The sequence below is a fragment of the Balaenoptera borealis genome (assembly GCF_965194805.1).
Source record: "Balaenoptera borealis genome assembly, chromosome: 12".
NCBI lineage: Eukaryota > Metazoa > Chordata > Mammalia > Artiodactyla > Balaenopteridae > Balaenoptera > Balaenoptera borealis.
The window spans coordinates 76,966,006-77,239,524 of NC_138869.1; the positions used below are offsets into that span (position 1 = coordinate 76,966,006).

Sequence of the window (273,519 nt, forward strand, 5' to 3'; positions counted from 1 at the left end):
AACTTCCCTGGTGGTCCAGTGGCTAAGACTCCATGCTCCCAATGCAGGGGGCCTGGGTTCGATCCCTGGTTGGGGAAATATATCCCACATGCTGCAACTAAGAGTTCACATGCTAGTTCACATGCCACAACTAGAGATCCTGCACGCGGCAACGAAGATCCCCTGTGCCGCAACTAAGACCTGGCACAGCCAAATAAATAAGTATTAAAAAAAAAAAAAAAGACGGACTTCCCTGGTGGTGCAGTGGTTAAGAATCCGCCTGCCAATGGCAGGGGACACAGGTTTGAGCCCTGGTCCAGGAAGTTCCCACATGCCGCAACTAAGCCCGTGCACCACAACTACTGAGACTGCGCAAAGAACCCCTGCTCTGCAACAAGAGAAGCCACCGCAATGAGAAGTCCGAGCACCGCAATGAAGGTAGTCCCCACTCGCTGCAACTAGAGAAAGCCTGCGCGCAGCAACGAAGACCTAACACAGCCAAAAAAAAAAAAAAGAAAAGAATGTACTAGGTACCTGAATTCACAAGGATTGAAGTTCCCATTTGATAGTTCTAAATTATGTGGCTCTGTCCCCTGCCTCTCACAGGAACCAAGGACTGGGAGGATGGTGGGGTGAGTCCGAAGAGGATATGCCTCCTTTACACAGTAGCAGGCAAGCTCCAGGCCTCAGGGCTATCGTGCTCCTTGAGGTCTTGGGAATGGGTAAATACATCTGGTATCCTGCCTGGGTCAGCATCCATACAGACACAAATATCCATCCACAAATAAACGTGCTTTCCTCCTAGGCTTTTCCCCTAGCAAATAATGGTTGGCATGCCGTCCACTCTGCATTATCTTGAAATCGTCATTTGTCATTGAACGCCAAATATTACTTCTGTAAGATAGCCAGGAGCCTAGATTTGTTGCCTTTACTTCCATACCTCTTGCTCGCTCTTCAACCTGCTATAATATTCCTTCCATTCTTCTGAAACTTTCCTGCAAAGATCATCTGTAACCTCTTAACTGCAGACTATAGGTGAGGTTGTTTGATCTTTTTTTTTTTTTTTGACAAAAAATGTATTTGTTTATTTGAAATTTAAATTTCACTGGTTTTCCTATATTTTATCTGGCTGCCATGCCAGGAGCATCCTATTTTACAATGAAATCATGCCTAAAAGGAAGACAATCAGCAGCAGCCTAAGTTTCATGATGAAGTACTTAAAACCACTACGACATGCACTGTTGAAAGAAGAACACAAACAAAAACTTATTTTAAAAAACATAGGCTATACTAAAGTAGAAAACAAAATCCAAAGGGAAAGATAAGTTATCACTCAAAGATCCTTTTAATACACGTGGATGGAACACCATTGGGTTCCAGTATCCTCCTAAGTTCTTCACATGTCATCCATCCTTTGTATCATGGAGGGGACAAATCATCCTGAATTCCCTTCTTGGAGCAGAAGGGACTTGGACCTGAGTGCGGGGTCCTGGGAAAGTCATTTGGAATGTGTTTTCTGGTGGCGTTTGAAAGTCCCCAGCTGACGGAAGGCACTGTGGCACTCGGGACACAAGTAGGGTTTGAGCACAGAGTGAGTGTGTCAGTGAATGTTGAGGTTCCCGCTGTGGCTAAAGACTTTGTCACAGTGCTCACATCGGAAAGGCTTCTCCTTGGTGTGGGTCCTCTTGTGAGCATGCAGCATGGAGTCGTGGGTGAACTTCTTGGGGCAGAGATCACAGCAGTATGGCTTCTCTCCTGTGTGGATTCGCTGGTGAACCCACAGGTCCAAAGGCTGCATAAACCCTTTGGAACAGATATTTCATTTAAAGGGTCTCTCTCCCGTGTGTATCCTCTGGTGAAGGGTAAGCTGAGATGGATAAGGAAATCTCTTCTTGCATACCATATTCACAGGGTGCCCATCCCCAGGCTTCTTTTCCCTCGGGAAGACTGGTTGGTTCCACTGTGCTAGGTGAACCAACACAATGGGACCCAAGTTGTCCTGAGAATTCTCCTTTGTCCAAAGATGTGGCTTCTTCCTGATGCACTTCTTGGGAAGTGGGACTGTTGGCCTGTTTCCATTTGAAACATCTTAGACTCCTCGGAGAACCTCTTCTGTAGCCACTCTTAGTGGAAATTTCTCCCTCAGGACCCTTGAGAATTTCAGGCTCTTGACATGCTGTTTGATCTTGATCTTACTCAACCTTTCTCCGGAATCTGACACTATTGACCAATCCTTTTATACTTCCTTTGCCATTATGACACCAGTTTATCTCCTACATCTCTGATGGCTTCCAGAATTCGTCCTCAACTCCTCCTTTCCCTTACCATCCCCCCCACAGTCCTGTGAATCAACAAATCCTGAGCAACCACAGGCTTATTCTTAAGCCTTCTCCAGTAGTCAACCTGCTACTGGAGTTGACTTTCTGAAACATATTCCTCCAGCCACCTCTAGGTTTGTGTAATTTATTACCTTGTATCTTTTTAAAAATAAATTTATTTTATTTATTTTTGTTTGCGTTGGGTCTTTGTTGCTGCTGGCGGGCTTTCGGAGAGCGGGGGCTACTCTTCGTTGCAGTGCGCGAGCTTCTCATTGACGTGGCTTCTCTTGCTGCAGAGCATGGGCTCTAGAGCGCAGTCTCAGTAGTTGTGGCCCATGGGCTTAGCTGCTCCGCGGCACGTGGAATCTTCCTGGACAAGAGCTCTAACCCGTGTCCCCTGCATTGGCAGGTGGATTCTTAACCACTGCGCCACCAGGGAAGCCCTGCTACATTGTTTCTTAATCATCTATTTATACACGGCTGTGAACTTCACCAGACTCTGAACTCCTTGAGGGCAGGAACTGATCTTATCCATTAGGACACTGGCTTTAGCAGGGTGGGGAGTAAGGGATGTATTTCCGAGACACTCAACAACGAGGTAGCATTTCCACTGCGTTCCCAAGTGCTCAGGTCTTGCCGGTTCCCCAACCCTAGGGCATATGCAATAGGAACGGGGATCCTCTTCCCAAAGTTGCAACAAACCCTAGATTCTCAACTCATTTCACCCCGGTCCCGGCCTGCCAGGCTTCCCCTTTGATCCTCCTCAAGCCTTGTCTTGGAAAGGATGCCCTCGAGGGCTCCTGGTAGCTCTCTCCACCAATTTTGCGTAGGCAATTAGCGTTACGTTACCCTGACGAAGAAAGGCACCCTTCATTTTAGGGCTTCTTTCCTTCAATTCGGACTGGGCGGAGTCGCAGTGGGGAAAGAGTGAGAACCACTTTAGAATTGAACGGGCCGCGAAGTACGGCCGAGGCCGAGGCACACCAGATGCCGAAGTGCAGCACTGGGTGCAAAGCCCGGGCGTCCCCTGACCCGCGCCTCTCACGCTAAGCTCAACCCCCTTTAGGGCGGGACCTCCCATTTCAGCCAATTCTGGGAGCCGAACCCTGGCGGTTTGTACTCTTCCTTTCCAATGAGAAAAAAAGGAAGCCTCTTGGTTCCAATGACCAATCGGAGAAGACGGCGCCTGGTTGTCAGGCAGGTTTGTAAGAGTTCGGGCCAATTGGAGGCACAGACACCGCTCGACCCGGGCGCAGCGCGCAGGCGGTGGCGAAGAGAAGCCGAGCGGGCCGAGTGCGGCCGAGCAAAGCCGGAGCCGGAGCGGGGCCGCAAGAGCCGGACCGGGTCCGGACGGGCCGAGATGCCCTATAAACTGAAGAAGGAGAAGGTGAGCGTGGCCCTTTTCTCCGCGCCTCCGCCTCGGGGCCTGCGCGGAGCTCTGGGAGGGGCCCGAGCCAGGCCCGGGACAGCCCCAGACTGACCCTCCCGTCCGGCCCCCGCAGGACTCCCGGGGCCGGCCCTCCGCCCCTGCTGCTGGTCGCACCCCCAGCCTGTACCGCAGCTGAGAAAGCTTCCTCCCTTGTCCGGGGTAGAGTCCCCCCACATGCACCTCCCTCCACCGACCCCCGGCCCAGGGTAACCTCCTCCCTCCAGATCCTGCCCCACTCCCAGGTTACTCCCCTGCCTTTTCTGCCCCCATCACATCCCCATCCCCTCCCCATCCCCCACCCGTTTGCCGTTTGGGACAGCCGCTTATCTGAGACCGCACCTCCCTCCAGAACTAACCCCCCTCTCCAACCCCGCGCAACCCCTTCTCTTCCCTCCTCTTCCCACCCGCCTGGGCCTGGACCTGGGCCTGGGCCTGCCTTCTCCACCGTCCCCTACAGCCCCTTCTCCCTCCCTGCCAGGCTCCTTGACCTAGAACGGCTCTGCTTTCTCTCTCCTCCACCGAATCTGGCCTAGGCCCCTCCCTCTAGTTCTTCCTTCACACACAAACTTGTAAACCAGGACTGAGCCCTTCCTTCTGCCGATGGAACCTCGGAACGTCAGGGTGTCTGAGCGCATTCAGTGCAATCCCTAGTGATACAGATGAGGAGACTGAGGCCCCGACAGGGGGACAGGGGAAGGGACTTGGCCAAGGTCACACAGCCTGCTGGAGGCCCAGCTGTAATATCAGGTCTCCTGACTTAAAGGCCTCCTCTGTACCAAAGCCCCTCTAACAGGCATCAACCCACTCCCAGGTTCATCCTCAACCAGTCACCTTTCCTAATCTGGGCAGGCTACTCCCCTTATTCCTAATTGAAGATAACCTTTGCATTTTTCCTTTTTTGTACCAGTGCTGGGTTTCTGTCTTTCCTGGGCCACACTGTCCTCAAATTGGGAATCTGCCCTCAGTATCAGATTAGCTATCCTTCTTACTCCACAGGGCAGCCACCTCTGGACACCCTTGCCTTTGTCTTGGTGTCTTGACACAGACCGTTTCTTGATGCTGCCTTCTTTCACCTTCCTCTTCTACCTCCGAACTGCCTTCCCCTCTTCTTCATCCCTGTCTTTCCCTACCCTCTGTTTCCTGCTGTTGCTGATGTCTGACTCAGAGGTGTGGTTCCTTTGAGGTACAGACTCACACAGAGGATGCTAGGATACCAGTTCCAGCCTCCCCCAGCTTCTTCTTTCCTGGGGCTGGCCCTTCATGGTGGGCGCTAGCTCTGGCCTGGTGTTCTGCTCACCCACTTTATGACCCCAGAGGTGTCTTGCTTTCATTTGCCCTCTGATTGGCTGGGTTGCTGGGCTGCCATCTCTGACCTTATCAGTTAAACTCCCTATCCTGGGGCTGTTGGAGATTTGCCAGGCAGCTCTGATTCTGGATTGTCCCCATAACCTCTCAGGACCTGAGATTCTGAGTGTTGAGTTGGTGATGGTATAGCAGGCATTGAACCTCCTTGGGTGCTGAGCTGGGCAGGTTTGGGTTCCCCACCCAGGCCCTGTGTCCTTGGGGAGCAGTCATGCTGAGGTGGTTTGGGCAGCTTAGCTGTAGGTGATGCACACAGAAGTAAGCCACACCAGGGGCTGAAGGGCTCCTACAAGGAGTGTGGAGAGCAGTGCAATTCAGGGGAAGCTGGTGAGGTCCTCACTGATCTGTAGTTGTTAGTCTGATGGAACAGATACTGCCCCATCCACAGAAAGCCTTTATCTACTAGAGGATTGAGAAGAAGAAGAAAAATTCTTAAGACTTGCTAGGACCACAGGTGTTAAGTGTTTGGTTGGGAAAGAGTATGGGAAGGATTGGTGTGCATGGGGCCAGGCATCTCTGATCCCCTTTAAGGTTTAACTTTCCACTTTTGATTTCTAGTTGCATTTGGCCTCCTTCAATGGTTGACAAGTCCTGACGATGTCACTGGGGTTTGCCTAAAAGAGGTGGGGGCAGAGAGGAGGGGGGGATGGAGGGTCTGTATTGCTCATCCATCACCTCTCCCCTTTCTCCTTCATCTCTGCTGGTCCCATGCCTGGCCTAACCTCACGGCCTCCTCCCTGAAGCCCGTCCTGAACCCTTAGTTGGGGGTGAGCTCTCCCTCCTCCCCTGGATTTGCAGAGTACTCGGTAGGTCACTTATGGCCCTTTTGTGTTCCCTTGGACTGGAATTAATTGTAGACAAGTCTTTTCTTCCCCCTTGAGATAATAACTAAGCTCCATTTTGGTTTGGCATCTCCTTGTACACAGTAGGTGCTCAATGGATGAGTGCTGAGTCAATCCTTGGGGAGATTTGCGTCCTTCCTCTTCCCTGATGTTCTGATCTAGGACTTTTCTCTTTTAGGTTCCTGGGTGGTGGCGTGCCTCTGCTCCCTCCCACTTTCTTCTTGTTCATAATAATCGTAATAACATTGACTAACATTTCATTTTTCATGTGCCAGACACTGTGCTAAAGGGGATTAGGGGTACTTCCCTGGCGGTCCAGTCGTCCCGTGCTTCTGCTGCAGGGGGCACGGGTTCGATCCCTGGTCGGGGAACTAAGATCCCGCATGCTGTGCGGCACAGACAAAAAAGAAAAAAATTAAAAATTTAAAAATTAAAAAAAAAATAAAGGGAATTAGGTACTTTGATTGTCAGCACTTAATAGGTGAGGAAACAGGCTCAGCGAGGCTAGTTAACTTGCCCATGATTGTATAGCCAGTAAGAGCTGGGCCTGGAACACAGGGTTGGCTCTAAACCACATTGCCATGCAGCACTGGACAGCTGGACTGGGCTGAAGTGTGTGCATTTCACCTGCTCTGCAGGAGCCAGGGAGCAAGGGTGGTGGCCTGGTTCCCATGCCCAACCCCCAACACCACCCCCCAGGCAGCCGGGATCTTTCTTCCGCACATTCCCTGAGAGATATGTCTGAGTGCTGCAGGGTGGGTGGAGGGGTACAAAAAGGAACAAGGAGCTCACGATCAAGGAGAGAGGTGAGACGTGGGTGCAGATGGGCCAGCTTTGTCCGAGAGGCCCACGTCTGGGCTGTGTGCAGACGGTCACCTCAGTGTTGCGTCCTGCCTGCACCCCCCTCATCCTTTTCCTCTCCACCTCATGCTCTGCACCACTCCCTGGCCCCTCGGCAAGGGGTGAGTGTGCCCCACCTGGTCAGTGGGCACTGGGAGAGCGCCTAGCCACCCAGAGCACAGGGCTCCTTCCCACTGGTATAGTCATACCAGGAGCTGCTCCACACCTGGGAACGGCTTCCTGCCTCCCCACCCCCACGAAGCCTTCCCCCTGCTCCAGCCTACGCGGAGCTCTCTTCTCCCTGAAATCCTTTTGCCCCCGTGGGCATAATCACTGATTTAACACTTCTCACTGAAGGGGCTCAGGTGCTATCAAGTCGCAGAATCTCAGAGCTAGAAGTGATTTCCAAGGTCCTCCAATCCGATGTGCATTTAAGGCTCGGGACCCTGTTGCATCATGCCTTGGAGGAGGCATGAATGCACCTCTGCTTGAATGCTCTTGGGTTTGGGAGCTTACAGCCTCACTAGGCAGCCGGTTTCTGTGCAGCTGCTCCAGGAGAAAAGTCTTCCTTGTTTGGAGCCTCAGCCTGTCTTCCTGCCACTTCTGCCCGTGGCTCATGGGCCTCTGGATCCACATAAAACAAGTTGCATCTTTAGTCCACATGGCAGCCCTTCATTTATTCGTAAAGATCCCTCTTGCTCCCCCACCCGCCATGACTCCTCCCTTCCATTGTTAACTATCCCAGTTCCTGCAGCTGTTGCTCTCAGGACCTGCTTTTGAATCTACTCCCAGTACGGGTTGTATTTTCCCCAAAGAAAACCTAGCATTTTTCTTTGTCCCTTCCAAAGTGTGATGCTCTCAACTGAACCAGATCCTCCAGAATGGCCCCATCAGTGCCAAGGACGGGGCGCTTCCACGTCCCCCGGTGCCAGGCACCCTGCACAGGTCTGTTAACTGGATGGCAGGTCACATGAGCTGCCGTGGCAGCCACAGCACATGGATGATTTGTGTTGAGCTTGCAGTCAGACCTAAATCCCCAAGTCTTTTTCACATTTTCCTCATCCTGTCCCTGGGCAGTTGCTTTTTTTTGGCCCAAAGCATAGGAAGAGATGCTGGGCAGGCCAGGGCTCTGAGCCAGCAGCTAGGTTCCCAAGGAAGACTTTGGACTAGTGCTCATTCTTTGTAGCAATTCTGGGCCTTATCCCCATCCCTGTCCTTGTGCTTGTCTACCGAGGCGTTCTTGGGACGATTCCTATACCTGTTAGCATCCTTGGGCCCCACTGATTATGCCAGTAGCAGTTTCTAGTCTGGGTGCTGTTTGTGATATCCAAAAAAGGCTTCCAGGTCTTTCCAGATGGCCTCGGGGGTAGAGTGGTGACTCCCTTCCCTGCAGCTTGAGAGCCTCAGGCCCCCTCTGCCCGCTTTAGCCGGTAGCCAGTCTGAGCAGCTTCTTCCATGTTGCTTTTCCCTTGAGCCTCGTCACCCTGGTTCTTACTTGGCAGAGGCCCTAACTCATACAACAGCCTTGTGAGGTGAAGGGGCATGGTCATGCTGAATTATTGTGTGTTAGAGTTGTCTTCCTAACCAGATTCTGAACTCGTTGGTGCCTTTGAGGGACTGAATCTCCCTTTGTGTACCCCAACCTGCCACCCCACCGCCCCAGGTTTAAGGTAGGTGCTCAGTGGTAATGATTGACTGATTGATTCAATTGGACAGAGGAGAATTACAACAGAGACCTGAGGGATGAGGATGAGGCCTCTCCCTTCCTCGGCATCTGTTAACTCTACCTCCGTCTTCTCCCTTCAGGAGCCCCCCAAGCTTGCCAAAGGCGCAGCCAAGCCCAGCAGCTCGAGCAAGGATGGTGGAGGCGAGAGCACTGAGGAGGTAATGAACGTGGGCACAGCCCTAGTTATGGTGCAGGCACCAGTTCCACCTGCTTGATGGCCAGTGGGGTGAGGGATCTCAGGGGGCCGGAGATTATTGGGGCAGAAGGGAAGGAGACTTTCATAGCCAGGGAGGGGCCTGGACAGCCCATCCAGACTGCCCTCAGGCAGGCTTTCCCTTTGGCGGCTATGGACCAAATAAGCCCTCCAGTTTTTCCGATTCCGCAGGGATTCCTGTGAAAGTCAACTCTCTGTCTATCAAAGTGTTGAGAATTCCTTTTCTCTTAGGGCAAAAAGCTAGGGGTAGAGTCCTGGGGAGGAGGGAAAAGTACACGGGTGCACATGGGTGCTCAGTGGGGTGACTTCAGTGTAGCTCTGGGTGGGGCAGGGGTGGGGAGTGGCTGATGTTCCTGAGTCGGGCAGGGCTGGGCCCACCTCTCTTGGTCCCGATCAGATGGGAGCTGCTGAAGGACAGGCATGAGCAGAGGTCAGCGCAGCTTGGCAATCTAGGGCTGTAAAGCAATAAATGGCAAGCAGAGAGCACACAGGAGGGTGGAGGGACTTAAGGAAGTCCAGAGTGTGTCCATGGAAGTTTGGGAGTGTGCTCAGTGGGATGCTTGGATGCTGAACGGTCCTGGGAGCACGCTGAGCAAGCGCCTGTGTTACCCGGAAGCTGGTGCTCCTTGGTTTCTGTGCTTCCTCCCTCCTGTGCTAAACTGTTCAGAGGGATGGAGGTGAACAGGAAATGGAGCTGTCTAATTCTGGGCAGGTCTTGTGGGTTGGGGGTGGGTCATGGAGAGGAGATCGATTAAAAAGTGTTTGGTTGGGGTTAAGTCTGGATTTGGATTTTTCTGGATACTTCTGGTCCCTATCACCTCCAAAGAGAGCCAAGCACTTTCCACACCTGCGACCATCATTTTGCCCTCACTTGAGTGATGGGAGGAAGCAGGGTAGGTTTTCTCCATCTTACAGACATGCGAGTTGAGGACCACAGAAGAGAAATTCCTCCTTCCTCTGCACGTACACTGGCATCTGAACATGTCTCTAGGCCAGTCCTTGTCACTCAGTGCTGGCACTGTTGGTTCCCAGATGTGTTTCTCCCCACCAGACTGTGAACTCTGAGGGAAGGAGCTTGCTTCTTCCCCACACCTGTGTGCTGACGCCCTTGGTTCACAGGAGATCACCAGGAGATGCTTCTGGAGGGCACACCCTCTGGGCTCAGTCTCCCCTTCAGGAGCCGTGACATGTGTGGGACCCACAGGGAAGGTGGTCGGGAGCCGGCAACTGATACTCAAAGCAGCAAGAGACTTGGAAACAGGATTTAAAGGGACAGAAAGGAATAGCGTGGGGGGCCACTCCTGCCTTCTGCCTGACTCCCTCCTCCTTGTTCAGTTACTAGACAGATTGGCTGTCATTTCCTGGAAGCAGCCCTCGTTGACCACCTGCCCCCATCCCCATGCCCAGGACGCAGTCAGGGCCCTTGGTACCCAGCATCACTCCACGCCAGTGCTTAACCACAGCTGTAATGAAACAATTCCGTGGGAATTCATTGTGTGTCAGTTGTCTCCTGTGTTAACACTTAGCTCCTGAGAGGCTCTCGCTCACACCGAAGGGCGTGGCCCACTGGAAGCACCAGCATTTGAATGCATTAGTCAATGGATGAGCAAACAAACCAACTTCAAATTAGACCTGGAAGGAACCCTCTCCTTTCATAGGTAGGAAAACGAAGGCTCAAGCAGCTTAAGAAATAAGCTGAGACCAGCTGCTGTGATTTCTCCACCGCCCTCTGGAAAAGGAGAGTGTCGTGTTCACCTTGGGCTCTGTTTTATGAAATGCCGCTCAGGGCTCACCTGTCTGAGGCAGCTGCAGGAATTCTGCTCCATGATTTTGCAGAAATGCACCCAGGTGGCCCCAGGCAGTGGGACATGGAATAGTTGGGGGCCAGGCTGTGAGGCCCAGGTCATCAAAAGCTGTTTGTCACAGTCATTCTCTTGCCCTTTTTCTTTCTTTCTTTTTGTTTTTAAGTGTTTTTTTTTTTTTTGATGTGGACCATTTTTAAAGTCTTTATTGAATTTGTTACAATATTGCTTCTGTTTTATGTTTTTTTTTTTTTTTGTCTGCGAAGCATGTGGGATCTGAGCTCCCAACCAGGGATCGAACTCGCACCCCCTGCATTGGAAGGCAAAGTCTTAACCACTGGACCGCCAAGGAAATCCCTCCCTTACCCTTTTTCTAGTCCAGAATTTTGGGTTCTTACAGCCAAACTTACCCCGTGTCAAGCATTTGCCAGTCTTTCCAACTGATCTTAATAATTTATAGCAGCCAACATTTATTTTATTGAGCAGTTACTTGTGTATTAGTTTCCTAGGACAGCCATAACCAATTACCATGAATTGGGTGGCTTAAAATACCAGAAATTTATTCTCTCACAGCTGTGGAGGTCAGAAGTCTGAAATCAAGGTGTCAGCAGGCCATGTTCCTCTGAGGTTCTAGGGAAGAATCTCTTCCACGCCTCTCTCCCAGCTTCGGTGGCTTTCTGCGATCTGCTCCTTGGCTTGTAGAAGCATCGTTCCAATCTCTGCCTCCGTCTTCACTCAGCGTTCTCCCCTGTGCCTCTGTCTCTGTGTCCAAATTTCCCTCTTCTTATAAGAACACCAGTCATGTTGGATTTAGGGCCCACCCTAATCCAGTATGACCTCATTTTAACTTGATTACATCTGCAAAGACCCTGTTTCCAAATAACGATCACATTCATAGATGTTGGGTTAATGTGAATTTTGGGGGAACACTGTTCAACCCAGTACACTCTGTCCCAGGCACTGTGCTAAGTACTTTGCATGCATTTAATCTTATAATCTTCTCATTTAATCTCTACAGCAGTCCCTGAGGTCATCTGTTATCATCATCAGCCCCATTTTACAGACGGAACTGAGGCTTAGTGATGTTAAGTAGCTTTTACTCGGCAGTAAAACAGCAGAGCTGGAATTCAGCCCAGGTCTGTGGCCAGTCCTCCCTTGTTCTTAATGACCTAATAGGCTGGTTCTAAGATTCTAGAAGAGTCTTAGAATGGAAAGGAGCCTTGAGAGATTAGGTCAGACTCTGCTGCAAGGCAGGGGTCTTTCCTGGCCTGTCTTTGGAAAAAGCATTTCAGTGCTGTGGACTTTTCTATGTGCTGTGCCCTGTCCTGAGTTCTGGGAGCAGGGACAGAGGGAGGAAGAAACGATCCTGGTCTCCCCCACGTCAGCCTGACATCACTGTAGCCAGAGTTGTTACCCTAAAAACATTTTTGGTCCTATCAGTCCTTTACTTAAAAGCCCCTCTTGGCATCTCATTGCTCACAAATTCAAATACTCAGCCTCAGGCCTCCTGGGCTGGCCCCGCCCTGTTCTTCCAGCCCCTCTGGACTTTCCATCTTCCAACCCGACAAGCCTTTTATGGCTCAGGGCTCTTATTGATGTCATCCCATTGGCCTGGACTGCTTTATCTCTCTCTTTTCATTCTTTGCCTAAACCCGTGTTTATCCTTTAAGAGCCAAATCAAAAGTCACCTCTTCAGGAAGGGCTTCCCTAATTCTTCAGGCAGAGTTTGTCACTCAGCCCTCTGAGTTCCTGAATCCTTTGCGGCGCTCTGGTTTTGCATTGCCCTGTACTAATGGCCGCTTTCGTGTCTGTCTTGCTCACCCCACTGGACTGTGAGCTCTTCGAGGGCAAGGGCCATGTCTTCGTCACCTTTTAATCTCTAATGTGTAGCATGATGTTTATTGAATAAATGAATTAAGAACGGGTATTGGGTTGGCCAAAAAGTTTGTTTGGGTTTTTTGTAAGCTGTTACGACAAACCCAAACGAACTTTTTGGCCAACCCAACAGCGCTCTAGGTGTCAATACAGGAGAGAATGCCTCTCTGATTTTCAGGGTTTGAAACTAAAATGATCTTCACTCAGCTAGTTAATTCATTATGCAAAAGCTATAACATTAATCTTTGCGTTTTTCACTGATAATTTTATCTTTCGTCTTTCTACTACAGTACCTTCTATAGTGCTTAAATTATATTTCTACGTCCTACTTTATGTTTAAATATATGGGTTTAATGATTACCGGTGTCTGTGTTAGGGTCAGGTTGGAATGGAATTGGTTCAGAGTGGGCAAGTATAGTTGCAGTCTCCTGAGTGTGAGGGTGGTGTATAAATTCAAAGCCCCACTGGAGGGGCTTCCCTGGTGGCGCAGTGGTTGAGAATCCACCTGCCAGTGCAGGGGACACAGGTTCAAGCCCTGGTCCGGGAAGATCCCACATGTGGCGGAGCAACTAAGCCCGTGCGCCACAACTACAGAGCTTGCGCTCTAGAGCCCACGAGCCACAACGAAGAGTAGCCCCCACTCACCGCAACTAGAGAAAAGCCTGCGTGCAGCAGCTAAGACCCAATGCAGCCAAAAATAAATAAGTAAATTTATATTTTAAAAAAAGCGCCACTGGATTGCAGGAGGCCTGAATCTAGGAAGGCTTCTTGGAGTTTGGATCCTGTTGCAAGTTTAGAAGTGGGAGGAGACAGTTGTTCAGGCAGAGGAGACAGCCACTATGGAGTCTCAGAAGCGGGAGCAGGCAGGTCACCAGCTTGCCTTTGGGCCGTGTCCACCCATGCTCTGATGGCTGCAGAAGGTTCTCCTGGGGATGCAGCTGCCTTTCATCTCCAGCCCAGGTCAATAAAGGAGAAGTTGGAAGCTAGAGCTTTTAGGAGAAAGGGTTGAACGTGAGGTGAGTTGCTGGCACACACCTATACTCCCTTCTGACAAGTATGTTTCCAGGGCTTTGCTGGCCAGCCCAGCTGTCTCTCAGCTGCTCCTTGTATCTGGTGCCTGGGAGCCAATGGTCCTTATAAAACCAGGGTGGCCCAGTGGGCTGGGGGCGGGGCAGACTAAGCCAGCTCAGCTGCTCTCCGGCCACCCCAGCCTTCAATAATGCCATCCTGATGGGGAAGGGACCTTAGGCATCAACTCATTGGGTGGCTTTTTAAACTATGATTTTCAGCCATGCAATCTCTGTTGTCTTAAAACCTTACTTGGAGAGTGTTTGGACTACTGATCTAGTCCAACCCTCTGCTTGTTAGCAGAGAAAATTGAGGTCTTGCTTTTCCCTTTTTGGGAAGAAGGCCTCCTTTCTCTGGATGTCCCCTCAGTGCGAGGTTCATGGAGATGCAGGGTTTCTGCATCTTATCTGGGAGGATGAAGAGAGACATATTCTTCCCGAGTCTTGTTCCTCAGTTGCCACTGAGCCCCTCAGCCTAGTATCTCTGATGTTTCTCCTTCCCAGTCTGCTCCCACCACTGTGCAGGGCTTTGTTCTGAAGGTCCCCCGTCGGGACAGGAGGGACCTATGGGGATGGGCCTGGGCTTGGCGTCCCCCGCCCCCCCCCCCCAATCAATCAAATGACCAGTCATTCGCTGAATGCCTGTTAGGTGCCAGTGTCAGTGCTGAGGAGACCCAGAGGGGCACAAACCAGGGTCCTGGCTTTAAAGGGACTTGCTTTCTAGTGGGGAGATGACACATGAGCAAAGTGATCAAGAGGTGTCACTGGGGATGATCACAGAGCCAATGGAACAGATAAGCAGTGTCAGAAGGTTGAGAGTGGAGGGTGGACATGCAAGGCCTGGAGTGATTGGAGAAGGCTTTTTGGAAGAAGGTGGGTCTTGAAAGATGCAATGCCTTCTTGGGTTCTCCCATTTTATTTTATTATTTTTTTGGCCACGCCACGTGGCTTGTGAGATCTTAGTTCCCCACCAGGGATTGAACCCGGGCCCACAGCAGTGAAAGCATGGAGTCCTAACCACTGGACTACCAGGGGATTCCCTGGGTTCCCCCATTTTAAAACAAGAAGGATAATGAACTCTAAGGAACATTTGAGGTGTGCTAGTTTCAGGAATTTCCAGGCTGTATTCCTAAAATCCAGGGATGGGAAATAATAATAATAATAACAACAATAGTAGAAGATACTGCTTATAAGACACTTCTGTGTGCCATATACTGTTCATTTAAATCCTTATTACAACCCTGTGAGGTAGGTACTATTGCCATCCCCACTTTACAAATGAGGCACAGAGAGGCTATATGACCTCCTGGAGGTTATTCAGCTAATAAATGGCAGAGCCAGTAGTCAAACCCAGGCAGTCAGGCTCAAGTCTGTGCCCTTGACTGTTAAGCTCCACAGATAAGGATTGGGTTGTTCCTGCGACAGGGAAATGGGGGAGAGTCTGATGCACACCAGGCTCTGGTCCCCTGGCCTTTTGCCTCTCTCCTTCATCCTCTACCAAGGTGTGATCCATCCTCCGTGTACAGGAAGAGAGACCCCAGACTTCAGGGTGCCTTGCACTGTCTAACCAAAAAAATCACACTGGTTGAGTGTAGTCATGGCAAGCGAGGTGTGATGACTGCTCTTGCCCGACTCCTTTGCATTCCCCTAGTCAAATTGGTGTCTGGGGCTCATTTCAGGAGGAGGAGAGGGCCAGATGGCTAAAGCAGTAACGAGCTACATTGGACCCAAGGCCTGCCCTGGGCTGGACCCAGCGCTCCTCTCCTGCCTCTGACCCCCAGATAGGTCACAAGCTTGACATAATTGTTTCTATGAAAAATTCAAGAGCATACAAAGCATAACATTTGTCTTCCTCCTTGCCCCTTATCCCAGAGAGTTTCATATTCTCCCATTCTTATTTTATGAAGTAAGAGTTTGTGGAGGGGGCTGGAGAGGAGGCGGGGATGGCAGGTGTGAGCACAGGAGGACAGTTTTCCTGTGGTGTGGGGACCCAGCTGGACGTGACCTCACTCCTCTGGTCCTGCTGCAGTCTCTTCTCTGGTTGTGGGGAAGGGCTGTCCTGTGGCTCAGCCTCTCCCCTCTCCCAGCAAGGGGTTACCTGGACAGTACCTATGAGTGGACAGCCCTGCAAACACCTGTTTGTGTGCTTCTGAAAATGGGCTTCGTGGGGCTCTGACACCCGTGTCTGGGAGGAATTAAAGAAATAACTTTTGGGGGCTTCCCTGGTGGCGCAGTGGTTGAGAGTCTGCCTGCCAATGCAGGGGACACGGGTTCGAGCCCTGGTCTGGGAAGATCCCACATGCCGCGGAGCAACTGGGCCCGTGAGCCACAACTACTGAGCCTGAGCGTCTGGAGCCTCTGCTCCGCAACAAGAGAGGCCACAATAGTGAGAGGCCCACGCACCGCGATGAAGAGTGGCCCCCACTCGCCGCAACTGGAGAAAGCCCTCACACAGAAACGAAGACCCAACACAGCCAAAAATAAAAATAATAAATAAATAATAAATTAAAAAATTAAAAAAAAAAAAAAAGAAAGAACTTTTGGAAATTAGCTGTATTTCTCCCATTATATTGCCTTTTTTTTTTGGCCATGCTGCGTGGCTTGCAGGATCTTAGTTCCCTGACCAGGGATCGAACCCAGGCCCCATGCAGTGGAAGCACAGAGTCCTAACCACTGGACCGCCAGGACATTCCCTCTTTCTCCATTATAAAAGCAGTGTCAGCTTGTAAAAAATTTAGGAAAATAGGAAAAAGTCATGTCTCATTCTGCCATTACGGGAGATAGTCATGAACACAGTGCACTTGTTCTTTCTTTTTCTTAACTGTATTTTGGGTTCTGTGCCTGTTTTAATGTGGGTGAGCTCATTTTGTATATACAGGTTTGTGTTATCCTTATTTAACTTAGCATATAGGAAGCAATTTTCTCTCATTCCATAGTTTTAGGCTTTTCGTTTTGTTTTTAATTTTTATCAGCGTGGTAATAGGTGCATTGTTCAGAAGGTCAGATAATACTCTTGGGCTTGTAATGAGCAGGGCAGCCCCTGTCGCCGGCCACTCTTCTCCTGTTGTTTCGTGGCAACCACATTCAACTCCTAACTCTTTCCTTGCAGATTGACTTTTATACCTCCAAATAAGATCCTTTTACTGCTTTTTTTTTTTCCCTTTAATTTGTGAGCTTTAGATATCTCTTGACTTCCTAACGTGGAAAATTAAGGCCCCAGTGTCTTATTCCTCCGTGCAGACTTTTCCCCTCCTCTCAGAATACTTATCACCCGTTTTGGGTAAATTACTATGACTGTGTAAATATTTTTCACAGCTGAACCACGTATGATTACATTTAGTACATAGTTTTCATAAACATAATTTTAACTCCATGATTTCCATGTATTTATATATTTGCTATTATAAATAAGACCATAAAAAGTGTTTTTGCACAAAGCCTTTTTTTATATTTAGGATTTTTCTTAATCTATATTTCTAGTAGTTAAACTGCTGAGATATGGGAAGGAATTTCTTTCTTTTAACTGAAGACTGTCACACGTTCAGTAAATGATAAAATAGAGTAATCTTCGGTGTACTGCTCGATGAATTTTTACATATGTTTATGCTATGAACCACCTCCCAGACCCAGTCAAGATACGGAATGTTTCCATTAGTCAGAAAGGTCCTCGTGCCCCTTCTCAGTCACCACCCGCATCTCCCCAACCCACACCGCTGCCACCCCCTCCCCGGCAGGAGAGCCACTTGTCTGACTTCTGTCACCGTCAGTCTATCAATTAGCTTTGCCTGTTCAGGAATGGGAGTGAGCATTTTGAAGGCTCTTGATGCACAGGCAGTGGGCATCACTTTGGGAGACACGCCTTCTAGACCGCTCCCTTCCAGGGCCACATCCCGCAGTTATGTCTGACCCTGGTCTTGGCTCCTTCAGGGCAGGAGGCAGCTGCTTGCTGCCCAGGCCCATAGAGGCATAAACGGACCGGGGGCTGGGCGGTGGGCCAGGCCTGGGGTGGGAAGCGTAGCTTGGCGAGTGCACTCCAGTGACTCGCTCCTTTGACCAGGCCCAGCCCCAGCCACAGCCACAGCCGCCACCGCAGCCGCCGTCATCCAACAAGCGTCCCAGCAACAGCACGCCGCCCCCCACACAGCTCAGCAAAATCAAGTACTCAGGGGGGCCCCAGATTGTCAAGAAGGAGCGACGGCAAAGCTCCTCCCGCTTCAACCTCAGCAAGAACCGGGAGCTGCAGAAGCTTCCTGCCCTGAAAGGTACTTGGGAAAGGTCAAGGGGGCTGGGGCATCAGACCTAGGGGACAGTGGGTGTTGGCGGAATGGAGGTTTGGGGGTGTTTGGGGGAGGGTGGAAGCTCTAGAGGATGTGAGGGGGAGTTGCGCTGGGTCTGGGGGTGGGCGTCAGGGGAGCAGGATGGTGGGAGGAAGGGATCGGGGAACGCCCTGCGAGGTGAGCAGGGCATAGCAGTGAAGGACCACAGAGGAGACCTGACCATGGCCCATCCGCCCCTAGACTCACCAACCCAGGAGCGGGAGGAGCTGTTTATCCAGAAGCTACGCCAGTGCTGCGTCCTCTTTGACTTTGTGTCAGACCCACTCAGTGACCTCAAATTCAAGGAGGTGAAGCGGGCGGGGCTCAACGAAATGGTGGAGTACATCACCCACAGCCGCGATGTTGTCACTGAGGCCATTTACCCTGAGGCCGTCACTATGGTAGGCACAGGGAAAGGGGAAAGCGGGCAGGGACGGGGGCCCCGGAAAAGCCCAGACTTGCCCAGAGAGCTCTCACCTGGGCCCTCCCTACCCCTCAGTTTTCAGTGAACCTCTTCCGGACGCTGCCACCTTCATCAAATCCCACTGGGGCTGAGTTTGACCCCGAGGAAGATGAGCCCACCCTGGAGGCTGCCTGGCCGCATCTCCAGGTACCAGAGCAAAGGGGGCAGGGGCCTGGCTGTGGGCAGTGGGGCACTCTGAGCCCTGCAGCAAGGGGGCTCTCCCAGTCCTTGGGGAATGCCCCAAGTGATGCTCCTTTCCCCCCGCAGCTCGTGTACGAGTTCTTCTTACGTTTCCTTGAGTCTCCCGATTTCCAGCCAAACATAGCCAAGAAGTACATTGACCAGAAGTTTGTCCTTGCTGTGAGTCCCCTCCTTCCAGTCTGTGAACTCTAGCCCCACGTCCCCTGACTCCAGTCCAAGCTGCTCTTTTTGCTTCTGCTGAATATAGGTACTGTATTGGGTTTCAGCTGTGTCTGGTGCAAATTGACCATGGGGGTTAAACAAACCTACTCTGTCCATAAGAAGCTTCCAGCACAATGGAAGGAAACAAAAAAGCAACACTGTTACCCTCCCCCCCCACCCCACCCAATGGGGAATGCAGCATGTATTCCCAGACATCACCTGGGGTAGAGCAGTACAATAATTGAATCACTCTTCCCAGAGACTCGTCTCCACGCACCCTCTTCAGAGGGCTTCCTCTGGCCAGGACCCAAGTCACCCCAGCCCTGGCTTTCCCCGGCTCCTGCCTCACTGCCGCTTCTCCTCCTGCTTGCTCCCAGCTCCTGGACCTGTTTGACAGTGAGGACCCTCGAGAGCGGGACTTCCTCAAGACCATCTTGCATCGCATCTATGGCAAGTTTTTGGGGCTCCGGGCTTATATCCGTAGGCAGATCAACCACATCTTCTACAGGTGAGGCCAGGAGCCTGGGCTCCGGAGCAAAGCAAGCCCCTCACTAAGGTGGGGTGGGAGAAGGGTGGTAGGCGGGACTCCACAGAATGCTGGAGGGGCATCAGGGGTTATCAAGAGAGTCTTTGTTCTTCCCTCAGGTTCATCTATGAGACAGAGCATCACAATGGGATTGCCGAGCTCCTGGAGATCCTGGGCAGGTGAGAGGTGGGGCGGGGGCACACATGCCTAGAAAAGGTCGGGGGGGTTGGTGCATTGAGCTTGGACCTGGCCCTTTGGTCCTGACAACCCTCCCTTAACTCCCAGCATCATCAATGGCTTTGCCTTGCCCCTGAAAGAAGAGCACAAGATGTTCCTCATCCGCGTCCTGCTTCCCCTTCACAAGGTCAAGTCTCTGAGTGTCTACCACCCTCAGGTGAGCTGCCTTCCTCCTGATGATCCCCGGCCCTGGCCGCAGAGAAAAGAGGGAAGGGGAAGCATTCCAGCCGTGATGGGGCGGCAGAGGGAGCAGGGGGCGGAATTCCTCTCTACGCCGCCCCTTCTGTTCTGGGGTCTGGTTTCTGTCACCGACCTCTCTGCGACCTTCTGAGCCCTGCACCTCACCTCCTTTCTGTCTCAACCTTCTGCAGCTGGCGTACTGCGTGGTACAGTTCCTGGAGAAGGAAAGCAGCCTCACTGAGCCGGTAACTCCCCTGCTGGGCCCCAGGGTTCACCTCTCCCTGTCAGTAGCACTTGCCAGTTGGTACCTATCGAGCAGTGCCATAAGCACTCAGGGGGGATGTAACCCGACAGGTGACATGGTTTCCTCTCTAAAGGAGAAGTAAAACCTTTGTACACCTAGGAAGCATCCAAGCCGGAGAAACATGAGCACTTAACTGAGGCCACCCAAGCTGTGCCCACCGGGGTTGTGGGGGGAGAGGGCAGGATGGCTTCCTGGAGACCCAGACAGGTGTTGAGTGAGAATTTTATTCCTGTGTCCTCCTCTTCTCGCAGGTGATCGTGGGCCTTCTCAAGTTCTGGCCCAAGACCCACAGCCCCAAGGAGGTGATGTTCCTGAATGAGCTAGAGGAGATTCTGGATGTCATTGAACCTTCAGAGTTCAGCAAAGTGATGGAACCACTCTTCCGCCAGCTTGCCAAGTGCGTCTCCAGCCCCCATTTCCAGGTGAGACCCAGACCCAGAACATCCCAGCCCCTGCCTCCCAGAAAACTGAGGAGGGTCTTCAGCATAGTGAGCCATATCCCCACTGAGTCTCGCCTGTCCCCACCAGGTGGCAGAGCGTGCCCTCTATTACTGGAACAATGAGTACATCATGAGCCTGATAAGTGACAATGCTGCCCGAGTCCTTCCCATCATGTTCCCTGCACTCTACAGGAACTCCAAGAGCCACTGGAACAAGTAGGGAACTGGGGTGGCACTGGGCACTGAGGATCTGGTTTTGGAATGTGGGAGGGTGTGGATGGACTCAAGAGCCAGTGGTCTCATCTGGTCCCTCAGCAAGCGGGGCTGGTGCCCACTGCATATTAATAGGGCCTTGAGGAACTGACCGGGGAGAAAAGATACCCATGTGAGAGATCTGTGCTACCCAGCAGCAGAGCAGTGGCCTCTGTCACATCTCTTCTTGAGGTCAGATATTCTGCAGCTTTGGAGATGTAATTCCATGTTGTGAGAAGCTGATGTGATCCTCTTAGTATGTATTAAATCCCAGCGTTGTAAAAAGGCTTTCCTGCTAAAAGCAAGTGCGCTGGGAGGCCATTAGTGTGGGCTAGAAGAGTAGGAAGTAGCGGGGAAAAGGGAGCTCTTGGAGCACGGGGTGCGGGAAGGATGGACAGGCAGACTCATATTTGTAAAGGGCCTGAACTGCCAATCTCAAGTCACATGATTTGGCCAGAGCGATGAGCTTACACTGTACAGAGGCTGGTGGGATGGGAGTAGTACATGAGAAAGCTCTTAGCAGAGACACCTTGTGGGAGAGAGCAAATTGAGGTCCCGGCACTGAGGGCAGGCTCTGGCCTCTTATACCTTGTCTTTCTTCCTGGTGGCAGGACAATCCACGGCCTGATCTACAATGCCCTGAAGCTGTTTATGGAGATGAATCAGAAGCTGTTTGATGACTGTACACAACAATACAAGGCAGAGAAGCAGAAGTGAGTCTCTCTCTCCTTGGGGGTGTTCCTCTTCCACACCAGCCCCCTGTGCTTCTCTCTCAAGCCCACCCCAATCCTGTCTTTGCTCCCTCAGGGGCCGGTTCCGAATGAAGGAGAGAGAAGAGATGTGGCAAAGGATTGAGGAGCTGGCTCGCCTTAACCCCCAGGTGAGGTGCTTCTGCCCTTGCCCTGAACTGAGAGGTCCAGCCTGGGTGGGGGGAGGGTTTGTCTGAGGAGGGGCAGGGAGCAAACAGGGTCCCCAGACTTCCCAAGTGGCTCTCGCCACTTGTCTGCCTCCTTTCCTCTCAGTATCCCATGTTCCGAGCGCCTCCACCACTGCCTCCTGTGTACTCGATGGAGACGGAGACCCCCACGGCAGAGGACATCCAGCTTCTGAAGAGGACGGTGGAGACAGAGGCCGTGCAGGTGGGAGGGCACGGGGAGCAGAAAGACAAGACAGCCCTGGGAGGGAGAGGAGACAGGAGCCGCAGAGCCAAGGAATCAGGGCAGGAAACAATGGGATTTCTCGGGACTTGGTCACCATTCCTCACCTTCTGCACATCCACACACAGATGCTAAAGGACATCAAGAAGGAGAAAGTGCTGCTTCGGCGGAAGTCAGAGCTGCCTCAGGACGTGTACACCATCAAGGCACTGGAGGCGCACAAGCGGGCGGAAGAGTTTCTAACTGCCAGCCAGGAGGCTCTCTGACCTCCTCACCCTCCCACCACAGGGCCACAGCCCACTCAGCCCTGGGACACTGCCCCAGCCCTCCACCTTCTGCTCCCCACTGGCTGACTTGGGGCAAGGCAGGGCCTCTCTGCTCTAGGGAGGGGGATGAGGCACTTGAAGCGGGGACACCCACAGAGTGGTCCCTCTTCTCCCCCCAAATGTGTTCATGCCTCCCTGCGGCTAGTACAGACAGGCTGAGCGCAGCAATGCTCGGCGCTCAGACAACTTGGGGATGCCTGGCCCCCTCCTGCTCCTTATCCCACAGCTACCTGAGGCTGCTCTGAGAGATACACATGGGAATAATATGCTCCTCTCCTCTCCCCTTCAGCCCCATTTGAACTCCAGGTGTCTCCGCCTCGTCTCCCTCCCCTGCAGGCATACAGGGAGCAGCAGGAGATGATTCTCACCAAAGTTATGTCAAACCCCATTGGCCCCTGGAGTGAATTAGCTGGAGGGGAGCCAACCCCCAACAGCACAAATAGGCCCCCAGCCCCCGCAGTGTGCAGGCTGATGGGGTTGCATTATTTCCTCTTACCCCTGCCTGATCAAGACAACATGGGAGAGAAGGAGAAAAGCATAGGCTTTGGACAGTAGGTGATAAATATAGGGCCCAGATGGACCAAGAGAAGGGGACGAACAAACACCCTACCCTGTACCCCCTCTTTGGTGAGCAGCAGCCCTGGGATCACTGACATGGAAGGGACCATCCTGGGGCTGACTGCTTTCCTGTGCTGTTGGTCCCCAAAGCTAGGAAGAAGGAAGCAGGGGGCAGTGCCCTAAGCATGGCTCCCCCCAACACCTATTTATTTCCCTGTTTGTGCTGATGCTGGGCAGGCTCTCACTTGTCCCTTTCAGGAACCTTGGAGGGGCGAGGGGCTGGGGGGGGCCGGACCCAGGTTCCAGGGGCACAGGCAGTGCAGCTTTTGGCTGTGTACATAGGGTGCTTTATTCTCCACAGAGTGATACATGCTAAGGTGGGTTGGGCTTGGACCGTTGTCCCCATATGTACAGAACTGAATAAAGTGGGTCTCTGAGAAGAAGTCTGATTTGCCTTGACGTGGAAGGGAGACGGGGAGGATGGAGATGGCCATTACAACCAGGATGTGTTCAGTCCTGTGCTGGTTCTGGCCTGGAATGCAGGGAGATAAGGCACCTCTCAGGGTGATCACTTCCAGGAAGGGGCAGCCTGCCGGGCTTGGAGGGCCTTCTGTACCACATCTTCCCACTGGGCATCTGATATCTCCCGAGCCCAGGCAGGAACCCCTGGCGCAGGCAGGCTTACACCAGCCATCGTCCTTTTCACCAGCTCCACGTGTTCTGAAATCACAGGCAGACCAGTTAGGGGGTAGAAACAATAAGACCAGCTCCCCTCCCTGTTCGTTGAATTAACCCAGAGCTTTTGGGTTAGTGAGGTCACTGAATCTGTCCTGTTATTCCTAGGCAAGCCTGCCCATCCCACCCCCCCCAGCCTAGAAGAATAGCATTTCACCTGGATTCTGAAGTCTGCAAAATCTTAGATTACAAACTTGTTTTAGGAACAGGGTGTTCCTGTGACTTCCCTCTACTGGCACTAACCAGTTCCCTTCCTCCATTATTATTCCAAAATAAAAGAATGATCTCTTTTACCTGGGTCCATGGGAATAGAGCCGTGGTTGCTCGATGCTGTAGCTCCCTCCTCATCTTCATCCTCGCTTTCTAACGGTGGGTCTGGCAAATGAAGCCCCAGGGCCTGCAGAGCCAGAGACGACAGTTCAGGGCCAGTCCTTCAAGGACTCCAGCTTCACCTGCTCAGGAACAATGCCTCCTCCACCATACCTGGATCCGATCCTGGATATCACCAACTACATCTTCTCCATCCCCCACTGGTGCCAGCTCCACCTCCTCTTGTTCAGGATCTTGGTTCAGGGGCTGGTAGGAGTAGCCAGCTGGTCCTGCCCCCGTTTCCTCTTGCTCTTCCTCTGGTTCCTCACTGCTCCAATCCCCAGTGCCTTCTGTAGGGCCCTGGTGTGGCCCGAGTTCCTCAGTCTGATTGGGGAAGATACGTTCAGGACCCATGGTGTCTCCCCCTAGAACTACTGCTGCCATCGGGCAGGGGCTGCAAGAACAGGGCGGCAGGAGAATAGTGGTCGGATGAAATTAAGTCCACCTTCAGCTTCTCATCCAGCTCCTTGTGGTCTCCTCCTACGTCACGAAACATTTAAACGCCCCGTTTCCTGCCCCTCTCCCCACCATCCAGCCTCTCCCGGGCCCTTCACCTCTTAAGCCGACTTATCTCCAACGGAAGCCCACCCGCCTTACGCCGCCAATTCTTAACAGCCCAGCCGGAGGCCATGCCACCTCCCAAAAGACACCCCTTCGAGAACGCCCCTCCCCCCCCGTCCATTTAGGAACTCCGGGTCGCCAAATAAGCTCCCCTAGACAAGGCGTACCCGCCCCCTTCTCTCCAAGGGGTTCCCCTCTGTACCGCCTGACGAACACCCTTCGGGTCCCAGAGGCTTCCTTCAAATGGCCCCAGCTGCGGCGTCCCCAGCCGCCCCACCGATACTCGGCGCTGGCGTTTCCGCGCGCCTTACCCGCTCAGAGCCCGCTGCCAAACTCGCACCTTCACTTCCGGCGCGGCAGGACGTGCCGGGGTGCCTAGTCCTCCAACCCTGCCGCGCGCTCATGATTGACGCGAGCGAGGACGAAGAGTCCGCCCCTTGCCCCGCCTCCACCGTCTTTTTCCCCGACAACCAAGGACTACATTACCCAGTAACTCCCGCGATTTTTGACACGTATCTGCACATGCACAGAATCTCCTCAGGCTCCTACCCACTCTTGAGCCCCTGACGTCCCTCCGGAACTCCGTGAACTACAAGTCCCGGTAGGCTTCGGGCACTTAGCTCTGACTGCACGTGCGCAGACAGCTGCCCGCCGGAAGGACAGAGCCTGGTTGTGTTTATCTCGTTGGGGACCGAGTTGTCGGTTGGCGTGCAACGGTTTCTAGGCTGCAGGCAGCGCGAGGACCCGCGGCCCCGCCCCGGCCCGGCCTGGCAGGTAGCCCGGGGTGGGTTGAGGGACAAGGAGAATTATAGGGGCTGGGGACGCCCATGCTTAGCGCTGGAGTCGTGGGGGAGGGGCCTGAGAGTGAAGAGGTGGGGGTGGGGAGGGAGCTAGGGGGATGATGGGAAAGGAGAGTGTTAATGGGGAAAGAAGGGCTCCGGGAGGATGGTGAGGAAACCAGTGGGAGAGACCTGGTAGGCAGCCGGAGGAGGCACTAAAGGAAATTGGAAAGAAGACCGGGTTATGAGGAGAACAGGGAAGCTGAGGATAATGGAAGAAAAGGGCGGGGGTGTCTGGAGTTGTGCGGGAGGGGAGGTTGGGATGACTGGGAGACGACAGGGATAGCGTCATATACAGGGAGGAATATCTCTGGCGGAGAGGGGGTCAATGGATATTAGCTTTTTTCCCCTTAGTGGAAGAGGGAAAATGGAGGGCTATCGGGGTGGAGCTTGGAGTCGTGGGAGAAGGAAGAAGGGGAAAACGGCAAAGCTCTCAGGAGATCAAGAAGGGCCAGAAACGGGGAGTGAAAATTGCAAGAGAATAGGAAGGGGGGGTAGGTACATGAAGGGAATTGAAGAAGCTTGAGAATGCGGCAGTGATAGAGGATGGGAGAGACCCAGGGATAAGAGGAGACTCTGAGACCCTGGGGGCTTGTTCTCCACGAGCTTGAGTTGTGGTTTTTTTTGGAGAAGAAGCTAAGGTTTTTTTCTCCACCTTTGGATGGAATTGCTTCTCTCTTGTCCTCTGAATTCTTTGCTTTACCTTGATATAGCTGAAGTGGGGAGTGGAAGCTATGAGGGAAGATGAAGGACTCCGGTTCTTAAGCTCTTCAACCTCCTTCCTATCTGTCCTTACAAGCCCAGATCCAAGAGCTTTTGGATTGAGGACAGGAGTAATGAAGTGAGAGTGGTTTCCTGAGGGTCTATTTCAGGTTTGGCAGAGTGGCTATTTAAAGCATGGGGTTGGGGGTTGAGGGAGGTTGGGCAGGGGCAGGAGGGCTGGCAAGCCAGCTGAAACCTGTGTGTCTTTCTTGTGAGGGGTCTCCCTTACTTGAGCTTTTTCTTTGCCTGAAATTCTGCCTGGCTCTTCCCTCTGCCAGGGCTTCTTTTTTTTTTTTCCCGTTCTGCCAGGGCTTCTTGAACAGGGAGCAGATGATCTACCCAAACCCAGCAGGTGCCTGCCAGAGCAGGCAGTGCCAGCTGCAGGATTTGCCTGACAGAGCCTTCAGATGTACCCGTTATCACTAGGTTAGCAGGTTGTCTTTAAGAGACCATGATCTCTCATGCCTGGGTCTTTTTCTTGTCCTGCCCAAGGGTATTTTGCTTTCCTTTCCCTTTCCAGTGCACACCCCCACCCCTGTCCCCTTTCAGAGACCCAAGTGGGAGAAGAGCTGCTGGAAATAGCTTGTTCTCTACCACAATGGCTAGGTTGGGCAAGTGGCAAGAGGAGAAAACCCTACCCCCTCAACCCCCAGCACCACACATACCTTTCTGGCTTAAGTTCTTGGCAGCATGCCAGGCACAGCTGTCAAAGGAACTCCTCATGCCCGTGAGGGGCCCTGGGTGACCCCGATGACAACAGCTCTGCTTGACAAGAGCCCCCTGTGAGGGGCTAATCGTCCATGGATGTTCCTGTCCGGGGTCAATCCCACCCCATCCTGGATAGAGGAACTGTTCCACTCTAAAAGCCTAAAAGCTTTTATGCTTGGAGGCACTCATGCCAGCTTTCAGTGGACTGTCTGGGGTTGGCTGGGCTATTAATAGCTCTGAGTATTTTGAGATCCCTCTCCCCACCTCAAAGAGCACAGAGATTCTTAGAGAGGTGGCAGTAGGCAGAGCAGAGCCAGAAAGACAAGAGAACTCACTGACCTTTGAAGGGGGCTTGGAGCTTGGGCCAGGCCAGTGACAGGGTGCAGCCGCCATGAGTAGGGGACGACCACGTTGAGCCCTTGATCAGCAGTCTGAGCTGGCAGTCAGGTCAGAGTGGCTCCACCCTTTGCTGTTGGAGAACACAGGGCCAGGGCTAGCTTCCTGACCTCAGCAGCTCCCCTGGAGCAGAGCCAGCCACCTGAGCTGTGGAGGGGTGGTGTGGGAGGGCCACCAGGTGCCACTTAGAGGCAAGGCTAGTCCTGGGCAGAGTCACGGTGACCCAGGCAAAGGCTTTGCCTGAGGAGCCCGTGGCCCTAACTTGTGTGCAGGTATAGCAGAGGCAGCAGGCCGTGCCGGGGGGGCATGTTGCTGTAACCAGTGGCCCAGGGGATGTTACGGTGGACGGTGCACCTGGAGGGCGGGCCCCGCAGGGTGAACCATGCTGCAGTGGCTGTCGGGCACCGGGTGTACTCCTTCGGGGGTTACTGCTCTGGTGAAGACTATGAGACGCTGCGTCAGATTGATGTGCACATTTTCAATGCAGGTAAGCTAACTTGGGGACCATCCCTGGGTGCCCACATCAGGGAGGGCAGTGGGTGGCTGAGTGAGCTTTGTTGGTGGCCCCCATGGCCAGAGGGGGTGGAGGAAACTAACATGTGGTTTGGGAAAATGTGGATGGCCTGAAGGGAGGTTCCCAGGGCTGAGCAGAGCTGTGCCCACAGTGTCCTTGCGTTGGACAAAGCTGCCCCCAGTGAGGCCCGCCACCCGCGGGCAGGCTCCCGTGGTACCCTACATGCGGTATGGACACTCCACCGTCCTCATCGACGACACAGTCTTCCTTTGGGGCGGGCGGAATGACACCGAAGGGGCCTGCAATGTGCTCTATGCCTTTGACGTCAGTGAGTATGAGTCTCTGGAGGCTGTGTTCTGCCAAATGGTGCCTCGCGGGGCCGGGGAAGGTGTGGGCTGAGGGGGGCTGGGAATAAGGCGCCCCTGAGTCGAGGAGGGAGCGCCAGCTTGCTTACTGGGCCCACCCTCTCCCCTCCTTCAGATACTCACAAATGGTCCACACCCCGAGTGGCAGGAACAGTTCCTGGGGCCCGGGATGGACATTCGGCTTGTGTCCTGGGCAAGACCATGTACATTTTCGGGGGCTACGAGCAGCTGGTAGGTCTGGGAAGAAACTAGAGGTTTCCCGAGGGTGGGAATGAGAAGGAGGAAGGGAAATTGAAAGTAGTGGAATGGGAGGCTTTGGTTTGCTTGCAGGTTCTGAGGTGGGAGGGACGGAGGGTCGGAGAGTGACCCCTGCTCCTCTCTTTTATTCCTTCCTTCACTTCCTTTCTCTTTCTTGTCAGGCGGACTGCTTTTCCAATGACATTCACAAGCTGGATACCAGCACCATGACATGGACCCTGATCTGTACAAAGGTTGGCCCTTCTTCCTCTCTCCCAGCTCCCCACCCTCAATTTAAGGAACCATAGGGAGCTCAAACAGTGAAAGCTGACCCCTCCCCCTCCCATCTCTGCTCCTGCCCAGGGCAACCCTGCACGCTGGAGGGACTTCCACTCGGCCACAATGCTGGGCAGTCACATGTATGTCTTTGGGGGCCGTGCAGACCGTTTTGGGCCATTCCATTCCAACAATGAGATTTACTGCAACCGCATCCGTGTCTTTGACACGAGGACTGAGGCCTGGCTGGACTGTCCACCCACCCCAGTGCTGCCCGAGGGGCGCCGGAGCCACTCAGCCTGTGAGTGTCTGTTAGGTCCCTGCCAAGTCCCCGTCCCCCTATTGCCCCTACATTCTTGACATTCCTCTCTCCTTCCAGTTGGCTACAATGGGGAGCTGTACATTTTTGGTGGCTATAATGCAAGGCTGAACCGGCACTTCCATGATCTCTGGAAGTTTAACCCTGGTAAAGAGCACTGCCTTTAAGGGAGGAACAGGGAGCAATTGAGGGGGCGTGGAAAAGAAAAGAATAATCCTGAGTGGGTGAGGGGCGGGGGTGGAGAGGATATCTGGGCTAGGCAGGTGTTGAACCTCCATTTAAACTTCTCTTTAGTGTCGTTTACCTGGAAAAAGATTGAACCGAAGGGGAAGGGGCCATGTCCCCGCCGGCGCCAGTGCTGCTGTATTGTTGGTGACAAGATTGTCCTCTTTGGGGGTACCAGGTTAGGAGGAGAGAGGGGAGGGCTCCAGGAAGGGCCTAAGCCTGTGACTAACATGGGAGACATTTGAGCAAGAGGGTCTCGTGGGTAGTCTTCACTCCTTCCTTCATCTCTCTTTTGATCCGTATAGTCCATCTCCTGAGGAAGGCCTGGGAGATGAATTTGACCTCATAGATCATTCTGACTTACACATTTTGGACTTTAGTAAGTACACTTATTCCCTAAGTGCTTTTGCCATCAGGGTCCCTGTCTTTGGGAGGTGATATCCAGGACTGGACCCTTTCCTCGGCTTTGACCATCTCCCTCTCCCCCACTCCTCCTTTAAAGGCCCTAGTCTGAAGACTCTGTGCAAACTGGCTGTGATTCAGTATAACCTGGACCAGTCCTGTTTGCCCCATGACATCAGGTACAGTGAATGGTTGGAAAGGAGGGACTGGTTGAGGGTGAGTGGGCAGCACAGGCATGACCTGATTGGCTTGGTCTCAGTGTGCAGGAGAGAGAAGATTTTGTTCTGTAGCATACTTGTGGAGAGGGAGCAAGAAGGAAATATAAAACTGTCATCTGGGTGAGTTTTATGGAAAAAATGTCCAGTTTTCAAACCAAGCTCAGAGGCATCACTTCCTAATTCCTGAGCTGATACAGTTATTTTTGTTAATATGCTGAGAAAGTTTGATTAAATCTAGAACCTAGCTGCAGAGAAAAAACAAGTTTTGGAGCCTCTGGATCACATTAATTCCAGAATTAAGGGAGGTCCTTCCTAGCTCCTTCCCTTTGAATTCCATTCTTAGGTCTAAATCAAGCACTGAAAGTTATCTTGTATATAATTGTGCCCTTCTGGGTCATTCTGCGACACTTTCCTCTCCTTGATTCAGTTCAGCTTAATTCTTACTTGCTGAGGGTCTGTGTGTTCAGTATTTGGTGATAGAGTATACAAGGCTGAACAGATGGATCCCAGGCTGGCCCAAGATGAACACATGTGCAAGTGCCTAGTACCAAGTAGAGTAGAGCCTTGGCATAAGGAGGTACTTTGTAGAATGACAGTTGTCAAAAAGAGAGGAATTTAATTTTAATATGGTGGGATGGCTGGGGAAGGCCTCAGGGAGGATAGGAGAGCTGAATCAGGGCCTTAAAAGGATGGGAGTTGAGAGCAAAAACCGACATTCCTGGTGGGGGGAGGGGCATCCTGGTTGGATCTGAGCATAGGAGGAAAGGTAGGTTGGGAAGTTTATTGAGATGTATACACAGATGTTTTATTGCAGGTGTTGGGCACAAGAATATCAATATGTAAACATAAACAGGAAGTCCACATGAGCTTGCAGGTGGACTAGTGGGTGGTAGTGGATTTGGTGGTGGGTGGAGCCCTGATTGTTAACCCTCATAGGGCTGTAAGGAAGAGGTGGCCGTGGGTGGTTGAGCTTTAGGAAGTTGAAGGCACTGGTGTGTTCATTGCTTTGTTTGAGCAATTCTGGACTTGGGGGCGGAGGCTCCCCCTTCTGTCCTTTCTGCCTGTCATTTTTGGCCTTCCAGGTGGGAGCTGAATGCCATGACCACCAACAGCAATATCAGTCGCCCCATTGTCTCCTCCCATGGGTAGGAGGAAGTTTCTGCCGCCTCCCTTCCTGAGCCTGCTGGTGTCTTCACTGCCCTTGCCCATCTCTCCCCCGCCTGCCCCTTTGGACCCTGGACTTGGTATACCTCCACATGGAGTTGTTGGACTAGAGGTGTTTTCTGTGCTGTGAACTTAGTGGGGAGCTGCAGGGGGGAAGGCTAGGTCCCTTCCTCCTTGGGCCGAGGGCCCCTTCCCCTTGGTGCTCTGTCCCATTCACCTCCCTCCAACTGCTCCTGGGCCTCTGCTCTGCCCCAGGTCGGCCATGCTCTGCTGGGAAGCGAAGGGAATGGGGAGGAGGGAGAAGCAAGCAGTGTCAGCCTCAGGAGCTTCCCCTCCCCACCCTTCTTTCCACCTCTTCCCGCTGCTTGAGCCCTGAGCATTGATTGGGAGCTGAGAGGAGTTGCAGCTGTTGGCATGAAATCTCCTTCTCCCTAACCTGGGGAGGGGAGGACCAGCAGATAATCCCACCCTTCCTTGAGCTGTTGCTGTACCCTGACGCTCTCAGCCAGCTCAGATTTTATAAAAATGATTTGAAAGTCTCCAAACGTGTGATCTCTTTTGTGTGGAATAGGCAAGGGACGGCAGGAGTTTGCGGTGGGGCCAGGGTGCTGAGGTTCTGGCTTCTCAGCCAAGAGCATTAGGAAACCAAATACCACCACAGCCTAGCCGGAGTTTCTCTTCGGCGCGGAGTGCAGCGCCAAGCGACAAAAGGGAGGGGGTAACGTTATTTACAGCGGGCGCCCTTTTCCGCCCAGGGAGGGCTCCCCGGCCGCCCACCAGCGGCCCGTGCGGCGGTGGGCGGGATCTGCTCTATTGACATCAAGCCTCGCGGACTCGGCCTGCCAGAGATGCCGGAAGGGGCGGGGCGGCGGCCGCCGGAGCGGAAGTAGCGCCATTAGTCTTCGGCAGGCCGCGCGAGCCGATGCTGAGAGTGAACTCCCGGGAATGGGCGGCCTTCGGGTCTCGTCGCGGGGCTCGGGACGGCGGGGGCCTGGGGCCCGGGAAGCTGCAGAAGGGTGAGGGGACGGCGCCGGGCCGAGGGGCAGCCGTGGAGGCGGGGTGAGGGGCCAGTGGCACCGTGTGTGGTGCGGGCTCGGAGCCTGGAGACGCCGTGACCGTGAGACTTAAGTTACCTGAAAGATGCAAACACCGGGAGCGCCCCCCAACGCACTGGAAAGTGGGGAGTGAGAGAGGATGCTTCCTGGATTAGGACATCCTGAGCAGTTTTTTAGAGGGCGAAGAGGGTTTTTCGCAGGGAGGAAACGTTATGTTCAAAAGCAGAGTCAGGAAAGGGGATGGATTGTTGGGGAAGGCTTAGTAGGTGAGGATTCAACAAATTTTGCCAACATTATTGAGCATCTGTTGTGTGCAGGCACAGTTCTAGATGCTGGAGATACAGTAGTGAATAAAGCAGCACAACACTGTCCTCATGAAGCTTACCTTTTAGGGGTTAAAAAAAACCAAGCAAATTAATAAAAGCCAATAAAACACGGAATTGCAGACTTTTAAAGGGTAAATTTTTTGAAAAAGGTGATAAGAGCTTTGAAGAGAAAGCAGGGGAGGAGTTACAGTTTTAAGTAATCACAGAAGGCCTCACTGGGTAGGTGACATTTGAGAAACCGTTTGAAGGAGGTGAGGGAGCAAGCAGTACAGCGGGAGGAAGTGTTCCAAGCAAAGTCAGGTGCAAAGGAACTGAGGTGGGAGCATACCTTCCTGCTTAGGAACTGCTTGGAGGCCAGTTGACTGGAGAGTAGTAGGAAGGAGGAGATGGTAGGAGATGAGATTAGAGCCAAAACCCGGGCTAGATCACATGGGGTCTTCAGGCTATTACAAAGCCTAGAGCTTTTCCTCTGAGCAAGATGGAAGCCACTGGGGAGTTGTGAGTTCTGGAGTGACATGATGTGTAGGATATGTATGTGGAAATGAGGTGGGAGTGATAAGATCAGGTTTGCCTTTTTTTTTTTTTTTTTTGGAAAGAGAAAGTTATTAAAGAACTGAAAGTGAAAACTTCAGGTCTGAAGTAGTTTCCTTTTTTAAAAAAATTTTTATTGGAGTATGGTTGATTTACAATGTGTTAGTTTCAAGCGTACAGCAAAGTGAATCAGTTACACATATACATATATCCACTCTTATTTTTTTATTTTATATTATTTTTGGCTGTGTTGGGTCTTCGTTGCTGTACGTGGGCTTTTCTCTAGTTGCAGTGAGTGGGGGCTACTCTTCGTTACGGTGCGCGGGCTTCTCATTGCGGTGGCTTCTCTTTTTTTTTTAATCAGTCATCAATTTTATACACATCAGTGTATACACGTCAATCCCAATCGCCCAATTCAGCACACCACCAGCAGTGGCTTCTCTTGTTGCGGAGCACGGGCTCCAGGCGCGGGCTTCAGTAGTTATGGCACACGGACTTAGTTGCTCCGCAGCATGTGGGATCTTCCCAGACCAGGATCAAACCCGTGTTCCCTGCATTGGCAGGCGGATTCTTAACCACTGTGCCACCAGGGAAGTCCTATCCACTCTTTTTTAGATTCTTTTCCCATATAGGTCATTATAGAGTATTGAGTAGAGTTCCCTGTGCTACAGTAGGTCCTTATTAGTTATCTATTTTATATATATCAATAGTAGTGTGTATATGTCAATCCCAATCTCCCAATTTACCCCCTCCCCAGGTTTTGCTTTTTAGATGCCTCTCCCAGGCTGAAGCGGGGAGCATAGCTTTGAGAGGAGTGAGACTGGAGGTTGGGAGAGCAGTGAGGAGGCTAGAGTACTGATTGAGGTGAGAGGTGCTGAGCATATCCTGAACCAGAATAATGGCGATGGTAGCTGAGCAAGGGAGACAGAGGTCCTTATGGGGAAACCTGTGAAGGAGTGATTTAAAAGAGCCTTACATATACACCTTCTTTAGCAAGGTGAGGCCCCAGGTAGCTGGAACCGATGGGGAGTTAGGTGTCAGTGTAGCGCCATTACAACCTGTGCTGCCCAGGACCTGCAGTGATCGGTCTGAAGGGGATGTTGGAAAGGATCAGTTACCTAAGGAATGAAGATGGCATGGCGTCTTTGCAGCAATGGCAGATGCTGAGCTGAGTTGCGGTTCCCTCCCACCCCCACCTACCTTTCACAGGCACATCTCACATGTCATTTGAGGAGCTGTTGGAATTGCAGAGCCAAGTGGGGACTAAGACGTACAAACAATTGGTAACTGGAAACAGCACTAAGAAGCAAAGTTCCAGACCACCTGTCCAAAAAGCATGTGTTGCAGATAAGCACAGGTGAGGAGCAAGGCCTGCCCCAGGAGTTGGAGGATAGCTGGTCCCTTGAGTAGGTGTCTGCTTTCTTGGGTGGCAGGTGGGAGGCCTTTGACAAGACTGGAGTTCCCTTGACCTGTTTAATTTCTCCATAGGCCTCTGGAAATGTCAGCCAAGGCCCGGGTGCCATTTTTGCGTCAAGTTGTTCCCATCAGTAAGAAGGTGAGGAGGAGGCAGTAAGCTCTTTCTCAGTGAAAGGAGACTGAACGGTTCTTTTATATTCTCTCTGTTTGCTCCAAAGGTAGCCCGGGACCCCCGCTTTGACGATCTGTCAGGGGAATATAATCCTGAGGTGTTTGATAAAACGTATCAATTCCTAAATGACATCCGAGCCAGAGAGAAAGATGTGAGTAACATGAGATTGGTCTGTGGGGATTCCGAGTGGTGAGACAAGAGCACAGGTCAGAGAGTCGGGCAGAGGGGAGCAGGGTGCGTCAATTTACTAGCTGTGTGATCACTGACAAGTTACTTAACCTCTTTTTGCTTCAGTTTCCTTATCACAGAAAGAGAATAATTTCTATCTCATAGTGTTTATGTGAGTTAACATATGCGAACCTCTTAGAATAATGCTTGGCACAGAGTTTCCCCTAACATTTACAGAATGCTAACTGTCATACTCATTTTCCAATGTGGAGCTTGTGAAAAAGCAGCTGAAGAAGCACCGTTCAGGGGAGGAGCGCGAGAAACTGCAGCAGCTGCTTCAGCAAATGGTGAGTAAGTCAGAATACGGGGGAGGGAGGTGAGAGCAGGTCGAGGCAGGAGGTGATTCACAGTCCCTACTATTCACCTGTCTCACCAATCTCATCTTTGCTCCTCAGGAGCAGCAAGAAATGGCACAGCAGGAACGGAAGCGGCAGCAGGAGCTGCACCTGGCCCTGAAGCAGGAGCGGCGGGCTCAGGCCCAGCAGGGCCATCGGCCATACTTCCTGAAGAAATGTGAGTGGGGCACAGCTATGACAGGCTAGTTACAGGAACAGGGGTTGGGTGGCCATAGAGGCAGGATACTGTGTTGGGGGTCCATGAGCTCCCTAAGGGAGGCATGAAGGCTGGATCCCATGGTAAGTTGGAGGAAAGTAGAAATAGTAGGGAGCTGTTGTTTGTAACCATTCTTGTATCCCTAATGACTGTGGGCAGGGAGTGTCGTTTTTATCTCTGTCTCACCCCCACATATGTGGGTAGGGCACAGAGAAGGAGCTCATAGTTGGTTGAATTGAGAAAGAGTAGAATCATAGAAGTCAGCTTGCTTACACACACCAGTGAACTCCAGATGAGCCACATATCCCTGCAAAGTGGTTGAGAATTACTGACCTGGAGAAAGGGAAAGAGGCGGGCTTCCTCCTTTGCTTACCGGCTTTCTTTCTACTTGTCTTCTAGCTGAGCAGCGCCAGTTGGTCCTAGCTGAGAAGTTCAAGGAGCTGAAACGAAGCAAGAAGCTAGAGAGCTTCTTGAGTCGAAAGAGGCGCCGAAATGCAGGCAAGGACAGAAGACATCTCCCTTTGAGCAAAGAGTAGTAAGGAGCTGTCCTCAGCTCTGCCACTGCCCCAGTGAGAAATGCATCTGTGGGGACACATTTGGGCTTGGCCCCTTCTGGTCTTTCCCATTCAAGGGCAAGGGTCACAGCTGCCTGGGAACCCGACTGGCTCAGAGATGACTAGAGGGCTCTTGGACTGCCTGAGGGCTGGACACGAAGAGCAGCTCAGCCTTCTGCCATTCCACACTTCTTCTGCTTGGGTCTGGGTCATCATGTCCTCAAGTCCTTCTCCCATTCTTGCCTTAAAGTAATGATTCTGGTATAGAAGGAAAAGGACTGGTGAGTGACCTTGAGGCCAGTTGAAGGCCATAGAGTCTGAGTGGCTCCCGGGACTGGGACTTTATGTAGGAGCCAGTTCATAAACACTCGTGTCACTCATCTTTTTATTCTGCTGCTTTTGTGGGTGGCCTAGAATTACCATTTCAGGGGCCACGTGTTGGGTGGGCAATAAACCTAATGCTCCTACAAAGTGGGAAGTCAGATCAGAGACCCTTCCTATTTAAACTGAACAGATGACACGATCATTCAAAGAGGGAACCAATCCCACAACTCATCTACTTAGCTTTGGTCTTGGATGCAAGGGGAGGTAGAAGGTGGGGTCAAAAATATGATAATATGTAAGCACAGCTGGCTCTCAGTACTGTTTGGGTGGAGAATTCATATTGCCTGTGTGGACTGGAAAATCCTCAAGCTGACAATTCAGTTTAAAGTGATCTCAGGTTGATAGTGCCTTCAGGCACCTGGCAGAAGCAAATGCATTCCTCTCTTGAGGATTGTACTTTAAACCCAGGCCTCAAGGAATTCCTTCAGATAAAATTTCAAGGAATCTAAGCTTACAGTGAAAACAAAGCAAACAAGGAAAAAAAAAACCCATAAGCAAGAGTCATTAGGAACAACAGGCAAGAGAATCAGACCAGCAAAGACTGAGATGTTAGAAGTATAAAATACAAAATATAAAATTTCTTACTTACGTTTAAAGAAAAGCTATGACTGATGAAAAAATATCAAAAAGCACCAGATTGATTAAAAAAAATTTTTTAATGAAAAATATACTATTTGAAGTTAGAAACTTTATGGTTAAGCTGCAAATTAGACACACCTAGAAGGAGAATGAACTGGAAGTAGATGTGAAGAAGTTACACAGATGGAGCCCAGAGACAGAAATGGAAACTGAGGAAAAGAGGTTAAACAACACGGAGGATAGAGTGAGGAGATGTGAGACAAATCAGAGTTCCAGAAGGAGAGAGTATGTTAAAGGGGATGAGAATTATAATTAATAATTTATAAACCCTAAGAATCAGGAACACCAGTTAATCACAGACGGTGGGGTTGGGGACCTAGATAAATCACAAAAAATACAGAACATTAGAAAGATTAACGTCTAAAAAGCAGCTATAGGGAATTCCCTGGCAGTCCAATGTTTAGGACCCAGCTTCCGCTGCAGGGGGCCCCCTGGTTGGGGAACTAAAATCCTGTGTGCTGTGTGGCGCAGCCAAAATAATAATAATTTAAAAAATAAAAAGCAGCTGTAAGGGAAAAGAAGAGGTAGAATTAGAAGCTAAGACATCTGTTATTGCTTGATGCTTCTGGGATGGGGGAAAAGATGTAGTTCTGATGACAGAAATGCATAAAATGCGCTTCTCCCAATGGTTGTTAGATGAGGGCTCTAGCTACCAGGATAGTTCGCCTGTCCCAGGGGGAGTGAAGGAGCCAGTGCTACAGGGTCCCCAGTGTCACGTGTGTCAAGCCTAGCTGAAAGCCAAAAGACCGATTCTGGCTGATAAAAGCAGAAATAGACTATTGAACTACTGGGCTCACAGAAACACTAAGAAGGCTGGAGAGAAGCTCCAAAAAAGGAGTGGGGGATAAAGTCAGAGCAGTTAAAAGCACTGTAAGTCCTACCTGGGAACCAGTGTTGACGTGAAGATGTCAGTGCCGACATCAAAGGTGCTCCACTTCCCCCTGCTCTGCTCTAGACTGAGGCATTCCTGGCAGAGGCATCGAGTCACCTGGCTGCAAAGGCGATGCTGGGAAAGCCAAGTGTCTGGTCTTTCATATGGTGGGAGGTGGGCCCTACCTTCTCCCTAGGTTTGTGGTAGGGAGTTTCTAAGCACAAGAAGGGGGTTCAGGTGAAGGGCAGTCAAGAAACCGTAATGTATGTCCACCACACAGCTGTATTGGTCCCCAAGCCTCCAAACTGCTACTTTTCCCCTTCAACGAGGAGCCAGAGGAGATGGAGAGCTCTGAGCTTCAGCTGTGGGTTGGTCTGGTTGGTTTTGGTTTTTATTGTTAACAGCTTTGTTGAGATATCATTCACATACCATACTATGTATCCGTTTAGTGTACAATTCAGTGGTTTTTAGTATATTCACAGAATTGTGTGACCATCACCACAATTTTGTAACATTTGTGACACCCCAAAAAGAAACCCCGTACCTTCTAGCAGTCACTCCTCAGTTCTTCCCAATCCCCCCAACTCTAGGCAACCACTAAACCACCTTCCGTCTCTAGATTTGCCAATTTGGGGACATTTCATATAAATGGGATCATTATGTGGTCCTTGGTGTGCAAACCAGCTAAAGGGATATAAGGAATTGAGGCTGTGAGGATGGTATCACAAGGGGATCAGGGAAGCAAACTTTGATCCCCTGAGTCAGCCAGGAAGTGTTTGCCCTTGTAGAGATGGAAGGTCCTGAGGGCAGGGAAGGAGGCTCAGATCTTTACTGGTGCTGGTGAGAGAAGGGCAATCAGGACTGCTCGCCTGGGTGGCTGGACCTGGGTACCAGATCAGGCAGATCAGAGTCAAAGTGGGGTTAGACTCTGTGTGGAGGACAGTGGGCAATGTAGGAGCTGGACTGCAGACAGGAATGTGCAGGGTTCTGGCGTCATGGCTGGTGCGCTCTTCCTTTAAGGACTGTTGGAGGTTTGTTCATTGCAGATGAGCAGGTGGGTACCTTGTGGGAGACTTTGGGGCAGGGTGACTGAGTGGGATGAATAAGGGGGTTGAGTGAACGCCATGGATGAGACTAGTGGTCTGGAGCTCAGCCCACACCAGAGCCCGTGGGGGCAGCAGCAGCCCAGGAGGTGGTAGTGGGAGAAAGTCCCATCTGGTCCCCGCATGTGGTGCATGCTGGCCTGGCTACTAGAGTCCGGGGGCTCTCTGGGTTTCTGTGGGAAAGGATAGGCTCATAAAGAGCATGAGAACCCAGAGAGGCAAAAGGTGCTGGCCCCACAGAGCTTGCTCAAAAAGGAGGACATGGCCTGGGCCAGTGAAAGACAGGCCATGATCTCTGGCACAAAGGTGGAGGAGCAACCAAGTGACAAAGTGCAGCAACCCCAGTGTGCCCACTGCTGCTCCAGCCTGCTGCCGCCTGTCTGTATGCTGCCTCAGAATAGCACGGACCAACAGGACGGTTCTGCTGTGAGAACCACGAACGGCACCATAGGGCCACCACAGTGCAAAGCAAGCAGGGGCCCGCTGTGTCCACACTTTGCTTTGCTGCCTCATCCTGGGCATCCTGACTCCCAAGCCCTGGCTGCTTTTCCCCTTACAGATTCTATTCCAAATATCAGTCCTGGGTGGCACCCAGTTCCCTCCGGCCTCTGTGCCCTCTCCCACCACCTGACTCTTCTGTAGCTTTCTCCTAGTCACCTAGTCATGGATTCAGGACGCCTGGGTCACTCCTTCCCTCCTGCGCTAAGAGCCCTGCCCAGACACACAGCTCCACCCCGCAGCACAGAGCAACGGGCCTGCCTCTGGAGCTAGCTGGGGTCCAGCTCTGGCGACAGTGTGCAGCTCTGCACAGCCAGAGGAGGGCAGAGGCAGGGGAGCAGAGAGGGGCAAAGAGGAGGAGCCCGTGGGAGCTGCAGATCCTTCTAGGTTGGCTTCTAACCCAGACCATAGAGGGTCCGTGGGGAACACATTAAGGTCCTGGGTGCCTGTAGTGGCCACAAGGGTCCTTTACCTCACAGTCCCCTTGTCAGCCTTACCTCGGGACGGCGCCGTGCACCACACTGCTGAGTGTGGTGGCCAGAAGAGGGACTTGGTGGCAAAGCCTTCACCGTGTCAAAGGCTCCCACACATCAGAGTCCCACAGTGACTGTCCAATTCCACAAACAAGTGAAATGGAGCCCTGCTGGATGATCTGCCGAAGTTGCAAGCCATCCAGCGCGTGGCAATATGGGCTTGAATCTCCACCCTGCCAAGGTGAAAGCACTTCTGACCACATACCCTCCGAGAAGACCCATCTCCGGAGTCCACTTAGTCCCCCGGCCAGGAGGGGGATGCTCAGTCACACCCGACTCCCTCTCCCCCTCTCCCCAGCCTGCCATCCTCACCCAAAGAGAGACTCCTGGCACAGCACAAGACTGCCTCAGAGCGGAGGGCTCTTCTCCCCTTTCAGCCAGGAAAGCCCCTGTCCCTGTCAGCTCCCTAGCAGTCGCCACACACGTCAAGTAATCAAACTGCTGCATTTTATTCTGTAGAAAGCGCCGCCCTACATAACCGTGAGCCCGTGTCCAGGGCTACCGGAAGGTAGAGAAGCTCTGGGTGCTTGTGCAGGAGGCATAGGGCACGCCCCGGGAGCGAATCTGCAGGGTGTGGAAGGTGAGGGGTGGGTTTGGGCCTGAGGAGCCGGGGTTCAGGGACTCGGTGTGAGGCTCCATCACAGTCACGGGGACAGCATAGGACACCATCTGGGGCCGGTCATCCTGGCGTCTCACTGTGCCCTTGCCCAGGAGGTGCAAGACACAGGAGAGGACATCAGCACTGCTGCAGGTGGACCCCCTGCCAAGGCTGCTGACCAAGCCCCTGGGAGGACATGGGCCCTTCTGCCAAGCCTCCAGCACCTGGTATGGAGCGGGGAGGGGAAACGATACGTCAGAGACGCCCAGCTTACCGCACCTCTAGCTCCCAGCCCCAGGACAGTGAAGCCATGAGGGGCACCCCAACCCCACTCCTCACCCACTACAGGCTCTACAGTGAGCCAGAAACTTCAAATGTGGATCCATCTCCTCCTGTGGACTGCCCCCTGCCCCCGGCAAAGCCTCCTCACCCAACGCCCACTCCCGCCTACCCGGCAGACAAGCTGGTCAATGTGCAGGCCCTCGTCCCCGTGGGCCTTGAGGATTCGGACAATGAGGCAGTTGAGAAGGTTCCGTCTCTTCTCCAAGTTCCGGCCCTCTTCGTCCTCAGCTTTCAGGTATGTCTGAGCTGGGATGAGCCACACGTTGCCCCTCCGAGGCCTGGGTTCCTCGCTACCATCTCGAATCTTGAGCACCCCTGAAATAAGCGCTGGTCACTTGTGGGGGGCCCTCGAGGAGGCTGGCCCCAGCTCAGGGCAGAGGCCCCGGGGCCCTAAGTACAGACCTCCTGGGGCATCCTTTGTCTCGTGAAGGTCCAGGGGGCCCCTTGAAGAGGTAAGAGGCCCAAATGCCTGATTCAGCACATCTGGAGAGAGCCCCGAGAGCGCCAGCAAACTCTCCACGGAGACCGCCTTAGGAAGAGGAGGGAAGCGTCAGGGCCTCCCCAGGAGGTGGAGCAGAGAGGGTGGAGGGAAGGAAAAGGAGGGACAGGTGGGAGAGCGCAGGGAGGCGTGAGGGGCTGGGCCACCTTCAGCTCGTTGAGATGCAGCAGCAGCCACATCTGCACGGTGGACACATGCAGCGTCTGGTCCCCAAACTGCAGTTCAGCCCGGCCCAGCCATGTCCACTGCAGTCGCCTCTGCGGGGCCTGCTCTAGGGCAGGGTAGCTCTGACCTGAGTGTCAGGGAGGAGGAGGGAGTCAGGGGGGCTGGTGAGGACGCACCATCGGTGGAGCTTTGTCCCCGTTAATCTCTGCAGAGTCTGGGGCCCAGTGTTTCTGGACACTGTGGTTCCTGGTCTGAGCTTCCAGAGCTCGGTCCTCTCTGTGTCTGCCTCCTGGGTAAGGGGAGCCCACCTGTGTCAGGCTGGCTGTGATCAGTGCCTTCGAGGAGTTCCCCAATTTTTAAGGGAGACAAAACCACGAAGTGAGGAAGGATTGGGGCTCTCATCAAACTAGAAATGTCTCCCCCAGTAGTGTAGGAGCTCCCTGAGGGCAGGGTCTAAGTCTCACCCCCCGCTCCTTTGTCGCTGCCCAGCCCAGGATCAGCCCCCACTGGGGAGCTTAGGTTACGATGACTGACCAGGAACGAGACACCCACCACTCTCTGGTGGTCTCAGGTGCCTCCTGCCTCCATCCTCCCCACCACCCACAAAGGGAGTCCTGGGTCTTATTTTAAAGACAGAAAAGACAACAGGCTGGGGATCTGGCACCTGTAGCCCCATCCCAAACCTAAGCTCCTGCCCTTTTCCTCAAATCTACTCCGTGAAGGCTGCCAGCCCCAGGGGCCACCCCCAAGCCCAGGTTCTTTCCCAGTGTCCCAGCCCCCAGTTCTCTCGGCCAGCTGCTCACTCTTGTTGTAGAAGTTGGAGTATCGGTTCAAGGTGCCCCTCAGGTAGGCAGGCAGGCAGGTTCTGGGGTTGAGCGTGTGGCAGATGGAGGCAGTGGGCCAGCAGCGTGGTGACAGGACGAGCACAGACACTTCTGGCATCGCCCCTTCATAGTAAAGGTCCTCGTTCTCATCCTCCTCCTCAGCCGCCTCCTCTCCCGCCCCGCCGGCCGCCGATGCTGCCCCAGCTTCCAGCTCAGCTTCCTCTCCGGTCCCTCTCTCGTGCCCCCTGCCACTGGCCTCGTGGCTCACCTGAAGACGACGGAACACAGGGCGCCCCAAAGCCAGCGGCTCCTCTGGTCTGCCCCATGCCTCTCTCTGTGCCTCCCACCCTCGCACTTGCTAATTCCCTTCCCCAGTGCCCACCTGTATTTTCTTCTCTGTGTCCTCCAGCTTCAGGAGTTCCTGATCAAGCCGCTGGAGCTGGTACACGTGGAACTGGCGCTGCAGCTCCTCCGAGGTGCTCAGGCTCCGCAACATCTGCTGGGGGAGGCGGTTGGGGAAGCAGGGGCCGATCTGCTCCAGCACGGCCCCCTCCAGCCAGCTCGAGCCCACGCTCAGGAGACGGTCCGCCATGTAGTGCCTGCAGCGCGCACAGCCCAGGCCGAGCCTCAGTGTGGGTGCTCGGCATGGCCCCCGCCGCCGCTCCGGGACTCCAGCCTGCCGGGACCCCGGCCTCCCAGCCCCGAGGGCTGGCCCTGCCCGTCATCCTGCCTCCCCCCACCTCCCACTCCCTTGGTCCACACTCACTGGTAGTAATGCTCGAAAGTGGTGGCAATCTCCAGGCCAGAGAAGATCAGGACGGTTTCCAGGCATCGCTGCAGTTGGGCCAGCATCTCCATCCCCCGGGCCCCACCGATCCGGCTGCCCTGGACCCGCTGGTCGATGTGCCGTGCAAACTGCTCGCTTACCTGGGAAGTGGGGAGAGCACAGGAAAACTATGAAGGAGAGAACGGAGGAGGTGAGTGGGAGCAGGGGGAGGGTCTGAGGAAGGAGATATGAATGGCCAGCAGGTTCATCAACTGGTCAGGGATTTTATAAAACTCTTATAAAATCATTAACTGTGTACGTTAACAATACTAAAATGGTGAAAACTGTTTTTTTCACATTTATCATGTCTAGAATCAATCAAACTAACAATAGTAACTCAATGCAAGGAGACACAAGCACACCTCAGAGATATGGCGGGTTTGCCATCATAATAAAGCAAGTCACGCAAATTTTCTGGTTTCCCAGCGCATACAAAAGGATGTTTACGTTATACCATAGTCTATTAAGTGTGCAATAGCATTATGCCTAAAAAACAGTGTACATACCTTAATTAAACAATACTTTATTGCTAAGAAATGCTGACCATCACCTGACAACACAGGGTTGCCACAAACCTTCAATTTGCAAAAAATGCATTATTTGTGAAGCACAGTAAAGCGAAGAGCAATAAAAGGAGGTATGCCTGTAAGTTATGTGCACAAAGATGGTCACACCACGTTGTTACAGCCATGCTTCTGGCTCCCACTTCGCTGTTCTCTGCTTACCAGGGCACTCAGCTTAATTGTCCATCTTCTCTAGCAGACTGTAAACTTTGAGGGAAGGGATTTCGTCTATCTTCAGCTCTTATCTCAGTGCCTGACACATTTTAAGTGCTTATTAAATATTTGTGGAATGATAGGAATGGTGGAGTAAATTATAGTATCGATATATCTATTGGATGGAATTTATACAAAAGTTTGAAGACAAACAGCAACACTGAAAATGGCTTTTCATGTAAGGGTCAAAAGAAAACAGAATAAAGCATTTTAGCTACTTGTGAGTAAACTATGTGAAATGAAGCACACAAGTAGAAGAAAGTATGCTGAGATATATTAGGATGGTACAAAGTGGGTCATTTCTTTCTTTTATCTTACCTTTTATTTTTTTGGAGGGGGGTGCTGTGGGCATGGCTTATGGGATCTTAGTTCCCCGACCAGGGATGGAACCTGGGCCCACAGCAGTGAAAGCGCAGAGTCCTAACCACTGGACCACCAGGGTATTCCTGTTTTTTTGAATTTTTGATAACATGGTTCTATATTAGTATTGTACATGCTCCTTGTTGAATGGGAATGGAAGGGTGGGCCATTCTGAGGAGGGAAAGGGAGAGTTTAGGGGGAGAGGCCCCAGGGGAGGAGAGGATGGGAGGCTTACGTGGGCAGCTCTGAGGAAAGGGAGCTTCAGCAGGGCACTGGCACAGCCGTTCTGCAGCGCCAGCAAGAAGGCTGCCCGTGGCCCAAACAGCTCGGAGCTTGACTTCTGCAGATTACTAAAGTGTTCACAGTAGCGGGGCACAAAGTCATCATCCCGCCAGTGTGAGGTCAGAAAACTGTTGACCTGGAAGGTGGGAAGGGGCGGCAGTGTGAAGGGCAACCCAACAAACCAACGGCACAGTTCTGCCCTCCCTCCCCGCCCCCCCTCCACCACTCCTGCCCACCTGCTCCTCCACCACTGCCCGCCAGCAGCGGGTCAGGTTTCTCATGATGCTGCTGGGAAGCCCCCGGGTGGCCAGGGAGCTCCAGTCATGGCTTCTGTTTCTGCCCTCTGTGGAGACAGGGGAAGGGGCAGAGGCAAGGCGGTGGCAGCCCTCAGCTCCTGGGTCCCCATTCGAGGGTGAGCCTGGGGTTCTTTCCTGACATTCTGCCACCCAAAATGATGCTCCCAGGTGGGGGTGACACAAACCAGAAGATGAACAGGCTGAGCATGCAGGGAGGGGAGACTGAGGAGGGAAAGACGCCTGTAGTATGTGAGTTGGGGGAGGGAAGGCCCCCAACCGAGCTCCCGCCTGAGCCCCCAGCACTCACTGGGCCGAGGAGCGGCCACCACTGGAGGGGCTGCCTCGCAGGGCTCCACGTGCACCAGCAGGTGGGTGAGGCGGCGCACCCGTGAGGAGAAAGCTGCTGCGCGGCTCTGCGGGTTGTGGGCAGCCTCCCGACACTCCAGGTACTGGTCCAGCAACCAGCCCAGCGGGCTGACACCATCCTCATCTGGAGGCAGGGGAAAAACAAGCCAAGGCAGGGCATGTCTCCAGGGCAGTGGGGAAGCTGGGCTGGACAGGAGTGCCAAGAAAGAGCAGCAGGACAGAACGATACGGCAAGGGAGGTAGCAAGGTCCCGCCTGACCATGTGGTGTCAGCTGGCAGCCAGGAGACACGGGAAACGAGGCGGCCCCTGGGCTGTGAAAAGGGGGCTTGGGGGTACTGAATGAACGCAGGTATCCAAAGGGCCAAGAGCATAACCCAGGTGGCTCTAGGTTAGAGCAAGAAGGGGCTGATGAGCAGGGCCGACCAACGGGACAGTAAAGGGGCCAAGGGCAGGGACAGTTACCGGGGGAGGTGATGTTCTGCACCAGGGGGCTGACCAGGGCCTCCCAGCAGGTCTTGCCCAGGGCTCGGGCAGCTTCACTGTCTGGGAGGAAGCGATCGGCAAAATTCTGCTCCTGACGTAGAGCCCCGTTGAGTCTGGGGAGAAGGGTGGGGAGGAAGGTGTTGGGGGCTGGAGGCCTAAGTGACTCCCGTGTCCACCAGCCCAAGATCGCCAGCTACCCCTCTCATGCACACAGGTACACACGCACTCACACACACCTAGAGCTCAGGGACAGGAGGCTCCTGCGGTCCTCCGCGATGTCTTGGCTCCAAGCCTGCGCCCTGACCATGTAGAAGAGGCGTGTGTGGCGACACAGCTGCTCCCGGAACACCGGCCAGAACGTGGGTTTGGGGCCCAGGACCTCTAATCCCCGAATGCGCGTGTCGATGCCGCCCTGCAACGTGCAAAGGCCCATTTCCACCGGCCCCATACCCTCCTCAGGAGGGGCTGGAGAGGCGGCCCAAGACCTGCAACAGTTACAGGCCGCAGAACCTCGTGCCCACGGCTGCCCCTCTCCCCCGGCCCCACCTGTTGGCAGCGCTTTATGCGGATCTGGATGACTGGCCAGAAGCGGTTCAGGTTCTCCAGGAGGACCACCCGGCTGGCAGAGGGCATCACGTTCACCTGGTGGCAAGGGGGTGGCAGGCAGAGAGCGCCGTCACGTGTGTGGATGGGAGTGCTGAAAGAACCCTAGTCTGCTCCCGTTGCCTGCTGTGTCCCTCCCTCCCCCAGCTCTGAGGTGTGCGGGGTCCTGACCGAGGGGTCCTAATGCCACCCTCACTGCTCAGGGCCTGATGCTGTCACACGGGCACAGGGATGGACTTCATCTACTACGGGGCTCAAAGCAGGGAGGAATATAGGCATTTAGGGGTCTGGGCAGGAGGGTGGATCCCATGAGGGGTGGCCTAATGGCACAGGGGTCCCTACCGAGTTGAGTTCCGTGTTAAGGGAGGTGGCGCTGTCGCCCCCGAACACCACCACCCTGGCCGGCATGTAGCTTGAGTCTTCGCCAGCCACCAGCAGAGCCAGCTGCCTGGGAGCGGGGCAGAGGGACCAATCGGAACCGGATCCAGTCGTGTCCTCACAGACACAGCCAAGGGGACGCTGGTCACCTTCAGGGGGATGTGGGTGCTTCCCCAAGACAAACGGCAGGGAAGTCACAGGACAGCGTGGGTGTGTGTCTAGGCACAGGCATGGAGCACGTTACCTGACGAGGACGCCCTGGTGCATGTGCAGGGTGATGTAGTGGGAGCCGGCACTGCCGCTGGACTCCCAGTAGGTCTTGGGGTTGCGGTCTGTCAGTTTGCTGGCCCGGTGCGGGTTGGAGGACACCTCCACCTTCTCCCAGCACTTGTCCTCCTTCACCTCCACGCTGGAGCCTGCGGGCAAGCGGGAAGGGGTGGCGGTCACAGCCCTGGCAGGTGTGGAGGGAAAACAGACTGAGGTGTGGGGACGCGGGGTGACGAGGGGACAGACACGAACCCTGGCACAGGTATCTGAGGAACACGTCAAAGAAGGGGATGTTGATGGGGCGGTGCGTTCGTCTGTGGTCTTCGATCTGGCCCAGCACCATCTGCAGCCCAGACATCAGAGAGAAGAGGTACGGGGAGGGGGCAGGGACATGGAAACACACGTGGAGGAAAAACCCCAGCAGCAGCGGGACTAACTCCGTAACACTGGCAGAGCAGGACCAGCTGGGAAAGCGGGGCCAGGAACAAACGGCCCCAGATTCCCTAGATTCACCTGCCTTCCAACTTCAGGAACACACCCCCTTCCCCTGCCACTGCTTGGGTTTCATACGCTTACCCAGCTGTGAACCCAAAGGCTTCCCCCTGCCCTTCCTCCTGACCTGGATACAGCCTCCTAGGATGTTGGTGGTGAGTTTCCGGTAGAGGTGGGCATGCTTCTCACACTTGAACACCATGTCCCGCAGCTCCTGAGCCAGCTCCAGCTTTCCCAGGTGCTTTTCCAGGGCTTTGGAGATGGCATCTCGGGCTCCCAGCTGATTCAGCACCACGGCATAGTCCCTGCTCACCGAGGCCAGGTGGTGCAGAAAGAGGATCAGCTCCTGGAGCACCTGGGAAGGAGGCAGGGGGAGGTGAATAAAGGGGACAGACCACAAGCATCTTCAGTAGTACTGACTACACACCTACTGTGTGCTGGGTGCCAGGGCTACTGCAGTTAACAGAGTGAGGAAGTAAAAAGACAAGGATGAGGAGACACGAGGGCTCGGTGGAATTAGAGAACCAAACAAACCGCAATGGAAAAGCCAAGAGGTGCCCTGGACCCTGGGGTTCTTGACTACTGATTACACTGGCAATAGGCGCAGGGGGCATCCCGGTGGTTTCTTTTCAGGCCCAGATGTCCCAAGAACCAGCTGTGGGGCTGTGTTATGAGATGCTCAGCCCCCAAGCACAGACACCTGACGGCAAAGAGGGGGCCGAGAAGGACCAGATATATATGTGGACACTCAGTAAGCCCACCACAGAGCTAAAATCTGGGTAGCCGCCAAAGGTGTGTGCTGCAGACACCCGCTGCCTCCATGACCCTAGTTCTCTGACCGCTTCCCAAGTCTTCTGTGCCCAGGAGCGCTCTGTGGCAGGGGACTCTGGGATGTGATGGTCCCCTCTGCCTCCTTCACCCCTCTTCCCTTCACAGGCCCAGCCAAACAGGAGCCACTGAGGCTCTTAATGTAATATAGATATCCTTTATGTAACAAAGGAGATGGCAAATAGGATCACACATTTGGGTTATATTTGCATAATGAAACACAGAAAAGATACATAAATTAATACAAATGGTTACCAATAAGGGGCATGTGGGTGGCATTGGGAGGACAGGGACTCAGGTGGGAGTGAGAATTTTGTTTCTACCTTGTTATATTGTTTTGATTTGTGAACTGTGTGAACGTACGACCTATTTTTAAAAATACAATTCAATTTTAAAAACGAAACCCAAACCAAGAGCACAAAGGCTCCATGGTGCCCTCTCGAGCCGCGCCCAGGGGGTCTGCCTTGCCAGAAGCTGCCTGGCGTCCTCCCCCTCTCAGCATCTCCCCAGGGCAGGGCAGGGGTACCTCTCGGTCAGTGTCTGGGGACCGCAGGCAGGCCATGCAGGCGTCCATGGCCTCATGCCAGGGGAGCAGCAATGCCTCGGGAAAGTCCACCAGCCGCATCAGGATTCTGGGGAGCAGGGGGCAGGAGGAGAGAGATATGCAGCCAGCCTCAGAGACCCCTCTGCCCAGCCCCGCTGCTCACCACCCCCTCACCTCAGAACGGCCAGGTGCAGGGCCTTGTTGGCCACGGGAGTATCGAGGCTCCGCATCAGCGTGAGGAAGGGCTGGGGCTGCCGCTGCAGTTGCAGCAGGAGTGGCTTGACCTCGCTTTCCCGGGGCCCCTCTGAGCTGAGGGCTCGCTCCAGATCCAGGAAGATTTTCCCAGCCAGACCGTAACCCTCCACCAGACGCTGCAGGGGAGTGTTGGGCCACTGAGTCGGGGCTTCTTTTGCTACAAGAAAGGAGAAGTCACAAGAGTTGGCCATTGTTTGTGACGTGAAGGATCAGAAAAGGAGAGACATTCGTAACTCTCAACTCTTGTTTCCTCATTTCTCCTAAAAATATTTTTAATTTTTTTCCCCCTAAACGCTAGGTTTTGGGGATCTCATAGCATCTCTTAATGTACTTTTAAGACAGCTTCATGACAAACTTTTTATTTTGTATTCTTAAAATAGCAAAGGAGCTTCCTATCTGCAAATAGCAGAGCATTTCCCTATATCTGGAAGCATGCAATAATCTGTTTCTCTCTACAATAGAAAAAATTCAATGTGAGGGCTTTCAAGGCTTCAAATTTCTTGCAATGTTCTAACTTGACACTCTCCTTCATACTTTGGAGGGAGGACAATGTCTGCTTCTCCATTCACTGCTCATCTCGAAATTTCAGATTCTTCCTAAAGTGCCATCTTTTCCAGAGAGGATTGCACAAAAACCAGCACAGACATCCCTCCCGGGCTAATGCCCTCCCAGAGGCCAGTGTGCAGAGCTGCTGTCTGTTTGGCACCCCACCTTCCACTGTGGCTGCGTCTGCTGATTCCTGAGGCTGGGCCTGGGCTTCCAGCAGGGATGGGTAGGCCAGCTGCCCTGCCAGGGCCTCGGGCCCGTATTTCCTGTAGACACGGCAGTTGAGCAGGTCCCTGAGAGTGCTGTCATCGAGTCGCTGTGGCAGAGCCAGCAGCAGGTCCTGGGCCAACTCCATGGGCACGGCCAGCTCAGCCAGGATCTCGTCATCCAGAATCTGTCATCGGGGAGAAGCTCTCACTGCAGGCAGCTCTGTTGGTGCAGAGGCTCCAGAGGCACTTGCCAGGGGACAGGAGTTCTGCATACGCCTTCTCCACCCCAAATCTCTCATGGGGGCTCCTCCCAAACAGCTCGCCAACATCTCCAAACATCCTAGACCCCTCCCCTGCAGCCCTTATGCTATCACCCTCCACTTCCCGTCCCGAGCCTTCCAAATGCTCTATCACAGTCCAGCCCTCCAACCTCTGTGTGTCTCTGGGCGGCTCTACCTCCCCATCCAGGTTCTCCTGGAGGATCTGGAGAACCTCCTGATGGTCAGGTCCATCCAGCTTCTTGATGAAGAAGAGGAGCTCCCACCACTCGGCCTGGCTCAGGTGTTCACTCTCCTCAGCGTCCTCATCCTCAGGCAGCACGTAGGGCACGGTGTAGAGCTCTGCCATGGGCTTCCACCGCCAGGAGGGCAGGGCTGTGGAAATGAGAGGGGCACAGGGACGTCACTGCCCGCCCAGCCAGACCACCGCTCCTCTGCTCAGAGCTGATCCCTGCTTCCCCTCTGGGCTCACCTACACCTACAGCTCCACTGACCGCTGCCCCCTGGTACTCATCAGCCTCAACCACATCCTCGATGTCTTCTTCAAAGCCCAGAATCTCCAACATGTGCCAGTGTACCCAATAGGTGCGGCCTGTCGACTCCCACAACACCTGGGGCATATGGGAAAAAAGAGAGGGAAGGGGAAGAGAGCTCACCTAATGACCGGCTGTGGCCCAATGATGAGGACACACAGCCCTCACAGCCCTCAGGCTGACCACCTGGCCAGGTTTGGAAAAACCTCTAAAGAACAAAACCTGTGGTATATGGAGAACACGTACACGCACACAAAGGATGCCTTCCCCAAATGAGAACAGGCTCTCTCCTCTCACCTATCCTTGGTGGCTTATGCCCCCACACTTCCTCCTGGCCTTAACCACACTGCATTCCTGAACTTGACCTTTGGGATGGTCTTGCTGTATCAGTCTTCTTCCTGGGAGTGAGTCCTCCTGACCTCAGAGTCTCCTAAAGGCAGATTTTCTCAGCCCTCCAAACGGCCCCCCTCTCAATTGCTGACCCCCTTTTACCATACCCAGCTTACTGAGGGTTTTCGCTTTGAATGGCCTGCCAGAGGCCCCAGCTTGAAGCCCCAGCTATGCCCCACCCAAGACAGACCCCCAACGGCGGCCCGCCACCGCGCTCTTGCTCACCTGCACAGGGGGCACGCCATTGTTGCTCTGCCGGAACTCGCCCTCGTCCCCGGCACTGATCTCCTCGTAATCGTCCAGCATCCGCACTCGCATCCCCGGCTGCAGTGCGTCCCGCACGTACAAGGCGTAGGTATTGCCACTTGCGAACTCAGAGCGAGGGCGAAACCGCCTTGACCTCCTAAGGGAGGGCAGGGCCTGGGCGGGTGGGTGCCCTGGGCCTGCATCTGCCAGCTGGGGCTGGAAGATGGAACAGGAGGGCCGTGCCGAGGGCCCCTGTCTGCTCGAGGCCCAGTCCCAGCGCATGGCCTGTACCAGCTCCGAGATCAGGGTGCCCATGGCCATGCTGAACTCCAGCTCCAGCCGACCCCTCTCCCCACTCAACTCCTCGGGAGTGGAGCTCTGGGCTCCTGGTTCCACAGCACTGTCATTCAACTGATCCAGGAGGGAGGCGACGTGCAAATAGCGCTTCACCAGGGAGAAGAGCAGCCTTCCTGGGACCTGTAGGACACAATCTTTGGCCTATGTCCCCCTTGCTCCAGCTTTAGTGCCTCTCTCCACACTGTCCTCTGTGGACAGGTGCAAAGGCCTGATCCCCAGATTTTGTCCACAGCTCCCTCCCAACACTCCCCACAGAATACCTGTGGCAGCTGAATGCCCTCGAAAGACATGGGATGTTCAGAGAGCGTGGCCTGTGCAAACAGTGCCAGCAGAGCACAGCGGCTGTCAAAATCCAGGTGTTTCTCAATGGCCTCCTGCTGGCTCAGTGACAGAAGGATCTGGGTCCGGGTCCCTGTAACCCACACCCCCATCAGTAACGGCTCCCTAACCTTGCCCTTCCCAGGCATCTCTCTTAGATGCTCTACTCTCTCACTCCTTTTGCTGCCACACACTAAGAATGACATGATTTGCTGATTTGCTTCAAAAGCCAAAACTTACTATCTTATCCTATGCTATCACTGTCTCATGTGCAATAATCTAATAGTCTAAACTCTTCCTCTGCATAGAAAGACAGTTAATAGGAAGTTCTTGAGGATTCAGTCTCCCCTTTCTGCCGAGATGCCCACACTCACCTTCCCGCCTCCTTTTCTTCCAATCCTAAGACAAGGGCAACAGAATCATTTACGTACTGATGAGATCAGTGGCTTCTGTCACAGGGACCTGTGAGACGCTAAGCTGACCCAGTCCCTCTCCTGCTCCCCTTTCCTCCCCACACTGCCCCTCACCAGCATCATGGGAAGCCAGGGCTTGTATCATCCGGCCTGCGCTCCAGCGAATTTGATAATCGGGACTACTGAGCATGTGCATGAGCAAGTCCAGGACCCTTGGGTCTTTGAAGACCCCCGTGAGGGGCTCAATGCTTGCGTAGGCGCTGAGCACATGGACAGTGTGAAGCAGAGGGGCGGGAGGGATGGTGCCCTCACATTCCTCCAGCTGCCGAAGGGCCCTCTGAATCAGAGACTTCACATCGGTTTCCATCTCCCCCAGCACAGATTTGTCCAGGGCTCCAGCCTCCCCTGCTGTCTCCTGGGAGGGCCCGATGACCTGGCCATCTTCGCCCAGCATCTTGTGGCAGTTGGCATAGATTTCGTCATTGGACATCCACAGCAGGATGTGCTCAGCCTTGCAGTCCACTTGGTTAGAACTGCCTTCCCCGTCATCCCCACGCCGGAGGATGAGCCAGCGGATCTGGTACTCAGGATGCCCATCATGGCCCACTCGCTGGCGTATCAGCTCATCAGGATAGGCGTGCAAGCCGGGCCCCAGGGGCACCCTGAATTCCCTGTAGCGGAGCTCCCCCACCATCCTGGCACCTGGCAACATAAGGAAAAGAGAATAGGCAAGCTAGAGTGAGAGGGGAGGTCAGAAAATCAAGGACACCCAGAAGTTGGGACAGCAAATGTGGCAACAGCTGTCGGGCTGGGTGGGGTAAAGCAGGGCCCAGGAGTTGCCTGCTGCAGGCTGGGTGGGGCCAGGCCTAAGCAGAGGAACACTGGGGTGTTTGTTCTGAAGGAACTCAAAATTTGGGGGCTAAAAGGAGGGTCCGAGGCCCTGCGTGCAGCATGGAGCGAGCTGGTTTGGAGCAGAGGAAAGGGGACAGTGGAGGCAGGGCAGCCTTAGAATTAAAGTGAATCCCAGGGCCCTGGGACAGGCGGCAGCAGACCTGAGAAGGGTGTATGCGAAGCCCAGAGGGGTGTGTGTTTTGGGGAGTTGGGGATCGAGACCCCGAGTGAGTATGGGAAGGGGTGCTAGCTCCAATGATTGAAGCATCAGAGAGTGAGTCTGCAGGGGCAAAAGACCCAGAGACCTGGTGGTGGAGTGAGGGCGCAGGGCGCGACGGGCTGGGAGAAGGGGCTGGTAGGCTGGAGGCGCCGGAGATTGGAGGCGCTTAAGCAGCAAGGCCAATGGGGGCGGCGTGAGGCTCCGAACAGGGTGCACAGGAGACCCGATGGGTGAGGGGCGCGAGGCTTGTAGGACCGGGGTCGAAGACCGGAGAAGCCAGGGGCGCGCGGCAAGGTGCGGGGGAGGGGGCTAGGCCAGATAAACAAGAATCCCGAGGCGCGGCAGAATCGGGGGCGCGAGGCCCGGTGGACGAGTGGGCGGAGGAAAACCCGGGCTCGGGGCGGGGGGCCGCGGCGGGGCTGTGGCCACCTCAGAAGTCGATGGGGGTCCCGGCGTGAGGCCTGTCCTTCGCCGAGCTAAGGACGCGGCGCAGACTATGGCGGCGGCGCTGACGGAGATTTGGGCCCCGCCTGGGCCCCCCGAAGGGGTCGAGGCGGAGAGGCGAAAGGGGGCGTGTTTCCGCAGGACAGGCGGCCGCAGGGGGCGTGGCGCGCGGGATCGAACGCCCTGGGGGCGTGGCGCTGTCTGCTCCCGGCCTGCGCGCAGGTCTGCGGCCTCCGGGGCCTGGCAGGGCGGGGCCTGTCCCCAACCAGCGGCGCCGCCCGCCTAGCGCTGGGGGCCCGTCGCCCGCCCGGAGCCGCCGCTCATTTCCGCCAGGCCAAGCGGAAAGCTAGGGGCCCTGCGAGAGCGCCGGGGCGGAGCCGCCGGTGCCACCTCGGCGACGCGCGGCACCTCCTCCTCCGCCCTTTCCTTTTCCTTTTCATCCCCCTCCTCCTGTCACCGGAAGCGCCTTCCCCGCTTCCCAAAGTCAGAATTGGAAAAGACTTTGGAGGTCATTTATTCCCCCCTCCTCCATTACACATAAAGGCGCGGAGCAACGAGGGGGAGTGGGGGGGCGACTGGAAATGAGAGGGGAACGGCCCGTTTTTGCCCCATACTTTTCTTTTCTTTCTCCTCCCGCCAACGGTTGTTTGCTTCTGTCCCCGCGGCCCCCCCCATCCAGTAAGTACCTCCTCCCTTAAAAAAAACCCAGAAACAGATAAAAATGGGGGCCATTTTATTAGAGTCCAGGGATATCAGCTTTGGGCAGCAGCTGAGGGCAGCTTCACGTAACTCTTCATGGGGGGCAGTGGCCGGATCTTTCGGCCAGCCCAGCCCCCCTTGCGGTGCCATCGCCCACTGTTGGGCCTCTTTCCCAGCCAGCGGTTCCGCCCGGCCTTGCCGATGACCCGTTTGTTATGATCAACGTTGGATACTCGGCCCACTGTTGCTATGCACGTTTCCAGCACCTGACAGAGAAAGCAGATGGAGACGAATGCACCATGGGGGGAAAGAGCCTGACATTGTTGAGGGCATGGACTCTTGGGAGACTTCTTAACACTCAAGGAGAGAAGGGAGAGGAGAGGGGGAAAGCACAACATAATTGAACCTGAGTGCAGGTCCTACAGTAGTTGAAAACAAAAGGCACTGTTCCCTACTCCATCATGGTGCCAGCCTGAAAAGGCACGCCTAGTCACAAGGCAGAAAAGGACAGACCCAGCTCGAGGCAGTTCTCAACATAAAACACCTGGGAGCTATCCTGCACAGGTTAGGTACATTCCAAAAATTCCTCCCTCGCTGATCCCTCGAACCTGCACCCCACACACACACCTGCATCTGCCTCTTAGAGGGCAGCTGGATGATGGCTGTCCCATTCACCTTCCGTAGCAGCACACCACAGGTCCCTGGGAAAGGGAGAAACAGCTTTGCGACCCTCCACAGAGCAGGAGGTGGAGGGCAGATTTCCAAGGGACCACACTCCACACGCTTTGAGGAGGAGAAACACTGAAGCGGGATGCATGTAAGGTTTTAGGTCAAAACACAAGCACCTCTTCAGCCTTGTTTTTCCTTCTTTTCCTCTGCCAGTGGACCAGATGTGGGCCCATGGGTTCAGGGAGTTGCAACCTCAGGTCCCCCTTGGCCTTCCAAACTGTAAGATCCCAAGCAGCTCCTTTCTTCATACCTGCAGCTCGGATATACTGGGCCCCCCGGCCTGGCTCACTCTCCACATTGTTGATGAGGGTCCCCACTGGCAAGGCCCCAAGAGGGTGTGCATCCCCTTCCCGAGCAGCAACTAAAAGACAGTATTTCATCAGCACCAGAACCCTTGCAGCCTCCCAGCCCACACACATCTGGCGGCCATCTCTCACCTGCCATTCGGCCTATGTGGTCAGAGTTCAGGATTGTATCTCCAGCTTGCATGTTTTCTGTGGCAATGATCCAGCGTTTCCGGTTGCCCCCAGCAACCAGAGCTATGTCTGCTGACCTGTTCAGAGTGAGGCACAGGTAAGCAGACCATCTAGGCAGCCTCACATCTCCTGAAAAGCCACAGAGTAGTCATTCAGCCATACCACCACCTCACATCCCAAACTTGCCTACAGGGATCATAGCGGACAGTGATGACCTTCTCCTCAAAGGGTCCTGGCTTGGATTCCTGCTCGGGCCGGAACCTCAGAAAGTCAATCATTCGATAACGTTGCTTGTGGCCCCCACCGATACCGTGCACTTGGATTCGGCCTGTGGTCAGGACAGTGCAGGGACATGACCCTGGTCAGACGAGTCAGTTCCCAGCATTGAGAACAGACCCATCCTAGGCAGAGAGCAGCGCTCCCCAACATTATGACACAAGCAGAAAATGATAAAAATTTGCACAGCACAATGGGGGTGAGGGTGAACACCTACATGGAGCTTGGTAAAAACATAATTATGATATTGAAATTGTATAGAACATCCAGATAAAATCTCTACAAATTACTGAATTCAGTAAGTTTACTGAGAGCCATGTAACTTGTGTTCAATTTCAACTATTGTCAATTTTTGAAGGGTGTGAAGAGGAATGTCATATAACTTCCTGAGTACGTCCAGTTTTCTTCAACTACCTAGATTATCTTTAGGAGCACAGACCACTTGTTTGTTGCTTTGTATTCTACTCTCTCACTCTTACACACATACTACATGCAGAAGGAGTCCAATAAATGCTTTTTAATTACATTCCTCTGCCTGTATCAAAATACAGGCCTAGGATCCTACCATGTTTTTGCCCTTTACTGCTGAAATCTTCTTGTCCTTGCTCCCACCTGTGTGGTTTCGGCCCCCGGACTTCCTCATCTTCACTGGCATAACGGTATACTTGGTACGACTCTTCCAGGACACAAACTTAGCACTAAGGGCCACAGAGGTAAGGACTGGGCGGCAGGGAAGCAACATCGAGGGAGAGGGCAGCGGAAGGAGGACATTGTTTGTCACCTAGAGATAAACAGAAATCTCTTTCACTTGAAAGCTAATTGAAAGAAAAGCTTCACAGAACCAAGGGAGAGGGCACAAAGTTTAGCTTGTAACCTCCTTCCTCCTGGAAGTCCCAGACCAGCTATCCAAAAACTCCACCCATCACAGCTTGCACAAATACCAGTTCGGAATGTTTATCCAGGTGTATGTGTGTTGATTACCTCTCCTCATCTGATCCTCTCACCTCTGAAGTATTTCTTCAATGGAATGTTCTCCCCTTGGTGCATCTTCTTCCAAATTTGGCTCAAAACTCTCCTTCTCCAAGAAACTTTTCCTTCCCTAAACAACTCCCTTCTCCAGGGCTGGTAACTTCCATACACCCATGTACCACCATTGGCATCAGCACCTTTTGCCCATTTTGCTGCATGTTTCTGAGAGTTTTTCAGATATGAATGGAGGGGAGAGATCATTTATGTCTTGTTCCCTGCTGAATTCCCAGCACTTCACAAAGTAGGCTGGTTTGGTTTTGAATTTTAAGTATGCATCTGCCAAACTCTACCATAAGTCTGAAAGGTCCAGGGGAGGTAAGACTTAACTTCTCTTTTCTGTAACTCACCAGTCGCCCACTAGGAACCTTGAGATATCTTCATGTTAGGCTCCTATTCTTGGTATCTTGCCCTGAATTCTCTAATCTCAGTAGTAACTCATCCTTAATGGTTATAATAATGGTTAAGAGCCCAGGCTTTGAAGCCAGATTACCTAGCTCCAATGGTTGGTGTATGACCTTCGACTACTTATGTTTTCTCATATGTAAAATGGGAATATAATAACTAATTTATAAAGTGATTAAAAGGAATTCATTTATTTAAAACGTCTATTACTTATGCTTGGCTTATGAGAGACAATAAATGTTAGTTATTATTGAAACCTGTACATTTGTCTGTAAAGCACTTTCACCTCCAGTATCTTGTCTGAGGAATCCAAGGACCCTGTGAGATAGCAACACTTACAGAGGAGAAAGCTGAGGCTGAGAGTGACTTATCCAAGGTCACAGGCCGGCGTGACTCCTAACCAGACTCGCATCCCCCACCTCGCTTCTCCTGGAGCCCCCTCTCCGGCTGCCCGAACGGAAACAGCCACATTCCCGGGTAAGGTCGATTACCTGGGCGGCCAGGAGCAGGCTTGGGCCGGGGACGGCGGCAATCCGGGGCTTCAGGCTCAGAGAGCCAAGAGCGCGGGTCAGTGCCCGCAAGGCCATGAGTTGGGCCAGGCTCGACTGGGCTCAGCACGCCACCATTACCTTTAGCCAGGCCGCCTGGTGCTACTGGATGACGCTAACAGGTACCCGTTCCGTCGCTCCTTCATGACGTAGAAAGAGGCGGTCAGAGAACCCGAGACAAAGCGGGACACACACCTCTTATGCTCCCTGCTCGTGGTAGAGCCAATCCCCGGGTGGCTCTTAGGTCGCGTGACTGTGGAACAGGCCCCGCCCCTTGGAGCCGTCAAAACAATTGCCTCGAGCGGCAGCCATGATGGATTTAAAGGCGCAGTACCGGCAAGAGCGGCAGCCAGACCGACGGACTGCGGGTGAGTCTTTGAGGGTACCTCTGGGGCTAAGAGTTGAAGTCCCGCTACCTCTTTCCTGCACTCCCAGACAAACGAACAAATGAGCCCCTCCGACCGAACTTACACAACTCCAGTCAGCCTTAAAAACTCCACCCCTCCCCGCGATTCTTCCCGCCCCTCGGCGTCCAGACAGAGGGACAGACGGCCTGCCCCGCCCCCTGCGCTACAGACTGACTCAGTGACCTCGGGATTGTCAGGCCCGGGTCCTCGTCCGTGACGCGGACCTCGGCCGTCCACCCGCACCACCTCCCGTCACCCCTGCCCATCTCACTCTATCCCCACCCTGGGCCTCAGGGCAGGTCGACAGCCTGGGACACTTCTCCACCGCATTCCCAGGCCCGGGAGACCAGCTCCCAGCGCCGCGTTTCCCTGTGATCCCGCAGCCGCTCAGAAGACTTGCCATTCTTCCCTGCATCATCGGGCGTCTGGGAGGCACCCTAAGGTGACTCCTCTCAGAGACAGTTAGTATGTGATCGTGATAGACACAAAACCATAGAAATGACTGGGCTAGGAGTGACCAGGTCTTCCTCCTCACCCTTTCCCAGGCACGCCCCTTGCCGCAGGTCTCAGATCAAATCTCACTCCCTTCTTGGGAGAAAATAGCTCCCCAGGCTTGGGGTGGGAGGTTGGCTTGGGGAAGGAGGAGGGACATTGGTCGTCTTTGAAGACCTGTAGGCAGGGGAGGGAGGGCGTTTGTCCTGGGTGGGGCTCCATGCCAGGTCCTCTGGGTGGCTGTGAAGTGGTGAGAGAAGGGGTGGGAACTCTGGGCTTCTGGACTTTGGGCAGGGCAGATCCTTCTGAGTTCCTGGCTGTTTGAACAGAGTTTCTTCTGAGCTCCCACCTGAACACCACAACCAAGGGCTATATACAGGTAAGAAAACTTCAAAGATGAGAAACAAGGCCCTTTTGAGGAAGCAGGAAGACAGCCTGAGACCTGGGGTTTCAGGCTAGTGGGGAAAGAGGCAGAGCTGACCAGGTTTGGAGATGCTAGGCTTAGTTAGCCCCATGGGTGACGCAACCTGAAGACTTTGAGCCTCTAGGCCCCTCTTATCTGGGTCTTGTGATGAAGGCTCCTCTCTTTTTCTGTCCCTCTCTTTCTTGGTTTAACTTTGAAACCTATTCCTTCCCCTGTTTTGAAAACTTTGCACTATTTTCTGCATACCTCTGGTCTGCTTTAACTCCATTCCCTTTGCAGCTCTCTCGGACACCCTCTGTGTTCCCTATAGTGCTGTCTTTCCTGATTCCTTTTGCTAACCCAAGCTCTCTCTCCAGCTCCTTTTCTATTGTGTTCCTTAGTTCTAAATCCCTCTGCTACTTCTCAGCACCTTTGTTCTTTCTACAGTTTTTCATTCACGTCAATTTGCCTCCCTCTCTCTGTCTCATGACCTTAGCTTTGTGTCTGGTGTCATCACAGGCTACCCCCCCACTGGTCACTCTCTCTCTCCAATTAAACCACAGGGTCCCCCCCCTACTGGTTCTCGTCCCTTCATTTGGATCCCTCCCGCCCAAGGCGCTCAGCCACTCTTTCCAATCTTTACCCCGCCTGAGCTCTGTTGTTTCTCTGTAGCCCAGGCAAGGTCCCCCAGCCAGGATGTCGGGCCTGGTATTGGGACAGCGGGATGAGCCTGCAGGGCACCGGCTCAGCCAGGAGGAGATCCTGGGGAGCACTCGTCTGGTGAGCCAAGGGCTGGAGGCCCTCCACAGTGAACACCAGGCTGTGCTGCAAAGCCTCTCCCAAACCATCGAGTGTCTGCAGCAGGGAGGCCATGAAGAAGGGCTGGTGCATGAGAAGGCCCGGCAGCTGCGCCGTTCCATGGAAAACATCGAGCTGGGGCTGAGTGAGGCCCAGGTGAGGGGGAGGAGGTGGTGCCAAGTGGCCCAGGGTAGATGGAGGAGCAGTTGTCTGATTAGGGCTTTGAGGTCACTTGGGATCCCCTTGTCCTAATTGCTTGCATTCATTCACCCAGTAAATATGTATTAAGCCTCTACCATGTGCTAGGCACTACTCTCCTGGACACTAGAGACACATCACTGAACAAGAACAGCCATAAACCTTGCCATCTTGGAGCTTACATTCTAGCTGGGGGAGGCAGACAATACACGAATAAATAAGTGATTCAGTATGCCGCAATGATAACTGTTAAGGATGAAAGGATAAAAATAAAGCAAGGAAGGGGACTGGGGCGTATGGGGAGAGGATACAGTTTGAGATAGGGTGGTCAATAAAAGCCTCATTGAAAAGGCGCCATTTGAGCAAAGATTTGAAGATGAGGGAATGAGTCATACAGTAAACGGGGGAAGAGCATCCTAAACAGAGTGGACAGCAAGTGCAAAGGCCCCGACCTGGAGCCTTCCCGATGAGTTCACTGAGGGGCCAGTGTGGCTACAGGACAGTGAATGAGGACAAGCAAAATAGAAAATGAAGTTGGAGAGGTGGTGGAGGCAGGGGACAGATCCTGTGATACCGTAGGCCCTCGTAAGGACTTGGCTTCTACTTTGAGTGAGACGGAAGCTATTGGAATGTTTTGAGTGGAGAAGTGATGTGGTTTAACATTTTAAAAGGATCATTTGGCTGCAGAGTTGAGACCAGACTCTAGGGGAACAAGGGCAGAAACAGGGAGGCCAGTGAGGAGGCAATTCTCATAATCCAGGTGGGACTTGATGGTGGCTTGGCCCAGGGCGGTAGCTCTAGAGGTGGTGAGAAATTGGATTCAGGGTATGTTTTGAAGGTAGAGTCATCACTACCCAACCCTTCCTCCTGGCCCCTGCCAGTCTTGCCGGCTTCTCTCCCGCCTATCCCTCAACACTCCTATCCAGAGCCCAGCGCTCACAGGATTGCCCACCTAGGTGATGCTGGCTTTGGCCAACCACCTGAGCACAGTGGAGTCGGAGAAACAGAAGCTGCGGGCTCAGGTCCGGCGGCTGTGCCAGGAGAACCAGTGGCTCCGGGACGAGCTGGCAGGCACCCAGCAGCGGCTGCAGCGCAGCGAACAGGCCGTGGCTCAGCTGGAGGAGGAAAAGAAGCACCTAGAGTTCCTGGGACAGCTGCGTCAGTATGACGAGGATGGGCACACCGCGGTGAGCATGTGCAGGCGAGGCTGGCTCGGGGGCGGACAGCTGGGAGTCACCACAAACGTGGGGGCAATTGCTCCATCATCCACAAGGGCCAGCAGCCCTGCCCAGCCTGCCCCCACCTGGCAGAATTCAGGTCCTGACACCAACTCCAGATGGCAGCAAGGGAGAAACAAGGGTCACTCATTCAGTCAACATTTGATCAAATGACTACTATAAGTCAGGCGCAGTGCACTCTGCTGGGGATGCAAAGTAAACAAGGCAGAGTTCCTGCTGTGACAATAATAGGTTTTTTTGCGGGGGACAGATAAGCATTTGGACAATTCCAATTCAGAATCCTAAGCTCTGCAATTAGGGAAAGCACAGCCCCGTTGAGCAAGTCCTAAAATTTGCTCTCAAAATGTGTGGAATTTAACCCTCACTCAACAGGCATTTATATATCTCTGTGCCTTAGGCAATGCAAGAAGATGTGTGGCAGGTAGATGTAAGGAACTACAAAAGAGAGTTTCTGCCTTCTTGAGCTTATCGTGTAGCTGTAGGAACAAGGCTTACATGTGAGAACACGTATGTGACAACACAAACAGCAAGTGCCCAGTGCTGGAGGAGTGGTTCAGTCAGTGTGGGAGGGATCCCAAGGAGATAGGTTCCTGGGGGCTGGAATGGTCTGAAAGATTCACAGAGGAGGTGGGAAGCAGGGATGGGCAAGATTTAGGTTGGATTTTTAAATTTTTATTTTATTTATTTTTTTCTTTGGTTTAGGAATTGGGATGGATTTTGGTCGTCTATGAGGGAGAGGGAGGAGCTTTCTAGACCGGGGTGTGTGTGTGTGTGTGTGTGTGAGATAGATTCATAGATAACGCTCCAGGGCTGGAAAGGTTGTCTGACCCAGGGAAAGTGGGATGATTTGTATGGGACACACTGGTGAATCTGGGCGGGAGAGTTGAAAGTGTTTGTACAAGGCTGCAGTGCCTGGTGGGGTGAAGCATTTTTGCCTGGTGTGAAAGTAGGTTATTCAGTGAGGATTGGGCACTACATTCAGAGTGAGTGGTGGCAGATGAAGGGTGTCAGGCTGAGCTAGACACTTTGGGTACGTGTCAATAAGATAGGACATACCTCTGCCCCCAGGAGAGACAGGACAGACATGTAATCAGTGTAAACACACAGGGATCAACACGGGACTATAATTACAAGAGTTGAGGGGGAGAGAGGTGGAGGATGAGGGTGCTTAGGAAGGAAGGAAGGAAGCCCTCTGGATGTGAAGGAAGGGAAAGTCATGAGATTTTGGCTGAAGCATCTCGTTTTTGTTTTGTTGTTGTTATTTTTTGTTTTTTTTGGCCGTGCCGTGCGGCATGCGGGATCTTAGTTCCCGGACCAGGGATCGAACCTGTGCCCCCTGCAGTGGAAGCATGGTGTCTTAAACACTGGACCGCCAGGGAAGTCCCCATCTCTCATTTTTTATGAACAAGAGAGGCCTAAGCTTGGCGGGACAGATGCTGGCCTTCCCAGGGGCAGGGACATGAACAAGGGACTTGTCCTAGGCCCCACCTGTCAATGATTTCATGGTTTAGAGGGGGCTTGAAGAGGCTATTGAGGCTATCTTGGCCCAGACATGCTGCTTCTTCCCTTCCAGGAGGAGAAGGAAGGTGATGCCTCCAAGGATTCCCTGGATGACCTCTTCCCCAATGAGGAGGAAGAGGACCCCAGCAATGGCTGTGAGTCTGCCTCTGGAGTTGGAAGGTGAAGGGGGGCATCAGGAGGCTGGTCGCAGCTGTGGCCCACCCTGAACACAGGATGCTCACCATCCAGGAATAGGTTTTCCACTTCCTCTGGAGATGGGCCAGGGACCAGTACTTTGATTTCCTCAGCTTCCCCCTTATTCATCAACATGTATTAAGCACTTAGCCTGTGTCAGGCACTGTGCTGGGCACCAGGGAGACGAAGATGAGCACGACACAGGTCTCGCCAGTAAGGAGCTCACAGTCGAGTGGAAGAGTGGCCCCAGAGGGGAAGAGCATGAGCTCCTCAAGGGAAAGGACCAGGTCTTTCTTATCTTTGTATCCCTGGCACAGCCCGTGCCTCATGCTTATTGAGTAGTTTGTTGAATGAACGAATGACTGGGTGAACAAATGGGATTGTGATGGGCACGGGGCAAGGGAGTGGGCAAAAGAGTAGCAGTTGAGGCAGGTCTATGTCGGGAGCCTGGTGGGGGGTAGGCACAGGCACGGAACAAGTCTTAGAGTGGGGTGGGGAGGGCAGACAGCAAAGGGAGAGGCAGCGTCATCTGAGGAAGTCTCCTGTCTTTTTCTGCGATGGTGTAGTGTCCCGTGGCCCGGGTGCCCAGCACAGCGGCTATGAGATCCCGGCGAGGTTGCGGACACTGCACAACCTGGTGATCCAGTATGCAGCCCAGGGTCGCTATGAGGTAGCTGTGCCACTCTGCAAGCAGGCACTGGAGGACCTGGAGCGCACGTCCGGCCGCGGCCACCCCGACGTGGCCACCATGCTCAACATCCTAGCTCTGGTGTATCGGTAAGTACGGCCTCCTCCTCGCACGAACCTGCCTCCACGTTCCCGCCTTGATCCGCCTTTGGCTCTCATGCCTCCTCTCCACAGGGAACCTCTTCTCCCTCCCACCTGGGGGCTTTCGTCTATACCAGACTCTTATTCTTTCATACCTGAGCCCCTGACCTCAGAGAATACTCATCCCTCAGGTTTTTTGCTTCTCTCATCTCTCCTCTGGGGAGGGTCTCCTTCTCTGTTTCTGCCTCTTGCATCTTATGCCTTATGGCCTTCTCTGGGCATGGCAACTCTCAGCGTGTGTCAGTGAACCCCTCTCACTGCTCCCACCAGGCTTCCTGTCTCCTCATGGGGGGGCCCAATCCCTAAATGTACCTCAGTTGTCCCAAAGGGAAGGAAGTAAGGAGATGGCTTAGGGCCAGAGTTCGGGCTAACCCCTTGCCCCTTTTGTCCTCTTACAGGGACCAGAATAAGTATAAGGAAGCTGCCCTCCTGCTGAATGATGCCCTCAGCATCCGGGAGAGCACCTTGGGCCGGGACCACCCTGCTGTCAGTATTCCTTGCCCTCCTTCCCCTGTGCTCTCTCAGCTTGTTCATCTGCTTCCCTCAGCCTGCTCCCTGGGGGTTCTCAGGAGGGAGGCATGAAGACTCATTTCTCCCAGGCACTGTCTGCTGATCCCAGTGGTTCTCAACTCTCTGAGACCCAATGAATCCTTCTTATAATGAACATTTTCCTAAAACTTAACTCGTAGATAATGTAACCAACCTACCTGTATAATTTCCTCAAAAGTTGAATGGTACCCTATTAATATAAAAGAGAAACGAGGAAAGTAATTTATAATAAAATAATATGTATAATACATTACAGTAAAATGAAAATGCAAAACAATAACAGTTGTGTTGAGTACAACAATGCTAGAAGACATAATATAGTAGTCTGATATATAATGACTGAATAACTTTAGATTTAGAAGAAGTAAAACCAGTAAGTCATTCTACATAAAAGTACGTATTAGAAAAATGACAGAGCAGAAGAATTGGCGCGTGCAAGATTAAAATCCAGTGTTAGAATAAGTGATAATGGACCAGATTTACTTGTCTGTGATAAGAGAGAGAGAAATAACCTTAAGTAGGGATAGCATGCCAAGACAAATGCTAGATTTGTCAAAGTGGAGACAATGAGAAATAAGATATTTTTGAAAATGAGCTGACTGTGGAAAAAGAATTCCCTGTGTTATGATGCATGATAGACAGGGAGGGATGATGTAACTCAGAAAACATAACTCTTGTCTTGATATCCCACCAAGTATCAAAGCTTATATTCAGTGTTTGAAAGTCTGGCAGGACCTTCAAAAGATGCCTGAGCTGACTTTGGGAAAAGAATTCCCTGTATTTTGACGTGTGATAGGCAGGGATGATGTAACTCAGAAAACATAACTCCTGTCTTGATATCCCCCACCAAGTATCAAAGCTTATATTCAGTGTTTGAAAGTCTGGCAGGACATTCAAAAGTTGCCTGAGCTGTCCCACACAGGCAGTACATCTGTAGCATCCTTGCCTCCCCAAAGGCTCCTAATATTTATGGCAACCAAAAAAAACCCTGCCTCCAGAAATGTCCACAAATCTATTTAGAGGGTGATACCACCCCCATGGAGAACCTCAGAGCCACGGGGGTCAGTACTTTCCCCTCCGCCGCCTCTGGTTCGGGTGGCAGAGTCCATTTGTCTGGGCGTTGTGCAGCGTGGCACCCTGCTGTTCAAGGTCCTTTGCAGCACCAGTTTCTGATGGGGGCAGGCCTGTCTTCCTAGGTGGCTGCCACACTCAACAATCTGGCTGTGCTTTATGGCAAGAGGGGCAAATACAAGGAGGCGGAGCCGCTGTGCCAGAGGGCCCTGGAGATTCGAGAAAAGGTGCCTGTGCCCTCTGCCTGTTCTTCCCTGTTGTGGTGACCCCTCCTCCACCATCTCTCTTCTGATCTACCCTTGCCCCTCACTTCTTTTCGTCTCACCCCCCATCTCTGCCTTATCCCCTGTTCTATCATTCCCTTCCCCCTGCTCCCTGCATGGGCACGTGCACACACACACACGCACACGCACAGACACACACACACACACAAGCACACGCATAATCACAGCCATCTGTCTGTCCTTTGTACTCCTCCAGGTCCTGGGCACCAACCACCCAGATGTGGCAAAGCAGCTGAACAACCTGGCCCTGTTGTGCCAAAACCAGGGCAAGTATGAGGCTGTGGAGCGCTATTACCGGCGGGCACTGGCCATCTATGAGGGGCAGCTGGGGCCGGACAACCCTAATGTAGCCCGGACCAAGAACAACCTGGTGAGGGCAAAGGTGGTGGGAGGAGGGAAGGGGAAGCATCATAGTCTGGTACACTGACCTCATCGCCTTTGTGCCCTGCTCTGGGGCTGCCTTTGGGGCTGAGGGGTCTGCTTCCTTCCCGTGGGAAGGCAGAAGTTCCGTAGCCTCTTGGGAGTTGAGTGGAGTGGGAACACCCTGGACCCTGCAGCTAGACAAAGAGGTGTGAGGTGGATCTCTGGGGAAAGTCATAAAGAGACCAAGAAGTGGAAATCCCAGGCCTGGCCGAGACCTTATCTCTACCTCTTGCTCCTGTGTTTTTGCCTTCCTGCCCCCAGGCTTCCTGTTACCTGAAACAAGGGAAGTATGCTGAGGCTGAGACACTCTACAAAGAGATCCTGACCCGTGCCCATGTGCAGGAGTTTGGGTCTGTGGATGGTGAGTGGTGAGGGCCTGGGCAGGGAGCTGCAGGGAGGAAAGGAAATGCAGACCAAAGGTTGGGGGGTTGACCACAATGGTTCCCAAGGGGGAGCCAGACCCCTTTAGTCCAGCCCTGTCGGCCTCTGGGTCCTGGCTCCCCCCGTACTGTCCAGCTCCGTTCTCTAACCTCGCCACCCCATCCCATGTATCACCCTCAGACGACCACAAGCCCATCTGGATGCATGCAGAGGAGCGGGAGGAAATGAGCAAAGTGAGTGGGGGGCCCAGCCTGGGGCGCCCGAGGCTACCAGGGCCTCTGACTTACTCCTGCCCCAGCCCAGCTCCTCATTTCCCATCCAAGCACCAGCCCCAGGTGCATGGTGCCTTCCCCAGCCCAGCCTGCACCCCAGCCCTGCGCCAGCTTGTACCCCAGCGTCTCGGTACTCTCATCTCTGGCTTCACCTCCCGCTCTGTCCTCCTGCAGAGCCGGCACCGTGAGGGCAGCACGCCCTACGCCGAGTATGGAGGCTGGTACAAGGCCTGCAAAGTGAGCAGGTGAGCTGCGGGTGAGCAGCCGGCTTGGCCTCCGATGCCCTCCATCCAAGCCCGGCTTCCAGCTTCCTGGACCTTCCCCTTCTTCACTTGGACCTTCCCTCGGCCTTAGCTCTGCTCCCTCTCTCCTGCTTGTTTTCTGAGTCCGTCTTCTTTTCCTTCCCTGGTCTCCCCCGTCACAGCCCCACAGTAAACACAACCCTGAGAAACCTCGGAGCTCTGTACAGGCGCCAGGGAAAGCTGGAGGCAGCTGAGACCCTGGAGGAATGTGCCCTGCGTTCCCGGAAACAGGTCAGAGACCAGGAGGGGAAGGAGGTCTGCAAGGTAGGGCCCTGGGGACAGGATGGAGGACCACTGAGGCTGCTTGTGACTCTCTGAAGGGTAAGAGGAGAGGCTGAGGAGGAAGACAGGACAGGCAGGTGAGACTCTTTTGTGACTGTGGTTGTTTTTTAAGTGTGTTCTTACCCCCTACCTGCCCTTTGTGGTCAGGACTCCAAGTTCAAGGTTCACTTCACTAAATGGGACTATTATAGGAAGCCCTGCCTTTTAATAACGTGAAGAATCTTCTGAGGTGGGGCACGGGCAGTGTGGGTGAGAGGGTTGTGGTTGAGGGGAATCAGAGTTTCTCAAATTGAGGGTCTTGACTCAGTGGGTCCTGAAATCAATTCAGTGTGGGCCTCAGCTAAAGATCGATGTGTATCTATATGTGGGAACGCATTGCAAATAGAAAAGGTGCGTGTACTGGGAAGTCTCAAAGAAAAATGTTTTCTTTGTTGCGGCTGATGGTGAGAAAAAGTTTGGAAGCCCCATCCTGAGGAGTTCAGAAGTGGGAAGTCCCAGCTCCTTCCTTTTCCTTCCAGGGCACTGACCCTATCAGCCAGACCAAGGTGGCTGAGCTGCTTGGGGAGGGTGACAGTGGAAGGACCTCCCAGGAGGGCCTTGGGGGCAGTGTGAAATTCGAGGGAGGTGAAGATGCCTCAGTGGCTGTGGAGTGGTCAGGGGTAAGTCTGATCGTCGCCCCTTGATCTCTCCTGCCTCTCCTGCTGGTGGTGGTGAGAGGCTCTGAGCCTGTAGGATGCGTGTAGGATGTGCGTGTCGGAGGGGGCGTTGTCCCCATCCCAGTTTAGTTAGCCCATCCCTCTCAGGGGTCTCTCTGCAAGCCAGCTGTTGACCAGGCTCTTGTTTTCAGTCGCTGGGCTTTGGTGGGGAGGGGGAGGTGTGCAGAATAAATGGCAGGAGTAGACTCAGAGGCCAGTCTGCCTGGGATCCCTTTAGCTTCTGTTCCCCATCCCTCTCTGCCAGGATGGCAGCGGGGCCCTGCAGAGGAGTGGCTCTCTGGGCAAGATCCGAGATGTGCTTCGTAGAAGCAGTGAACTCCTGGTGAGGAAGCTCCAGGGGACCGAGCCCCGGCCCTCCAGGTACACCCTGAGACTGAGATATGGCAGAGTAGGCAGGTGAACCCTGGCCTCCAACTCCGCTTGGCCCCTCATCTCTGGAGGAGAAGAATCTTGGAGAGAAACGTGGAGGAGGTCACTGGGGTGGCCGTGGAGAGAGAGTGTGGGAAAAATGGGTGCCCCAGCGCGGGGACAACAGTACCTGAGCAGATGCTGGTAACTGATGAAGACAAGAGAGTGCGTGTATGTATTTGTGGGGTGAGGTCAGATGGTGGGGAGGCAATGATCTGAGTGTGTGTGGTGGTGCCCAAGAGTCCCAAGCGTTAGGGCCACCCATGGGACGAGAAGAGGCCTCGATTCTTTCTTTTCCATTGTAGCGGCAACATGAAGCGGGCGGCCTCCTTGAACTATCTGAACCAACCCAGTGCAGCACCCCTCCAGGTGAGAGCAGTGCTCATGAGTGTATTGGTGGGTGAGAAAGAAAGGATAAGCCCAGTGGGGAGAGGGGAGAGTCATCTGGGATGAAGGCTCTGCCAGGGAATTGGAGGTGGGCAGACAGGAATCAAGCAGCTTGTTGGGGGTGGTGACCGCCAAGGGACAGTTTTGGGCCAGAGATAGTAGCAAATAAATTAATCAGGAGGGGAACAGGAATGAATGTTCTCTAAATGGGTACTTTGGAATTATGAATAATTCAGGAATGATTTGGGGATACTAATTGCTCTCCCCCTATAGCCACCATACTCCTCACCTTGGGGACTCAGCAGTAGATGAGAAGGGAGAAAGAAAAAAAAAGCATTAACTCATCTCCATTTGAGAAAACAGCAATGACATTTTTTTTTTTTTTTTGGAGAAGAGTTCTCTGCTTTATTTCATTAGCGATGTCAGTGAGAAATTATGCAAAGGATGTATTGATGAGAATTAGTCTCTATAAGGTTACCCCAAAGCACTTTTACATCATGATATTGTAGAGATCGTATAAAGACTGTACAAGTTATATAACAAGAAATGAGTCTCTGTTAAAGAAGTAGCAATGACATTTTAATGGGAAACGACCACCTGTATCAACACATTCAAAGTGTATGCCAATATTCATGTGGTTCTTCCAGGTATTTTCTCCACCAGATTGTGGCCTTCTGGGAAATCATAGCAAAGACTAAACAAAGCCCAGAGCTTGGGGTTGAGGTTACAGGCTCCATCCTAGGTCCAGAGAGAGACTGCAGCCGTGAGATGGATAAGACTCCAGGGGACAGTCTTTGGGAGGCTGAGGTCCCTGGGCTGATGGCATGCTATTGTCTATTTCAGGTCTCCCGAGGCCTCAGTGCCAGCAGTATGGACCTCTCTTCAAGCAGCTGACATTCAACCCACCCCCCCTAGGTCTGCTGGGTCCCCCACACAGCCCTCACAGCATTCCCTATTGCTCCTGGCTCTTCCAGCCCCAAGGTGGGACAGTGAAGGGGGAGCGGTTAACCAGAAGATTGCTGCTGCCCTTAGGGTCTCAGCTCCCTCCTCAGGAATCCCCCTCAGGAAGGACCCTCAGGACATCCTCTCCCCACCCTGTGGTCCTCTAGAGTAGCTAGCTCTACTACTAGGGCCCCCAGAGTGGGTAAGGAGCAGGTGTGCACCTCAGAGATGCAGCCTGCTGCTGGCTTTTCTGTCAGAGGGTTTGGGGCTGGCCAGCGAACCTGCCTTGCCCTGGCCTCTCTTGTTCCCTCTGCTGCCTCACTTCAGGTCCATGTATTTCACTTTTCCTAAATAAAAGAATCAGGTAACCATTCAGCCACTTGAGTCCTAACTGAAGAGGGTAGGAAGCAAGGGTGGTGTTGGGGCCCCTCACAGAAGGGTGAGGGGCAGTGATGGATGGGGCAATAGGAGGAATGTTGCTTCTTGGATCTCTCCTCTCTTCCTTCCCCTGTTCGTATCCTCTCCAGCAGGGCCTGCAGGCAGGCGTCTGGGGGATGGGGGGAGGCCTACAACCCAAGGAGAAGGTGCTGTGGACTGGGTTGTCAGGGACATGTGGCGGCCATGTGGCAGGACCCTGGAGTCCTGGCGCCACTGCTCCTGGCCTGTGAGGCCCTCTGTGGTGGCCCCTCCTCCTCCCAGCTGCTTGGGGGAAGGGAGGTCTAAGCAGGCCTGGGGGGCCCTCCGGAGCCAGAGGGGGATGAGGCACTTACTATCCATACCCTCTCGGCATATCCTGGAGGCCCAGCAGCAGCTGGGGCCCATCTTCCAAAGCTTGACTCCTCCTGACCCGCCTCCTACACCCCTTGCTGCTTTCACAACAAAGAAAGAATGTGGGGGTGGTGGCGCTGGGGGTGGGGGGCGCCTGGAACAAGGGCTGTACTGGGCCTCCCCACAGCTGGAGACTTGGCCATGCCCTGACACAGCCCAGACTGCCTGGAGATGGACTTGGGATGAATTTGTCAGTTTAACAGCCTTCAGCCTGGTGTTCAGAGAGCCCAGTCTCTCTCTACCTTTGGGTTCAGATTGGTCCAGAGCCAAACCAGACCCTAGCCATGCACTGGTCCTCCTCTTCTCCAGGCTACTTCTCTCCTGGGGCTCCACAGTATCTCCAGGTTACCTTGCTTGGGGACACCAAGGACACCCTTCTGTTCTGGATCTCCCTCCGGATTTCAGGTTGCTGAGAAGTGAGCCAGAGCCCACCCTTTCCCCTCCCGCCCGGAGAATTTGGGGGGAACTGTTGGTCACAGCCCTCAGGAAAGCCCAGAAACCACGGTCTTCCCCAGGAGCCACGAAATTACAAAAGTCACTTTAGGTCCCTGCACACTAGGTGGTAGGCACAGCATCCGCTCCCCTATCTCGCTCAGGTCCCCACACTCCCCCGGGGCCTCCTCTCTGTCCCCCATCCGTCTCCAGACCCCTCCCCCAACTAGGAGCTCCTCCCCACAACGGCGGGGAGGGGGGCGTCGAGGGGGCGTCGCGGGGCGGGGCTTGGCGGTGGCGGTGGCGGCGGCGGCGGCGGCGGCGGCGGCGGCGGCGGCGCGCGACGGCTCGGAGGTACCGGGCGCGCGCGGCTCCGGCTCGGGACGCCTCGGGCTCTGACTCTGGCTGCGGCTGCTGCAGCGGCACTCGCGCTCCGGTGCGCTCGGCCTCCTGGGCCCGCCGGGGAGCGCTGACCGTGAGCCCGCCGTGCGCCCGCCCGCCCCCTTCCCCGGGCCCGCCGGGATGGGAGCCGCGCGCGGAACTCCGAGCAGCCCTCGCTGGCTGCCCCTGCTCAGCGTCCTGCTGCTGCCGCTGCTGGGCGGTGAGTCCCGGCGAGCTGGGGGAGCGCGGGAGCCCCTAGGGCCAAAGGGGGCGCCGTGGAGGTGGGCTTGGACAACTGGAGCGGGGGAGACACCCGGGCGTGGGGCAGGGGCTCGCTGGGCGGGGGACGAGGTCCCGGCGGCCGGGAGATGGCGAAGCCCCCGCTTACTCGGCCTGGCCCCTCTCGCCCCCGCGCCCGCGAGGACGCGTTTCCAGCCTCCCGGGAGTTTTCCCGGCCCGAGCCGAGAGTTTGGCTCGGGAACTGACGGGAGTTGCTGGCTCCCGGGCTCCAGTGGGGCGTTTCTTTGCGGGGGAGAAACGGCGCCCCCCCACACTTAGGGGGTGCAGCGCGGTGGCTGAGGGTGGGGGAGATGGAGTCCCCCCGGCAGGCTCAGCCTAGGTGAGGGAGGCCGGCCTGTGGCCGGATGCGGGACCGACCGGCGCGCGGGGCGCGGAGCTTTGTTACCTATGCCGGCTCGACGCTCCCGGCTTCCCTCCTCCAAGTTCCTGGGCCAGGCTGGGGACCCAGACGGCCCTGCTGGTGAGGGCGGAAGAAGGGAAAGAAGAGTGAGGGTCCGTCCCATCTCCTCCAGCTCCCGGCCCGAGCCCTGAGCCCACTCCCTCCCAGGGTCGGATCTGGGAGCTGAGAGTCCCAGGCTGTCTCGGTGACTCATGTGTGAAGGCCGCTGCCAAAATCGGGCATGGCTGGCCTGCAAAGGTGCGGACGGGGTTGGTTCTGCTCCTTCCTGGATTTCCATGCTCTCTCTCCCCAGCAAGGAAAGAAAATCTCTCTTTTTACGGACAAAAAGGCAAAAAGAGTTCATTCTGTCTTCTTGGAGGGCCTCAGCATTTTGATGAGGGTGTGGCCCCTATCTCTAGGGCAGACTGGACCCGAACCCTCCCCCCGCTTTATTTCCTGGCTTGATCACACCTGAGAGTCACCACCGAGGTGTTGAAGTGCTTTAGAGGAAAGCGCCAAGCTACCCGCACACCCCAAACACTCTGGACTGGAAGTATGCCCCTCCCACCCCGTGCCCCCTTCCAAAACCCAAGATCTTTGGTGATGATCCTGGCAGCAGCCCTCTCTGGGGGAACTGTGCCCAAGAGACCTGGTCCGAGCTTATCACTTTCCTCCTCTTTTGAAGAGTGGCCATGGGGAGGGTGGGGGTAGAGAATTGCCTTTTCTGACATCTCCCTGGCCTGCCAGCTGTTGAGGGGTTTGGTGCTGATGGAATGGAACATCTCCCCCACCCCTAGTTGTAAAAGCAGAGGTAATTGTAACCCAGGACCGAGAGGTAAGACCAAGTTCCCGGGATTCGGAGGAGGTGTTTCTGGAGCTGCCCTGTGTTCCTTCTGATGTGTGGGGTGGTAATGCTCACGGCAGAACCCACATCTGCTCCCGGAGGCAGTATGGAAGTTTTTTGCACAGCCAGCATAGGGGGCCCAGCCATATGGGCCGGTGGCCCAAGCTCACAGGCTTCCTAGGTCTGCAAGCTGTTTGGGTTTTGGTGTATGGGGTGCCAGACATGGCTACCTTCACTGCTGATGTTTAGAGTTCTGGGGAAGATTCTGGTGGAGACGGGGCTCTTGTTCAACAAATGCTAAATTCCTAAATTCCTTCCATGAGAAGACGACTCTGACGTTAAGCGATGTTAATCCGGTGACTGGTGTTTAGCGAAGGGGTGGGTTCTGGTGGGGGGAGTTAGGGCAGGCTGAGGGCTGGGGACTGGAGGTCTGGAATCTCCTCTGGGGGTGGGGAGATGTCTTGTGCTCAACAAAGGAACATTTTAATGAGAGCCTTAAATCAGTTCCATCAAATGTGTCTTAGTGTGGAACCTGCCCATGCGCTGTAAACAGTTTCAGTCGAGGCTGAGGCGCCTGCTGTCTGTCTTCTGGTGAAATCCGGGGGCTCAGCCCACCCCTGGACGGCATGACTTCAGGGGGCAATGATTTTTCAATAGATAACAGTAGATTTTTCCATCTCATTGTGTAATTAGCTGGATTTGTAGTGAGACCCCGCTGCTAATAAGGCAGGAGTAGGGGACCTAGGCTGGCTAGGTTTGTGGATTAGGCCATTTTGAAGTTTGGGTAATTATGCTGTAAATGGCTGAGGAACTTTCCGAACTTTGAGATCCCCGTTGTGATAAACGTGGTGGAGGAGGAGGAGAGGGCTTGACGTTTGAAACCTGGGAACCTGGGATTCTTCGCCTCACCGCTGGAATGGTTGGTTGGGGTCACTACCCATCCCTCTTCCCACCCCCGTCTCTGGGTTCTTTTCTCCAGGATCTTGTTTCTTTGGGGAAATTGAATTGTCGCGTCCTGAGATGGCTTCTACAGCCTGTAATTCAGGCCTTTTATCAGTGATGGGCTTTCTCAGATGTTGGGAAGTATGGCGGGAGGGCTAGAGTAATTTCTGCTCATCACCTGCCAAAGGATCTAGTCAGACTCCTGGCGTTCAGAGCAGGGCTGAGTGGTGGAGAGAGCCCAGGCCATCGGGCTGAAGTGTTTGCCCAAACAGCAACTCAAGGTTCTTTGACAGGCCCTGTGGCCCTGGCAGATTTCTTCACCTCACAGTTTGCCTCCTCTGTAAAGGGACTTAACTTCCTGAAGTTGTGCTGAGGATTAAATGTAATGAAGTATATAAAGGGCCCCTTTCTTGTTCTTTCCTCTCCGGTGGTGTGCTGCCAGCATACCTTTCCAGCTTTACAATCACCCCCAACAATAAACATGTTCCACTCACTGGAACCCTCCATTCCAGCCCAACTAGTCTCTTTCCCATCCCCTAAAACATACGGGGTTTCGAAGACCTTTCTTTTCTCTCTGGCCGGTCTCCTGGTATGTGCCGCCTTCCCCATCTCTTTTGCCAACCCCACCTCCACTTCCTTCCTGAAGCTGTCCCATCTCTCCTACCAGAAGGTGGATGCCTGGAGAACTTCTGGACTCTTAGGCCATCTTCAATATTTTTGCCCCACTTGGGTTTTAACTTACTGAAGGGATTTAACTTACTGTAGAATTCATTGCGGTGGTATCTTATTTATAGTAGTAGATCCTTATCTAGGTTTATTAAAAAGTGAATGACGCATTTGGGTACAGGGCAGAGTGACCAATGGCAAAGGTAAACAGCCCCTTTGCCTGCTAGGCAGTGGGGGGGGGGGTTTGTGCCCTTTCCCACTTCTCTGGGTTGGGGTTGCCTGTCCCCTCTCCTTGTGCCTGTTCTACTGTGACCCAGTCAAGGGACCAGATCTTCCTTCCCTGTGTCTGGGCTGTCTGTTCTCTGTGGGGGTTTTCTGAGTTTTGATGCGGCAGGGCTTCTGGCTTTCTCTAAGAGTTCTGGGCATGGGCATCCACCTGTGCATATGGAGCTGACCTGCCTGGAAAGGCCACAGCTTAACCAGCATGAGCTATATAGGGGCCTAGATTATCTACAACTTTGACACTCAAAACAAGGGCCAGGGACTTCCCTGGTGGCGCAGTGGTTAAGAATCCGCCTGCCAATGCAGGAGACACAGGTTTGAGCCCTGCTCCGGGAAGATCCCACATGCCGCGGAGCAACTAAGCCCGTGCGCCACAACTACTGAGCCTGTGCTCTAGCGCCCGCGAGCCACAACTACTGAGCCCACGTGCTTAGAGCCCGTGCTCCGCAACAAGAGAAGCCACTGCAATGAGAAGCCCGCGCACCGCAACGAAGAGTAGCCCCCGCTCACCGCAACTAGAGAAAGCCCGCACAGCAACGAAGACCCAACGCAGCCAAAAGTAAATATAAAATAAATAAATAAATAAATAAATAAATAAATAAATTTATTAAAAACAACAACAAAAAAACCAAGGGCCAAAGACCAGTGTCATCAGCATTCCCTGAGAGCATGAATCGGAGTTCCAGACTGCATTTTAACAAGCTCCCCAGGTGACTGCACTCAAGGTTGCAGAAGTCCTGCTCTAAGCATCCTTCCTTATATAGAAACTCGAGGTACAGAGCTTTCCCGTTGCAACAGTACGAATCAGGAACCCTAGATCTTGCACAGTATTTGAAGACTTAGCTTAAATAACTTTTAGTTCATGTGAACACTCTCCGGTGTGATATTATACACTTAAAAATGACCTCACCGTGGGTTGAATTTGAATTAGATTTTGTCAGGAAACTTGTCCATTAAAGGTGTGACTCCAGAGGATTTGCAACACTAAGGGTGGAGCTCTGTTCCTCTGGGAGCCTTAGCTTTTCCTAGAGGAGCGTGTGTCTCAATTTATAAAGAGAGCCAGTGGAGAAATTGGATTTGTTAGGAAGAAGTTTGGTCTGTGGACGACTTTTCAGGAATACGTTTGGTTCATAAAGGGAGGCAATGTCTCCACTGGGCTGCAACAGTTGTAGTTGTTAAAGTTTTGGAGGATTTCATATTTTGGAGTGGGGTGGGTTTGGGTGAGTTGTGTGTTTTTAAGCCAGTACAGCTTCTGTGAGACTCATCTGGGAGGGAGGGTGGCCAGTTCAGACTCTAATGTTTGAGCCAAGAGCAGTGTGCGACCAGGGATTCAGTCTTTGGTGTGTTCCTGATGGAAGAAAGGGTCATTAAGCCGGGCTGGGTATCCTTGGCCTGTGTCCCTTAGCCTCCCTCGGCTCTCCCTAACCTCAGTACATGCCTCTCTGCTCTGTGGCCCGGCAGAGCCACGTGGTGGGACCACGGTTGCTGGCTGGCGCGGGCTCTGGCCTTGCCCGCGGGCTGCCGGCCTGCCTCTCTCCTTGAGTCCTGCACTGCCGCCCACCCCGCAGCTGTCTGGTCCTTTGTCCCGAGGGTATGGGGGTTCTGCCATGTGGCTGGAGTAGAGTCCCGCCTTGGGGTTCTTGGCGTTCACTGCTCAGTGCACATTCAGCCCCGCCGAGCCCCCTGGCGCTTTGGTGGAGCTGGCCCAGGAGCTGCTACAGCTAATCAGTGGTTTGAGGAAGCCCTCTGTAGTCTGTCACTTTTTCCATCCTCTTTTCTTCTCTGAGTTCAGGCCACTTCCCTCCCAGTAATGCTACACAGCGGCAGTGGGGCAGGGAGGAAGCTGTGCTGGAAGGGCTGACCTATGCGGGCGCCTTCCCCGTCTCACAGCTTGGTTTGGGGTCCCGGAGCTCTTGGGTCCTTGTGTGCCTTAACTCTGAGTGAATGCACAGGTGAGTGGAATGCAATCTACCGGCTGTCCTGCATATCCTACGTTCCCTGCCAGAAACTTAGACCCTGATGTGCAGGACATGAACTGGCTGGCTTAGGTGTGTATGTAACTTCTGATAACTGGGTCCTGAGTCTTTGGGGTAGGGTTTGTGAGTCACACGTTAAGAAGACGTGGATTTGTGTTTCTCAAATATGTGGTCCAGAGACCATTGGGGAATATAGTGGGAGGGCAGGTAACCAGAGGTACTGGTTAAAATTTGAGTCTCCTGAGCCTTAACTGCAGGCCTGCCCATCAGAATCGTTGGGGGAGGAGCCAGAACGTGTAGTTTATTTTCCCGTTTGTTAGATTACATTGTATTGTTTGAATAGCCAATCCTGTCACATAGTTCAAGTCTCAAAAGGAAACTGCATTTTAAAAGAGCTTCCCAGGAGATTCCTATCTACTCTCAAGTTTGAGAACCACTGTGTAGCCATAAGGAGAATTTGTCTAAAGTGGCGGTGTGGTGATGAGAAAGAGGTGTTAATGCTGAGGGGTTTAGGATGGGCTCAATTCAAATCTTTTGGGTGTCTTCTTTGGGTGAAGCTGTTTCAGGTGGCGCAGGAGGCAGGAAGGAGACAGGATGATGAGAATCAGATGAAGTATAATGGGAGGCAACACTTGGTAAAGTGCTAAATAGGTGGAATAACATTCCAGAATGTGTAGGAAGGTGAGTCCATGATGCGGGAGCAACTGGGGGCAGTGGGAGGGCTTCAGAGAGGAGAGAGGATTGACTTTGCTAGTAGCTGTAGTGTGTGGTGACTGATCAGAATGATGGAAAGGCATTGGATCAAGAGTCTGAAAACTTGGGTGGTTCTCTGCTGATACCACACACGATAAAGGAAGAGAAGTGACATCTGTTGGCTCACTGCTGCTGGTCACACGACCCTGAACTGGTTAATTAACCTTTCCGAGCCTCAGTTTCCTCATCTGCAAAATGCAAATGATGCTGACCCCTGCCTTGCCCGCCTCCGGGAAGTTAGGTTGTAGCAGTCGCAGCTGTGAAGGTGGTTGACCCGGGGAAGCAGCCCCTCTGGCCAGCCCTGCTGTCTCTTCCCAGAGACGGTCCTGACCTTCTGTCTCCCTTGAAGGTGTCAGCCTTTCGTTCCAGTCCCGTCTCTCTAGAATGGTTTGCGAGGGCTCAACCTAGTCACTCTTGACCGATAGCTTTAGAAAAGGTTTTCTCATTCTAAAGCACAGATTTTCTAAATGGGTCTCAGTATTCCAACAGCAGCTCGGAAATGTGGGCACAGCCACTTCGCGTTTCCTGGTAGGAACTCTTCCTCCCTCTATCCCGGTGGCAGATTCTCCCCAGGGTGATGAATGCTGGTTCAGGGCCACCTCCCTCGGCCTGCTGAGGTTCTTCCAGGGAGTGAGTAGGAAAGTGTGCTTCTTGCAGCTGAGGCGGACTTTTATAATACCCAAGGGAGGGTGTTTATCATCACAGGATGGCTGTGGGGGTCTCCCCCGTCAGTTACTCTGTATAACTTGCAGGAACTCCTATGAGAACCATGGGGAGGTTCCCGAGGTGCGGTGTGGTCTCCCTATGAGGGGGTTAAGATGGCCAGAGTGGGCGCTGGCATGCACCGCTTCTCCTCCAGGAGACACACTGACTCTTTTGTCCCCTTCTTGGGTTGGTGGTGGTGGTGGTGGTGGGGCAACGAGGAGAATGCTTGTCTGCTCTTGGGACTTCTGGGATGTCCTAGCAGCTAGCTCATAAGGTGCCTTTGTGCAAGTTAGAAATAGGCACCCTTCCTCCAAGTGACTGCAGCCCTGCACCAGGACACAGGGCTTTGGCTAGTGGAGCACAGGCAGTATTTCAGTATTACCCCCTTGGCCGGGCACTTGAGCAGTGTACAACGTGTACAGTCGTACATGGCTGTCCCATTGGAATGAGAGTCTTGCAACTAGTTGCTCTTTGCTTCCCAGTTGGTAGGCCAAGATGATTTTGGCGACCTCTATTCTAATAATATGTTTCACTGGAGCCCTTTTCACTACTGTTCTCCTGCCTCCTGTGGTGGGGGCGTGGGGCACTACTGCTCATAACATATACTAGGAGAAGCCTGGGAGGCTGGGCCCCCAGTGCTGTACCCACTCCACAGTATATGTCTGTGGCTGCTGAGGTCTCAGCCTGTTTCTGGGCTCCTTTCCCCGCCAGAGGATTTTGCTGCCTTGCAGATTCAGGCTTCTAGCCTGATGTGATCACTGATGTAGAAGGCTGGCTGTCTTCAGGGAAGAAATGCTGCTCAGGGTTTATTTCCCATTTCATTAAGCAGCTTCATGCTTACCTCTCTCCTGTGTCCTCTCTCCCTTGGGACCCCGGGGCCTCCCACAGCCCCAGGTAAAGTGTGTGGGCATTCCTGATTCAGAGGAATTCCTGCAGTAGAAGTGGTGTCACTTCAGTGGAAAGGATGGGTCCTAGGTCTTGCTGGACTTTTGTTCTGGGTACCCTACGGGTGTTCCTCCCTCTTAGCCTGAGGAGACATTGTGAGGAGCACCGGGTTGGGACTTGGGAGGTGTGGACCCTGCTTCCACATTTGCCCCAGATGGCTGGTGTGACCTTGGGCAAATGCCACCTGCCTCTCGGGCCTCAACTTGAGAAGCCCTTGGAGGACCTTGCCTGTGGTGACCGTTGAGGCCAGCGCAGCCTTACCATCCACAACCCCCAGCTGTGCTTCTGCCACACCTTGTAAGGTTGTCCTCCTCGCCCTCAGTGTTGGGAGAGCGCTTGCATCTGAGGACTGCATTTTATTCTGGAGTGTCTAGTGCATGGGCACAGATGCATCTGGACTCAATCAGCTGGAATTAGGGTGTCATTCCCTGGATGCCAAAGGGAATGAAAGGTTTGGAGAGTTTGGGGAGGGAGTTCTTATGAGGAAAAAAAAAACACGAGAGTTTTTATCTGAGTATGGGAAAGCAGCAATCTTTACCTGGTTCGTTTCAGTCTCAGTATTTGAGGAACCAGTGTCTGGGTGGGGAACCCCTTTTCTTCTTTTGCACAGAAGGGAGGACAACTGGAGGGAGGCTTGGAGTTGGGAAGAGGGGTTGGGTGTGCTTTGGGAGAGCCTCGTCCGTGATAACCGACAGCTGTACCCAGCTCTGCAGTTTACAGAATGCTTTCACTCGCACTGACTTTCCATCCTATCAAGAAGCCACAGAGGCAGGATGAGGGTGGTTGGGTTTTGTTTGTTTGTTTGTTTCTGGAGGAGTGGGGGTGGGAGGCATTTGACAGGTAAAGAAACTGAGGCACAAAATACGATCCGCTCAGGACTGCAGAGCTGGTAAGTTAATAGAGCTGTTTCCGTGCTCTCATATGTCCTTGTATGTACGTCATCACTAGAGGCTATGAAATGTTGCACACACGCCTTGGAACCAGGTAAATATTGGGGAGTGGATTTTGCAGCCGAGATAACTCTCTGGGTGGGCTTAGAGGCAATCCTGCTAGAGTCAGAGGGAGTGTGTCCATAACTTAAACCTGGAGAGATCTTTTGGGCCACAGTATTCAGGATTGCTCATTTTTCTCCCCCCCCTTTTGGTTACAACAGTCAGGTAAGTTTTCAATGGCCCATTCAGAAGTTTGTATACGTCTTAAAGTTTTTAGTGTTATGGTCAGACTATATGTAATCTAGAAGTCCAGAACACTGTGCCTGCATCCCCAAGATTTGAGCTTTTCTCATGAACCCATGAGTCCTGAGTCTCTTCCGCCTGGTGCTTCTGGAAGGTCATGGGTAGTTACAGGCCCCGGCTTGCAGGTGTGCTGCCACATTCCAGACCGGTGTGCCTGCTGAGAGTTGCATACTGGGTTATGCTGCGGTGGAGACCACGTAGGTGGTAACAGAATCATCTCTGCTCTCAGTTTACCGCCTCTAACGTCTTTTGTATAGATGTGCCCGTGCCCTGGCACATAGTAGGGGCATGATGGATGTAGGTTTCCTTCCATTTCTGACTTTGGAGGCAAGTCTTAATTCTCAAGAGGTTTCGGAAGAGGTTGAACAATGACCTCGACATCCTGAGAGACGTTAAGTTCTTTGGTGCCAGGTGTATCTCCCTTTGGCTCAGCCATTGACGGGGCTCGGCAATCCTGCTAAGTTTGTTCTTCCGCTTCTGAAGTTCTCAGGTTGCAACACGGGAACTTACGCTCTATCATGGAGGGTGCAAGGCGACACTTCAGTGTTCTGATTCTTTTGTAGCTCATCTATTAAAAAAACCACCAACATGAGCTGTTTCCCAGCTGGGAGAAGAAAGAGTAGAGGCTCCTTCAGGCCGGCAGTTCCATAGAGAGGTGGTGTGCCGGGATGGCATTTGCGATCCCAAGTTCACTTCCAGCCACCTGAATAACAAAACAAATCACAGACAAAGAAAACGGTTGTCTTACAGTCTTGGGGGGGGGGGCGGGGAAAGGAAATGCTGTTGGTCTTGGAGCTGCAGCTACAAAGAGCAAATCATTCTGTTTGGTTAATTTAGCAGATTAAACCAATTGTTAAACTGACCAATTTAAAAAATGCCCAACTTGCCAGCAGTTTTGCAGCCTGTGATCTGGGCTCCTCCTCTACCCTAGGGGTTTCGGGCCTCCAGCAGGAGGAGCTTGAGGGGGGGCGGATGCTGTGCCTTGGAACAGCCCTGGGGGCCTGGAGGAGGATCTCTGTCTTTTCTTTACCCCCCCCCAAAAAAAACCCTCCTTAAAACAAAAGGCTTTTATTTAGTAAACACACGTATGGCACCCAGCCCAATGCAGTGTCCTAAGTTGCTTGGTGCCGCAAGGGGGATGGGTGGGGAGTTCGCCTCTATTTCTCTGTAAGAGGTTGGGGTGTTGTCAGCTGCTTCTCAGCCTCCGTGCCTTCCCTTACTCTCTTTGCCTTTGTTTCGAGGGCCTTTTGAAGATGGTCCGAGAGGTCCGCTGAGCTGGCCTGCTCTGTCTCCGATGAGTCTCTACTTGAGCCTCCCCATGAGACTCACTTACCCAGGCCCCCCGAATCCGCCACCGGCGACCCAGAAAGGGGGCAGGAGAGCCTGGGCCCAGCCGGGCCTGGGCTTGGGTGGCACCTCCCTCGGTCCCCTTCCCACCCGGCCGGGATCAAAGCAGCCTCCTCAGGGAGCAGGGAAATGCCTCTCCCAATAGCCCCACCAGTGAGTAAACAGCCAGGGCCTCTTGCAGCTTTTGAAGCGCGGTGCTTCGGCCCAGAGGAATGCAGAACATTTCATTTTAGGAGTGGACTTAGGTTTCCAGCGCTCTTGGTATTTGCAAATTTGAAACAAATGCCCTCATTTAGCAGCAGGCAGGCTGGGCAGTAAACGGGGGCTGTTTAAGGGCGTTTATGACGGTCACAGGTATTTGTGGGAAGAGGAACCCCAGCAGGTTTGGGAGAGGACAGAGGGTTTATGGTTAGGTGGGTTGTACAAAGGCCCCAGCCAGGTCTCCGGTGGAGGGTTGTTGTTAGGTGGGCTTTGCCATAAAAAGCATTGCTGCCTCCTGCCCCCCAGGAAGTATCTCCTTCTGGCAGACAAAGGGGCTTGGGATGGTGTTTAACCCCCAGGGTTGATGCTCAGGGCCTTGCCCCTCTCACTTGGCTGCCAAAGTATCAGATTTCCAATGAACCCTTCCTTCTCCCACTCCCAGAGCTTGAAAGGCTCATTAAATGTGCTTTATGTATAACAAGTTGGCTGAGAGCTTCCCGCCTTCATTTCCAGCCAGTTTTGTGAGGAAGGAGCTAGGGAAACCTGTTTTCCTTTTGTTGTTTTTGGAAGTAGGATCTGTGAAGGTGCAATTGCAAAAAGACCCTAATTTCAGGAATCAGCAAGCAAGTGTTGTTTGCCCTTGAAGGGGCGGGGCAGCTTAACCAAGGCTGGTCTGTCTGAGGCCTGGCTGCCCTGCGCCGGCCCCCATGCCCCCCCCAACCCCGGAAATTCAGAAATCTGTTCAGGAACTGAGTTCTGGCTTTGCAGCTTGCTCCCCGAGAGACCTTAGTTCACTTCGCCTCTCTGAGCCTCAGTTTCTTCTTTTGTAAGATGGGGATGGTAATACCCATCCCATTAGAGGTCTCGTGAGAATTAAATGAGCTAGTCCTGTATTTCACGAACTCTAAGATGCTCTCTCTCCCCCTCCCCAGTTTCACTTCTTTCAAATTGGGTTGTGAGATGATTATGTGATGTTGTGTCTTAGTTTAACTGGTACCATTTCCTTTTGGTGGAACATAAATAATGGTGTATCTTAAAGTCAGTGACATCTTTGAAATTCAGTGTATGCAAAGGACTTCGTTTGTCCTATTGTGACTACTTGATAAAAGGTAGTTAGAATGTGATTTAGTTACAGACCTGTTTTTGCTTCCTATCTATTAGTAACTTCCAACAGAAACTGTCTTCCTTTTAGTCTGGCACATAAATAACAAAGGATGTTTAAGGCAGAAGGCCTCATGCTAGGTAATGTAGGAGGGGAGGTCGGGGAACTTCTAAATCCGTAAAAAGCAAGCGATATCCAGAAGAGGAGGTAGCTGTCCCTAAGAGGGCAAACGGTCTCTTGTGGAAAGAAAATACCTCTCTTATGGTAGAGTCTCCAGTTATTTATTTATTTATTTAGCCACACCACCTGGCATACGAGATCCCAGTTCCCCAATCAGGGATTGAACCTGGGCCCCGGCGGGGAATTCCCCTAGAGTCTCCATTTAAAAAGGCTAAGTTGAGGGACTTCCCTGGTGGTCCAGTGGGTAAGACTCCGTGCTCCCAGTGCAGGGGGCCTGGGTTCCATCCCTGGTTGAGGAGTAGATCCCGCATGCATGCTGCAATTAAGAGTCTGCATGCTGCAACTAAAAAAAAAAAAAAAAAGATCCCGCATGCCGCAGCTAAGACCCAGCACAGCCGAATAAATAAATAAATAAAATATTAAAAAAAAATAAAAAGGCTGAGCAGGGAATTCCCTGGCGGTCCAGTGGTTAGGACTTGCTGCTTTTACTGCTGGCGCCAGGGTTTGATCCCTGGTCAGGGAACTAAGATCCCACAAGCCATGCGGCCAAAAAAAAAAAAAAAAAAAGACATGAAAAGGCTGAGCTATTCCAGGGGGAGACTGGAGACTCCCTCCAGGAATGGATTGTCTGGTAGGCAAACTGAGTAGAACCAGAAGAGGGTAATGAACAAGGCAAGGACACAGAGAAGCACCAAAGAGGTGGGACACAGTAAATGCCAGGTGCTCAGAGGATGAAGACCTGAGGGGGGCATGCGGGAGACCCACAGGGGGTGGTAGCGTGGGCTTCCGCTCACAGCAGCACAGTTGCGTGGGGTTGATCTAAGCTTTGTGGAGACAGCTGGTGCTAATCATTCTGCTTGGTGCTACCCGAGCATTGGCTGGGTGGTGCCGTTCCTCCTCAGGACACCAGTGGCCCAAAGGCTGGGGAGTTCTTCCTTTGCTTGAGTTTTGGTTCATCTGATGGTGGGATGGATTGGCTGTCAGGTTGGGATTTGGATGGCACATGTAAAGACAAAAATATGTCCCTTTTGTATGTGTTAGTGGATATCGAGAGCAAAGCTTTTTTTCTTTTTTAGTAGATTGCTGTGTAGATATGTGTTTTAGGCACCTCACCTTACAGGGGTTTCAGAATGCATTCTTTCTGTGTGGTTGCCCAAAACTTTAACCCTCGGTAGGTGTGCCCAGCTAGGAAAGGGGCTGATTAAGGGCTCTCCTGGAGGGCAAGAACTCAGAAGTCCCAGGGTCTAGAGATCCAGCCCCTCCACAGAGTCAGTGCTCTTCTTTACTTCCTTTGGGAATGTTTTGAAGGAGAATAAAGTGTTGCAGATGATGTGCCTTGAACAATCAGGAAGAAGGGCATTGAGGTTAAGAAAATTCCAGTGCTCTTTTCAGGGCATTTCTGATGATATAAAAATGTATTTTGATAAAACTCTGAAACTTCTGGGGAAGCTGATCTTCCCATCGTCTGTCCTGGGAGGCAGGGGTTCTTTTCAAACCAGGTCAACAAATTCTTTGAAGCCCTTTTTGTATCTCAAGCACCCAGAGCACTACCTGGGGGCCCTCCATTGTCCTGAGTGTAACTAGTTGTCCAGTTTGAGAAGCCTTGAGAGGACTTGCGTGGACCTCTGTGGGGCTCCTGCCAGCTGCTGGCCTTGAGGGTGACGGCTGTGGCAGCTGAATTAACAGCCGTCTGTTCTGGGCCAGGCCGCTGCCTCAGCCTTGGGGAGAGGTGTTGATCAGGCTGATAGGGCAACAAATCCCCCTGAGCCCCAGCTTGGAAGTATATTAGTTAAATGTTGCTCTTAGACTCCTGACAAATTGCTTTCAGTTTTTGCTGCCAAAAGAGAACTCTGAAAACAGGGTGTAAATTGGGTTATTGACACTGTCTCTGTTTTTGTTGCTTCCATGAGGTTGGTGGAGGAGGGCGCCAGTCCAAGGGAGCTTTTCAGGTTCCTCTGGTACCTGACATCAGGTGAAGAGGAGGAGGGGGTGGGCATGTGGGGGTGAAGTGCCCTTGAATGCAGGAAGTGTGGTGACTGGACAGGCCTTTGAGGTGCCTGGGACCAGCCTCTTTCATTAGATCAAAGAAATACCTTTTGTTTTTCTGCTCACACTTTCCTCTGCCCTGGAGCCAGAGTCGTAAAGAGGTGGAGTTGTGAGGGTCTGCATCTGGTAGTTGGGGTGGTAGGTGGAGGCGGGGCGGGGGGGGGGTCTTCCCTCCCGCTGTGCGCTTCCTGCATCCTGCTCCCACTGTCCTGGTGTGCAGGGGTCTGCCTGGGCTAGCCTGGGCACCCCGGGCTCTGCTGGGCTGCCCTCCCGGTAGGGCCCTGCCTGAGCTGGGCTATAAGCTGGAGAAACCAGGTGTACAGAGATGGATTTCACCGCAGGCTAAGTGTTTTGTTGCTGAATCATTTGCATTCATTAAAAGTAGGGAAGGATGAGCGATATTTAAGGCAACACCATGGGTTTGCTGGAGGCTGCTGCCTTAGAGCCTCATTAAGAATTCTTGGGGCCGGGGAAAGGATGGGCGTAGCTCATTCAAAGCTTACTTAACTTCTGACTGCCTTGGGCATAGGCCAGCTGCTAAAATATGAAAAATGTCTGCCCAGAAGCCCCCAGAGCTTGGCCAGACTGCCCTGGCCAAAGAAAACATACACTTACAATTCATTATTTAGCCTCCTCCTGCGAGTTTGCTCGTGTCTCTTCCTCCCCTGGGACCTTGCTGAGTTGGGGGCACAAGCGGGGGCAGGAAGGCTCCTACGTATTTTAAGGGGAAGCTTAGCCTAAAGCAAGTGCTGTCTACATTCACCCCACCCACCCCCTGTTCCCTGCTGATGGACTTTAGGCTGTCTCTGAGGGTTTGCTCTTGTAAACAATGCCACCACAAATATCCTTTTATCTATCTGTACCCTTGCGCTTGTGTACCTGAAGGGTAAATTCCCAGAAGTGGAGCTGCTCTGTCAAAGGATAGGAATATATCACAACTGGGTACAACATTCTGTATTTATGTTATTTTTCTGGGGAGGGTGTTTATAGCTTTCTCATCAAATTTCTGAATCCCTGCTGTACAGTGGGCCTGTGAAAATTGCACGGGTTAAAGTGTGAAAACTAGTAAGCATGATTCAAATGTGAGGCATTGCTGGGGTGACTGGAGAATTTATCATCCAACCTGGGGCATTGTTAATAATTACGCCAAGACAACCAGCATAAGCCAGGGTTGTTCCAGGTAACTTGGGAGGATGGTAGCCCAGTGCCCACCAAGATCTTTTCCCCTGATCTCTGGGACCATGTATGTTCTCTCTTCTACACCATGGAGCTCTGAATTACCTGCTCCATTTTCTTTTCCATTCTAGCAGCTGTGTTCTTTTTGTTGCTCCCAACTTGATGAGCTTGGTAGGGTGGGTCCAGTTCCTGACCTTTGTTTTCCCAGATGCTCAGTGGTTGTTCAAGTTGTTCTTGGATTCCCAAGACCAGAATTTGCGTCCTGGAAGCACTGTAACTTCTGAATTCCACTTCTCTTCTTTTCTTTTTTAAAAAAATATTTATTTATTTATTTGGTTGCACCAGGTCTTAGTTGCAGCAGGCAGTCTCCTTAGTTGCGGCATGCATGTGGGATCTAGTTCCCTGACCAGGGATCGAACCCGGGGCCCCTGCATTGGGAGCATGGAGTCTTAGCCACTGTGCCACCAGGGAAGTCCCTGAATTCCATTTCTTAATCTGCAGGATGACAATGATAATATCCACCTCATAGAGCTATGGTGAGGGTCTAATGAAGGAACTTTTGTGCAGGGGTGTTGTGGCGTGGCCTTTGTTTGTGGGAGGCAGGCTTCAGGGACACGCATATTGACACGTGTTGTCACTCCTTATTGACATAGACTTGGGAGCCCTTGAGCATTGCTAGCTGTAGATTTGTGTTTTCCACTTCTCCAGTTATTACCATCCCTTGAATTGCTCTCGTATCTATTCCCTCCCCTTTTATCCTATTGTCTGTGACTTTGCCATTTCTCCCTTGGAATACTGCTGGAAAAAAGAAGTGAATTTTTGAAGGCAGCATCTTTTTTTCCCCCTCAAAAATGTCAGGAAGACATGTACTTCATGAAACCTAAGATAAAAACATCCGGTGAGTCGCAACAGACTGAGATAAAAAAGGAGCTGACCGAGAAGGGTGAAGAAGTAATAAGAGGACTGGTTGAGATAATGAAGGAGTATGAGGAGACAAAAAATGCAATAGCAGAATTCAGTTTCCAGTATACACTTTAAGGAGCTGAATCAGCACTGCAGTTAATCTAATCAATGTCATGCAGTTGAGGAGCTCTCAGAATCCAGAGGAAAATGTACAGTGAGATGAAAATGATGAAAAAATGTGATAATTAGAGAAATAGATTCAAGATGTTAAAAAGGAATAAACAAAGGAAATACAAGTAGAATTAAAAAGCAGTTCCTAAGAGGCAAATAAAACACAATACATATAACAAAGGAAGAATTGTAGTATTAAAACGTAAACCAAATAAAAGCAGAGATAAATATATCAGTTAGTATGATAAACTTCAGTGGAATATGTCTCCCACAGAGGTAAGACAAAATTAAGATTGAGTTAGAAAAGTTTCATGTTCTTTACATGAGACAGACCTAAAATACGGACAGAGTTCATTTTATTTTTTTAACTTTAGACCAATAGCTTAATTTATTTCACCTTTTATTTAGGAAAGAATTTTAAGGTTATTAATTTTCTTCTGAGTACAGCTTTGAAATTAATAAATTTGAAATGAAAAAATATAGAATTGGTAAGTTCCATTGCTTCAGAAAACAATAAAAGAAACAAAACTTTGGCAAATGCAGTCAAGAAAAGGAGAGAAATGGTCAATAAGCAAAGCAAGAAAGGAAAAAGAAGCTTTAACCTCATTCCTGGCCTCATAACAATTTCTTGAGGCCAATTTCAACATACTAGGTACCTGGTAGATTCCGGGGACTTCGAGCAGGGAATGAGGTGGAGGGCTTATGAAAATGTGTACTAATAATTACAGTTGTGGTAATTGCCATGGGAAAGATTTTTTAAGTTATCAAGGGTTACCATGTTCAATGCTGTGCTGAGAAATCGATGCTAGGAGAGTATAAATTATTGAAATGTAATGAGCCATTAGGATGACTAACTAGACCAGTAACTATTAAAAACAATTGAAAGATGGTGAGAAAACAAACAAAACACCCCCCACCAAACTGTTGTATCAGAGGGCCTTGAGGGGAAATTTTGAAAAATGTAGAAAATAGAGCCTTGTAGTGCTTTATAGGCAGTCACAGAGCCAAGGAACAGATGGATGGCCACCCTGTGCATGTCACAAAGTTGATATGACCTTGATCCCAAATGCTGACTGACAGTGCGGAAGAGGAAAATACACTACTTAGAAATATTGGTATGAAAGTCTAAAGAAAATACTGGCAAATACTATGTTAAAGATAATGTACCATAAATAATTAGGATTTACTCCAAAAATGGCATGGATGGTTTAATTTAATGTAATTCATCAAAATACGAAGTCAAGGAGTCACACAGTTATCTCAGTAGATATGAAAATGACATTAGATATGAATTAACATCCATTCCTGTTTTTTTAAAATCTTAAACAACAGCTAACGTATTTTAAAATGAAATTATAGGGACTTCCCTGGTGGCACAGTGGTTAAGAATCTGCCTGCCAATGCAGGGAACACGGGTTCGAGCCCTGGTCCGGGAAGATCCCACGTGCGGCGGAGCAACTAAGCCCATGCGCCACAACTATTGAGCCTGCACTCAAGAGCCCGCAAGCCACAACTACTGAGCCCGCATGCTGCAGCTACTGAAGCCCACGCGCCTAGAGCCTGTACTCCGAAACAAGGGAAATCACCGCAATGAGAAGCCCGCGCACCGAAATGAAGAGTAGCCCCCGCTCGCCGCAACTAGGGAAAGCCCGCGTGCAGCAGCGAAGACCCAATGCAGCCAAAAAATAAAGAAATAATAAACAAATTTTAAAAAATGAAATTATAATGCTGTTCTCTTTAAAGAAGTCACTACATTAAAATAATAAAGTCTCTACTATTTAACATTATTCTGGAAATTGTAGCTGAAATAATACTGTAAGGAAACGAAAGTCAAAATAAAGTTAATGCTCTTTGCAGGTGGTGCCATTTTTTTTACATGTGAAACCCAAGTATCAACTGAAAACCATTAGAATCAGTAAGAGAGCTGAGTCATTTGGCCAAATACAAAACTACACAAAACCCAGAAGTTTCACTAGTTATCAACAAGTAACCTTTTAGAAAATACAATGGAAACGTTTATCCCATTCACAAAATCAACAACAACAAGAAAACCCATAAAATACGCAGGCGTAAATCAATAGAATGGAAACTGTATGTTGAAGGAGTCAGTAAATTACACCCTTCTCTCCTCTGAATTTTAAACCAGTGCATGCAGGGAGGAAAGAAAGAAAGACAGACAGGAATTAGACAGATGGAAATTAGTGTATCACCTTTATTATAGATAAAGGCTAGGTTGAGGAACAAGGTTGTAATCTGAACAGGATAAGCTTGTCTGATTCATCCCTGAATTAGGGGGGGTGTGTGTGTGTGTGTGTGTGTGTGTGTGTGTGTGTGTGTGTGTGTGTGTGTGTGTGTGTGTGTGTGTGTGTGTGTGTGTGTGTGTGTGTGTGTGTGTGTGTGTGTGTGTGTGTATCTGCAGGGGGTATATTCCCCCTCCCCCAAGTGGGCAGGAGAGGAAGGATCAGAGCCAAACATACTCAGTGAGACATCACACCTCCCTGGAACTTCTGGGAGGAGGTGGAGTGAGACTCCAGTGGTACCCCCTCCACTGAAATGGGGAAGAGTTATTCCTCCTTAAAAATTCCTTTGCTCTCTGAGCTCACCGGGGCTTAATTGTTGAAGGCCCTGGACTTCTAGGGGGTGTGGGTGCCTGGGGTGTGGCTCTTCCTTTCAAGGAAAGGGCACAGCTGTCAGCTATTCCTGCTTCCACCTTCACTAACCACACTGCTCCTTTGTGGGTGCTTCCAGGACACCTGGAGAACAGAGTAGATTTCCCACTAAAAGGCTCTCGAAGCAAAACAGGACAGTATTTAAATGAATTCCAAGACAGCTTTGCACCCAAGGGTGAAAATTCACTTCCTATCTATTTCCAAGCCCAAATCATGTGCAAATACATTTTCTTCTGAGTAGTTAAGTAACATTTGAGAACAGGAACCCTCACTGCCCTGTTCACTGCTGTATTCCCAACACTTAGAACAATGCCTGGCACTTAGTAGGCATTCAGTAACTTAATGACCATTCTCAGGGGGGAAAAGTGTGACATGTAATGCAGAAAAGGCCTTATATTAGTGATCTTATTGATTACAAATTAATAAGAAAAAGATAACAGTAAAAATAAACAAGGAAAAAGGTAGACAAAGAAGTTGAATAGAAAATTCAGCTAACCAGTGAACATACAAAAGATAGCTTTATGTTGTTAAGAACAGACTAAATGTCTTAAATGAGTTGCAGAATAAAACAAAGGATTATTTTATGTCTCTCAGATTGGCAAAGATTAATAAGTATCAACGTTGGTAAGGAAGCATAAATTGGTACAGCCTTTTTAAAGAGCAATTTGTCATTTATCAAAGCCCTGAAATTGTATTCTCTTTGGTCCAGGGGGAGTCCTGTTTCTAGGAAGTCGTACTACAAGAAACATTCCCATTACCAATGTGCATAGGTGCCTGTACAGAGAGATTCAGTTGGGGCATTGTTTGTAATGGCGAAAAATTGAAAACCATCTGAATGTCCATGATTAGGGTGTTAGACAAATAGATTTTGGGTCACCGATACAGTGAAATAATATACAGTGGTTGAAATGAATGGGCCAGAACCATGTGAACAGACACGGAAAAATACCTGTGGTTAGCTGTAGGGCAAAAAAAGCAGTTTGCAGAATAGCAGGTGTTAATAGGTTGAATGGTGTCTCCTAAAAGGATATGTTCAAGTCCTAAGCCTTGGGACCTGTGACCATGACCTTATTTGGAAATAGGGCCTTTGCAGATGTAATCAAGTAAAGAGACGTCATTAAGGTGGGCTCTAATCCTACGTGACTGGTGATGTCCTTACAAGAAGAGAGGAGACACAGTTGCGCACAGAGGGAAGAAGGTCACGTGATGATGGAGGCAGAGCTTGGAGTGATACAGCCACAAGCCAAGGAGCACCAAGGATTGCCTGCAACCACCAGAAGCTGGGAGAGAGGCGTGGAACAGACTCTTCCCAGAGCCTCCAGAAGGAACCAGCCCTGCCGACACCTTGATTTTGGACTCTGGCCTCCTTAATTATGAGAGAATAAGCTTCTGTTGTTTTAAGCCACCCAGCTGTGGTGATTTGTTACAGCAGCCCTAGGAAACTAATAGACCAGGTATGACATTATCCCATAATCATGCCTTCTGTGAATGTACCTGCTGCTCTCTCCGTGACAAAGAGCTTCTTCAGGCCATTTTCTAACCTAACAACCACCTCCTTGGAAACAGGGACTCACTGTGTTGGTGATTTATTTTTGTCCAGGGACAGCTTAAGCTGGGTAAACTTGGATTTCACCTCCTTTGCCTGCTCCACCCCTCACAAACCAGTGTCCTCGTGGCCTTTTGCTGTGTTCCCCCTCATCATCCCTTAAACTCTGAGCATCCGGAATTACCCTGAGTTCGTGTTTTGTTTTTGTGCTGCTTTTTCTATTTGCCAAGCCCCGTTCCTTCTTTTTTTTTTTTTTAAATTTTTTTATTTTTTGGCCACGCGTGTGGCATGTGGGATATTAGTTCCTTGACCAGGCATTGAACTCGTGCCCCCTGCATTGGAATTGCAGTCTTAACCACTGGACTGCCAGGGAAGTCCCCAAGCCCCGTTCCTTCTTAAAATCTTGTTTTGAAGAGCCTTCTTCCAGGATGCTTCTCTGCCCCCTTATACCCTCACTCTGAGTTAAAAGCCTGCCTTGTGCACCCACCCATCGTGCACCCACCCATCATGCTGTGTGATAATGCGGTAAAGCCTAGTGATGATGATAGGTTTTCCTTTGGAGCCAGAGGACTGGAGATTTGAATCCTGCATTTGTCACTTACTAGCTGTGTTACCTTGAGCAAGTGGCTTTACCTTTCTGTGCCTCAGTTTCCTCATCTGCATAATGGGGGTCATAGTACCTACCTCACTGGCTGGTTGTAAGCATTAACAGTGGGGTTAAAGTTCTCACAATAGTGGCTGGTACGAAGTAAGCAGTCAGTAAGCCTTTGCTATTGTAATTATATGTTTACTTATCTGACTCCCCCACTAAACAGAGATACTTAAAGGCAGTAATTGTATTTTTCTCTCTCCGTCCCCAGTGTCTTGCAGAGTACTTGGCACATGGTAGGCATTAAATAAATGTTTGTTGAATTAATAATGATAATTAATGTAATTGCCGACCAGGATCCCATATTGGGCTCAACTCTGTTTGGATCCACATCCTGCAGGGGCCAGTGAACCCACCACAGATCAGCTGGTATTTCCCAAGCTCCTCCAATGGGCAAGGCGTCCACAGTGGAGGGGATGGAAGAGTGCACGTCCAGTCCCTGACCTCAGGGAGCTGAGAATCTGGTGGAGAAGATGGTGGAAGCGCACGAAACGTTAACAACAACAATATTAGGTCTTAATAACCGTTTGTGGGAGCAACAGAAGAATGTGCATTCACAGTTAACTATTTCAGCCCTTGTTTTCCAAATTCCTTCTAGAGAGCTTCTTTTTTTAAAAGTAAATTTATTTATTTATTTTTGGCTACTTTGGGTCTTCGTTGCTGCGTGTGGGCTTTCTCCAGTTGGGGCGAGCGTAGGCTACTCTTCGTTGTGGTGCATGGGCTTCTCATTGCGGTGGCTTCCCTTGTTGCGGAGCGTGGGCTCTAGCCGCGCCGGTCTTCAGTAGCTGCAGCACGCGGGCCCAGTAGTTGTGGCTTGCGGGCTCTAGAGCGCAGGCTCAGTAGTTGTGGTGCACGGGTTTAGTTGCTCCGTGACATGTGGGATCTTCCCGGAGCAGGGCTTGAAACCTTGTCCCCTGCATTAGCAGGCGGATTCTTAACCACTGCGCCACCAGGGAAGTCCCATAGAGAGCTTCTTTTTAATAATGAAACATAGATCTGGAGGCTTCGTCAGGGTCAGATTTGATTTTTTTTTTTTTTCGAGGTATACTTTCTCAGTAGGCACATAACATCTGGTTGTCTCTCTGGAATTAGCAGCCGTCAATAATCATTGCTAGATCCAGTATTTCATTAGGGGCTATAAAGTGGTGATATTTTATTTATCAGCTGGAAACTTCTATAAAGATAAACCGCTCCTTATTAACTGTTTGGTTACCCTGAGGTATAGCTGTTCACGAAAGGGAAAGTAAATGCTTCTTGACCAGTTTTTAAAATAATGAGCCTGTCGCCAGGCGTCCTCGAGTGAGTGACGTCGTCTTTAAACCCTGCGTGGCAATCCCTGACGCACCGCCGTGATGCCCAGGGAAGACAGGGCAACCTGGAAGTCCAACTACTTCCTTAAGATTATCCAACTTCTGGATGATTATCCGAAATGCTTCATTGTGGGGGCAGACAATGTGGGCTCCAAGCAGATGCAGCAGATGCGCATGTCCCTCTGCGGGAAGGCTGTGGTGCTGATGGGCAAGAACACGATGATGCACAAGGTGATCCGAGGGCATCTGGGAAACAACCCAGCTTTGGAGAAACCGTTGCCTCACATCCGGGGGAACGTGGGCTTTGTGTTCACCAAGGAGGACCTCACTGAGATCAGGGACATGCTGCTGGCCAATGACGTGCCGGCTGCCGCCCTGCAAAGTCACTGTGCTGGTCCAGAACACTGGTCTGGGCCCCGAGAAGACCTCCTTCTTCCAGGCTTTAGGCATCACGCTAAAATCTCCAGGGGCACCATCGAAATCCTGAGTGATGTGCAGCTGATTAAGACTGGAGACAAATTGGGAGCCAGTGAAGCCACGTTGCTGAACATCTCCCCCTTCTCCTTTGGGCTGGTCATCCAGCAGGTGTTTGACAATGGCAGCATCTGTAACCCTGAAGTGCTTGACATCACAGAGGAAACTCTACATTCTCGCTTCCTGGAGGGTGTCCGCAATGTTGCCAGCGTATGTCTGCAGATTGGTTACCCAACTGTTGCATCTGTACCCCATTCTATCATCAGTGGGCACAAGTGGGTCCTGGCTTTGTCTGTGGAGACTGATTACACCTTCCCACTTGTTGAAAAGGTCAAGGCCTTCTTGGCTGATCCATCTGCATTTGTGGCTGCTGCCACCACTGTTGTTCCTGCTGCTGCAGCTGCAGCCCCAGCCAAGGTTGAAGCAAAGGAAGAGTCGGAGGAGTCGGACGAGTATATGGGATTTGGTCTCTGACTAATCACCAAAAAGCAGGCAACTCAGACGGCTTTATTTGTGAAACAAGGAAATAAAGGCGGCTTACGTCACCAAAAAATAAAATAAAGTAAAATAAAATAATGAGTTGGTTTTCTAGCATCCTTCAAAAGTGACCAATGGAGGGCTTTGGGCTCTTTTTTTTTTAATTTTAAAAACATTTTTTTAATTTTTAATTTTTAAAATCTTATGCTTTGGCATTACCGGTGTCTTTTTAAAAAATTTTTATTGGAGTATAGTTGATTTACAATGTTGTGTTAGATTTAGGAGTACAGCAAAGTGAATCAGTTATACGTATACATATATCCACTCTTTTTTTAGATTCTTTTCCCATGTAGGCTATTACAGAGTACTAAGTAGACTTCTCTGTGCTATACAGTAGGTTCTCATTAGTTATCTATTTTATATATAGTAGTGTGTATATGTCAATCCCAGTCTCCCAATTTATCCCTCCCCTCTGAGCTCTTTTTTTTTAAACATCATTATGAACTCACAGATTTTAAACTTACCAGTGTGTTAAGGCCATGTGGTTCTTACCCTTATGAAGCTTAAAAGGTCCCTTCTTGGCCTCGCGGGAGCCTCTTCAAGCTGGCCCTGAACCTTTTGATGTGGCCCTTTGCTCATTTCCTTGTATGATAAGATGTTCCAGGTTCATCTGGCACATTTCCTGCCCAGACCTGGAATCAGGTACTTCTCCAAGGAAGAAGGGCACGAATTTTTTAGGATATTGGTACAATATTACCAAACCACTTTCCAGAATGACATTATTATCATTTACACTCCCATCTGAAAAGCATGAGGACCATTTTCTCCATATACTCAACCAGTGTTGAGTGTTATTTAAAAAACTTGGCGTTCATTTGATAGGGCAGAATGATTTGCATTTCTTATTTGCATTTATGTTCCAATTTGCATTCATTAGGTTACTGGTGCATTGGAATGTTTTCTTATATTAATCATCTATATTTGTTTTGAGAAGACATGCTGTTTTGACCACGTTACTATTAGAATTTTAGTAGTTATTATGATTGATTTGTAACTGTGTATCAAGGCCAGCAGCCCCTCTTCTGTCAATTGCTAGAAACCATTTTCCTAATTGGTCGTTTGCCGTTGAGAGTTGTTTACAACTTCTATTTTATGTAGTCAGATATTTTCCTTTATAAAGCAAAGAATTTTCCAGTCCTCTCTCATTTGGGACTTACGGGGTCAGAAAGCTGAACCCTAAGAGTTATCTCCAGGCATTAGTTGGCACCTAAACATTCACTGTGCCGTCCTCACCTAACTACCATTGGGTCCCTTGAGGCCAGAGGCCTGCCTCATTCCAACATGGTCTGGATCCATTTTCACCCAGACAGACTCGCTCTGACTCTTCTTCATATTGAAAGTGGGGGAGTGACTGAAACGATGAGCAACTGCTAATCTGGGCACTGCCTGGAGGTTCCCGGGGCAGTGGGCCAGAGAGCGCAGAGGTCCCAGCAGTCAGCTGCTTCCCTGTGGAGCCCCACTTAAGTGACCCGCCGGCTCCAAGGCTCCATGGGGCAGCTGTGGGACAAAGTTTTGGACCCCAGGGTCTGTTCAGAACCTATACACCCACATGGCAGGGATTGAGTGGGTGGCGAGTCAAACAGGGCAGTAGGCAGCTCCAAATGGTCTGCGTGAGAGGGATGCCGACCAAGGCCTACACTGGGTAAGAGGTGGTTGTCATGGGACGGAGGCCCTTAAAAGATTAAAAAAAAAAATCTCGAACATAATAATGATGAGCAAGAATGGCTAAGAGCCCAAACTCACATGATACTTAATACGTGCCAGGCACTGTTCCAAACACGCTACATTGGTTAACATGTGAATTTACTTTTCTCAAGCCTGGGAGGTAGATACTGTTATTAGCACCATTTTATAGCTACAGAAACGGAGACACCGAGAGGATAAACAGCTTGCCCAAGGTCATATGCTCGGTAAGTGGGAGAGGAGAATTGAAGTGCAGACAGTCTGACTCCAGACTCTGAGCTCTTGTCGCATCTCCGTCCTGCCTGTACACTGTGAGCCAGGGCCTTAAAGTGGTGCAGCTCTTCAGACTTCCCAGGGGGCATTTCGTCCCTGCAGGATAAGGAGCAGCTGGCTTTACAGATGGGGAAACTGAGGCCTGAAGGACAGAGTGATTTTCTCAGAGCCGTCTGTGCAAGTCAGATGCAGGTCTTTCTGTAGGTGACACTCATTTGGCATCAAAGTCAAACTCTTTGAACCTCCTAGGAACAGAATTGCTCTTAGACAGGTACAGACAGTGGTTGCCTTTTCCCTTTGAGAGGGCTGACCTCTCCGGGGTCTGGTGAACAGGGTGGGGGTCTTACTTAGGACTTGCCTGGGCTCCTGAGGGCTGTGGAGGCGGGCCTGCTCTCGGGATCTCATGGTCTGAGCCCAGGCTGGCTGTTTCTGGAAGTTGACTTTGCCCTTGTGTGAGGAGCAGCAGAGTGTGTTCCAGGAGCACCAGGACTGCTGGGTCAGGGGTTCTGGAAGAGTTGGGTAGAAAGTGCCCTGCTGTCTTCTTGCTCCTGGCCTAATGGCTCAGACCATTTTTAGATGTCAGGAAGTGTAACAGTATGGTACATTTATCTTGGTGAATAATGGATGAGCCCAGGGAAGGTACTGTATTTTTCCTGGTGAATTATTTACCAGGAGCCTCTCATTTGAGGCTCTCCACGATGAGTGGTCTGAATCTGGTCTGAATCGGGTGTATCTAGAGTCCCTCCCGACTCCTCTCACTCCCCCGGTCTCCCAGCTACAGGTTCGCTGTAACCTTCCGTGTCTAGTGTTACACTGGGCAGCCCCGTGGCCTGTAGCCAGGGACTCTCTGAGTTTGGAGTCCCTGTGGCCACTGGGTTGGGTGTCAGGAGGGAGTGGGGAGGACCCTCCCTACTAGAGATGCAGGGAAAGCCCTGTGGGGGGTTTACTTGGCCGGGGGAGGGGGGTGAAGCTGGGGTCAATGTGGGGCTGGGGGCTGCTCTACAGGCATGGGGAGCCTTTTGTGTGCTTACGTGTGTGTGTGCACATATGTGTGCTCTGGGTCTTTGTTTTTCTTGTCCCTTTCTCTGGGTCTCTCTAGGACTGTATGTTACTCTCTGTGTCTCAGTTTGTCTCTGTCCCTGTCTGGCTGTTGATCTGGGTCTCTCTGTGTCTCTCTGTCCCCATCCCTCCCCCCTCCCTCCCTTCCTCTGCTCCTCCCTCCCTTCCCCCGCCCACACCATCAATCTCCCTCCAGCCCGCTTTTTCTCATCTTCCTGTCTCCCTCTGTCTTTCTCCATCAGTGTCTGCTTCTCTCTCTTTCTCTCTGCGTGACTTTAGAGGCCTGTAAGAGGCACCTCCTGGGATGAAGGGACAGCCAGTTCCAGACTTAAGTGAAGCCAGATCTTGGTACCTTCCAGACCCTGACTTCAAGATCGACAGAGTAGGCATAAAATAAACTTTAGGTCTTTGTCATTTTTTTGGCTATTCAGTTATTGCATCAGCCACTCTTAGGGGCTTTTTTTTTCTTTAGCTATTTGTGTGTGCTTTATGTTTTATAACACCACCCCGCCCCCCGGCCCCCAAAAGTCAGTTATCCCTAGGCTTTAAGCATCTGGTAATGTGTTGCAAGTTTTTGGTGCTTTTAAAAATAACTTACAAGGAATTGTTTCTGTCTGTTATTCATCAGATTGTATTTTTTTCATCTGTTGTTACTGATTTGGAGATTGAAATACATATTTTGCCATCTTTAGCCAGAATGCTTTTTCAGAACAGCTGATTTTTCAAAAACGACTCTTTTTTGGTTATTTTCTTTTAAAAAATAAAGGAGCAAATCATCAATGATGCAGTTAAGAAATAAAAGAATAAAATTGGTTTTGTCTTACTAGAGAGTTTATATTTTAAGCTGTAAAGTGAAGTTTATAAGGAGTCTAGGAAATGTCTGATGCTTTGACTCTAATTAAGCAGCTGGCCTGCCTTCCCCTCCCCCTCTCTGTCCCCTGACCACGCCCTCCCCCAACTGGGCAAGCATCAGTTACATCTGAGTGATGTTGAAGCAGTGACCATGGCCACAATAGTCGATCCCCACCTCCAGATAGCTTCCCCCTCCGACATTTTTCCAGCCACACGTGGTAGCAGAGGTGGCTGAGGGGAGGGCCTTTGATGGCAGCAGCAGGTCTACCTTCAGAAGAAGGCAGTGGGCACTGTGCAAAATCCTGCCCCCCACACCCCTCCCCAGCAGCCCAGAGGCGAGGAGGGCACCCTTGCCTCTTGAAGACACTGGCTCTTCCAAACCCGCCTCCTTCAGTCTGGATTCTTCTCTTTGTGTTTCAGATTGAGGCTTAAAGCCTGGAGCAACCCTTTCCCTGGAGAGAAGGGTTGGTTTCCAGAAGCAGCTGTTGGTCAGACAGGTGGAGAAGGAAAGAAAGGAAGGCTGGGAGAGGGGCACTTGGAGGACGGTGCCCGGCTCCGACTCCTGGGCCCTGCCTTGTGCCCTGGCCCCGCGGGGATGGCCAGGCTGCCGAGGGCCGCGTTCATCTGCACATGTGTTCGGCGTCGCTGCGTGTCATCGGGTGTGTGGTACATGCGGCCCATTGCTGCAGGCCCTGGGTGGCTCGTGCTTTCCACATCACACATAGCAAAGCGATGTCCTCACATTCCCCACTCTTGTCTGCTCCAGGAAGTGGTTTGCAGAGCACTTCTAAATATAAAAGTATGAGACTGCCTCTTTCTCTTATCCCTTTGGAACCAGCTGAGGGCCAACCTCTTTAGTCACTTTTGGGGTTTGGTGGGAGGAGGAAGGGGCACGGGAGAAGCTGGGGGTGTGCGCCTGCATGCGTGTTTCCCCAGGCTCTGCTGATACCCCTATGCGTGCGGGGGCACAGCATGAGGCTAGGTGCAGTGCTGGAGGCCCGGGCAGGGTGCCGGGGCAGACAGAGAGGAGGGTGTAGGCTCAAAGACTGATTTTCAAACTGTGGGCAGCTATGTTCAGCCACTTAACTTGTTTTCAAAAATTTCATTTTCTTCTTGCTTCCCCAGACCCAACAGTATGTTCTTCTACTGGGAAAAGCAGCAGGATGTAGGTGATGGCCACAGGGAAGGCACTTCAAAACATAGTGCTAAATGGAATAAAGTGAGAGGCAGAATGAAAGATAATGCAAGACCATTTATATGGGCTAAAAATAGCCGCACACGAAACAGCAATCACATTTGACCAGAGCACATACAAAGAGAGGATCTACCTCTAACAGGACAGAATGGTTGTTGGGGGGACTTGGATAAAAGGGAATAAAGTGAAAGAAATGAAGAGCAGCCAGCGTGGAAAGAACACCCATGTGGGAGCCAGACAGATCCAGGGGCAGTTCCCGACCCCGCCATTACTGGGATAGCCTTGACTCCAGTTTCCTCCTCTGTGAAATGAGGCTGGTCCGTGTGGAGGGTTCTTTGGATGAGAAATAATGCGTCCGTGTAATAAGGGCCGGCAAGAAGCAGACGGTCAGAGTAGCTAAGGCAGCGCTGACTGATGGAACTTTTTGTGGGGACAGAACAGTTCTACATCGGCGCTGTTCAGTACGGTGGCCGCTAGCCACATGCGGCTCCCGAGCACTAAAAATATGGCCAGTGGAACAGAGGCAATGAGTTTTCAGTTTTGTTTCATTTTAATTAAGTTACATTTGAATAGCCCCATGTGGCTAGTGGCTGCCATATTGGACAGAACAGGCCGAAGGGATATTTTACCGTCTTTAGGAGCCAGGGAGGATTTTCCCTCACTGAGTGGAGTTGAGGCCACTCCACCTAAAGGACAGGGAATCATGTTCTCCCTGCATAGGGAGTTTAGGGTGTGTGCCTCAGAGATGAGTAAAAAGAGCTCAGAAAACGGAGTCTCCCAGAGTTTTCTGAGCCTGTCTTGAAAATTAATAGATGAAGTCAGGTCCAACCAGTCTCCAGACTGTCATTTAGTTTGCCCTCTGCTTGCACAAGAAAGACCGTGGGACGCTCACCCCCAGGCTCACCCTGGCACTGTTCTTGCTGTGGTGTCCCTGGGCCCCTCCCCACTGCACCTGGGAGGAAGACCTGGTTGGGGCCTGGGTCTGGGCCCCCCTAATGAATGGCTGTGGAACCTGCAGCAAGTCCCTTTCCATCTTCTCTGGATGATGAGGGGCGGACTCTTTGACCCCTCTGGGGTCCCTGAACACACCATCTGAGCATCCCTAAAGTCTTCCTGGGCCTGAGCTCCTGGCTCATTTCCTAGTCTCGTGGTCCAGCAGCCCCATTGCCTTCCCCGCAATGTAGATTATTTCTGCAGGCCGCTCACTGGCGTCTTCAGGAGACAGCTGGCTGCTGTCTCTCTCTCTCCTTGGAGCTGAGAATGGACATAGAAGGTGCCCATTCAAGCTCACCTTGAGCTTGCAGTCTAGCTTGGAAGATATGGCTCTTGCTCACAGCACAGGCGGGCATATCAGGGGTGTCACGGGCAGTGAGCTGTGAGTGCAAGTGTGTGGCCGAGGCAGAGGCGGGATCTCCTGGGGAGGCAGGATGCAAGCTGAGCCGCGGGAATGGGAGTAGCTCTTCAGCAGTGATGCTGGGTCCCAGTTTGCAACTCCCAGCTGCCTCTAACTGCACACCTGCCATTTATAGCATCACTTTTAATCCCTCCCGGGGCTGGCCCTACATGTGGTGTGTGGGCTTTAGGGGCCGGCTGTGCAGCTGGAGGCTGGGGGGCAGGAAGGGGACTCTGGGGAGGGAGCCCTTTGTTTCTGTAACTGCCTCTCAGGCTCAGTGCCAGCGAATCCAGGACTAGGTCTTGGTGACTGTCCAGTCACATCCTTTCAGTTCTCTAATTTTACATATAATAAAACTACCTGGTGGCGGGTGGTGGTTGGTCAGGGTCACCCTACTTTTTAGGGATTGTATCGAGACTAGAACCCAGGTCTCTCTACCCCATGTTCCTTCTGCCTGATCGCACCACCTCACTCTGGCTGAGCTTTTAATTTATTGCCGCTTCCTTGGAGACATCGCAGGCATCTGAGGGTTACTAAGGGTGAGAGATGTGCCCTAGGTATGGCCCTCTGAGCCCCAGCAGAAGACCAGCTGGAGGGAGGGTCAGGTGGTGTGGCTGCTGGCTGAGGAGCTTCTTAAATCACATCTCCCAACCGGTGTATCTGCCCCTCTGGGCTCGGATGCCGCATGATACTGGACACGAGGACCCGCTTCTGCCGTCAGAGGTTGATCTTCCCCCTCCAGGGCCTCCCAGGAGTGGGCCGGGCAGGGCTGAGTTGTGGTTTTCATCTAAGGTAGAAGAGCTGGCCCGCTAGGTTGTTTCTGTGCTAATCCCTGGTGATTTTGTTCTGTTTCTCTAATCCGGATGTGGGAGCCTCTCCAGATATTTACAGTTAAATCCCAGGACAGGAAAACTCAGCTGGGTCCCTGGCTCTGTTCCCTCCCGCATGGCTCCAAGCGAGGGCTGTGATGGCTTGTGGAGGGATGCGGGGCTGCTGTCAGCGAACCTGGGGCCTTCTGTAGACACTCGGGAGATGGGGCTGAGGGGGGTGGGCAGCTAGAACTTTGTGCTCTGCCTCTGGGTCTCTGAGTCAGCTGTGGTGGATTTTCAGCAACCCTCTGAACCCTGATTTTCTGGGGCTTATCATCAAACAGGGTTGTTGGTGCTAAAACCACATGTGGTATATTGGTGATGGACTGGTGGTGGTGGTGGGGCACATTCCAGATCCCCAGATTCACAAACCCCACTGCAGCCTTTTGTGTTCCTGCTGGCCCAGGTGAACTGGGGAGATGACTGGGCTTGCTGTTCATGCAAACGACTTGTTCTTACAGAGACTGAGATTTGTTCCTCAAAAAATTGACGCATGCCTATGAGTCGTGGACCCTTGGAGTGTCCCAGAGCAACTGAAAGTGTACCAGTTAGACCCTGAAGGCCAAGGACCTGTGGTGCATTGGCCCCTTGGGGAGGAGAAGTGGGGCAGGGACCCTGGTACCCCTGGGGCCTCTCATTTGGTGTCCTTAGAGTTTCCACATGGAGGGGACCTGTGAGCAGGGCCATCCTCGTGTGGGTGAGGAGGCCTGGGGCTGCTCTCTTTCCTGGAACAGAGCATTTGTGCCTCTCGGGTTGAGGGCTGTCTCTCCTGGCCTGTGTCCTGATGCTGTCGCCCCAGATGGGGCACAGGAAGTTGGCAAACCTCTCCCTCAGGGGACCATATACCCAATAGGAGCTGTCTTGGCCTGTGCTCTCGAGGTCATCTGGGAGGCAGGATGTCCCCACAGGGACGTGGGTCCTGGAACCAGGGACTGAGTCTTGGGTATGGAGGAGTCAACTTCCCGCCTGTGGCTGGTTGGCCTCGTGCGTGAGAAAGGTCACAGTCACTCGTGATTACACACATCCGTGCAGAATACCCATGCCAGGGCCACCCAGGGTCATCTTGGTACCTCTGCCTGGTCCCAAGGCAGCTGTCCGAAGGATAGAATTTCTTTAGTAGGAGGGAGAGAAGGTAGATGGAATCAACTGGTCAGGTTTGGCAGGTTCTGGGACCTGTACAGATTCAGGGGTTGTCTTTCCAAGACCAAGAGGACTAGTCTCTGGGAGACAGGTAGTTGAGTGGCCCAGATGGTTACTTGGACCGAAGTAGCTGAAATTATCAGAGCAGAAAAACTTCCTGCTGCTCTCTGCTCTCCATAAAATCATGTTTACACATGTGTGTGCGCAGATGCACACGTATATACACGTGGGTCGACTGGGCCTGGAGCCCAGAGAGCATCAAGGAAGGCGGGCACCAGACCAGACGCTTGCTGGCGGGTGGGGAGCGGGAGTTGGGCTGCTGCCCACACAGCCCTTTCTCAGGGGGCTGGGGCCAGGGGCCAGGGCACAGGCAGAGTGAGTGTCTGCATATAGATGGCTGTTGAGGAGCCAAGGAAATGGCTTGGAAAATGTCCTTATTGGGTATTTGCAGCGCCAGCTCTGTTGGGGTCGTGCCTGATGTGGGCAGATGACTCTGCCTGCCGGTCACGGTGCAGTGCTTCTTGAGCCCACCATGCCCTCCGTGTGCTCCGGGCTGTGCTATAGGCTTTGCGTTTATGAACCCACTTAGCCTCACACAGCCTGAGTGGTAGGCTTGTGGTCCTCATTTCACGTCAAGGGAGAGGCCAGCGGAGGTGGCATTGCTAGGGAGCGGCAGGGCCACTGGCTGCTGCTACGCTGAGCGGCTTCCTTGAGCGGCACGTGGGCCAGGTGTTCCGTGAGGGCCTGGGTGTAGAAGGTGTGATGCACGGAGGACCGGACTCTGAAAGGGGGGCGGCTTTGGGAAGCCCAGGACCGGTGTGCTTCCAGAGTGGGCCTTCCCCGGACCACAGCCCTGGGAGGCATCCTCAAGTCAGGTGGTGCAGGGACAGGGAAGTGCAGGGGACTGTGCCACCTCGAGGCAGGTACCACCTCGATCCCCAGAGCCTTCCTCCTTCTCTGTCATTCAGCCGAAGCTTCTGAAGAGTCCCTCACTTCCCAGCCCCTCCCTGTCTGGAGTCCGGCATTTCTGCCAGGGGCTCCTCGGTCTGCCCGTTTCCCCTCAAACAAAACAACAGACCAGCCTCTCCTGCAGACCATGCAGACGGCCAGACTGGGCACAGTAAACGTGGGTGCCGCAGCACTGGGCCAGGCTCCTGCGTGAGAAGCCTGCTGGCCAGGGGTGTGGGCTCAGAGCAGGGGCTGGGGTCTTAGAGGAGGCCTGGTGGCCGCCCTCCCTGCCTTCTGTAACATCTAAAGTCTGCCCCAGCCAAGCACTAACCAGGACCTGCTGTGAGCTGACGTCAGGACAGAGGGCCCCGCGGGGCTGGCTTTGATGTTTCCCAGGCCCTGTCTTGGGGGTGCGGTGGGGGCTCTGAGTGGCAGTCTGGGAATGCAGCGTTTCACCACAGCTCCTGCAGCTCCAGCCCCGGGACCGGACGGGATGCTGGAGGCTGAGCTGGGGTCCCTCTGAGTCATGCCATCTCTTCTCCCAGCTCAGGTTTCTGTGGCAAGTGGTCTGTGGTTCCTGCAACCCCACAGCCCCTTTCCCTCCATCCTACCCCCCACCTGATTATCCCTTCCCATCTGGGGTCTGAGATGGTGCTGGGCCTTGCATGGGGGGAGCTTTCTAATATCCCTAAAACTCGAGTCCTCGGGCAGGATGGGTGACAGTGGTAAGGAGCACGGTAGCCGCCCGCCGAGCGAGCTCATCCAAGGCACTTCACACGTGTTACTGCGTTTTCGGGTCACGACAGCCTCATGGGAGAGGCAGAGGAAGCTGGGGCACGGTCTGTGTTCCTTACGCAAGGTCAGGCACACCGAGTGTGATGGTCAGGATCGAGTCGGACCTGACTGCAAACGCTTAACTAACGCTCCTGTGTGTGGACGAGACTCCTGGCCCCCACTGTGTCTGGAGAAGCTGAGCTGCGAAGTGGGGAGTCATCTACACTTTGAGGCGGATGATCTCTCTCTGGTCTTTGATGAGCATCTTTGGTTCTGGGTCGAGGGTCCCAAGATTTGGGTGAGTCACGTTTGCAGAGGCCCGCTGAGGCCTCGGCGCGAGGCTGCCCATCTGTGTCAGGAGTGGGGGTCGGGAAGTGTTCCGGACGCGCCTGTGTCCGCCAGCTCTTGCCCCACACTTCCTCTGAGGTCACCTCAGTTCAGCTAGTGTTCGCTGAGTGCCTTTGTGAGCCTGGCGTTGTCTGCAGGAGGTGTGTCTATCTCACTACCTGGCTGCGGGGAGTGAGGTCCCATTCTGAGATCAGATACTTCCAGGATTGGTTTTGAGTTCCTGGGCGGGGCTTGGAAGAGCGTGGGGTATGGAGTTGGCCTCCTTGGGTCATGGTCCTGGCTCTGCCACAAATTAGCTGTTTGATCTCTGGCAAATCCCTTCATCTCTCTGGACCTCAATTGACCCACCCATCTGTACTACACAGGGGTTGTACCAAGTTGCTCAGCGGGGTCAGGACCGCACTCCTGTGCAGAGATTGGAAACGAGCGGGGGTGTTTGGGTTGTTAGGGTGACTGGGTGCGGATTTGCTAACTTGCACAGTGGGTGGGGTAGCCCAGCGTGGTGGAGAATTGTCCCATCCAGAGAGCCAGCAGGAACCCAATGAGAAGTAATGCGGGAGCTCCCAGCCCCTTGCAGCTCTTTGTGTCTTGCGGACCGGCCCCTCTGGAATGCTGGGAAGCGGACCAACATCGGTTCAGCCCCTCCTCTGGGCCCAGCCCTGGGGGATCCTGAACTTGTCTTGAAACTGACTTTATGAGGAGACAGGTTCCTGTGCCCTAAAGAACCAAACCCCCCTCCCCCCGCTCCGCCCAGGGACTTGGAAGAGTGCTCTTTGGGCCAAGATCAGTCTCCTGTGGTTTGGGATGGGATGGGCAGGACCCCATTAGCCTCTTCCTTCCTGCCCTTGCTAGGCCCAGTTTGGCCAGAGGCAGAGCCTGCTTCTTCACATAGCAGCCCCAGGTGGCTTGTTGCTTCTTCCTGGAGGGACAGCACATCCTCCTCTGTGCCATCACCGGCCCCCCCCCCCACCCCAAACTCCCCAGGCGGCTGGTGTCCCGGGCTCCGCAGCTCCACGCCTCTGCAGGGCGCCCACGCGGACCAGGAGCAAAGCCCAGTGTATCATTCCTGCTTGGTAACTATGCCACCTGTCTGGCCCTGCCCTCCGCCTCCCCAGCCCATCTGCCGCTCTGCACAGGCTCTTCACTCTCCCCTTTGTTTGGCTACAGTTCCACCTTTGATTGCAGGGCCCCTTCCTCCGAGGGTGCCCCCCTGACCCCTGCCAGAGCTGAACTGTAGCCATGCAGGAGGGGGAGTGGATTCAGGTGAAAACCTGGGACCACTTAGCTCACCTCTCACCTAGCACAGAAGAGCCAGCCTTGGCCACAGACGGATCCTTAGGGATGGAGAGAAGGACATGGGGGTGGCCCTGGCATGTCTTTGGGAATAATGCCAGTTCAAGAGAATATTGGCTTCTCCTGTGATGGGACGGGTTCTCCCAAAGACGCCCCTGGGGAATGCTGGGCTGCAGAGTGGTCTGTGGATGGGATTCAAAGCCGCCTCCCTGACCTGTGGCCACCTCTGATGCTGGACCCTCAGCGGGTATGTGAATGCCAGTAATCCTTCCAAGAAGTTCTTTGGATCATGATTTAACTTTGCTCAGTGTCCTGCATTCTGAAGATGGTGGGAGGGTTGCTTGCTAATGTTCCCCGCTCCTTGGTCTGGCATTTCCTATGATCTGGTCCCGCAGCTCCAAGGCCCTCTTCCTCTAGGGAGTGTCCCATGTGGCATTAATCCCCTCCTTCCCCTAGTCCTTGGGGCTCCCTCCCTCTTCGGTGTTCTAGAGACACTGACTGCCCACATCATTCATTTGGCACGAGCTTTGCCTTATCCTGTGTCCGCCTCCAGACTAGCGTCCTGGAGGGTACTGCATCTTTGTAGCCTGCGGAGCGCCCAGCACAGTGTAAACGTTCCTCAGTGGACACTTGGCAATTGTGGTCTCATGATCCTTCTCACTTGCACTTATTGGACGTCTCCTGTGCACAGGACAGTGGGTGTCCTGTGTTAGAACAGTGGCTGCAGCTCCCCCTGACCCTGCCTCTCCCGTGTTCCCCATCTGCAGGTGCCCAGGCAACCATTGTCTTCATCAAGGAGCCATCGTCCCAGGATGCGCTGCAGGGGCGCCGGGCGCTGCTCCGCTGTGAGGTCGAGGCCCCAGGCCCAGTGCACGTGTACTGGCTGCTGGATGGGGCCCCTGTCCAGGACACCGAGCGGCGCTTCGCCCAGGGCAGCAGCCTGAGCTTCGCAGCTGTGGACCGGCTGCAGGACTCGGGAGCCTTCCAGTGCGTGGCTCGGGATGATGCCACCGGAGAGGAGGCCCGCAGTGCCAATGCCTCCTTCAACATCAAATGTGAGAGCCGGGGGCTGTGCCCGCCCCCTCCCTCTAGACCCTCAACTCCTGAGCCCTGCGGGACTCCTCCTTTGCCTCAGCTTCTCCCATTTCCAGTTGAATGGGGCAGGGAGAATGCAATTGGGGTCAGCTCTCTGCTTGTGTGGATAAGAGGAAGTTAAAAAGTTTTAATTTTTCCAGAATTTATTTTTTTTCCCCTTCAAGTCTTGAACCCACTGATCTGCCGGATACTTTTGCAAATGGCAGGAGCAGTGAGGCAGTGTGGCCCAGTGTCTCTTGGCTCCAGAGCCTCCAGGTTCCATCGTTTCCTGCTTGTCCTCCTTCTCCTCTGCTTTCTCACCCTTGCTCTGCCCCGCCCCTCACTCTGCAACCATGGCTTCTGCTCCAGGGATTGAGTCCGGTCCCGTGGTCCTGAAGCATCCAGCCTCGGAAGCCGAGATCCAGCCACAGACCCAGGTCATGTTGCGTTGTCACATTGATGGGCACCCTCGGTAAGGAGACATTGAGGATGGGGAGGGAAAGGGTTATTCTGGACTGACAGAGCTGTCTCCCCAAACTGTGGGCTCTGCCACCGCCCCTGCCCCATGCTGCTCCACACTGGGCCCTGGTCACGAGAGAAGGGGCAGCGCTGTACTGTGGAGCGATCCTGGATTCTGGGAGCTGGGAAATCTAGAATCTCAGCCAGATTCTGCCCCTGAATTGTGTGCCTTTGTGCAAGTCACGGTCCCTCTCCAGGCCTCAGTTTCCCCATTTGTAAACTGAGGGGTCCAGCCCTGACCCTCTGATTCTGGCCCTCCCTACCGGCTACCTGAGAACCCCCTTGCCCCCCTGCTGCTGACCCCCTCGGCCCATCAGGCCCACCTACCAGTGGTTCCAAGATGGGAGCGCCCTGTCTGATGGTCAGAGCAACCACACGGTCAGCAGTAAGGAGAAGAACCTGACCCTCCGGCCGGCCGGCCCTGAGCACAGTGGCATCTACTCCTGCTGTGCCCACAATGCCTTTGGCCAGGCCTGCAGCAGCCAGAACTTCACCTTGAGCATTGCTGGTGAGCCTGGGGTGGGGATGGAGAAGGTGAGTTGGGGATGGGGGAGGGGCCTCCCCACCTTGCCTGCTCACGTGTCTGTGCCTCCCTCACCCCAGATGAGAGCTTTGCCAGGGTGGTACTGGCTCCCCAGGACGTGGTAGTGGCAAGGAATGAGGAGGCCATGTTCCACTGTCAGTTCTCAGCCCACCCGCCCCCAAGCCTGCAGTGGGTCTTTGAGGATGACACTCCCATCACTAACCGCAGCCGGTAAGGCATCTGGCAGCAGCTTTCCAGTATGGTGATAAAAGTTGTATATGGTTCTCTAAAAGGGAATGAAGTTCTTATCACAGATATCATAGATCTATACGTGTATTACTTCGACTTTCCAGCAGATGGCAGTAGAATGTCTTCCTGTTACAAAATGAGTCCAACAAAGGGAAGGGTCTCCAGGAAGGGCATCTTTTTCCAGGTCCCACAGACACACTGTGTGAGCCAGCGATGGCTCTGCTACTTTCTCCCCTCCCCTTCTGCCCACATGGGTCTTCTGGGATGGGGGTGTAGAGACCCAAGGATGGAGGGACACAGGGGACCTGGGGGATCACAGCCTGGACAGGAAGGTCCCGGAGGGCAAGGATACCTTACTTACACACATGCCCGCACACGCACATATTTTGGAAGAAGCAAACATTACCAGAAGGTTCTGGGAGGTGTCAGGCCCTCTATAGGGACTTCTGTCCTCATCCAGGCCCTATGAGAGCAGAGAGCAACTGTGTGGTGCCAGGCGTGGCCATGGTCCTTTGGAGGTGTGGCTCCCTAGGCTGTGGGCTGGGATCCCGCCTGGCTGCAGCCCTGAGGACATCATCAGTAGTCCATCTGGTGCGTCTGAGGGACTTGTGGTGCTGGAGCTGCTGCTTTACCAGCAGGCGTATCTTGACTCAGTGGGAAGGTGGCCCCTGTGTCTCCACATTGATTGCTTGCTGCCTCCCACTTGCACTGCTGCTCGCCTGGCTGCCCCAAAGCTGCGTCTCTTGTAATTAGAATACACACCTCCACATACACACGAACAAGCGCACGCACACACGTGCACACACAGGCACACACGCACACACCAGCGTGGCGTGTTGGCTTCCTTCTCTCTGCCCTGTTCCTGGTTGATTCCTTCCTGCATATCTGACCTGTGCAGGATGGGGTTCCACTGGCTGCTCTCCAGAAGGAGGCCTGTGGGCCACTCCTTTCAAAGAGCACTCTCTCCCCTCCACAGCCCCCCGCACGTTCGCAGAGCCACCGTGTTTGCCAACGGGTCCCTGCTGCTGACCCAGGTCCGGCCGCGCAATGCAGGGGTCTACCGCTGCGTAGGCCAGGGCCAGAGGGGCCCTCCTGTCATCCTGGAGGCCACTCTCCACCTGGCAGGTGGGTCCCTGGGTCTGGGGTGCCAAGGTGGGAGCCACCTTCAACGTTGTGGGCATGTAGAGATTTAGGCTCCTGTTTCCACTCAGAGCAGCTTGGAGGGCAGAGGGAGGAAGAGGATGCTGCGGTTGGAAGAGGAAATGCTGAAGGTCATGGGGAGGGCTCGTGCTGGAAAGGGCAAGGCTTGCTGCGGGAGAACATCAGGTACCCTGGGCCCCACAATAACCAGGCTGTCTGCTCCCATCCCTGCAGAGATTGAAGATATGCCACCATTTGAGCCACGGGTGTTCACGGCTGGCAGCGAGGAGCGTGTGGCCTGCCCTCCCCCCCAGGGTCTGCCGGAGCCCAGTGTGTGGTGGGAGCACGCGGGAGCCCGTCTGCCTGCCCACGGCAGAGTCTACCAGCAGGGCCATGAGCTGGTGTTTGCCAGCACTGCTGAGAGCGATGCTGGTGTCTATACCTGCCATGCGGCCAACCTGGCTGGTGGGCGGAGACAGGATGTCAACGTCACCGTGGCCAGTGAGCACCTTTGCCCTGAAGGGCGAGGCGAGGAGGGGAGCCCAGGTCCCAGGAGGTCTTGGGCTCTGGGTGTGATGGATAGAGGCTTCCCTGGTGCTCACCTGAGGCCCCGCCTCAGCTCTGAGCCCTGCTGGCTTGGGAACCAGTCAGCCGCTGGGAGGTGATATTGGAGTGGACAGTGGCGAGCCAGGCACAGAGGTTGGGGTGCCAGAAAAGTGGCCCTCTGGCTGCAGAGGACAAAGCAACGGAGTGGGAGTCTTGAGACCCAGGTCCTACTCTGTCCCCAGTGCATGGAATGACCATGGGTAGAAAGTCACCTGCCTTGCCAGGGGTCAGTTTCCTCATCCATAAAATAGGGCTTAATAACTCACTACCTTCCCTGCTAGATGGCCAGAAAGATCAGTGAAGTAGATAAAAAAGATTTTTCCTTTTCTTTTTTGGGAAGGTGATGTGTCGGAGTTATATGTAGTAATTATTTTATTTGTTGTTATACTTTCCAGATTTCTACAGTGGACATATGACTTGTGAAATAAATGATAAAGACCTATATACCCTTGCTACAGGCATAGAGATTTACTTATTTACACCATGCCTGTGTCAAACGTTTGTGATAATTTAAAAGGATATCTGAGACAAATTCATACACACACACATACCATTTTGCAACCTGCTTCTTCTGTTTACCTCTACATCTTTCCAAGTAGGTAAATTGCAAAAATTCAGAAAGATTTCAAACATGAAAAGAGCTTTGTACACTTGTAAGTTGTGATGGTATTATTCCCATTAAGATACTAAAACCTAGGAGACATGCGCTTTCGTGCTCAGGTACCTGGTTCAGGTGGGAAGCTGCAGCACCCAGGTAACATGCGCTCAGGACACTTCCACAGCGACATGCAGACAAATGCAAGCAGCCACGATCAGCCTTTCTCCAGTCGGGGTCTGTTGTTCACCTGTTTTATTGGGGATGCTTTTAAAAATGCAGAATCTGGGACCACACTCCACATCTCCTGCCCCCAGCCTCTCTGGGGGTGGGCCCAAAGAGTGTTTAACAAATGCTCCAAGTGAGGCATATGCGTGCTGGAGGTGGGAGTGCTGGCTTTGATCAGTCTTTTGACAGGCACCAAGAGTGCCCTGTGCCTGCACTGCTCCCTGAGAAGAAGGCCTGTGGAGTTAGAGTATGTGACGCACGCAGGGCTGGACTGGTGCGAAGGGGTAGGGGGTACAGTCCGGAGGAGGGAGGACTCCATCCCTGCATTCCATCAACAGATTTATCGAGTGCCTTCCTTGTGCTAGGCACTGCTCCCAGTACTGGGAATGCAGCAATAAACAAAGCAGACAAAAATCCTTCTCCTTGTGGAGTTCGTAGGCTAATAGGAGCAACAAAGCAAACAAGGAAAACAGTTGAATGAACAAATACGTGATTTTAGGTGGCAGCAGAGCCATGAAGAAAAATAAAATAGGGTAAGTGACAGACGGCATGAGGGACAAGGGGAGTTTAGAGAAGATTTCTTTAGAAGGTGGTATTTGAGCTGATGCTTAAATTAAAGAGGGAACCACGTGGACGGGCCCTGAGCAAAAAATGGGCTTGTAAATTGAAGGGACAGCAGTAGCCTGTGTGGCTTGTGTTGAATAAGTGATGGTGAGTGTGGTTGAGGTTGTCTGAGAGGCAGAGATTAGATCATATGAAGCTTTGTAAGATCATGGTAAGGACTTTGGCTTGTAATACAAGTGTACCAGTTATCTACTGCTGTGTAACAAACCAGTCCAAAACTTGAAACAATAGCCACTGATTTGCTCATGATTGATTCTGTGGGTATGGTTCAGCTCCATGTGCTGTTGGCGGCAGCTGATACATCAGCTGGTGGCTGGCTGTTCCCTGATGTCCCCCCTCAGGTGCCTCGCTCAGTCTGGCAGTTGAGGGAGGATATCGATCAGGGTGCCTTGGTTCCCTTCCACACGGCCACTCCAACAGACTAGCTCAGGCTTCTCACGTGGAGGCTGGGTTCCAAGAGTGCAAAAGTGGATGCTGCAAGCCTTCTCAAGGCATTAGCTTAGACATTGTCCACTATATTCCATTGGACAGGGCAAGTCACAGGCCACCCAGATTCCAGGCAGTAGAGAAATAGACCCTGCCTCTTGATGGGAAAGTGGCAACGTCACATTACAAAGAGAAGCAAGAGATGGGAGGACTGTTTAAAGCCATCTTTGCAAAGTCTGCCCCACCAAGTCAGAGGATGAGAAGTCCTTGCAGGGATTGAGTGTGAGAGTGACATTTTCAAAAGGTGACTCTGGCTATTCTGAGAAGACTATAGACTGTTAGGGGCAAGAGTCTAAACAGGAAACCAGTTAATAGATGACTGTAATCATCTAGGGGAGGTGTTTAAGGGGCTTGAACAGAGGTGGTAGCGGTGGAGGTGGGAGGTGGTGAAATTTAGGATACATTTTAGAGCTGAGGTAGATGAGGTTTGTGTAGAATGAATGTGATGGCGGGGGAAGCCATAGAGAGAGAAGTCAACTAAGTTTTTGGCTTATACAGTTGGCTGGATAGTGGTGCTATTTACTGAGATAGAGAAAACTGAGATGAGCAGGTTTGGGGAGAAATTGAGCATTCTCTTTTGCACGTATAAAGCCTGAAGTGCCTATTAGATATCCAATTGGAAACGCTGGTACTATTTGCAGGTCTGAAGTTCATTGGGGGGAGGTCAGGAGCCCCGCTGTGTATTTGGGACTCATCCACTTGGATAGTACTGAAAGCCGTGGACTGGATGAGATCATTCAGGGGATGAGCATGGCTAAAACGGAACAGAGATTCAAGAACCGAGCCTTGGAACGTTATGGTGTAATAAAGAAAGCAAGGATTTTGGAGTCATGCAGACCAGAGTTTTCAATCCTCTCTCTGTCATTGATTAATAAATCACCATTACTTCTTTGAACCTCTGTTGTCTTATCTATAAAATGGGTATAAAAATAAATACCTTGGGGGTATATTGTGATCATTAACTACGATAATGTTCAAAAGGTGCCGGCACATGGGCCTTCACTAAGGGGTAATGGCTGCAGTTATCACCGGAGCAGACAAGGGTTTCTAAACTCAGGACCGGGGTTGGCGGGGAGGGTATTAGAGTTTCTTGGGATTGGATCTGTTGGTTTTGCAGATGTGTTGGTCAACCTTCTTTTTCCTCCCTGTCCCTCTAAGCTGTGCCCACGTGGCTGGAGAAGCCCCAAGACAGCCAGCTGGAGGAGGGCAAGCCAGGCTATTTGCATTGCCTGACCCAGGCCACACCCAAACCCACAGTCTCCTGGTACAGAAACCAGATGCTCATCTCTGAGGTGAGAACGGGGATTACTGCTGGGGGGTGGGGGGAGGCGGGGACACAGAGTCCTCTGTGCTCACCTCCAAGGCCCGCTTCCCCCAACCCCGAGGCTGCCCCCAGGGAGATGATGGTGGGGGGCAGGCCGAGACCTGCTCTCAGGCACATCTCCTGTGCTGCAGGACTCGCGGTTCGAGGTCTTCAAGAACGGGACCTTGCGCATCAACAGCGTGGAGGTGTACGACGGGACGTGGTACCGCTGCATGAGCAGCACCCCCGCTGGCAGCATCGAGGCCCAGGCCCGCGTCCAAGTGCTGGGTGAGCTGGCGCCTGGCCTCCTGGGCAGGAGAGGACCAGGGAGGGAGCAGCAGGGTCCAGAATCTTCAGGCCTGCCGCCTCAATTCCTCCCCTTTTCCGCTACTGAAACAGAAAAGCTCAAGTTCACACCACCGCCCCGGCCGCAGCAGTGCATGGAGTTTGACAAGGAGGCCACAGTTCCCTGCTCAGCTACAGGCCGAGAGAAGCCCACTATTAAGTGGGTCCGGGCAGGTGGGTACTGTGTGAGCATGGGGTGGGGGGCAGCAGGCAGTCCACCGGTCAGATGTATGCCTGTCTGAGGACCAGCTGAGTGCCCGAAACTTTGGGATAGACAAGAAATGTAGGGGCCGATTTCTGGTCCAGTTAGAAAAAAAAAGCCAGACACAAAAGAGGTCAGGTTACAGCATTAGACAACATATAAGACGACTCAAGGCAACAAATGATTGGATTGGTCCAGACAGAGCCGTAAAGTCCTTCTTTCCCCCTTTTCAAAATAGTCATCCTTTCCAACGTAAAAGTAATCCTTTAGAAAATTTTGGCAGAAAATAATGCATAATCCTACCATCAGTCATCTCTGGGTGTGTACCTTTTTCTGTGTACGTCTTTTTGTTTTTACATAGCAGTTTTACTGTACATATAATTTTCACTTATTATACTTCCATGAGTATGTCATGCTTACTATAGAAATGGAAGATGCAGATAACTGTATGTAATTTTATCTATTTTTACTTAACATTATCAAGCATTTCCCCGTGGTTTTGTACATAAACATTGGTTTTGATGATTGCAATAATATTCCAATGATTGGATTCACTGTAATTTACTTAAATATCCCCTAAATGTTGGACATTTGGGTTGTTAACCACCCTCCCTTCCTCCCTCCCTTTCTCTGTCTCTCTCTCTCTGTCTCTCTCTCTCTCTCTCTCTCTGTCTTTTTATTGCTGCAGTAAACATCTTGAGGCAGAGTTTTTTCTGGACTTGGGTTTATTTCCTTTGGGAAAGATTCCCAGAAATGGAATAATTATGTATAAAAGGGTATGCACATTTTTACAACCCTTGATGCGAATGGCCAAATTGTTTTTTAAAAGGTTTTTACATTCCCATTAACAGTGAGAGAGAGTGGGGTTGTAGATTCTGAGCAGCAAGTGGGCTGTCTCTGCTCAGGTGTCTGGGGGAGCTGTCTGTGGGGGGTGGGACTCAGAATGGGTGGGACGATGGCAAAGAGCAGGAATGGGTTCTAGGAGTGGAGAGTGACAGGCATTGAGGGTGAGAGCAAGGCAAATTCCAAGCCCAAGCAGAAGTCCAGTTTGGTGGAAGTGGAACGTTTTACAGGGCAGTAGAAGGATGTGAGACTGAAAAATTAGAAAAGGAGTAAGTAATAGGGACTCCCAATGCCTGGCTCAGGCGTTTGGATCTTGTCTGTGAATAGCCAGGAGCGATGGCGTGTTTTTCAGTAGAGGTGAGTGACTGAGGGCATTGCTGGCCACCCATGGGACTCTGGTCCATCCCATCATTCCCCAATGTTGCCCCTGTAGATGGGAGCAGCCTTCCAGAGTGGGTGACAGACAACGCCGGGACCTTGCACTTCTCCAGGGTGACCCGCAATGATGCTGGCAACTACACTTGCATCGCCTCCAACGGGCTGCAGGGCCAGATCCGTGCCCACGTCCAGCTCACCGTGGCAGGTGCGACCGTGCAGGGTGCTGGGGCTGGGGCTGGCGGGCCCTGTGGGGCAGCTGCCTGCACCCCGCCAGCCCCTTTGCTCAGTGCTCCCTGCCCCTCACCGGGCTCTTCCCATCCAGTGTTCATCACCTTCAAGGTGGAGCCGGAGCGCACGACCGTGTACCAGGGCCACACGGCCCTGCTGCGGTGCGAGGCCCAGGGGGACCCCAAGCCACTCATTCAGTGGAAGGGCAAAGACCGTATCCTGGACCCCACCAAGCTGGGACCCAGGTAGGCTGTCTCCTTCCCACACCCACCCCGCCTCTCCTGCAGCCCAGTCTCCCTGGAGCTGGCCTGGTGGGCAACGCTGTGACTTCTCTCCTGGCAGGATGCACATCTTCCAGAACGGCTCCCTGGTGATCCACGATGTTGCCCCTGAGGACTCGGGCCGCTACACCTGCATCGCGGGCAACAGCTGCAATATCAAGCACACGGAGGCCCCCCTCTATGTCGTGGGTATGGGACCCGGAGGGGTGTCCTGCACAGGAAGTGGGGGCACCTCACTTCTTTCTCATCCTTGTACTCATTGGCCCCTGTACACAGAAGGCACGAAACCATTTTTGCGGTGGGCGCGGGCATTCAGCTGTGTCCCCTCCACCGGGCCACCTCACAGTCAGTCTCAGGTTCCTTGCCTGGACCTGGGCTCTCCCTTAAACATTCCATGGCTAGTGGGTGTGTGTCTGTTCCAGGGGAGTCAGGGGGATGGTGCCCTTGTCCTAAAATGCTTCCTCCCAGGTCTCCCTACAGGTCCCTGGGTGGGCGGGGAGGGGATCCGGCCAGGATGCAGCAGCACAAGTTTCCTTTACCCTGGAGGCCCAGAGAGGATGATGTGTCAGGTGAAACACCCTGACTAGGGTCAGGGACTTGGGGTTTGGGTCTGGCCTCTCTTGCTAACCATCTCTGTGCCCTTGCAGGTGTTATTTCCTCCCCAGGGGCTTTTTTCTCTGTAAGGTGGGAGTGGTTTAAATGAGAGGTTTCACACTTTTTTTGGTTTAGCAGCAGAACTGGTTTTCTAGACAGAGTTTTATGTGGAACTTTAAATGGGTAAGGTGAAGTGACAGCCTCCTTGGTTGAAGCCACTGGGTGTGTGTGAGAGTTGGGGGATCCTGCATGGCCTCCCCCTTGGGCCTCTCTTCCTCCTGGCACCTCTTTCTCCATGGGACCTGAGGCCACTGAAAGCCCCTAGACTAGAAGATCCCTTCTGCAAATACGTTTCTCTTTTTTTTTATTTTTTATTTTTTTTGGCCGTGCCGCACATGAAAGATCTTAGTTCCCTGACCAGGGATTGAACCCATGCCCCCTGCAGTGGAAGTGCAGAGCCCTAACCACTGGACCGCCAGGGAAGTCCCTACCAATACATTTCTTGAAGAACCACTCTGTGCTGGGCGATGGCTGGGATTCTAAACCAAAAGTTCCCAGATGCAGCTCTTCAGAGCCTGACTCATGATGTCAAGTCACTAAGGAAGCTTGTTAACAAACAGCATGGGTTTGTGGTGGGGCCAACAGGTGTGCTTCTTACGTGTGTCCCCGGCCTCGTGTCCGGATGCAGAGCCAGCTTGGGAATCACTGGCCTCAACTCCTGCAGAGCTCCCTCTGGCCTTGGTGGGGCCCTGAGGACCTGGCCCTTGTTGACGCCATTGATGGTGGTGACCCTCCCTGGGTCGCTCTGGCTTGGTCAGGCTATCAAGTGTCTGTCTGGGAGGTTGTCGTATGTGTGCAGTAGGGAGCGGCCAGTAGAGAAGTAGGGCTGGGCTTGCTTCAGCAGCCCCTGCTCACACCTATCTGTATGTCTCTCAGACAAACCGGTGTTGGAGGAGTCGGAGGGCCTGGGCAGCCCTCCACCTTACAAGATGATCCAGACTATCGGGCTGTCGGTGGGTGCCGCCGTGGCCTACATCATTGCCGTGCTGGGCCTCATGTTCTACTGCAAGAAGCGCTGCAAGGCCAAGCGGCTTCAGAAGCAGCCGGAGGGCGAAGAGCCAGAGATGGAGTGCCTCAATGGTGAGGGGCCCTGGAGGAGGGAGGCCGAGGAAGAGGGAGGCGGTGCTGTGCGCAGGTGCTGAGCGCCCTCCCGTGGCCACGGAGGACAGCGCTGTGGCGCTGGAGGGAACAGCTGGAGCCAGAGCAGAGCCACACCGCCCGCCCTCCCCCCCTTCCTCCCCCGCGCCGCCGCCCCCCTGCCCCAATCCCAGCTGGAAGCCTGGAGTTGGCCGATTCCCTGGGCCTTGGCTTCTGTGCAACCTGGCTTACATCTTGCTCATTGGAGCCTCTTGGGCCAGCCTCCTACGTTTCCCTGCCTTCTCCCTGCAGTTCGAAACCACAGACATAATTTAAGTATAGGTGTTCATGTTTCTTTGTACACCTTGTCTCCCCCCATTAGTCTTTGAATTTCCCCAGGGGCGATCTCTCTGCCTGTTTCCCTCCTCCTGCCATTCTCTCCTCTGACTGGGGGCCCCCTGGGGACATTGCTGAGTCTCCCCTCTCAGTTCAGGAGTTCAGGAGCAGGGCCTGGGTTTCACTTGTTGTGATTTTCCCTTTGTGCCTGTAGGAGACCCTATGAAAGCAAAAACCCTTATGTCACCATGCTGTCCAGGGACCAGTGACTCAGATGAAACTTGTGCAGTTTGTTCCATTTCAGAAGTTGTAATCGGCTGTGTCAATCAGTGGTCATACCCTAAGGGATGCCTGTCTCCCTCGCCCCAGCCCCATCAGTTCATCGGTTGGATTGTGTGTGGATTTTGTGTGGGACCCCAGGATTGGACCCCTTTGGTAGAAGTGGGAGATTGTGGGAAAGATCTGCTGTCCCTGTGGTGGCCAGAGTGTCAGGTCTTATCTTGACACCCTCCCTGCTCCTTCTTCCCAGGCGGGCCTCTGCAGAACGGACAGCCCTCAGCAGAGATCCAAGAGGAAGTGGCCTTGACCAGCTTGGGCTCCGGCTCCGCGGCCACCAACAAACGCCACAGCACAAGTGACAAGATGCACTTCCCTCGGGCCAGCCTGCAGCCCATCACCACACTGGGTGTGTTGCCTTGGCCATCATCACCCCTACTTAACTACAGGCTCTGGTCTGTCTTGGGGCTGCACTAGGGCTGGTGGCTCTGGAGTCCCTGAGGCCCAGAACATCAGAAATGGAGGGAGCTTTGGGGAGGCCCGGTCCAGTGTGTCCCCCGCCTGTTGTCCACACCCCACCTCCACAGATTTTGTCATTCCTGTGTATTATTCACTTGATATTTTCTTTAGATTGACTCTCCCTCACCTTTTAAAAAAAAATCTAACTAAAGTTAGCTTTGTTTTAGGAAGAACTGTGAGAAGTTACGGATCTGTGCTAGTTAAATGTTTTCTGAGCATAGGTTAGAATGTAGAACTAAGATCTGTTTATGGTGAACGACCTAAAATTCTCATACAGACCACCCTCTAGAAAATACTATTAATCTGACCCCTTTATTTCACTGTTAGCGACTGCCAAGCCCAGGGCAGAAGGGGAAGTGGTTTGCTCAGGGTCACCCACACAGCTGGGGCCACCGCCTGGTCCAGGCGGGTGGAGCAGAGAGACTCCCTGCTGTGTGACACGGGCCAGGTGCCTCCCAAGTCAGGGGCTTTTCTCTGCTCGGGGGAAGGCTGCTGGCCGACTCAGACGTGTGCCCGCAGGGAAGAGCGAGTTTGGGGAGGTGTTCCTGGCAAAGGCGCAGGGCTTGGAGGAGGGGGTGCCAGAGACCCTGGTGCTTGTGAAGAGCCTGCAGAGCCGGGACGAGCAGCAGCAGCTGGACTTCCGGAGGGAGTTCGAGATGTTTGGGAAGCTGAACCACGCCAACGTGGTGCGGCTGCTGGGGCTGTGCCGGGAGGCCGAGCCCCACTACATGGTGCTGGAGTATGTGGACCTGGTATGCTGCTGGCCGGGGCCCTGCTTGTCTCGGGCTGGGCAGTGCTCTGACCTGGGGGGCGGGGGGCACCGTGGGAACCTGCTGTCACCACCTTGAGATGCTCAGCCTCCTGTCCCCCCAGCTCTCCGACACCCGCCTTTCGTTGACCCGCACCCCGTCTGCCAGCCCCAGGTCTGGGGGTTGGGCCCAGGTTCTTCCGGCTTCTCCCTCTGCCCACTGCCTGGTTGCCTTCCAGGTCCTCTTCTCTGACTCTTGTTTTCTTTGGTTTGTTTTTTTTTTTTCCCTCCCCAGGGCTTGTCAGCCCTTGAGAATAAACACGTCAGAAACTGGCTTTCCTTCTCTCCCTGTAGCCCGTACCACTTGAGGGACAGTGTTAACCCCGCCACTAGCCTTCTCTTTCCACCCTGCTTGTCACGCCGAGCTCCACCCCTCGCTCTTCATTCCCTGGCCCATCTAGGCCTAATCCCCTTGGTTCTCAAACTGCTGCTTGTCAAACTCCCCAGCTCGGGGGCAGGAAGGGGGCGGAGTGACCCTCGTCTTTCCGTTAGTGAGTGCTGATGAGCGCTTTGTGCATGTTTCTGCCGCTGGTGTCCCCTCTTTGTTATGTCTGTCCTGTCTGGGGTCCGTGAAGACCCTGTGAAGACAGAGGGTTGGGGGCTGTGGGGTTTTCCTCTCTTGGCTCCCTCAGGGCAGGGGCTTCCTCACCTGCCCATCTGGGGCCTCCCCTGAGGGTCGCAATGACCGTCCTCCTCCCTTTCCGACTGAGAGCTTCTAGGAGGCACTTCCTATAGTTTTTAATTCCCACTGGACTCTCCCCATTGGAGGGGGTCTGGGCTGGGGATTGGGCATTCAGGTCGGGGCTTCTCACCCCCCCCCCATCCCCCCGGGGCGGGTACCTTGTGAGCACCTGCTGGGTTGGATGTTTTGGAGATACCAGCTGTACTCTGACTTGACAGAGACGCTTGGCTTTTCCTCAGGGAGACCTCAAACAGTTCCTGAGGATTTCCAAGAGCAAGGATGAAAAGTTGAAGTCGCAGCCCCTCAGCACGAAGCAGAAGGTGAGGACGGGGGGGGGGGGTCGAGTCCCCCAAGGTGGGCCAGGGCCCGGGACAGTTACCTAACAGAAGTGCACTGATTGAATGCAGCCTGTGGGCCAGGCCCCGTGTAAGTACCTACCTCAGTGATCACGGTGATCCTCTGCGATACATGTCGCTATCCGAGTTGTGGGTGAAGACGCCAAGGTTTAGTTAGAGAGATTAAGTGACTTGTCCCAGTCATGGAGCCTGTGAGTGGCTTTGTGTGGCCACGTTGCCTTCGGGGAGAAGAGCTGCCCTTCACCTTGGCCGCTGGAGCAGGACGTCTGTCGCCTGCCTGGGACGCTGAGCTGGAGGAGCAGCAGGCAGCCTGGGCGTCTAGGGGCTTTTGGGGCTGGGCGTGGCCCTGAGCGTGTTTCTTCATCCTCCGCGTGTGAACTGGCCTCCTGACATGGTGCCCCTGCCTCCATCTCCGAGAATCCACAGGATTGTCTGCTATGGCTGTATATGGAAAACCACAGGACAGGACGTGCTTCTCCAGCTGGGTGGGATGTCAGGACCCCAGAGCTAACAAATCAGGACACGCGTGGAGCCAGTGAATCTGGCATCATGGGCCCTTGGGGATGCAAAATTGAGACTGCCGCACGTCCTTGGGGCACTTAGGATCTAGAGGGAGAGCTTGGGTAAGTGAGTATGGCGTGTGCCTTACAGACTTCAGGTAAGACGCAGAAAGCAAGTGAGAGACATAAAATAAGAGACGTTGAAGACGTCCATGTCCTTTAGGTGGACAGACAGTGTGGTTAACAAAGAAGGTCTCCTGGTAGAGAAAGCCATTCGAGTTCAAGTCTCAAGGACAAGAAGTAGGTGAATGGTGGGAAGAAGAGGAGTTTAGGTATGTTGCTTTGGCTGGGACAGGGGCGTAGGCAGGTGACAGGAAGTTATTTCTATCACGTGACCCAAGGGACTCTCTTTGGCTGAGCGTCGTCACCACTGTTGCTGAAGATCTTTCCACACTTTTTTGCCCAAGTGTCTTGAACTTGACGGGGAAAATTCAGTAAGTTGGGTTTCATACTCTCCAAGGACAATATTCTGCATTGGATGGTGGGGGGAAGGGCATTGCTTTAAAAAAAAATTGTAGATTTATGGACGGTACCTCAGACTTAGGGCGGAATCCGTGAGAGTGGGGTCTGAGGATCCGCATTTTTTAAACAAGCTCTCCAGCTGATTCTTAAGCTCATTAAGGTTCAAGGAGCCCAGGAGTAGGATAGTGGCTTTGTAATGGTTTTGGTTAAAGTCCCCTACAAGAAATGCATTTTAGGGCTTCCCTGGTGGCGCAGTGGTTAAGAATCCTCCTGCCAATGCAGGGGACATGGGTTTGTGCCCTGATCCGGGAAGATCCCACATGCCACAGAGCAACTAAGCCCGTGTACCACAACTACTGAGCCTGCGCTCTAGAGCCCGCGAGCCACAACTACTGAAGCCCGTGTGCCTAGAGCCCGTGCTCCGCAACAAGAGAAGCCACCACAATGAGAAGCCCGAGCACCGCAACCAAGAGTGGCCCCTGCTCACCGCAACTAGAGAAATCCCACACGCAGCAACGAAGACTCCAACGCAGCCAAAAATAATAAATAAATAAAATAAATAAATTTATTTTAAAAAATGCATTTTACATCATGGCCCAGCAAACACACACACACACACACACACACACACACACACACACACACGCAACTAAAATTAATCTTTCACAACCCTATATTTGATGCACTTAATATTTCCTATCCTATCCTTTCTTTTTTTTAACCCACTAAATTGGTTTTGAGACCCATATGAGTCTCAATCAGTAGTTTGAAAAACACTTCTTTTGGGGGATTCCATGAAAATGAAAATTCTTAGGAAAGCTATATTAAAATTTGTAGATGCTTTCTTGCGCTAATAATTTAGTGAGCTACTGTGCCACTTTATATTCCTAGGGTCCTGGGGGAATAGAAGGAGAAAACGTTCAGTTTTTAAAGGGAGGTGGAGTGGTAAGCAGGCTGCTTCCTGGCCAGCTAGAGCTGGAATGAGGGTGCCATGCCTGGACTGGGAGGAGCCTCGGGAGGGTTCCAGGATAGCTGTGGGATCGTGATCGCAATCGAAGACACACGCCCTGGGCGCTGGCATAATTGTAGGTGGTGCTTGTTAGAGTAGCTGATAAGATGATGGAGATTTTGAAGTTTCAGCACTGTATCCTGTGATATCTCCATGGATCACCTGCAAGCTAACGATGGGACCAGGAGCAGGGGCAGCTTAGCACACCTGGTGGACAGCGCTTTGCTTTAAGCAGTCAGATGCCGGATGGGAAGCAGCAGCCTGTTTGGGAAGAGCAGGGAAGTGTCACGGTGGCTTAGCCAGAACTCGGGCGAGCCCCCAGGGTGTTAAAGTTGGAAAGGAGGGGTGGATCTGGTCTTTACCAAAGTGCAGGTGTTTATAACAGCATTTGAAAATTAATCCCCTGGCCATCTGATGGCGCCTTGCCCAGCAGTAAGGAAACACTTAACTGGCTTGGGTTAACAGAATTCCCTTTTACTGTCCTCGCTTAGCCAGTATTTCCAGAAGCACTGCTTCTCTGGAAAGATAGCAAGTTAGTCACTGGGCCAAGACCTCTGTCTTCTGTTCCCATGACTAGCAGCAGATTGTTTAGCTTGTGAGCCAGAGCAGAGAGGGCAGGCTGAGGGGAAAGCCAAGTCTGAGGAGGGCTTGTTACAAAAGCCTTTGTCTGCCCCTTACAGACAATCGGGCAAGGCTGGACAATGCCCGGGCGTTTTGAAGCCTGAAGTAGAGTGTGTCCATTTATAATGCCTTTTACCACCAGTGACACTTGGGGCTTCCTGAGGATGGCAGCCTGGGAGCTCTTTTGGGAGCATGACCTCTCCTTTTCCTTGGAGATCCAGTGCCCGGCTCTGCACCCAGGGACGGCTCAGTAATCCCGGTGGACCAGTTCTCATTGGCTCATGCATTTGGTTGGAAGCTCTCCGGAGATTTTGTGGCTTCACTTTTGATAAAGAAAATACACCAAGAAGATGAGATTTCCCCTAACTCTTTTTTTTTTTTAATTTTATTTATTTATTTATTTACCTATTTATTTATTTATGGCTGTGTTGGGTCTTTGTTTCTGTGCCAGGGCTTTCTCCAGTTGCGGCAAGTGGGGGCCACTCTTCATCGCGGTGCGCGGGCCTCTCACTATCACGGCCTCTCCTGTTGCGGAGCACAGACTCCAGACGCGCAGGCTCAGTAATTGTGGCTGACGGGCCCAGTTGCTCCGTGGCATGTGGGATCTTCCCAGACCAGGGCTCGAACCTGTGTCCCCTGCATTGGCAGGCAGACTCTCAACCATTGCGCCACCAGGGAAGCCCTCCCCTAACTCTTGGTAGTGGCCTGTGTTCAGCCTGTCTGCACATGCAGTGTCAGTTGATATATTGGATATGTAATGGGTCCAGACTGGTCGTGGTTGGGATCAGTGCTGCCTAATAGAACTTCCCGAGGTGGTGGAAACATTCCATACCTGTGCTGTCCAGTGCAGTGGTCACCAGCCCCATGTGGCTACTGAGTACTTAGCATGTGGCTAGAGAGACGGAGAAGCTGAATTTTTTATTTTATTAAGTTTTAATTAACTTAAATAGCCACACGGGGCTAGGGGGCTACTGGTTTGGACAGTGTAGGTGTAAACCATTGTTTTTAAACTTTTTTTGACTGAGACACACAGGAGCAAAAAAAAAAAAAAAAAAGCACATTTTATATCACAATGCAACACAGACGTGCATATTTATTTATTTATTTTAAATATTCTAAAGTGTCACTTTTTAAAAATTAATTAATTTATTTTTGGCTGCGTTGGGTCTTTGTTGCTGCGTGCGGGCTTTCTCTAGTTGTGACGAGTGGTGGCTGCTCTTCATTGCGGTGCACGGGCTTCTCATTGCGGTGGCTTCTCTAGTTGCAGAGCACAGGCTGTAGGCACGCAGGCTCCAGTAGTTGTGGCACGTGGGCTCAGTAGTTGTGGCTCGCGGGCTCTAGAGTGCAGGCTCAGTAGTTGTGGCGCACGGACTTAGTTGCTCCTCGGCATGTGGGATCTTCCTGGACCAGGGCTTGAACCGTTGTCCCCTGCATTAGCAGGTGGATTCTTAACCACTGCGCCACCAGGGAAGTCCCAGACGTGTATATTTAAAACATGAAAAAAGTTCCATGAATGATAGTTATCCTTACCACGTGTGATACACTCTGATATTTTCTATTCCTTTAAAAAAAGAAAATGCTGGTTAAGATTCACTGAATGGGTTTCATGCCATACTAGTAGGTTGTGACCACAATTAGCAAACCTCCAGTGGAGGCAGTGGGGCCTGCAGGGATCTCACTGGTCAGAGCACACAGACTGAGAAGATCTGTCTTTGGAGTGACCCCTCTCCCAGTGTTTGGACTCAGCTCCTCTCCTGGCCTTTCTGTGACCCTGGGAGCCAGGCTGGTGAAGCTGCTCGGAGCCAGCCAGCGATGCCGAAGGGCCAGTCCACAGCCAGCACCCCACCCCTGGGGTCACTGATGGCAGACAGCCCTTCCTGTGCCCCCATCCACAGTGAGGTGACCCAGGAAAGGCGGCTGCAGTGTTCAGGAAAGAGCCAGGCTTTGGCATTTGGCTGGGACTGTGGGCAAAGCTGAGGAGGAGCCCACCTCACAGAGAGCAAGCAGGGGAGCAGCTAGCCTGGCTCAGGGCCCGGGCACACAGTAGGTGCACAACAAGTGTTCCCACCCCCTTCTCTCTGACTGGGTGGTCTCCTTCTTGCCCTGGGTAATGTGGGAGCAGCCCTTCTACCACTCACATTCACCTTTGTTCCTTTTTGAACTTCAGGGACATAGAATCAGATAAACCATAATCTTGGTTAATCTGTGACATACTGTCATTGGTCCACACACAGGCTGCTTTTACTTAGTTATTGTTATTTTTTTAATGTGTTTATTGGCGTGTGTATGTATGTGTGTATGTTTGTTTCATTTTGATATTTCAAACTTAAAAGACTATAAGAATAGTTCAAGGAGCTCCTACAAACCCTTTATCCAGATTCAATTGTTTACATTTTGCCCCATTTGCTTTATTATTCTCTGTGTCTGTATATTATTATTTTTATGCACTTTTCTGAACCATTGGAGGTAAGTTAGAGGCCAACTTTTGACCTTTTGCAATCATATGTGTGGCAAATGATACCTTGTCGGGTCTTGATTAGTATTCTCTTGATCACCCACGATACTGGTCATTGTCCACGTTTGTCTCTCCGTGATTGCGTATGTGGTGGGTGGCTTCTCCCTTATGGATCCTGAAAAGTGAGTCTGTGTGCTGGAAGAAATACACAGCTGGCCAGGAACTTGTTAAATAACCTTCCACGCGGACCTCTTTGCATTTCTGTTTGTCTTGTTTTTATACACAAGGAAATGCTACATGTCCTGTGCCCCTTGGTGTTGCTCCCAAGGTTTGGATAAGGTGACAGAGGCATAGGGACCATTGGTTTTTACAAGCACTCTCCTGGTGCTCTGATTTTACCTCTGTTTGGCATGGCTCACCTTCCCCCAATTGGTGGCACCCTTCTGCAGGTACAATTCTGACCTCCCTTCTAGACTGCCCTCTCACCAGGAGCCCAGTCTTGCCATCCCTGTTATATTCTGTCAGCACCCAGTTGTATGTGGTGTATAGTAGATGCTCAATTGATATTCATTCAGTGCATTGGTGTATATTTTTAAAATGTTAATATTTCTTAATTATAATTACATTTAATATGTTATATAATGTATTATATGTAATACATTCACATGGCTCAAAAACTTTTAAAAGGTATCAGTGAAAAATCTCCCCAACTCTCTTACACTTTGGAAAATAGTTTTGCATTATTTTGTAATGCTAGAGCTACTCACAGTCCATGACCCCACACTGCTGGGTCTTAGTTGTGGCCGGTGGGCTCCTTAATTGTGGCTTGTAGGCTCCTTAGTTGTGGCTCGCCAGCTCCTTAGTTGCGGCACGTGGGCTCCTTAGTTGTGGCATGCGAACTCTTAGTTGCGGCATGCATGTAGGATCTAGTTCCCTGACCAGGGATCGAACCCGGGCCCCCTGCATTGGGAGCTCGGAGTCTAACCACTGTGTCAGCAGGGAAGTACCCAGCACTGTTCTTTTTTCTTTCTTTTTTTTTTTTTTAATTTTATTTTTGGCTGCATTGGGTCTTCGTTGCTGCACGCGGGCTTTTCTCTGTTTGTGGCGAGCGGGGGCTACTCTTCGTTGCGGTGCATGGGCTTCTCATTGTGGTGGGTTCTCTTGTTGTGGAGCATGGGCTCTAGGCGTGCGGGCTTCAGTAGTTGTGGCACGTGGGCTCGGTAGTTGCCCAGCACTGTTCTTTTTTTTAAAAAAAAATTAATAGCTACTTTATTTATTTATTTATTTTTAGCTGTGTTGGGTCTTCGTTTCGTGCGAGGGCTTTCTCTAGTTGCGGCAAGCGGGGGCCACTCTTCATCGCGGTGCGCGGGCCTCTCACTATCGCAGCCCCTCCCGTTGTGGGGGCACAGGCTCCAGACGCGCAGGCTCAGCAGTTGTGGCTCACGGGCCCAGTTGCTCCGCGGCATATGGGATCTTCCCAGCCCAGGGCTCGAACCCGCGTCCCCTGCATTAGCAGGCAGATTCTCAACCACTGCGCCACCAGGGAAGCCCCCACACTGTTCTTAATAGCGAAAATCTGGCGGGGGGTGGGTGAAACAAATTTCCACCGACATTAGAAGGAATAAATTATGATGTGTTTATGATGAAAAAGAACTCAGTACAATGATATACCAAAAAAAGGATGAACCTTGCAATGTTAAGTGAAAGAATCAAGGCACAAAGGAATATACATATTTGTATGCTTGCAGCCTTATCTGGTTCTAAAACAGGCAAAATGGAATTGTATTGTTTGTTTAGGAACATATGCATAAGCAGTAAAACTGTAAAGAACAGACAAGACATTTTTTTCATAGAAGTCAGGATAGTGATTACCTCTTGAGGAGAGAGGAGAATTTGTGATGGGGAAGGAGCCAGTGGGGGGCTTCTGGGGGCCTATCATTGGTTTTTTAACTTGGTGACTGTTACCTGGGTGTGGGCGTTATAGTTATTCGTGAAAGTAGACATATATTTTATGAGCTTTTCTATATGTAGTTCACACCAAAAATATAAACCAAAAGTTTCCCTACCTTTTCTCTCTGGCCTCCAGCTACCCTTCTCAGAGGCAACCAGTGTGTGTGTGTGTGTGTGTGTGTGTATCTATCTACTTTCGCTCACACATATATTTTATATATAGATATATATGATTGTTTATTTTGTTTTTTATGAAATGCAACTAGTAGAAAATATGTGACTTTGAAGTAAAAAAAAAAAAAAAAGAGGAGCAACCCCTAAAGATGTGAGCTATACTTACTGCCCAGTTATTTTTCACTCAGCAGGTGGTCACTATGTGTTCTCCCCACCCCACCTGCGACTCACTTAATCTAGCACCTGCTGTGCATGGGAGTGGGGCCGAAAACTTTATTTCATTCAATTCAGTTCTCCAGCAACCCAGGAGGGCAGGTCCTGTTATTCCCATTTTACAGAGAAGGGAACAGGCTATTGTGCCTTTGTTTTGGGGCTTCCTTCAGCATCACATTAATGGTGCTGAGACCCCACCAAGAGCTGTGTCAAGGGCGGTCCGCTGATACCCCAGTCCTGATCTGCTCTGACAGCCCCCTTTCTCGTTCCAGGTGGCTCTGTGTACCCAAGTGGCCCTGGGAATGGAGCACCTGTCCAACAACCGCTTTGTGCACAAGGACCTGGCCGCTCGAAACTGCCTGGTCAGCGCTCAGAGACAGGTGAAGGTGTCGGCCCTGGGGCTCAGCAAGGACGTGTACAACAGGTAGGGGGCACAGGTGGGGTGGGCGAGGGGCAGAGGGCAGACACAGATGGTGGGGGATGGGAAAGGGCTTAGTCCAAAGCTGGAGGCCCCGGGAGGGGCAGAACCTTCCCACCCTCTCCCAAGGGTGCAGTAGGCATCCCAGCCAGTGGACCACAGCTCCCTGATCTTACACATTTTCTCTAGTGATAAAAAAAAATTATAAACCTTTTTCAAAAGTAACTAGTCACACTTTATATAGTTTTATATAGAATTTAACTATTCATATGGTTCCCTCTGTAACTTCCTGAATTCAGTAATTATTATTTTTAAGGCTAAGACTTAAAGCTTAGCACCCATAGCCAGAGATCGCGCTGGAATATACATTATCTAGTGCCTCCGGGAACTTCCCCTCGAGTCGTCTCAGTTCTGACTCACCCTGGTTTGTCTGACTGTTGCTTTAATCATGATTGGTTTCTCACTAGTAAAGCCCTTTAAGATTTCTTTCCATTTAACGTGTTCATTTTTCACACTTTTAAACTAGTATAGAAAGTATGTATGATTATTAGCTTTTAAATATTGACATTAGGCGAAGTCTGATTCTTAAGGGAATTTTTTAACTGTCAGACCCCATGTGGATGCCTCCAGATTTCATCCAGTATACAACCCGCGCCCACCCCACCCCTTGCTAAGCAAAAATGTTTCCAATTTCCCGGAATGCCTTGATACAGAAAATCTGGGCTGTAGCTTGGTTATGAGACCCAGACCTGGGGTGAGGTTGGGATCCCAGGCTGTGCCCCTCATCCCCCCACCCCCATGCCTGTGTGTCCTCTTGTCCCGCAGTGAGTACTACCACTTCCGCCAGGCCTGGGTGCCGCTGCGCTGGATGTCCCCTGAGGCCATCCTAGAGGGCGACTTCTCCACCAAGTCTGATGTCTGGGCCTTCGGCGTGCTGATGTGGGAAGTGTTCACCCACGGGGAAATGCCCCATGGTGGGCAGGCAGATGATGAAGTGCTGGCAGGTAGGCAGCTCTATTTCCGAGAGACAATTCCAGATGTTCTCTAGGTGGAGAGCTTGCTCAGGGTCCCGGGGCCAGTTCAGCTCCCCCACCCCTCTCAGGGCTGGTATCAGCACGTACATGGATACGGCCACTCCACTTGTTAGATTACCGAAATACCTTCATACTGGTTGGTAAATAGTCCTTGTTCCCAGCGTTCACTCTAGCTACTCTGGTGCCTGCCTATTGATCCCACTTCAGCCCCTGTTCATTGGCTGCTTCTTGTGCTGCTTGGACCCTGCCGCCTCCAGCCAGAGAGAGCTGGGACCAGGGGAGTCCTCCCCTTTGCTTGCAAGATGCTTTCTATAAGCTCCTTGAATCCTTGCTCACCCATACTGGCCAGCATCCCTCAGAGTCTCCCCCACGTGGTTGCCTGTGGGAACTGCAGGCTCCACAGAGTATTGGACAGGCGGTTAAATATTTTGACTAACCCTCTTCACACCGTCTTTCTGCAGACTTGCAGGCTGGGAAGGCCAGACTCCCGCAGCCTGAGGGCTGCCCTTCCAAGCTCTACCGGCTGATGCAGCGCTGCTGGGCCCTCAGCCCCAAGGACCGGCCCTCCTTCAGCGAGATCGCCAACACCCTGGGAGACAGCCCCGCGGATAACAAGCCGTGAGGAGGGAGCCCAGGCAGGCTGTGCCTCAGGATGGCGTGGGCAGGGGAGGACCTCCTGAGGGGTGCCCACAGCATGATGGGCAAGATCCTGGTCCTCTTGGGCCCTAGGGGCCCTGCCCGGGCACCACAGGCACTGCTGAGGTCAGGCAGGGCCTGGGCTTTCTTCCTCTTCCTCACCCTCAGCCCTTGGGGAGGCTGATTTGGACCCAGACTGGGTGACTGGGGCTTTGGGCTGGGCAGCTTTCTCTGCCACCCCTTCCCCCATCAGGGACAGTGTGGGTGCCTCAGGTAACCCCAATTTCTGGCCTGGGTCTCCTCCCCTCCACCAGGTTCAGTTCTGCCACTCACCTGCCAACTTCCTTGGGGGAGGGCTAGGCTGGAGGTGAGCTGGCTTCAAGGGGAGTTCCTTAATATACTCAAGTCCTGGATTGTTCTGGCCCCTGGGGACCACTTTGGGGTCTGCACTAGGATCATGGAGGACCCAGCCAGCGAGTCCCCCCCTCCCTCCATGGACATGTGCACGCTGACCCAGACCTGCGCCTCCTCCCCACCCTTCTCTCCTTTTCTCATCCTAAGTGCCTGGCAGATGAAGGAGTTTTCAGGAGCTTTTGACACTATATAACCCGCCCTTTTTGTATGCACCGTGGGCGGCTTTTGTATGTAATTGCAGCGTGGGGTGGGAGGGCATGGGACGCAGGGGTGGGTCCTGGAGGAGATGGGACAGTGGGCCACCCCTGCCTCACACCTTTATTGTTGTTGTTGTTGTTTGTTTGTTTGTTTTGGTTTTTTTTTACACTCGCTGCTCTCAATAAAGAAGCCTTTTTTACAACCTGCTTCTGATGCTCATTCCCTACTTTTTGCCCATAAATGATGTGCCTTCTTCCCTCGCTTATCAGAAGGGGCCATGTGCCTTCCCGGAGTCTTGGGGGGGTGCTTCGGCAGGGATAACTGGCAGACACTGGTCCTTCTCTCTGGTTTATGGAGCAGTTGAATACTTTTTTTTTTTTAGCCACACTGCGTGGCTTGCAGGGTCTTAGTTCCCCAACCAGGGATTGAATCCGGGCCACAGCAGTGAAAACATGGAGTCCTAACCACTGGACTGCCAGGGAGTTTCCTCCTGGGGCTGTTGAGAATGTGGGCTCAGAGGAGGTGAGGCCACCTCTTGTTCATGTGACCCTGTGTTGCTCTTTGAGGCCAACTAATTATTCTCTGCTGGCTGGCCTGGTACTCATGCTCAGGTATTGAGCATAGGAGTGTGAGGAGGGAACTAGTTAGAGTGGGATTGGAGAAGGAGTTAGTGACAGATTCAGGTCTCTGAATCCCTTTAAGACTCTAGGAAGGTGATGGAGGAGATAGGACTGAGCAGATGCCTCAGTGCTCCAGGGCTTTCAGCCCTCAGCTGGTTTGATTCCTGCCTCTTCATTACCTAGACCTTGTGTCATCAGTTACACTCTACCATATCGTAACTTCAGCATGGTTTCCCATCCTAAAGAGATAAGTCCTGACCCCTGGAATTGCTCTAGTTCCTTCTGTTCCTCACCAAATTTCTCAGTAATGAAAAGAACAGCTAATATTTATTAAATACTTGCTCTGTACCAGTCACTTTGCTAAGCACTTAACATGCATTATCTTATTGAACTTCTGTGACCACTCTGTTAGCCAGATATTACTGTTCCCATTTCACAGATTAGGGAACCAAGGCTCAGGGAGGTCAGGTAGTTTCCCTAAGGTTGCACAAATGGTAAGTGAGCCACTGTTGTAGATATACAGTGTGGTACATCCCTCAGGTGTGTTGGAGTGTAAAAAAACAAAAACAAAAACAAAAAAAACCCATAAGAACAATTTCTCTAGAGCAGTGCTTTTCAAATTGTGGGTTGTAACCATCATTTTAAAAATATGAAACAATAAAAAACTATCTGAGTACATTGTATACCTTATGGGTAAGTATTGTTTTACAAAATTTTGTTTATTATATTTGATATGTGTTTGGGTATGTTAGCTTATGTCAGCTATGGAGGTGGTGCTGCGGCATAAAAACCCCAAATCTCACAACAACAATTTATTTTTTTCACAGATCTACAAGTTGGTGAGGTTTGGCTGATCTTGGCTGGACTTAACTGAGTTCAGGCAGGCTTGGCACCAGGTGGTAGGTCTGGTTTGGGTCTACTCTGCTGGCCCCCAGAGCATGCTCTCATGCAGTAGCAGGAGCACAAGAAGTCCCGCCAGATCATGCCAGCACATTTAAAAGCGTCGGTCTCTTAACATTTTATCAGCCAAAGCAAGTCACATGTCAAAACCCAACATCAGCACTAGTAGGATGTGACTGCAAAGGATGTGGATATCTTATTCCAACACAGGGTGTGAAAATGGGGTACAATAATTGAATTCACTCCATGTTGTGATGTAAAAATTATTTCCTCCTGTGGGATGCACTCAGAAGTACTGGGAAGGCAGTACTGTAGAAGGTCATTTATCACTAAGCCTCTTCTTAGAGGCGTCAAGGAAGATGCCTGGTCTTCCTTGACCGCTCTGCAGTGGCTAACACTGCTGGCCACATCTGCCTTTTCAAATTCTCCTCTCTTGCCTTTGGTGATGGTACGCCGTATCCACCTTCTCTGACCAGGCCTTCTCCAGCCCTGGTTGTGGCTTCCTTCTTCTGCCTGCTCCAGAGATGGCTGTTCTCCTGGCTTCTGTCCTTGACCTTCCTCTCTCTACATTCTCACCCTCAGGAATCTCATCTTACCTCATGTGACTTTAACTGGCCCTTCAGTGTGGACAGTTCCCAAAGCATTAGCTCCAGTTCCAGCCTCTACCTCAAGCTTCAGACTCACACTCCCGTTTTTCTACAGGACATTTCTCTCTACCTGTTTCCCTGGGCCCAAACTGAACTTACCTCTCTCCCAAACCTGTTCTTTAAGCCAAGTTCCCTGTTTCCATTATTGGTGGAGAATAGTCACCCTTACTTAGAATCTCAACCCATCATGAGCCCTCTTCTCTGTGCACCCCCTTCCCATGCAGGCCATCACCAAGATCCATTTATTCTACTTCTGCCCTGTTTCTATCTTTGCTTAATTTTAAGGGAAAATTTTTTGCATAAAAGTAATACTGATCATGGAAGAAGTCAAGTGGTACAGACTTGCATAAAGCAAAAAATACATTCCTCTAGAAGGAACACACCCAAGCTCATTCTACAAGGCCACCATCACCCTGATACCAAAACCAGACAAAGACATCACAAAAAAAGAAAATTACAGGCCAACATCACTGATGAACATAGACACAAAAATCCTCAACAAAATACTAGCAAACAGAATCCAGCAACACATTAAAAGGATCATATACCATGATCAAGTGGGATTTCTCCAAGGGATGCAAAGATTCTTCAATATATGCAAATCAATCAATGTGATACACCATATTAACAACTGAAGAATAAAAACCATATGATCATCTCAATAGATGCAGAAAAAGCTTTTGACAAAATTTAACACCGATTTATGATTAAAAACTCTCCAGATAGTGGATACAGAGGGAACCTACCTCAACATAATAAAGGCCATATATGACAAACCCACAGCAAACATCATTCTCAAAGGTGAAAAACTGAAAGCATTTCCTCTAAGATCAGGAACAAGACAAGAATGTCCACTCTCACCACTATTATTCAACATAGTTTTGGAAGTCCTAGCCATGGCAGAGAAGAAAAAGAAATAAAAGGAATCCAAAAAATGAACTTATTTGCAAAGCAGAAATAGAGACACAGATGTAGAGAACAAACTCATGGATACTAAGGGCGGAAGAGGGGGGTGGGATGAATTTGGAGATTGGGATTGACATATATACACTACTATGTATAAAAAGATAACTAATGAGAACCTACTGTATAGCACAGGGAACTCTACTCAATGTTCTCTGGTAACCTAAATGGGAAAGAACTCTTAAAAAAGAAGGGATATATTTTCACGTATAACTGATTCACATTACTGTACAGCAGAAACTAACACGACATCGTAAAGCACCTATACGCCAGTAAAAATTAAAAAAATAAACAAAACACATTCCTCTCGTCTGATGGAAAGCACGATGAGTGTTTGCAGCGTGGCTCTTTCTGACATTTCCTGGGCACACTGACTCATGACCTTTCCATCCCCTCTAATGCTGCCATCACCATTGAGACCTCTTTTCTTCTATGTGAAGTTAAGAATCCCTGTGTAGAATTCTGCTCAATCTTATGTGGCAGCCTGGATGGGAGGGGAGTCTGGGGGAGAATGGATATGTGTATACGTATGGCTGGGTCGCTTTGCTGTGCACCTGAAACTGTCACAACGTTGTTAATTGGTTATTTCCCAATGAAGACAGTTTTAGAGTGTTACTAATTTTTTTTTTTTTTTTGGTGATAGCAATTTTTTTAAAAGCAATCTTGGACTTCCCTGGTGGCGCAGTGGTTAAGAATCCGCCTGCCAATGCAGGGGACACGGGTTCGAGCCCTGGTCCGGGAAGATCCCACATGCCGCTGAGCAACTAAGCCCGTGCACCACAGCTACTGAGCCTGCACTCTAGAGCCCGAGAGCCACAACTACTGAAGCCCGTGTGCCACAACTGCTGAAGCCCACACGCCTAGAGCCCGTGCTCCACAACAAGAGAAGCCACCACAATGAGAAGCCTGTGCACCGCAACGAAGAGTAGCCCCTGCTCGCTGCAACTAGAGAAAGCCTGCACGCAGCAACAAAGACCCAACACAGACAAAAAATAAATTAATTAATTTTTTTAAAAAATAATAAATTTTTGTTCCGATTTTATTTGGGTGATAAAAATCAGGAGAAAGAAAGTTCAGGATGGGAATGGTGTAGAATGAGGGGATCTGCCTGAAATTCTGATGCCCTTCTGGAGGTCCTTCATGGTCTGGATGGACAGGGGGCTACTGCGATTGAGGCCTTATCGGAGAAGCACCAAACTCACATTCCAGGGAGGCCAGGCAGGGGACTTATCTGAGTTCAGTGGGCTGTGCAGAGTCTATAGTGAACCTGGGAGCAGATGCCTCTTCTCTGGCCACCGTTCAACTCTGCTCCAGAATATTGTGCTCCTGCAGGCACGTAAGCCCGGGGTTGCTAAAAATTCCAATTTTTTGAGAGAGGCCAGATAATCAGATTTCTATGTAAAATCTCCTGATTTTAAAATATTCTATGGTCCAAAGAAGACACACCTATGAGCCAGTTTTTGATTGTAACTTTATCCACATCAGCAGTTTTGTGTCCTGAACCTGCAGTAATGTGGTGTGGGTGGAGTGGTGCCCCCCTTCCCCCGCCGGTGATAAAGGGCTGTGAAGGAGCTGTGGCACTAAGCTGCTGTGCAATTGCCCTGGGGTTCGGTGAAATGGGAGAGATGGCAGCCGCTGGGAAGGGAAGCTGAGTACTGTTGTCATCCTGGACCCCCTTCCCTGTGGATGTGGCAGACGGCTGTGTTCTCTGTTGAGTGGGGTGCCACCGCTTAGGGCTGCCCACCCTGCGTGTCTGAAGTAGGTTTTTCAAATGTAAAAGTCTTTAGAAGCCAGGCAAGAATGAACCCCAACGGCTGTGATTTTAAGACTGTGTGGCTTAGACAAATCCCAAGCAAACATTTGTGGCCCCTGAAGCCCGTCTGGAACCTATTTATCTATTTGACCTGTTCTTCCTCTTGAGCTAACACATTCCATATGTTTAACTACCTGTTGTGCAGAGTAAATTAGGAAAAGAGAAAAAAAAAAAAAAACTCTTTAAAAAACTATTGGGAAAGGGGGGGAGAGGAGGGCTCTTAATTCCTGTATTTAGGGGTTTGATGAACAAGCCATGTTTTTAGTACGTATGTGTATATGTATGTATATATACACACATGATATCTCACATATCACTTGAACATACTTTATTTCAGTATTTTCAGTCTTTGGATTGCGATTCACAGTAAGAAATGCAGTTGACGTTGTCATCCAGTACATAAACATTGAATCATATGAAACTGACAGTATCCTACCCTCTTGACCTATAAAATGGCAATTTCATATGGTTCAAACTAAAAATAATACAAAGAAAAGTTTTATGCAACAATATTTACTCTTGTCTCTTTTTTTTGTGAGACCCATTACTTTATTAATTTAAATGCTGGTTGCAGTATACTAAATTGATTTCACTATCACTACCACTTTATTCACAACTGACTGCTTTATTTAATCTTCATAACAATTTTTAAGGCAGGAATCATCATCCTATGCCATCCCCTTAAACACAAGAGGCTGTTTATCCTAGGGACAAGGTGATTACCTCCCTAACCACTTACTTAGACCACCACTGCACTTTAATCTATATCTCATCTAATCTTTTTAAGGACCTCATACCAACAATGAGTAATGTGGAGTTTGGAGAGGTCAAAAACTTGTTTCCAGGCACAGGGCTAGGAAGAGGCAGCTTCCAGATTTTAATAATTTCTGTAATAGTAAAGCTCAAGCTATTTTCACTGCCTTGGAGCTAAGAACCAGACCCAGACCCTGAACCTGGGTTTTGCAGCACTTCACTCTTTTTTTTTTTCCTCCTATGGGCTTTTCTTGGCTTTCAAGAGAAGGGCGTGTGTGTGTGTGTGTGTGTGTGTGTGTGTGTGTGTGTGTGAGAGAGAGAGAGAGAGAGTGTGTGTGTGACGCATGCACTTGCTTGCTTGCTTAAACTTTCTGTCTGGCTACACTTTTTCCCAGGCCTTTGCACTGGTTGAGGGGTGGGCTTTATCCCCACGACCACCCCCACCTCCAGCCCAGGCCGCAGCTGGAAGTCTTTACAGATCATCATCTCTCCTCCCTGCCCCCATTGGGGACCGGGAGGCCGACTGTCTCCCCCGGTCTTTTCCAGATGTACGTCTGCCAAAGATCCCCGCCCCCCCCCCCCCAAAACCAGCATAGAGAATGATGAATGAGGACCGGGGAGCCGGCCTGGTGGGAAAGTGTCGTCGCCTTGAAAAGAGAGGGAAAGGGAAAGGAAGTGGTGGGGGGGAGGGGAAGCGGTGGAGCCGAGAGGCCGCAGGGCGAAGAGTGTAGACAGCGGGGACACAAGCCCCCTTTGCTCCGCCAGTAACGTTGACTCCCTCGGGAAGGCGTGGGGAAATGCTCTAATCCCTGCAGTCCCTGGGAATTTGGGCTGCATATCATTTACTGCAATCCGCACAATCCACTCAGGGACTATCCCAGTGTTAGCTTCCAGCCCTTCCAGCACCGGGTTCCCAGTACCGCTCCCTCTCCTCCGCAAGACTGTGCTCCAGTGCTCTTCCAGGCTTCCTCTACCGCAGGTTCCTCCCAATTCTCTCTACCATTCTCTGGTCAGGGGGGCGGAGTGGAACCTCCTCTCCTGTTCCTTTAAGAGGCGTCGGCTCCTCCCCTTTTGGAGTTGCCGTCTGACGCGCGATGACAGCAGCGAGTTCGGTATGTCTATGCAAATAAGCGCCCCCTGTGGGCCAATGGGGAGCGGAGGTGCTGGAACCGCGGACCAATGGGGCGGGGGTGCAGGGGCTCACCATATAAGGAGCGGCCTCGCCATAAAAGGAAACATTGTATCTCTTTATATGGGGGGAAGGGTCGGGGGATCCCTTGCCACCAGCGCGTGGTCCCGGCCCCCTCCACCCGCCGTCTCGGCCGCGGCCAGCAGCCCCTGCCCCCCGGGGGACACTGACGGCCGCCGGGCGCGCCGCCCTAGCGTACGGACAGGGGGCGCTCCGCGCGGCCTGGGGCAACCCGGGCCACAGGGGCAGGAAAGTGAGGGCCCAGGTCGGCCCGGGCGTGCAGGGGCCCCGGGTTCGCAGCGGCAGCGGCGGCAGCGATAGCGGCACTAAACAGCAGCAGGAGCGCCGGGTTGAGCCGGGAAGCCGATGGCGGCGGCGGCGGCTCCGATTCCTCGCTGACTGCCCGTCCGCCCTCCTACTTTGAGCGCCATGTTACCGAGCCAAGCTGGGGCCGCGGCGGCGCTGGGCCGGGGCTCGGCCCTGGGGGGCAGCCTGAACCGGACCCCGACGGGGCGGCCAGGCGGTGGAGGCGGCGGCGGGACTCGCGGGGCTAACGGGGGCCGGGTCCCCGGGAACGGCGCGGGGCTCGGCCCGGGCCGCCTTGAGCGGGAGGCTGCAGCAGCTGCGACAACCACCCCGGCGCCCACCGCGGGGGCCCTCTACAGCGGCAGCGAGGGTGACTCGGAGTCTGGCGAGGAGGAGGAGCTGGGCGCGGAGCGGCGCGGCCTGAAGCGGAGCCTGAGCGAGATGGAGCTCGGCGTGGTGGTCGGTGGGCCCGAGGCGGCGGCGGCGGCCACCGGGGGCTACGGGCCGGTGAGCGGCGCAGTGAGCGGGGCCAAGCCGGGTAAGAAGACTCGGGGCCGTGTGAAGATCAAGATGGAGTTCATCGACAACAAGCTGCGGCGCTACACGACCTTCAGCAAGAGGAAGACGGGCATCATGAAGAAGGTACCGGGCCGGGAGGCTGGCCGGCCACGGGAGACCGGGAGGGTGGGGACGCGCAAGGGGAGCCCGGGAAGGAGGCAGAGCCGAGGCGGAGGTGAGAGGCGGCAAGTCCGCAGGAGGTGTGTGGGAGGGGATGGCTGTTGCCCCAGGAGGGTGAAAGGGGAGGGGCCGCCAGGGAAATGTGGGGAGAGGGGAGATGCCGGGAATGTCCGGAAAAGAGAGGAAAGGCGCCGAGGTGGGAGTGACGGGCGCCAGAGAGGACCGGGGCCCTCGTAGAGCGGAGGAGTGAGGAGTGGTAATGGGAGGCTGCGGGGCTGCCCGGGAGGTGGTTAACGAGACCCGGGGGTCAGTAGGTCCAGTGCGCTCTGGTGTTGGGGGGGAAGGCGCCGGAAAAGCAGGGAGAAGAGAAGGTATGGGGGTGAGGAGGTTGGAGCTGCATAACAACAATGAGCGAACATGTGTGGGAGGAAGGTGGGCATCACTAGAGTAGTGCTGGCTGGAAGGATGGGCAGGGCTGATGACCGAATGGGGCTCAAGAGCCCCAGGTAAGGGAGCAGGGCAGGAGAACTGATGCTGCCCTGAGCATCAGAAACCAAGTCCTGAGATGGCCATGTGTCTTCCGTGCATCCACTGGAAGCCAGCACACTCCCTGCAGGACAGGCTTCAGAATCATTTGCCCCTGGAACAAGTGGGATTTCCAGCCCTAGGGGAAAATCTGTGCACGGAGTTTGGGGAGGTTTGCAGAGGTACCTAGAAATGCCTCCTCTTCTAGCTGATTATCCAGTGAAAAGGATGAGGAAAGGAGTTGTCTTGGGGTATAGAAGATATGGGAAGGGATGAAAGCAGAGGAACTGGGAAACAAGAAGCTAGAACTCTGGGAACATTGGCCGGTGTTTATATTTATCCCATATAGAAACCAAGGCTGCTTCCAGTGGGTGGTGGAACTTTGTTGGGAGTGAGGATGCTACCTATGGGGCCATCCTTGAAGGTCTGTGAAGGTCCCCTTCCTGGGTTTATGGCAGGGTAGTAGCCGCTAATCTAGCTGCCATCTCCCCTCACTCCAGACACTGTTGAATCAAGACAAGGAAAGAGAAAAGGGGGAGCAGAGTATTATAGAGCAGGACAAAATGGCAACAGGTTAGTGCCTGTGCAGTTTCTGGGAAGAAACATGGGACATTTTAGAGCTTAGGTGGCCCCTTATCCCTAATATCTATGTGACTTCCAGTGTAGTAGTGACTTCATCCTGGTCCCTGTGACGGTGAGGAGGTAGTGGGAGCCATCTCTTCGTGAGGCTCTGGGCACCAAGCTGTAGTGAGGAGCAGCTACCTGGGCCCTTCCGTGTCTGCTGAGGTGTTATATGTTCTGTCACCGGGAGCTGTGGCTATTTGCTTGGGGTATCTGCAGGTCAGTGAGGCTGTTCCTCAAAAGAGAAGCATGGGGTTTTTCTACTCTTCAGCTCACCTTCAGATATCCTTCAGATAAGACCCCTATAGAGTCACTGGAGAGGAAGGTAATTATGGGAGTGGGGGCTTGAGATCACTGTGTACTTCCCTCTCTTTCCCACTGCCCAAGGAAGGTAGAGATTAAAAGTTTTGCTGACCTACCCATCTCCCCCCCCTACCCCCAGGCCTATGAGCTGTCCACGCTGACAGGGACACAGGTGCTGTTGCTGGTGGCCAGTGAGACAGGCCATGTGTATACCTTTGCCACCCGCAAACTGCAGCCCATGATCACCAGTGAGACTGGCAAGGCACTGATTCAGACCTGCCTCAACTCGCCAGACTCTCCACCCCGCTCAGACCCCACCACAGACCAGAGAATGAGTGCCACGGGCTTTGAAGAAACAGATCTCACCTACCAGGTGTCGGAGTCCGACAGCAGTGGGGAGACCAAGGTGTGTTTGGGTCCCCTGTCTGAGGGGAAGGAAGGGGAGGGACTTGACCGGCAGAGAGGGGAAGGGGTCTCTCACCCTCGCCCAGGACAGGTGGATAGGTGCCTACTGATGTGGAGTGGAGCCGGGTTAGTGCCCCGCATCTTAGGGTACAGGTGTCCATCCTCTCTATCCTGACAGGAGGCCGGCCCCCTAGATAAGCGGGCGGCCTCCGTGCCCATATAAGGCCGGCTCCGGCTCCACGCCGGCCTCCCGCCTGCAGCCCGCCTGCCTGGCAGGGCCCTTGCATTCCTCCCGCCAGCTGTCTCCCTGCTGGGGGCGGGGGCGTCGCTTAGCCCTGCCCTCCTGGCCGGCTGGGTGGCCGGGGAGTAGGAAGGGAGTGCTCATGGGTTCCAGGGTCCTGGGAAGCCAGCACTGTCAGCAGGCAGGCTGGCTGACTAGGCGGGAGACTACCTTACTAGCCAGCCGCCTGCCTCTTCAGGATGTCCGGGTCTGCACACGTTAGGGAGTGTATTCGCCCGGCTGCTAGGGATGCCGGCCGTGGTTACGCCTCCCCCTTCCTCTTCCCGGTAAGGAGAGGGGGTGGAGCTTCCTCCCTTGCTGCTCTGGGGAGCGCCACCTTCCGGGTGGCCCTTCACTAACTGGCCAATCGGAGGAAGCGGCACTGTTTGCCTTAGCAACGCCTCCGCCAATCAGGGGCTTCGAGCTCCACTGCTTAGCAAACATCCCGCGCTGACCCACCTCCAGTATCGGAGCCCCCTCAGTTCTCTGGGCTTGGTTCTCAGCTCCTGGCTTCCTCCTTCCTCTTCGAAGAACAAAGCCTCCCTGAGGGGAGAGTCAGTGCTCTAGGCTCCCCACTCTTTTAGCAGTAGGGCTAATTTATTCCCATGAAATTTTGCTGAATGAATAAATTCTTTTGGTGCTTCATTGCCAAACCCCCAAGATCGCTCTCAAACCCTAAATTCCCTGAAAAACTGTCGGTCCCTATCTCAGAAGCCTGGCAATTCAGAGCTGGAAGGACCCTTTTAAGGATGACATAGTAGCCCAGCCCCCTCATGTTTACAGAAGAAGAAAACTGAGGCTCAGAAAGAAGAGGTTTTCCAAGGGTCACACAGATTATCATTGCCAGAGCTGGGAACAGACCTCAGGTGACATTATCATTGTCATCATTATAACAGCAGCAAATACTTACTGCTTTTTTTATGAGCCAGGCACTATTCTAAGTGTTTTACATATGTTAACCTGTTTAATCTTCACAACACCTATGGGGTAGGTATTATCCTTCTTTTACAGACAGAAGACTAAAGAAAAAAGCTCAGCAGCTCAATAACTTGTCTAAGAGTCAGGCTGCAGGTAAATGGCGGACTTGGGATTTGAACGCAAGCACACTGGTTCCATTCTGGGCTGTCAATCCACACAGTTTCTTGAAGGGGCAGGGTCTGGTAGAGGCTCACCACTCCATCTTTACTCTGGGTGTAGGATACACTGAAACCGGCCTTTACTGTCACCAACCTGCCGGGTACCACCTCCACCATCCAGACAGCACCCAGCACCTCTACCACCATGCAAGTCAGCAGCGGCCCCTCCTTTCCCATCACCAACTACCTGGCACCAGTGTCTGCTAGCGTCAGCCCCAGCGCTGTCAGCAGTGCCAACGGGACTGTGCTGAAGAGTACAGGCAGCGGCCCTGTTTCCTCCGGGGGCCTCATGCAGCTGCCTACCAGCTTCACCCTGATGCCTGGTGAGTCACAAGGGGCAAACTGAGCATGCTAAGAGTGGGTTTAGGGCTGGCACAAGGAGAATGACTTTCCTCACTCAGAAAGAGGGTGAACAGGGGCCAGAGCCTGAGAGAAGCCTCTATGTCCCATTGGTAGGCACTGGGTCCCTCCCCACTGGGACTTGAACTATCCTTGTCAGTAAGTTTCAACCATATGCTCTGGCCTTGTCTAGCAAGCCCAGCCCTGTGCCTCCATTGCCACAAGGACAGCAGACATTCTACCACTTCCCTACCTTGACTGGAAGGCAGATCATGTCCTTGATGCCTGCTCCTGTGTCAACCGAAGAGGGTAGAGTCAGGGCCTAGGGCAGGAGGAGGAGGGAAGGGCAAGAGCAGAGCGTGGAAGCCCCTGGAGACAAGATTCTGGTCATGAAGGGCCTCTTTGGCTCCCAGGAAAGATAGTGATGGGAGTCGGGGATAGAATGCCAGACCTTGGGCCTGGGGGTGTTTGAGGGTGCTTGGTGCAGGTGGTGGCTGGGTAGGACAGAGCACGAGTAAGTCTCTGTGTCTCATAGGTGGGGCAGTGGCCCAGCAGGTCCCAGTGCAGGCCATTCAGGTGCACCAGGCCCCACAGCAAGCGTCTCCCTCTCGCGACAGCAGCACAGACCTCACGCAGACCTCCTCCAGCGGGACAGGTATAGCTCGAAGCTCTGTCACCTCCCTGCTCTGCCTCCTTCATGAGGCCTAGCAGCAGGTGCCCAGCAGTATCCATCCCGTAACTAAGGTCAGAGAATTTCTTAATGTGGAGACTGAGGCTTTTGGGTTAACCCTTGCCCTAATCCTTATGAGAAAGTCAGGTGAGGATGGTTGGGTTTTGACTCCTGCCCTGCAGTAGGGCTGTGGATTTCAGGAAGAAATTAGGGACCATTGAAGCTACACTCTTTACTTAGGTGAGAAGCCTGAGGCCCAGAAAGGAGAAGTTACTTGCCCAAAGACACACGTTTGCTCAATTACCAGGAAGGACTTATATAGAGTAGTTGTCTCCTCGTGGGAGGGTGTCCTAGCTTTTGAGTAACCATAATTCCCCTCTGTGTCTCTAGTCATTTCAGAAATGACGAGACACTTTCAAAATAAAAGTACTTTTAAGTACTTTAAGTTATTTGCAACCTTGTTACACGAAATTTGGTCTGTGGAAGGAGGACCAGTATCACAGCATCACCTGGGAGCTTGATAGAAATGCAGACTCTTAAGCCTCACCCCAAACCTACTGAATCAGAATCCACATTTTTAACAAGTTCCCCCGGTGACTGTATGCACATTAACATTGGAGAAGTGCTTATTTAAAAGCTGAATCTGTTAGCCACATGTTGAGGAAGAGAGAGGAGGAGTGAGAACAAGTAAAAAACGGGATGAGGGAGCTCTCTAAAAGAAGAGTATCTGAGTTTGCTTGGGTTGGGTCAGTCATTGTAATCTTTGTTTTTCCCAGGGCCTTGGGGTCTTGGAACAGAGCAGATAGATAATGGAATAGAACGATGTGATAGGATACACTTAAAGGTTGGTGTGGTTGTGTTCAAGAAAAAATAAGGATATTCTTAGTTGATGACAGGGAACCAAGGAATAAGTTTTATCTAGCTTTTGACCTGGGAAATGGCAAGAGGGCTCTGGAGGCCTGTAGTTCCTGGGGGTGGGATGGGGGATGTCAATATGGACCAGTGCCGACCTCCCTGACGTGTGTCTGTGTTTGCCAGTGACGTTGCCCGCCACCATCATGACGTCATCTGTGCCCACAACTGTGGGAGGCCACATGATGTACCCCAGCCCCCATGCGGTGATGTATGCACCCACCTCGGGCCTGGCTGATGGCAGCCTCACCGTGCTCAATGCCTTCTCCCAGGCACCATCCACCATGCAGGTGTCCCACAGCCAGGTCCAGGAGCAAGGTGAGTTTGGGAGGGGGGGGCAGGGCTGCTGAAAGGAGGGCCATTTCCTCCCTTACACACACACACACACACACACACATTCAAATGCCTCCCCCAACTCAGATGCACACACTCACATACCTAAACCAGGTGCTCACACATATACCTACACATTTACACACACATACAGATGCTTGCACACACACTCCAGCATCCAGGCTTGGACACTCATGCACACTTGAACACCCACACCCACATACGTACTTAGACACATTTGGACACTTACCTTTGGGCACTTACATCTGAGACTCACCCAGTCACTTGTGCATTTATCACCACACCTCCAAGATCTGGAAGTTTCTCTTGAGCTAGTGATTTGAGTTTCTCCTTTGGTTTTTGAATGCAGGTGGCGTCCCCCAGGTGTTCCTGACAGCGCCATCTGGGACAGTGCAGATCCCTGTTTCTGCAGTTCAGCTTCACCAGGTAGGTGGGGGCACCTTTCACCCCAGTCAGCCAGCCCCTTCTTTATCTTGACCTCAGGGATTCCATTACTGGGTGGTCCAAGCCAAGATCCTTAGCCAAGAGGCCTATCCATTTTCCTGGTCAGGCCTGTGTGGTGGGCAGGCAGGCAGGTGAGCAGGGGGCAGCCTGAGCTGGCTGGTCAGTTCCAGCCCCCTACCTCCTGCTTACCCATCCCCTTCCCTCCAGATGGCTGTGATAGGGCAGCAGGCCGGGAGCAGCAGCAACCTCACCGAATTACAGGTGGTGAACCTGGATGCCGCCCACAGCACCAAGAGTGACTGATCCGCCCTGCCGCCCTGGACAGATGGCCCAAGGGACGGCACCACTTATTTATTGTTGCCTTTTCACGTTTTCTTTACACACATGTTGACGGGCCGCAGGAGGGAGGCGGGGAGGAGCAGTGGGCAGCCACGGGACTGAGCCCTCTCACTCCAGCCAAAGAAATGGGCCAGCCTGCCCTCCACCCTACCCTCCCTCACCCTCCCCTCCTTCTAGCTCCACCTCCCATCTCTGTTGATGGTGGGGCTGTCCTGCCTCCTCAGACTCCCCTTGCCAGCTTGGCTCCGTGTTTGCCATGAGTATTAGCTTACCCAATGGGACCGTGCTCCCCCTCCCACACACAGGTCTCTGTGGGACGAGGCACTGTGTCCCCCTGAGGAAGCAGTCGGGGTCCTCTCCCCAGCCTCCTTGCTGACTCCACGTCAGCTCTGCGTCTGCCACAGGCTGGGTCAAAAGAGCCCTAACCCTGCCCCTCAGGGAGCCAGCTGGGGAGATGGGGCTTCTTCCCTCAAGACTTGCCCGTGCCCGTGGCCCCTGCAGCTCCTGAGTAGTGGGGCCTGTGCACAGAGCAGATTCCTGGGGTGACCTGCCCTGCCCTGTCGCTCCCCTCGGAACTCCGGGGGCTACTGGGTTGGAGGGAACCACCGGTGTTCCCTCTCCCCCTGTCTTCCCCCCCTCCTCCCAGCTGCTTTACTTAAAGTTGATTCTGAACTTTTTATTTGAGGAGACGAAGTGAAAACAAATCTATAAATATATATTTTTAAAATATTTAACTTTTTTTTATGGCGTTTTTCTCGTCCCCCTCCCTGCCCAAGCTCCCCTTCCCTGGGGAGCCCTGGGGCTCCCTGGAGCTGGCTGGGCTTCTGGGGACAGAGCCGCCCCATGAGCTTGGGGCCCGCCAGTGTGTGGGGGAGATTCTGGGATCGCCCGGTCCTGGGTTGTTTCCAGGAGAAAACCGGGGGAGGGGCCCTCAGGCCATGCCCCAACGGGGTGGGGAGGGTGACCCACAGCTCTGGGCCTCTTTTTGTCCTTCAGGGCTGTTGCTAGGGAGAGGGAAAAGGGAGACCAAATGTGGGGACGGGGGTGGGAGGGTGTCAGAGGCAACCGACTTCATTTGTGCCACACGCATGGGCATTGCAGCCTTGTGCGCCCCCAGGCCTGCAGCTGCCTGGGGCCCAAGTTGCAGTGAGCAGGGTGGGGTCTGGGAGGGGGCGGAAGGCAGGAATGGGGGGGCAGAAGAAATGGGAGCAGCTCTTGGGCTGAGTGTGGGGCTAGGGGAGCCAGAAATGGCAGCTCTCCCAGGGAGTGAGCAGCTACTGTAACTTTTTAAAATTAAGACAAAAAGCCTTGAAGAAAATGACTTTATTTTTCTAAGTGTAACCTCAGTATTTATGTAATTTGTACAGGGGCCGTGCCCCACCCCTTCTACCCGCTTTGGGGTAGACCTTGAGGGTGGGCCAACATAGGGGGAGGGTCTTTTACCCTGTGTCAGAGCCTACCTTTACCACCTGTATCCAGAGAGGGAGCTTTTTCAGAACAGGGCAGCGGTGGAGTGGAGTTTTATTAACCCCTTAGGACTGCCTTCAGTAGGAACAAGCCTGCTTCTGTGATTAGGTGAAGGGGTGGGGGAAATTTTTACGCACAGCCTAGTTATCAAGGGGATGATTTGCCGACATGTTTGAGAACCTCCGAACCTCTAACCCCCGTTGCTGTCTTGCCCCAGTTTGGGGTGCCAAGATGGAAGTCATCTTTCTGGCTTTCTCCTGGAGATAGCTGGGGGCTTATGGGTGGCTTACAAGATTGGGGCATGGCAAATCAGGGGCTAGAGAGTGGGGGAGCTTGGGACTCAGGTCTGTAACTGCCCAGCCCCTTTTCTCTGCTCTTGTTTTCACTCCACCATCACTCACTCACTCCCCCCTCTCACCCAGGGGAGGAGACCTTGATGAATTCCTCCTCTCCTTCCCACAAAAGACAGACCCAGTGAGTGAATCAGGCAAAGTGCTTATAATGTGTGTTGTGTGAGCGTGGCCTTGGGAGAACATGTGTGCGTCAGGGACGAGGTGGCATTTATATGTGCAGCGACCCTTGGTGTTTCCCTTCCTTGATGGCTCTGGGGTGTGTGTGTGTGCCTGAGTGAATGTGTGTGTGTGAATGTGGGGTGTGTATGTTAGTGGTTTCTACTTCCCTGGGATGCTGACCCAGGAATAGTGGACATGGTCACAGTCCTATGTACAGAGCTTTCTTTTGTATTAAGAAAAAATACTCTTTCAATAAATGTATCATTTTTGTGCACAGACTGTGGGGTCTTTGCCTTTGTTTTCCCATATTGGAGGGAGGGAGGTGTGAACGTGAATCAGACCCCAAAAGTTGCTGCTCTGAGAAGCAAGCCTGGCTGTTTGATGAAATGCTAAGGAGTGCTTTGGGCTGTTGAAATTCTAGGAGTATACCTGAGGAACATTTCCGGGGGGGCTCGGGCCTTTATCTTTGGCCCCAGCTGTTCTAGGTGCTTAGGTCAACACAGAGAGGAGCAATTTTAATTAATAGGAAAAGTGACGCAACCAATCCAAAGCATCGGGTTTGGGAAACTCAGGGCTACGTGACCTAGTGCAAAATAAGAGGAAAGCCCTAGGGTGGGAGTGTGAGTTTCGGTGGGGGATGAGGAAGGCAGACCTAGTGAAGAGGAGGGAGGGCTTCAAAGTTGATATTGGATGGAAAGGGCTGCCTACGGCTGCTGAGAAAGGAGCAACGTGACCACGACCCTGGGCTCAGCGGGCAGCGCCCCACTCACCCTTCCCGGGGCAGCTCGCCCCCAGCGCAGCAGTCCTCGGGTACTACGCATGCTCCGCTTACGCGCGGCGCTGCTGCCGCGCTCGGCTGTGGGCCGCGGTGGGTCCCGTAGCCGCCCGACCGTGCGTGCACTCGCGACGTGACCCGGAAGGGAGCTGCTGAGGAGGCGGGGCCAGGACGGCGGGGCCAGGACGGCGGGACCAGCGCTGTGTCCCAGCGAGAGCCGAGCCGGGCGGTGGGAGGTGAGAGGAGGGTTCTGCGCCGATCCTGTCCCTGCCTCGTTCCCTCCCCGGTCCCTGCCTCGTTCCCTCCCCGGTCCCTGCCTCGTTCCCTCCCCGGTCCTTGCCTCGTTCCCTCCCCGGTCCTTGCCTCGTTCCCTCCCCGGTTCCTGCCTCGTTCCCTCCCCGGTCCCTTGCCCACTCTCCGTGGGGCTGACGACAGGAGCCAGGTCTTGCTGAGATTCTCGGACCAGTCAGCCTCCTCCGACCGCGCCTCTCCATCCTCACCCCGCCCCCCAAGCCCGTTCCTGTGGCGATGCGGGCCTCCTCCACGGCCCCTGCTGGCCTGCAAGCTCGGGCCTGATCTTGCGACCTACGCCTACCTGCTGTCTCATCCCCGCATCCAGACCTCGCCTCCACACCTTAGTTTATTGCTCCTGTTCTAGGCCCTCCCTCTCCCCCCATTTAGGCCTTTCCGATGGTGTTACTTCACTCTGCTCATCAGTTGTCCATCGCACATCTCTGGTTACCTCCCTGTCCTGCCCCCCATGCTAACTGGACCCCTACCCCCATCGAGGTCCACATCCCATGTTTCCCCTCCTCTTCACGCGTTTCTTCTATTCTCATCTTCTATCCCTGTACCCCAACATGATCCCTGCCCTGATAACCAGTTCTTCATCTTGGTGTATTGTCCGTTCTTATCCTCATCATTCCCTGTTGCCCCCACACTGCTTCATAGTGTTCCTTGATCACTAGTGTAGTCATCACTCCACACGTGTTTATAATCTTTTCTGACTTAATAGCGTTCCGTTTATCTGGGGACTGATCCTACCTTCTTCTCTAAGAATAATAATATTAGATTCTGTTTACTAAGCGCTCACTGTATGTTAGAGGCTGTTATAAATGCTTTATATATGTGATCTTACTTTTTACAACAACTTCGTGAGTTGGGTATGAATATTATTACCATCTTGCAGAGTAGGAAACTGAGGCTTAGAAGTTAAGTAACTTGTCCAAAAGCATGCACACGGTAAGTGAAAGAGCCAGAATTCAGAGTCCCATTTATCTGACTCTGAATCTGTACTATTGATATATTGCCTCTCTAGAATCTCTACTGTCTCCTGACCTCATTCCCTAGCCTTCAACTCCATGATTACTACCTCTGTCTATAACTACCTGACTTACAGCCTCACCGTACCTACTGCATAAGTGCAGGGTGGGACCTGGTGTTTTTCTCGCATGATTTTACTTGGCCCCCTAGTCCCCTCCTCCTTTCACAATATTCTCATACCCTTTTCCCATCCAGCCATCTGCACGTGGGGGCCTCCTTTCGTCTCTGTTCTCTGTATCTGCCGTGGCCCACCCTTTTATATCCACAGTCCAGTTTTACCCTGTCATTTATACTCCTTGTCCTACCACTTCCCCATCCTGCCTTTCCTGGCTTGTTCTGGCCCCACCATCTCACAGGCTGCTGTCCTACCTGCTCACCCATGTCATCCTTCTAAGTCCTGATCTGTACCCCTCAGCCACCCTACTGTTCTGCCCAAATTGTCCTGATTAACTGTCAACTCTTTTTGTTACCTTGCGTTTTATTCTTCTCATCCTCTTTTGTAATTTCTTCTATTTCTTAAATCTTTTCATTTCCTTCTATCGCCGTTTTTCACTCCATTCTCCTTCTCTTATAAATCCCAAAGTATGTTCAAGTTATTCATTCCATCCTATTCTTGGCCTTTTCTCTTTGGCTTCTAAATTCCATGCAACCTACCAATCACCACCCACCCTGTCTACGCCTCAAGATTCCACCCCCTTTATGTAGCCTTTTCCCTTTCCAACACAGCCTCTGTCTTTCTCCTTGTGTGTCCCAGGAAGTCAGGATGGTGGGGGAGCGGCGCCCTGGGGAACTCATGGTGCCCTTGGGGCCCCGGCTGCAAGCATATCCTGAAGAACTTCTCCGACAGCGGCCTGGGCATGATGGGCGTCCTGAATACCTGATCCGATGGAGTGTCCTGAAGTGTGGCGAAGTGGGCAGAGTGGGTGTGGAAGAGGGCAAGGCAGAGCACATCCTCATGTGGCTGTCAGCCCCCGAGGTCTACGCCAACTGCCCCATGTTGTTAGGTGAGCGGGCATTATCTAAGGGACCTCAGCATGAAACAGCTGGGGGTTCCGGAAGCTTTCCCCGAGATCCAGGAGGCCTGGATGATGTGGCAATGGGAGAGATGGAGGCTGATGTGCGGGCGCTGGTGCGCAGGGCTGCCAGGCAGCTGGCAGAAGGTGCGACCTCGAGCCTCACGGCCGCTGTGCTCCACACCATCCACGTGCTCAGCGCCTACGCCAGCATCGGGCCCCTCACTGGTGTCTTCAGAGAGACAGGCGCCCTAGACCTGCTCATGCACATGTTGTGCAACCCTGAGCCTCAGATCCGTCGGAGTGCGGGCAAGATGCTGCAGGCCCTGGCAGCCCATGATGCTGGTAAGAGACAGCCAGGGGAAGAAGGTAAACACTGGGGAGAATGAGGCTACAGGAGTAAGAACAGGAAGAGGAGGGATTTCCCATCTCTGTAAGAATACCTAGTATTTGGTGGACATCAGTTTCATCGCAAAGGGAAAAATATAAAATAAGCTATCACAGGTGCATAAACAGGATAAAGTGATAGCACCTGCATAAACAGGATAAAGTGATAGCACCTGGTTTATCTGTCCATTCTCAGTGCAGTGGCAGAGAAGGGAATAAGTTTATATTTTTAAACTGGTTTGAGATTTGTTAGTTGGTTATGAAATCAGTTTGGTGGGTTATAACCATTTTTTAAAATGTAAAATATCAGCACATGGCACTTAGTAATGTAAGTTTTGTAACCTGAAATACGTTTCAGTTCCATATGTGTACACTTGTATTAGGTTACCATGTAAAATGTATGTGTTCCTGTGAGTCTCAGTCACAGAGAAGTTTGAAAGCCTCTGGGGGTAGGGGATAGAGAGTCTGGGGGAAGGCAGCGGGTAAGTAGTGGGGATTGAGGAGAAGATACAGATTGGGTGTGGATTACAGGGAGTCGGGCTCATGTCCTTCTGTCACTGAGCCAGCAAGATGGCATCGAGCAGCACATGGATTTTGACAGCCGCTATACTTTGCTGGAGCTGTTTGCAGAGACCACGTCTTCTGAGGAGCACTGCATGGCCTTTGAGGGCATTCATCTGCCTCAGGTACCCTGGAAATGCTGTGTACAAGGCCTAGGGCATCATTTCTGAAAATGTGGTTCAGGACTGCGTCAGCCTGGGGAGCTTATTAAAATGAAGGTTCGTGCTACCCTCCCCACTCAGAATCTCTGAGATGAGAATCAGGAATCTCTGTTTTAGGGCACTCCTTGTGTGTTTCTTCTATAAATCACAGTTTGAGAACTACAGGTATGGGGATGAGGCCTTTATCTTTTTCTGGAGAGAGTGTTATTGAGGGGAAAGGAGAGGGGCTAAAGCTGGGAGAAGAGGAGCCTACCCCATGGACTGTGTCTTCCAGATCCCAGGAAAGCTGCTCTTCTCCCTGGTGAAACGCTACCTATGTGTCACTTCCCTGCTGGATCAGCTGAATAACAGTCCAGAGCCAGGGGCTGGAGACCGAGGCTCCCAATCCTCAAGGGAGGATTTTGGCCGGGAGAAAAGCCGGGGGCAGCGGGAGCTGGAGTTCAGTATGGCTGTGGGCAACCTCATCTCAGAGCTCGTGCGGAGCATGGGCTGGGCCCGGAACCTCAGTGAACAGGCCGCATCGCCACCCCGGCCAACCCGGTCCATCTTTCAGCCTGGCATTTCAGGCCCCAGCCTTTTACTCCCCACCAACGTTGCCTCCCCCAGGAGGCAAGGGCGGGCCTTCCGCCAGCGCGCTGAATTCTCTAGCCGCAGTGGCTACGGTGAGTACGTGCAGCAGACCCTGCAGCCGGGCATGCGAGTGCGGATGCTGGACGATTACGAGGAGATCAGTGCCGGGGACGAGGGCGAGTTCCGGCAGAGCAACAATGGCGTGCCCCCTGTGCAGGTGAGCAAGAGCGCGGTCGCGGGCCACCACTGGGGGGGTCTGTCTTGGGTGAGGCATAGGTGGGGCATCCACATAGGGGGCTTCTGCAGGCCACCCAAGGAGAAAACCCCAAGAAAATTGGAATGGTTTAGAGGGGGCTCAGTGATGGATAGGGGGGCTGTTTGTAGGGCTGAGAAAATCTGGCAGGAGTGGGTGGGCTGTGAGGTCAAGGAAACAGTTTTTCCTTCCCACCCAGGAAGCAGAACTGATATGTTCAGACACCCTGACCCCCACCAGTGGAGCTGGCTAGGAGGGAGTGTGGGCGCGGAGGCCATCCGGATTAGGAAGAGATGAGAGGCAGGGCCTACCTTGGTAGGGGAAGGGAGGCTTTTGCTGTATGGAGGTTTCCCAAGCCTAGCCACGTGTGCCCCTGAGGACTGTGTGCCCCAGGTCTGGGTCCAGCCGTGTCCTCTCCAGCCTGCACAGCTCAGGGTTCACAGGGCTGAGCCCTCTGTCTTCTTCTTCTCTCTTTCTTCCTCCCTCCATACTAGGTCTTTTGGCAGTCGACGGGCCGTACCTATTGGGTGCACTGGCACATGCTGGAGATCCTGGGCCCCGAGGAAACTGCTGAGGATATGGCTTCAGCAGCTGTGGAGAAGGGGTCGGGGGCCACTGTGTTGGGCACAGGTGAGCCATGGAGGGGACATGGACGTCGTGTCTCTGAACAGAGGAGGAGTGGCTGGAATGAAGCCCTTCCTGACCAGGAACTGCCCCAGAGATTCAGAAATTCAATCTGTTTCTGGCGGAGCTGAGGCCCCTCATGCCTGTCTCCTCAGCACTTCCCTCCTGGGACTGGAAGCCGGTGGATGGGCTCTACTCTTTGCCGTACCTCCAGCCCGAGCCTCAGAAGAACGAGGAACTGGGATACCTGACCCAGGCTGAGTGGTGGGAGCTCCTCTTCTTCATCAAGAAGTTGGATGTATGTGAGCAGCAGCCAATTTTCCAGAATCTTCGGGAGAACCTGGATGAGGTATTACAGGCCTGCGATACCTGGGGGGTTTGGAATGGCGTTGGAGGCGGGATCCTCTAAGGTAGTTCGCCATATGGAACTGCCTAGGGGAAGGCTGAAGCAAGAGGTTAGAGAGCCCGAGGGGTCCTGCTGGGGGAGGAGGCAAATGCCGGGAGGATCTAGTATGTAGCAGGTGTGCAAGGCACGGTGGGAGGTGGCCGCCCTTCTGTTCCTGTCCCCAGGGCCTTTGTGTCTGCTCCTTCCTAAAAAATACATACCATTCTGTTGCCAGACCCTGGGTGAGAAGGCCCTAGGTGAAATCTCCGTGCCCGTAGCGATGGCTGAGGGTCTACTGCAGGTTCTCAGTAATCGGTTTGAGGGCAGCGCCCTCAGCGACCTGCTCAACTCCCAGATCTACACCAAGTACGGGCTGCCACCCAAGGCACTGAGCAGCTCGTCTTCTTCGCGAAGTCACTCCAGTTCCCCAGATCTGGAAGAGGAGTCCAAGTCAGAGGCCAACTTCTCAGAGGAAGAGGCTGAGTCCCCCAAAGCAAAGCCCCTTAAGTTAGAGGCAGAGCCTGCCAGGGGAAAAACTGAGCCCCCCATGGCACAGAGTGATTCGCAGCTGTTTAACCAGCTTCTGGTAACTGAGGGGATGGCTCTGCCCGCCGAGATGAAGGAGGCAGCCAGTGGTGAGTCAGGTGCTGGGAGGGAGGGCAAAGAGGTTGGAGCAAGGCCTGGGTGGTCCCCAGAGAATTGGGTAGTCAGGGCAGAGGGCAAGCCGTGGAGGGAGGTCACTTTTGTATGGGAAAATGGTTTGGAAGCGTGCATCCATTTTCCTTCCTTCGACCTTGATTATCTGTAATTGATCACTGCTCCCTTTCTTCAGTATCCCTGGAAAAGGAGGGTCTGTATTCCAGAGTATTATCATCTTCATTGCTTGACTATTAAATCCCTCACACAGAATTGGGAAAGTTCTAGGTGCAAGCTACAATAGTGAACAGTGTGTTAAAATGTCAGTAGGATAACTGGACTTGACCTTTTAAGACTTCCAGCGTGAAGTTGCCACAGTTTTTTTAAGGCACTGCCTTTCCCTCACCGCTTTCAGAAATGACTAGAGCCTTGCAGGGTCCTGGGCCACGCAGTTCCCTGGATCAGCATGTGGCAGCGGTCGTGGCCACTGTGCAGATATCCAGCTTGGACACAAATCTGCAGCTTTCGGGACTCTATGCCCTCTCTCAGGCCGTGGAGGAAGTCACTGAACGGGACCACCCTCTGGTCAGTCCCGACAGATCCCTAAGGTTAGAACCATGGAGAGGTGGAGGGGGTTATGGTGTAAGCTGTCAATGGGGGAGGATGGTGGGGGAGGGAAGGAGCTATGAGATCAAGAGTTAGAAAGGTTGGGAGGAAAGAAGGGTCAGCCTGAGGGGTAGCTGAGCAGGAGGGTGGAATATTAACGATGGTTAATATTCTTGGAGCATTTGTTCTGTGCCAGGCCTTGTGCTTAAAATTTTATAAGCATTCTCTCATTAAATCCTCCTATCTCCAGAGGAGAACTTGATGCTGTTCTTATCCATTGTGTGGGTCAGGAACTGAGGCTTAGAGAATTTAAGTAACTTGCCCAGTTTGACAGATAGCAGAGCCAGGATTCAAATCTAGGTCCTTTTGGCTTTTGAGCTTGAGTTTTCTTTTCTTTTTTCTCCCCTCTTTTTCCTCCCTCCCTACTTTCTATCTATTAAAAAATTTTTAAATACTTCTTAGTTATACAAATAATACACAACTGCATTCTTATTTTAAAAGATCTGAAGAGTATGAAAGAACAGAGAATGAAAAGCCAAGGTCCGTTTTTACCACTGTTGTCATGTCCCAGCACATATCCTTCAGACCTTATAGAGATTGACATTTGTTAGTGTGTTTTCTGAGTTTGTGTTTTCATATATGTGATCACCCTCTGCCTGTTTCTGCAGCTCTCCCCCTGCACGCAGTATGTCTACACTCAGTATGTCAGTCCGCATGGCGCTGCCTCATTCTTCAATACTGCCTCGGACCCTGCAGTATGATTATATCCAAGTTCAAATATAGCGTTCTTTTTTAAAATTTTATTTTACTGAAGTATAGTTGATTGACAATGTTGTGTTAATTTCTGCTGTACAGCAAAATGATTCAGTTATGCATATATATATATTCTTTTTCATATTCTTTTCTATTATGGTTTATTACATGATATTGAATATAGTTTCCTGTGCTATACAGTAGGACCTTGTTGTTTATCCATTCTATATATAATAGTTTGCCTCTGTTAATCCCAAACTCCCAATCCTTCCCTCCCCCATTCTCCTCCTCCACTTGGCAACCACAAGTCTGTTCTCTCAAATAGTGTTCTAATCGATCTGTTTTTCCTCACATCTGCCAGCACTGGATATTAATCATTTTTAAAATCTATCAGGTTGGGGAAATTTGAAGTGATTGGTATCTCCTTGTTTTAATTTCTTAGTTCTAGAGAAGTTAGGCATATTTGCATGCATTGTATTTCTTCTGCTATAAATATTCTTATCCTTTGCCCACTTCCTTATTGGGTCTTAGTCTTTTTTTTTTTAATGTATTTTTCTTAATTAGTTAATTTATTTTTGGCTGCGTTATGTCTTCGTTGCTGCTTGTGGGCTTTCTCTAGTTGCGGTGCGCGAGCTTCTCATTGCCGTGGCTTCTCTTGGTGCAGAGCACGGGCTCTAGGCGCGCAGGCTCAGTAGTTGTGGTGCACGGGCTTAGTTGCTCCATGGTATTTGGGACCTTCCCGGACCAGGGATCGAACCTGTGTCCCCTGCATTGGCAGGCGGATTCTTAAACACTGCGCCACCAGGGAAGTCCCTGGTCTTAGCCTTTTTTTAAATTTACAGACATTCTGGATATTAATCCATTACTTCTGTTTCAAATATTTTGCTTGTCTTTTTCTTTCAAAATCATATTAACTTAATTTTCTGAATATAAAATAATACATGCTCACTGTAAGAAAAATAGAAAGTTGTGAGGATAACAATCATCTGAAAACCCTTTATGCAGAGGTAGTCACTGTTAACATTTTAGTAAACATCCTTACTTATATTTATTTATTCATATTCATATGCATTCATATGTATGTTAACTTGTTTATAGTAAATCACGGCTACAGAGAGGGATATATATTTAAAGCACGTTCGATTCACGTTGTAGTCATCATAAAGCTCATGAGAGAAGACAGAAAGCATCTCTACATGGGGAGGGGCTGTTAGCACTCTGACCGCTGGTCCCCATCGGCACCTGGTCGAGTTAGGGCTCTATGGACCCCAGGACCTCTGGACCTCGAGACCCCAGTACAATGACAACAGAAAAGACAGAGATAAACACAGAACTTTCTCAGTGCTTTTATTTGCCTTATTTCCCAGAATTTCTCTTTTTGTCCTCCTTTCCTTCCTATTTCCCAGGCCACCCCCTCAATATGCATCTCTGTCACTGTGGAGAAAAATGTCAGTCCCAGCTTTTTTCCTCTTGTGATGCTCACTGTGATCTAGGAACTCTGGAGACACTTCTTCCTTCCCTTCAGATCAGCATTTTCACTGGACCCTTTCCCTAGCTTATGTGGCTGGGCTCTTAATTTTGTGGATAGTATCTTTCATTATGCTGAAGTTTCAGATTTTCATGTTGCTATATTTTCAACTTTTTAAAAATGGCTTCTGGGTTTTAAGAGGGTCTATTCCATTCTAGGATTATAAAAATATTTCCTTATACTTTCTAAAAATATTTATGATTTTACTTTCACGTTTATTTTAAAATCTGTTCGCGGTTTATTTTTGCAAACGGAGTGAAGCAGAGCTCCAGCCTTCGTTTTTTCGGATAGATAGCCACATGTCTCTGCCTCACGTTTTGTATGGTCCTTCCTGTCCTCACTGTCTGAGATGCTACCCTTATCTCTCTTCTCATCTATTTGTCTGTTTGGCTACCCTGTATTGTTTCCAGAGTTTTAATTATTGTAAGTTTATATTTTGATAAGTAGTAAGCAAGTCTACACTTATTTTTTTCCAAACATTTCTTGACAATTCTTGCATATTTTCTCTTCCTGTACCTAAACCTGCCTGTCATTTTTTTTTTTTTTAAACCTTTTGGGCATTTTGATTAGCATTATACTAAATTTATAGATTTATTTGAAAAGATGAACCAGAGTTCATAACCTTTTTGCAGTACTCCCTACTTGATGAGGTGAAGAGCCTGAGACAGACTGCAGAGGAGAGGGCAGCAGGACTGGGACTGAGGCAGGGAGAGTAGGATGGAGGCGGGTGGGGGGTGATGGACTGGATCTTGGTGGACAGGGTTGGGCGGGCAGCCAGACATGACTCTTGGGATGGGGAACCCCGATGTCTCTTCTGTCTCAGAGAGAAGCTAGTGAAGACGCTGGTGGAGCTGCTGACCAACCAGGTGGGAGAGAAGATGGTGGTGGTGCTGGCCCTGCGCCTCCTCTACCTGCTCATGACCAAGCACGAGTGGCGCCCACTCTTCGCCAGGGAGGGTGGCATCTACGCTGTGCTGGTTTGCATGCAAGAATATAAGACTTCTGTCTTGGTGCAGCAGGCAGGGCTGGCGGTGAGTTTACCGGGCCTGGAGGTAGAGAGTGATGGGCAGGGTGGGCAGGTTAGGGGCATGACTGATCTCAAGGAGGTTCTCTGGTGATTTGGACAAGGGGGAGACGTTGGGATGGAAAGATGCAGGTGGATGGAAGAGATCCAGCTGGGCAGTCTTGGTGATTGAATGCATATTTGGAGGAAGGGAGAAGAATGTTTTTGAGAATGACTCCCAGGTTGAAAACTGAGCAGCAGGGGTGGATGAGGTGGTCATTTGCCAAGGGGGAGAATGTTGGAAGAGGAAGAGGTGTGGAGAGAAGGTCAGGTTGAATTTCTAGGTATGCTGACTTTCCCATGGCTTTTTAGTTACAACTAGGTGTCTGATTAAAGACTAAGTTTCTAGATGTGACAGAGTATTTTTTAACCCTTTTGTCTGAGTGGTACCGGTACACAGAAAATACCTCCTCACCAGATACGGGTAAAGCCCAGCCAGCATTGCCATTGCCTTGCCCCCACCGGGCCCAGAGAATGGTGAAAGGAGGCCCTCGTTCAGGGAGGAAGAATTGGCTTCCTGAGTACTCCAGACAGAAGGGCTGGCTGGTAGGGAGGTATGGGCAGGGGACAGGTAGGCCTCGTCCAGAGCAGTTCTGAGAATGGATTCCAGCAGTGTAACGGCAGCAGCATGGACTGGAGCACAGGTGCTCTTAGGGCAGGCTTCCCAGGGAGAGGCCAGGAGGCTCGTCCTTTATGGGGCCAGCCTGATGCTGCTCCTCCCAAGAGCAGCCAAGCATTCCTAGCTGAGGCCGTGTCTGCTCAAAAAATTCCCTGATCCTTTCAAACCGCATGACCAAAATACGACATTGGCCTCTAAATTTGAACTCTTGCCCTATAACAGAATTGCATCTTTTTGTTTATAACTTAAGGTCTACAGAATTCAGCTTGGGGGAGGGTGAGGTAGCCAAAGGGAAAAAGCCTCATTATGAGGTAGCATTTGCTTGAAGGATCCAGCCCTCACAAGGGAGATCATCCTGAGAATTATTTCTAATTTACTTCATCCTTAGAAGGTTTCTTCTCAAGAGTCAACCCTTTCACCAGCCAAGACATTCTCCACCCTGATGATTTAGCGTTCATCCTAATTTAAGATTCTCTTTAGTACCAGCAGCAAGTTGGCATATTACCAGTATTTTTTCCTATAATTCCAGCTGCTCTGCCTGTGAGTCAACCCAAGTAGCCTCGTCCAGGCAGGCTGGATACTGCCTTTGGAGGCCAGGGGACATAGGGGTGGGAGTGTTGGCACACAGGTGCTAGCGGCAGTTGGGGGAATGGCCGAGATTGCGTGGGGAGGGGGTGCGGAGATCGAGGAGAAGGGGGACAAGGAACTTCCGTATTTGGGACCCGGCAGCAGAGAAACTCCAGAGAGGTAGGACGACCGGGAGGACAAGAAGTTATGGAACTCAAGGGAAGAGAGGTTTTTCAAAGGGAGGAGTGGCCAAGCGAGATGGAAGACAACTTAAAGGAAAGCCTTGAAGACAAGTAGAGGCTGTGAAAGGGCTCTGTCCTGAGGGGAAGCTGCGGAGGGGCGGCTACCCCAGCACTTGGTGAGCCTCGGTGCTGGCAGAGAGAATTTGCAGGCTCACGTTACCATGGAGCCTTAGGTTTTTTTGGTTGGCTTTCTTTTCTTTTCTTTCTTTTTGACGTCCCATCATTACCTCTTTCATTTCTATTTGCAAACAGCTCAGCTGCCCCGAAGGTTGAGGCCTAGAATGACGGCCCGGCTCTCCCCTCCTCTGCATGGTGGCTTTGCCCACTCCTGACTCTGCCTTCACATCCCCTCGCAGGCGCTGAAGATGCTGGCCATTGCCAGCTCCTCGGAGATCCCCACTCTTGTTACCGGCCGAGACTCTATCCACCCTTTGTTTGATGCCCAGATGACCAGGGAAATCTTCGCCAGCATTGACTCGGCCACACGCCCGGGCGCTGAGAGCCTGCTCCTTGCCGTCCCTGCTGCCGTGATCCTGATGCTGAACACGGAGGGGTCAGGACCTCCCCTTCCAAACTCCAAACTCCTGCTAAGCCCCAAGCCCTGCTGCTCCCCTGCCCAGATCTCATGCATTCCACAGAAATTCCTCTCACGTCGTTGCCTCTGGATGAAATGTGGTGGCCCTCTCTGGCTGTTGTTAGAAGAGAGGCCAGTGGTTGAGGGTAGGGAGATTCCAGAGAGATCAGAGACACCTGCTCTTCCTTCCTGGAGTTGGGAGGAGTGACCTGAGGTCAAGAGGCCAGATGTCTGGCCTTAGGGGGACCCCCGGAGCCCCTCCCTCCCCAGCTGCAGGGCTCCTCCCTCCAGGAAGCTGGCTTCCTGCTTCCATTGCATTCACTCTCTTTCAACTTCTTCCTGGGTCACCTCCCTCCTCCCAGGTGCTCCTCCGCGGTGAGAAACGGCCTGCTCCTCCTCAACCTACTTTTGTGTAACCACCACACTCTGGGAGACCAGATCATAACCCGAGAGCTGAGAGACACCTTGTTTAGACACTCAGGGATAGCACCGGGGACAGAAGCCATGCCCACCACACGCACCATCCTCATGATGCTTCTCAATCGCTACTCGGAGCCACCGGGCAGTCCCGAGCGTGCAGGTACCATTGGGGAGGCAGTGGTTGTGCTGAGGAATCGGTCCCCGCCCGCGGCCAGGAGGGCTCAGGTTTACATCCTAGCACTGTGCTGGAAAGACACGATGAACCTTCAGGAAATGAGTGAGGGTTTTGGTGCTCAAGTTGGGTCTCAAGTAGAACTTCATGACCAAGAGGAGAGGGGGACTGTAGAATAGGTACAAGGAAATTGCCTTCTCTGAATGGCTTTAAACATAAAAGGGTTCCCATCTGGCTGGGCTGGGTTTGGTCCGCTCTTATTGGACACTGGAAAGTTGGTTGAAATGACTTCTAGAGACGCCTTCTGTAGAGGAATTGTAGCTTATGGTACAGAAAGTTGGTGACTAGAATGTGAAATATTGATGCCATAGGGAAGAAACCTTTTGTATTTAACAAACAAGCGAAACCTGGAAGTATGGGGGCAAATCAGAATAAGCACTGTGTCTTTTAGTCTGTACATCTGAAGCCACCATGCTAGGTAGTATAGGGATGTGACTGTAGTAGCTAATAGTTATTGACTTCTGTAATATAGCAAAGCTGACAGTTAATAATAAAAGGTAGTTGTGGGACTGTATGAGATTAAAACTGTGCTGTTTAACTTGACTGTTTTTGCCATACTAATTTTTTTTACAGATGTAGCTAGGTATATATTTGGTGCCAGAAAAGAAAATCCCCCACAGTTGAGTAGAGACTTCAGACATCCTCACAACGGGAGGAAAATTGGGGGGTGTGGGCGGTTATTTTCTGCATCTGCCCGTTTCTGAGTTTGACCAATTTGTATGACTCTGCTTCCTACCCGTTTTTTGCCTCCTGTGTGTCTGAGCAGCAGCACTGGAGACGCCTGGTGCCCAGGGCCAGGATGGGTCCCCTGAGCTACTGATCCGATCCCTGGTGGGGGGCCCATCTGCAGAGCTCCTCCTGGACTTGGAGCGCGTGCTGTGCCGAGAGGGCAGCCCAGGGGGTGCCATGAGACCCCTCCTCAAGCGCCTCCAGCAGGAGAGCCAGCCCTTCCTCCTGTTTCTGCGGACTCTGGACGCCCCCGGGCCCAACAAAACTCTGCTGCTGACGGCGCTGAGGTGAGAGGCCAGCTCGGGGGCACCCGTGCGTCGGGGGCAAGGGCAGCTGGCAGACTGCAGGGACTTCACTTATTTCCATCCCTCGCCAGGGTCATGACCCGGCTGCTGGATCACCCGGAGGCCATGGTCCTTCCCTGGCACGAGGTCTTGGAGCCCTGCCTCAACTGTCTGAGTGGCCCTAGCAGTGACTTTGAGGTACCAGAGCCTTGGCAAGGGTGGGGGAGGGAAAGGCAGCCTCTGGACACCAGCTACCTAGTGAGGTTCTGGAGGGCACAGCACAGCCTTCCTGGATGAGTCTGGAAACTGGGAGGGGTGTGTAGGAAGGAGACCAGCGTCATCTGAGCGTCTCCAGAACTGAGGCCTTCTGGCTGCACCTGAATTTTAGATTCTGGGTTTAGGAGAAGCCCACGTGCACCAGTCCACACAGTCCTTGCTCTCCGCCTTTGGGGTTTGTGCCTTGTGCAGCAAGGCTCAGACACCGAGGTTGGCTCCTGAGATAGCTTGGTCCTGGCAGGAAGAAGCCTGGGGAGCTGTGCCCGAGCTCTGCCCCTGCCAACTCACTCTGGAGTCCCGGCACCCCAGTGTTCTGTGCCAGCCTGTCTTTGGTACTCTGCTTTCACGTTCTCCAAAATCTCAGCCACCACATCCCCATTTCTAAACCCACCCCTCAGCCTGTACAGCCTGCCCTTTGTTTCCCTACGTTAATCTCTGTGGCTCTGGGCCAGATTGTTCAGGAGCTGCTCTGCTTCCTGTATCGCCTGGCCTCCATGCACAAAGACTATGCAGTGGTGCTCTGCTGCCTGGGAGCCAAAGAGGCCCTCGCCAAAGTCCTGGACAAGCACTCGGCTCAGCTGCTGCTGGCCTGTGAGCTGCGGGACCTGGTGACAGAGTGTGAGAAACACGCCCAGCTCTATAGTAACCTCACCTCCAGCATCCTGGCTGGCTGCATTCAGGTGAGGAGGTGTGTGGGTCCGGAGCTGAGAAGTAAGCCAGAAGCAGGGGAAGGTGGTTCAGTGCATGTCCCTGTTTGGCATAAGTAGTAGCAAATCTAGGGCACTTGTTCCCCAACCTTTACCCCACATGGTTCTGTTCTGCCAAAATTTGGGAAGAAAGGGGTTGAGTGTTCTGTTGCCCCTTGATTCTTTCTCCACATGTGTTTCCGTGTCTCTGCCCCCTCCTCACACCCCTTCTCTCCAATGTCTGAGCTGCAGATGGTGCTGGGCCAGATCGAAGACCACAGACGAACCTACCGCCCCATCAACATCCCCTTCTTTGACGTGTTCCTCAGGCATCTCTGCCAGGGTTCGTGCCCCCATCTACTTTCTCCTGCTGCCACCCCAGCATCTGTTCCCCCCTTCCCTTCCTGCTCCCTAGTCCCCTTCCTTTCTTCTCTCAACTAACCAGGCTTCCCGCTTGCCCGCAGGCTCCAGCGTGGAGGTGAAGGAGGACAAGTGCTGGGAGAAGGTGGAGGTGTCCTCCAACCCGCACCGGGCCAGCAAGCTGACAGACCGAAACCCCAAGACCTACTGGGAGTCCAACGGCAGCACTGGCTCCCACTACATCACCCTACACATGCACCGCGGTGTTCTTGTTAGGTGTGAGCGTGCCCATGTCCATGTGTGCATGTGTGCCCTCACACGCGTGTGTGCACACACACGAATATTCTGATATGCCCCAGTACACATCCTCAGAGGATTGCCCACGTACACACAACCCCGACTGAACCCCTATGCCTGAGGGACACACTGAAACCCATTTTGTGCAGTGAACAGAAAGACACGTTGGCCTAATCTCCCTGAGCTAAGTGTAGACCTCCCCTTACTCCCCAAGCCTGTGCCGTGCTCCCCTTACAGGTCACATGTCACTGCCCTGTGGTTTTGGTCGAGGGAGAGCAATGACTCACTTATCCACTCCTCCTCCCGTGGGCATTTGTTTATTGCGTACTCTGTGCCAGGCACCCTGCAAGGGTCTGGAGCTGCGCGGACAGTAAGATAAGGGGCCTGTCTTCAGGGAACTTACAGTCTTGTTGGGGAGCCAGGCTGGAAAATCAGTAAGAAATAGAGTAAGAAAAAAGTTACGGTTGACGTGTGCACTGGATCCTGATGCCAACTGAGAGCTCAGAGGAGGCTGCCGGAAGGAGGGGCTGACTGGGTTAAGTTTGCAGTAGAAATTGACGAGGTAAAGAGAGGGCAACGGATACTCCAGGCCAAGGGACAGCGTATGTGCAAAATGGAAGCAAGAAACAATGATGTATTTGGGGGAACTTTAAGTAATTGTGTTTGGCTGGAACGAAGGGTATGTGTAGTGAAGTGGCAGGAGAGGAAGCCAGAAACGGAGGCAGAGCCGGACCACAGAGTTCTGTGATCTAACAACTTTGAGCTTTATTCTGAAACTTGAGGAGCCACTGAAGGATTTTAAGAGGGAAAGAGACAAAAGTAGACTTTTTAATTTAGAGAACTCTGGCAATTATGCGAGTTTGGGTGGCAGGCTGGGAGAGAGTTGGAAGGCTTACTGAGTGATGAGCGTTCAGTGAGGCAGAGGGGACGGGAGTAGATGGCGAGGAGGCGGTGGACTGGGAGAGCTTGAGAGGTGGCGTCTACAGCGCCTGCCACTGACTGGATGAGGGTGGCCGTGAGGGAGAAGTCATGTGTTCTAGTTGGAGAACTAGGTGGATGGCAGTTTTCTTTCCCAGGAGAGAGAAGAGGAGAAGAAGAGGAGCAGGTTTCTACAGACAGACGACCGGTCCGTGTGGGCATGTAGGCTTGGAGGTGCCTGTGGGCACGACGAAGAAATGTCTGTTGGATGCATGGCGTGAAAGCTCAGGAGAGCGGTCTAGGGTAGTGATGTGGATTTGGAGTCATTAGGGTGTGAACTTTCAGCCAAAACTATGGGTTTAAATGAAGCCACTTTGGGGGAGGATAAAGGGAAGAGCGGGGGTCTGGGGAAAACTGACGCTTAAGCATAGGACAGGAGTCTGAAGAGGAAGTGGTGGGCTGAAGTTCTGAACCAAGACCAGGGCCCTGGTTCTGACTGATTCCTTTTTCCTCTGCCAGGCAGCTGACTCTGCTGGTGGCCAGTGAGGACTCAAGTTACATGCCGGCCAGGGTGGTGGTGTTTGGGGGTGACAGTGCCAGCTGCATCAGCACAGAGCTCAATACGGTAGGGACCCTGTGACCCGCTTCCCCTTACTCTCCATCCTTCTGTTGGTCCCGGGGCCTTATCGGAAGGACCCAGTCCGTGGGGAGCTCCCACATCCCTTCCTCCCAGGCAGACACTGCCTCGTAAGCAGCGAGACTAGAATTAGGGCTGTGGAGGCGTGTAGATCCACGGGCGCAGGGCGGGTGAGGTGAAGGGCACACACTGTCACAGACTTGGTTGCTGTCAACAGTCCTTCCCGTTCCACTTCTGCAGGTGACAGCTCTCTCTCTACCTCTTCTCCCCTGCCCCACCAGGTGAACGTGATGCCTTCCGCCAGCCGGGTGGTCCTCCTGGAGAACCTCAACCGTTTCTGGCCTGTCATCCAGATCCGCATAAAGCGCTGCCAGCAGGTGGGGCGAGGGCAAAGGCTGGGGGCTGGGGACCAGGAGGAAGCACAGGGTCTCCGCAGTGCCTGGATTCTCCAGCGTTCAGGCCAGGCTCAGGCCAAGGATCCTCCTTGGTCTGCTTGTGGATGGCCCAGGAACCTGTTGAGTTCCAGAGATGTGGGAATGTCTCCAGGGAGCCGAGGGTGTGAGGCCTGTGCACATTGCAGGGCGGCATCGACACCCGGGTTCGGGGCGTGGAGGTCCTGGGCCCCAAGCCCACTTTCTGGCCACTATTCCGAGAGCAGCTGTGTCGCCGTACATGTCTCTTCTACACAATTCGGGCGCAAGCCTGGAGCCGGGACATTGCAGAGGACCGCAAGCGCCTCCTCCAGCTCTGCCCCAGGTGAGTGGGCAGGAGGCAGGCAGGGAGGAGAGGGGATGGTTAAGGGAGCAGGAGCTGTGCTTCGGGGGAGTCTGAAGGGTAAAGCAGCGGCTGGGATCGGGGACAGAGCAGAGATGAGACGTGTGTGCTGGGGGGGGCGGGGAGCAAGGGGAGCAGGGTAAGGGACTGGCTCGGCTCGGGGTGACTGGGAGTTGAGCGTGCTTGAGTGGAGGCCTCAGGGGAGTCTTTAATCCTTGACCAGACACTCTTTGTTCCCAGACTGAACAGGGTTTTGCGCCACGAGCAGAATTTTGCCGATCGATTCCTCCCTGACGATGAGGCCGCCCAAGCACTGGGCAAGACCTGCTGGGAGGCCCTGGTCAGCCCCCTGGTGCAGAACATCACCTCCCCTGGTAACCGTCCCCACCCCTGGCCCAACTAACCCGCTCCTTGTAATTATTCCCAGGGCTGACTTGAGTTAATGCTCTTGGTTCTTTTGGTTCCTGTCTTTGTCCCTGAAGGCTTGTCAGCTCAGTGTTCCTCTCCTTCCTGCCCCAGGGACTGCTCCCTGAGACTCTGGTATTTGAATTCTCCACCCTCCACCCCCCCTACCCCCCCCCCCCCAACCTGTTCCCATGTCCCCAGACTCCAGCTGAAGCAAACCTTGGTGAGGGGAGGACGAAGGCCCTCTTGCCCCCAAATCCTTTTTGTACAATCACTCCTTCTCTGTCCTTCTCCCGGGCTCTCCCTTCCCCATCACCCATGGAGACCTGTTCCTGACCCATCTTCTTTTAGATGTGGAAGGTGTGAGCTCCCTGGGGTGGCTGCTGGATCAGTACTTAGAGCAAAGAGAGAGCTCTCGGAACCCCCTGAGTCGAGCAGCAGCCTTTGCCTCTCGAGTCCGTCGCCTTTGCCACTTGCTGGTGCACGTGGAGCCTCCTCCTGGGCCTTCTCCTGAGCCGTCCACTCGGCCCTGTGAGTCCCAGTCATGGCCAGTTGAACTAAGAATCTGGGCAGCGGTGATATCTGACTCCTCTCTCTCCTGGGTTTTACTCATCCTTTCTGCTTTGCCATGGGCCTTCCAAGGGTTCGGTTCCCAGGATGCCGGGACTCGCCCAGGGGCTGAGATGAACCCCGTCCTTTGACCTCTGTGTCCACAGTCAGCAAGAACAGTAAGGGTCAGGACCGGAGCCCTGGGCCTTCACCAGTTCTTCCAAGCAGCAGCCTGAGGAACATAACCCAGTGCTGGCTGAGTGTGGTGCAGGAGCAGGTGGGCAGAGGGAGCTGAGGTCTGGGCGGGACCGAGGCTGCTGGGCTGCCCCTTGGATGCAGTTTCCCCTTTCTCCTCAGGTCAGCAGGTTCCTGGCTGCGGCCTGGAGGGCGCCAGACTTCGTGCCCCGCTACTGTAAACTCTACGAGCGCTTGCAGAGAGCAGGCTCGGAGCTCTTCGGGCCCCGAGCAGCGTTCATGCTGGCCCTGCACAGCGGCTTCTCGGGTGCCTTGCTACAGCAATCCTTCCTCACCGCTGCCCACGTGAGTGCTGGGGACCGCTGGCTTCCCAGTCCATTTCTGCTCTGCCTTTTCACCTCCTTCCACCCGCCACCCTCCTACTCCACTCCCTCTTCATGGTTTGCTGCTGCCCTTCCCGTTGCCCCCAGATGAGTGAGCAGTTCGCCAGGCACATCGACCAGCAGATCCAGGGTGGCCTGATGGGTGGAACCCCTGGAGTGGAAATGCTGGGGCGGCTCCAGTGGCACCTGGAGCCCATCATGGTCCTCTCTGGCCTGGAGCTGGCCACGACTTTTGAGCACTTCTACCAGTGAGTGCGGGGCTGGAGAAGTAGGACATGGGAGGCATAGAGTCTAGAGAAGGGGGAAACCTGAGTCTTAGAGGAAAGGTGAGGGAGGAGCAGTAGGGAGGAGAGATTAAGATGCAGAGATGGCCGTGGCACTGGTGGGAAGGACGAGGTGAGGGATGGCCTGTGACCCAGGCAGGCTACAACAGAGGTACCTATGTTCTGGAGCGGGAGCCCATGCCGAGCACCCACACTGAGGCTCGGCCTGGGCTGTGCGCGCTGCAGGCACTACATGGCGGACCGTCTCCTGAGCGTGGGCTCGAGCTGGCTGGAGGGGGCCGTGCTGGAGCAGATCGGCCCCTGCTTCCCCAACCGCCTCCCCCAGCAGATGTTGCGGAGCCTGAGCACCTCGGAGGAGCTGCAGCGCCAGTTCCACGTGCACCAGCTGCAGCAGCTGGACAAGCTGCTCTTGGAGCAGGAGGATGAGGAGGAACAGGGCCTGGAAGAAGAGGAGGTGAGAGCAAGGGGAAGAGTGGGCGAGCAGGAGAAGACTAGACCAAAGAAGAGCCCAAGAGCCCTTGAAATCCTTCTGTCTCTCAGGAGGAAGAGGAGGAAGAGGAGGCTGAGAAAGAACTATTTATCGAAGATCCAAGTCCAGCAGTTTCTGTACTGGTCCTGTCACCACGCTGCTGGCCGGTCTCTCCACTCTGCTACCTGTACCATCCCAGAAAGTGCCTTCCCACAGAATTCTGTGATGCCCTTGACCGCTTCTCCAATTTCTACAACCAGAGTGAGGAGATAGGGACAGGCAGTTGGAGATTGGGGTGAGATCTGGGGTGGCATCTCAGAGAGGAAGAGGAGAGGATCTTTGGACAGGAATGTGTAGATATGAAGAAAAATAATCTCTAGAGAGAACCATCTCCTAAGGAAGGGTGGAAAAGTGTGGGTTAGATCTTCATTAATTTCTCTCTTATTTTCTTCAACTTTATATGAATTTGTTCTATTTTTCTTTTTTTAGCTTCAAGTTGCATGCTTACTTAATTTTTAGTCCTTTCAGACTTCTGATTTTCAAATGAAACTATTTAAGGCTATTCATTTCCCTCTCAACATTACTTTAGCTGCATTCAGTAAGTTTTTTGGTTTTGTTTTTCTTTAGAGTTTTTTTTATTTTGACGTATAATTAGTATTCAGTGAAGTGCACAAATCTTAATTATAGCTTAATGAATTTAATGTCCATATGCCCTCCCATAACCACTCCCCAGATGAAGATGCAGAACATTTCCAGCTCCCCAAAAGGCTTCCTCCTTCATGTCCCCTTTCTAGTCAGTATCTTCTTCCAAGAGAAATTATTCTTTTTCCCTTTATCATCATAGATTTTTGCCTTTAAGCATCAGGTAAGTGGAATCATAGAGTATGTATTCTGGTGTGTCTGATATCTTTCACTCAACATAACGTCTGTGGGAGTTATTCAGGTTGTCAGTTATGTCATTACTTTGTTCTTTTGCATGGTTTAGTCATATTCCACTGCATGAATGATGGACATTTGGGATGTTGCATACGTTTTTATCATGTAGTACCTTATTATTGTTTAGTTCTAAGAATTTTCTAACTTCCATATTTATTTCTTTATTAGTTTTTTTGAAGTATATTTTAAAATATTTATTTATTTATTTGGCTGTGTTGGGTCTTAGTTGCGGCATGCAGGATCTTTCCTTGAGGCAGGTGGGCTTCTCTTTAGTTGTGGTGCACGGGCTCAGTAGTTGCAGCGCTCGGGATCTCTAGTTGTGGCATGCAGGCTCCAGAGCGGGTGGACTCCGTAGTTGCGGCACGTGGGCTCTTTAGTTGTGGCACGTGGGCTTAGTTGCCCTGTGGCATGTGGGATCTTAGTTCCCCGACCAGGGATCGAACCCGCATCCCCTGCATTGGAAGGCGGATTCTCAACCACTGGACCACCAGGGAAGTCCCGGAAGTATATTTTTAAATTTCCAAACTTTTATTTTGCTTAGTTATCTTTCTGGTTTAGATTTTAGCCTTCATTCCCTTGTGGCCAAAGAACATGATTTCTGTGATTCTGAATCTTTGCAATTTATTGAGACTTCCTTTACGGCCTAGTAGATGGTCAGATTTTATAAGTGTTCTATGTGTGATAAAGAAGAATGTGTATTCTTCAACTGTTGGATATAAGATTTCTGTATATTCCACTAAATTGACATTGTTAATTGTGTTGTTCAAATCTGTAACCTTACTCATTTTTGTCTGTTTGCTCTATTACTTAGAGAGGTATGCTAAAATCTACCATTATAATAGTGAATTTTTAAACTTCTAATCATGTCAGTTTTGCTTTATATATTTTTTGACTGTATTATCACATACAAGCTTAAAATCATTTAACAGTGCTGTCCAATAGAGCTTTCTGCAATGATGGAAAAGTTCTTTTCTGTGCTGTTCAATATGACAGCCATTCATGTCTGTTGAGCACTTGAAATGGGACTAGTGTGACTGAGGAGCTCGATGTTTAATTTTATGTACTTTAACCAGTTTAAAGTTAAATAGCCACATGTGGCTAGTGGCTACCATAATGGACTATGCAGGTTTAGAATCTTCATGGTCAGTTAAGCCTCATTATTGTGAAATGACCATCTTTCTTTCTAGTAAAGTTTTTTCTCTTAAGGTCTGTTTTTATCTGGTATTAATAGTATACCAGCTTTCTTTTTTAAAAAAATTTTTTTGGCCGCGCTGCACGGCATGCAGGATCTTAGTTCACCAACCAGGGATGGAACCCGTGCCCCCTGCAGTGGAAACGTGCAGTCTTAACCACTGGGCTGCCAGGGAAGTCCCTATACCAGCTTTCTTTGATTAGTATCTTTCTAGTATATCTTTTTCTATCCTTTTACTTTTTTTTTTTGGATTCATCATTTTTTTAGGTCTCTTTTATTGTAAAATATGAATAGCAAAGTTTGCCATTTTAACCATTTTAAGTATAAAATTCGGTTATTCCTTTACTTGAAAATTTTCTTATTTGGAAATAATTCAAATTTACAGAAAAATTGTAAGAATACTACAAAGAACACTCATATATTCTTTATCCAAGTTTACTTTTTGTTAACTTTTCACTCCATTTGCTTTTATCATTTGTTCTTTGTGTACATATACATATCTATAAATGTGTATATGTATGTATATGTGGTGTGTGTGTGTGTATACTTTTTTCTCATGAACTGCTGCATATATGCTGGCTCTTTGCCCCTAAATAATACACATTTCCTCAGAATAAAATATTCTCTTATAAAACCACAGTACATTTATTACTTTCAAATATTTAACATTCATATAATACTTTTAATCTACTTTCCATATTCCAATTTTGTCAATTACTCCATAATCTCTCTTTTTTTTTTTTTCCAGTCCAGGAGAGGATCACCTGTTATGTTTAGTTGTCATGTCTCTGGTCTCCTTTAATCTGGAACAATTCCTCGGCCTTTCTTTGTCTTTTATGATGTTGACATTTTGGGAGAATATAATCCTTTAAAATTTTCTGAGTAGTTCCTATTTTAAGTTGGTATATTTCCTCATGATTAGATTCAAGTTATGCATTCCTGGCCAGAGTACTAACTGACATTATATACTTCTCAGGGTATTACATATGGAAGCACAGGATTACCATCTGCCCCTTGTTTGTGATGTTAATTTTGACAACCTGGTCAAGAGTTTGTTTGATTTCTCCACTGTATAGTTAGTATTTTTCCCCTTGCTACTATTAATAAGCAATCTGAAGGTCCTGCTGTATAGCACAGGCAACTCTGCTCAATGTTATGTGGCAGCCTGGATGGGAGAGGAATTTGGCAGAGAATGGATGCATGTGTGTGTATGGCTGAGTCCCTTTGCTGTGCACCTGAAACTATTCACAACATTGTTAATCGGCTATACTCCAATATAAAATAAAAAGGTAAAAAAAAAATAAGCAACCTGTTGACAGTATACTTTAAAACATGCCAATATTCTACTCTCATCAGAATTTCCCCCAGTAGCATTTTACTTTTTTGTTGTTGTTGTTGTTGGCTGCCTCTGTGGCTTGCGGATCTTAGTTCCCCGGGGGCTGAACCCCGACCCCCGCACTGAGAGCGCGGAGTCCTAACGGGACTGCCAGGGAATTCCCTCATTTAACTTTTAACTTTACCATACTCTTATATTTTAGGAATGTGTCTTATAAATACCTAGAATTTGTTTTTGTTTTTGTTTTTAATATACATTTTTAAAAATCAATTAATTAATTTATTTATTTTTGGCTGTGTAGGGTCTTTGTTTCTGTGCGAGGGCTTTCTCTAGTTGTGGCAAGCGGGGGCTACTCTTCATCGCGGTGCGCGGGCGTCTCACTGTCGCGGCCTCTCTTGTTGCGGAGCACAGGCTCCAGATGCGCAGGCTCAGTAGTTGTGGCTCACGGGCCCAGTTGCTCCGCGGCATGTGGGATCTTTCCAGACCAGGGCTCGAACCCGTGTCCCCTGCATTGGCAGGCAGATTCTCAACCACTGCGCCACCAGGGAAGCCCTAGAATTTGTTTTTTTAATCAACCTAATAATCTCTTTTTGAATTGTCAATTTTTGTCTATTTATAATTATTATGAGTAATGACGTATTTGGCTTTTATTTTTTAACCTCTTAGTTCACCCTTCTTATTTTAAATTTTAGTTACTTCATATACACAAAAGAGTATATAAAATGTACAGTTAAAGCAAAAAAAAAAAAAAAAAGGAACACCTTTATAGATGTGATTCTGCCCTGGGGTTTTATGCATTTTATTATTTTGGATTTTAAAAATTCCTTTTTTGTCTCTATCAGTTTTGGAAGTTATGCATTCTATTTCTACAGTTGATTGCCCTTATATTTTTAATGTAAACTTAACTTGTTACTATCACTTCCCATCTTCCTGAACAATAAGAGGACCATAGAAAATCTTAATTCCAGCTCTAACTCCCATCTTGTATCTTTTTTTACCTCCCAACTAGTCATCATTATTATTGTTTTATTCAGTTTGGATTTGCCATCATACCAATTGCTTTAGTCACCATTCCTCTTGCATTTAAAAAAAATATTTATTTTATTTATTTTATCTATTTTTTTGGCTACATCAGGTCTTAGTTGCGGCATGCAGGATTTTTTTGTTGTGGCCTGCAGGCTCTTCGTTGCAACGTGTGGGCTTTTCTCTAGTTGCGGTGTGAGGGCTCTGTAGTTGTGGTGCGCGGGCTCCAGAGCGCATGGGTTCTGTAGTTTGCAGCACATGGACTTTCTCATTGAGGCGTGCGAGCTCAGCAGTTGTGGCGCACTGGCTTAGTTGCCCTGCGGGGTGTGGGATCTTAGTTCCCCAACCAGGGATTGAACCCACGTCCCCTGCGTTGGAAAGCCGATTCTTTACCACTGGACCACCAAGGAAGTCCCTCCTTTTGCATCTTGATCCTTCTTTCTGAGTTCAATTTTCTTCCTACAGTACATCCTTTAGAAGTTGTTTTTTTTTTTTAATTTTTATTGGAGTATAGTTGATTTACAGTGTTGTGTTACTTTCTGCTGTACAGCACAGTTCATCAGTTATACATACACATATATTCACTCTTCTTTTTTTTATAAATTTATTTATTTATTTATTTATGACTGTGTTGGGTCTTCGTTTCTGTGCGAGGGCTTTCTCTAGTTGTGGCAAGCGGGGGCCACTCTTCATCGCGGTGCGCGGGCCTCTCACTGTCGCGGCCTCTCTTGTTGCGGAGCACAGGCTCCAGACGCGCAAGCTCAGTAATTGTGGCTCACGGGCCCAGTCGCTCCGTGGCATGTGGGATCTTCCCAGACCAGGGCTCGAACCCATGTCCCCCGCATTGGCAGGCAGACTCTCAACCACTGCGCCACCAGGGAAGCCCTATCCACTCTTTTTTAGACTCTTTTCCCATATAGGTCATAACAGAGTATTGAGTAGAGTTCTCTGTGCTGTATAGTAGGTCCTTGTTAGTTATCTATTTTATATATAAGTAGTATGTAGATGTCAATCCCAATCTCCCAATTTATCCCTACCCCCCTTCCCTCCTGGTAACCATAAGTTTGTTTTCTACATCTGTGACTCTATTTCTGTTTTGTAAGTAAGTTCATTTGTACCATTTTTTTAGATTCCACATATAAGTGATATTATATGGTATTTGTCCTTCTCTGTCTGACTTACTTCACTCAGTATGACAATCTCTAGGTCTATTCATGTTGCTGCAAATGGCATTATTTCGTTCTTTTTTATGGCTGAGTAATATTCTATTGTATATATGTACCACATTTTCTTTATCCATTCCTCTGTCAGTGGACATTTAGGTTGTTTCCATGTCCTGGCTATTGTAAATAGTGCCATAGTGAACACTGGGGTGCATGTATCTTTTCGAATTATGGTTTTCTCTGGGTATATACCCAGGAGTGGGATTGCTGGATCATATGGTAGCTCTGTTTTTAGTTTTTTAAGGAACCTCCATGCTGTTCTCCATAGTGGCTGTACCAATTTACATTCCCACCAACATTGTAGAAGGGGTTCCCTTTTCTCCACACCCTCTCCAGCATTTATTGTTTGTAGATTTAAAAAAATATATATTTATTTTTATTTTATTTTATTTTTGGCTGCGTTGGGTCTTCATTGCCACGTGTGGGCTTTCTCTAGTTGCAGCAGGTGGGGGCTACTCTTCGTTGCATTTTGCAGGCTTCTCATCGCGGTGGCTTTTCTTGTTGCAGAGCATGGGCTCTAGGAGCACGGGCTTCAGTAGTTGTGGCTCGTGGGCTCTAGAGCGCAGGCTCAGTTGTTGTGGTGCACAGGCTTAGTTGCTCCATGGCATGTGGGATCTTCCCAGACCAGGGCTTGAACCCGTGACCCCTGCATTGGCAGGCGGATTCTTAACCACTCTGCCACCAGGGAAGCCCTGTGTGTAGATTTTTTGATGATGGCCGTTCTGACTGGTGTGAGGTGATACCTCATTGTAGTTTTGATTTGCATTTCTGTAATAGTGATGTTGAGCATCTTTTCATGTGCTTTTTGGCCATCTATATGTCTTCTTTGGAGAAAGGTCTATTTAGATCTTCCACTCATTTTTTTTAATTTAATAATTATTATTTACGGTTATGGGAAACAAATTTTAAACAAATTTGCGTACATGTTTTGTTGCTGTGATACATGAGAGACTGATCAGTAAAAGACTGTCAAGCATAAAAATATCAATGTATTACATCAGGATAAAATTTGGGGGGGAAGTGAAATGGAAATTAATTTCAAGGAGTAAAAGGAATGATGTAAAATGTCTGATAAAGAGCTTGTCTTGTACTTTTTTTTTTTTTGTCTTGTACTCTTTAAATGGATGATGGTGGCTGTCACATCATAATGATTTTTTTTTCAACATCTTTATTGGAGTATAATTGCTCTACAGTGGTGCGTTAGCTTCTGCCGTACAACAAAGTGAATCAGCCATACATATACACATACCCCCATATCCCCTCTCTCTTGTGTCCCCCTCCCACCCTCCCTATCACACCCTTCTAGGTGGTCACAAAGCATCATTCTGCTCATTTTTTTTTTAATTTATTTGTTTATTTTATTTATTTATTTTGGCTGTGTTGGGTCTGTGTTGCTGCGAGCGGGCTTTCTCTAATTGTGGCAAGCGGGGGCTATTCTTCATTGCAGTGCGTGGGCTTCTCATTGCGGTGGCTTCTCTTGCTGCAGAGCACGGGCTCTAGGCGTGTGGGCTTCAGTAGTTGCAGCATGTGGTCTCAGTAGTTGTGGCTCACGGGCTCTAGAGCACAGGCTCAGTAGTTGTGGCACAGGAGCTTAGTTGCTCCGCGGCATGTGGGGTCTTCCCAGACCAGGGATCGAACCCGTGTTCCCTGCACTGGCAAGCGGATTCTCAACCACTGCGCCACCAGGGAAGCCCCTCTGCTCATTTTTTGATTGGGTTGTTTGTTTCTTTGTTATTGAGCTGCATGAACTGTTTGTATATTTTGGTGATTAATCCTTTGTCGCTTCGTTTACGAAGAAGTCTCTTAATTGATGGAATATTGTTGGAAAACTTTTATCAGTTTTTATTTCAGAATGGCTTATTTTCACCGTCATTTAAAAAATCATTTTATTATGAGAAATTTTATTTAATTAATTTATTTATTTTTGGCTGCATTGGGTCTTCGTTGCTGCACGCAGACTTTCTCTAGTTGCGGCAAGAGGGGGCTACTCTTCATGGTGGTGCGTGGGCTTCTCATTCTGGTGGCTTCTCTTGTTGTGGAGCATGGGCTCTAGGCGCGAGGGCTTCAGTAGTTGTGGCTCGCGGGCTCTACAGTGCAAGCTCAGTAGTTGTGGCTCACGGGCTCAGTTGTTCCCCGGCATGTGGGAGCTTCCCGGACCAGGGCTAGAACCTGTGACCCCTGCCTTGGCAGGCGGATTCTTTTTTTTTTTTTTTTTTTAAAGATTTTACATCTTTTTTTTTTAAATTAATTAATTAATTTATTTATTTATTTTTGGCTGTGTTGGGTCTTCGTTTCTGTGCAAGAGCTTTCTCCAGTTGCGGCGAGCAGGGCCCACTCTTCATCGCGGTGCGCGGGCCTCTCACTGTCGCGGCCTCTCCCGCCGCGGAGCACAGGCTCCAGACGCGCAGGCTCAGCAGTTGTGGCTCACGGGCCCAGCCGCTCCGCGGCATGTGGGGTCCTCCCGGACCGGGGCACGAACCCGTGTCCTCTGCATTGGCAGGCGGACTCCTAACCACTGCGCCACCGGGGAAGCCCGGCAGGCGGATTCTTAACCACTGCACCACAAGGGAAGCCCTATGAGAAACTTTAGACATACGCAAAAGTAGACAGAATAGATAAACTTCAGTATACCAACATATATCAGTTCATGGCCAATTTTGCTTCATTTGTACCCCACCCGCTTTCCTTAGCCCTCAAATTTAAGGTAAGGACTCTCTTTTTAAAAGCAAGGACACTACAATTATCAAACTTACAGAAATTAGTAACAGTTCCTAATATTATCAAATATACAGTCAATATTCATATTTCCCTAATTATCTCGAGCTTTTAAAATTAAGGGTTTTTTTTTTGCCTATTGAGGATCCAAACAAAGCCCATACATTACATTTGATGAGTTATATCTCCTGTTTCCCTTAATGTATAGGTTCCTGCCTCTGTTTTCTTCCCCCTTGCAATTGTTTGTGGAGTAAACTGGGTAGTTGTCCAAATAGAGTTGTCCACTGGCTGAATTTTGCTGATTGTGTCTACACGGTGTTCTCTAGGCACCGTGCTCTTGTCTGTTTTCCCGAAGACCGATATTTAGATGTAGGAGCTTATTCAGATTCAGGGTTGATTTCTCGGGCAAGGACACTTCATAGGTAGTATCGTGTACTTCCTCCTGGAGGCTGTCTCTCTCTGTGATGTTAAAGTGGATCAGTGGATTTCACTGTTGTCTGTCCAATCTATACGTTATGTATAATTTCCCATTAGCTGTTCGCTAGATGCTCATTCATTCTCATTGCCGTTAGGGTTAGGAACTAGTGACATTCTACTTTTGTCATTCCCTCTCCATCTGTTAGCCAGAATGCTTCCTCTATAAAGAGAAACTTCCTCTCATCAGCTTTTTGGTTACCCTGAAGTACTGTTTATACAGGAAAGGCTTGATTCTCTTCTCCTCCCCCTTATTTTTAACCAGTTTTCAAAATAATGTGTTGGTTCTCTAGCTTCCTCCAAAGATGACTGGTGAGGTCTTTTAAAAAAATATATCATTATGAACTCATGGCTTTTAAAACATTTCATGTGTTTCAATTCATCGCAGGTGTTATTTTTTTTGATCTTCACATTGTCCCATCTTTGGCCAGAGAGCACCTCTCAGGCTGGCTCCTTTTGATACCCTCTCCCTTTGACAGCATCCTCATTTTCTAGTCTGAACAAACAGCCCAGGCTCACAGGAGAAGGAAGAGACCCAGCCCAGCGGGTCTTTAAAACTGTCAGCTCCCTGGGAGCAAAACCCAGCTCTCCTCTCTGGTGTTTCTGCCGTGGAGCTCGCCTGGCACAGGGCTAGGCTCAGGGTGGGCTCCCAGGTTCCTGTGGCAGACACAGAGGAGGCTGAGCTCTGGGCACTGGACGAGGCACCTCTGTGTCTGTGAATGCTGGGCCCTGATCCCCACAGAGACTAGCAAAGTTTGGCAAATGGTGCACCCTCCCCTCAACGCTGACCCCTTGTTTCCCCTACTCTGTCTCCACATTTTCCCTCAACACTTTCCCAGGTCAGAACCATCCAGTCCTGGACGTGGGACCACATCGGCGACTGCAGTGGACATGGCTGGGCCGGGCTGAGCTGCAGTTTGGGGACCAGACCCTCCATGTGTCCACCGTGCAGATGTGGCTGCTGTTGAATTTCAATCAGACGGAGGTGCCTCAGCTCCTTGGCCTCTAGCTGTCTTCTTCTCTGCTTTGTCTGTCACTGTTCTTCTCAAGTCTCTCCCTCCTTCCTTCTGTCCTCCCTCTTATTTTCCTTTCCCTTGACTGTCTTCTCCTGACTGGCCCTGTTTCTCCTGACCAGGAGGTGTCAGTAGAGGCTTTGCTGAAGAATTCTGACCTCAGCCCCAAGCTGCTGCTCCAGGCACTCCTGCCCCTCACCGCTGACAGCGGCCCTTTGACCCTGCAGGAGGGTCAGGACTTCCCACATGGGGGTAGGTCCGAGGGGGGCTGGGCTGAGCCTCTGCTCCGAGGGGGCGGGGCTCTCCGGGTGGGGGTGGTGTAGGGAATGAGAATGGGGTCCCCTTTGCCCCACTCCTCTGTCCTTTCCCCTCCTCGGGCGCTGACTGGGAGCGGGTTCCAGGCGTGCTGCAGCTCCGTGAGCCTGGGCTCTGGCCCCATGGGGAGGCCCTGTGGCTGCTACCTCCCCAGACGTACCTGAACGTAGAGGAGGATGAGGGCCGAACCCTGGAGCAGAAGAGGAACCTCTTGAGCTGTCTTCTTGTCCGTATTCTGAAAGCCCACGGAGAGAAGGGCCTCCACATCGACCAGCTGGTTTGTCTGGTAGGCAGAGGAGACTGTGATGGTGGTGGGAGAGGTAGGGAGTCGTGCTTGGGGGTGGGGTTGGAGGCAGGGGTCATCACAGGGAAGGTGAACTGTCTCAGCCCGAGACCTGGTAGGATGACATTTCCATTTGGGTTTTCTGTTCCCGACGGGCAGTTAGACAGAAGGTAGAGACCAGACATGAGTGCTGACCATGTGCCAGGCTCTATTCTAAGAGTTTACATGATTAAGTCATTTAATCCACACAAAAATACTATGAGATAGGTGGTGGTGGAGTTATTATTATTATTACTATTATTATTATTGTTCTCATTTGACAGATAAGAAAAATGAGGCATGAATTAGTAACTGATCCATAGTCACACAGCTAGTAAGGGCAGAGCCGGGCATTGAACCCAGGCAAGCTGGCTTCTCTGGGTAAAAGCATCCCACCTGTTTCCTCTCCTCCCGTCCAGGTGCTGGAGGCCTGGCAGAAGGGTCCAAATCCCCTTGGAAGCCTGGGCCGCGCTGTTGCCGGGGGCGTGGCCTGTACCAGCACCGATGTCCTCTCTTGCATCCTGCACCTCCTGGGCCAGGGCTACGTGGAACGACGGGATGACCGCCCCCAGATCCTGATGTATGCCAGCCCGGAGCCCATGGGGCCCTGCCGAGGTCAGGCAGAGGTCCCCTTATGTGGCAGCCAGACCTCCGAGACCTCCAAGCCTAGGTAGCCACCCCTAGCTCTGTCCCCCTACTGCCACCCAGGACGGATGGCACTGCAGTGACATGGGAGGGGTCGTAGCGCCAAAGTCAGGCTCCCAGTGGAAAAATATTTCATTTCTTTCTTTGTCTAACCCCGTTTTCCCTGTCCCTGTTATCTCCCCCATTTTGCTAGTCTTCATTCCCCCTCCCAGCACCGTCATCCCCTTCTTTGCCTCCTTCCCAAGCAGGGCCCTTGCTCTCCCCAGCCTCCTAAAGCCAACCCTTAGGCAAGGGACCCAGACATGTAAACTCCTTTCTGGATGTCTTTCATTCTAAGCAAAATTGAAATATTATGCAGATATGTATTGAGTACTAACCGTGCACTTTGCTCAGTGAAATATACAAATTCTAGCTTTCAGGAAGTCTGTTCTACAGAGGAATTTGCCGTAGGATTCCCCTAAGTAGCTGGCACCCCTAAAGCTTTTTACATCAGCTCCAGTTCACCAGGAGTTGTTACGGCTCTACTTTTATGCCTGCTGTTCACACTGTGTGTAAAGCAAGTTATCTAGAGTAATCTTTCTCCAGCTTTCACACGCACACACGTTCAAATTCAGTTGAGCTCCCGGTGACACTTAGGCTGCTGGTCCACAGACCGCACTTTGAGGTGTAAAGCTGTAGATTGTTTCTCACCGGACACCCTGGTAGTATTTTGGGCGGGACCTGCAGTAGGATTGTCCCATCCACTGTAGGTCAATTAGCATCGTGACCCCTGCCCACTAGATTCCTGTAGTGCCCCCAGTCATTGCAACTGCCAGCCCCCCACCCCTTACAAATGCTCCTGTGGAGGCTGTGCTCTGACGGTTGGATGGTTATCCTCAGGTTGGTTAAGCAAGTGTGGATGGAGATGTGCAAGCGGGGGCTATGGGACCAGGGTGGGGTTCAGCTAGCAGGTTGGATAAGCAGGGCAGCGAGACTGACCGCTGACTCTTCTCTCCCTCAAGCCCGGAAGTTGTGGCTGCCCTAGCATCCCTACAGCTGCCTGCGGGCCGCACCATGAGCCCCCAGGAGGTGGAAGGGTTGATGGAGCACACGGTGCGGCAGGTGCAGGAGATGCTGAACCTAGAGCCAGACGTGGCTCAGCACCTTCTGGCTCATTCCCACTGGGGCGCCGAACAGCTGCTGCAGCGCTACAGCGATAACCCCGAGCCATTGCTGCTGGCGGCCGGGCTGTGCGTCCCTCAGGCCCAGGCTGCCCCTGCACGTCCGGCCCACTGCCCTGTGTGTGTCAGCCCTCTGGAGCCCGACGACGACTTGCCCTCCCTGTGCTGCATGCACTACTGCTGTAAGGTAAGGCCCTGCCAGCTGCTCTCCTTTCCCGGCTCTCGCCCGACAACACAACTCCTTGGGAACTTCTGGGCTCCAGCCCCAGCACTGCCATTTCCCGTCCTGGGCAATGTTGAACGAGTCTCTTAGTCTCCCTTAAACTGCTTTTGTCATCGTAAGTGGTGCCTTGACACTCTACAGGTTGTTAGGATCTGGTGGTATGTGTCAGTGGTTCTCAAATTTTGCTGCATATTATAATTACTGGGAGCTTTGAAAAATCCCGATGCTCAAACTATGCCCCAGACCAATTAGAATCTCTGAAGGTGAAACCCAGGCATCTGGAGTTTTAAAAGTTCCTCAGGTGATTCCAGTGTTCAGCCAAATTTGAGAACTATAGGTAGGTAGGTAGGTAGGTAGATAGATACACACACATATACAGACTCAAGGTACTTTCTAAATGAAAAGCGTTATGAAATTGGTGATGACTGTAGTTTATGGTTTCCTTATCACCGTTCAAGGCTCTTTATCCCAGAACATCATCACTTTTTTTTTACCATATATACTCTCATTTAATATAAAAATAAGAAGGAATGGTTTAATCCAAAAAATAGCACAAAAGCAGAGGGAAGTATGAGAAGTCAGGCTGCTGTAAAGTTGAGGCAGAGAAGGCTGTAGATGGAGAGGGAGTAGTCCTCAGATGGGGAGGGGCTGAGGCAGGAAGCTGGGTACTGAGTGCCTCATCTTCCCTGCCTCACAGCTTGTAGGACCGGTGCCCAAACCCACCTACTTAGCAGGATGAGCTCCCTTGTTGCCCTGAATTCTAGTCGCCTCTCTCAGCAGCGCTGCCCCAGTGGTGGGTGACCGGGGCCGTGTGTGTTTGCATGCGTGTGTAGTTGTACTTTTTTCTCCTTCCCTTTTGCTCGGCTTCAGGTTACTCTTCTCACATAGTTGCCTCTGCTCCCTTTTTCCAGGTTCTTAATTATTTCCTTTACACTTTCACTTTTTCATTTAACTAATACTTGTCATGGACTTACTACGTGCACAGCTCTGGGTGCTGCGTGAGGGAGTGGGGAAACCCCAACTGGCAAGGACCCGAGAGCTAATACTAACCACAGCTAATATTTATGGGGGACTTACTCTGGGCCATTGTGCTGTTTTACACACATCATCTTGCTTAATTCCCAAAATAGTTCTGTGAGGTAGGTGAGCAAGCTGGTGGGACAGTGGAAGGAGAGGTGATTTGGGAGGTGGACAGGGGCCCAGATGGGTTGGGTTGGTGGACAGTGGCCTTTAATTTATGGGAAGCCCTGGTGGGTTTTAAGCAGGGAGATGATATGATCTGATTTCCATTTTTGAAAAGATCACTTTTTGTGGAGAAAAGACTTGGACAGAACAAGAGTGGAAGTAGGGACACTGGTTTGGAGACTGTTGTACAAAGAGGCAATAGTTGGTGGCAGCTGGGCCTAGGGACAGTGAAGAGGGGAGTGGACGGATTGGGACGCATTTGGAGATAGAGCTGACAGGTTTTGGTGGCTTAGGACAAGGGAATCAAGGCAATTCCTGGGTTTTTGACCTGAGCATCTGGGAGGAGGGGATGTGTCATCTTTTACTGAGTTGGGGGAAATATTTGGGCTGGAGGGCAGATTTTTGAGGGGAAATTCAATCTGTTTTGGCCAAGTGAAGTTTGAGCTGCTTTTGCTTTGTTGGACACCTGTGTGGGACTGGCAAGTGGACAGTGGATCTTTGAATTTGGAATTAAGTGGAGAGGCCTGGCTGGCAACACCCAGGGAGAGAAGAGCAGGCCCAAACTGTACCCCCATCCTGTAGAGGTGAAGAGACGGGGAGCCAGAAAATGGGACTGAGGAAAAGCAGGCTGATGGCAGAGATCCCAGCCAAAGTGGAGCCAGTGGCAATGCAGGAGCGATCAGACGGGAAATCCTGGGGTCTGGAGCAGTTGGAGGTGGTTTCCCAAGGTGAGGCTTGAGTGGCAGAGAGCGGGAGGGGGAGTCCAGGCTGGAGACCGTATTCCACTTGGCTGGGCAGCAAAAGCCAAGGGCACACCCAAAGCAGAGGGGCTCCTTGTGGGAGTGGAGTGGGCTCTGAACTGAGATGCTGGCCTTCGTCCTACAGGGCAGGGCTCCCACCCCATGGTGGTGAGGGGCCCTCATGGCCTGTGTGCTTGCAAGTGTGGGGGTCTGAATTTGGAGAAATTTCCCCTGTATGATCTCAAAAATGCAAGAATTTTGCATTCAACTTCCCAGTTTATCTGGGCTTGTTTCACTATAGAAGGGGTTGGTTTTGTTTAGTACTTTGAGTGAAAATAGTCCGGTGAAGTGCTTCTTATTTATCCTGGAGCTTTGAAACCACCTGCGGGACTCTCCAGGGGTTGGATGCATCATTTGGGGAAGCTCGGCCATCGGCAGTGTGAGGGAAAGGGTCATTAATGAAGTCTTTTGGAGGCTCGGGTGCTCATGGTGTCAGGAGCGATGGGAGAAGGAAGCGCACTGATGGGACCGGCTCCTGCGGCAGTTGAGGGCTGAGGGGATGATGGCCTGGGTTGGCGGGGGCAGTGACGTGGAAGCAAGAAAAGGATTCAAGAGTTGCGACGGCTCCAGCACTGGGGACTGGGGGAGTGGTGGGGTGGCTGATTAGGCTTTGGGGGTGCAGCTGGCGAGGCTGCTTTGTGGAGGAGGCTGAGTCTGGGGAAGCGGGAGCATCGAGACAGGCACTGAGGTGAGCAGTGGAGCCGGGAGGCGAGGCTGCAGCTGCGGCGCAGTGACCCTGGCCAGCCCCCCAGGCCTACTTTCTCTCTGACCTTCTTGCTGTCTCCAAATCTTTCTTAGAACTTCAATCTTCTCCTTTTTCTTGATTCTCTTTACCCATTCCCTTCACATCCATCCCAACAATAATTATAATTACATTACCACGGCCCGCACATCCTCAAAGTGAACTGTAATTTGGACCAATCTCAGGAAGACTCACGGAGGCCAGAAAGCTTAGGGTCAGTTTCGAGGTTGACGTAGAAGCAGGCTTGTCTCTGGCCTCGTGCGCCGTCGGGGAGGGGTGCTAGGTGAGTCACACTTGTGCTGCTCCCGCGCTGCCCCTGAGCGGCTGCTCCTGTGTCCCTCCCAGTCTTGCTGGAATGAGTACCTGACAACTCGAATTGAGCAGAACCTTGTGCTGAACTGCACCTGCCCCATTGCTGACTGCCCCGCCCAGCCCACGGGGGCCTTCATCCGCACCATCGTCTCCTCGCCAGAGGTCATCTCCAAGGTACCGCCTCCTCGGAGAGGCTCCAGTGCTCAGCCCCAGGGAGTGGGCTGACACGCGGGGTGCGGGGGGCCCGGAGGTGTGGCATCCGGAGAGACAGGCCCTCACCTCGTGGCACCTGTGTCCCCACAGTACGAAAAGGCCCTCCTGCGTGGCTACGTGGAGAGCTGTGCCAACCTGACCTGGTGCACCAACCCCCAGGGCTGCGACCGCATCCTGTGCCGCCAGGGCCTGGGCTGTGGGACCACCTGCTCCAAGTGTGGCTGGGCCTCCTGCTTCAACTGTAGCTTCCCTGAGGTGGGTGCCCACCCTGGCTCTGCCCTGGAGCCGGGATCCACCCCTCTCCCTGCCACCCACAAGGACTCTTCCGTGTCCTCCCCACACTGCCATCCTCCAGACCTGACCTCTCCCTCCCTCCCGGCAGTAAGGCTGGGCTGCGTCCTCACTGCCCCTCCTGCTCTAGGCACACTACCCTGCCAGCTGTGGCCACATGTCTCAGTGGGTGGATGATGGTGGCTACTACGATGGCATGAGCGTGGAGGCCCAGAGCAAGCATCTGGCCAAGCTCATCTCCAAGCGCTGTCCCAGCTGTCAGGCTCCCATCGAGAAGAACGAGGGGTGTCTGCAGTAAGAAGGGGGTACTGTGGGCACCGGCAGGGTCGGGGGGCATGGGAGAGGGTGGGAGGCCTGGCGGAAGGAAGGGGCAGTGGGCCTACCTGAAAGCTCAGCAGACAAGGGCAGTTACTCAGCCACCTTCACGGCACCCTCCAGAGTGATACCTGGATCTGAGTGTTCCTTGCCCCACTTTTAAGCCTACGCTGTATAGGGGAATTCAGAAGCCAGGGTGTGGTCAGTAAGGATTGGTACGGTTAAGGAGACTAAGAGGGCATGAGAGGGACCAGGGCATCTTCAGTGGTGTGTCCAGGCCCTGGGCATTCCTGGTGTGGCCCTGGCCAGAGGCAGGAGCCCTCTGACCAGCTAGCTTCCTCCACAGCATGACTTGTGCCAAATGCAACCATGGATTCTGCTGGCGCTGCCTCAAGTCCTGGAAGCCAAATCACAAAGACTATTACAACTGCTCCGCCATGGTAAGGGGCTGGCGCCGGAAGGAGGGGGCAGAGGCCCAAGGGCAGTGAGGATGAGATGCTGCCGCAGGGCCTGGGCACAGACGTCTCTGTGTCCCAAGCAGCCGAACAGCTGTTGGGACGAAGGCTCAGTGGGGAGAAGACAGAAGCCACCTGGGCCTACAGGTGCTGAGAGTTCTATCTTGGGAGGTCTGTGCATGAAGACCTTCAGCTCCAGAGTCGGACGTCTCACACCGAGGTGGCTACAGAGGCCGGGGCGGGCTGGGCACTCCCAGGAAGCACCAGCGCAGAGCAGAGCGAGGACTTTGAGTCAGAGCCTGGCTCCGCTGTGTACTCAGTTAACCTGTCCAGGCCTCAGCGCCCTTATCTGTAAAAGAGGATGATAGTCTGACCTACCTCACAGTTATGAGAACTGAATGAGAAAACCTGGGTAAAGCATCAGAAGGCCTCCATGAATGGTAGTTGGCCTGATTATTAACCTCATCCTGCCCTGCCAAGCACCCGACAGCCCTCTCAACGTGTCTTTCCCAGGTAAGCAAAGCAGCTCGCCAGGAGAAGCGGTTCCAGGACTATAACGAGAGGTGTACTTTCCATCACCAGGCCCGGGTGAGCAGGGCGGAGACGGCTGGGTCGGTGAGGAGGTCAGAGGGCTGGGCCAGATGGCCGGGCAGAGGCTAGAGGTCCCAGGGAGACGAGTGCTCTTCTGACTGGGTGGGGATGCGCGTGCTGGCACTGACCGCCTTCCCTGCACAGGACTTTGCTGTGAACTTGCGGAACCGCGCATCTGCCATCCACGAGGTGCCCCCACCCAGATCCTTCACCTTCCTCAGCGACGCCTGCCGGGGTCTCGAGCAGGCTCGAAAGGTGTGGGGCGGGGCAGGGGGGCGATGTGCCCAGGGGTCTGGTGGGCTGGGAGAGGGAGGGAGGGAGGAAGAAGCTGGCGGGAGGCGGCCTCAGCGGGAGCGGCGGCCTGGGCTCCGCAGGTGCTGGCCTACGCCTGCGTGTACAGCTTCTACAATCAGGACACGGAGCACATGGACGTGGTGGAGCAGCAGACTGAGGCCCTGGAGCTGCACACCAACGCCCTGCAGATCCTCCTGGGTGAGCCCCCTGCCCGCTCGGTGCTCTCTCATGCCCCCTCTCCCCCAGCACCCAGCCCCGACACACAAACGGGTGGGTGACCAGAGCCAGCTGCCCACCTTCATTCTGTCCCCTTCCTGCCCTTCATAGCCTTATCGCCGTTACAGAGTTCCAGTCCTCAGGTACACAGTACACAGACCTTCACCCGACCTTTGCTTTGGTTACGACCTGTCCCCACCTCTAGGCACTAGGCCCCGGTAGATGTGGGTGGCACATAGTGGGCGTCCAGTATGCATCTGTGGAAGGACGGGAAGAAGGGAGGGAGCCCCCGTACCCTGCCCCCTCTGCAGAAGAGACCCTGCTGCGCTGCAGAGACCTGGCCTCCTCGCTGCGCCTCCTGCGGGCAGAGCACCTCAGCACGGGCCTGGAGCTGCTGCGGCGGATCCAGGAGCGGCTGCTGGCCATCCTGCAGCACTCCACCCAGGTAGCCGCCCAGCCGGCCCGGCCGCCCTGGGGGATCCTGAAGGAAAGGCGTCAAGGGCAAATGGACCTGGCGTGCATCCTAGCTCCCAGGCCTGCCCCTTAGCCACCTGGCATTTCCTGCAAAATGGAGTTGGTTATCCCAGATCAAGGGTATTTGGCCAGTTGCTTGCTCCCCAGAATCACTTGGGGAGCTTTTTCAGAAGATTCTTTGCAGACGTGGATTTAGAATCCTAGGACTGGGGGCAGGGGACTGGCATCCACCGGAATAGGGGATCTGAGGTTCTTTCTGGCTCTAATACTCTGATGTCGAGTCTAAACTAGGAATCCCACCCTCAGAGAGCTTACGGACTGGTAGTAACTTGGGCAGAAAAGGCGTGAACATACATGGGAAGCGGGGGTGGTGCCTCACCGCAGTATCCTGGGTCTCTGGAGACCACCTCTGAGTCACATTACACAGAGGCAGTGGCTTGTGGAGGGCGGTGCTGGGGGGGGGGTGCATTCCTGGCAGGGGCCGGGCCCCCCTCAGCCCTCAGGGGACGCTGGGTGAAGCGAGGCTGGGCACAGAGGCCCCGTGTCCTCTACTCTCCTGCTCCCCGCATCCTCCCGTCTCCTTGCCAGGATTTCCGGGTTGGTCTCCAGAGCCCATCATCAGAGGCCCGGGAGGCGAAAGGATCCAACGTGCCCGGCAGTCAGTGAGTGGAGGGGGCAGAGCCACGGAGGGGGCGTGGGAGGCGCCAGGCTTCCTCTGGGGCTGAGCGTGGCGCTCTCCCAGGCCCCAGGGCTCCTCGGGGCTGCAGGCGGAGGAGGAGGAGGAGGAGGACGACGACGACGAGGACGATGTGCCTGAGTGGCAGCAGGATGAGTTTGAAGAGGAGCTGGACAATGACAGCTTCTCCTATGACGAGGAGTCTGAGAACCTGGACCGAGAGACTTTCTTCTTTGGCGACGAGGAGGAAGACGACGAGGGCTACGATTGAGGGGTAGGATGCAGGGAGCGCTGGAGCCGCCAGAGTCCTGGGGCCACGGACGGGCTCAGGAGGGCACCCTTCCCCCTGTCTTGAGGGTAGGCGGTTACCAGTGTCTGCGGCACCGTCTTCTGTTCACTGAATAAACTTTTTTTCATATACTTCTCTGGAAGCAGACCAGACAGCTTCCTCAATGGGCCACTTCAACTTCCCCCTCCATTGCACACACCCAACCCTCCTCCTCCTTTACTGTTTTCTTTAGGCGTCCAGACTTCCATCCTAAGAGAAAGTCCACAGCAGACCTGTGTGACTTACACCGATAAAGGGAAATAAAGGTCCACGTGGTACAGGGCCAGGGACAGGCTGGCCCACTTGCCTCAGACCCAGCCCTGCATCAGAGACAGAGAGGAATGGCCACTCCCACGATCGATCAGCTTCCTCCACACTCCTGAGTGTTCCTGGGGGGAGCTTGAGGGCGTTAGGAAGTATCCTCGTCTTGGGGGCCTGTGGACCTTTAAAGGGTCTCTACATCTTGAAGTGAAGTGGGGTGTTAAGAGGATATTATGGGGGACCTGCCCCCACCCCACTCTCACACAGACGGAAAGTTAGAATTGTAAACATGCCATGAATCTGGTACTGGGGCTAAGGGGTAGGAATGGTACTAGAGCAAGTCTGGGGTCAGGAGAATTTAATAAGCTGGGGTGAGGTCAAGTGGGGGGGTCAGGGGAGCAGCCTCCCGCTCGGGAGGATCCGCTGCAAAGTATCCATCCAGCACGCCGCTGCCTCTTCCGCCTCGTAGCCCCACACCTGGACCCGCGAGCCTTCGGCTGCTCCCCGGATCGTGGCTGAGAGCACTGAGGAGGAGGAGGGAGGTGAAGGTGGCTCCCTCCCACACTCCCCCCTCCCCTCCCTTTCCTGTCCCTTTTTGGGTGGGCACTGTGCTCAGACCCCCCCCCCCCCCCCGCAAGGAAGGAGCGGAGGGTGGGGTCCTCAGAGAGCTGGGGAGGGAGGCAGGGGCGGCCATCCAGGGCTGGGAGTGCTCACCTCGGCCAGACTGCGGGCGGAACAGGCACAGGACTGGTTTATTGCGGGCCACGGCCCGGCCCAGCTCGTAGCCTACACCCAGAGAGGGCTGGGCCACTTCTACACAACCACTGGGAAGAAAGAGGAGACCAAGGCTCACTCGGGCTTGTAAGGGAGACATGACAGAGTCTGGCTGTAGTGGGGAGGGAGCTCTAGAAAGTCCCTTCTAGGTGGGGAGGCCAGGCATGTCCAGGGGATCTAAGACCCCAGGGGAGTTTGCAGGCAGGGGGCAGCGCCACTCACCCTCTGCCTGCTGCAGCCAGGCCAGGTCCCTCTCATGGATGAGCCTGTCGCCCCCAGCAGCCTCTTCCCCTGTGGTCGAGGGAAAGCTGGTCAACGGCTCGCCCTGGTCCTCAGTTCCTCTCCTCTGCTCTCGACCCTCTCAGGCCCACCCTGCTCATGGAAGCGGGGAGACAGAAGAGATGACCTCCAGGGGCCCACCCAACACTAAGATTCCATGAAAATGAGTGAGGAAATGAAACAGCCCGAAAGAAAAATTCACTCCTGTGCAAGGGGATGTGTGATTAGGGCCAGAGGAGTGATACAGATGAGATGAAGGGAAGGAAGAACTAATTCACCGTGGGTCAGTGATCGGGGTGGAGAGAATGAGGAATCGCATCCCAGGTGGGGGAAAGGCAGGCAGTACCAAGAGGCTGGCCCCGTGCAGGGAAACTAGGGCCTCATAGACTCTCAAGCTGTGGTGGGTATGAGAACCACCCGAGAACTTGACCAAACTACAAAGACCCAGGTGTCAGTGAGCCCAGGCTGCTCTCCAGGTGATTCTCATAGCCAGGTAAGTTTGAGAACCAGTGCCGGAATGCAGAGTGTAACCAGTAGGGGTGTCGGCAAGGAAGGCAGGCGAGGCGCTGGGGTCACAGGGCAAGGAGCCCAGCTTTCCAGCTTGATTAAAATCCACTAGGAGCACGAGGCTCACAGCCCCCCAGATCAGAGCAGAATAACTGGAGAACTTGTTAAAAGTGGACTCTAAGGCTTTATCCCAGAATCTGCATTTTCAACATGCTCCCGCAGATGATTGTTGAGCACAGTAAAGTTGGAGAGCCACCAGGCAGGGGGGCACAGACCCCGAAACCAAAAAGACTTAAGCTTCAGGGTCCCTGGCTTGCACAGGCCCTTCCCAAAGCCCCAGCAATTGTGATTTGTGATTTCGTCTTTTGAAAGAGGTCGCCCAGAATTGCATTGGGTCCCTCAGATCCTGGATCTGCCCCTGGTGGGGAAAGGGGAAAACACTTAAGGTTTTCTGAGAAGTACAAGAGTTCTGGCACCATTTCCAAAGTAGAAAGTCAGCCAGATTCCGGGCCAATCACGCCGCAGGAGCAGCACATACTGGTAACAGTCTGATCAGAGGGCCTGAGAGAGACGGTGGTCGCGGGAGCTGGGGTCTGCCGGGTCTGAGGGAGGGCTGATACCTCGGCCCAAAGAGGGGTAGCACGAGGGAAAGCGTTAGTCCTAGGTGGGAGAGAAGATGCCAGCGGGTGAGGCATCTCGCTGAAGCAGCCCGGCCCACTCCGTTCTGCTCCTCTCTACAAACGCCTCCGGGAAGAGCCCGACAAAGTTTTCCAAGAAGGACCCAAAGGTCAAGATAGTAACTGAATGCGGAGAGTGGGCTCACAGGTAGGACGCACGCGGGCCGCCTTTCCTTATCGGGCACGGGCCCTGCCGGGAGCTTCCCCGCAGGAGAGCGGGCCTGGGTCGAGGGGCCGGACCTGCCCTCGCCCTCCCGGCTGACCGCGCCCCGCTCCCCGGCGGCCTCACCGCGCGCGCCCTGATCGGCGGTCGCCACGTGCTCGGTGAGCTCCGCCCCAAAGCGCCGCAGCCGCGACACGATCCTCCCGTACAGCTCCCGGTCCTCGCGTCCGCCGGGGATGCTCCCGCCGAAGTACAAGGAGGGGCGGCCCGGCTCCCCGCGCTCCGGCCGCCGCCGCCGCCGCACTTCCCTCCCCGCGCCAGGGGGCGCCCGCCTACGGCACGTGACCCGGCCCGCCTGCGGGGCTCCGGTGCAGGAGTGTCCACACTTGTGAAATGGAGACGTCAACCGTACCCACGTGTGGGAATCCACCGCCTCCCGGACTTCTTTAACTCGTCCAGGCAGAAGGCGGGGTCCTCCCGATCTTATACACTGCTCCCCGCCGCCCCCAGGCCACCGCATCTCTGCCAAAGGCAACTTCATCCTCCCAGCTCTTCAGGTCCCAAAGCTTGGAGTCAGTTTTGACTCTTCTCTTTCCATCAAACCCTACCTCCAATCTATCGGCAACCCCTACGGGTGACTTCTCCTTTCCAAATAAATACAGATTCTGACGCCCACCTGTTGGGGAACCAACCTTGGGTCAGCCCACCCCGCCCCCCCCCCCCCAAAGCCTCTCTGCAGACACCTGGTTGTGGTGAAGGAAAGGGCAGCGATTACTGCAGGGTTCCAAGCAAGGAGTTCAGGACAGGAGTGCTCAAAAAACCCAAACTCCCCCTTGGGGTTCAGGAAAGCATTTTTAAAGGCCAGGAGAGGGAGGGGAGTCCCAGGGTAGGAGATTAACTAGAGCACAATTCTCTGATTGGTTGATGGTGAGGTAACGGGGCCGTGTCACAGGGGTGAACATTATCAATCCTCAGGTTCCCTTAGGTCTGGGGGCTACGAGCGCATGGTCATCAGGTAGTTAATTTCTTCCATTTGGTGGTGGTTTGAGCATCTGCCAAACAACTCAGAAAATGTGCAGATAGTGTTATCTAGGTACTTCAGAGAGCAGCTAAAGCAGAGGATATGGGAAAGGGGTCTGTCCCGGGAAGACCCCATAAGGTCCTGCTTGGTTACACCTCCACCACCTCCGCTGCCACCCCCTCCTCCAAGCCTCCACCACCTCTCTCAACAGCCTCCTCACTGTCACCTCACTTTCCTGCTACACAGTCTGGTCTCCAGCAGGGGGACCCTGTGAACACATTCATTAGGTCATGTCCTCCTCAGCCAAACCCTCCAATGGCTCCCACCTCACTTGGGGTAAAACCCAAAACCCCTGCAGTGGCCCACCAGCCCCACAGGATCTGGTGACCCTCTTACCTCTCTCATCCCAGCTCCATTACTCTCACTGGCTGTTTTGCAGCCACGCTGCCTTTCTGGCTCTTCCTCAAGCAAGCTGGACATGCTCTTCCTCAGATCCTTTGCATTTGCTGTTCTCTGGAACCCTTTTCTCCCAGAGAGCTCCCTGGTCACTCCCTTACCTCCTCCAAGTCTGTTCAGGTCACCTTCCCTGACCACCCTCTTCAATATGGCAGCCTCCCATCTCTATCACCCTCCTGTGCCTTGTCTTTTCTCCTCTCATTACCATATAACTGATTAATTTTGTTGTATGTCTTTCTACACTCAGTAGAATGTAAGTCCCCAGAAGGACAGGCATTTTTCTCTATTTTTTTATCCCTAGCTTCTAAAACTGTGCCTGGCACATAGGAAACATTTATCAAATATTTGTTGAATGAATGAGTGGATTAAATGAGCAGCTGCATTTGATAGCACTTTGTAATCTGCTCAGCCCTAGACTAAGCTAATAGAAGCAGAGTCTGCAGGGAGCCAGGCAAACACACCATGGCTCACTGGTAATAACAATGATTTCTCCCTCATTTTATTTTGAAAATTACACAAATATAGGACAAAAACTTCAAATGGAATGAGAGAGTACACAGTGGAAAGGGAGTCCTGAGACCCCAATCCCATTCCCCAGAGGAGCGCATCATCGGAGGTTTCTTCTGAATTCTTCCTGATTAACTATAAAACACCAAAGCATGGAGTGACAGAGCAGACACAATAACCATTTTTTTAAAATGCAAAGACACAAAGAGAAGGCAAAGACATCTTAGGCTACCTCTGTCCTCTGATGGACCCAGCTCCAAAGATACACGAACCATGGGGCAAACGTGTGTGCACAGCTGTGCACTAGTGCTCTCAGCACCTTTGCACACACAGCCACAGCTGCACACTTAGGAGGCTGGCCTCAGGTGCCAGAGGCCTTGAGGGGCAACCTCCTTCACTCTCCCTACCCTCAGTCATGCCGTCCTCTGGTTCTCGCCACAGGTGAGGAACACATGTTCACATATAGACACAGAGCATCTTGTTTCTGCCTCGGTGTCTTCAAGAAAATAAGCCGGCCTCCGTCTCCTTAGCTCCCGCACTTCTGATGTGCCTGGCATCCCCACCTCAGGCTGAAGGAGAAAGAGGAGAGAGATATTTTGTCTGTTTCTCTAAATGGGATATAAAGCCCTGCGATTGGTTCTGTGTCCACAGTTGAGTTGGGTGAGGATGCAGAGCCAGCCATGGCTGGCAGCTCAGATCCTCGGCTCAGTGCAGAGAGGCCTGAGTTGGAGGGACAGGGCACTAAGTGATGGGTTGGGGGACCAAGGGTGGTGGGCAGGTCAGTGTATCCAACTTATATACCAGTAAAGGGAGCAGCAGAAGACTGTCTATTGCATGATTGTATTTAAGTGAAATGTCCAGAAAGGGCATATTTAGAGATACAGAAAGCAGAGCAGTGGAGGGCTGGGGTGGGAGTGGGAAATGACTGCAGGGTAGGGCCCAAGGAAATCTTCTGGGGTGATGGAGATGTTCGAAAACTGGACTGTAGTGAAGATTGCACAAGTCTATAAATTTACAAAATATTAAATTGTACACTTACAAACGGCAAACTTTATTGACATGTAAGTTATTCCTCATAAAGCTGTTTTTATTTATTTATTTATTTTTATAAACTTATTTTATTTTATTTATTTTATTTTTGGCTGCATTGGGTCTTCACTGCTGCACGTGGGCTTTTCTCTGGTTGTGGCGAGCGGGGCTACTCTTCGTTGCAATGCGCAGGCTTCTCATTGTGGTGGCCTCTCGTGTTGCGGAGCACAGGCTCTAGGCGTGCGGGCTTCAGTAGTTGTGGCACATGGGCTCAGTAGTTGTGGCTCACGGGCTCTAAAGCGCAGGCTCAGTAGTTGTGGCACACGGGCTTAGTTGCGGCGCATGGGCTTAGTTGCTCTGCGGCATGTGGGATCTTCCCGGACCAGGGCTCGAACCTGTGTCCCTTGCATTGGCAGGCGGATTCCCAACTACTGCGCCACCAGGGAAGCCCTAAAGCTGTTTTCAAAAAGGCAAAAATAAAGTACTGAAAATAGTATCAATATAATGAGATTCAACAATTATCAATTTATGACCAATTTATGATCTTGTTTCACCTATATGCATATTCAATTTCCCGCTGTCCTATTGTGATGCAAATTGGCTACGTGTTCAACACTGTCTCCATTCCCCCTGATAATATTTTTTCAAGTATTTCTTTTGTTGTTACATTTAAAAATCTGTATGTCTTGACAACTACTTAAGGGGAAGATAAGATTTCTTTCTACTAAGTGTGATACTGTGATACTTTAGGCATTAAAGCACAGCTAGTTCTTCTTTCCTAGTTTCATAATGGCATTTTAACAGATGGAATTTTATTTTAACAGACGGAAGTAGCGTTTGTTGTAAGGTGTATGTAACCTATGTTAACTTCGTGGTCTGAAGTGTCTAGCTATCAAGCGGATTCTTTAGTAGACCAAATCTTTTGTCACTGAAGTGTTCTGAAGCATATACCTTGATGTTTAAAAGAAAAATATTCGTTAAAGCAACTTTTCATCTTCTGGGATCTACTTTTTAAAACTTCCATCCCCTGTAGTTATCAACTGCATGTGCCAGGCCTCTAGAAATTAGTATGTTAAACCGAACCAACTTGATGGGAGTCACTATCCATACATAGGGCTTGTTTTCCAAAGAAAATTATTGTTTAGAGTAGCAAGATTATAATCCTACCTAGGCATGTTGTAAAGCCGTTTGAAAAGTAACTGAGAGCAAGTTTTGTGAATAGAAATGTAGTGCTCAAGTCACATCCTCCTTTAAACGTTGTAACAAATACAGATGAATTAAAAAGAAGTTATGTAAGAAAAAGCAAATTGAAGATCATATTAGTTCATTTGTAAATTTTTTTTTTTTTTTTTTGCTGCGTTGGGTCTTCGTTGCTGCGCGCGGGCTTTTTTCTCTGGTTGTGGAGAGCAGGAGCTACTCTTCCTTGCAGTGTGCAGGCTTCTCATTGCGGTGGCTTCTCTTGTTTCGGAGCATGGGCTCTAGGCGTGCAGGCTTCAGTAGTTGTGGCACACAGGCTCAGTGGTTGTAGCTCGTGGGCTCTAGAGCGCAGGCTCAGTATGTGTGGCGCACGGGCTTAGTTGCTCCGCGGCATGTGGGATCTTCCCGGACCAGGGCTTGAACCCGTGTCCCATGCATTGGCAGGTGGATTCTTAACCACTGCATCACCAGGGGAGTCCTCATTGTGGTTTTGATTTACATTTTCCTGATGATTAATGATGTTAGGCAACTTCTCACGTATCTGTTGTTCATTTGTACGTCTTCTTTGGAAAAATGTCTATTCAGATCCTCTACCCATTTTTTTTTTTTTTTTAAGATTTTTAGAAATTTCATGTAATGTCTGAAACATTTATATTAACATATTTCCATACAAATAGCCCAATGAAAGTTTAGTATTAGTTGTTTTGTTTGTTTTTTTATACTGCAGGTTCTTATTAGGCATCAATTTTATACACATCAGTGTATACATTTCAATCCCAATCGCTCAATTCAGCACACCACCATCCCCACCCCACCGCAGTTTTCCCCCCTTGGTGTCCATATGTCCATTCTCTACATCTGTGTCTCAACTTCTGCCCTGCAAACTGGCTCATTCTACCCATTTTTAAATCAGATTTTCTTGAGTTGTATGAATTCTTTACATTTTTTAGATATTAGCTGCTCATCAGATATATGATTTGTAATATTTTCTCCCACTTCGTAGGCTGCCTTTTCATCCTGTTGATGGTTTCCTTTGCTGTATACCTTCCCATGTTTAACAACCAAAAAACTGGGAGGATACATGGAACAATGACGTTTGAACATTGGCCATCAGGCGGCCTAAGACAGTGACTCCTGAAAGACGAAACAAGCCAGGTGAGAGTATTGTCTGCAGGGTTTCTAGGCTGCAGGCAGGAGGGATCCAGGCTGAGCCTGGCTGTCTCCTTGAGCTGAGGAGACGGAAGGGGAGGCCAAGGCAGCTAGTTTGCAGGATAGAGCACAGGATAGGTCAGAGAGCTCTGGAATCTTCAGAGGGTTCCCTGGGACAGTCAGCTGAGGACTGATCAGCACACATGTGTGAGGAAAGTATCTGAGGTGGGAAAAGAACCATCTGAATGAACAGAGAGAACAATCTTTGGAGCCCACACAAGATGCAAATCATGCCTTTCCCTCCAGCTGAAGGAGTAAAACCTCATAATTCTTGGGGCATTGGGTAAATGATACCAAAGGGTTTGCCTCAGTGGTGGGGAAAATTAGGCCCAGACTAGATGCTTCTCAGTTCCCTCCTAATGAAGACTTAAAAAGTAAGCCTTGAAAGGATCAAACTGTTTCTAAGTAAATTAATTGCATCCCAGATCAAAGCTCAAGAGTATTTACTGAAGCACAAAAATATCCAGGACACCACAAGGTAAAATTAACAATATTTGGCATCCAATTTAAAAAATTACAGTATGGAAAGGAGCAGAAATGTATGACCTACAGTGGAAAGATAAACCAACTGAAATGGTTTCAGAAATGATTCCGATAATAAAATTAGTAGACAGTTTGTTAAAAGAGTTATTACTATTCCATGTGTTTAAGAAGTTAGAAGGAAAATTAAATATGGAAGATTTTTAAAAGACCCAGGTCAAACTTCTATAAATGTAAACTACAATAAAAAAAAATACATTGAATGGGATTCATACCAGATTACATGCTGCAAAAGCAAAGATGAATAAAGTTGAATAAATAGCAGTAGAAACTATCCAAAATGAAACACGGTGAGAGAAAAGACTGGGAAAAAAATGAACAAAGCTCAGTGAGCTGCAGGGCAACTTCAAGCAGCCTAGTAGACAGAATATTTGGAGTCCCTGAAGGAAAGAGAAGAGTAGAAAAAATATTTGAGTAAATCGTGGCCAAAAGTATTCTGAACTTGATGAAAACTATAAATCCACAGATACAAGATGCTCAACAAACCCCAAGCACAAGAAACATACATACAGAGACTTCCCTGGTGGTCCAGTGGTTAAGAATCCACCTTCCAATGCAGGGGACTCGGGTTCGATCCCTGGTCGGGGAACTAAGATCCCACATGCCATGCCACAGCTAGAGGCAACTAAGCCCGCATGCCACACTAGAGAGAAGCTCGTGCACGGCAACAAAGCCCGCGCGCTGCAACGAAAGATCCCATGTGCTGCAACTAAGACCAGGTGCAGCCAAATAAATAAATAAATATTTTTAAAAAACTTAAAAAAAAAAGAAACATGCATACAACTACACCAAGGCACATCATAATCAAGTAGCTTAAAAACAGTGATAAAGAGAAAATCGTAAAAGTAGCCAGAGGAGTAGAAAACATTACATACAGAGGAAGCAAAGATAAGGATAACTGCAGATTTTTCATCAGAAGCAATGCAAGCTAGAAGATGGTCCAGCAACATTTCTAAAATACTGAAAAAGAAAAAAGTCAACCTAGAATTCTAACCTAATACTCAGATCAGACTGTGTCTTATCTCTGCTCAAGTTCTTCAGTGACTTCCTGTCTAAAAGTCTGAGTCCTCTGTACATTGACTCTGCGACAGAGATGCTCATGCAGTAGGCTTATTGGGATGTGCTCTGAGGATCAACATCTGGGGAGGACTGAAGGAAGCAGCACTGGGCAGAGTAGATGCTGAGTTTTGACGCAGCCTCAACAGAAACCTTGGCTCACCCTATCGGGGGTTCGTAAATGGGATGTTCCTTCAGAGCGGCCTTGAGTTGGGGTGATGGTGCCAGGCCTTTGTACTCACGGGTCTATCATCGATTGGCTATGGGATGCCCCAGGAAGGGCACATGATCTTGGGCATGGCAGCTCCCTTGGTCAAGGGCAATTCCAGACAGAGAGTGAGCTGAGAGAGCCAGTCTTCAGCACCCCAGGCAGCCAGGGAAATGAGTCCCTGGATTCTGAAGGAGGATCTGGATGGCTCACCACATTGTCCACTATGCTTCCAAAAACTAAATGGAGAGAAGCTAATCTCCTTAGCACAGCACACAAGGCCCGTCTTTCATGATCTTGCACAAAGTCACCCCCAGCTCACCACACACTGTCTTCTCAGCCTGGAAGTCTGTCCCACCCTCTGGCCCCACTCATCTGTTGAAAAACTCCTACTAATCCTTCAAATTACAGTCGAGTGCACCTCCTCCAAGAAGTCTCTTCTGGCTACTTTTGCAGATTCAATGATCCTTCTTGTCAGCATAGAGGTTAGAAGCATGCACCCTGGGGCCAGGGTTTGAATCCCAGCTCTGCCACTTGTTAGCTGTGTACATAACTTAAGGCAAATTATTCAACCTCTCTGCATCTTAGTTTCCTCATCTATACAATGGGTATAACACTAGTACGCTACCTCAAAGGGTTGTTATGAGGGTTAAATGAGTTAATATATGAAAGGTCAGAACAGTGTCTGGCAGGAGTAAATCGTTACTGCTATTATTATTGTTGTTGTCGTTGTGGTTGTTGTTGAAGTTACTCAGTGTGCATTTGTTGAAGACAAGAAGGATGGAAGGAAGGGACCTGAGAGAGACAAACTGCAAAAGTATGCTCAGGGAATGTTGAGTAATCCAATCTGTCAGAAGGGTAATAATAGCCTCTCTGGGCCCATATTGGGAAGAATGTTTCATGTCACAGTAAAGAGTGTGCATCTAATTTGCTAAGAGAAACAAGAGTTTGTCAACAGATGGGAGAAAGGACCAAAGAAAGAAAGGGCCAGGTTGAGACAGGAGGTAAGGAGTATATATATATATACGGCGAGGTGAGAGTTACAGGTGAGGGATGGTGTTAGAAGAAATGGGGGGGGCTTATGAGAGGATGGGTACAGGTGAGGGGAAATGAGTTTAGAGGAAAGTAATATGAACGTATGGAAGATTATGTGGGAAAATCAGTTGAGGCTGATGGGAACAGGTGAGGGGAAATGAGTTTAGAGGAAAGTAATATGAACGTATGGAAGATTATGTGGGAAAATCAGTTGAGGCTGATGGGAACAGGTGAGGAGTGATAGAGACATGCTGGGAGTGGTGAAGATAAAGCAGGATGGAGACAGGTGAGGTTTGTGGGGACAGGTAAAGAGTGACAGGGCCCTGCAGGGGGATGGGGGTCAAGCGAATGGCAGAGACCAGTGAAGAGAATCTATGAGCAGAAACAGGTCCATACGAGAGAGAGTCCTAGGGCCGCAGGAGTGGAGAAAGGAGCAGAGTAGACTGTGATGTCAGAGCAAGGGCGGTGATGTAAGAGCCGGGGCGGTGAGGAGGTGATGTCAGGGCTGGTGCTGATGCTGGCGGCGCAGTGCATTGTGGGCAGCTCCCCGCTCTGCCGCTGCCGCCGCCGTCGCCGTCGCCCGAGAAGGATCCGGGCCGGGCCGGGCCGGGATGGTCCCGGTCGGGAGGCCGCCGCCACCGCCGCCGGAGGGAGCGGGCCGCCCAGCACCGCACTGAGCCGCCCACGCCCCCGCCCCCTCTCCGCCCCGGCCCCGGGGGATGCGCCGCCCGGAGCCGCTGCCTCCGCCGCCGCAGCCGCAGCCGCAGCCGCAGCGGGCTCAGAGCAGGTGAGGCGAGGCGAGCCGAGGCGAGGCGGGGCGGGGCCGGCCGGCCGGGCGGGGGTCGGGGAGGGGTCTCCTTCTGTGAACCCATCGGGCCTCCGCCCTGGCTCACCTCCCAGCGCAGCCTTCTCCAGTTCCCCCTCCCTGTGCCGTCTCCAGCTCCGCCCGAGGTGGGACGCTGGCCTACACAGCCTGGGCCGCATACCGAGGCCTGGATCGGCGCCCTGCCCCCCAGCACACCCACCCTCTCCAGCCTGTCCTCCAGGCGTTTTGCTCCTCGCTTCTCATCTCTGTCCCCATCCCTATGGCTTCACTCTCCTGACATCCCTGACAGTCGTTCCCTGCTGTCTCCATAACCTCTCTCCCTTGTCCTCCCACCAGCCTCCTTGCCTACTTCCTCATCCCTTCAACTGTGCCCAGAAGCCCTTCTCATGGTCCTGTCCCCTCTCCATCTGTCATGATTATCCCTCACCTGTCTCTGTCTTATGCAACCCCTTCCTCTGATCCTGTCACCCTTGTCCCTTGCATTCCCTGTGCCCCCTTCCACACCTCTCTTCACCTGTTCCCATTACCCCTCACTGATCTTCCTCACCTCTCCTTACCTGGGCTCCCAGATTCCCACACACACCTGGCTTACACCTTGCACAGGTGCACACCAACACTTATATGCACATGCCATGATGAGCTCGCAACCACCTAGATATACACCCCCAACACACACACCTGCACGCACGCACACACATCATCGGTCCCACACTCTCATACATACACACTTGCTGACAGATATAAAACCTCCTCCACAAGCCCTCTCTCTCCACACACCCATCCCTCCACACACTAAAGGGTCCTGAGGGGGCGGTCATGGGGCAGCCAGGTTCCGTGTGTCTGTGTCATCCAACCCTAGCCTGGGCTGAGTGCAGTCCTCTGAGGCAGAGAGTGGGAAGGATGGTGGGCAGGGAGAGGCAGGGAACCCTCATTTATCCTCTTGCCTCCACTCCCCCTTTTCCCACCTCACCTGTTCCTCTATGCTTGCCCATCTATAGAATGGGAGCAGGACTCACATCTTCCTCATCAATCTATAGAATCCACCATCACAGGACTGGAAGGCCCACCAGAGGTCACCCTGTTTAACTCCTTAAGGCTCCCTCCCTACTGGTTCAATTGCTTCTTCAATCTTGTCCTCATCCTGTCTCTCCACCTTTATTCCAGAATCCCCCATCACTCCCTCTCCCTTCATCCTGCCATTGCTCTCACTGCCCTCTGAATTCCTGATGCCCCATTTGCCACTTGGCAGAAGGAAGGCAGAGGCCTATTTAATATCCTCACAGTCCTGATACTCTGAAGTTGTGTGGATTGGAGGAAACAGTCAGCTGAGTCATTTGGCAGAAAAAGAGTGACAGTGTCCCTCTCCCTGAAGATCCCTCATGGCACACCATGACTTGTGGAAGGTTGTTTCCACGCCTTCGCCATCCCACGCTGCCCCTGTACCAGGATGGTCAGACACAGGAGCCCTGGGGAATGAGTCCATCCCAAGTAAAGACAGGCTCATGGAGTTCCCGCCCCATCCATTGGTATCTTAGGCACTTTCCTCCTCTCCACCTCCCCCACCATACCCAGCCTGAGGAGCTTCCTTCCATCTGTGACTGTCCAGGGTCACTGGGAGGCCAGAGCTGTGTACTTATAAAAAGTGTAGGGGGTAAGGAGAGAGGAAAAGATCCATTCCTGTACCGGGGTGGCAGAGATCTCAAAGAGCCATCTCTTCTGGCCCCTGCCCACATACGGGCACATCACACACCAACAGACACAAAACCACACATAAGCACACGTGGACACAGATGTACAGACACAAAGACACAGACACATAGACACACACAAAAAGACACACAAAGACATATACACACTCATACAGAGGGTACACACAGACACACACATGCGCACACTGACATTTCCCTGGGTAACACTGGCTGGCTTTCCCAGCCCTCACACTTGGGACACTCCCCCTGATATCCAACTTCTACCTATCCGAATGCGACAAGAGCTATGTTTCTTCCTTAGCAGACACAGAAAAGTGTGGGCAGAGGCTCTCTCACCCACTGGCCATCCAGACCCACTGCTCCCTGGCACATCTGCCTTCTCTTAGGCCGCTTCCACTTCCCTGCTGTCCTCACCTCCCTCCAGTTCAGCCTGCCTCTCTCCCTCTGAGTGGCCACAGGGCTGCCATACCTCTAAAATCCATGTCTTGAATCCATCGCCTTATGTTCACCCCATCACTCACATCCTTGCTTCTCACCGCCGTGGCCGTGTCAGTGGTTTGGGCTCAGCTCTGAGTACGGTTGCAGCCTCCTCACTCAGCACCATCCTCAAGGGGCTGTTGGGTAGCTCCTCATTTTCGGATAATCACATCTCCCATGGTTGATTGGAGGTCTCTGTCACTCTGGTGTGTGTCTTCCCTGGGTCACCCTTTGGTTCAGCAGGTCTCCCCTTTCAATAAGCCTCAGATACACAGTTCCTTGGGCACGGTGTGGCACGGGAAATGTGCGGGTGTGGGGGCCACAGATCGAATCCCCAGACTGGTCCTTCTTGGCTCAGGTCTCCCCTTCCTAAGCACTGATTCCAGTCTGGTGCGCCCCTTGGTCAGCAAGTCTTCCCCACATTAGTTAGCATATGTCTCTTTGGGAAACCCTTTCCCCACAGCCTGTTCACACATCATTTTCCTCTCCTTTTTCTACCACATGTGTGTGCCCGTTGCTGGTTTTCACATCTCCAGTTTGTAGTTTGTATCTCCCTTCCTGTGAATGGCATTTCTGTCTTCTCCTCTGACCTCCCCTTGGTTTTTACACAATGCTTCCCCCATTGACCCCTAGGGCATCCACCCAGTGGGCCAGGGAAGGATGCCTGCCAGGAGAATGGAACTCCCCTCCTCCATATCTGCAAGTGGGTCCCGGGTCCTAACCTGCCCCCCTCACAGTCCCTCCCCACTCCCCCAGGTAGATGGCCCCTTCAGGGCAGGCCCTGCGGACACCCCTCCCTCCGGCTGGCGGATGCAGTGCCTAGCGGCCGCTCTTAAGGACGAAACCAACATGAGTGGGGGAGGGGAGCAGGCCGACATCCTGCCGGCCAACTACGTGGTCAAGGATCGCTGGAAGGTGGTGAGTGAGTGACCCAGCAGGGCAGAGGGAGGGGTGGGGGAGGATGGGAGGAGAGGATCTAGAGACCTGTTAAAACAGGTGCCCTTGGCGCCCCTACCCTAAGAGGGAGGTGCCCCTAAGCTCATTTGTATATGGCTTGCAGGTCATTATTTTGCCTACACTTGTGGACAATCGCTTTCTCCCAGTGCCCTCTCTCCAACCCCGCCGTCTCTCACCCCTTTCCCCGCTAGATCACGTTGGTCGGGCCCAGCCTGCAACAACTCCTGGTTGGATGTCGGAGCAGGAGCTGCAGAGCTCATTGAGGGGAGGAGGGCGGGGGTGGGGGAGGGGGCCGTTTCTCTGCTGGACCTTGGAGAAGGGCAATGAGTGAGCCCCTCCTCTTCCGCAGAGGACAGAAAAGCTTGGGTTCGGGGAAAGAGGCCCTGAAGGCGGCTCCCACCGCATCCGCACTCCATCTTCTCTATCCACCCTCCTCCCTTCACTGCTTCCTGCGGCAGGTGCAACATGCCGAGACTCCATCTCCCAGCGTGCCTTGCTCCTCCAGCCCAGGACTTCGGGCTGCTCGGTCTGCTGGGAGTTGTAGTCCGAGCCTCTTCAGGGCTTTGCCTCTCGGATGGGAGGGCGACACGTGAGGGTCGAGGCAAAGGCAGTGTAGTGTATGTTGAGCGGAACCTATGGTAAATCAATCCCTGTCCCACCGCCCCCCCTTTCTTTCCGATGCTTGAGGGCACTCTGATGTCCTCTTTTTATGGGGGCAGGATGATGTGGGGCAGAATTTGGGGTGACTATGTGAGCTTGTGGGTCTGCATAGGGTGGGTGCTCAGCTCACCGGAGGTGCGGGGTTGAGAGGAGAGTGGGGCCTGGCTGCGGGCAGGTCTCCATGGTAACAACTACCCAGTGGGCAGGTCTCCTAGTGGCCAGGGAGAGGGGCAAAGGTGGCAACGTTGTCAGAGATGTCTCTGGGACTGGAGGAGGTGAGGGAGGGAGCTGGAGGAACCAGAGAGCTGAGGGAAAGGGCTGTCTATGTCCCAGAGGGGCACTTCCTGAGGGGCAGAGGAAGGGGACAGAAACTGGGAGAGGAGGAGCCAGGGCAGTAATCAAAGGCATGAGGGTCTGGCAAAGTGAGGAATGTTCCTCCAAGACCCCACCCTCACCCCTTCCGGGTCCTGCTCAGGGCGTACTTTCTGGCAGATTGGAGGCAGGAGGACTTTTGCATTGAAGAGGTGAGAAAAAGAGGGTATTCACTCACATACTGAAATTGGGTTAGAAATTTCCTGTGCTTTTTGAGGGAGGGGGTGGGAGATGAGTGGGGAGAGAAGTGGCAGGGGTGGAGGGGAAAGGGGCAAGCCCTCAGTCTTTGCCAGGTGATCTCGCTTTCCCCTCCCTCCCTGGACCCTGGAGAAATAGAGAGGGTGGGGTGCCAGATGCCTCCCCTCAGCCAGTCTCCACGAGGAACAGACAGAGAGTGAGGCACAGCTCAGGAACCAAGAAAATTGCCCAGATGGGCTGTGCCAGGAGAAAATGAGTGTCCATGGCACTTGGTGGAGTATTTAAAAATAATAGCAGTTTTTTCTTCTTGAGGGGTGCCCCTTAGAATCAGAATGTCAAACTATAATAACAATAAAAACTTAGCATTTATTTTGAGCACTTACTGTGGCCGGGCGCTATGCAAACTGCCTTACATGCATTATCTCAACAACCTATGGAGTAGATACTGTTACTATCCCCGTTTCACAGTTGTGGAAACTGAGGCACAGAGATTAGCTAACTTGCCAAGTTCCCATGACTAGTCGGTGGAACCAGGTTTGTCTGACTGCTGGGGCAACAGTCAGTCACTGAACTATGTTGCTTCTTAAGAATTAGCCCATCTGAGAATCAGGATCAGAGAGCCGAGGGAGAGTTGTAACATATATTCTAGTCCAACTCTCATTTTACAGAAAGGGAAAAGCGGAAACTCACCCCAGTTCACCCAGAGCTGGGCCAAGAAACCTGGTTTCCTTTTTCCTAAGTGAATGCTAGTCCTCTTGTGTCGTGTTTCTTGAGGTCCTTCGGCAGGGGAGAGGGTCCAGAAAAAATTTAGGAGGGGAGGAATAGGGTCTGGTGCAGGGAGGTTGAGAGAACATTCCTGTCACTGGGCTGTGGGCAAAGCTGTTTTGTGACACTTTAGTGGGCACTTTTGCCCTTACCATCCCCTTCCAACATAATAAAGTACTAAAGATTGCAATTGTATGACTGCATTGCTATAATGAGGAATAAATTAATACTATATAATAAAAATTTTTTCATCTAAAAGTTCATTTTCCCCTTCTGATTGTAAAAGAAATGGAAACATTTTCATGTCCTCCTAAAAGTATTATTAGGGTGCCTGCTGTACTCCCCTGCCCCCAGAGGTTCTGTAATGGGTGGGTGGGGGTGAGGAAGGAACTAAGGAAAGAGAAATAGACTCTGTTTGGAAGTGGAGGTGGTAGAGAAATACCCTTTGGCATCCTGGGAAATTGGAGAGTAGGTGTCAGAAATGTCTTGGGTGCCCCGAGCCCTCCTTACCATCTCCAGCAAGGATTTTGGAGCCTGGTGGATCTGGCCTTGAATCTCAGCACTCACACTGTTAATCACAGTATAGTCAACGGTTCCTACATTATTTCAGTTAAGACTGTGGGTTCTGCATCAGATTGCCTGGGTTTAAGTGAAACCCGGCTTTGCAACTTACTAGCAGTGTGAACTGGGGCAAGGTACTTACTCTCTGTGCCTTAGTTTTCCTTTTGTGCAAAATGACAACTCCTGTGACCTTCCTTACCTGTGTTGCTGGGAGCCTCTGGGGATGAGCTGAGATGATGTCTGTGAGTCTGGAGCACAGAAAACGAGGTGTTTCCTCCATGTTCCCACAAAGAAAACCGTAAAGGAATCTAGAAGATACTAGAATCTCCCCTGAGTTTCACATTCCCAGAGGAAGACATGCCATTGCTTCCCTTGAGTCTGCATCTGTCTCCTCCTGTTCTGAAATTCTTCTAGAAGTCTGATCTTAACTTTCATCTCAAGTAGAGAGGAACCCTGGTTTCTCACTGTTCTTCCTCCCTCCTCTTTCCTGGGCACAAGAACCCAACCAGCCTTCCACTTGTCTTCTAAATCTTCCCTTCATCCTTCTCTCTTTTTCTAGAGTGTTTACAACTGTAACCTGCTGGGAACTCCCAGTCCTCAGCTCTGCCCTGCCCCCTTTCTCTCACCATTCCCATGTTTCAACCACCATTAAACATTTATTGGGCATCCGCTTGCTGAATAAATGCCAAGGGGAGGGCTCAGAGATGCAAGAGGCTTAGAGTCAGGAGTTTACAGATGCTCAGAGCAGCCTCCATCCAATCATGAGCAAGCCCAGCTGCGGCTGGCACGTTACAAGCCAACAGGACACAAGTGAGGACTCTGGAAGAGGGCAGGCCACCCATGGGTGGGAGGCTCCCTGGGGAGGTGAGAATTGAACTGTATAGCTTTTTTTTTTTTTTTTTTCTATTGAGGCATTTTCTTTGCACAGATGTGTTACATCCCTAGAAAAAGAATCCCAGGATTTTCCCTCCTGTGTTTTTTCATCTTGCTTCCTCACGGTTCATGATGCCAGCTGAGGTTATCAGTACAGTGAAACCACACTGACGGGATGGAAGCAGATTATTCTGCCATTTTTCTAGATCTTTGAGCTGCACATCAAATCTGAGGCTGATCACTCTACACTTGTTTAGCCTGCCTGTGAGGTTCACAATAATTTTCCCAGCTCTGTGAGCATCAGTGATTTCAAACTCGCCAATGTAACCATGCTTCAGCATCCCAGTTAGAAACTGGATGGTGACTTTGGAGCACAGCCTAATAAGAACCTGGCATTTGCCTCACTTTTGTTGATGCTCTTGAGAGCATCAGCCAGGACCTTTGTGCGCACCATTATGGCGACATGGAAAGATGGCTGAAAGAGGTGTACATCTTTCTTAAACCAAATGAGTCCCAACCTAGAACTCAGCATCTTCTCCCCTGTCCCCCCATCATTGCCAGCAGCACCCTCACTCTCCAAGACCCCTGGGCCCCTGACTTAATCCCGCCCCATAACTCAGCTTTGCTCATCTCCCCTGGCCAATTCTTCCTCTGTCACAGTTCTCCCCTCTGCCTTTTCTCACTGACTGCCCAGAGATGCTAGGGGAGGGGGGGCCCAGAGCATCAGAGCTCCACTGCAATGCTCCCTGGGAACACACAGATCCTCTTCAAACCTCCATCCCCACCATGTTCCCCTGGACAGGAGGCTCACCCTGGTTTTGGGCATCTGACCTGGGGCCTCGGGAGTGATGTGAGCTTCAGCAGGGGGCCTGGGCAGAGAACACCCTTTGCTGAGTCCCCTCCCCCAAACACTCCTCTCTAAATGCTCTCTGCCCCTCGTGTCATCTTTCAGGAGACTGCCAACCCCAGGAAGGACTGGCCTCCCTGGGGGAGGGACCCACCTGAAGCTGCAAGGTTCTGGAAATTAGTTTTGCTTCTGGATGGAGGCTGCTCAGTCTAGGTGGGGGATGGGGGGAGCGTGATATTTATTGTCCTTAAAAGGCTCACGGCGGCCCATTATCTCTTCAGAATCCTGCATCGGCTTGTCTCCTTGTCTCTGTGGAGTCCCAGGTCTCATAACTTTCCCACTGCCCACTCTGACGTGTAGCCCTATGCATGTGTGTGTGTCTGTGTCTGTGTCTGTGAATAGTTGTACACCCATGGACTGAGCTCTCTGTCTCCAGCACTAGGAGAGGCGGTGGGAGCATGGGTGGGTGGGGTGAAGAAGGGAGCCATGGGGTCCTCCTCTTCAAGGACAGCCCCTGCCCCCATCAGTGAAGGAGGTGACCCAGTAATGGGTGGGGTGAGGAGCTGTTCAGCCTGATCCCTGGGTCCCCTATTTCCCTTTCACCCGTCTCTGTAGCTCAAAAAGATCGGGGGCGGGGGCTTTGGTGAGATCTACGAGGCCATGGACCTGCTGACCAGGGAGAATGTGGCCCTGAAGGTGGAGTCGGCCCAGCAGCCCAAGCAGGTCCTCAAGATGGAGGTGGCTGTGCTCAAAAAGCTGCAAGGTGCGGGTCCAGGGCAAGATGGGAGGGAAGAGGTGATGGAGCCAGGGGCTGAGAGGTGATGGGCGAGGGGATATGGGAACAGAGTCCAAGAGTGATGATGGGCCTAAGGGCAGGGGGAGGTGGGAGGAGTGGCCATGGGGCCAGGGCTGGGGGAACCAGGAATCAAGAGTGCACGGGAAGCCCACCTTAGGGCTGGGAGTGAGGAAGAAGGAGTAGGAGTTGGGAGACCCCTGTCTGTATCCCTCAGGGAAAGACCACGTGTGCAGGTTCATTGGCTGTGGCCGGAACGAGAAGTTTAACTATGTAGTGATGCAGCTCCAGGTGAGTCCCCGTGGCCCATCCTCCCTTCACTCTCCCCCAGGAGCTCTGGTGGTGACTCCTGGGATGGGATGGAGACTGTGGCCCTGGGAGGAACGGGGAGTGGGCGCAAGCCTTTGGGACGAGGCTGGGAAGAGTGTCATGGCGGTGGTGGTCGGAATGGCAGCTGAGCTGGGCCTGTCCCCACCCCCTCCCCCACCCCAGGGCCGGAACCTGGCTGACCTGCGACGCAGCCAGCCTCGAGGCACCTTCACGCTGAGCACCACTTTGCGGCTGGGCAAGCAGATCCTGGAGTCCATCGAGGCCATCCACTCCGTGGGCTTCCTGCACCGCGACATCAAGCCGGTGAGGGCTGCCCCCTCCTCTGAAGCACACACCCCACCTCCTCTCCTCCCCTGGGTCCCCTGGTTTCTTCTCCAGAACAGTGGTTGGGTGGGGACAGCCTCTACTACCTGTCCCCTCCTCCTGTTCTCCATCCCAAGCTCCATCTCTTCCTCTCCCCTGCCTCTCAGGAGCACCCCTGCCTGCCCCTTGGGCGTGCCCGTGTCCTCCCCTCTTTTCTCTTCTCTTCCTTTTTCTCACCCCTGACCTGAATAGTCCTTGAACCTGGAAAGGTGAAGGGGTTGGGGAAGGATGGAAGGATGGAAGGAAGGGGGACGAGGGGCTGGGGCTTGGTAAGAGATTCCAAGTAGCTGATTTTGTAACATCTTGGATCTTGGTGCTTGGACCCAATTTAAAGTGGTGAAAACTGAGACCCAGAAGGGTTGGTTGAATGGCCCAAGGTCACACAGCAAGAACAGTGCTGGTCTCCTGATGCCTCAGGGCAGGACAGTTACACTAAGCCACACAGCCTCGCTGGGAGTTCCGAGGATTCGGAGCCAGGCGGACCTCGGCTGGGTCACCTCTTGCTGTGTGATCTTGGAGAAGCCTGCAGTTTGCCCTCAGTTTCCTCCTCTCTAAAATGAGCATAATCACACCTGCCCCTCAGATAAGGTCCGTGACCTGCTGTACATGTTGATGTTTTACTCTCATGTGAGTGTATGTGGGGTGGAAGGCCCCTCACCAGAGCTGTTTCTTGGTGTCCCCTGAGGTGGGCCTGGAGCCCCAAGACTCACAGCTACTGTCTTCCCCCAGTCAAACTTTGCCATGGGCAGGCTGCCCTCCACCTACAGAAAGTGCTACATGTTGGATTTTGGGCTGGCCCGGCAGTACACCAACACCACGGGGGACGTTCGGCCCGTGAGTACCGCCGCTCACGGGAATCCTGGCATCCTCGCCCCACCCCCTGATCTGGGGACCCTTCACCAGTTTTCCCTGCAGCTGCCTAGACAGGCCTGGCCTTGTGTTCAGTGTCATCCAGTGCTGGGTCCACACTCGGCCTGTCCCCCTCTCCCCCTTGGCCTGGGTGGATGCCACGCCCTGTGGTCTGCCTGGTCAAGGGCAGACGCAGCGACAGTGAGCAGGGTCGAGAAGGGTTTAGGACTGGGCCTGGTGTGTCAGGTTGCTCCTGGCCAGGCCGACTCGGCAGTGCGGGGCGGGGGGGGGGTTGGGGGGGTGGGGGGGTGGGTGGGGCGGTGATGGGGGAGGAGGCAGTCAGGGCTAAAGTAGGCAGAATTAGGCTTGGTAAGCAGGGTTGAGATGTGGCCGAGGTCAGGGGCAGTGGGTGACGTTCCTGGTGGTGTTCTCCCCTCTGCAGCCTCGGAATGTGGCCGGGTTTCGTGGGACTGTTCGTTATGCCTCGGTCAACGCTCACAAGAACCGGGTGAGTGGCAGGGCGGGACTGAGGGATGTGGGGACAGTAAGGGCAGAGGTCAGGGGCAGAGTATGCTGCTGAGGAAGAGGGCAGGGCAGGCAGCTGTGATGGGAGGTGGGGAGAGGAGTGCAGGGCAGGGGCTGGAAGATGCCCGTCCAGAGACCCTGACTGGAAGAGGGCTCAGAGGGCGTCTCCCCTTGACGTCACCTTCTTCCTTGTTTTGGGGATCCCCTCCTCTCTGTCCCCACCACAAATCTCTGTGGATGAGAAAGCACGCACAGAACTTTTGACTGTGGGATTCTGTGTGTTGGCGGGTCAGGAATGGAGCTGTGGCTTCAGGGAGACCCCAGCTCTGCCCATAGGCACCCTGACTGGTGTCCCTCAGTGAAGGGTCAGCTTCCACTCCCGGGGAAGGACCTGGGAGCCATGGGTGACCCCCTCCCTGCTCCCATCCCCAGGAGATGGGCCGCCACGATGATCTGTGGTCCCTCTTCTACATGCTTGTGGAGTTTGCAGTGGGTCAGCTACCTTGGAGGAAGATCAAGGACAAGGTGAGGGCAGTACAGCTGGGTCTGAGGGCAGGGAGGGGGTGTAGGGCAGCTGGGGCTCCATCTCCCAGTGCCCTCTTGTCTCCAGGAGCAGGTAGGGATGATCAAGGAGAAGTACGAGCACCGGATGCTGCTGAAGCACATGCCCTCCGAGTTCCACCTTTTCCTGGACCACATCGCCAGCCTTGACTATTTCACCAAGCCCGATTACCAGGTGGGAGCCTGCCTGCCTGCTCCTGCACCCCCGACGTCTCTCTATGGGTGACTGTCTCCAGCGCCACCCATCCTGCTGAGGCCCTGCGCCCCTGCCGGCTTGGCCCTGAGCACCTTCCCCGGTCTTCCAACCGCACGGAAGAAACTGTTCTGTGCTCTTGTAAACAGTAGTCACAGCTAAGATTTATCAAGAGCTCACCCTGTTCTCAGTACTTTTCCTGCATTAACTCATTTAAGCTTTAAAACAAGCCTTTGGTAATATTGCGTGTTCTTTATGTTATTATTCCAGCACTTAACAATTAATGAAGCCAAGTGCTTTCAAGGACTTTACACTGAAACGCTGCAGGAGGCCAAGTGGGATGATTATCCCCATTTCATAGATGAGGAAACTGAGGCCTGACAGCCTGGTTAGGAGCAGGGCAGGGCTCAGGCACATCTGACTCCAAGTCCAGTGCTCTTTCCAAGGCGCCATCGCTACACCCCTATGGGACCCACTGATCAGAGAATGTTCTGCCCAGGATCCACTATGTGGGAGCACAGATAGTGTCAGGCACACAGTGGGCTCGCAGTGAAGGGGGTCATGCTAGCAGAGAGAACCCTCTGGAGAGAGCTAAGTCAGAAGTGGAAAGGTCTGTGGGGCCGCCACCTCCTGAACCCAGGGACCCGGTTGTTGGCAGAGATCCCTTACTTGGGCAGTGGGAGGCCAAGCCCCCCAGGCCTAACTCAGCGTCATGGGTTCCCCCAGACCACACAGCTTCGAGCACACCCTGTGCTGGGCCCTGGGCTGGCTGCTAGAAGTGTAGAGGTGGCAGATAGGCCTGTGAACAATTCAAACCGCTGCTCTGTGCCAAATCGTGTGGGTGGGGGGTTCAGGGAAGGCTCCAGAGTGGAGAGGACAGTGGGAAAGGCACTGCGGGCAGAGGAAGCAGCCTGTGCAGAGGCATGACCCCAGGTGGTGGGTTTGGGAAACTACTGCTGCTGCTTCTGCTGAGTTGGTGGAGATGGCAGAGGAGGCTGGGGATGGTAATCAGGGGACAGATCTCCAAGGGCTTGTGTCCAGCCAGTGGAGCTTAAGTCAAGACGATAATTTGCATGCTGATTTGCATACTTTGTGCATGTTTTCATTTAAAATCAATGTGCCCTTCTTTCAATACCCCCCTCGTGGCCCATTCCTGTCCTGGAAGGCCCCTCTCTTCCCCCTGCAATCCCAGCAACTGCCCCCTCCTCCTGGCTAGCCCCTGGGTCACCTCTCTGTCCTCCCACCAACCCCATCCCTGCAGTTGATCATGTCAGTGTTTGAGAACAGCATGAAGGAGCGGGGCATCGCCGAGAACGAGGCCTTTGACTGGGAGAAGGCGGGCAATGACGCCCTCCTGTCCACGAGCACCTCCACCCCGCCCCAGCAGAACACCCGACAGACGGCAGCCATGTTTGGGTGAGTCTTGGGAGGGGTGACGGGGGGGCAGACGACCCCTGCCCCGAGGTGTCACCTGAGAAGCCACCCTCTCCTCCTCTTCCTACCTGGACACACCTGGCTGTCTCTCCTGTTCTTGGTGCTCAAAAGCGGGGTTCTTGAATCCCAGGAAGTTCTGCCACATCTCTACCTTCAATCTGGGGATGGAGGGGGCACCCTTATTTGGAGTTCTTGACCTTACTGGGGAGCAGAGAACCCTGAGTGAGATTCCCCCAGCGCCACAGTCTGTCTGTTTCTTGGTGGTCACACGCATCCATTCAGCGAACAGGTCTTGAGCCCTGGCACCAGGCCCTGTGGGGGCTCGAGAAGAGATGTGCAGCCCCTGCCCTCCAAGTGCTCTCAGCTGAGTCTGGGATGTTTGTAATCGATGGGTCAACGATTTCAGATCTAACTGAAAAGCACAAAGATAGAGTGGCCCAGGGAGGGGCCAGAGTGAGAAGGGCTCCCCACCCAGCCCCAGGGGTGAGCCAGGGGACACACTGCGGAGACTCCACAGGACTTGCCAGCACATGAGGTGCCGGGTCTGTAAAGACATTGGTCCAGGAACTCCAAAGTGATTCTTTATTTAGACCCATTTCCTAGTCTCAAGGAAGCCAGCCAGCGAAATGTAGTGGGGAGCTGGCAGGGCCGGAGAGCATCGAGATCTCCTACATAAACAGAGCCAGGTGGTGCCATACTTGCCCTTCAGCCCTCTGACCACCTGAGCCACCTGAGGGTGGTCCGGTCCCAGAGGGTTTGCGAGCCAGGGATGGAGATGGGCCTACGGACGCCCCGACCCTGCCGGACCCTGCCTGTGCCCACTCTCATGGGTGGCGGGTGGTCTCCAGGGCCTGCGCTAGAGGAGAGGGCACCCCTGCCAGCCTTGCCCACGGCCCCCTCCTGGCCTCCACAGGGTGGTCAACGTGACGCCGGTGCCCGGCGACCTGCTCCGGGAAAACACCGAGGATGTGCTGCAGGGCGAGCACCTGAGTGACCAGGAGAACGCACCTCCAATCCTGCCGGGGCGGCCCCCCGAGGGGCCGGGCTCCAGCCCCCACCTCGTCCCTCACCCTGGGGGTCCTGAGGCTGAAGTCTGGGAGGAGACAGATGTCAACCGGAACAAACTCCGGATCAACATTGGCAAAGTAACTGCAGCTGCGGAGGGGCACGCGGGTGGCCTTCCCCCTCCCACCTTGCTCCCCACCTGTGGGCCCCTCTCCCCAGCCGCCTGCCTGCTCACCCTGCCTGCCTGGCCCGGCCCCATCCCAGGATCACCGACATCCCAGTGCTCGGACCTCCCTCTCTCTCCTTCACCCCAGAAGATCACCTGCCCACAGCTGCCCTGTCAGCCCCACTCATGGAGCTCCCCTGTCCTGCAGACCCCCTGTGTGGTGGAGGAGGAGCAGAGCCGAGTTGCGGGGGTCCCCAGCTCCCCGGTGCGCGCCCCCCCAGACTCACCGACAACCCCAGTCCGTTCTCTGCACTACCGGAGGGTCAACAGCCCTGAGTCGGAGAGGCTGTCCACGGTGGATGGGCGGGTGGAACTGCATGAGAGGAGGTGGGTCTGGGGCCAGGGGGATGGTCAGGGGCCCCTGGTCCCCTCCACCTTCACACGGCTGGTCTGGAGGAAAGTTCAGATTCCAGGCAGAGGTGGGGGGACCCTGGAAGCATTAAGAGGGTTCTACTTGGGCCTGGGGTCAGACTCAGTTGAGTCAGTGACCAGCCTGGAGAGGGGGTGGGGGATGCAGAGGGCCCAGCTCAGACCACGGAGGGGCGTGGGGCTGGAGGAAGGTGTAGGAGGAGGCGAGAGCTGAGATGGTAGGTGGGCGTGCTTCCAGAACCTCTTTCCCTGGGGACTAATTACAGATGCCACAGAGCAGCTGGTGAGGCTCCCTTCAGCTCTGGGGGAGGGGCCTGGAGGAGGATTCGGGGAGTGCCTGAGGAGAAGACAGACCAAGTTTTGGGGGTCAGGCCTCAGGGATCTGAACGTCAGGGAGGGACCTGGTTGGTGAGTGGGAGTGTTGGAGAATTGAGAGTCAAAGTGAGCCTTTAGGATGGGGGATGAGAGGGTGGCTGGTTGACCTTGGGTGGCTGATGGCCGCTAGGGACCAGGGCCCCATCCTCACCTTAGATCTGATGGGTGGGACAACCTCGGGTGGGAGACATGACCCCACCTCCCTTGGCTCTGGGTGGGGCTTTACCTCACAGCAAGGCTGGGGCCTTCTCTGCACCAGGAAAGAGTTCTCTTCCTGTGGCCCAGCCCTGGGGTAGGAGGTCCCTGACTCCTCATGCCCCACCTCAGCCGGGAACCCCTCTCTGGACTCTGCCCCAAACTGCACGCCACCTCTGGGATGGGCACAGTGCCCCTCTGGGGTGTGGAGACGCCCAAGTCAGGGCAGCCCTGTGCCAATCCCTGTGGTGACCCCAGGACAAAGAGATGCAGGCCCTGTCCCGAGGGAGCCGACAGCCCTCACACACACACTCATATCCACACACACTCCCACTCCCACACTCATACTCACACTCACATCCACACTCACACACTCATACACACACACACTACACTCACACGCACACTCTCACGCTCATGTCCACACACTCACACACACTCACTTTCACATGCCCATCACACTCACACACTCATACACACACACCCTCACCACGCTCACACTCTCACAGGTTGAACTACCCGGGACAGAAGACCACATTTTCATCCATGGTCGCCCAGAGGGTCCAGGAAACAGGGAGGAATGAGGAGGGGCAGTTTGGAAGGGATACGAGTGAGAAGGGAGGTGGGAAATGCCCTGAGCAAAGACAGTTCTGAAGAGCACATTGGTTTGGCTCAGACTGAACCCTTGTTTCAGGGATGCTGGGGAGAGGAGAGGGCCGAGGAGAGATTTTCTGGAAGGTTCAGGATCTCAGGCAGGGCAAAAGGGTTTGGGGTGCTCTGGGGCACTTGGGAGCAGGAGAACATATGAAGCTGGTGGGATCAGGGGGTCCCACCTCCCTGCTTTCTTCAATTCCCACTCCCCCAACAATCTTCGGCCCCTCTCTTCCTCTGGCTTCCTCTCTCCTTCACATCCATTTAAACAAACCATGCTCTTGGGAAAGGAAGTGACATTAGCCACTTACATGGGAGTATGAATGTAAGACCTGGGTGACCTCCCTCCGGGGTTTTTATTTTAAGCCTTATGAACAAATTGATAAAAATGTTGTGCAGATTGGAGTTGGCAGGTCCCACATAGGCTGGGGTAGGAGGATGTTGAGAAAGCCCCACATGAGGCTTTGATCTTGTACCCCTCCCCTCACAGGCTCGATGCGGGGGGGAGGATGGCAGTCCACCCCCTGTCCACAGCCTGAGTGTGAGTGAGGCCTCCGTGGTTCTCAGGGGGGCACCCTGGCATCTGGGAGAGGACAATTCTTCCTTGTATAGCATCCTACAACCAGGAATACCCTCACCTTGGGGCTGGTACTCCCCAGTTGAGAACCTCTGCAAGTAACGTGAGATTCACAGCACAGGTTAAGATAACGATGAAAGAGATGTCCCCAGGTAGGATCAGGGTCCCAGAAGCAAAAGTCAGAAGGGACCCAGCCCCTGCCTGGCAGAACTCGCAGTCTACTGGGGCGGGAGATTCGTAAACATACACGTGCTCCTCTCTGTGACGAGAAGGGACACAGGCAGCGCTGGGAAGGCAAACTAACCCCCATCAATGCAGGAGGGAACAGCTCCCTGCAGGAGGTGACATCGAGCTGGGGTGGACAGCAAAGGGTGGGAGGACAGGCTGTGTGTGGGGAGTGGCATTCGTAAAGGCACAGAGGTGTGAGCAATTTGGGGAAAAGCAAGTGAATTTGAGATGGGTCTGGCTAGGGGAAGGGGGAAATGGGGCCTTTGGCTGGCTGTCAGGGGCCTTGAATGCCAAACTAAGGCATGTGGACATTGTCCTGGGCTGGGAGTCACTGGAGTTTGTTGGAGGTGGTGAAACCAGCCAGGTAGGCTTGAAGGGTGGTGGTAAAAGAGGCTAGAAAACCATCAGCAAACTCGAGGGCCAGGTGGGTGTGTTTGCCCTGGGTGCAGCGGGAGAGAGGCCGCGTGGGGTGGGAGCCTTGGCTGGGCAAGCATCAAATTGCCTTTAGGAAGATCAGAAGATCCAGTTTCCTGGGGGTGGTTTGGAGGACAGTGTTCCTTGGGCACAAGAACCAGATTTTACTTTTTGCCTGTTTAGATTCCTGGAACACAGTAGGCATTCAAAAATGTGTGTTGAATGAATGACTAAATGAATGAATGAGATCTTTGCAGGGACTGAGGTTGGAGGGTGGCAACCCAGGACGTGGCTGAGCCTGGCCCAGGGTGGGAGAAGTGCAGTGGTCAGGGGGTCTCAGGCATCAGGCTCCACCTTGCCACCTCCTTGGGGTCCTTGGGGGTCCAGAGAGGCCGGGCACTGAGCCCCACGTTGGGTGGCTTTGCAGGTCACGGATGGATCTGCCCGGCTCACCCTCGCGCCAGGCCTGTTCCTCGCAGCCGGCCCAGATGCTGTCAGTGGACACAGGCCACGCCGACCGGCAGGCTAGCGGCCGCATGGACGTGTCAGCCTCCGTGGAACAGGAGGCCCTGAGCAATGCCTTCCGCTCGGTGCCACTGGCCGAGGAGGAGGACTTCGACAGCAAGGAGTGGGTCATCATTGACAAGGAGACAGAGCTGAAGGACTTCCCCCCGGGGGCTGAGCCTAGTACGTCGGGCACCACGGACGAGGAGCCCGAGGAGCTGCGGCCGCTGCCCGAGGAGGGCGAGGAGCGTCGGCGGCCAGGGCCGGAGCCCGCCGTCCGGCCCCGGGCACGCGGCATGCACACGCTGGCCGAGGAGGACCTGCGGCTCACGCCGGCTCAGCCCCTGCCACCCCAGCTGAACCAGGCCGATGGCCGGTCAGAGACATCACAGCCCCCCACGCCCGGCAGCCCTTCCCACTCGCCCCTGCACTCCGGACCCCGCCCTCGACGGAGAGAGTCGGATCCCACGGGCCCTCAGAGGCAGGTAAGGTTGGGCTTGCACCCCACTCCCCACCCCCGGCGCCCACAGTCCTGGCACGTAGCCAGGAGTGCTCCCGTTTGCTCCCTGGGGGCTGCCGACTAGCACCCAACTGTTGCAGCTCTGATGAAGGGAGACAGGCTTAAGGGTCTGAAACCAACCTTATGCGGGCAGCAAGACTTCCCAGAGGAAGTACCCTCCCACGTCTGAGGTGAGTCTTGCATTCTGGGTGGTGTCAGCCAGGTGACAAAGCAGGAGAAAGACCTCCCAGGCCAAGGGGACAGGGTGTGCAAAGGCCCAGAGGTGGCAATCAGAAAGCACTGCTCTGCTTGCACTTTGCAGCACATGAGGCTGCGAGGTGGGTCCTGGGGCCCTGTCTGGGAGGGCCTTGGGGTTGGGGCTGGATTCGGAAGGCTTGGTGAGCCACCGCAGGCTTTTAAACGGGGGTGCGACATGATGACATTGGTACTTTTGAAGGATCCCTCTGGCTGCTGTGTGGAAAATGGATTGAAGGGGCACAAAACTATCAGCAGGAAGGCCACATGGCAGGCGCCAGCAGGAGAGTGCCCTGGTGGCTTGGACCAGGGTGGGGACTTTGGATTCGGGGCAAGGTGGATGGAGCCGAGAGGTGTTGGCTGAGGACTGAGGGAGCTGTGACGGAGCAGAGGGGTTCTCCACTGATGCCGGTGTTCTGGGTGGGTGGCGGTGCCGTCACTGAGTGGTTTTAAAAGGAGTATCAACTCAGATTTGGATGCAATGACCTCGTGGTAACTGTGGGATGTCCACTGTGGAGGCATCAGTGCTCAGGAGAGAGATCTTGGCAGGAGATATGGATTTGGGGGTCTTGTAGTCCACAGGAGTGGATGATGTCACCCAAGAGGACACCCAAGAGGGTGGCGAGAGCCAAGTGTGAAGGCAGAGCTGGGAAACATTCACACCTGGGAGGGGAGGGGTGAAAGGAAAGGGAGCCCTTGAAAAAGAGTGAGATGAAGGGGTCAGAGCGTGGAACACCTGGGGAGAGGGCTCCTGGAAGTCAGCGAAGGAGCTGCTGAAAGGGGGTGAGGGCAGCAGGGGATGTCCTGTGGTCAGGGCAGGCTCCACGTGGGGGGTGAGCCCTGAGGACCAGGACACTCAGACAGTGATGGGGAGAAAAGGAGCCAGGGCAGCAGGGACCCTAAACTGGGCACAGGGGCGGGCATGTTGGGGGCCCTGGGTGGACCTGGTCAGGCTGCCATGGCACCTTCTTGTGTGGCAGGACTGGGGGACAAGGCAGGACGGGCAGGGAGGGGCCAGATGGTGGTTGCATCATAAATGCCAGGGTGAGGGTCCGCAGCATGTCTCATGGTATTTTGGTTATTTTCTTCTGGCAAACATGGGGTGTCAGAATAGGCAGAAGGCCACTGGCCTGGCCTGGCTTCTCTGTGTGGGGTAGAGGCTGACCTCTGATCCAGGAAGTGGCTCCAACACTCACCCTGGGTGCTGAATGGGGTCTGTGCTCCCTCAGAGGACTGGGGAGAGCCAAGGAGGTGATGCCAGAGGGCTCAGGGGCTGTGCCGCGTTCCACTGGACTGTCCCACGTCGGGGGCATGCACGCACAAGGCTCTGGGAGATGCCAGGTGCAGGGCCGGGGCCAGTTCCGCTGTGTGCTCAGAATCGGGAGGTCTGGCCGGGAGATCGCAGGTGCTCTGGAGAAGGCAGCTCCAAGCAGGGCTGTCTTTAGGCCCCATCCCTGTGTGTAGAAGAGACAACCTCTGACCCAAGATCCTGAGGAGTGTTCGTTCTGGCCTTGCCCTGGACACTGGAAAATTGGGGGCTCAAAAAGTGGGGACCATGAGCTTCCACCCAGAGAGGTCCTAGCCAGCCTGAGTTGGAGGCTCAGCTGGGGCAGGATGTGGGCAGCATGGCTGTGTTGCTGACCTGGACACTGTGCCCACCAGAACCAGCCCTGGGAAGCAGGAGAAGGAGCAAGATCTGTTTGGGCTCCCTTGCTCCTCTCTCATTCATTCACGCATTCATTCATCACCTAGTCATTCCCTACTTACCGCGCATCTACTCTGTGCCGGGGACCGGAGGCATCAGAGATCAGACACACAATCGGTCGTGCTCTTGGGAGGTGCAGAGTGGAGGAAAGGAGACAGGTGGTGGTGGTGTGGGGTGGAGAGAAAGCCCAGAATTAAAATCAGGAGGCCAAGTTCTGGACCTGGGCTCTTCCAGTCCCTTCCTGGTGACTGTAGGCCAAGTGGGTCTCAGAATCGGGGTGCTGAGCTATCTGGGAGGTTTTTCTCGCCTTCAGATGCAACCCCCCTTGTCCTAGGAGTCAGCCTCACACTGGGGAATTCCAGCCAAGGGGGTGAGGAGAGATTTGGGGGAGCAGGCTCAGGCCTGTCGTACAGTCAGTCTTGGGCTCAGGTCCTGCTCGTGACAAGGGCGGGCATTGCCTGTCTCAGTGAGCGGTGAGCTGATGAGTCGTGTGAGTCTGGAGGGGATGTTAGGTGTGTGCGGGCCTTGGTTTCCCCACACTGTACAGAGGGAGGTTGGTCAGCATTCCATGGCTGCGTGTGTGCCATAGACTGTCAGTGTCAGCTTACCCAAGAGTGTGCAGCGGTGTGTGGGCGTGTCCGTGTGTGTACTCACGCATGTGGGTGCACGTCGGAGTGTCTGTGTAGAGCGCGTAGTGGGTCTGCGAGTGTGTGGAGATCCATGGAAGCCTAGAACGTCACAGCTGGCAGGGTAATCATCACAGTACATGATAGTTCTAATGAGGATATAACAGCCGGCACTGCTCCCGAAATTCCATATTCTACACGTGTATTCCTCACAACAATACTGTGCAGAGGCCATCCCCATTTACAAGGTAAGGAAACTGAGGCTCAGAGTAGCTAAGTCTTTAGCCCAGGGTCACCAGCTGCTAAGTGGTAGAAGCAGGATTTGAATCCAGGCAGCTGGCTCCAGGGCTGTGCCCGGAGCCACACAGTCTGAGGCCTGTGTGTTTAAGAGAGGAGCAAACACAGGCCAGAGAGAGCAGATGACTTGTGCGGGATCAGAAAGAGCCTTTGTGGGGGGGGTGTGTGTGTGTTGCATGCACACATGTGTGTGCACCTGCTGGCTGGACTGTGGCAGCAGGTGTGCCTGTGGGCGTGTCATTGTGTGTGGTGCAGTCTCTGTGTGTGTCTGGGTGTGAGCACATGGGGCAGGACATGTCTTGGAGTATTTCAGTACAGCAGGGTGAAGCTGACTCCTTCCTTCGCCAAGGGCAGGGGAAGAGGGAGGAATGGACTGGCACATGTTCTCCTTCTTTTGGTCTGGAAAGAGTCCTGAGCCCAGCCTGGGTGGGGGATCCAAAGCTGGCTGCACACTGGAATCACAGTTTGTGGAACTCCCCCCATCCTGTAATGTAACTAGATTAAGCGGCTCAGGGCAGGCAGGAAGTCTCTATAGGGACCCCACCCTGCCGCCTTTCTGCAAGGAAGCCCCTCCTAGTCCCAGCTCTGTCTGCTTGGTGTCTGATGTGTGAACTTCCTCCTAACAGCTCCTAAGATAGGAGCACCTGCAACTCTGTCACCTACCCCCGTGGGGAGCCGGGACGAGGATAATGTGGAAGCAGGCAGTTTTAGAGCATCTATTGTTCTTTGGTGTGCAGAGCATGATACTTCAATTTTTTTCTTACACACACCTTGTTTTCTTCTCTCCGGAATTTACGGTGCAAATTAGAAGTGACCGGGAAAGCCAGGGCAGAGGAGAGAGCAGCGGACAGAGTGTGTGATTTGGGGGAGGGATGTTTACCCTCCTTCCAGGTTGTCTCTGGCTGATAACCCAGCGGGTCAACATTCCCTGAGTACATGGACATTTGTTTGGCAGCCCCTAGAGCATTTCCCTGCCACGTGTGCGAGGGGCTGGGGGACAAAGATGAATCGGAGCTTACAGTCAAGGGGGTGGGGTGGGGATGCAAACGTGGAGACACGGTGTTTACAGTCAAGGGACATAGGGAGATAACAGAGAACTTTCTTCTGCTAGGAACAGGGAGCCAGCCTGCCTGGGAAGCTGGGGTGGCCTCAGAGACATGACACTTCAGTGGGGCACTGAGGACAGGGAGGTGGCCACAGGAAGTACCTGGCCTGAAAGGGCAGGAGCACGCTGGGATTAAATCCCTATGGCAGCTGACCAAACTCTGGCTGAGATGCTGAACTTGAGCCACCCGCATGTGCTGTGAGAGGGGCTGTGGGCAACTGTGGGTACCTTTGTCCCTCAGTATACCCAGGTGGGCCTGGGACCCCTAACCCTCAGTGCAGACAGGACTGGTTCAGAAGGATCCTAGACTTGGCCACAAAGAAGCTGGAAGGGAAAGCAGAGTGAGGGCAACGACGATCCTACAGAATATTCTGTCTCCTCGCCTTTCTGCTGGAGGTTCCATGCTGGGTCCCTGGACCCCCATTCAATGGCCTCAGGGGCCCCCTCCTCCTCAGCCCTCTAGCAGCTGGCCCAGCCAGTCCTCACTGGCCCCGCCTAAAGCTATGTAAACTGGCCTCAGTCCCAGGAAGAGCTAGGGGTCAGGATGGGAAACATCTGATGACAGCCAAGTCACCATTTCCATCCCCATAAGCCTGGGACACTGAGCCCCACTTTCCCTTTTCCCTTTGAGGGCACGAGGGCAGCAGGGCACAGGCGGGATTCTTCCCAACGGTGGCCAAGTGAGGCGGCCACACCCTGCCATGCCGCTTGACCTTGCAGTGGACAGGGAAAAAGCCACCTTGGAGAAATGATTTCGATCGACTCCTCCACCCCCCCAGTCCTCTATCTCTTTCTTCATTCTCAAGAGTGATTTAAAGGGTAATAAAACAGTTCACATGACACAGCATTTACACCATGGCCAGCACTGTTCTAAGGGCTTTGCATATTATAACATCTGATCCTTACAAAGGTCCTATGATGTGGGAACCATAGTTACCCCCATTTTACAGATGAGGAAGCTGAGGCATGAAGAAGTAAAGTAACTTGTTTGAGGTCACCCAGGTAGTAAGTGGTGGAGTTGGGATTCAAACATAAGTAGTCGGACCTCAGAGTCCTACCCTCTGCTATATTGCCACTGAGACCCTGATTGCCCCTGTCATGGGGGCAGGAGTGCCACCCCAGAGGGCTTGTAGCTGGTGTTCTCTAGATGTCATGAAGGGCATGGAGTCCAGCCGGGAAGACAGATGGTGCACAGATGCTAATACATTTTAGAGCGGCCTTCCTGGGGGGCAGGATTTCCCCAGCCCAGAGGGAACCCCGAGCTATGTAGAGCTAAGCCAGGAAAGCATCCCGGAGAAAGTGAGTGACCAAGGTCTCTGCAAGGAGACCATGGTGTGAGGAGGAGGCCGGGAAAGGGCATTGGAGGCTGGAGCCTAGATTGTGAGGCAGGAAAGTACTACAGTCTGCACCCCTCTGCACCCTGCTGGACCCTGCCGACCTGCCCGGGACGCCGGTGCCGCAGGGGCTGTCAGCGGTGGGGTGGCCCCCCGAGACGGAGCTGTCGAGTCTGTGCCTGACGCCTCTTTTCCCTCCACTCTCTTGGTCTCTTTCAGTTGGAGGAGGACAGACTCTCGGGGCACTCCCTCCCGCGGTACAGCCCCCTGCGACGACTGGCGTCCTCCGTTTTCTCCTCCTCCACGCTGGAGACCGAGCATTACCCTCACCCTGGCGGCGGCGGCTCCTCCGGTTCCCTCATTCAGCGCAGCCGCTCGGCGGAGAGCAGCCCCGTGCGGGCGCCCCACCGGCGCCACGCGCCCCTGGCCGCCGGCAACCACAGACTCGTGCCCTCGGTGCTCCGCATCTCGCGGTCACAGCTGCAGCAGGTGTGGGCCCGCTTCACGCACAAGACCTAGGCTGGGCCCCCCCCCTCCTGGAGGGGGCAGGTGGGGGGGGTGGGGAGCAGGCAGAGACCGTGGTTCCTTCCCAGGACGCAATAATCACACACTCATACACCCTGTCCCTCCCCATCATGCAATACAGCCCCCTATAACGTTGGCCCAACGTACTGTAACGCCCCGCCCCTCACCCCCCATCATCTCCCTTTGCTTGGTGCCAGCCAAATGGTGCAGGGAGGGATGGGGCTGTTGGTGCAGTTTCTGGGACAGGACAGGGGCCCTGGGCTGGAGCCACCAGTGAGTCCAGAGTCCAGTGGAAACCAAGGTGTCAGGGAGAGGCATGCTGGGTCAGAGTCAGTCTGGAATGGGGCTTATTCTTTTTAATCTGTGATCTCTTGGCATAGTTGGGCCTGGTCCACCCATGAGGGGAGTGCCAGGAGACTGGGTCCCTCTTGGTGTGCTGTGTGTCTGTCTATCCACGTGGGGCAAGGCGTGTGGCCCTGTGTGTGAGACGGGGACCTGGCCAGCCAGATTTGGGGCTTGGTGGGAAAGTGCCTCTACACTCAGTGGTACGGGAGGAAGCAGCCCTGTGACCCAGTGAGCGCTTCCCATGCCATTGTCACAGAGGACAGAGTCCTTGCCCTCCCACATCTCAACCCAGGAGGCCTGGAGCTCAATCCACTGTAGGCTGCCCCTCCCCCAAGGCATATGTGCCATCATCCACTGGTGGGATTGGTTGCCTGGCTCAGCTTCTTAGGAGCTGAGCAAGTATGAACAGGGGCCTGGGGTCTGCCTCTCAAGGTGAGCTGGAGCCTCGGGGTGAAAGGACCCCGTCTAGTAGCAGTGGCAGAGAGGGTGGCTGGTGGACCAGCCAGTAAAGGATGAGGTAGGACCTGTGAGCTCAGGACGAATTCCAGACACAGCAATCCCACCACTGCCCCTCTCAGAGGGTGACTCCTTCCTGTGGGTGCTCAGCCAATCTTTTTGCCCCCCAGGGGCGGTGGTGAAGACAGAGCAACAGAGCACCTGGTAGGCTGATCAGATGGGGATCTGGAGATGGGTGGGGGATCAGGATGCCAGATTGCTTATGCTCTTTCTGCCTGTTTCTCAGCACCCAACCTGTCACTGCAGGGACCCCCAAGGTTCTCTTTCTTCGTTCCTGCCCATGTCAGCCAGCACCTCTGTTCCCCTGGGGAATGCGGCAGTGGTGAAGATGGCTCCAAGAAGGGCAGTACCTGTATAGGGAGGAAAGGAGGGGAGGAGGCCTGAAGGTTTGCAAAATGTTTATTGCAGTAAGGTTGCGTCTGTGTGTGTGCTTGTGTGCATGCAGGTACACTTATGAGTATGAGTGTGCTTATGTATGAGCATTTGTGCATGTGGCAGGGTTGCCACGGATAGATGCTCAGGCTTTGCGCTGCCATTTACATAGACCCTAATGTGAATGGCATCCACTGAAGTTGCACAGTGCTGCAGTCCTGTGTGTGTGGGTGTGTATGAGTGTCCATGTGTGTGTGTGTTAGGGAGTCAGAAAGATGTTTGGGCAGTCCTTGGTAGTTTCCTATGTACCTACTATCATCCTGGCTCCTCTTTCTCCCTCCTTCCTCTCTTGATGTCTGCTTCACTCCCAACTCATCTCCCTTCAACTCCTGTCTCTGGTTGCGGTAGAGGCCTCAGGGCCCCTGCCCCAGCCTAGGGATGCCGTAGTGGGTGGGCAGTATCCTGAGCCAAACTGTTCTCATAGATGGCTCATCCATGTGAGATAAGCCTGCACCCACCACTCTCCTTTCTCCAAAATCTGTTTCTTTTTGAGGATATCTGGGCCAAGAGCACCCTCTCCATCGAGGAATGAAAGCCAGACTCGGGCCCACCCCCATCCTGACTGCTCATTTTTGAACCTCCTCAAGTCCAAGCCTCTGTTGCCCTCCGGGATGTTCTGTGTGGCTCTGCATCCTGCGGTGGCAGAAGGTAGAGGAGGGTCAGGGTAGACCCTCAAGAAAAGAGGGAAAACGCAAAGCACAAAGGTGAGGGGGTGGGATGGACAGTAGCCGTACTCCCCGCCTTCTGGCACTGCCCCCCTCTCTCCCTGCTACCCTCTGGCCCTCTTTCCGTCCTCTCCAGCTAGTGGCAGGGGCTGAAATGAATGGGAGTCTGTCCACCAGCCACTCTAAAAGTCAGCAGCAGTGGGGGAAGGGCCCCTGTTATCTGGGATTAGATGAAACCAAGCACTCTGTTATCCGGCATTTCCTTCCAGAGGGTTCCACTACCCGACCCTGAGCACAGCTCCCACTCAGTGACCAGCACCGTGAGGTACTCTAAGATCCCAAAGTGCCTTGTGACATATCAAAGATGATGGCACTAGCTTCAGCCTCGTTTTAGCATTAAACACATATTACTGTTTCCAAAGCTTTTGGAGGTGGGGAATCCTGTTTAGCAACCCCAAAGTGGCTGAATTTTCAAACACACACACACACACACACACACACACACACACACACACACACACACCAGAACTGATAACTGTGGGAGAGGGTGTGTCCTTCAAAGTAAGATCATGATTCAAAACATTTTGTCCTTTGGGGGACATCCTTTTACGTGTCCTCTGTAGTGGAGGACATACTGTCTTATAAGCCATAAAGCTCTGAACTAACAGGAAGTGATAATATTAAGATTATCTCAGGGCCCCTGCCCCAGCCTAGGGATGCCATAGTGGGTGGGCAGTGCCCTGAGCCAAACTGTTCTCATGGATGTCTCATCCATGTGAGCTAAGCCTGCACCCACCACTCTCCTTTCTCCAAAATCTGTTTCTTTTTGAGGATATCTGGGCCAAGAGCACCCTCTCCATCTAGGAATGACCTCTTGAGGGTAGTTTTGACTTTTGGAACATCTAAGGCCATTTGAAGCCACGTGTGTTGGAGCAAGTTCATGTGAAGCTCAGCAGAGCCCTGCATGGTTTGGAGTTGGGGTGCCTGTCTCTAGGTCCCAGGCTGGGTAGGGACCTGGAGTGTTGTCAGGCTCCTTTGGGTTTCCCAAAGAAGAGGTCAGAGTGTTTCAAGAAATGATACCCTGCTTGGGGAAAGCACATAGCCTACCCAAGGTCGTCTTTGAAAAGAAGCAGCACTCTTTGTTGTATTGGAAAATGATATTTTCATACTTTAAAGTCACACCCTGCATGTAGTGGTGGCTTCCAATTATTAATTAATTTATTTTATTTAACAGTCACTGGCACACAGAGCTTATTATGTGCCAGGCAGTGATCTAAGCACTTTACAAAAATAACTTGTTTAATCCTCATAATAGCCTAGGAAGTAGATCCCAGTATTATCTGCATTAAATGGATTAATCAGAATATCTAATTTACAAAAGCATATTAAAAACCCCACCAATGCCGAATAACTGAGGTCTTGTTTGATGGGAGTTTTAAAGCGTTTTAGTCTGTGTATTGGTCTATTTATTATTTACTGTCCTTTCCGGTTTGCCCCTCCTCGCTCTCTCTAGGAAGAAGGAAGTTGTCTATGAGTCAGACTCTCCTTCCTTCTCCATCCCAGAGTCCAGGTGGGGGTCACTCCAGAGTACTGGGGTTGGTTGAAATGGCTGGACCCTGTCTCTCCAGAGACCCCAACCTCTCAATCCCACATGGCCCCAAGCATCCCATAGCAGCTCTGGGGATTAGATGGGCGGAGTAAGAGTTCCGGTGAGAAAGCAGGTGCTCAAAACCCTGTCCTCAGTGGTATTGGTGGAATCCTTGGGGTCAGGCTCACAGGCAGGGCAGGTACTGGCATTGGTGACCACTGACCATGGAAATGTGATATGTCACCAACTCACATGTCAACAGGAGCCAAGCAGTGTCAGGGAGAGGGCACTTGTGGGGATTGTGGTAAACAGAGGGACCACCACCATCCTCAGCTCAGCCAATTGTTGCCAGTATCTTCCAATTTTTAAGTGAAATCTCACAATTTTTAATTAGTGGCCTCTAATTTTTTAAAAGCAACAACTTTTTAAAGAAAAATCACTGTGTGAGCTAAACAAAACCGGTTTACAGGCAGAGACCCTGAACTCAGTTTGAACCTCTCTGAGCCTGAGGACTCCCCCACTCCCCCAAATCTATCCAAGGCTGTAGCACTCAAATGGGGGCAGTGTTCTGCCCCAGGAACTCAAACTGGGTGGGCTTCTTAAGAGAAGGCAGTTCGTGGCCAGTGGGGCTGTGTGCTGTGTGTACATGTCAGTGAGCTCATGGTGTGTGTGCCTGAGTGTGTGTGTGGGCCGGTGGATTTGTTCATGGCAAGTGGGGTCCTCCTCAGAGGACCAGTATTTTCTCTGTGGGACAGGAACCTGAGTCAGTGAAAAATGCTCTAGTAAATTCTCAGTAATGAATAGACCCCCCCCCCACCCACTTAAGGCAGCTTGGGTCACAGCAATAACCATTCAACACTCACCCCCGCCGCTAGCATCCCGAACCCAGCAATCTCCTTTGCGTTTCCAGTTGTGGGGAAAAGGGGAATAGCCCTGCCCAGCACATGGGGGAACAGTGGAAACTCTGAGCCATGCTGGTACCTTAACCCTTGCTCCCCCAGCCAAGAGGGGTAGGCCCCTCCAATCCCAGGAAAAGCCAGGGTTCCTCTCTGTGGAGGGGCCCAGGACCCTCCTTTGCTATTTCTCTCCTCTGCCCTGCTTAGATCTCCTTTTCTGGGGAGGGGTGGTGCTGTCTGCCCAGGCAGTGGTTGGGGGGGTCTGGGCTACTGGGGTGGGCAGAAAGAGCTGTGGCAATGTGTCTATATTGGGTGGCCAGGGGAGGGGACCATGCTTAGGGAGGATATGGGGGCCCCTGGCTGTGGGAGCATAATGCTGTATCCCCTGCTGTCCTTGGGTTGATTTGGTACCTGAGGATGGAAGCATAGACCTCTAAGGAGGGCCCGAACACCACCCCACCCCACCCCAAACTCCACTGAGATTCCAACCCATAGGGCAGGAATCAGCCCACCCCCATGGGCAGTCCTTGGTAACAAGGAGTGTGGCAAATCACTCTTCTTAAGTTGGGGGGCACGTCCCCAAAGTTTGCATTATTCCCATTAGGGACAGAGGTGCCCCCTGGGACTGGTGGGGTCAGCCTCTGAAAATTTTAAAGCATCCTTCTCCCTAAGGGAGAGGCTCCCAGCCTGAGGACCACATCCCTCAAATATCCCAAATGGTTTCTCACACCACCCAGTGGGCTTCCCAGCTTAGGGAGCCCCTGGGCTTGAATGGCCCCAGCCCCCCAAGTGAATAGTTAAGAAGCAGTGGGGGAAGAGGGGCAATGAAGCCCAAAGGACTATGGGAACCTTCCTAGACCTCCGCTTCCACTTGGTTCCGCCGTGCATCCCACCTCGTACCCTCCCTTCTACCTGCACAGGCTCTGAGGGTGGGGGGGGCTGGGGTTCACCTTGCCACGACTAACAGGCTCCCCCCTCTCTCTCTCTCTCTCTCTCTCTCTCACACACACACACACACCCATAGCTGCACGCACGCTTCATGCACTCTCCGGACAGCAAACTAGCGGCCCCCCGCCCAGGAGAGCACGAGGATCGTGTTTCCGGGCCCCTCTCGCAGGTTTATCACTGTATCGGGACCCCATCTACCACATTCCCCTTTGTCCCCGACCCCTGGACCCGCCCCCGCGGCCGTCGCACCACGAATGTATGTTAAGTCTTTTTAACTAGCTGCTAAGCGACGTGATCAGGGTACCGCCAGGCCTCTGAGCCCCCGGCTCAAGACCCGCCCCTCACGTCGCCAGAGCTGCCCTCCCGGGCGCCCCGATGTGTGCGACCCGAGGTGGTGTCAGCTTCTGCGCCCCGCCCCCGCCGAGCTGCCTGTTGCTAAAGTCCTCCCCCGGGTTATCGCCCACAGCCGCCCGCCGCCCCCGCCCCGCGCTGTGATTGTGTTAGCTTTCCCTCCGCAGGCTCTCGGTCGCAGGGTCCCTGGCCCGGGGCGGGGCGGGGCTGGAGTGGTGGCTCGCCCCTCAGGGCTTCAGGGCAGGATGCTGACGAGGGCTGGGAGGGCAAGCTGGCCAATTCTCCGGGCTCGAAGAGCCCCTGTCGCCCACCCCTGATTCCAGTTACCTCACCACCTACAGAGCTGCCCCCCTCCCCGCCCCAAATAACTGGCCTTGCAATTGGATGCCAAAGAGCCCAGAGTTGAGGGGGACCCAAGCTTTGAGCCTAGGTCTCTCAGAGCCACCCAACACCCCCTTTTGGCCCAAGCCCCTGCGTCCGTGTCTCCTGCCCCACCCCACTTACACCGAGGGCCCTGGGGGTCCCCAAACATGCCCCCACTTCCAGCTCTTCTCTCTTCCCACCCCCAAAAATAAAACTCAGGGACCAACATCTGCTTCCTTTGCACTTGCTCCGTCGACCCCTGCCCCCCCACTTGGAGGGGCTTCCGAGGGTGAGGAGGCGGGGTTCGGGGCCCTTGTGGCTGACAGTATTGAGCGAGGAGAGGGCTGGCCCCTGCCCCCTAAGAAGTGAGACTGGTGGGATGGGGGAAGCTCAGCCCTGGGGCCCACCTGAGCCCTTTCCCTCCAGGGACCCGAGGAGGCCCCTCCCATTGTTGGGAGACTTCCTGATCGAGGTGGGGAGGGGAGCGAGGGATAGGAAGGGGGTTGGCGAGAGGACCTCCCTCCCGGAGGTCCCGAATCCCAGCCTGTTTATTCCTGGGCTTCCCCATCCCATCATAACCCCCCCCCCCATTTTGTACTGCAATAATACTGTATTATAAGCTTGCACTATTTCCCAACCCCGGCCAGCATAAGCATGCACGAAAAACTCGAAACCACACACACACACAGGAAGATGGGACGCTTTTTTTTTTCTTTCTCTCTCTCTCCGGGGTGCGTCCTCAGTGTACAGAGCGGCGTCGGGGGGCCCCGGGCCAGGGTAGAAGAGCATGCACTGAGACCCCGCCCCTAGACTGCGAGTACTGTACAAATCCAACACTTGAAACTGACACGCACACGCGCGGCGCCGCCGGGGAGGGGGGTGGGACACGGACACGCACCCCCGCGCACACGGCCACGCACAGGCGGGGGTGGGGGGCGCCCCGCCGTCACGCGTCGCTGTGCGAGGGATCTTGTGCCTTTTAAAGTCCCTGTATGTTAATGCAGACAATCCGGCGAGCTTGTGTACTACCGATTCCTGATTAAAGACGCCTTCCAGGAACCTGCACTTCGCCTGCTTTCTTTCACCCTCCTCCTTCCTAACCCACCATTCGATGCAGAACCAATTCTGGGGTCGCCAGGCTAGGCAGAGGGCAGGGTCTAGTCTTTTGCTGACTCAGAGATAGGGTGGGGGGCAAACTCCAGATCAGTGGATCCAGCCCCACTCCTACCTCCGCTAAGACGGGCTAGATCGGGAGGGGACCGGAGGTTTCAGCCTAGTTGGACTTGAGCAACCCTCACGAGGCGGCTGGCTGTCTCCTTTCATCCGCGGGAGGGCTTTGGGGGTGGACTCTGGTCTTTGGGGCCGACTCCAAATCGCCAACTTGCTGGAGGGGGGATGCGGAGTAGGAAGGTGGGCGCACTAATCAGTTTCCTATGGATCAGACAATTGAGGCCAAGTGTGTGCTGGGGGTGGGAAGCCAGAATGCCAGAGAGCCCTGTGGGAGGGAAGGGCGCTGGAGCCTCCCCCCGCCCCCTGCTTTAATGGGGGGTCTGAAGTAGCCCTGGCTTGGGGGAGAATGGTCTGTTGAGGGGGATCAGTGAGAGAGTGGATTGTGCAGAGCCAAGGGAATGCAGGGATAGAATGTGGGTTGAGGGAGAACTAGGACAAGGAGAGGGGTGGGACACAAAGAAGGAGAGGCTCGCAGAGACTTTGGAGACTGCAGAGAGAGAGGGTGAAAGTGGAGGGGGGCTCACCCTCTCTCTGTCCCCCACCCCACCCCTGCAAGCCTGCAGCCACAGCACCAAAAGAGGAAGATACTTTTCTTGGGGCCTAAAGCAAGTGTGCGGGTAGAAGAAGGGCAAGCTACAGCTGCATTTCTTGACCCGCAGAGCACTTAGAATGTCCCCATGCTGTCAGATCCTTGCCCTGGGGCAGCCAGGGAGGGGTTGGGGATACTGAGATCTGGGGGTCAAGTATGTGAGGATCTGTAGAGACCTAGGGTAGGCAGCTGCCTTCCCAGGTCATCTTACCCCTTCCACCCAGATGACTGCCACAGGCCAGTGTGCCCGGGGTGGGTGGCACCCCTGGGTGTGGGGTGGAGGAGCAGAGGGAGGGCTCTTGGCTTGGCAGATGTGGTTCAAGAATAGAGACCCGGACAGACAGATGAAGAATCTGGGAAAGGCAGAGGTCGGCAGAGGAAGCTACCCTGTTGACTTCTCATCTCCAATTTTCAGTCTGGGAAATTATGGCAATTGTGGGGGGAGGGTCCCCTGGGGAGGAGGGGAGATGGGAGGTATGCGCTGGGCAGCTGCTGAGGGAGGAGATGGGGCACTGCTGTGAGAGGCACAAAGCCCTCCCCGCCCTGCAGTGAGGGAGGGGCGGGGTGTCAGAGTTCACACTCCTCTTGTCCGTCGGCAGCCCCCCCTTCTTTGACCTTGGGACTGTGGGCTGATGTGCAGTGCACAATGTCTGGGACTGGCTAGGGTCCAGGCAAGAGTTGCTCAATGCACGCTGTGTGGGGATGGGGGTATGTGGAGTAACCTGTCTCCAGCATCAGTAGCAGAGAAGTCAAGGCTGAGGAGAGCCCAGTTTTGTTGGTGGCAGGGGCAGTTGGGAGTCTGGTCTGTCTACCTCTGTTCACTTTTCCGGCTGACTGGAGTAAACACGGGCTTGGGCTGAGTTCTGAAGCTGGTGAGGCCACATGCTGCTGCTCTGGGCTCAGCGGAGGCAGGGGGAGGGCTGAGGCTTTCATTCTCTCTGTCTCAGCTCCAAAGGCCTGCCTCTCCTCCTCCCACACTATTCACCCTCACCACATCTGCCTTTGGCCTTTGGTTCACCAGGGAGCTTTGAAACAGATTTCTGGGCCTCATCTCTGACCTACAGAATCTAGGGAGTAGGACTCAGGGCTCTGTTTTTTTTAAAAAGCACCCCCAAGTAACGTTGTGCCAAGCATGCTGGAGTACCACAATAAGCAGACTGGAATCATAAAGGGCCACTGCCCTGGGAAGGGAGCAGGAAGGTGTGAGCTTCCCCAGAACCCAACTTCCGCTTGGTGACACCCAGCACTGTTTCCTCCCTCTGAGATAGACTGGGAGAGTGTCACTGCTGTCCCCCTCCCATGGTGTCCTCAGGTCTATAGGGCCAAGCACACAGAGGCTATCCAGTGACCGTTGGCTGATTGAATGAGCACAGGATCACATGGGCGAATGGATGAATACTCATTGGGCACAGGCATCCAGGAGAGGCCAGAAAGGGTGTGGGAGGACTTCCCGCTCTCTGAGGAGGGAGGAACTTGAGCCCAGCCCTGGCCCTCCCCAACATGGAGCCAGATGGGGAGGGGCTTTGAAATAGAAAACCCAGCATGCCCAGGCCAGGGTGGGCTTGGCAGTGATGCTTAGGGCAAACCTGTCCCTACTCTGAGGTTCACAGCTCTGCTAAAGGGCAGAGGGTCCTGAGTTTCTCCACGTGGGAGGATGGGAGGCCAGTGAGGCAGTGGAAAGAATTCTGAGTTCTGGGCTACCCTGGGTGGTGTGCTTTGTGACTTGGGCATGTTGATGCTTCTCTCCAGGCCTCAGTTTCCCAGTCTGATATTATCAGTGATGCCTGATTTCCAGTTCTCATCCCTCATCCCTCCCATGTAATGGAAGGGGAGGGCTTTGAGATGAAAGGAGAGAGGGTTCCAGCTATGATCATCTAATGTGGGCACTGTGAGCAGAGGATCCATCCTATGGATGGGGCTTTTCCTGAGAGATCCAAGAACTGGCCAGATGGCAGGGGAAAAGGTGGTTCTAACAGGGATGCCCAAAGTGTCAGAGATGGGACAGGGAAAATAGGCAGAGGTTTTGCTGAGAAAGAATGGCTTGGTGGGGTTAAAGGATATCCCTGCTGGGTAGGATGTACCTAGTGCTGGGTGGGTGAGTTCTGAGCCAGACAGGATAAAAACATAATCAGAACACACCCCAGAGTGTGCTGGGGTCCTATCCGGTGTCTGATGCTATTTTGTCTGGCATCACTCCTCCCCACTCCATCAAGGCCTCACTGATGGTCTGATTGTGAGGAAGATTATGGCAGTTAAGGAAGGGAGAAGTCACAGCCTTGAGCAAATCTTGGCCTTGGGGATTCCTTCCCCTCCACCAGCCTTTGGGCTGACTGCACAGAGACCTCAGCTGGGAGAGCCCCTTCTTTCCCCACCCCCCGCCCCCCGCCCACAGGTGTGGCATCCAGGAGTTTCTGGGGTTGAGGAAGGGGATCAATGATCTTCAAACCAGAGTGAGCAGGGTGGGGAGGGAGCTAACATTTATCAATCAACTGCTATAAGCCAGACTCATTGCTAACATGACCTCATTTATGGTCACAGCCTTTGTGGAGAATGCATTATCCCCATTTAATTTCCTAATCTAAAGATTTCACACTCCATGAAAACAAGGACCAGATCTGTCTTGCTGATCCACAAATTCACAGCCTCTAACACAGCGGCCAAGACGATAGACATTCAAGGACTTCTTGAATGAATGAATGAATGAATGAATGAAAAACCCTTAAGAGGCTCAGTGTTTATCAAGAAAGAGAGCCATGTAAACACGTGCTTGTGAAATAGAGGATGGGAGGTTCTGTAATGGAAGGATGTGTGAAAACAAGTAGAGTGATGAAGTCTGCTTGGTGGGGGGACAAGAAGCTTTTGGGGAAATGAGCTGTTTTAGCTGGGTCCTGGAGGAAGAACAGGAATTTGTCATGTCAATAGAGAGAGTGAGAGGAACCCTTGGGCAAAGGAAACTGCCTAGGGAAAGACCCAGAAGTGTGAGATGCATGAGGCATTTAGAGAACTGCTGGAACATAAGTGGGGGACCAGAGGGTGCTGCTCAAAGTGAGGTTAGAGCACAAGGTAGGAGTCAGATCACGGGGTGGGGTGGGGACAAGGTGGGGGGTGGGGATGCTCATGTGCCAAGCCAAAGATTGAAACTGTCTCCTGAGGACTGTGGGACCCACCACAGGTTTCTATAGGTTTGAATCTGTCTCCTGAGGACTGTGGGACCCACCATAGGTTTCTGCAGGTTTGAAGCAGAGACAAATGGGATCAGATTCAAGTTTCAGGAAGATCACTTGGGCAGCTGTAGGAAGAACGGATGGGCAATGCAGAATGGAAAAAACAGGTTGATGGCTGGGGAACCACCAGGCAGGACAGGGCTGTGCCCATGGGCATAGGGCAGCAGACACAGATGTTCAAGAGGAATGGCTGGCAGGACTCCCTGAGAGTCTGGATGCCACCTGAAGGTGTTGGAGCCCCTCCAGGGCTTCTGGTCTGCATGGGCTGTGTTTAGGAAAACAGAGGCCCTGTGTGTTCAAAAGGCTAACAAAGTGCTGGATACCATCAGTACCATCCCACCAGGAACAAAGCCATGTCAGCCCTAATGGGGCCTGGCGCATTGTGGGTGCCTGGGGATGTGTGTGATTGACAAGGGCGGAGCTAGAGAAGACACAGCAGCTGAGGTCCTGGTAAGATGGTCAGGCCTTTTGAGTCTGGAAGGAAGGGGGCTAAGGGGAGATGTGGCAAGAATGTAGAAAACCAAGGACATGCCATCACATTGCCAAGAACTCTGCACAAAGCTTCAAAGGGTAAAACTTAAATCAAGTGAAAAGAAACTGCCTTTCATAGGCTGGCTGTGAGTTTTTGGAGGAAGTGTGGATTCAAAACGTACCTATAGAGGACTGGAAAATTCCTGGCTGACAGACAGGTGGGAAGGGGGCTGGAGCTCCAGGGGCCCAGCCTGCACTTCAAGGGGTGGAGGACGGCCTGCACTTTGCCCTTGTCTGACAGGTTCTGGTGGCCCTGGTGGCCAGCTCCCTGGCTACAGAGGAACTGTGCCCTGTGAGGAAGCAGTGAGGGCTGACCCAGACACTTGCTGCCTCTCTCTGGACCTGGTTTCCTACATGGTGGCTATGATGGCTTGCAGTTGTCATTTTCTTCTGTTGATTGAACTAGAGTTGCCTCTGGGTTTCAGGATAGACATAGGATACAGAAGAGTGGGGGTAAAGGAGAGACTGGTAGACAGAAAAGCCACCAGGATCAAGGCCTGGGACCTCAGGGGACCTGGAGCATGAACACAGTTATTCATCAGAGATTTACTGAGCACTTCCTAGGTGCCAGGGACCATTCTAAGCCCTGGGGACAGAGCAATGAGCAAAACAGCCCCAGCATGTGCTCTAGCGGAACTCACACTCTCATGGGCCTCCTAGCCTGGGAGTGCAGTCAGTCCTTCTCCGGCCCAGGATGGGGGAGTGACCTCAGTGGGTCCCTGTGTGTGCCCCTTGCAGGTATTCTCCGTGGCGCCCCCGTTTGAGGTGAATGGTCTCCCACGAGCCGTGCCCCTGAGCCTGCCCTACCAGGACTACAAGAAGGATCTCTCCGATTACCGCGAACGGGCTCGGCTGCTCAACAGGGCCCGGAGGGTGGACTTCTCGTACATGCTACTTGCCACCCCGCAGGTCCCGCTGGCTCCTGTTCAGCCTCAAACGAATGGGAAGGAGGAAGAGGAGGAGGAGGAGGAGGAAGAGGAGGAGGAGGAGGAGGAAGAAGAAGAGGAAGAAGAAGAGGAGGAGGAGGAGGAAGAGGAGGAAGAAGAGGAGGAAGAAGAGGAGGAGGAGGCAGTGGCCCTGGGGGAGGTGCTGGGGCCACACAGTGGCTCCAGCAGTGAGGGCAGCGAGAGGAGCACGGACCGGAGCCAGGAGGGCGCCCCGTCCACGCTGCTGGCCGATGATCAGAAAGAGTCCAGGGGCCGAGCCTCCATGGCTGACGGGGACCTGGAGCCTGAGGAGGGCTCCAAAACGCTGGTGCTCGTCTCCCCTGGCGACATGAAGAAGTCGCCTGTCACTGCCGACCTGGCCCCCGACCCTGACCTGGGCACTCTGGCTGCCCTCACTCCTCAGCACGAACGGCCCCAGCCCACTGGCAGCCAGCTGGACGTGTCTGAGCCAGGCACCCTATCCTCCGTCCTCAAGTCTGAGCCCAAGCCCCCTGGGACCGGGACAGGGCTGGGGGCTGGGGCAGTGACCATAGGGGCAGGGGGAGTGGCAGTCACCTCCTCGCCCTTCACCAAAGTCGAGAGGACCTTTGTGCACATTGCAGAGAAAACCCACCTCAATGTCATGTCTTCCGGTGGACAAGCCTCCCGGTCTGAGGAGCTCAGCGCTGGGGGAGAGCTGGGCCTGGAGGTGCCCTCTGATGGAAGGGCTGAGGAGGAGGGGGCCTCCGTGTACCTGGAGAACGGCATTGCCATATCAGGGCTGGTGAGCTGTGTCCTGTCCGCCCCCCCCGGGAGCAGCCCCTTGGAGGTGACCACAGACTCACTGCCCAATGGCCCAGCCCCTGCCGATGGGCCAGCCCCGGCGTCCCTGCTGGAGCCAGGTCCCGAGAAACTGGCCACCATCTCCCCCAGTCGCCATGCCATGCCAGGCCCTCGCCCCAGGAGCCGAATCCCTGTCCTGCTGTCTGAGGAGGACACAGGCTCGGAGCCCTCAGGCTCACTGTCGGCCAAAGAGCGGTGGAGCAAGAGGGCCCGACCACAGCAGGACCTGGCGCGGCTGGTGATGGAGAAGAGGCAGGGCCGCCTGCTGTTGCGCCTGGCCTCTGGGGCCTCATCCTCTTCCAGTGAGGAGCAGCGCCGTGCCTCTGAGACGCTCTCAGGCACAGGCTCCGAGGAGGACACGCCTGCCTCTGAGCCCGCGGTGCCCAGGAAAGCCGGGCGGGCAGCTGCCACCCGGAGCCGGATCCCCCGCCCCATCAGCACCCGCATGCCCACGCCTGCCGCAGCCCAGCAGCCCCCTGACAGACCCCAAGGCGCGGCCCCAGCATCTGACACAGCCATCACCAGCAGGTGAGAAACTGCTGCTAGTCCTGGGGCAGGCAGAGGGTGACTACAGAAGGCTTCCGCCAGCAGACGCTTCCCCGGAGCCAAGTGCTATTGATAATTCAGGAAGGACCCTCAGCCACACCTCCTGTCCACCACCTCCCCAACTAAGTCTCTCTTCTGACTCAGCTCCCAGCCCTGTCACTGGGCTCAAGGGAGTGGCTGCAGTGTGTCTGGAGGGGTGCCAAGGAGGCCGGGCTTGGGAAAAGGCTGATGGGGGCCAGTGGGGTCCACACACAGCCTCTGGTGTGCCATGGGGCATTTGAGGCCAAAGGATAAAGGCCAGAATAGTTGGGAGAAAACATTATTCATATTAATATAAACATGGGTATATAATAGAGTAGAATGTAAAATCCATGTGAATTTTAAAGATAAAACAGAGACATCAAAGAAAGCCTGGAGCAAGCTCTTTTGGTAGCAGCCTGGGAGTGTGTGGCCCTTAGAGGTCCCGTTCTGGAGGATGGGGCACCATGCCTCAGTTTACCCATCTGTGCCAAGGTCTCCTCAGTTTCATCCAGCTCTGAGGATGCAGGACTCTGGAGCTCAGTGCCCAGGGAGATTCTGAAAATGTCTTTTTGTTTCTTTGCCCTCCTCTTGTGTTTTGCCTTCTGCCCTCCGCACCTCCCGCAGGCTCCAGCTGCAGAAGCCCCCAGGGACGGCCATTGCTGCTGACCTCCGTCCCAAACAGCCCCCCGGCCGTGGCCCAGGCCCAGGGCGAACCCAAGCCGGCACCAGGCCCCCAGCCCCGCGCAGTCCTGGCCTCCCCGCCTCCTCCGCGCACCATCCCAGCGCCTCCCCTCGGAGCCGGTCCCTGTCCCGCAAAGAGAGCCCCTCCCCCTCGCACCAGGCCCGGCCCGGGCCCCCCCCACCCCGGGGCGCCCCGCAGGCCCGGGCCCAGCCTGAAGGCACCCCCTCCCCGGGGGGCCCCAAGAAAGGACCCAGAGGGAAACTCCAGACTCAGCGCGCAACCAAAGGCCGGGCGGGGGTTGCGGAGGGTCGGGCTGGGGCCAGATAATGACGCGCGCGGCGCTCCGTGGCCCCTCACCCTCACCCCGGCCCCCCACCTGCAGCCGGCCACACTGGAACAGCTCCCAGCACAGCCTTACGCGCCTGACGCGCGCCACCCGCGGCCCCAGCTTCCTGCCTGCACCCGCGAGGACGCGCGCCAGCACACGCCGCGCCCACCCGCCGGCCCTGCGGAAGGGGACGCGGCGCCGCGGGGGGAGTGTCCGCCTCCCCATCCTTCCCCGTCTCCGCCCCTCCCCCTGCTGCCCTTCAGGTGGGGCAGGCTCACCCTACGCCCCGGGGAAGGCTCAGCGACTCTTCACCAAGGACTCCACGAATGGGGACGCCCTGCTCACCACCAGGCCTCTGCTGCTCTCCAAGCCCCCCCAGGGGACTCTGCTTACATATCCTGCGGCGCCTTTCCCTTCTCCTGACCCTCTTCCAGCCAAAGCTACACGCCCCAACCCTTTCGGAAAGGCAGCCTCAAATTCCAGAAGTGGAGGCTCCAGCCTCCCACTAGCGGTTAATCTCACGTCTCCTGGGAGCTGTGGTGGTTGGAAAGGGCTCTTCTCAGCTGCCAGACGGGGGTTGGGGAGGTGAGACCTAGGAGCCATTGGTCTACTGTGGTGTGAGGGGGCAGGTCTGACCTGCCCCAAAGTCAGCACCATCCTGGACACCCCTGTAGGAGGCAGTGGACAGGTGATGGGGGAAGGGTGCTCCCTTGCGCCTCTAGGGTGCAAAGACCCCCCTCCCCCTTAGTTTGTGTGGAACCTCAGTGGGAACCATCAAGTGTGTGTGGGCTGCCTTCCTGGGCAAGTGTTTCCCAATGGGAAGTTGCAGGGGGGCTTTAAAAAAGGTTTCACCCCTTCCCTTTGTCCCTGGCTCTAGTGCTCAGGACCCCTCACCATCAGGAATTCCTTCTTGCCATCTAACCTCAATCTTGCCTACTGCAGTTTCAGCCAACTTCTCTCTCTCCTGAATTCAGTGGAGGTGGAGAATGGCTGGTTATCATCTTCTCTGCACTGGCCCTTTGGAGATTCAGGGACTCAGTTCTAGCTGGGTCACCCTCCCTGTCCTCCTGCCTGTGGGGAGTAGGCTGGATCAGACCATCATCTCCCCCAGTGGGAGAGAGAGCAGAAATAGGCAGACAGACAGACAGCTGGCCCCTGGACTCAAGGCAGAAAGGCCCTTCTAACTTCCAGACTGTATGCTTGTGTGATAGGTCCAGCCCCAGTCCCCTCTGCCTCCAGCTCACCCTTCAGCCTGTCCCCTCTTGTCCTAATCCCAACCCATGCGGCTGAGCAGTCCCTGCAGCGGGTGAGGCCTCTGCTGCTCCATGAATGGATATGGGGCCTCCTCCTGGGTCTGGCTCCTGCATAGTTCATCCCAACTCATCATCAGCCTCAACTGCCTACATCCGGGCCAAGGGGCTGCAGAAGGGATAGCCAACCCTGCCTATCTGGGACAGGTCCCCTGCAGGCCTTCTCCATCCTCAGCACACACAGCCTCTGCCCCCTGGCCTGACCCCTCTGTTCTTCCCTGGGTCACAGAGAGCAAGGCAAGACAACCAAGGGAAGAGGAAGAAAGGTCCCAGCCTGCCCTAGTGATCTGGCAGCATCCAGCCACCATCACTTAGAAGGATGCCCATGAGGAAATTTGCCCCGAGAGAAGCCTGGTGGTGCCAGCTGAAGCCCCTGATGGAGAGTCAGCAGCTTGGGCAGCTGCTTCTATGCGAAGGTGGTGGTTTCTCTGCAGACCAGCCCAGGGGAGGACTCCAGGGTGGATGGCCTTCGAGGTTCACCCTATGCTGACGCAGAAGCTCCTAGAACACTCAGGAAACCTCTCCGGACAGAGCCCTCTTGGTCAACCCGAGACCCTCCCAAGGCCTCTGCTGCCCTCTGGATCCAGCAGAGGGGGTGGAGGAAGGGCCACTCCCTCCCACCTAGAGCTTCTCCGAATGACAATCAGCTCGTGCCAGGTGGGGACCAGGGCATGACCCCTGGTGCCCAGGTCCTGGGCCTGCTCCTTGCCACCAACCGAACTGTGAATGTAGGGCCCCCAGCCTCACCCCTGCCCCAGGACCAACAACACCCTGGTTTGGTGTTGGGAGGGAAAAGGGGGCGGCCTGAGAGAGCCCCAGGCCCATCCCACCCTCTAGCTTCACCCAGCACTGGAGCTGGGCAGAGACACAAAACCCTGTCTGCCTTTGGGATTCCGGACCTCCCTAGGGCTCCCAACTGACCTCAGGCCTCTGCGTCATTGAATGTCACTGAGGTGGGGGGAGGAGAGGAAGGGGCGAGTGTGCGAGGGGGCTAGGGGACTGACTCTGCTCTTCTCCCTCAGAAGGATCCAGGGCAGAGGAAACTACACCTTCCAGTGCCCCCACCCCCAGCTGCAGCTTCTTTCCCCTTGGGCACCCATTCCCCGCCACCAAGCCTTCCCAGTCCTGAGCGCCTTCTCTATAAAAGAGTGTCACACCACCACCACCACCACACCCCTCCAGCATTTCCTCATCACCACAGCCTGTGTCACTGGCTCGGATGCAGGTCTGCTCACCCCAAAACATGCCTCCCCTCCCCAGCCGCACTGTGCACGAAGAAGGTGCAGGCGAGGAGCCGGGCCCCAAACACGTGGGCTGCCCCCTTCCCAGATCTTCGCAGGGGCCTGGCTTGCTCAGTCTTCTCAGCTCCGGGGACCAGCCCTGGTGGCCATGGGGTAGGGGGCAGAGAGTTGCCCTTGCCCTCCCCCTGGGGAAGCCACTGAAGAATGTTTACATGCCAAAAAGAATGTAACACCCTCCCCAACCCCTCCTAGTCACTGCATGGCCTCTGCCCACCTTGCACCTGTCCACCCCTCACCCCCACCCCCTGGAAGCCCCTGTCATGATTAGATCGGGTCTCGGAAGGGAAGTAGCCATCACACCATTAAAAAGCCTGTGGACCTTTCTTTCTGTTGGCCTGGACTCTTTTTCCTTTGGGAGAGAGGGCAAAGCCCAGGCCCTGGGGCTGGGGGTAGACAGGAGAGAAGAGAGCAGGTTGGTGGGAAAGTGGGGAGGGACTGTCATGGAGGCAGATTGTCTACAGAAAAGGATATGGAAGCTCAGGATGGATACCGGAAATTTGCTCAGGGTTACACTGGTAGAAGGGGATGGTCCTGCTGTCTCTGACAGCAAAGCTCAGGCTCTCTTGGCTCCCCTGGCTCCCAGAGACTCTAAGTCTAGCTTTGTGCAGAGAGGGAGGGAGGAAGAATTTTCATTGCCCCCAAAATTAACAGACAAAAGTACAAGTGTTTGGAATACCATAAAGTACAGCAGCTTACAGGCAAGGAAGATAAATGGTCATTATTCTAACAAAATCTATGAAAATCACAAATGAACAGAGCCTCCACTCCTAGAAATGTATCCTATGGGTATACTTGTAAACTTGCAAAATGATATGTGTCCCAAGTTATTCATGGCAGCATTCTTTGAACTCTGCAAAGCCTCATCTGCAATTCCGAAAGCCAAAAAGTTCTGAAACTTGGGAGTCTTCCCATTAGATTGGCATAAACTCATTTGGTATCAAAACCTGCCAAGACCATTTATAGTCTTTATTAATTCCATTTATCATACATGTTTGCAGTGGAAATATTAATGTGTTTGATTGCACGGCACTGCCTTAGATCCTACTAGGGTGTTTCATAATATATGGAATATGCACTGAATTGCCTTTCTAAATATTAATATATTCTGGATTCTAAAAGATTTTCAATGGTTTGGGTAAGAGACTGTAGACCTGTAAAAGCAAGCGCTCAGAAGCCATCTAAATGTCCATTAATTGGGGCCTGTTAGTAGAACATGGCCACCCATGTGACATCGTGGGGTACTGTGAAGCTCTACAATGAAGGAGGTGGCCTTCTGTATACAGTAAAAGAACTGTGTGTGTAATGTCCAACTGTGTAGATGAGTTAGAGGCCTCTGGTTGGTTTGGGAGGCGAGCTGGGGGGAGGGAGGCTGCAGTGTAGTGTACTTGCTGTACTTTTTGCATTTTGGATCCTAGGTTCACTATGTGTGAATCTTTCACCTAGGCAATACGTAAGCAATTTCTGTCCCAGGGTAGGCTCCCAGCCCTGTCTGGGATCAGAGGGAGAAGGGCCCAGGCTTTGATGTCCTGCTCTCCCTCCGAGAAGACCACTCCACTACAGCTCTGACATTCCAGAACCTGTGTAACCATCTCCTGTTTCCCTCCGTGACTTCCTGGGCCCCCCTTTCTTTTGACGTGATGCAAGGGGGCTCTAGGGTCTGATTCACTAGCTTTCAGTGGGGCCCCCACGTGCTTTTACCTTCCTTCTTGTTCAAAAATGTCAAAAGCAGGTCATATTTGTAGTAAAAAGGCAAGTGCTAAAAGCATATAAAATAAAACGTGAAAGCCTCCCATCCACAAATGTGACCATCTACAGGTAACCCCTGTGAACCACTTGGTGTATACCATCTCAGCCCTTCTTTTATGTTTATAATAATAGCACTCTCTCCATATATATTTCTTATAAATAGAGGAGCATATTACACCTACTGTTCTGAAACATGATTTTTACACCCAACAATGTCTTAAAATACAGATCTTCCTTGTTTTTAGTATATCATAGAGTTGTACAACCAATCATCACAATCAATTTTAGAACATTTACATCACCTCAGAAAGAAACTCCATACCTATAGCAGTCACTCCCATTTCCCCCGAACCCCTCCAGCCCTAGGCAATCACTAATCTACTTTCTGGCTCTATATAGATTTGCCTATTTTGGACATTTCATATCACTGGAATCACACCATATGTGGCTCTTTGTGACTGCCTTCTTTGCACAGCTTCCAAGGTGAATGTTTCCAAGGTTCATCATATTTAGTTTTTATCAGTACTTCATTCCTTTTTAGGGCTGAATGATATTCTGTTGTATGGATAGACAACATTTTGTTTATCCATTCATCAACTGATGGGCTTTGGGTTGCTTCTACCTTTTGGTTATTATGGATAATGCTGCTATGAACATTCATTTACGAGTGTTTGTGTGAGCATATGTTTTCATTTCTCTTGGGTATATATTCTAAGTATATAGGTAGAATATAGAAGTAGAATTGCTGGGTCATATGGTAACTCTATGTTTAATAGGTTGAGGAATTACCAAACTTTTCCACAAGGGCTATACCATTTTACTTTCCCGCCAGCAATGTAGCAGGATCCTTGTGTTCTTTTTAATGGCTACGTAATTGTCCATGGCATGAATGTTCTATCATCTATCTAACCAGCTCCACATTGTGCTTTCATTAGAGTCTTTCCAACTTCTCACTATTTCAAATAGTGCCAAAATCAACATGCTGGCTCCAATCTTTGCTTACGTCTACAAGTCTAATTCTAGGAGAAATCCCCAGAATAATCAAGTAGATGAAAAATTATATCTTGTTCTATTTTTTAATTTCTTTTATTATTATGAATGAATGAAAGAATGCCAAGGACTATTCATTCATTGCTGTTTAGAATTTCTTCAATCATTCATTCGTTCAACTAATTCTGAGCCCCACATGTACCAGAGGCTATGCCAGACATGGGACACCATCCAGGAACTGAGACAAGGCAGAGTGTGCCCTCTAGGAGGTGGCTGTAAATTAACTTTCACTTTACACGAGGCTCTATGTGCGCTGATACATGAGGCTTAGGTAGGGCCTCCCAGGCCAGACTGCAAACTTGAAGGAAGGCCCTCTGATGAATATGACTCTTAGACTGAATTTTGAAGGAGAAACAGGAGTTGGGCACATAAAGAGCAGCGGGGGCAAGGTGTGGAGGTGTGAGGACTATGTGTGGTTCAGTGTGGTGGTCACTGGTGTGATTTGGGGAGTAGAGAGAGGAGTGAGGGGGGGCAGGACCAAGCCTGCGGCAGGGGTGGGCTATGCCAAGGAGGACAGCTTTAGAGGGTTACAGAGAACCCCTGACCGCCCTCCTCCCCCAGGAGCCTGAGACCTGCAAGGCACACTCACTTCCCTCACAGCTTGGCTCCACAGGTGAGGACCTGCCCAGCCCCCCGCTGACCTTCTCTCCACTCCCTCAGAAAGACTATCTTTTCTGTTCTAGGGCCAAGAGAGCTCTGAGGACAGCGGCACAGAGAAATGAGTGGCTTGAGCAAGGTTCCTCAATCAGGGGCTTGATAGGGGCCAAAAGACCCAGGACACTGGAGGGGCCTTTGTTAGTAAAGAGAGGTCCTTGGGGGACACTCTGGAAAAAAGAGACCAGAGTGGGAATGTGGAGGGTGTCATGTCTCTGATCGTCATACACTGGGGCCTGCTGAGATTTTCCCATTGGCTACTCAGGAGTCAAGGCCAGGATAAGAGCTGAGACCAAGCCAAGACTGAAGGGTGGTCAAGATGAACTTCTAAGTCCTCAGCCGATGCAGGAGCCTAGTCTTGCCCATGGTGATGTGGTGATGGGGGAGGAGAATCTGCATGGTCATTGGAATTTGGCCATTAGTCAGAGGGAAATATGAGACAAGCCCATTTTCATCCGTTCCAGGTGGCATCTTCTGCATTCCTCTTCATCCCATGTACTATTAAGCCCAAAGCAGTGTAACATCACCCATTGCCACCACCATCAATTTTACCACAATCACCACCTCTATCTCCATTACCTACTTCTAACTCTATTACCCACCACTACCAGCACCCTTATCACTCAAATCACAGATACCCTTCTCCATCACCTGCAGTCACCACCACCATCACCATCACCACCACTAGGCTCTGATGACACGATTAACAAGAGAGACAAAATTCTTGTTCTCCAGGAGCTTATATATCTTCAGCATGACCACCGCCACCATTTTCACCATCATCACCACCACCACCACCACCACCACCACCACCACCATCAGTATCATCTACCACATAATCCTCATCACCACCACTGCCCTCATAACCACATCACTATTACCACTATCCCTAGCCCCATACCCTTCATCCCTATTCCAATCATCATCATTTCTGCCATCAGTATTCCCACCTCCATCGCTGGTTTACCATCCATCCCATCACCATATTTCCCACTACAATGGATTCTGTCATTACCACCATCATCAATGTAGGAAATGATTACCTGGATTGTAGCAATGATTAATGGTCAGTGAAGCCCCAAGTAAGATAGGGAGGTCACTCAGTGGAGAGAGAGGCAAAAGAGTAAGAAACACTAAAGTGTAAGAAGTCTCTATTGCAGGCAATCCCAAATAGGGAATTGTTTACCCCAGGAACTTATTCTTTCCCAAACCCTCCAACAGTTCTAGCGTAATTTCAAGTAAGGAGTTGTTGTTTTTCCAGTGCACAAGGCTCCTTCTCATCTAGTCTGGTATAAATGAGGGTCTCCTTCTATCTTGGCCTCTGAGCCTAAGTTTGGATTCCCAGGTTGGAGGGGCATGGGGATGGTTAAAAATTTAATCAAAACCAGCTCTTGACTGGTGATTCAGAGCTGATCAGTACTCTGGTTAGACTCCTGGCATTTCCTACCTTGCTTGTCCTTGCTTTTCCAGCCTCCAAACATCACGGTCATTGTCACCACCATTCCTTGATGACATCAGAGAGGAGAGCTGCCATATGGGGTGGAGGCAGGGAATAAGATGAAGCTGGGGGTACAGTTAATGTCAAATTACTCTCTGTAGAAAGGGGCTTCAGATTTAGATCTGAGTTGCCTAGAAGCCAATGCAAAGAGAGAGAGGTGACTATTAGCTACGTCTCATGTTAAGGCAGGAGAGAACCCTCCACTGTGAAAATGAAGGCACCACAGCCAATGCCCAGGGTTGGCCTCATTGGCTGTTCTCTCTGGCTGTGGAAAAACCTCAGAGTATTCCCCTGTGGAGTCGCTGGAGGGACCATGGTGATGAGATGGCTGCAGAACTTACCTCTCAGGAACCACAAACAGTTATGGTATTTTATATTTTTATAGAAATGATTACATAGTATCAAATGAGGGAGGAACCAACAATGTGGGGGTCGCATATGGGTGAGAGCAAGAGGAAAGGAGTTTCTCACTCTTGAGCTGGTCTCCAGAGTGCCTGGGGCATCCACCAGGTGAATAGGAGGGAGGCCAGGGCTGCCCTCAGGACCGCACCCATGGTACTGGAGGGAATGGGGCATGGTGGGGAGGGGTCAGAGACAGACTTGGGGAGAGGAGTCATATGGAGGGTCATATGGGCCAAGCTAGGGAGCTGGACTTCCACCCTCCAGCAGAGGGAGCTCATGAGGGGTTTTTTGTTTGTTTGCTTTTGATGTGGACCATTTGAAAAGTCTTTATTGAATTTGTTACAATATTGCTTCTGTTTTATGTTTTGGTTTTTTGGCCGAGAGGCATGTGGTATCCTAGCTCCCTGACCAGGGATTGAACCCGCACCTCCTTCATTGGAAGGCGGAGTCTTAATCAGCGGACCGCCAGGGAAGTACCATGGTGAAGGGTTTTAAACAGAGACATTACCCTGTCAGATTTGTGTTTTAAAATGTTCATTGTGGTGGGTGTGTTGAGAGGGGTGAGACTGGAGGCAGGGGGTGTTGTATCACTTGTTTTAACCCTCTCGCCAGACTGCACGCTCACTGGGGGCAGGGACTGTGGCCGAGGCATCTTTGTACCTTACCGAATGCTGAGGTCGCACTAGAGACTCAATATCTTTTACTATTATCACCTCCTGTCACCACCACCAAATCACTGCCCTCACTCCCAAGCCTATTAGCATCACCATTAACACACACCATGTCAACAATTTAGCTCTTTTCCCAGAGCTTTCTCAGGGAGCCCAGCCTAGGGTAGACTGGAACATCTCCAGCTCAGCAGCTTGGGTCAAAGGCCCGGGCAAGAGTCAGGGGTCCTGGTCCTCTCTCCAGCTCTGCTGCTGAGTCACTGTGTGAACCCAGCAAGCCGTGTTCTCAGCCTCCCAAACAGTTTTTCTTAACTCTTCAAAGTGGGGGCTAGATTAAATAAGAGGTTTTCAAATATTTTTGTAGCTTGGGCTCTTTAGAAGCTTATTTGCCAACCTGGTGTTTGGAGAATCAGATCAGAATAAATCTGGCTTTCCCTGTGCTTTCGCGGCAGGGGGACATGAATGAGAACTGAGTGGGGAGTCAGACAAATTCTGAGTCTTAGGCATTCATTGCAGGCAACTATGCCAGGACCTTGGCAAACCCTTTCCTTCCCTACCACCACCCCCCAGACACCACGGGGTGATCTAGGAAGCTCCTGAAATAGGGGCAGAGGGCAGGCAGAAGGAACTGTGTATATGGGAAGAGCCCCTGAGTGAAGAAGTGGGAGGGTGATAGGTCTCGGACCCCCAGATCAGCCAGGCTGTCCAGTGTGGTTCCAGATGTGTCTCAGGCCAGGGCATAAGCTCCGGGTAGGGGTACAGGGAGGCCTTGTGGCTCAGCAGGAAGAACCCTTCACCTGGTTAGGGCCTGGCTGTCAGTCTTGCATCCTGAGCTGCTGGTCAGGCTGTGGCTGCAAATAGACAAAACTGAACTAAGGCTTCACAGGACAAAGGGCATCCAGGGAGAGCTGGCACTATGCTCCAGGGGACCTCCCCTTTTAGGGACCCTTGGAAGCTCTGCTGACCAAGGGGCTAGGGCCTCACCTCCTACATACCCAGCTACCCCATCATGGCAGCCCAAGGTTGCCCCACTTGGTCCTTGAGCACCAATATGTAAGTCCCAGAGCCACAGAGTCAGTGATCTCTGAATGGATGGCAGCCCCTCCCCCCAGGCACTGGGCCAGACAGGCAGGGATCCCTGGAGACCTAGGTGGCCTGGGAGGGCCCAATCCTGGGCCAGCCCCTGAGGGCTGGATTCTGGCTGCAGGCTCTCTGCTCATCAGTCAGTCTACTCCCGCCTCCAGAGTCCAAGGGTCCAAGTGGTGGGCAGTTTGAGCTGGGCTGGGCACTACAGAGGGAGTCCGTGCTGGAGAAGGTTGGTGGGTGGGCAGCATGGGATTCGAGGAGCTGCTACACAAGGTGGGAGGCTTTGGGCCCTTCCAGCTGCGGAACGTGGCACTGCTGGCCCTGCCCCGTGTGCTGCTGCCCATGCACTTCCTCCTGCCCATCTTCCTGGCTGCTGTGCCAGCCCATCGCTGTGCCCTGCCTGGAGTCCCTGCCAACTTCAGTCACCAGGATGAGTGGGTGGAGGCCCACCTGCCCCGGGAGCCTGATGGCAGGCTCAGCTCCTGCCTCCTCTTCACCCATCTCCAGGCGCTCCCCAACACCACGCTGTGGGGAGGGGGGCAGAGCCCTGGGGAGCAGCTGGAGGGTGAGCCCTCCACAGTGCCCTGCCCTCAGGGCTGGGAGTACGACCACTCGGAATTCTCCTCCACCATTGCAACCGAGGTACCCGTGCTGGGAGGTTGGGGGACATGTGAGTGGATGGGCCTGCCATTGCCTTGGGTGATTACCATGTGGGCATTAGACACATTATTTTACCATTTAGAGTCTCAGTTTACCAATCTGTAGATGGGATCTAGAAATTCAAAGCACTGAGCTTCGTTCCTGGCTTGTAGTAAAGCCCCTATGTGAGAGCTGCTATTATTAATTGCGAGGTGATTAGGGCAGGTGAGGGCTAAGATGGCTCTAGGGAGCTGGGGCAGAGATTTGAGAAGGGTGTTTCTGTAGTAAGAGGCGGAGAAACAATAGAGGATTCCTCTCTCTTCCTTTTTTCCGGGCCCCAGGTCTAGAATTTGCATAATCCATATAGAGGAGTGCAGGTGGGGGCAGCGTCTCTCTGGGAAGGAGCAGAACTCCTGTTGTCACGGTCAAGGCCTTCTATGGGAAGACACTGAGGCTGCAGAATTGGGGAGGGGCAAAGTTTTCCACCCCCCAAGCTGGGGTGAATAGTTGGGGGCTATCTGACATGGAGGTACCAGGATGGCACAGTTGACCTCAGAAGAACCTGGGGTCTAGGAGAAGAGGGATTGGTACCAGCTGGAGAGGGCCCTGTGCCCATAGGAGGCCCCTCCCTGCCTGTCCCTGCAGTGGGACCTGGTGTGTGAGCAGAAAGGCCTGAACAGAGCCACTTCCACCTTCTTCTTCGCCGGTGTGCTGGTGGGGGCCGTGGCCTTCGGATACCTGTCTGACAGGTGGGGTGAGGTAGGGGGGCCAATAAGGGTGTGGGGTGGGGAACCCTTTCCACTAGCTGGGGTATGGGCCTAGTATACCTTTGTCTTGGGACTTCCCTTCTACAGGGCGCTGACCCTGCATGACCCCTGTGCAGGTTTGGGCGGCGCCGTCTGCTGCTCGTGGCCTATGTGAGTTCCCTGGTGCTGGGCCTGGCATCTGCAGCCTCAGTCAGCTACACCATGTTTGCCATCACTCGCACCCTCACTGGCACGGCTCTGGCTGGCTTCACCATCATCGTGATGCCACTGGGTGAGGCAGGCAAAGGACGGGTAGGGCCTAGAAGACTGCAGGGAGGCAGTTGTCAAGGGTGAGACTGAGCCCATCTGGCCCTTGCTAACTGTCTTCCTGTCTTCAACCGCGCCCTGGGTCCAGAGCTGGAGTGGCTGGACGTGGGACACCGTACTGTGGCAGGTGTCCTGAGCAGCACCTTCTGGACAGGGGGTGTGATGCTGTTGGCACTGGTCGGCTACCTGATACGGGACTGGCGATGGCTTCTGCTGGCTGTCACCCTGCCTTGTGCCCCAGGCATCCTCAGCATCTGGTGAGACCTGGGGGTAGCTGGGGAGTGGGAGATACAGGAGGCCAGAGTCAGAATTAATCAGAGGCTGAGATTCGAAGACAGACTGAGAGATGAAGAGAAACTGTCAGTGACCAACAGAGAGAAAGAGAGACAGAGATCAATACAAAGAAGATGGCACCAGGCATGTGAAGCAGAGAAACAGGGAACAAAATATAGAGAGATAGAGATGGAATGACAGGCAGAACCACTGAGAGACAGTGAGAGACCAGGACAGAAAGGCAGACTCAGAGGCACCGATAGAGATGAACACATGAGTGACAGAAGAGACAGAGCCAAGCACAGACAGGCTGGCGCCCTGGAGGGGTGGGGGTGGTGGCAAAGCCAGCACAGGGGTAGGGAGTCCAAGCAGGAGGGTGGGGGGGCTGGGTGAGATGGGCATTTCATTGCCTACCCAAAATGAACTGGTTTTGGATGATCCCTGTGGGTATGTCTGTATGTCTGTCTCTCTTTCATCCTATGCCCTCCTGTCACCTGTGGGTGAAGTGGGTAGCTGGTCCTGGGGGCTGAGGTTTTGGGAGCAAGACCAATTCAGTTGAGTAGAGAAGGGACTCCCAGGCTGTGGAGGACCTAGGCCTGGGCAAGGAAGAGTGGGAAGAGGTGGCTTTGAAATTGGGCCTTAAGGGATGAATAATAGTTCATCAGGTGAGGAGGGCTTGGGAAGAGAACACATTCCAGGCTGAGGGGACTGTGTGGGGAAGAGCCTGGAAGCTGACAGCCTGTGGTGTGCCCAGGAGGGAGATGTGGCTTAGGGCGCTCTGACTGAAGGGCCTCCTCCTGCCCCCCCAGGTGGGTGCCTGAGTCTGCACGCTGGCTTCTGACCCAGGGCCGTGTGGAAGAGGCCCACAGGTACCTGCTCCGCTGTGCCAGGCTCAATGGGCGGCCTCTGGGTGAGGACGGCCTGAGCCAGGAGGTGAGAGTGAATGTATGTGTGAGTGCATGCAAGTACACATGTGTGTGTGTGTGTGTGTGTGTGTGTGTGCGCCCTGTGTCAAGGGTCCCCTTCCTGGGGTCCACTCTGTGTGCAAGAAAAGCTCCTGACTCCCAGTGGAGTGTTCCAAACTCTTCAGGATGTCCTACTGGCCCTAGTGGGCCACACCCTTGACTCAGGGCCCACCCTACTCAGCTCCCACGTGCATCCCCTCCCCCACTACTGCAGAAGAGAAGGATGGAGACCCAGGGAGAAAAAGGTGCCTTGCTTGCTCAGGCCACATAGCCAACTCCGATGTCACAAACTCTTCTCCTTCCTCACCAGGCTCTGAGCAAAGTGGCTGCTGCGGAGCGAGTGGTCCGAAGACCCTCATACCTAGACCTGTTCCGGACACCAAGGCTGCGACACATCTCATTGTGCTGCATGGTGGTGTGGTGAGGAGGGGGCTGACCTGGGCCTGGTGGGGTGGGGGAGGGGCACACTCCACTGGTGCTGAGTGTGAGAGGACAAGGGACAAGTGAAACTGTAACTGCGGATGGCAGGAGGATCCGCCTCTAGGGAGGAAGGGGCTCTGGGAGGTCAGGATGGAGCAGGCATCAGAGACACGTGGGGTTAAATTCAGGCTCTGCCACCTCCTTACTGTGAGCCCTTTGATAGGTCAATTAACACTCTGAGCCTCAGTGCCTCTTCTGTACAACCGGACGCTATTAGTTCCTATCTCACAGGGTTGCTGTGAAGATTAGGTAAAGGTGCTTGGGCTACTGGCATGTGCTGCACACTCAGAAGGGATTATGGGGACACGGAAGACCGTGGGCAGCGGGCTCCGAAGGTGGGGGAGACGGCCCCTCTAAAAGGCCAAGGCTCCTGAGAAGAGAGGACAAGGGGGCGCGAAGGAGGACCCCTGAGTGGTATCGCAACCCCCCTCAGGTTTGGAGTGAACTTTTCCTATTATGGCGTGAGCCTGGATGTGTCGGGACTGGGGCTGAACGTGTACCAGACGCAGCTGCTCTTCGGGGCCGTGGAGCTGCCCTCCAAGCTGCTGGTCTACCTGTCGGTGCGCCACGCTGGACGCCGCCTCACGCTGGCAGGAACGCTGCTCGGCGCCGCCCTCGCCTTGGGCTTCAGGCTGCTGGTGTCCTCCGGTGAGCCCCGCCCCAAGCCCCCGCCCATTCCCGTAGGCCCCGCCTCCTGGCCGAGAACCGCCCCGCCCCCGCCCTTTCCCGGAAGCCCCGACTCAAGGCCAGTTAAGTCCGGCCCTCTCCGGAGGCTCCACCTCCTATCCTGGGAGAACCTCGGTTCTCCTGCAAGGCCTGCTCACTGCCTGAACCCCTTTTCCTCCAGAGGTGAAGTCCTGGAGCACCGCCCTGGCGGTGATGGGGAAAGGTTTTTCTGAAGCTGCCTTCACCACTGCCTACCTGTTCACGTCGGAGTTGTACCCTACCGTGCTCAGGTGAGGGGTCCCAGGCAAGCCACCTGGAGGGAGGGCTTATGTTAGTCACAACTCTTACCAACACGCCTACATACACACACTGCACCCCAGTCCCTGTCGCCCATTCCTTACAGAGCTAATCAGAGCTGTCTGTGTTTGCCTAAGTCTGGGAGGAGGTGGGGCATTTAATCTTCTTTACTAAGTGACCTTGAGCAAGGTCAGACAACTTCTCTGGGCCTCCTTTAAAAGAAAACAGTCGCAAAAGGCCCCATCTGTCCATCCCATCCTACTCAACACAGCCCAAGCAGAACTGCCCTTGGGGGTTGTCTCTGGACATAAGGCCCTGGCCCTTTCAGGTAGCTATTGACAGGTGGGGAGGAGATGGGTAGGCAGCTGGGCATGTTTAGAAAGCCTTGTGTCTCCTCTAACATGGCAGGGTCTGTTCCAGCTGCTGACCCCTTCCTTTCACGCTACCCTTTCCCCATCCTCTTTCTGATGACTTTTTTTTCCTTCAGCAATACCTGATCAGTACTATCAGAATGGGGGCCCATCCTCTGGTGGGTGCTGGCTTGGGGGCCCCTGGCCTGGAGGTGGGTGGGAAGACCACCTGAAAGAAGACTCAGCTTTCTTAGCTGTCTGGGAAGAAGGGGGCACCAGGCCCTGCCAGCCCAGAAAGGGAGCCCCGTGAGGCATGACCACAAGTAGGTGTGAGCACCAACCCCCTCCTCCATCCTCTCTCTCTGAGCAGACAGACAGGGATGGGGCTGACTGCACTGGTGGGCCGACTGGGGGGCTCTTTGGCCCCACTGGCAGCCTTGCTGGACGGAGTATGGCTGTCACTGCCCAAGCTCGCTTATGGGGGGATCGCCCTGCTGGCTGCCTGCACTGCCCTCCTGCTACCAGAGACAAAGCAGGCACAACTACCAGAGACCATCCAAGACGTGGAGAGGAAGAGGTGTGTGCACAGGACTGTGTCTGTGTGAGCACATGCATGTGGGTATGGGTGCTCAGGTACCTGACACCTTAGGTAAGATTCAGAGAGGAAGACATGTCTGCACATGTGTGTCTGGTGCATGTATGCGAGTGTGCGTGGGTGTGTGACCTGAGGTATGTAAATGCGTGTATAGAAGTGTACATGAGTCCGTACCTGTGTGTGTGTCCAGGAAGAAAAGGATGTGTACACACACTCAGGTATGCCTACATGTCAGGGATGGGTCAAGCATGTGTGGGAGTCACTTGTGGGAGTACATGTGTTTGTATATCAAGAGCTGGGGGGAGCCCTAGGCCAGCCCTATGGGGCAGGCTGGGGCAGTAGGTTGGGAGGATGAACCCCATCATTTCTCATGACTCCTTCCTCCTCAGTGCCCCATCCAACCCTCAGGAGGAAGAGATGCCCATGAAGCAGGTCCAGGACTGAATGGAATCAGGGGCAGGCCCTCCATGGAAGTTCTGCAGCAGGGGCTGGGAGAACAGAAGGGCAGGCCCTCTGACCAGGGCTGGGGGCAGTGAGCCCCCTGCCCAGGCCTGGAGTTGCCCCCTCTCTGTGCTCATCCAGCCTTGACTATTTGGCCTCCAGCAACAGAGCAACTTCCCAGAATGCAGTGGGCTGCTGAGAATTCTGGCACCCCTCTCATGGCTGGGGGGATTCTGTAAATAAAGGTGCCCCTTGGGTTAGGGCAACAGTGAGGAGATGTGGGATGAGCCCTGGATGGGAAGCCACTGAGTCTGGCCCTGGGTTCTGGTCCCAGCTTTGTCACTGATTTCTGGGTGACCTTGGGCATGTGGCTTTCCCTCTCTGGGTCTGTCTGTTCATCTCTCAAATGGATAATGAAGCCCCTTAGCAGACCTCGCCACAGGATCTATCTGCTCTCATGCTCAAATGAGATACTGAATAAGGTGCTTCCTCTAGAGATGGTGCTAAAGAAAGAACTGTCCTATGACGACTTCTGGTACCAGCAGGGCTGGTGGGCATGCTGTCCACTGTGTGGTGCTGGGAGCTGCCCAGTGCCAGAGCCAGGGGACCAGGAGAACAGAGCTCTTTGTTCCCATGGCTGGCTTTGCTACCTCCCAGTCACTTTGCAGGGTAATGCATCCCCACACCCCTACACTCCCCACCCTCCAACCCACTGTCTAGGCCTCATGCCCAAAGAAGAGTTGAAGGCATGGGAGCCAACATTTTATTGGAGAAGCCAAAATAAACAGAAGTTTTATGAGTACCTTGAAGTTACAGAATTTGCTGGGTCAAGGGATTGGGAAGACCAAGACACTAACCTTCAAATGGGGTGGCCTATGTTCCCTGACCAGATAGGAATGGGAAAGGGAGGAGTTGGCAGAGAAAGTCTAGACTCTGGTCTACCATGGAGCCTAGGCCCAGGCCGCCAGAATCCCACCTTCTCCTACCCTCATGGGACTAGAGAATTCTGTAGCTTCCATTGGACCATGGAGAGGATGATGGGAGGCCTGAGTTAGGGTGACCTCTGCTATGAGCATCTCATTTGGATTTTATCTCCACGGGGTCATAGATGTAGCAGCCCACATCACCAATGTTCACACCTGAGGGAGAGAGTCCCATCACCAAGGGCCTTGGGGCTGGGGAGGGTGCTGGGCTGAAGGCTGGAGGGAATTGGGAGGGGTCTGGGGTGTGTTTGACCACAGGGGAAGTTGTCCACACATCCCCACAGACCCACATGCCATACTTTAGGCCCATTGTCTGGGGTGGGGCTGCCCACCTTTGGGGCCAAACAGGTAGCCATAGCAGGGGATGTGGCAGTAGGGGACGCCGTCATGCTGGGACACAGAGAGAAAGAGAGACGTCTCAACTTGGCTCTTTTCCCATCTCCAGCCTCCCTCCTCCCAGCATAATCACCCACCCCTGCCCTGCTCACCTCAGCGTGACTCCCAGCAGTCAGGGTCTTCCGGCACCGCTGGCACCTCAGACAGGGTCGGTGCCAATTTCTGCCCAAAGACATCACCTTCTCAGCTGGTGGGGGAGAGATGGTAGTTCAAGGGGCAGGGCAGGGTGACCCACTTGCCTTGTACCACCTCCTTACCCTTTGATGCGCATCCTGCACCCCCCTCTCCGAGCTTTCTGTTGTCACTTACCGAAATAGACGGGTTCCTTACAGCCTGGGCACAGCGAGGTCTCCCCAGTGAACGTCTTCATGTGGGGAGGGCCTTTAAGGGGAAGAGGCCCCCGCTAGGGCTGAGGTGGAGGCCAGGCCTAAACAGGGCCCATCAGCCCTGCCCTGCATATGGCACTGTCCTCTTCCAAAAGCCATGCATCCCAGAGCCTCCCACCCACATGGACATGAGCCTGCCTTCCTCAGGCAGAGAGCTGAGTCCCCTCTGACTCCACTTCCTGCCCCATCCCTACCTGCAGGAGGGACCACCTGCTTCCTTCTCATCCTCCCAGGGGCTCAGGTGCCCACCAGCCCAACCCTGTCAGCAACTCAATCCTCAGGAAACCTGAGCTGATATAGGAGCTGGCCAGGGCAGGGGTGTCAGGTGTTGGGGAGCACAATGTCACTGCCCACTCCAGGGGATGGAGGAAGGAACAGGGAGAGAGGAGTAGTGGAAGAATGTAAGGGGCTGGCCCATCTCAATGACCCCTTACTCTAGGTCATTCCTTCCATGGCCCTGGCCTGGGAGGGGCCTGAGTTCCAGGCCAGCTTTGCCTCTGATTAGCTGTGTGACTGCACAAGGTCATTTGCCCTCTACAGACCTCAGTTTTCTCACCCGTAAAATGGGGGTGATAATGCCACCTGCCCGATTTACCTCTTACTCAGCAGCTGACATAAGGAAACATCAAAAAAGGGGCCACGGAGAAGAGAAGCCTTTGCCATGAACAAAGTTGTAGGAATGTGAAGCAAAGGACTAGGTGGGATACTGCCACCTGGTCCCCATCCCCTGTTCCATCCTGGGGAAGGGTCAGGAGGAGGAGTAGCTGGGGCTCAATCTCACTTACTTTTCTTGCCCTGGGGGAGGCCAGTCCTGGGCCTGGGGGGGCTGAACCTGCTGGGGCTAAGGGGAGTAGCACTGGCAGGGGTGGGGGTGGGGGATTTGTAGAGGTAGGAGCCCACACCACCAATGTTCACCCCTGCAGAGAGAAGAGGGGAGGTCAGGCTTGAGCCTCCAGCTCCCAGCCACACGGAGGGTTCTGCTGTCCCCTGGCCCCTTCCAGGCTGGTACTTACCCCTGGGTCCAAAGAGAGCCCCATAGCATGGCTTGTGGCAATACGGCCTTCCGTTGTGCTAGGCACAAGCAGAGGGAAGAGGACTGCTTAGGGCCCAAGGGGGCTCTCCTGTGCCCCACAGGCTTTTCCCCAGGACAGGCTGCCAGGTGTGTCTGTCTACTGGCCTGGGCTGCCGGGGCTGGGAGCAGTGAGGGGTGGGCTGGCATGCCAGAACTGCCACTGTGGTCAGGGAGACAGGGAAAGAGCAGGTCAGGAAGCAGTGCTGCTTCCCTCCCCCACCTGACGAAAGGCGTGGGATCCACCAGCACAATTCAGGCTCCCCACATGCTGGCTGGTGTGGTGCCTACTGGGTAGGTGATCTTGGGAGTTGGCTGCTGAGGTTGCCTTTGGTGGGCCGATGGGGCTGAAACCAGGGGCTGGTGTCTCGGCGACAGTGACAGACACAAGGCTGTGCACCCTAGCCCGGCCTCACCTCTGCATGCCCTCCTGGGGACAGGACGCTGTGGCAGCGCTCACATTTCAGACAGAATGGGTGCCAGTTCTTGCCCAGGGAGCTCACCTTCTCTGCTGTGGGGGACAAGGTGCAACTGGGCAGAGCCAGGCCAAGCACAAGGCGCCCTCCTTTCCCCCCTGTTCCCCCCACACCGTGATTCCTAGAGACGATGGGGAGTGTCTCCAGGAGGCCAGTTCCATCCCGCCCAAGTGCTGTGCGCCCCACAGGTGGAAAAGGGGGCTGGGACCACACCGTCGCCAGCTCCTTGCGTCCTCATGGAGCCCAAAGGCTCTCACTCGCCCCGTCTTCTCCCCTTCCTCCGCCCAGGCCTCACCAAAGAAAACGGGTTGCTGGCAACGCGGGCAGGTCCAGCTCATGGCTCCGCTCTGAGCAGCCGGCGCCGCACACTGTAGTCAAGTCCGCCGGGGTTCAGTTCCCGCCCCCTTCGCTGGCCCCTCCCATGGCTCAGCCTTGAGCCTCTTTGGGCTGAATCCGCTGCTGCTCGGTTCCCACTGGCCGCCGGAAATTTAGAACCACTCCACCTGGGGAACGCAGGCAACTTTGCTGTTACTTCCAAACACTGAAGTCTCGGACCGGTGGACAGGAGAGAAGATCCTGAAGCTAGACTGGGAGGGGAGGGAGTAATGAAGACGCCTGGAAGGGTGGCTGGCACTAGTTCCTGGCTTGGTACAGAGAGGAAAACTGTTCAGAGTGTAGATGCCATGAAAACACTATTATTTCCCCAAAGCAAGGAGTTAGGCATTCTTTGAAATGGTTTCATTCCGCCTTCCCCGTGGCAGATGGTTAAGAGCAACGGAATCTGGAGCCCATCTCGGTTACTTACTCATTCTTTGGCTTCAGGCAAATTACTTAACCTCCCTCTGCTTCCGTTTTCTTATCTTTACAATGAGTAAAGTAATAAGTTTCTCCCTCATAGGACTGTGGTGAGAATTAGATAAGTTAATACTTGCAAAGTGCCCAAACAGCGCGTGGCACCTAAATGCTATAAAAGCGGTAACTATCATTATGATGGATCCCATAGTGAACCCAAGGCTCAATCTGGAAGCCCCAAAACGGGGTCTGCATACTATGGTTTGCTCATAAAATTATAATGCTTATTAAATTTAAAAGTATAATTCAGACACCAATTACATATTCCTAATTTGGTTTAAAATGTTTTAATATTTGTTAAAAGTAGCTAGCTCAGCAATGCTTCAAAGGACACTTCAAGAAACATAAACCCACAGAATGAAAGAAAGTATTTGCAAACATGTATCTGATAAGGGTCTAGTAATCAGAATATATAAAGGATTTTTACAACTCAGCAATAAAAAGACAACCCAATTAAAAAATGGGAAAAGAATTTGAATAGAGATTTTTCCAAAGAAGATATACAAAGGTCAACAAACACATGAAAAGATGCTCAGCATCATTGGTCATTAGGGAAATGAAAATCAGTAACACAATGAGGCGATATTATACACCTACTAGAATGGATATAATAAAAAAAGATGAGTCTTAGTGAGGATGTGGCAAAATTGGATCCCTCATACAATGCTGATGGGAATGTGAAATGTGTAGCCCTTCGAAAAATAGTCTGGCAATTCCTCAAAAAGTTAAAACTTAGAGTTACCATATGACCAAGCAGTTGCACTCCTGGGTGCAACTGCCCACACATGCACAAAAAGCATATGTCCACACAAAAACTTGAACATGAATGTTCATAGTACTGCTATTCACAACAGCCAAAAGATGGAAAAACCCAAAGCCCATCAACTGATGAATGGATAAACAAAATGCGGTCTATCTATGATAACATATTATTTGGCCATAAAAAGGAATGAAGTACTGATGCATGCTACAACATGAATGGACCATAAAAACATAACATTAAGTGAAAGAAGCCGGACACATAACACCACATATTGTATGATTCCATTTATATGAAATGTCCAAAAAAGGGAAATCCATAATGACAGAAAGTAGATTAGTGGTTGCTACGGGTTTAGGGGAGGGACAATTGGGAGTATCTACTAATGAGGACCAAGTCTCCTTACAGGAGAAATAAAAATGATCTGGCATTAGTGGTGATATTTGCACAACCTTGTGAATATACTAAAAATCATAGATTTGTACACTTTAAAAGGGTGAAATTTATGGTATGTGGATAATGTCTTAATAATTATGCCTGAAGGGAACTACTTTTTTTTAAAAAAGGTAGCTTAGTGGACTTTCCTGGTGGTCCAGTGGTTAAGACTCCGCACTTCCAGTGCAGGGGCCATCAGTTTGATCCCTGGTCAGGGAAGTTCCTCATGCTGTGAGGTGTGGCCCCCCCGCGCCCCAAAATAAGAAAACGACAACAAAAAAAGGTAGCTCAGCAAATGAGGGGCAGAAGAGAGGCCTGATTACTTTGTGCCAGGGCCCCAGCAGAGGAGACAATCCCTCGATGAAGTATCATGGTGAAATGAAGAGCTTTCCGGGAATAAGTTCCTGTGTTTTGTCAAGTCAGTTCAGAAATGGCTGAATGGGGCGTGTGTACTAAACCCATCACTGGGTTGCAGCGCTGTGCCCTGCTAGGTGAAAGGAGTCCTATTTGTGTCTTAGGAGTTGGAGACCCTCTCTGGACTTCAATCTCCTCAGACGGGCAATAGGGATGGGACTGGTGTCTCTGAACTTCTGCTTAACACTCCTGTTTCCTCACTTGTCTCCATGAGTACTTTTCGCTTCTAACAACACTTGCTTTATCCTCCTTGATGACTTCTGAAGGTGGAAGGCTTGCACATTGTGAAATGAACTTTTCTACACTTTCTCATTATTTGTTTCTTGTTTTGGGGAACATTTCAAGATCCTTAGTTTTTAACTGTTTCTGGAAGGGATTCTTCTTTAACAAACTTGAAAAGTACTAGTTCTAGTCTCCACTGATATTTTACTCTCGTGTTTCTGCCTCTCATGTGTTTCTTCTTCAGGCAGGCAGCTCAAGTTTCACTGCCTTTTGCTCTCTAAGGCTCACATGAAGAAGGTCCACATTAGGAGGTTGGGAGGACTTCATTGTTGTATTTATTCTTGGACATGCTGCCTCCTTTAGGAAGGCAAACTTCATCTGTCCAAGGATCTAGCCTCAGAATTTCCAGGCCACATCAAATAATCCTTTTCTAAGGTTCCCCACCTCTTTCTGCATTCGAGCGCCTTGTGCCCATGCCTCAGCCTCCTAGTTGGGTCATCTTTACCCTGGCATCCAGCACAGGGCCCCATATAAAGAAACAAGCACTGAAGTGCTTTACTCCTCTCCATCTTCTGTGGCCTTCCGATATTGCATGGCCACAACAAACACAGTATGCCTCATCTTTTCTATTTCAGTGCTTATGAAAGACTAGTTGAGGCCCCTCCTTTTCAAATATTTGCCATCCATTTACAGGTACAACAAATCACAGTATTCCACTCTTCTTCCTTGCCTGGCTTCCATTATTCTGACTCTAACCCAAGAGTCTTTGTAAAGAATGTTAACAGGGAGAATTAACATCTCTTGTAGGAATGCATTTGCAGTCACTAACAGTGGCTGTTTTGAATACTTTGTGTGACTAAAACCTCTAAAATGATGTTTTAACAAATACCACAAATGGATAAGTCCAGTTGAGTTGTAAGTATTGCCTACTCAGTTGAGAGGGTGTAGTTTATATTATCTCTTATAAGAGGCAGACCCCTCTTTCATAAAGATAACTATTCCCTTGGTGCCCTGCCCCACTTTTTTCCTGCACAGACCTGTCACAGTATCTGTAATGTTGTGTTACACTTATTTACTTTTCTAACTTTCTTCAGTTGACAGGATTGATTGAGACTTACTTATCTGTGTATCTACAGTATCAAGTATAGTGGGGGTGCTCAGTAAATGATAGTTACTACTACTACTACTATTATTAAAATCTTCCACTAACACTCTTCATGTTTTTATTGTCAGGTACATGTTTTAGATTGTTGTATTTTCTTGATGAATTGACCCTTTTATTGTTGTTGTTAAGGCTGAAGAAACAAGCTTTTCAACTCTAGGTGAGTGGTAGTGGGAGATAATGACCTTAAACACCTGGAGGACTGTCACATGGAAGAGGCATTAGGGGTACTACCGAGACCCCTGGATAGAAGTCATAGGGAAGCAGATTTGGATTCAGTCCATAAAAAGAACCTTCTAATAAAGCCAAATATGCAGTGACTGCTTCAGAAAGTAGTGAGCTTCCTGTCTCTGGATGTTATAAGTAATGCTGGAGAACAAACCAACTAACTGTCATTGTTGCAGAAGGAATGCAAGCATCATATGCAGACAGATCTTTAAGGTTTCTTCACAATTTGACGATGTGTTATTTTGTGATTCCACTCCCCAAGAGAGTTTGAAATCTGTGTTAGCAAGAGAGCATTGCTAAAATAGTGACAGCTACCACCTATGGAATGCCAGTCGTAGGCGTTATACTTATTATTTCTGATCCTACAAAACCTGATGAGGGATTTAAACATTACATTACCAACTGTACAGAAATGGAAAGTGGCTTGGAGAGGTTAAGAAATGGTTCAACACCATACAGACCCTCATGCATTGTGACTCTTGAACTCATACTTTTTCTACTTGATGCTCCTAAGCATGGTTTCTGCTAAGCTACCCATGTGTTTCAGTCTGAAAGGATACTACTCTTGTCTGTACAGCATCTCTGTACCTAATTGATAAGAAGGCCTATCCAGGTAATAATGGGTTGAGATACAAGAGGCAGGGAAATGTCATTAAAACTTTTCCATGGCTTCTCGGTACTCTCAAGATAAAGTTTTTAACTTGGCTCTAGGACCCTCCACCTTTCCAGTCTTCTAAGCCATTTCGCCTGTTGCCTCAACCTCTGTAATTACAGTAAATGAGCTTCTTAAATCTGCCAAGTTCTTTCCTGCCTCGGGGCTTTTGCAAATGCTATCTTTTTTCTGGGAACTTGCTTCTCCAATATCTTCACCTCACTAATTCTGCTCCCCCCCCCCATCACCTATTCAATACCAGGCTATCGGCCCCAGGCACTCCCTCCTATAGCATCTTGTGCTGGGGGTAAAGGGGGTACAATCTATGACAGCTGTGTTTTCCCTGCCTGAGTGCTGAACCAAATGAGGGAAAAAGTCAAATGGAGACCCCATGATAAAAGCTGAGTTTGTAGCTTAGTGGGAGGGTAAAATAGGTCTGCCAACTTCCCACCCACCTCCCCCGCCACATTCTAGGCTTTGTCTACCTCATTACTCTGTGAGCCCTATGAGGGCAGGGACCAGGACTGTTCTGCCAACCACTGCATATGCTTCCAATGCCTTGCTCAATCTCTAGCACATGATGCTCAATAAAAATTTGTTGGTGAATGAATGTTAAATGTTGCACACAAGTCTCCCTCAAGTGTGAGTAGATGAGGACCAGTGGGAGAGATGTGCGATTACGAGTGGACTGGTAGGGGTTGAGAGTTTGGTTATAACAAAAGCCCTGGAGCAAGGGGAGCTCATTTGTCTAGGAGTAGACTCAGGAGTTTGTTTCTTAATATACATGAGGATCAGCATGTATGATGTAAAATGGAATACGATTTAAACTGATCCTGATTATAAATACTAGGAGACTAATACAGTAAAAAGAACTGAAAGTTTGCTTTGGCAGCAAATCAGTCCCACTAATTACAGTCATTCACAAGAACTTACTAATTAAGCCTAATTAGCATGTAGCACAATTATGCCTATCATTAAATATATGGCAAAAGAGAGAATGAGGGAAAAGTGTTGTGTAAACTGTAAAGCACCTTACAAATATGGCTGCTATCACGTGTCAGGTTGGCACTGCAGTGAGTTTTGATTATAACTATAAATTCCACTCATTTTATACCTTTGTAGACTTGTTCAAGTACATGGCCATATGCTTGTCACTTTTAGGCGTTACCAAAATTTGTATCTACGGATGACTCTTTTAAAAGGTTTCACTCAGTTCTGTATGTTAATGAAAAATCAGTCTTACCTCTTTATCGTTGTGTTTCTCAACCTTTATTACCCATAACCCTTGTGCTTTCTCACTCCATGTTTTGAATATCCCCTACAACTAGAAAGTTTTACTTTCTATAGTTTATGAACAAAAAAAACAAAAAATAAAAATAGAAACATACACAGAAAACAAAAACAGACTGAAATGCTTTCTTAAAATACACTAATCCTCCCACCTGTAGATAATTGCTGCTGTATAATCACACATTATTTATGGCTCTTGCAAGAGTCTGTCCGATTTTTCCCTTGCTTCCCAGCATCAACTTGCCATCATATGAACCTGTTGAGAGCACTCTGTATTAGCTACTTGTGGTTAGCTGCTTAGGGCTATTGAGTGAGCTACATTTTGTGATTCAGTGGCATCAGCTGGACTAATTCAGAATCAAGACTGCTGGAAAGGACTTCTTGACCCTTCACCATGTCTGCCTTCAACCTATGCTTGTGAAGAAATCAACAACAGCTTTAAATGATGATTTTCCATGCAAAGATGGATTTGGCCTCTCAAGTATCACTTGGGAATGTGTATTTCATCTGAAAGTATATTTTAGAAAATGACCTCCAAATAATTTGCAGCATGAAAAATGTATCCATATTCTGGAAACTGAGAGAAGAATAAGAGTGAAACTTGGTGGGCAGCTTAGTTATAAATCTGATAGATGGTGACAGTGCTCCTTGGTGGAAACTACCAGCAACTTCCTCATCTTCTTACTAAGGTCTGAGGGGTATTTTTTTTACAATATACAAGAATAGTCCTTCCATGTCACGAGACTATGTAATAAGACTAAAACAGTTTAATCTTATGAATTCAGACAAATGCAAATGCTTACCTTTTTATAGAGGAGTCTTTCAGTTCCTCTATGAAGCTCAAGGTCACAGAATCAGGAGCCATGTTCTAGCCTCTTCCCAACTCCAAAATGATTGGGCCTTTTCTCTTCTTCTCCTGAGCTTTTGGAACAGGTAGAACTGTAAGATCTTTATTTCTAATCTCTTACTACCCCATACCCTCACCACCAAAAAAAGGGCAGCAATTACTAGTATCTTAGTGGGGATAAGAACCTGAGCACCATCTTTTGATAAAAAGCCACAGGGCTTCCCTGGTGGCGCAGTGGTTGAGAGTCTGCGCGACACGGGTTCGAGCCCTGGTCTGGGAAGATCCCACAGGCCGCGTAGCAGCTGGGCCCGCGAGCCACAACTACTGAGCCTGCGCGTCTGGAGCCTGTGCTCCGCAACACGAGAGGCTGCGATAGTGAGAGGCCCGTGCACCGCGATGAAGAGTGGCCCCGCTTGCCACAACTAGAGAAAGCCCTCGCACAGAAACGAAGACCCAACACAGCCAAAAATAAATAAATAAATTTTAAAAATAAAATAAATAAAATAACAAATGTTCAAGTACAACTGGTGTCTAAAAAAAAAAAAAAAAGCCACAAAGAGGGAAGGCTACAAACAAAGAAGGCACTGAATCTTCGCAGCTCTATAGGGGACATTTTATTTTCTACTTAGAAGCATTTCCTTTGGAGAACTTCTTCTTCCCCCACTGCACATTAATTCAACTTAGTCTAGATTCCTCATTAGGGTAGACCCTGTCTTCCCAGGGTGAGCTTATGACCAGGGCCTGGTCTGGACACTTCATCCACCTGGCCACAGTAATTGTTCAGAGATAGAAATGTGGCCCAAGTCACACTAATCAACATCCTCCCTGAGATTTTTTTGGTGCTATAAGGAAAGATACACCTCATTTTCTAGACAGAGGCCTATAAGAACCATGGCAGCTAGAGACTGCAGGGGCTAACTTGCACCTGAGTGGAGAGAAAATAAGAAGTTAAGCAGAGCTGAGGAAATGGGGAACAAAGAGTCCTGATGACATCTCTGACCTCCTGGATCTAATTCTGACTCGGTTTCCCAATTACCAAACCACAAATTACCACCTATTCATTTTTTTTCTTAAGCTTGAGTTTAGTTTCTGTTACAACCTAAAGAGTCCTAATTAATACAATATGTACCTTTATACAGAGAGAAGTGCTTCTTCTTGTGTTTAAGAATTACATCGTGTTGTGTAAAGTTCTGAAACTGTAGTTTTTTTTTTTTTAAAGCAAGTTTTTTTTTTTTAATTTTTATTTATTTATTTATTTATGGTTGTGTTGGGTCTTCGTTTCTGTGCGAGGGCTTTCTCTGGTTGCGGCAAGCGGGGACCACTCTTCATCGTGGTGCACGGGCCTCTCACTATCGCGGTCTCTCTTGTTGCGGAGCACAGGCTCCAGACGCGCAGGCTCAGTAATTGTGGCTCGCGGGCCCAGCTGCTCCGCGGCATGTGAGATCTTCCCGGCCCAGGGCTCGAACCCGTGTCCCCTGCATTGGCAGGCAGATTCTCAACCACTGCACCACCAGGGAAGCCCTGTAGATAGTTTTATACACACATTTTCTTAATGCATGATTTTCAGGATAACCTTGTAAGAAAAAGACTAGAAAATAATATGTAAGAAATGGATCTTAGACAAGTAATCCAATCAAAAATGGGCAAAGGATTTGGACAGTTCTCCAAAGAAGATATACAAATGGCCAATAAGCACATGAAGAGATGCTTGACATCATTAGTCATTAAAGAAATGCAAATCAAAACCATAAGGAGATACCACTTCATACCCACTAGGATGGCTATAATTAAAAAAGAAAAACAGAAAATAACAAGTGTTGGAAAGATGTGGAAAAAATGAAACCCTCACATTTCTGGTAGGAATATAAAGTGGTACAGCTGCTGTGGAAAACAGTTTGTTTGACAGTTCCTCAAAAAGTAACATATTGTAATGTCACAGAAATGGCACAGCAGAGATCTCCAAGAATCAGTTCCTCCACTGAAGCTATCATTAAGCTGGCAAAAACTGACAGAATCAACTTTTTCAGAACTCTGGAATCTAATAAAAAACTTACAATGGAGTCCAACCAGTGGTGTGCTTAATGAAAAAAGCAGCTGCAAAATTTCAGTAACAAAGCATTGTAGCATTTTTGCTTACCCATCTAACATCCCCCATTCTGCAGCTTGGAGGTGGCCATTGGGACAGCAGCCCATATTCCTGGTGTGGCTTGCGGGTGCCAGGGAAAGATAATATGCACCTTGTTCTCAAAAGATTGTAGCTGTGAATCTTGCCCTGTCTAGTGGTTCCCCAAGGAATCTGTGCTGAGGCTGACCTTGTTTTGCCCCCCTCAAGCTGGAGCAGCTTTCAAAGCATCCATTGAAAGCATTTACAGACATATACTACCAGTGGCTGCATAGATAAAGAAACAGCGAATGGAACAAGCAGCAGACGGATCTAAAAGTCTGGAAAGGAGGAGTCTGAGGAGGAAGATACATGGGGAAATAAGAACTCTGAAGGGCTACCATGTTTATGGGGAAATCCAGCATGTAAAGTATATGCCCAGAGACAGATGAGAGTTCAGAAAAGACCTGAGAGGACCCTAGGCTTGCACCTTTGGCTGAACTTTGGGTTCCATGCAGCCAGGAGGTGAAGGCTAAGGCAGAGTTTTAGGCAGACTGGCTTAGCATTGAAGTGGTGCCCCAGGTCAGTGTCTGCAAAGACCAAGAGAAGTGGGTTTTTTGTCTGTTTGTTTTTGTTCATTTTTTCACGCCAGGCATTTAAGGAAATCTCTGTCAGGTCACTGACTGCTGAGATACTGGAACAGAGATTTAAGGACCAAACACAAGCATACAGTCTTAGCAAAAATAGTTTGGAAAAGTCAGTAAACAAATGATGACTACAGACTTCAATAATCAACAACAGCAAAACTTGGGAGGGGGATCTGACTCCCAGATTGACACATCATAATATTCAAAATGTCCAGTTTTAACCAAAAACTCACAAGGTATAAAAAGAATAAAGTATGGTTCATTCACAGGAAAAAAGTTTATAGAAACCATCACCAAGGAAGCCCAGACACTGGACTTATTAGACAAATATTTTAAATCAAATATTGACATAATTGAAGGGGAAATAGACAGTTCTACGATAACAGTTGGAGATTCCAGTACTCCAATAATGAATAGAACATCTAGACAGAAGTTCACTAAGGAAATACACGACTTGAACAATTCTAAATTAACTAGATCTAACAGACATACAGAATACTTTACCCCAAAACAGCAGAATACACAATCTTCTTAAGCTCACATAAAACATTCTCCAGGATAGATCATATGTTAGGCCACAAAGCAAGTCTCAATACATTTAAAAAGATTAAAATCATACAAAGGATCGTCTCCAACCACAATGGAATAAAGCTAAAAATCAATAACAGGAGGAAAACTGGAAAATTCACAAAATGTGGAAATTAAACAACACACTCTTAAAGAACCAATGGGTCAAAGAAAGATTCAAAAGAGAAATTATAAAATACTTTGAGATGCGTGAAAATAAAAACACAACATATCAAAATGTATGGGGTGCAGTGAAAACAGTGCTCAGAGGGAAACTATAGCTGTAAACATTTTTAAAAAGAAGATCTCAAATCATCAACCTAACTTTTACACCTTGAGGAACTAGAAAAAAAAGCAGCCAACAAAAGCAAGTGAAAAGACAACCTACAGAATGGGAGAAAATATTTGAAAATATCTGGTAAAGATCTAGTATCCAGAATATATAAAGAATTCTTACAATTCTACAACAAAAAGGCAAACAACCCAATTAAAAAATGGAAAAGGTCTGTGTCTTTATTCCCGACTTGCCACTAGGTTCTTCATGGCCTTTTTTTTTTTTCTTTTTCCTTAGATTCCGTATATATGTGTTAGCATACTGTATTTGTTTTCCTCTTTCTGACTTACTTCACTCTGTACAGACCTACTAGAGAATGGACTTGAGGATATGGGGAGGGGGTGGGGTGAGATGTGACAGGGTGAGAGAGTGTCATGGACATATATACACTACCAAATGTAAAATAGATAGCTAGTGGGAAGCAGCCGCATAGCACAGGGAGATCAGCTCGGTGCTTTGTGACCACCTAGAGGGGTGGGATGGGGAGGGTGGGAGGGAGGGAGATGCAGAGGGAAGAGATATGGGAACATATTGTATATGTATAACTGATTCACTTTGTTATAAAGCAGAAGCTAACACACCATTGTAAGGCAATTATACTTCAATAAGGACGTTTAAAAAAAAAAAATGGAAAAGGACTTCACTAGACATTTTTCCAAAAAAGATATAAAATGGCCAAAAAGCATATGAAGAGATGCTCAATATCATTAGTCATCAGAAAAATGTAAATCAAAACCACAGTGAAATATTGGGATGGTTATAATATATGAAAAAGGAAATTAAGTGTTATGAATATGGAGAAACTGGAACCATCATACATTTTACTGGAAGGGATGTAAAATGATTCTGGTGCTGTGGAAAACAGTTTGGTGGTTCCTCAAAATGTTAAACATAGAATAACCATATGACCCAGAAATTCCACTTCTAGGTATATACTGAAAAGAACTGAAAACAAGTACTCAAACAAATACTTATGCATGAATGTTCATAGCATACTATGCACAATAGCCAAAAGGTGGAAACAACCCAAATGTCTATCAATGAATTAATGGATAAATAAATTGTGGTATACACAGACAATGGAACATTATTTAGCCATAAAAAGTAATGGAATACCTATACTTGCTATAGCATGGATGAACCTCAGAAACGTTCTTCTAAGTGAAAGAAGACAGATAGAAAAGGTCACTGATTGTATGACTCCATTTATATGAAATATCCAGAATATGTAAATCCATAGAGACAGAAGGAAGATTGGTGATTGCCAGGGCCTGTGGGGAGGTAGGAATGGGAACTAACTGCATAAGGGACACAGGGTTTTATTTTGTGGTGGTGAAAATGTTTTTGAACTAGACAAAGGTTCCAGTGGCACAACACTGTGAATGTACTAAATGCCACTGAATTGTTCACTTTAAAGTGGCTAACTTTATGTTATGTGAATTTCAGTTCCATAAAACAAAAACAAAAAGCACCTGAGATAGCAGTTATATTTCAGGAAAGTAGTGACTGCAAGAGAACAGGAGAGGGGCTTCAGGGGTGTTGGTCACATTCCATTTTTTGATTTGGGTGTTGGTTACCCGAAGTGTTACACAAACTGTTCACTTTGTGAAAAGTATTGAGCTTAACACTTGTGTGTGCTTTTGTTTTGTTATATGTACCTTATACTTTAATACAAAATTATATTTTTAAAAAAGTTAGAGTTGTCATGACCCAGTACATACCCAAGAGAATTGAAAAGTATGTCCACACAAATACTTGTACACAAATGTTCACAGCAGCATAATAGCAAAAAAGTGGAAATAATCCAAATGTTTACCAACCAATGGATAAACAAAATGTGTTTATATCTATACAGTGGAATATTATTCAACTATAAACAATGAAGTACTGATACATGGTACAACATGGATGAATCTTAAAAATGTTAAGTGAAGGAAGCCAAACACAAAAGACCACATATTATATGACTCCAGAATTGTCCAGAATAGGTAAATTCATAGAGACAGAAAGCAGACTGATGATTGCTGGTGGCTTTGGGGTAATTGGGAATGTCTGCTAATTGGTATGTGTTTTTTAAGTGGGGTGATGGAAATATTCTGGAATTAGATAACAGTGATTGTTGTACAATCTTCAACACAATCTTCTTGTACACACTTTAAAATGATGAATCTTATGTGAAATTTAATGTTATATGAATTATGTTTCAATAAAAAAGTAGATTTTAAATATTTAATCATTCGTAATGTATGTGAACTCTAGCATATCAACTTTTAAAAGTCCAAAGGGAAAAATATTATTCTAAAAAATGTTTCCTTTCCCTCTGCCCATGCCCTAGATCAGCACATCTCAAAGGTGGACTCCAGACATTACTGAAGAAGGGAGGTGTAGCAGCAAACCAGGGGCTGGTAGGTAGGTGAGTCACATTTAGGAATAAAAGCTGTGACCAACACCCTTGATTGTCCCTGAGCAGAGGAATGTGGTAGCTGATGAGAAACAGATCTTGGACTGGAGCAAGGGAGAGAAAGTAGTGGTGACAAAGTGTTGGCAGCCCTGGCACCAGGCTGCTTTCCATTGCTTCATCCACAGGGTCATGCCTGAGGAATGAGTAGTCATTAACTGATATAAGCTCAGCAAAAAGAGGCCCTGAGATACTTTTTACCCCTTACTTCTTCCTTCTTATTCTATTGATGGCTTTGGTTGTATATTATGCAGTTCTTTATATTTATAGTGTTATGAGTAGTCCCAAAAGTTACCCAAACCACAGATTTATTTGGGCAGTAAAGCAGACCTCCAGGACTCTAGAAGTGCCAGCATTTACAAATCAGAAATAAAACTAGGTTAACAGTTTTAAGGGTAAATTTGGAGTTGGGGCAGCTCAGATTTAAATAAATCTCAGAGTTTAAAGGACTTAAATGTCAGGTTCTCATCCTCACTGTGTTCCTGAGCCCAGTTCCAAAGCACAAAAGGGCATAAAAGAAGCACCTACTGGCTTTTTAGATGAACAGAGAGTAAGGTGTTTCCTTGGTATTTTGAAATGCTTGCCTGTTTCTGTGTACCAAAAGTTCTACTGTGTGTAGAAGAGGTAGTAAGACTGAATGGAAACTTCAAGACAGCTGTCTTGAAGTCTGAAATCCCAGGATTTTTCAAACACATCTTTTGTGATTGTCCCCCCTTCCTTGAGACTCCTTTGTCTATTTATATCCCACTCCTCTAAGGACATACCCAATTTTTACCTTGATTCTTGTATGGACCAGGAAGGAAGGCTAAAGCCGAGATAGGAGATGTTCTACTTGCTGGGAGCACTGGGCCCAGGGCCCAGGAGGGATGAGAAGATCTGAATTCCACAGCTTTAACGTAAGTATCGTGGCACAAAATGAGAGATGGAAGTTAGGAGATAATTTGAGATGAGTAGTGGAAAGTTTAAAATATACACCTATGCCTATCCTCATCTTGTTCCTCCTCTACCGGTACAAAGATATAGACATACATAAATAACATATTTGCTCACCCAACTCACCATTTCCGGGCAGCTAAAATAACAGGGCCTTCTCCATAACCCATTCCTGCCCCAGCAACCATACCCACCTTCTGGAGTCAGACCCTAGAGGTGACTGCCCATTGGCCCCAAGGACGCTCATCGTTTCTGTAGCTTCTATCCCTGCCTCCCTGGGGCAAAAATGTCTTCTGCAGTCCTTCCTTCTAGAAATATGAAGACTTCTGCAATTGCTCCTGAAAAGAAAGGAAGATAGGTGGGTTAGAGTCGGTAAATGTCATCATAATCATCCTTATGTAGGTATACCGGCTATGGGAGGGCTGGATTGAACTTTAGGAGGGGCAAAGTATCGGAGAGAAGATGAAAGAAAACAGTACCAGAATATGGCTGCTTTAATTTTTTTGCTATCTTCCTCTACCGTAATGTAACTCTGTCTCTATTTTTTTGGCCACGCTGTGTGGCATGCAGGATCCTAGTTCCCCAACCAGGGATAGAACCCCTACCCCCTGAAGTGGAAGCGCGGAGTCCTAACCACTGGACCGCCAGGGAAGTCCCTCTGTCTCTTTTTTTACTCGGCTCTTTCACTTCTCTTAAACATGCTCATTTCCCTTGTTTTCTACAAAACACTTTTCTTGCCTGATGCTCCATGAGTGGAAGGAATAAAAGCCTGTAAAGCTTTCAATCAATACATCTAGATACGAGTTATCTTCTGTCCTTCTGCATGCAACAAAGACTTTGTGGTATCTTTTGTGTACCTGCATTAAAGTAAGCTTTGTGAAGACAGGTATCTTGATTTATATAATGTCCAAGTGCTTGTACAGCATGAATGGAAATGCATAACCAGCTCCACGGAGGTAGGAGCTAGAGAAAGGGAAGAGGAGGAGAGGAAGATGAGTGGTATTCTTGAATGTATGTAACCCAGCCTTGGTGGGAGTAGAGGAATTTAGGAAATCTTGAGGGAAAAGCAGCAAGACCTATTTGTAATAATGGAAAACTGATGTGAGGAATGGAGACAGAGATGCACTGAGTGGGAAGAGACACAACTTTAAAAAAAAAACACTATTTTTTAATACATAAAAGTATACAGAAGAGAAAAAAAACCTGGTCTGTAATTCCACATCACCAGATAACCCCTACTGACATAAAAATTTCCTATATGTGTGTGTACATATTTTATGTGTATAAAATATTTGTATTTTATATAAAATGCATTTTCATAGTCTGAATATTCAAACAAAAAAGATAAAAAATAAAGAGTGAAAGCATCATTCCTGCCTCTTCCAAAGGCAACTTTTTTTGGTTAATTTTTTGGTTTCCTTCCAGAAATAAAACTGATGGCTTGATTTACAGTTTTGATGACATGACGAGGATGCTGGGCCATGAATAGTTGAATTACTCCTTCAGCTACATCAGAGGGATTTGGGGTTTAATTTACTTCAACATGCCTGTGAAATCTGGCTGGAAGGAGAAAGGGAGCCATCTGAAAATCAGAGTCCCCAAAGCCTTTTATTTCTAACTCTAAAGTCAGTGTACCCTTACCCTTCCTATCCTGTTTTTCTTCTAGGAGCTTCAGGGGCAATGTGTCCCCCTCCTGGCCTGGCACCACTATTCCAGAATGCTGTTGAAATGAAGGGGCCACGGGCAGCCTTGATATGCACTCACTGCTATAGACAGTGCCTTGTATACAAAGATCTAGGACAGAAGCAAGAGGACAGTTGTCTTCTGCAGTATTAAGCACCCAGCAAACACAATCATCAATTTACAGCTTTTACTCACTTATAAATTGCTAAGTATTCACAGTTAATTTAAAAAATAGCTACTATTACCACACTGATTCTTTTAATGAATTTTTATTGAGAACTCTTAATGTGCCAGGCAACTGTGCACTGTGAATACAATGATGAAAAAACAGTAAGCAAAGACAGACTTCCTGCTTTCGAGAGTTTATAATCTAGTTGGGGGGGATGGGTGGGAAGGAGGCACATATTAATCAAAGAAACACATAAATGTAAAAGTACAACCACATTAAGTTCTACAATGAAAATGCACATGGTCCTTTGAAAGTGTATAAGGGTTTTTTGGTTAAAAATTACAGACATTATTGTAAAATTAAACTCTAAAAGAAGAAATGTGCTCACAATCCCAAACTATTTTCATTTGCCCATATTCTCACAGAATTGTCAATGAATGAAGACCTTGCTTAGGTTCTCATCCTGGGCTTGGTAGGTAAGCTTTGTGAAAGTGAGAACCAGGGTTTTGGAATATGTATTTTCTAAAACCCCCCCCTCACTTAGTTCCATAATTTATAGGCTGTCTCCTCCATGATCCCACCTCCAGCTTTTTTTTTTTTTTATAACACACTTAATGTCCCTACTGGATTCCTGTATCCCATACATCCAAACCCCCCATTCCCACTTCCCCATTCTTTTTCAGTCCCTTAACCTGGCAGTCTGATAAATGGACATATGCTCTGGCATGCTTTACTACCAGAACATTAGCTAACTTCTTGACTTGTTTTAGAGAGATGAAGTGGCATAGCGTAAAATGGCTATACTTAGCAGAAAGGTCACTAAGAGTATTATGTGTCCTGAAGCTAGCTGTGAAGAAAGAGGTTTATAAAGCAAGAGGCCTCCATTCACAAAGCCAAGGGGAAGTTTTAGGGGGTTACCTACATAACTTAGGTAAAACTTGGTGTTTGCCCAAATTTAAAACTAACTGCTGATCACCTGTTCTCACAATTGAGGGAGTCAAATAAAAACTGCTGCTGATGTTTGCAGAAATTTAAACCCTAGTTATATGACACCATAGGCCACATGTGAAGATTAGGGCCCACTCTTTGCATGTGCCTTTGTCTCCTAAGACGAAAATTTATTCAGCACTGTGATAGTACTGAATAAAAAGAAACAGGGCCTACCTCTAGGCGCTGGCAACTGGATTAGAGTTCTGCCCTTCCTTTCACATAGCTTCTCTAGATAGGCTCCAAAACCTGATCCCACTGATCAAAGAGGAAGCTAGCAACACTTCCCGCCCAAACTACAGAATCCTAAAAGCTCTCCCTCTGCTGGTTCAAGGCAAATATGAAGAACACTGTTGCTTCAACTCTTAGAAGTGGGCATTATTCTAGAAAAAGCCTAAGATTGGTAGGTACCTTTGAGTTATCAAGAGAGTACAAGAGGAGTTGCTCTAAGTACTCCAGCCCCAGTTACTTGAATTAGTTCTGCCCTTCCTAGATTTTGCCTCTTTTCCCTTCTCCACCCTTCTCAAGTGGCCCTCTCCTAACCTAGAGAC

General features: G+C 52.0%; 14 protein-coding genes, 1 long non-coding RNA gene and 2 pseudogenes across 42 annotated transcripts in view; 10 read left to right on the forward strand and 7 right to left on the reverse strand.

Moving 5' to 3' along the window:
• Positions 1-3,519: 3,519 nt before the first annotated feature.
• On the forward strand, positions 3,520-23,058 carry PPP2R5D (protein phosphatase 2 regulatory subunit B'delta). 4 transcript variants are annotated; one of them, XM_082345478.1, is made up of 16 exons: positions 3,523-3,684; positions 8,577-8,654; positions 17,512-17,716; positions 17,972-18,171; positions 18,270-18,380; positions 18,501-18,593; positions 19,013-19,143; positions 19,281-19,340; positions 19,447-19,555; positions 19,770-19,823; positions 20,134-20,304; positions 20,411-20,538; positions 21,186-21,287; positions 21,382-21,454; positions 21,597-21,713; positions 21,860-23,058. In XM_082345478.1, exons 1-16 carry the CDS (start codon positions 3,658-3,660, stop codon positions 21,995-21,997), a joined length of 1,797 nt encoding a protein of 598 aa, XP_082201604.1. In that variant the 5' UTR covers positions 3,523-3,657; the 3' UTR covers positions 21,998-23,058. The 4 variants fall into 4 exon arrangements, with proteins under 4 accessions (XP_082201606.1, XP_082201604.1, XP_082201605.1 ...); XM_082345479.1 differs by having other exon boundaries at positions 17,518-17,716; XM_082345481.1 differs by lacking the exon at positions 3,523-3,684 and adding an exon at positions 11,531-11,648.
• On the reverse strand, positions 22,940-24,693 carry MEA1 (male-enhanced antigen 1). 3 transcript variants are annotated; one of them, XM_082345510.1, is made up of 4 exons: positions 24,592-24,693; positions 23,834-24,113; positions 23,645-23,747; positions 22,940-23,335 (listed from the first exon to the last, which is right to left on the reverse strand). In XM_082345510.1, exons 2-4 carry the CDS (start codon positions 24,101-24,103, stop codon positions 23,184-23,186), a joined length of 525 nt encoding a protein of 174 aa, XP_082201636.1. In that variant the 5' UTR covers positions 24,104-24,113; positions 24,592-24,693; the 3' UTR covers positions 22,940-23,183. The 3 variants fall into 3 exon arrangements, with proteins under 3 accessions (XP_082201636.1, XP_082201635.1, XP_082201637.1); XM_082345509.1 differs by having other exon boundaries at positions 24,483-24,620; XM_082345511.1 differs by lacking the exon at positions 24,592-24,693 and adding an exon at positions 24,448-24,585.
• Positions 24,694-24,898: 205 nt separating this feature from the next.
• On the forward strand, positions 24,899-31,244 carry KLHDC3 (kelch domain containing 3). 6 transcript variants are annotated; one of them, XM_082345492.1, is made up of 13 exons: positions 24,908-25,054; positions 25,833-25,960; positions 26,191-26,307; positions 27,258-27,472; positions 27,651-27,827; positions 27,980-28,095; positions 28,284-28,355; positions 28,465-28,678; positions 28,757-28,843; positions 28,991-29,099; positions 29,227-29,300; positions 29,424-29,502; positions 30,691-31,244. In XM_082345492.1, exons 4-13 carry the CDS (start codon positions 27,319-27,321, stop codon positions 30,833-30,835), a joined length of 1,227 nt encoding a protein of 408 aa, XP_082201618.1. In that variant the 5' UTR covers positions 24,908-25,054; positions 25,833-25,960; positions 26,191-26,307; positions 27,258-27,318; the 3' UTR covers positions 30,836-31,244. The 6 variants fall into 6 exon arrangements, with proteins under 6 accessions (XP_082201622.1, XP_082201617.1, XP_082201619.1 ...); XM_082345493.1 differs by lacking the exon at positions 25,833-25,960 and having other exon boundaries at positions 24,906-25,054; XM_082345496.1 differs by lacking the exons at positions 25,833-25,960; positions 26,191-26,307 and having other exon boundaries at positions 24,899-25,054; positions 30,624-31,244.
• A 320-nt stretch (positions 31,245-31,564) lies between these two features.
• Positions 31,565-36,021, forward strand: RRP36 (ribosomal RNA processing 36). Of its 2 annotated transcripts, XM_082345507.1 has the most exons (7): positions 31,565-31,721; positions 33,827-33,974; positions 34,106-34,172; positions 34,252-34,356; positions 34,646-34,720; positions 34,829-34,946; positions 35,385-36,021. In XM_082345507.1, the coding sequence occupies exons 1-7, from the start codon at positions 31,628-31,630 to the stop codon at positions 35,519-35,521; spliced, it is 744 nt and encodes a 247-aa protein (XP_082201633.1). In that variant the 5' UTR covers positions 31,565-31,627; the 3' UTR covers positions 35,522-36,021. The 2 variants fall into 2 exon arrangements, with proteins under 2 accessions (XP_082201633.1, XP_082201634.1); XM_082345508.1 differs by lacking the exon at positions 34,252-34,356.
• Positions 36,022-39,997: 3,976 nt separating this feature from the next.
• On the reverse strand, positions 39,998-53,890 carry CUL7 (cullin 7). Its single transcript, XM_082345467.1, has 26 exons — positions 53,583-53,890; positions 52,157-52,744; positions 51,572-51,723; positions 50,934-51,431; positions 50,258-50,396; positions 49,964-50,160; positions 49,464-49,692; positions 48,672-48,909; positions 48,480-48,585; positions 47,253-47,480; positions 46,886-46,976; positions 46,611-46,782; positions 46,331-46,436; positions 45,932-46,027; positions 45,622-45,797; positions 45,365-45,498; positions 44,843-45,025; positions 44,476-44,582; positions 44,193-44,375; positions 42,762-42,922; positions 42,378-42,594; positions 41,975-42,263; positions 41,153-41,298; positions 40,910-41,036; positions 40,617-40,822; positions 39,998-40,389 (listed from the first exon to the last, which is right to left on the reverse strand). The coding sequence occupies exons 2-26, from the start codon at positions 52,734-52,736 to the stop codon at positions 40,066-40,068; spliced, it is 5,085 nt and encodes a 1,694-aa protein (XP_082201593.1). The 5' UTR covers positions 52,737-52,744; positions 53,583-53,890; the 3' UTR covers positions 39,998-40,065.
• Positions 53,891-54,313: 423 nt separating this feature from the next.
• MRPL2 (mitochondrial ribosomal protein L2) lies at positions 54,314-57,973 on the reverse strand. Of its 3 annotated transcripts, none has more exons than XM_082345499.1 (7): positions 57,838-57,973; positions 56,390-56,558; positions 55,688-55,829; positions 55,463-55,578; positions 55,276-55,386; positions 54,924-54,997; positions 54,314-54,562 (listed from the first exon to the last, which is right to left on the reverse strand). In XM_082345499.1, the coding sequence occupies exons 2-7, from the start codon at positions 56,517-56,519 to the stop codon at positions 54,350-54,352; spliced, it is 786 nt and encodes a 261-aa protein (XP_082201625.1). In that variant the 5' UTR covers positions 56,520-56,558; positions 57,838-57,973; the 3' UTR covers positions 54,314-54,349. The 3 variants fall into 3 exon arrangements, with proteins under 3 accessions (XP_082201625.1, XP_082201623.1, XP_082201624.1); XM_082345497.1 differs by having other exon boundaries at positions 57,700-57,839; XM_082345498.1 differs by lacking the exon at positions 55,276-55,386 and having other exon boundaries at positions 57,700-57,839.
• Positions 57,974-58,037: 64 nt separating this feature from the next.
• On the forward strand, positions 58,038-70,207 carry KLC4 (kinesin light chain 4). Of its 6 annotated transcripts, none has more exons than XM_082345484.1 (17): positions 58,038-58,124; positions 58,950-59,034; positions 59,731-60,012; positions 61,011-61,241; positions 62,866-62,947; positions 63,554-63,764; positions 64,214-64,301; positions 65,561-65,662; positions 65,916-66,089; positions 66,404-66,503; positions 66,704-66,756; positions 66,970-67,040; positions 67,220-67,328; positions 67,898-68,038; positions 68,340-68,455; positions 68,809-68,872; positions 69,734-70,207. In XM_082345484.1, exons 3-17 carry the CDS (start codon positions 59,755-59,757, stop codon positions 69,782-69,784), a joined length of 1,851 nt encoding a protein of 616 aa, XP_082201610.1. In that variant the 5' UTR covers positions 58,038-58,124; positions 58,950-59,034; positions 59,731-59,754; the 3' UTR covers positions 69,785-70,207. The 6 variants fall into 6 exon arrangements, with proteins under 6 accessions (XP_082201610.1, XP_082201611.1, XP_082201612.1 ...); XM_082345483.1 differs by having other exon boundaries at positions 58,063-58,605; XM_082345482.1 differs by having other exon boundaries at positions 58,106-58,124; positions 58,985-59,034.
• Positions 70,208-71,410: 1,203 nt separating this feature from the next.
• On the forward strand, positions 71,411-131,320 carry PTK7 (protein tyrosine kinase 7 (inactive)). 2 transcript variants are annotated; one of them, XM_082345477.1, is made up of 20 exons: positions 71,411-71,693; positions 107,406-107,693; positions 108,082-108,184; positions 108,549-108,739; positions 108,835-108,985; positions 109,980-110,128; positions 110,378-110,644; positions 113,841-113,974; positions 114,138-114,273; positions 114,385-114,504; positions 115,809-115,958; positions 116,076-116,226; positions 116,324-116,451; positions 117,793-117,996; positions 118,859-119,014; positions 119,644-119,876; positions 120,854-120,934; positions 128,687-128,838; positions 129,658-129,836; positions 130,328-131,320. In XM_082345477.1, exons 1-20 carry the CDS (start codon positions 71,615-71,617, stop codon positions 130,486-130,488), a joined length of 3,213 nt encoding a protein of 1,070 aa, XP_082201603.1. In that variant the 5' UTR covers positions 71,411-71,614; the 3' UTR covers positions 130,489-131,320. The 2 variants fall into 2 exon arrangements, with proteins under 2 accessions (XP_082201603.1, XP_082201602.1); XM_082345476.1 differs by lacking the exon at positions 71,411-71,693 and adding an exon at positions 76,736-76,838.
• On the forward strand, positions 90,070-94,846 carry LOC309607210 (large ribosomal subunit protein uL10 pseudogene; annotated as a pseudogene). The gene has a single exon. The product of its transcript is annotated as a large ribosomal subunit protein uL10 pseudogene (transcript).
• A 6,698-nt stretch (positions 131,321-138,018) lies between the features above and the next one.
• Positions 138,019-147,568, forward strand: SRF (serum response factor). Of its 3 annotated transcripts, XM_082345490.1 has the most exons (8): positions 138,019-138,947; positions 139,858-139,932; positions 140,572-140,838; positions 142,315-142,576; positions 143,128-143,247; positions 144,301-144,492; positions 144,878-144,954; positions 145,180-147,568. In XM_082345490.1, the coding sequence occupies exons 1-8, from the start codon at positions 138,429-138,431 to the stop codon at positions 145,273-145,275; spliced, it is 1,608 nt and encodes a 535-aa protein (XP_082201616.1). In that variant the 5' UTR covers positions 138,019-138,428; the 3' UTR covers positions 145,276-147,568. The 3 variants fall into 3 exon arrangements, with proteins under 3 accessions (XP_082201616.1, XP_082201615.1, XP_082201614.1); XM_082345488.1 differs by lacking the exon at positions 139,858-139,932 and having other exon boundaries at positions 138,029-138,947; XM_082345489.1 differs by lacking the exons at positions 139,858-139,932; positions 143,128-143,247 and having other exon boundaries at positions 138,023-138,947.
• A 651-nt stretch (positions 147,569-148,219) lies between these two features.
• Positions 148,220-187,405, forward strand: CUL9 (cullin 9). Of its 3 annotated transcripts, XM_082345464.1 has the most exons (41): positions 148,222-148,301; positions 150,143-150,746; positions 151,320-151,474; positions 151,785-152,297; positions 152,828-152,963; positions 153,113-153,306; positions 153,578-153,977; positions 154,394-154,586; positions 157,689-157,896; positions 159,713-159,909; positions 160,293-160,510; positions 161,349-161,598; positions 161,688-161,793; positions 162,324-162,551; positions 162,810-162,900; positions 163,022-163,193; positions 164,652-164,757; positions 165,051-165,146; positions 165,350-165,525; positions 165,784-165,917; positions 166,300-166,479; positions 166,665-166,774; positions 166,855-167,037; positions 167,163-167,323; positions 167,585-167,813; positions 167,900-168,089; positions 177,567-177,712; positions 177,863-177,992; positions 178,142-178,341; positions 178,797-179,047; positions 180,024-180,369; positions 183,478-183,618; positions 183,748-183,912; positions 184,079-184,242; positions 184,610-184,703; positions 185,232-185,306; positions 185,454-185,564; positions 185,684-185,801; positions 186,131-186,264; positions 186,882-186,955; positions 187,036-187,405. In XM_082345464.1, the coding sequence occupies exons 2-41, from the start codon at positions 150,152-150,154 to the stop codon at positions 187,238-187,240; spliced, it is 7,575 nt and encodes a 2,524-aa protein (XP_082201590.1). In that variant the 5' UTR covers positions 148,222-148,301; positions 150,143-150,151; the 3' UTR covers positions 187,241-187,405. The 3 variants fall into 3 exon arrangements, with proteins under 3 accessions (XP_082201592.1, XP_082201590.1, XP_082201591.1); XM_082345465.1 differs by lacking the exon at positions 166,300-166,479; XM_082345466.1 differs by lacking the exons at positions 186,882-186,955; positions 187,036-187,405 and having other exon boundaries at positions 148,220-148,301; positions 185,931-186,260.
• A 78-nt stretch (positions 187,406-187,483) lies between these two features.
• On the reverse strand, positions 187,484-190,478 carry DNPH1 (2'-deoxynucleoside 5'-phosphate N-hydrolase 1; the record flags this gene model as incomplete). Its single annotated transcript, XM_082347256.1, is given in 6 exon segments — positions 187,484-188,020; positions 188,023-188,082; positions 188,273-188,374; positions 188,377-188,382; positions 188,555-188,623; positions 190,085-190,478. Coding segments are annotated over 6 exon segments (735 nt in total). The 3' UTR covers positions 187,484-187,916.
• Positions 190,479-198,793: 8,315 nt separating this feature from the next.
• TTBK1 (tau tubulin kinase 1) lies at positions 198,794-240,358 on the forward strand. 2 transcript variants are annotated; one of them, XM_082345845.1, is made up of 15 exons: positions 198,794-199,003; positions 201,985-202,146; positions 207,077-207,224; positions 207,472-207,545; positions 207,747-207,887; positions 208,677-208,781; positions 209,239-209,304; positions 209,754-209,846; positions 209,932-210,057; positions 211,337-211,491; positions 212,423-212,654; positions 212,889-213,067; positions 215,977-216,538; positions 234,816-236,374; positions 237,038-240,358. In XM_082345845.1, exons 2-15 carry the CDS (start codon positions 202,039-202,041, stop codon positions 237,420-237,422), a joined length of 3,933 nt encoding a protein of 1,310 aa, XP_082201971.1. In that variant the 5' UTR covers positions 198,794-199,003; positions 201,985-202,038; the 3' UTR covers positions 237,423-240,358. The 2 variants fall into 2 exon arrangements, with proteins under 2 accessions (XP_082201971.1, XP_082201970.1); XM_082345844.1 differs by lacking the exon at positions 198,794-199,003 and having other exon boundaries at positions 199,273-202,146.
• On the reverse strand, positions 202,163-207,023 carry LOC309607419 (small ribosomal subunit protein uS8 pseudogene; annotated as a pseudogene). The gene has a single exon. The product of its transcript is annotated as a small ribosomal subunit protein uS8 pseudogene (transcript).
• Positions 216,549-222,282, reverse strand: LOC309607424. The gene is made up of 3 exons (XR_014232388.1): positions 222,205-222,282; positions 218,575-218,637; positions 216,549-218,261 (listed from the first exon to the last, which is right to left on the reverse strand). It is a non-coding gene; the product is annotated as an uncharacterized lncRNA (long non-coding RNA).
• Positions 240,359-244,858: 4,500 nt separating the features above from the next.
• SLC22A7 (solute carrier family 22 member 7) lies at positions 244,859-253,719 on the forward strand. Of its 2 annotated transcripts, none has more exons than XM_082345899.1 (10): positions 244,859-247,780; positions 248,423-248,526; positions 248,661-248,815; positions 248,939-249,107; positions 249,933-250,056; positions 250,399-250,508; positions 251,002-251,216; positions 251,416-251,524; positions 252,252-252,462; positions 252,872-253,719. In XM_082345899.1, the coding sequence occupies exons 1-10, from the start codon at positions 247,385-247,387 to the stop codon at positions 253,010-253,012; spliced, it is 1,734 nt and encodes a 577-aa protein (XP_082202025.1). In that variant the 5' UTR covers positions 244,859-247,384; the 3' UTR covers positions 253,013-253,719. The 2 variants fall into 2 exon arrangements, with proteins under 2 accessions (XP_082202025.1, XP_082202026.1); XM_082345900.1 differs by having other exon boundaries at positions 252,252-252,458; positions 252,866-253,719.
• Positions 253,720-253,833: 114 nt separating this feature from the next.
• The window catches only part of CRIP3 (cysteine rich protein 3), a 21,428-nt gene continuing 1,742 nt past the window's right edge, over positions 253,834-273,519 (reverse strand). Inside the window, exons 2-11 of the mRNA XM_082345895.1 lie at positions 270,324-270,467; positions 269,972-270,085; positions 256,523-264,662; positions 256,168-256,262; positions 255,696-255,753; positions 255,468-255,599; positions 254,606-254,677; positions 254,389-254,483; positions 254,233-254,290; positions 253,834-254,056 (exon numbers count right to left, since the gene is read on the reverse strand). Of these exons, the coding sequence (XP_082202021.1) occupies positions 253,995-254,056; positions 254,233-254,290; positions 254,389-254,483; positions 254,606-254,677; positions 255,468-255,599; positions 255,696-255,753; positions 256,168-256,262; positions 256,523-256,565 (615 nt within the window). The 5' untranslated portion in view covers positions 256,566-264,662; positions 269,972-270,085; positions 270,324-270,467 and the 3' untranslated portion in view covers positions 253,834-253,994. The remainder of the gene's footprint in view (positions 254,057-254,232; positions 254,291-254,388; positions 254,484-254,605; positions 254,678-255,467; positions 255,600-255,695; positions 255,754-256,167; positions 256,263-256,522; positions 264,663-269,971; positions 270,086-270,323; positions 270,468-273,519) is intronic.

Bases quoted from the DNA above. Each gene is read 5' to 3' on its own strand.
- KLHDC3 (XM_082345491.1), top strand. From the start codon at position 27,319: ATGTTACGGTGGACGGTGCACCTGGAGGGCGGGCCCCGCAGGGTGAAC. The intron at 27,828-27,979 runs GTGAGTATGAGT...CCCCTCCTTCAG, and splicing joins GCTCTATGCCTTTGACGTCA to ATACTCACAAATGGTCCACA. The intron at 28,844-28,990 runs GTAAAGAGCACT...ACTTCTCTTTAG, and splicing joins TCTCTGGAAGTTTAACCCTG to TGTCGTTTACCTGGAAAAAG.
- SRF (XM_082345490.1), top strand. From the start codon at position 138,429: ATGTTACCGAGCCAAGCTGGGGCCGCGGCGGCGCTGGGCCGGGGCTCG. The intron at 142,577-143,127 runs GTGAGTCACAAG...TGTGTCTCATAG, and splicing joins CAGCTTCACCCTGATGCCTG to GTGGGGCAGTGGCCCAGCAG. The intron at 144,493-144,877 runs GTGAGTTTGGGA...TTTTGAATGCAG, and splicing joins CAGCCAGGTCCAGGAGCAAG to GTGGCGTCCCCCAGGTGTTC.
- PTK7 (XM_082345476.1), top strand. From the start codon at position 76,751: ATGCGGGCGCCTTCCCCGTCTCACAGCTTGGTTTGGGGTCCCGGAGCT. The intron at 76,839-107,405 runs GTGAGTGGAATG...CCCCATCTGCAG, and splicing joins AACTCTGAGTGAATGCACAG to GTGCCCAGGCAACCATTGTC. The intron at 108,986-109,979 runs GTAAGGCATCTG...TCCCCTCCACAG, and splicing joins CCCATCACTAACCGCAGCCG to CCCCCCGCACGTTCGCAGAG.
- MEA1 (XM_082345510.1), bottom strand. From the start codon at position 24,103: ATGGCAGCAGTAGTTCTAGGGGGAGACACCATGGGTCCTGAACGTATC. The intron at 23,748-23,833 runs GTATGGTGGAGG...CTGGCTCTGCAG, and splicing joins ATATCCAGGATCGGATCCAG to GCCCTGGGGCTTCATTTGCC. The intron at 23,336-23,644 runs GTAAAAGAGATC...CTGTGATTTCAG, and splicing joins CTCTATTCCCATGGACCCAG to AACACGTGGAGCTGGTGAAA.
- TTBK1 (XM_082345844.1), top strand. From the start codon at position 201,889: ATGCCTGCCAGGAGAATGGAACTCCCCTCCTCCATATCTGCAAGTGGG. The intron at 209,305-209,753 runs GTGAGTGGCAGG...TCCCATCCCCAG, and splicing joins TCAACGCTCACAAGAACCGG to GAGATGGGCCGCCACGATGA. The intron at 211,492-212,422 runs GTGAGTCTTGGG...TGGCCTCCACAG, and splicing joins CAGACGGCAGCCATGTTTGG to GGTGGTCAACGTGACGCCGG.
- SLC22A7 (XM_082345899.1), top strand. From the start codon at position 247,385: ATGGGATTCGAGGAGCTGCTACACAAGGTGGGAGGCTTTGGGCCCTTC. The intron at 248,527-248,660 runs GTGGGGTGAGGT...ACCCCTGTGCAG, and splicing joins TTCGGATACCTGTCTGACAG to GTTTGGGCGGCGCCGTCTGC. The intron at 250,509-251,001 runs GTGAGGAGGGGG...AACCCCCCTCAG, and splicing joins TTGTGCTGCATGGTGGTGTG to GTTTGGAGTGAACTTTTCCT.
- KLC4 (XM_082345484.1), top strand. From the start codon at position 59,755: ATGTCGGGCCTGGTATTGGGACAGCGGGATGAGCCTGCAGGGCACCGG. The intron at 64,302-65,560 runs GTCAGTATTCCT...CTGTCTTCCTAG, and splicing joins TGGGCCGGGACCACCCTGCT to GTGGCTGCCACACTCAACAA. The intron at 68,039-68,339 runs GTAAGTCTGATC...CCTCTCTGCCAG, and splicing joins TGGCTGTGGAGTGGTCAGGG to GATGGCAGCGGGGCCCTGCA.
- RRP36 (XM_082345507.1), top strand. From the start codon at position 31,628: ATGCTGAGAGTGAACTCCCGGGAATGGGCGGCCTTCGGGTCTCGTCGC. The intron at 33,975-34,105 runs GTGAGGAGCAAG...ATTTCTCCATAG, and splicing joins TGTGTTGCAGATAAGCACAG to GCCTCTGGAAATGTCAGCCA. The intron at 34,947-35,384 runs GTGAGTGGGGCA...CTTGTCTTCTAG, and splicing joins GCCATACTTCCTGAAGAAAT to CTGAGCAGCGCCAGTTGGTC.
- MRPL2 (XM_082345497.1), bottom strand. From the start codon at position 57,795: ATGGCCTTGCGGGCACTGACCCGCGCTCTTGGCTCTCTGAGCCTGAAG. The intron at 55,830-56,389 runs GTGGGAGCAAGG...TCCTGACCACAG, and splicing joins CGGGGGCCGAAACCACACAG to GCCGAATCCAAGTGCACGGT. The intron at 55,579-55,687 runs GCAAGTTTGGGA...CACTCTGAACAG, and splicing joins GTCCGCTATGATCCCTGTAG to GTCAGCAGACATAGCTCTGG.
- CUL9 (XM_082345464.1), top strand. From the start codon at position 150,152: ATGGTGGGGGAGCGGCGCCCTGGGGAACTCATGGTGCCCTTGGGGCCC. The intron at 177,993-178,141 runs GTAGGTCCGAGG...AGCGGGTTCCAG, and splicing joins TCAGGACTTCCCACATGGGG to GCGTGCTGCAGCTCCGTGAG. The intron at 180,370-183,477 runs GTAAGGCCCTGC...TGTCCCTCCCAG, and splicing joins GCATGCACTACTGCTGTAAG to TCTTGCTGGAATGAGTACCT.
- CUL7 (XM_082345467.1), bottom strand. From the start codon at position 52,736: ATGGTGGGGGAGCTCCGCTACAGGGAATTCAGGGTGCCCCTGGGGCCC. The intron at 47,481-48,479 runs GTACCCCTGCCC...CCTCCTTCCCAG, and splicing joins CCCCAGACACTGACCGAGAG to GTGCTCCAGGAGCTGATCCT. The intron at 41,037-41,152 runs GTGGCCCAGCCC...CCTCTTCCTAAG, and splicing joins TGCATCTCAACGAGCTGAAG to GCGGTCTCCGTGGAGAGTTT.
- PPP2R5D (XM_082345478.1), top strand. From the start codon at position 3,658: ATGCCCTATAAACTGAAGAAGGAGAAG. The intron at 17,717-17,971 runs GTACTTGGGAAA...ATCCGCCCCTAG, and splicing joins GAAGCTTCCTGCCCTGAAAG to ACTCACCAACCCAGGAGCGG. The intron at 19,556-19,769 runs GTGAGCTGCCTT...AACCTTCTGCAG, and splicing joins TGAGTGTCTACCACCCTCAG to CTGGCGTACTGCGTGGTACA.